At 33.6% G+C, this 288,358-nt stretch overlaps 3 protein-coding genes across 3 annotated transcripts; 1 reads left to right on the top strand and 2 right to left on the bottom strand.

The window, feature by feature from the left end:
• Nucleotides 1-58,613: 58,613 nt before the first annotated feature.
• On the bottom strand, nt 58,614-60,545 carry LOC149547738 (uncharacterized). The gene has a single exon (XM_089791806.1). The coding sequence runs from the start codon at nt 59,988-59,990 to the stop codon at nt 59,037-59,039; it is 954 nt and encodes a 317-aa protein (XP_089647932.1). The 5' UTR covers nt 59,991-60,545; the 3' UTR covers nt 58,614-59,036.
• An 18,132-nt stretch (nt 60,546-78,677) lies between these two features.
• LOC149547737 (uncharacterized) lies at nt 78,678-228,843 on the bottom strand. Its single transcript, XM_089791805.1, has 13 exons — nt 228,537-228,843; nt 228,261-228,362; nt 227,806-228,122; nt 227,558-227,706; nt 227,388-227,429; nt 227,240-227,272; nt 126,211-126,267; nt 94,938-94,982; nt 93,749-94,776; nt 93,382-93,660; nt 80,917-82,041; nt 80,172-80,774; nt 78,678-80,082 (listed from the first exon to the last, which is right to left on the bottom strand). Exons 1-13 carry the CDS (start codon nt 228,759-228,761, stop codon nt 79,030-79,032), a joined length of 5,058 nt encoding a protein of 1,685 aa, XP_089647931.1. The 5' UTR covers nt 228,762-228,843; the 3' UTR covers nt 78,678-79,029.
• A 27,559-nt stretch (nt 228,844-256,402) lies between these two features.
• Nucleotides 256,403-270,749, top strand: LOC149547736 (uncharacterized). Its single transcript, XM_089791803.1, has 11 exons — nt 256,403-256,581; nt 256,665-256,712; nt 256,810-257,123; nt 265,164-265,306; nt 265,397-266,436; nt 266,518-266,781; nt 266,930-268,072; nt 268,277-268,876; nt 268,967-269,032; nt 269,123-269,617; nt 269,697-270,749. The coding sequence occupies exons 1-11, from the start codon at nt 256,465-256,467 to the stop codon at nt 270,642-270,644; spliced, it is 5,178 nt and encodes a 1,725-aa protein (XP_089647929.1). The 5' UTR covers nt 256,403-256,464; the 3' UTR covers nt 270,645-270,749.
• Nucleotides 270,750-288,358: the final 17,609 nt, after the last annotated feature.

The following is a 288,358-nucleotide window of genomic DNA, read 5'->3' as shown; positions in this document are numbered from 1 at the left end:
CCTGGGCTTGGTCTGGGTATGGCTTTATTAGTCCATCCTTCTTTTCATTTAAGGTTTGCATGATCCTAGAAAAATGCGCCATCAATTTATCTACCTTGTCTCCCCAATACTTGCTATTAACTAAAGGGTCATACTTTCTATCTAAAGCATTAAAAAACTCCAAAACCCTACAATAAACTATCAATTTTTCTTTCTTTACTTCATGTTCTTTTAAAGAGAAGTCATTCCTAATTATATCATTAGGAAAGTAAAATATATGTTCATAGGATTTTGCTTTAGTTCTTTCTTGAAAAATTTCAAAAAATCCTTTTGGATCTATAAAATGAGAATGAGATTGGGCCATTTGATATCTATCAAGAATATTACCCAAGTATCTCCATCCTCCTTTGGTCAACAAAAAATTGTGGACAACTATAAAATTTGGAAATATTTCCCCTCTACCACCAAATCCTTCTCTTCCTATCCTCCAATCTTCCATAAGAATTCCATAATTCCTACCTTTAAGGGAATTTGGTGTGGTAGGAGATGAGGCTTCCCTTGGAAACCATACAATCTAAACATAGTGGACACTAAATATGGGATAATGTCTCCCTAGTTATGGCTCACCTTTAAACCCTTAGCATGATCCTTAGGTCTGATTAGCTCTAGTAGGCATTTAGGAATTTGAGGGTTGTCTCCACTTAATAACATCCTTTTATTTGATGAAAAATACCTATCAAAATAGACAAAATTGGCATCTATGACTTCCCAAGTCATATCTACACTCCAAAGCTAAATTGGTAGCTTCTCTCCATCCCTTTCTCGATCTAATTGCATGTCTTTAGCAAAGATAGAAGCACCCTTATATAGATACATATACATAAAAAAAGGGATACTAGGAAAAGTGTTTGTCAACTTTACCCTTACTTATGCCAACTAGCCCATTGTGTATTTCTTTAGCTAAATGAGATGCAAATAAAAAATGGAACTCATTCCATATTGCAGAATTTGATCCATCATAAAAATTAAGGACCCTGGGATGTGTTCCTACTCATCTATGCCAAAAATATTGTAGAGGGTAATATAGAGGGCTTGTGCCCTAGGTTTGAAATATTTCTTTAATAAGGGCTCTAGGGTAGAAGGAGTTACATGTGTCAGATGCCCTAACTTTGTAAAATTCTCTTGTAGTGGTCCCCTTAGAAGTTATATTCTCAAAGCATCATACCTTGATTGTAGATCATCCAAAATGATATTTTCATGTAGAGCCAGGTTAGGGTTTAACATAAAAACCTCTCTAATCACCTCAACAGCTACCCCAAATAGATTTTCACTAGCATGGTTCTTTACGACTTGCAACACATGGCCATACCTCTTTGCCAGTATAGTTAGAAAATCATCATCCATGAAGACACCTAACACAACCAACTTTCCAATATTGAATTCCCAAACATTATTCGATGGTGTATCATGGTTTCTTTGTGAAAATCATTTTTTGAACAACTCCAAATCACCCATTGATGTTTTTTCATCTCTTAGCCAATTTCCTTTATCATAGAAACCCCCATGAATTCTTAGTATAGGGTTTTTTTGGAACCAATTCCTTTCTTTTTGCAGTTTTGTTTGTAGAAATAGACAATTATTCCAAGAAATCATCATGCACATTCCTATGTTGATAGTCTTTCTTTCAAGAAAAATCCCTTTATGGAGGAATTTATACTAATTCAACAAATTTAAAAAAAAAAAATTCACAACTACACCTAGGTACTTACTTGCAATTCTTAGATCACAAGAAGGAAAATTATTCACAACACTTTTTTGTATGAAAGCTGAGAAAATATAGGCTTTGTTGACACAGTTCCAATTTTTTTTCTTCTTTGTACTAGATCATGAAATTAATTACAAACTTCACACAAAATTTATTTGCACGAGGTTGCTGTGAAACACCAGTAATCCTCTAATGGTCAAATTGTGAATGTAGTGTAAATAATTTGAAAATAGGTTGTTGGTTTAGGAGAGATCTGATGGCTATGATTCAAACTTGATACTGTCACCTTTTATTTAGTGGGACATATGTCAAGTTTTCATATTGTCTCTTTAGTTAAAACTTGAACACTTTCATTTTGCGAGAACACGAAAACCCTTGATTAATCTTGCATCAGATGATTAAGACATAACCATGCTTATTTAACATTCCTTTTAGATAATGGGCCTACAAATACATGTGTCACTTCCTCACATTCTCTCTTTGGTTAAAAACCTTGCACTTTGATTTTGCGATCTAATGCAAGCACCGTAGATCTTTTGATACTGGATGATTACGATTTTTGCATGTTGGTGTGTTAAGAAGCTAGCTCATAGGGACACATGGAAAGTCCTCACATTATTGCTTTGGTTAAAAACTTTTCAAGTTCATTTTGTGAGAATATGACCATCATAGATCTTCATCTGAATCTACGACTAAGAAAGGTGCCCGTTCTTCAAATTATTCAATGTAATATGGACCCACAAGGATACATGGCAACTTCTAATATTCTCACTTTGGTTAAATCTGGCATAACTTTATTTATTGAAAAAGAAAGAAGATTTGATTTGAACAAGATCTGATGGATGAGATTAAAACTACTGATTGTTGTGTCTCTTTGGTCCTACATGACAGGTGTCGACTTCTTGTATTCTCACTTTGTTAAACTCGCTGCATCTTCAAATTGTGAGAATGTGATAATTGTAGATCTTTAGGAAGATCAATGGTTATAAAAATAAAACTCATCACTTGGGTTAAAAAAGGTAGGACACGATCTAACTAGGATGAAATCATCGGTTGAGAAAAGACACGACTTAAAGAACTAACTTTATTCCACACAAATTCTAAAAATAGCAAGGAAAATAACCCTACCAAAGGCTATTTATTTTAATACTAGGGTTTTTTCAAGGTATTTCATGTTCATACTTAGGGTTTATTTTAAATTCTCACCCTACTCAAGGGATATGACCATTGAAAATTCAAAATATGACAGAACCATTTTGAAACAAATAGGGCACAAAAATAAGGGCTAACAAAGTGTACCTAGTACTTGTTTAGTAACAATGCATATATTAGGTGCATACATTCAATATATAGATAGTTAAAGCACAAAAAAACAAAAGCCACATGAAGGAGAATATCACACCCTGTAGATCTCACAAGAAAGTGACTATGAATATTTTCCCTCTTTGTACTAACACCCATGGACAATCTATGCATAGGAGTGTAGCAAAGCATAACATCCTATGATCATATGATAAAGAATTTAAATTGAATCATTTAATTAATCATTTTATAATTGTCCTAAGAATATATCACTAGAAATAAATAACTAAAATACCCCACAACATATATGTTGGAAGTCTTATTGGGAAGTAAGATACTGAGAGGGAGGGGGGAGTGAATTATGATCTACAAAAACTTTAACTCCTTGAAACAAAAAAAGTATATTCACCATTTTCCTATCTCATATCTTAGATCATATACCATACAACCATAAACTATAAAATTAAAATCGATCTAGGTATACATCACATTCATCAATATGAAAATAAATATAAACACATAACACAAAGGTTTGGTTACCCAGAAACCCTCCAAGGTGAAGGTAAAACTAGGGTGGGGATGACACCCACAAATCTTCACTACTACAGCAATAAACTGAGCCTATTAAGGATACAATGTTTGATCACTTCTAGTGATCTATCCTATGAGTGGTTTGCCTTGTTAGGAGCTTACACGACTTATTCAATCTACCTTGATTAAAGGATTTAAACTTACAACTAAGTAAGCATTCTATTAGGAGATTTAAATGTGTTTGTTAACCCACTCTATTAAGAGATTTACCTTGATCCACTTGTTAGAATGTCTTAGTACCCGATCCTTCATTAACACTTTATTTCTAGATTACATATCTCCTCTTTCCTTGATTGATTTGATCTTCTAATCTAATATAATCTATTCTACCCTTCATTGCTAGGTTGCTTTATTCAATCTCTACTTATAAACATCAAACTTAGCCTTCCTCACTTTATCCTTAACCTTCTCATGCATACTCAATCATCCTTATGATTTAGGGCTTGATACCTTCTTAAATAGGAAACTAGAGAAGGTTCTAGATCATGATTAATGATTTGGAGTTCTCCCTTTTGCAGCTTAGTCCTTCTAATTTTTTGATTGGTTACTCTGCCTTTCTAAGGATTGATGTCCTTTGAAAAAATGTGTAATTACCTCCTTAGCTATCTCCAAAATCCAAAATTATCATATAGAAGTAAAACAAAGAAATTTGTAAGTGTTTGTGCCATCACAAACACATATATCAAAATTGGTTTACTCAACTCTTGAATATCCTAACACTTAGTCATATTTGATATTCATGTCATCCCTTAGCTTCTATATGCTCGAGACTAACTCATTCACATGACATATACTATATTTTCTTTGCTTAGCTTTGCTATCTTTACTCAACATATACTGTGACTCAATCTACACTAGGGTGTTCAACAACTTTAGACTTGCTCAGCTTGAATTGAACTATAAACAAGTCCATGAATACTCAACCCCATTGGGTGGGTCAGTCGTAGTGATGACCGACCAACTCTACCTAGAAAATGACTAAGTGTTGGACACTAATAGGTAACATGGCATAGAGATCAAAAATCTCCCCCTTTGACATTAGTGTCAAAAACACTTTCTAATGACTTGGTATTCCATTCAAAATTACAAAATAGCACTCTCCCTTAGACTGTTATTCAGTCTTGAAAAATACCTTCACTATTTACATCATATGTACATGCCACTCCAAAAATGAATATTCTTACCTTTGATTTTTGATATGTTATATTTCCTTTGCATAGCTCATATTTCCCCTTTTATAGTACAAATTTCCCCTATGTAGTATGTGGCATGAGTATTATTTCTCCCTTGTTTTTGACACTTATGGCTTGGGGTTTGTAGGGATCAGATTGTAATTATCCAAAAATTATTTGTGATTCTCTATAATCACCTCTAATCCATGATTCCAACTTGATTTGATAGGTTCTATAACTTGAATATGGATATCTAGCTAAACTGCTAGATCAACTAAAGTATCTGCACTAGAGAGATGCAGATCTCCCTTGACTAAATCCTTTGCAGCTGGAAATTCCTTCTTCATAACCTCAAAATAAGGTAGAAACATGGTTTGAATAGAAATAAATTTGGTTGTAATGTTTCCATCTTTAACCATCAACTCTGCTAACCTTCATTGAGAAAAAGTCAATTTATTAAATTGAATAGATCTTGAAATTGCATCCTTGCTCAAAGAATATCTAAATGCCTTAAAATTTTCTTATAAATTATCAATTGACTATTGATTATCCATGGTGAAGATCTCAACATCACAAAGCTTTATATACAAAGAATAAATATTCTTCAAGATTCATTCTAAAATATTTATAAGGTCTGAAAGTTTAACCTATTTGATTACAATTTCTGTTGAGACTTTCTCCAAAACTTTGTGCTCAAACTTTTTCTTAGACCATTTCATCAATTTTTCATTGGTCTCAATATCCTCATTATTAACCTTATCAACATGAGCTAATTTTTCCAAAATAGGTGCCTACTTATATACATTGTGAATCTCAAATACATCTACAAAAATGTCCTTTATATCATGCAATACCTATTTTTTCTTGTATTATCTTCTTAACTGTTCCAACTTGGTCTTTCTGCTCAAAAACACTTGAAAATTTTGTATTTGTTCAAGTGTCATTGTGTTAGGGTCATACTGTTAGCATGAATGTTGATGATACTACTTTGGGGGAGTATCCCAAGTATTGGAGAGTATTGACATGTTGAATTCATGACTTTGTTTTTCATTGATGTCAACATAGCATGATTTATGTAAAGATTGGCTAAGTAGTATATGAAGATCTTGATGGTAAAGAAAATGGTTTGATTGTATGGTGATGCCAAGCTATGGACATGTTCAACATAGTGTCCTTATGGTATGGTCATGTGTACAACATCTGAGTTGAAGATGTATGAAAAATGTACTTGATTTACAGAGAGAAGTTCAGAGATAGAGTATCGGGAAAGTAGTTCCTAATGTTTGTTGGCTATCTTATATCTAAGATGTAATGAAGAGATATACAATTAGATAGTGATAGAGTAAATTTAGTTGGTGACATTAGCAAGTGTGCAAGCCCTAGTATCGCACATGTGAAGTTTTGTATAGACTGTAAGCTGACAATGCTATTGTAATTGTAAATAATTAATTATCTTATTATAATTAATTTGGAAAGCCCCAAGGCTGACTCAAGGAATCAATATGAAGATATGGTATAAAGGAATTTTTTTCCCTTGATTGTAAGAATGGAATTCAAGTATTATTATCATTGTTGAAGTGTGAAGTGAAAAAAGGATTAGAGTGTTTACTAAATGTGAGTAAGCGATCCAAGGGGTTATTGCATGTGAGGTTTGTGATATGGTTACAAGATCAGAAGGAGCAGAGGTATAGTTGATAGGATAGAGAAATAAGAAGGAACAATACAATACCATTCTATTATTATGCAAGGAATAATATAGAGATCATTTGGATAGTGGGTTCATTGATCTTGCCCTTGAAGATGTTTTGACAGTGGGTCTAGCTATCTTCCAAAACTTCTAACAGGGTTGGAATCTCCTAACAGGGATTCAAAGTCTCCTAATAGGGACTCATATGTACTGAATGTATTCATGGAATCCTAACAATGTCCATTCTCTGATGAGGAATATTTATATTAGTACATCATCTTGTGGGTACCATCCCCACCAGGGTTTTCCCTCTCATCAAGGGTTTCCCTAATTAACATATTGGGTGCTATTGTGTATGAGTATCTTCTTGTAGTTTCAGTTTATATTACTCATATGGTTAGGGTTATTTAAGGTTGACAATTGTGATAAAAGTTGGATAAATTGGTATCGAAGCATTAGGTACTTGAAGGATAAGCTTAACAACTTTAGGAGATCGATGGAAAATCTTTTCAAAAAAGATAGTCCTAGATTTGATTGGGCCAACTATGATAGTTGGAAGAAGAAGATGAAGACTCATCTATTGTGCATGGCTTTGGGATATTGGCTCTTAACAAAGGGAAATAAGACAATCATTGAAGAAGAAAAGCTTGATGGATGTAGTGAAGAAGAGAGAGATCTATTCATCTGTAACATGAGAGTAAGAGAAGCTCTACTAATAGTTCTTCTAGAGAATGAGCACAATCAGGTAAAGTCACTTGAAATATCTTATAGAATTTGGAAAGAATTAAAATCAACTTTTTGAAGGTGATGATCATGTAAAGAGAATGATATTATAGAATTGGATATGTGCATTTCAAGATGCTAAAATGATGGAAGATGAATCTATAAGAACTTATGCTGGAAGAATATTAGAGATTGTTGTAGGAATCTAGTCTCATGGTGGAACCAAGGAAGATGATGAATTCATATGGAAGATCTTGAAAAGTTTGACACCACCATTCAAGCCAATAGCTCAGATGATTCGGCTAGTAATGCCTGCACTAAGGATTTCACAAAGGAAACATTGCTTGGAAGATTAGAATTAGTAGAAGCAAATTTGAGATAGTATGAAGATCTTGCAAGAGTCAAAACAAATTTTAGTGCCTTGAACATTCGACCTAATTTGACAAGGAGTGAAAACACTCGAGGAGATTTTGTTGGTAGCAACAGATTTGATGAAGACAAGAAGATTAAGGAAGGAATATCCCTTCTTGTTAGAAGAGGAAAAGATGGTAAGAAAATCTTTAAATGTTGGAATTATAATGAATTTAGTCATTATGCATCTAAATGTCATAAAAGAGAGAAAAAGTATAAGGGAAAGTTCAAGCCTAGAAGAGATAGAGATAGAGACTATTTGCATGCAAATGAAGATGAAGAATCTGATGAAAAAAGTCAAAGTGAAAGTGATGATGAATTAGGATTTGTGGCTATCAAGGAAGATGATCTTGATAGAGAAATTAGAGAAGAAAGAGCTCTAGTTTACCAATTGGAAAATAAATTTGATTGGATAATTGATAGTGATTGTTCACATCACATGACTCGTGATATGAATAATATTTTTAAGTTCAAGGGTCATGATGGAGGTATTGTTAGAGTTGGTAACAATGCAACCTTCCATATAACATGATTTGGATCCATTACTCTTGATGGTAACGCTAACACTAATGATGTCTATTTTGTTGATGGATTGAAGCATAAATTGTTGAGTGTTGGATAGTTGGTGGACAAGGGTTATTTGTTGCATTTCACTGAGAAGACTTGCATTATCAAAGGCAAAGATGGTAAGATGATTGGAATTGGCACTAGATCCAAAGGTAATGTATGTCAATTGAATCCTACTAAAATGACATTTTTGGTAGCTAATGTGGATAATAGTTTGTTGTCGCATATAATATTCTATCAGATAAACTTTGATAATACTGTGAAAGTTAGTAGCACTTTTGCAGTTAGAGACTTGCCTAAGATTACAAAGCCTACTAATGTTGTGTGTAAGGAATGTATTTTAGCTAAGTAGAAGAAAGTCTCATTTCCTCGCAAGAAGTTCACTACCATAGAGAATTTTGAGATTGTTCACACAGATTTGAGTGGTTCCTCTAGAACAAGAGGATTCTATGGTGAAAGGTATTTTATGATTTCAATAGAATGATGTGGGTAGCATTTCTTAAAGAGAAATATGAAGCTTTTGAGAAGTTTAATATATTTAAGAATAGAGTTGAGAATGAATCTGTTGTTACTATAAAGTGTTTGAGATTTGATAGAGGAGGAGAATTCACCTATAGAGAGTTTATCATATTTTGTGAAGAGAATGGAATGAAAAGGAAACTATCTACACCTAGAAAACCTAAGAAAAATGGGATTTTTGAAAGAAGAAATAAATCTGTAGCAAAAGTAGCAAGAGCGATGTTGTTTGAGAATGATGTTTCTAAGACATTTTGGATAGAAGTAGTCAATACAACAATATATACTATGAATAGAGTATAGATAGAAAAGGTAAGAGCAAGACATCTTATGACTCAAAATCACATAGTTAAATCTTGATAGTAATATCACAATTTGACTTCCTGTGGAAATTATCTCCTACTTATCATTCACCATCAATTAAGTATTTCAAATTTTTTTTTGAGAAAATGTTACATTACAAGAGATGATGACATTGTTAAGTTTGATCCAAGAAGTGATGAAGGTATGTTTCTTGGTTATTCATTGAAAAGAAAGGCTTATAGATGTTTCAACTATAGAACTAAGACAACAGTTGAATGCACAAATGTAAGGATTGATGAAAATTTTGGAACTAAAGAAAAGATGGTAGATTATAATTTAGATGGAGAAAAAGATAATTTTGGAATTGTTAGATAGAATGCCAAAGTTTTCTTTCAGACTAAATATGATTTGTAGAATGATGTACTAACTATTGAGAAAAGAAGAGAACAAAGATCTAAACCAAGAGAAGAGATAATATTTGAGATGTCAACTCCTACCACTAATAGGAATTTGACAAAGAATCACCCTCCTGAGCAAATAATTGAGAGAAAAGACAAAGGTGTGATGATAAGGAACAAAGTGAATGAGGAGATATTTCTGATATCTCAAGTTGAACCTAAGAGTGTAGATGAATAAGTTAAAGATGATCATTGGATTAAAGAAATGAAGGAAGAACTAGATGAGATAGTGAAGAATGATACATGGGAGTTAGTTCCTAGACCTAAAGACAAGAATGTGATAGGAACCAATGGGTATTCAAAAACAAGATGAATGAGCAAGGCAAAGTTGTAAGAAATAGAGCTAGACTTGTATTCAAGGGTTATTCACAACAAGAAGGCATAGACTACGAGGAGACATATGCACTTGTATCTAGAATGGAAGCAATAAGGATGTTCTTGGCTTATGTAGAAAATAAGAAGTTCAAGGTTTATCATATGGATGTTAAATCAGCCTATCTGTATGGAGAAGTTGAAGAAGAGGTATATATTGAGCAACCTGAAGGTTTTAGTTTATCAAAAGACAAAGACATGATATGAAGATTAAGGAAAGTTGTATATGGTCTAAAACAAGCACCTAGAACCTGGTATGCAAGGTTGGACACCTAAAGGTACGACATACAATTTCTTGTATTTGAAAGAAATTAAAAATGGTTTTATGATTATTATAATATTTGTTGATGACATCATTTTTGGAGGTAATGATGAAGCAAGTGATGAGATTGCTGAAGAGATGAAGAATGAATTTGAAATGATCATGATGGGAGAAATGAAGCTTTTCCTAGGATTATAGATTGTACAGAATAGTGATGGTATTTTCATTTCACAAGCTAAGTACTTGAAAGATTTATTGAAAAGGTTTGGTTTGGAAAGTTGTAAACCTATTGGTACACCAATGATAACTGGTCACAAGTCATCCAACAAAGATAAGACACTTGTAGTAGAGAAAAATAAGTATAGATCCATGATTGGAGGTTTGAAGTATTTGACTCACACGAGACTAGATATAGAAAATGCAGTTGGGATTGTAGCTCAATTTCAAGCTGATCCTAAGGAATATCATTTTACAGCAATGAAGAGAATATTTAGATATCTGAAAGGAACATTTAATTATGAGATTTGGTATGAAAAATTGAGTGATTTCATTTTATGTGCATATACTAATGTAGATTGGGTAGGTAGTATGGATGACAGAAAGAGCACTAGTGGTTGAGCATTCTTTCTTGGATGAAGATTAGTTTCTTGGCTAAGAAAGAAGCAAGATTTTATTTCATAGAGTATTGTTGAGGCAGAGTATGTTGCAGCAATAAATAATTATAATCAAGTTATGTGGATGAAGAAGATGCTAAAGGATATCAAAATTGAGTTTGAAGAACCTATTATCACTTACTATGATAACACAACTACAACAAGTATGTCTAAGAATCTTGTATTTCATTCTAAGACTAAGCATATATCTATTAAGTATCATGTGCTAAGAGATAAAGAAGTATAAAAGAAGATCAAATTGGAGTATGTGATTACTATAGATTAGATTACATATATCTTTACAAAGCTTTTGTATAAAGGTACATTTGAGTACTTGAGGTGTATTCCCCTACCTACTTCTGAATAGATGATGCATAGAGTGCATCAGTCTAGTGGTATAGAGAAATATTGTTAGCCTTGATTGAATGATGATGCTTCCATATGGGGGAGTATCTGTGATGATTTGAGTCACTAAGGACTCTTGGTATTTGGTATTGAATAGTGTCTTTGGACACTCAAGCTGGTTGATAAACTAGTACAACATATTGGTAATTAGTATTTAACAATTGGTATGTTGTAACATTGAGATTACGGCCTTTGACATTGATGTCAATGGAGGAGAATATGCATGAAAAACATCTCCTTAGTATCAAGGAGAGATATCTTTTTAGAGAGATTTAGAAAGATTCATGTAAGAAAGAAAGAATGTGCATATGATGTATTGTAAATTATTTAGTGTGAAGTAAAAAATTGATGTCTAAGAAGAAGGAGTATGCACCTATGTGCATCTATTATGTTTGAGATTCTTTTTAGCATGTGGACAACTGATGCTGGTCAACAACAACATTAAAACACTCTTTGGTATTCTTGGAACTTAGATGTTTATTCATCTATGTTGCCATCAATGCCAAAGGGGGGGATTATTAGCATGAATTCTAATGATATTACTTTGGCGAAGTATCATGAGCATTGGAGAGTAATGACATGTTTCATTCATGACTTTGTTTTTCATTAATGTCAATATAGCACGATTTCTGTAAAGACTGGCTGAGTAGCAGAAAAAGACCTTGATGGTATGGATAATGGTTTGATTTTTTGCTGATGTATAGTTATGGACATGTTTGATATAGTGTCTTGATGACATGGTGAAGTGCATAATGTTTGAGACGAAGACATATGGAAGATGTACATGATTTACAGAGACTTGTTCAAAGACATGGTATTGGGAAAGAAATTCTTGATGTTTGTTGGTTATCTTACATCTGAGATGTAATGAAGAGATGCATAGTTAGGTAGTGACAGAGGATAGTCAACTAGTGACATCAACAAGTGTGCAATCCCTAGTATCACACATGTGAAGTTTTGTATAGATTGTGAGCCGACAATTCTATTGTAATTGTAATTAATAAATTATCTTATTATAATTAATAGGGAAAGCCTCAAGACTGACTCAAGGAATTATTATGAAGGTATAGTATCAAGGAAAGATGTTTTCCTTGATTGTAAGAATGGAATTCAAGTATTGTGACCATTGTTGAAGTGCAAAGTGCGAAAAGGAGCATAGTTCTTACTGAATGTGAGTAAGCAATCCAAGGGGTTATTGGGTGTGAGGTTTGTGATATGGTTACAAGATCAAAAGGATCACAGGTTTGGTTGATAGGACAAAGAAAGAGGAAGGAACTTGATACAATACCATTTTATTATTCTACAAGGAATAATACAGAGATCATTTGGACAGTGGGTTCATTGGTCTTGCCCTTGAATCTGTTTGGGTAGTTGGTCTAGCTGTCTTCCAAAACTCTTAACAAGGTTGGAAAAAATTCTTACATTGTTGGCACAACTTCTAATAGGGTTGGAATCTACTAACAGGGATTTAAAGTCTCTTAATAGGGACTCATATGTACCAAATGTATTCATAGACTCCTAATAGGGTCCATCCTCTAACAAGGAATATTTATATTAGTACATCATCTTGTGGGTACCATCCCCACCAGAGTTTTCCCTCTAATCAAGGGTTTCCCTAGTTAACATATTTGGTTTCATTGTGTATGAGTATCTTGTTGTGTTTTTAGTTTATATTACTCATATGGTTAAGATTTTTTAAGGTTGAAAATTGTGATAATAGTTGGATAACTAATTCACCCCCCCACCCCCCTGCCCCCACTCAGTTATATCAGTGGACTATATATTCTACCACATACTTGGGTAGTGTAATGACCTCATCTAGAGTCACTGGAGTCCTAAGTGACTCAATCTTCTTCTCTATTAACCATAACCTTGGTGTGCTAATACTCAACAATGTGATATTTAATTGTGTCCCTTCAATGCACTTGGTCTTGGTGTTTTTGGTCTTGTAGAACTTCTCTGCTGCTAGGTAGGTATAACCTGTTAGATAGGTGTAATAATTGACACTTTAGTAGAGACAAGAATAAAAATCAACAACTCTTTTAGGACTTGTATAGCCTCTTGCTCATTTGTCTTCTCAGTCTCCTCAAACTTTGGTTGTTCAACCTCCTTTGTTCTCTCAATATGAGGTCTTGAGGCATTCTATGCAAATTGATCTGCTTGACCTTGTTTTTCTCCTTGATCATTGTAAATAACAAGTTTGGAAACAAAAGGTAGATATTTAATCACTATTAAAGCTTTTCCCCACCCCTCGACACTTATATCTTGCTAACTCTTATCATAATCTATGATTGATGTAATTTAAAGTTTATCAATTGGGGTGTTCATAGTTGGTGTGCTTTCATTCCAAAGGTAGTTATAAATTTTTATTAATAATGGATTGGTGTATGGAAGAAAAGTGTCTAAGGTTTGAAATGCTACACTTTTTAGTTCTTCCTTAGTCAAAATATTTAGATTCTAGTATGTCTTATCTTGAATATCTTCTATGGTGACAACATCCTATTGTCCATTCTCCTCCACCTTTTTGCTAATTGTCTCTTCCAGATTGTCTGGTGCATCATAATCTTCCTGGTTGTCTAACTCTATTTCATCTTTCTCTTCTTCTTCCTCTTCAATGGCTATTGGAAGTAAAAACCCAAATTCCTTTTTCCATATCACAACACTTTCTTGTATGACATCTTCAACTTTATTCTTCAAAATTTTATAGGCCCTTATTTTTGGTACACATTTCTTTGCAAAATCTCTTAGGGAAATAGATAGATGGGACTTCCCTAAGTCTGATATTGTTGTGGCTAATGTAGCCTCTCTTACTTTCATCTCTGTGGATAATTCCCACTTCCATTTTGCATCCAATTTATTGTACTTGGTCTTCAAGAATGTCTTTTCCTAACTTGATAGGCGTATACTTAAATTTTGACATCATATAGATATCATTTCTTTTTCAAAATTTTCTTGATTTTCCTTATCTAAAGAATCATAATGAATATGCTTATATCTTATGAGTCTTGCTAAGTTTCTAATATACTCACATACCTAATCAATGTTTATGGGAGGTTGTCTAGGAAAAAATTAATTTGAAGTTTACTCAAATCATTAGGCTCACTTTTCTCACCTTCATCTTCTTCATCATTAGGCATGAAAACTAATTTTCTTCTTGGCTTCTTCTTTGGAATCTGGTCAGTCCCTTTTACAAATTGCTTCCTCTTTGGTGCATATTTTCCCTTACTTTCCTTGGATGTCTTTTGTGTACTTTTCTTAGGTTCAAGAGCTGTAGGCAGTGCTGCTTTGGATCCCTATCTTGTTACAATCCTTCTTTTAGGTTTAGGGGTAGAAGGGGTAATAGTCTTCTTCACATTCTTCTTCAAGTCCCTCTTCACTTTGGGAGCCACTATCACAATTTTCTTTTGTTTTGTTGCCTTAGGCTCGGCAACCACTAGTTCTTTTCTTTCGAATTCTTCCTCTTCTTCTTCTAATTCTTCATCTTCTCCCTTTCCTTCTATCATCTATAGGGGTCCTTCACCAAGTTTCCCCTCAAGATCAGAAATCATCTTTTTCCTCTTTCTATCCATCTTGGGCACTTTAGTTTGCATCATCATTTTAATCTTGGTGGACTCATAATTGTCAAAAGTATTGACATTCTTGTTAATCTCTTCAAATAACAAGGAAGTATTAGTAGCACCGATTTCATCTTCATTCACTTCATATTGCATTGACCTTAGCCATGCAACCCTTGTTAGTATAGCTTGTGCATATGTGAAATCAATGTCCACCATGAAATAAATTTCTTCATAATAATGATCAACAACTAATTGTGGAATCCTCAATCCATTCTTCATCTTTCCTTTAAATTCTTCAAAAATAGCCATCCATAATGGCTTCAAAAATTTCACCCAATTTCAAAAATAACCATCCACGAACTGAGAAATACATATGATAAATTGTGTGAAAATTATTTTTTCACATAGAAAAATATACAAACTAATAGTGACCCAAACTTACATGATGTGCTCTTGGCCTACCTTATTGCTACAAGGTTCTTTACCAGTCATTTCAATTGTATATTGGAAAGATCATAACTATGGTCTTTCTTCACAATCTTATAACTTAAGTCCACTACTATACATGGAACACTATTTAGTTGGCTCAACTAATAGAGCTTGTGTGCTATCACACATACAAAAAATTCAAAAATAGGGTCTTCAATTCTATATATTGACATTCTTCAATCGTTCCACTTGGCTTTTGTTTGATCTTCGATAACATTTCTTTCTATGCACATCATTGTCTTCACTCAATCTAGGGTTGGATACATTATCACTTAGTGTATTATTTCCTTATTGATCTTTATTGGTTCACTTTCTAGCCATAATTTTAGATCATGCCCTCTACTTAAGATTATCTTGATCCATTCCACTTTGAAAACTGTTGGAAAGGCTAGGGCACGAGTAAGCCCTTTCTTGAAAATGACCCTGAATTCAATTTTTAGAATTCCATTTGCACACAATTTATCATAGTTATTTCTTAGTTCATGGTTTCCAATCTCTCCAACTTTGCACATGTAACATGGATGAACATCATGTACCATAATCACTCTGGGAAGAATTTTAAAAAAAGTTCTTGATGCATCTCTAGTCATTGCACTATCAGGGTATGCCTTAAAATTTGATGGAGGACATTGATCATTCCTCATGATCTATGCATTTCTTTCCTTTAGCATTTCCTTGCCAGTGCCAGATGTAGATGATGTCATTTTAAAATAGGGTTTTAAAGTAACTCCAATAACTTCTCAAAATAAATGAACTTGGTTCTTAAGTCTTACTTCACTCTGTGATTTCCCAAGTACATGTTGTAGATCCACATTTTTTCCCCCAAAATATCACTTTGATCACCTTTGAATTGCTCTAAAGGTTCAAAATCACTTGGTGAATGAAAATAATCTTGAAAATTTGATCTAAACCTTCAATGTGTCAAATTAGGTATTCATTTAATGCTTTGTAGTTTGTTAGGGCATTACAACTATCTTGACCTTGAAGACATACAATTTTGTTCAGAAAACTTTCTTTCTATTGCTCAGTCTTCATTACCATTCACCTTATTATCCCAATCAACATATCAACTTAGCTCTATAAGGGAGCTTGACTCATATAGAAATACTTGGTCACTACTGATACAATACTAACACAAATACTTATACCTGGCATCTATTATGCATATGATTTATTTTCCTTAATTCTTTTCTGAAATCTATCCTAGTGCATCTTGATTCATGTAGGTATGGACTTTTAACATATCTCCTACTAGGAGCTCGTATGTAATTTTGCATTAAAGTATAAAATTCCTTACATACCTTCTTTTCTTAGTTAGAAGTGTTGTGATTACCTAATCCATTGGATTTTTTGACCTCATTTTCACTTGTTCCACTACTTCTTGCTTCTACTGTCTTTTTCCACATTTGATTAAACTCGTTCCTTGTTTTCTCTACATCAAATTTTCCTTTTCCTTTGATGTGTCCATTTCTTGGTGCTTGTTCTTGGGTCCTAGAATTCTTCCTAACATGTCCAACCTTATGACAACTAAAGAAAACTAAGCTTCCATTTAACCATTTCTTGTAATTTCCTTTGAAATGTGTCCTAATGCAATTTTCTACAATATGACCATATTCTCCACAATAATGAAAACTATACCATGTCTTATAATCCCAGTTATGAGATTTTTCTTGCTTAGGTGCATGCCCTTGCTTCTTAGATGTCCAATTAGATTTTTCCTTGGATATGCATTCCTGAGCTTTATGTCCATACTTCTAATAGCTGTAGTAGTGTCCTTTAAATATAAGTGCAATAGGTGTATTGCTTTCCTTTATCACACATTCATTTTCTTGGTGTCCTTGTTTCTTGTAATTAAAACAATATCCATTGAATTGCTAAAATATTTTTTGCAAAAGATGGAATTGAAATAGTCTAATGGGGTGGGGACCCTCTAGTCAACACATCAGAAGGTCCACCTATAGATCAACATTCTTTGTATCACCATGGTAAGGTCTAGTAAGGATGTGTTACCCATGTATGAGACTTTAGAAAATTGTTATGTGTAGCCCATAGACAAGACTTAACATATGTGTATCTAAAGGAGAGAGAGAGAGAGGATTCTATCTTCCCACAAATAATCCATGCTTTAGGATTATGCCTAATTCATAAAGGGAAAATATGTGCAAAAAGAAGGGATGAAGTAGTGGTTCAATGCATATATTTGAGGATGACCTAGGAAGCATACCAATCCCACAAGGCTAAAGTACCCTAAGAAAAACTTAAAATTTGTATTTACTACTACATGATAATGATTTGAGAATGTGCATGGATAGGCAAAATGCTCTAGAAAGTGTGTGTATAATGCTAGTCAACCAAATATAAGACATGAAAATAAGGGGAATATGTATGCCTCCCCTATGATAGGAATACAATTTCTTATTTTGGCATCTCAAGGAAGTTATGAAGAAGAATAGAGCGATTTCAACTTTGAGATAGTATCCATAGGAAACACAAGGTCCAAACCAAAGAGGTGACAACACCTATGAGGACATGTAAGGATAGAATGCAATGAGACACCATGCAAGAAGTGAAAAGTAAATCCTCAACTTGTCATGCCTAGAATTCTTCCCGCTTCCATGCCCTCTCAGTCTTGGGAGGGATGGATCCCCCCTCCATCTTTAACACCCCCACCCCCACTAGAATTGGCCCACATTTTCCCGCATTTGGAGCTAGTCACCAAATCCAAGAATGGTTGCATTCTTCTTCAGGAGGAGACTCTTGTCCTAATAAAACCTTGTGTTGTTCGTGATGATTGTGCCTATTTGGGCCCCAAACCTCTAGGTGGTCCCACGATGGAATCCCCAATAACACTGACTCCAAAGTCAAACTAGCTGGAGGTTGTTTTTGGATCCAAGACTCTCATGGACTCTAGTACAAAACCCACATTCTCCTTAGGACCCACTAGACCTCTGATTTCACTACTCAATTCTATGGTGGATCTAATTTCCTTGAGGTTTACCCTATTTCTTGTTGGAAAGTTTGTCTCTTTCTAACCAATGGTGGATATAAAATGGTGCTTGACAAAGTGGAAACTAATAGGTTTAGTTTCTATTTCTGCAATGGCTATTGACCTCTTCCTATTCAGTTTCACAGATGAAAAAGACCAAGATTTGGTCATGGTAGGATCATGGAAATTTGGCAAACACCACTTGTTGCTGGAATAATGGAAACCAAGATTTAACCTGGGGAGCAATCTTTACAGATATGCTCTAGTCTAGATACGTTTTCTTGGGTTCCCTTCGGAATTCTAGGACAAGTGTGTTTTTAGATGGATTAGTAGCTCCTTTGGACAATTTATTAAAATGGATTTAATGATTGGTTCAAAGAATAAAGTGGGCTTTGCTAGGTTTTGTGTGAATGTAGGCATGAAAAAACCCTTATCAATCATCGTGGATCTGAAGTCTAAGTGGGGTACCTAGTCATAACTATTATTCTATAAGAATGTTGCTCCCTTTTTCCAAAAATATAGAAAACTTGGTTATTTGTTTGTGGATTTATTAAAGAGTGAGAAACTCAAGAGAAAAATCTCCTCTCTAGGTATGGAGGTGGTTTAAATTTCAAAAGTAGCTGAAATGGCTACCGCATCCAAAACCCAAGAAAATACAAAACTGGTAAGTGTGACTAAAACTCACTTGGAGAATGTAATGCCCCGCTCGGAGATCCTTGGAAACAAGGATTCAAATCAAGCCAAGATATTTTTTCTTTTTAACAAGTATGAATGCACATGACAACATCATACAGGGATCACAAAAATCGCAACAGAAGACTTCAACACAATCCCGGCAACCAACGAATCTTCGAATGCCATTACCAAACTGACACACACAAACAAAGCCAACAACAACAACAACATGATGAGGGCACAAGAAATGACCACTCATCAACAAAACACCAAGTTGGGGTAAAATGCAAAATCTAGAAATTTGGCTAAGCCTAAAATCCTGAAAATTGGCTAAGTCTGGATTTCTGAAGCCCTGAAATTTCCTAGAATCCATAACTTATCTCTGAGAGGTCTGAAACCTATCTCAAACGATTTGTCGCATATATTAAAATATATCTTAAGTATAACGCCAACTTATACTTAAACGATATATTTTAAACCCCGAAGGACTACAACAAAAACCCAAAAATTGAATTTCAAAAGAAACCTCTTGAATACAAAATGGAACAACATAGGCTCGAAGAACGCCCAAAAAGGGTATCCAAAACCACTCTCAAAAAGGTCGGATCACGAACAAAAGTGCCCGCCGATGGCACGCGCAGGTTTTTCACAAAAATCGTGCGACACTTTTTACTAAGGGAGGGCGACACTTCTCCCTTACTGAGTGCGACACTTCTCAAGAAGGCGTGCGATACTGGAAAAGTATCGTGCGACATTTCTCATAAAGCCGTGCGACACTCTTCCAGTGTCGTACGACACTTCTCCAATAATGCGTGCGATACTTTACAGTATTGTACGACATTCTTTCTATGGGCGTGCGATACTTTATCAGTGTCGCACAATGTTGAACAAATGTCACCCATAGAAACATGAAAACACTCCTAGAAGCAAAAAGGACCAAAATAGAGCAAAGAACCTCCACACCAGGGAGTACCGGATCCACCAAGGCTTGAGGAATGAACACTCGAGTGCAAGAACAACACAGAATGGAGAACATCAACCATCTAAACTACAGCAGCATAGAACACACTGAATATAAACATCGTAGAGAACAAAAACAACATCACAATGTACATAAATACATCTCAGGAAAAAAACAACCAAACTAAGTACGCGGTTCCTCCCAACCGTCAATAGCATCATAAGACCATCGTGGGTCCTAGCCATCCCCCACGCATAACATCCCAAGCCACCGACCCAATCGTCGGTACTGTCGTAATAGGGACGTCACTACTAAAAACATGCAACAATATAAGCATAAGGAAATCTAACATGCTAGTAGTAAAGCATAAGATAATCCTATAGTAGATAACATCACCTATCACATGCTAAACAACAATAAGCAACAGATATGCTAATACAATAATTCACAGCATCTAATCATATGCTAAACATCATAATAAGGGAATGCGCCAAATAAAATAACATCATCTAAACATGATATACAAGCATCCCAATGAAAGCATGAATCACAAGAAAGCATACTCCGAAACCCGAAGTACCAAGTGAAGACATCTAGCAACAGTCATACTAGGACAAAAGATCATCTCTGTACACCGATCCCTAGCAGTGGTGAAGGTAGCTACACCTCCCAACCACGTGGCACCCATAGGTCCACACCCGCCGTGCTGATGGAGATAATGATCCAACCACAAACACACATAAAACACAACATCCATGGCTAACACTCACGCTAGACAGTATGATGGCTAAACCAAGAACCTAAGACAATGCAAGGAGTACAGGTCCTGGTCAGACACTCAAAAGGCTACTAAGTAGGGACTAACATCATGGAGAATCGCTTGGCATCAAAAGGCCCAAGCTTGGATCGTGCGGATTCAGCATCCCTCAACGGAATGGCTCGGCACAACATTTTATTATCTTAAATTTTATTACCAGTCACACATTTTCTTTAATTATCACTTATTTAAAACTTCATATCCTTCGCTAACCCTCTGGGCACAATGATCACCAGGCTACGAGATAGAAGCCCCCTCCATATGCTACCCTACCCTACCCATGCTCATCCTACGAAAAGTGCCCGTGGGCATGCATACTCCCATCCCAACCCCAATGATCATAACTTTTGGCAAATCCAGGGAAGATCGGGCCTCGCAAGTCACCCAACAAATGTATGCATACGTACTCGTGTGTGGCACACCACCATCACGAAGATCATAATACAAGGACAGGAATGAGAACACAATGCAAAGAAAACACCCAACTGAAAGCAACACGGGAAGGATGGATTCTACACGAATCCCAAACCCAATAAAACTGTACATCATAAAATCACTCAACCGACCTCAATCCGAGAGTATGGATTATACACGAATCTCAATGATGTAACAAGACCAAACATCATGAACTCACTCAATCGGCCTCAATCTGAGAGTATGGATTCTACACGAATTCTAGCGTTCAGGAAACAAAAGCAAAGGTCCAACAAAAACCATAACAGGTATAAAATCACTCAACCGAACACAATGTCGGGAGTACGGATGCAACACGCATCCCAATGCAACATAAAAGTGCAAAAGTGGTCTGACTGATATCCAAACGGATCATCCAAGTCCACGACCCACATTGTGCCAAGAAAACCCGAGAAAACAGGGCGGCACGCAAAACGAGGTAAAAATCGCAAAAATTTGAAAAACTTCAAAATTAAAACCCATTTGGCCTTTGGGTTCAAAAACCCCCAAAAATCCAAAAATAACTAAAATCGGACACCATATGCAAAAACGGCAAGCATAACGGTGCAAAATCCCAAACTCTCATCCCAAAACAATAGGGAAATGTTCATACCCGCCCAACCGGGTAGAACTAACATACAGAAACGGAGGGGAACACTAGTTCTCAGCCTCCAAACAAATGGCTACCAAAAACAAAAGCTGAAACGGAGCAAAAACAATAAAACGGGAAAGCCTTACCTCACAGCCAAAAGGGCAAAACGGGAATATGAACCATAAAATAAATATCCCGTAGAAGTAGCTGAAAATTGTGGCAATCCAAGGTTTCCCCGAGCTGGATCCAACGAACTCAACCTCGCAACGATCCCACGCCCGTAGCTCCCACAACGAAAAAAACAGTAAATCCTCATGAAGAGGATTTTGGGTTTTACTCTCCGACTTTCCAATTCAAAAGTGAGAAGTGAGGAATTAAATTCCTCTTTGGATATTTATTCACTTTTTGGGTGAATAATCGATTAGGGCATTTAACCAGCCAATCCAGTTATACCCCAAATCGACCCAAACGAAAACAGGCCATTCCTATAAATAGGAATTCATCTATGGAAAAGCTGCCAGAAATTAAAATAAATCAATTTAAAAAGCCCGAAAATCCAAAAACACATAAACCTCCTTAATAACTTTTTGCGACAATGCGAACCTCTAAATGCACAGACACGCTTACTGGTCTAATCACATAATGCAAATGAGTTTGGATTTAATAATCACCGAAAGGTTTAAATTAAACATTTTAATAAAGGATACGTCGACCATACAAGGACAACATTGGTAAAATATGAAAGGATGAATCACTAACTCCATGTGCCACTGCCAGGGATATAAATCCTGCACACTAAACAACATGATCAAGTGCAATTGCATATAATAACATAGCCGAAGCAATAAATGTATTAAATCACCTAATTTAACCATTTATTTAATTATATTAAAATAATCTATTTACATCACTCACGTTCGCAAAAGGCATAGCAACGCAGGAATAAAGTAAATAACCATAGCATTAAATCCATCACATAAAAAATCAGAGGTATATCCAAATACCAGATAACTAGATAACCATATATCATCATAAAATACATTGTCATCTCAAAATGGCATCATAATGCAATATGATTAACTGAGCAACATAGTAGTATAACATCTATGATACTAGAATCAAAGTGTAACATCTGACCCTCGGGTCCTTTCAAATGTAAACATAACATGAGTAACAAATATCTCTCTAATCAGAAATGTAACAAGGTAAATGTCCGCAGCACATAACCAAAGAATCCAACAAGAATAATCCATTCTAATTACTTAAGCATTTAATAATGATTGATTACTCTGCATAAAAAGGGCATTTAAAACACATAAGCAAACTCAGTCAAAAACATGACTAACCACTGCTACAGGAACCTAGTCCTGTGTAGCATGGTAAAAAGTACACAGTGCAATCTCTGCACACATCTCAAGGTAATCACGGAACAACCTCATGATACCACATCGATCCTGGTAACCACTGGCACAAACCTCAGTGAACCAAAAATCACATCATAATCTCAAAGATCAATCAAAAGCATAATCAACACAACTGATAAAGAAACATAAATCCAAACACCTCAACGGTGTAGACCAATCAGGGTCACAATCATGATCCCATCACAACAAAAGATCAGCAAGGTTGCATCCATCAGGACGACTTACAAAAGTCAAATGGGAGAGACACTACAGAGAATCTTTAGAATCTGAAAGGAACCCCTAGCAAAATTGATGAGATAGTTAGAACCCCTATGAAAGTGAATGATGATGACCAAGGTGAGGGGTCCATAAGTGGTCAAACTAATAAAATAGCTGCTGATGTACATGAAGAGGGGGAGATTGTTGACACACAAATCTTGGAACTTCCACATTTGTGTGGGGGGGCGCTAAAGAAAGAAATGGTGGGTGATGGAGTTGTTAACTCTTGGAGCCCACCCTTTAACTTGGAGTTTGGCTCACCACTCACAAATGGAACCCTAGTGGTCTCTATACTAGGAATTGTTGAAGTTTTTTCTCCCACCTTTGAGGGCCCAAGCCTAGACTTTTATAGCAATGATGTTGAATGGATGATCCCAAAGAGAAAGCCCATGGGAGGAAATAAGGCTGATGTTGGTTCAACCACAAGGACCTCTAATCAAGAACATCCATCAAAAGGAAACAAAAAAGGATATAACACATGGGAAACAAAAAACCTCGAAGGAAACCTAGAACCATAAGAGATGAAGATCATATCCTGGAATGTGAGAGGGTTGAATAGCCCCAAGAAGTAGTATGAAATTAAACAAAAGATCATTGAACTTAATACTAATATGATTGTTTTGCAGGAAGTGAAAATGACTAAACACATTTTCTCTAGAGTGGATAATTACATTTGGCTAGGTGCTAAATTTTCTTATAGTGATGCTAATGGAGCTTCTAGTGGCATTTCTATGATGTGGAATCTAGAAAAGGTGGTGGGTGTGGTTATCTTTGTCAACACCCATTTTGTTCTCACAAGTTTCACTGCCTAATCTGGTTGCTAGAATTTGTTTAATTTCTATTCCCCCAACACTTGAAATGGTAGACTTTCTATTTGAGATGAGGCTACTAGTGTGGCTAATTCCATGAGATAAGAAAATATCTTATGCATGGGAGACTTTAAAACCTTGCTCTACCCTTTAGAGAAAATGGGGGGATTGGAGGACTTTTTGGTAGGACTTCGAGCATTTATTTAGAAGAAATGATTTGATTAATATTAATCTTTAGGGCTCTGCCTTCACTTGGTCTAAAAATAGATTGGGGAAAATTTTGAATTAGGTTAGACTTGACAAGGCCCTCATCTCTTCTAGATGGGACATTCTCCAACACACCTCCTTAAAGGTGAATCTGAGGACTATTTCAGATCACTCAATGTTGTTTCTCTCTTGGACACAAAGTCCAACCAAATGAAGGTCCTTCAGGTATGAGATCATATGGCACCTACATAAAGAGTTTAGAGATTGTATTGCATGGTGGTGGAAGGATCCTATGGAAGGTATGACCATGTTCCATATTGCTAGAAAACTAGATAGAATCTAAAAAGAGGTGAGAGAATGGATAAAATCCTTGTTTGGGAAAATTTCCAAAGAAAAGAAGGCTACTAAAAAGAAGCTGGAATTTCTCCAAAATCATCTTGCACAAAGAAATGTGTAGGTTGAGTAGTAGTAAGAAGAGAGGGAATGTCATGAAAAATGGAAGACCCTCTTGAATCGGGAGGAAGTCTTCTAGAAATAGAGATCTAGGGTTCAATGGTTGGAGAAGGGTGACAAAAACATGACCTTCTTCCATAGATTGACCTCAAGAAGAAAAAAGAGAAACACCATTAACCTATTGTTGGATGATAATGATCAAGAAGTTACTGAAGTGGAATAGATAGAAGACAAAGCCAATTCCTATTTCTAGGAAATGTATAACCCCCTGGTAGCCTAGGTTAACAATGACCTACAAAGTGATATCCTGATGTCATTTCAGTTGGTATCAATGACTAGATGAATGAGGACATGGTGAGTAAGGTAAAAGTGGAGGAAGTCAAAAATGATATTTTTAGTATGAATCAGTACAAAGCCCCTAGTTTGATTGGTTTCCTCCAGCTTTCTTCCAAGAATTTTGGGACATTTTCAAGTATGATGTGATCCATGTTGCTCGTTATTTTGTCAGAATAGGTAAACTACTAAAGGAACTCAATCAGACCTTCATTGTTCTTATCCCTAAGATGAAGGACCCTAGAAGGATAGAAGATTTTAGATCCATTAGCCTTTGTGACACAATTTATAAGGTTTTTTCTAAGGTTGTGGTAAATTGTATCAAGCCCCTTCTTGATAAGTTCATTGGCCCCTACTAGAATGGTTTTGTGCTAGGGAGGCAGATTCTTGATGCAGTTATAACCACTCATGAGGTAATTCATTCAATGGAAAGGAGCAAGAACCTAGGTATGGCCCTTAAACTTGATATTTTCAAATCTTATGATAAGGTTAGGAGGGAATTCCTTTTTGCTATTCTCACCAAGATTGGATTTAATGAGAATGTTACTAGAATTATAAAAATGTTGTAATTTCTATTACTTTTTTGGTGCTTATTAATGGAGCTCTTGGAAAATTCTTCTCTTCCTCCCAAGGTCTGCATCAAGGTGACCTCCTATCTCCTTACCTAATTATCATTATGGAAAAGGTTTTAAGAATAAATTTAGTTTCTTTAACTAACTCTAGTAGAATTAAGGCTATTAAACCTGCCTCCCGGTGCCCCCCACAAATCATCCAGTAGTTTGTGGATGATACATTATTATTTGGTATCTCCTCTATCCATGAAGCCAAAGAATGAAAAGACACCCTAAATTAGTATGCGTTGGTCTCTAGTCAATGCATACATTACTAGAAAAGAAAAGTGTATTTCTTTAACACTGTTGCCAGTTTGAGAGAAAAGGTGATTGGTATTCTTGGTTTCCAGGAGGCATCTCTCTTAGACACTTATCTTGTTCTCCTACTCACAATAAAGGAAGTCCCCAATCAGTATTGGAATGACCTGGTTGAATGCTTCTAGAGAAAGATGGAGGGCTAGAAAGGTAAACTTTTGAGCAATATTAGGAAACTATAGCTTCTCTCCACCTCCTTGCAGGGCATCTCGGTGCATTTCCTCTCCATCTTCAAAATCCTAGGTAGATTTAGAGATATTCTTGATAAAATCCAATGTAATTTTTTATGGTCTAGCACTTAACAGAAGTCTAGAATGAATTTTGTAAGCTAGGAGAAAGTCTTTCATCCTAAAGCACTTGGAGGATTGAATATAGGAAGAATAGGACACTTGAATAAGGCCCTCCTAACAAAAATTGGTTGGAAATTGGTGAATACTTAGGGTAGATAGTGTAATATTGTGATGGCTAAGTACCTTGGAGGGTCTTCTTTCCATCAATTCCATTGGGCACAAACTCTATTGATTTCTAGGAAGATCAATGGTTCCAAGACAACCCCCTCATGCACACTAAATTACTTCCTTTGCACAAGATGTGTACTCAATTATATGGCTCTCTAACTTGAACCTTTATCACCCCTGATAGACAATGGATTAAATTCTAGAACTAGGAGCCTATGGAGTTGGGCTTTGCCTGGGAGCTGAGACCTTCTCCAGATTTATAGGATTCCCCTCACCCTAATGGAGGACTCATTATTTTGGAAACTTACCCCCTCGATTGAGTTCATAGTGAAGTCAACTTCCCTCAGTAGCTTGGGGGGGAGGTGGCCCTAGAAGATTAAAGAAAGGTCTAGAACCCTTGGATCCTACCAAAGATAAATTTCTTTTGGTGGATGAATTTGCATGGGTCTATCCTCACTGTGGATAACCTCCAGAGAAGAGGGTGTCAACTTGCTAACTGCTACATTTTATGTCTCCAGGATGCTGAATCAATTCCACACCTTCTTATCCACTACCCTTTTTCAATGAATGTTTGGAGGGAAGTCCTTACCTTATGGGAGGTCTAGTGGCATGTAGATGGTGAGTTGCAATAATTTTTTCACTGGGACAGTTCATCTACTCACCCTTACCTCATAAAATTATGGTCTATTCTTCCCCCATATGTTTCATGGAAAATCTGGAAGGAGCAGAACAATAGAAATTCTAGGGAACAAGCCACTACCAGCTTGGGGGTGGCCCAATAGGTTATTAGACTCCTAAAAGAATGTAGTGGGATCTGATGGTGGAAGCCCCCTCGAACCCCCTAGGAAAACTTGATATGAAATGGGCTTCTGCTTTGGATGTTGGCTCAATAGTGGCACAATTTGACAATTCCAAAGTCATGTGTAGAGAGAAGATGGTGTTGCACCCTCCCCTAAGTCCTAGATCAAACTCAATTTTGATAGTTTGACCATGATGGGTAGCATCGCAATGGGAGGTGTCTTTCACAATAGTTTGGGAAATCTGGTGGTTGCTTATACTCAAAACTATGGAGGAGACTTAAACAATGAAGCATAAGCCTTGGTGCTCCTGTGGGATTTGAGAATTATGAGAGCATGTGGGTTTAACAAGCTTTCTATTGAGGGGGACTCAATTTTAATCATTAATTCTACTAAGGGAGAGGGCTAGGGTAGCTAGCTGATCAAACTAATAATTGATGAAATCCAAAGGTTGATGGAAGAATGCCATGAAATCCACATGGATTACATATATTGTGAAGGGAATGACATGGTAGATGAACAAGAAAAATTTGGCCATAGTGTCATGCAATTAAGAGAATGGGAGGATGTAAGACAGTTTCCATCATCAAATCAAGTTATGATGGAAAGGGAGCGTACTTACAATAATTCCATATGAAATATCACAATAGGTAGTAGGCCTTAAATTATCTACATGGGCAGGAGGACAAGGCTCTTCATAAAGGGATCATTTGGCAAGATCATATCATGATTCACTTTAATGATTTAATTTCCATGAGATTTAAGTATTTTTTTAAAAGGACACAGAGGGTGGATTTGCTGAGATGTAAAAAAATGTCAAGTAATGGTATAAAGGACAAGTTAAATTCCCACTCCAACTACAAATGGAAATGACCATTTACCGATGGAAAGGGACTACTAACATGTGTCATTGAGGGTGGTTTTTTAGTTTTCAAGAAACATTTTGGACTTATGATTGTTATGTACTACCTTTTCCTTTTAATCTTCGATGCTTTTTATTTAATATTCAGTAACGTCCAACCCTGCAACAAGGCTATGTTGTAAAATTATAACGAGTTGGTGGTTGATATGGGTGATGAAATGGAAATTAGTGATCACATTGAACCTATGGGAGTGGAGGCTTGCATCTATAATAGTGAAGTGATGATGGTTTTTTTGCAGGAGGGCAACCTTTTACCATTTATGGAAGGAATGATGAAAAATGATGAGAATGTCTCTATGTAGTTCTTCAATTTGTGGAAGGAGAGGAAAGTGACTATCAATGGGATATGTTTTGAAATCTCAGAGGAAATCATTGCAAAGGTTGGAGAGCTTTTCATGGATGGCAAGAACTAGCGCAGGTAGGTCAAGGTTAATGAGGAAACCAGTTAGTGGAAATTCTTCAAATTCAAGGATAGAACCGATGCAAATGCATAGTGGGTTTTCAAGTGAATCCCTTCCTAAACCTTGGGATGTCATCTGCTATGCTATTATGAGATACATTACCCTCAAGGATCAATTCTAGGTACTCTATTATTACCATTTCCGCATTCTTAATCACTTTAGAAACCTAGACCATATTTCCTTCCCATTTCTTTTGTTGCATTCTATGGAAGATCGTATCTATAAGGCTAAGGGGGAACAAGAGGAGGGTAAAATATTCTACCTCATCTATCAGGGGCTCATGAACAAACTATATATCTAGCATCTTGCCCAAAACTCACCGCTCCTAGTCAACCCATTGGCTTTTGTCACCCCCTAAGTCTCTTTGGACCCTGGCCTAGTCCTAGCCATAGAAAAATCAAGAAAATCCCTAGCCTTGAGCTTGGGATATAGACATTAGCCTCATTGAGTTGGATATAGACACTAGGAAGTGTAAGCATAGTGTTAGGAGAACTATCAAATGCCTCTAGTTGGGAAAATTTAAGTCCCCCCAAGCATGATTTCAGCTCTGAATCTACCAAAAGTGATGTTAAACCTGCCAAAACAAAGAGACTCCCACAAGATACAAAGCCTATCCCCAGCCCCCTTAGCCCTTCTCATATTTTTGACACCCTCAAAACTACCCTAACTAGAAGCAAGGAGGGGGGGGGGGTGTGGTGCAAGGCATCAACTCCCCCAGCAAAGATCACCTAAAGGTGGGGGAAGAAAGAGAAAGCATAGCCACAGACAAAGCCACAACAAGGCTAGATTAGATAGGCTTGAGCAATTGATGAAGGATCTAGAAAACAATCACATTGGTATCTACTAGAAATTTGACACTTTGGTGGAATTCTCCACCAAAGTCATGCATTCTGTGGCCACCACCCTTTACTTTTTGTAGGTGAATAAAGATGAGAAGGACCTGGGCAAGGAGAGCAAGACAACCCGATCCATTTATGAGTTCCTAGCGAAGGACTAGTTGAAGATGATCTTGGACAAATCAGTCAAGGTGGAGGGGAAGGACATGAATAAGGATGCACCAGAGGAGAGGAATGATGAGGATCCTAGGATGAAGGAGGGTAGCTAGCCTTGAGTCTAGGTTTTTTCTATTTTTTTTTTATGTCATTGGCTACTATGAACTAGTTACCCTGTGGGGTTTTACATTATATGGTTATGATGATATGTGGGACTAATAACAATGATTTGTTTATAACTGCTAGTATATTTTTCAATTTTTTCTTGCTGCTAGTTTCAGGACTGATGGTACTGTTATTTTGGCTATGGACATTTTTTTTTTGAAGTTTAAAGTTGGTATTAGTTAGATGACTAAGAGGTAACCTCCAGCTGACTTTTCAACATTTTTGTACCTCAGGGTCAACCCCCTGTATCTTTGGTTGCTATCTAGTACTGCAAAACTAAATTATTATGAGTCTCCAGGTTTAGTGATCTATCTACCATGAAAACCCACTTGCTAATAATATAAGGTTGGATGTGATATGACAAACAAATAACACTCAACCAAAAAAATAGTGGATCCTTCAAAGAGTGAAAAATATGGATAAAGTTCCCTTGCCCCCCAAGTGTAGGAACAAAGAAAAATGACCTAATATGCTACTCAAAAAGTGGACCATGCATGAGAATGAGCCTCCAAGAGAGAGGCTAACAATGTTACATGGTGTAGAGGAACACAATAGAAACCTAATGTTATTTAAAAAAATACAAATTAACATAGATCCCATTATAATGAGATATGCAAATAACTTTATTATCAACAAGTTTCTAAGTCTTAAAATGCAAATCTTGACAACCATTAGTATAGTGATCGTGAAAATGATGATATGTACAATATGGAAAGTTTATAAAAAATTGTCTATGTTACTTCTAGCATTTAGGTCTAGTAATCATCTTTGCATGAATAAGCACTAGGAAACACAATTCTTGATTAGTAGAAGATGATAGATGAGAATATGTGAAAAAATGATCGCTTTTGTTGCACAAATCCTAATGTATGAGCGGTAATGGTGTTGAATTTTTTTGTGTACCCTCCATCACCTAAGGGCATGCGAGGTTTGATAGGTTTCTCATGACTAGAAGTAGAAACAAAGTTAGTAAAGAGAGGAGTAGCATGATTTCTCATTAATGAAACATCATTAGCTCTTAAGATATACTCTCCAATAAAAGTTGGATTACAATATAATATACCCCAATCATCTTCAAATAAAGTAGAAGAAGAAGGAACTTCTTTTGGTTCAAATTTCTTCACTTGTTATGTAGGAAGGGAAACCCAAGCATAGTCTGCATCTAAACAAGGATTAGGTTTCTTATCAATGTTATCAAATCATCGAATAGAAATGTCATATGGTTGAATAGTAGAAAGATCAACATTCATAGCCGTTAACCTATCTATACTACAAATATAATAGACACATAATATTAATTTATAGGGGAGATGAAATATTATCTAAGAAATGACTAATTTTAATATTAATTTAAATTAATTAATAAATGAGGATCCAATAATTAAGAAAAACAAAAGTCTAACCCGTTGAGATGCAATTAATAATTTAAATTAATATTAAATTAATTAGGATCCAATATTATGATAATTCTGAATTAAAAAAAGGTCCATTGAGATGAAATTAATTATTTAAATGGAGGAAAAATAGAGGAAAAATACAAATAAATGATAGAATTGTAAAAATTAGGTGCTAAACCTTCATTAAATTGGGGTGCTTCCAATTTAAGATAGTACATGATTCTACAAGGCCCTTCAATACATTTTTAAAATGAATTTTGGTCCCTTCAAAGGCTATTTTACCATAATAAAATATAATAATTTTTTTTTTGAAGGTGTAGTATTTAACCATGTTATTGATAGAATGTCAATGTTTGGCATTGATCTATACGAACACATGTGCAGTAAAATTTGACCAAATCAAAATATGATGAAAATGTAAAAATGTCACAAGCACGCTTAAACAAGTTTCATAAATTTAAATCCCTTTGAAGAACCCAAATATAATAGTCAATTAGATATTTATCCTCTCATAGGAAAAAACATATGTTTAGGATATAATTTTAGACTTAAATTCTACCACCCCTCTTTCACCATTGAGATATGTATAACTTGAAACTCAACCCTATCAATTTAGTTGAAATGGTGTCCACTACCTAAAATCATACATTATAAGTTTAAACATGCATACATTTATACATATAATATGCAATAGTGGTGATTGGTACACCTTATTGATATCAAAATAAAGTGACTATGACATCATCCCTCATTACAGAATTATATCACATAAAAATATAAAACACACACATAATCTATATAATGTGAAAATGGGGTTTGTAGGTTAGAAAAAATAATAAAAAATAAAAAATTATTATGTACACAGAATAATCACCACATTATTGTGAATGTGATGTAACTCAAACAATCAATGTATATCATAATATAGTATTATAGCAATACATAAAAGTGTTAAAAACTATAACACACATGAAAGATGGACTAAAATATGTGGACATCAAATATAAAATTATGGGAGGATATTAAATCACTAGAGTGGTAGCCAAGGTAAATTATTATTATATGTATCATAATAAGTGATAATTTAATAAATTGATAGATTCTATTTATCATTAATAAAACAATAAGTTTTCTTTCCCCACTCTTTTTGGGGTAATACATGATAGGATTTGAGTAAGAGATGATGTTTTCCTGTGCAAGAGCCATTATAGTCTCACATTATTGATTTCCTTATTTATGCAATATGATAAAAACCAATCTATGAGCTTTTCGACGATCAAGATTGGGTTCTTCACATGGAAAATAAATAAGGGATCATGATTACACTACTGGATGGTAACCCACCCCTAGAGAAAGAGGGAGTTGGAAATAATTTAACATAAAGGAATGTCCTCTTGGCATACAACTTGATTACAACTCGATCATCACCTAAGAGGTAATTCAATAATCAACAAAGGTCAAGAGGAAACTATGATTTTCTATGCAACTAATATGATAATATACATCACCATCCTAGGATATGAAGAACAAAAATGTGTCTGCAACCCTTCTTCTCCAGAATGGCTTAAACATCACACACTGAGCTTAATTCCTAGACCAAAAGTGTTAAATAGTGAAAGTTGACTTTTTTTCCCCAAGCTTAATCCTTCCCTTAGTGTGTGATGTTTAAGGGTTCCCTTCTTCACCTAGTTAATTATATTGGAACAAAGTTGTTCTCACCTCAGGCATTTATTTGGAGAAATCTTCATAGGAGAATATTAACAAGCAACAGGTTGAAACTGAAATGACATTACACAACATTACCACAAATAACAAAAAAAAAAAAATGAACACTTGAAGAAGGAGTATCACTTTGTATGGACTGTAATATATCAAATGTAACTGTCAAAGGAGACTCACTACTATTTATCCAAGGCATTTCACATTTTAAGTTTCAAAAATTGAAGATCCATAGATGTAAATTATCTTTTAAATCACATCAAACAATTCAAGCTTTAACACACATTTAGAGAAGGCAATTGTATAGGTCTTGCGCTTATAAATTTTGGAATCACATCCATCACTAACAAAACTATAATTACTAAATCCCTAGATGGTTCCCTAGCTATTTTAGGCATCATTGATTCTCACCTTTCTAAGGAAGGAATTGGTTGATCTCTCATTTAATACCATCTTGTAAAACCAAATTTTCAAGACAAGGTACTTCTTTCTTGAAACGACACATTATTTATCACCTTTTAATTAATAGATTAAATAGAAAAGAAAGATTATTTTCTAAGATTAGATGGTGAACTAATCTTCCTTTCTCTAGGGATCTATAGCTTTGGAAATTAGATGAAACTTCTCAAAACCCCTTATATATAGATAAATCTAGGGAGTGATTCTTACACTCGTGGTCAACATCCTAGATTCTAGAGAAAGATGCATCTAACTTCTACATGGGTTCATCAAGATAGTTAATGGGAAGGCTATTGTTGAAGCAATTCTTGAGCTACTCCTAGGTACATTAATATCTTCCTAATGATTTACTTCAACCTAGACACTTATTAAACCCTATCAAAAGGGCATACCTCTAATAAAAATAATAATCTAAAGGAACAAAGATCCCCTCAAAATAGGAAGGATGGATAAGAACCTGTTGAGGACTCTAACCACAATGAGATTTCCACAATATACTCCAAGAGAGAATTCATAAGGAGGTCCCAAATGGAGGGAGTTCAAAGAAAACATAATGTAGGGAAATCTAATAATCTACAACAACTTTTAGAACTTGGATGACTAATGGCCCTCCTCAAGATCTACATAGGCACTCACAAATCATGTTGAATATTATTCTCAAATCCTCATTCATATTCCTAGAAATTAAGGGATCAATCACACAGAGAGCTCCTAATGCTACTCTATGATAATATATGTTATTATAGGTTAGAGGTTTTATAATGTGTCATTATATTATACAATAAATTAGGATAGGGGTATGCTGTCCTATATGTTCTTCATTTTAGATTATAAGAAGATACCCTAGCTAAAAATGTAGAAGCTAAGTTCCTTTTCAACCATTTATGCAGTTGCTTCCACTTTTTCAAATTGATAAAGAATGATATTCCCACAACCACAAAAATTACCCAAGAAAACAGTAATGATAGAAAAAAAAAAAAAACTAATGCTACCTATTTATAAGTCCATCCTATTTCTAGGTGGAGACTATAGTTTTCATTTGACTATTTTGCATTAATCTCATTTTGGTAGTCATGTAGTTTGCAAAAAAAAATCATTTATACTATTGTACAACATTAATTTCTTATTAAATAAAACTTTGAATTTAATTTTCTACTATTTGACTGGATGTGGCCATTTCTCCAGACAATATTTTCATTTTCTAGTAAAGTAAATTTAAGTGAAAATAGGGTTTCACAAATGGAGTAGTGACATTTGGTAAATGCAACGTGTCATTTTGGAGGTTTTGTGTGTCATTATTCTACATGCCTCTCATTTTGAGGTTTTGTGTGACATTATGTTACATGCCTAACAACATATGTCATCTTACTAACCTAAGTTTAATCTAGCTCATCCTCATAACTACACACATAACTACCATTTTTGGTCAAACAAAAAAATTGAATGTGGATCTGGAGATTGAACTCGGCCTTAAGTCAAGTTGTCTTCCTAGTGTCCATAGTGAACTAGCATTTTGGGTTAATGGACCATGAGGTACATACTTGAGAAAAAGACCTATAGATTTTGACATGAATAAAAGGTAAAAGGTATCGTGCACTTATGGAGGTGTATACAATGGAAGAACTTGATAAGCTCAAGGATTGGATTAAGAAGATAGCTTCTGGTAATAAGGTCATGGAAGGAGTTCATGAAGATAATCAAAGGTTAAGAGACTAGACTCAAGAGAAGATTTTGGAAGTAGAGAAGTACTACGATGCTGCTGCCCTTGAGGTTTTTGAGGATGAGTAAAAAATAAAGCTCAAGTTAGTGCAATAAGTTGTCCAAATTTTTTGAAGAACTTTTAAGGATGCTTCATCTGATGAAGATATCAGGCAAGAATTTAAGACTGAAGAGGTATTTTCCGAAGTAGACACTAAACTTGAGAATTTTGTGGAAACTCCTATGAAGGGTAGTAATTACTAACATATAGTTAAAGATAAGTATGCAACTTTAGATTTGCCAGAAGCTTCCCAAGTAGCAATGCCTAAAGAGAAATTCAAGAGAAAACATCTAGACATCACTTTGGGATAACAAAGGAAAAAACCTAGATGCTAGAAATTCATTTTTGACACTTGGGAAAATTTTGGATTTTTGGAACTGCAAGGTGCGCAGGTGTGGTATTCATAGAGGTGCACCAACAATTTTGAAGAAGTAATAGTCTGCCAATGGTTAGCTACCAATTTCTAATTTAGAGCTTTCCATGCACCAAAAACACATTCTGATGGTAGTTCAACTCCTAGAAACACCCAAAGAAGGTCAAGCTTCTACTTTTAGAGATTCTAGTGACTCTCAGATCCTCTTATAGCTTCCTTCTTCTTGTCTATTTCTTCTTTTATTGTTTTAAGTCATGTAAAGGCTCATGCACCCATTAATTGATATAAACAAGGGTGGAGACCTATGTAGCACCATTTAGAGAGTCAATTTTTCTATAATTAGATTTTTTAAATTAGTTTTAAGCATATATTTGCATTCTAAGAGCTCTCACTCTCAACACAAAAAGAGGAGATGCCTTCTTATAAATACATGGATGTAATATGTACTCTGGGCCTTTATTTTGATGCAATAATATATGTTATTAGTGCTTTCATTCTAAGTGTATTTATTCTTGCTAGAGTGTGTTATTTTTATGAATACATGTTCATATATAATAATGGAGCCAATGGTTTTGTTGTATTGATTTGATTGTGTGATCTTTTAGTTTTGATGTTTGTGCTATGTTAACAAATTTCACTGATGTACCAAGTTGGAGAAAATATCACCTATTGTTCCTGTATATCTTATTGTCTTGCATGAGCGCACTTTTTGTGGCCTTGCAATTTGATGAGAAGTGAAACATCTTTCAATTATTATTGAGTTTCCATTAATGATTGCATCAGTGAAATTGAGGAAGTGTTGCTCCTATTTTCATTGGTTTCCTACTGGATCTTTTCAACGATTTAACTCATAGACATGTTGTTACCATGGTTTATGTCTATTAGGAGTTTCCCTTTCAAGTTATTTGATTTAATCTCTCGTTATCTTATCTTTGTTATTTTCTTTCCTAACACTTGGTTAAATTAGGAATTCATATAGTTGCATTGATAAATTACATTCATCATAAAACATAAAATACCAAAAATATATCTCTTGTGTGGTTACTTTTCAAAACAGTAGATCAAACATCTTATCCGAATTGGTTCAAACTAGAAAAGGCCTCCCTATGAACAAACACATTTATCTTCAATTGATCAGATTCCAGTAGGTTGCAAGATCACTCAAAACTTGGAGTTGATCTTAGATTAGCTTTTCAAGAGAGGAGTTTGAAAGGATTCCCATCATTAAGCATCGTGCAAAATGACAGCTCAACAGGTATCAAAACCCAAACTTTCCAAGGCTTCTTCTAAGCCTATAGGATTACTATTTGACCCCATTACCAAGAGGATCTCCCTTAATTATCCCCTTCTACAAGATCTATTACATCAATTACTACCCCAATTCTTTCCACTCGTAACTCACCTAGATTCCTAGCTAGGTATTTCTTTCTATCTTGCAAGGTAAGACACAAAATCCAATGCACCATCCAATATCCTTAAAAAAAAATTTCACATGTTTGATATAAGCTTCTCTAGCGATCTTGGGCTTTATCTCACAAACCCACTTCATGGAACTCTAAATTGCTCTTGAGAGTCCGAGTAGCCCTAAAATCCCCAATTAGGCCTCTTGTCAAGGTTTTCACACAACAACCCAAAAATATTATAAACAAGCTATTCAACTAATTAGTGATCTAGATACCATTTTAAAAGTTCCTTCAAATTTCTTAGGTTTTAAGTTGTCAACCTATTCGTAGATGGCTTAAGCATAAACATCCTATTTTCAAGGGGTTTGAGGGTTTAATTGCAACATAGAAAATATTGTCTTCAAAGTCCTACCAAATGGTCTTTCCTGATCACCAAAAATAGTACAAGGAACCTCGAAACCTTTTTCTCCACCTCTACTTCTTGGACTGGCACAAACCAATTCCAATCACCCAACTTCAAACTCTATATCAACATGTAACTCCTAGCCAAGTATGCCAACCCCACCTAGGGCATGCTTGGAAAAATAGAAAACCAATTCTTAAGCACCCAAAAATGCATATATACACTATATACATAGTTCTCTTCTTGATTCTATAAGGCCATGGTGATTTGACCAATGGAACTCAAGAAAGAGGCATTAAACTAGCTACAACTCAAAATAGGGCATTGAACTACACAATGACAAAATGAATTTTAAACTCCTACTTACTCAACACTTTAAGAAACCAAATTGATACAAAAAGATCTAAATTCAGCCCTATAACTATCCATGAAATAAACTAATCCCAATCAATCCATTCACATTGGGTGTTAGGGTATGCAAGATGACTATAACTGAAAATGCTTCAAAATATATTATTACTTCAACTCCAATTCGTACAATCTAAACACCAACCCTTCTCCTGGGAATGTGATGGTATTTTTATAGTGTTCATGCACATGTGAGAAATCTCTATATGGAACCAATAACTGAAAAATGCAAATTCGTTCATTTTGGAAAAAAGTTGTCAAAGTTGTCAAATGCAACTTTTAAAAAAATGCAAAATTGCTTGAGCAACTTTTTATAACCTTGCCTTCTGAGAGTCCACAAACTTTACACATGAGTTTCATATGGTCCAAAACCAACTTATAACATCATTCTCAAATATTAGAGTTTTTGGTGAACTCTTAGTCAACCCTTGACCTATTCAAGCAATTTCAAGCAATGTAAGCTATCTAAAGACACTTCACTCACCCACCTATCTACCTACCTCTAATCACACCCTTGGGGATTTATATTTATCCCTTATTCACTACAAGCCAAAATGCTTTAGGACCTTAACCTAGATCCTAGGTGCTCCTACACCAATGGGTATGTGTAGGAGCATGGTGGGCCAAACTATGGCCTTAAGTGGCAATGAAAATCAGGAAATTAGTGTTAGTCAACTTGATGTGAAACCTTGAATTAGTTATGAACATTATATCAAAAAAAATTAATGATAGAATATATAGTAAATTGAATGTAGTTTCTAAAATACTAACACTTTTTTGATAAAACAATAATTTAATTGGTCAAAATTCAAAATTTCAGGAAAAAATAAGTAGGTGTATTGTTTGACCACCTTAATAACAATAAAATGATAATATATATATTTTTTCTAAATTCTAGATATAAGAAGTAAAATCATACCCAAATGTGATGCATATTTTTTAAAATAATTTTATTCCGAGTAAATAACTAATTTTGAATTTTCTGTTACAACTTTTTTTGGGATAAAAAGCTCTCATGTCTGACCACCTTAAGTCATTAAGAAATATACAATTTTAAATTTTTATTTATTTTTCCTCATAGTAGGAAAAGTGTAGAATGTGACATATCTTTCAGATTTTGAAAAGGTTATATCATTTTGAAGTTATAACATTTTTCAATTAGTATGTAAATCAACACTTTATAAGAAACTCCATTATAAAATAAGTAATACTTACTTACTAAACTCATAATTTGAGAGAAATTATATTGATGAAAAGCTGATAATGTCCTTATAGAAACCATATTCATTTCAACAAATTTAGATGAAAAGTGATTTTTTTCATACTGCCACTTTTTGGCCCATCATGATCCTACACATACCCATATTATCCATTACACCACGTCATAAGAAAATCCCAATTTTGAAATAAATGACAAAGATTCATATTGCCTAATATGAGATAATGAAAAAGCTTACATTTGTTCTTCAATGATTGCGCTAGAAGTGTATTGTTCACAAAGTGCATCGACCATTTTTCCATCTAGTGGTGAGATGTTTCCTAGTATTGGATTGAGCAAGTTTAATCATTTTGATAATCCAAAGCAAATAATAGATGGGAGTTGCATCCCATATTCTCTTCCTCCTTCAACAACAACTATTTATGAAATGGCAGCTCTTATATGTACTCTTCATTTCCAGAGTCACTTTTAAATGAAGATTTTTCTAAGCATTGGATACAATTCTATTTCACATTAGTCTTAATTAACAAGCCTTGGCAATGAATTGTTAGATTTTTTTGGTTATTTTCAAGTTTAGTCATAGACTATTAATATTTGGATTAGTTTTTATTTAATTTCTCTAGCCATTGCTAAACTTGTCGTACTATTTTAACTAATAAAATTTAGCCATCACAATTGTTCTTAGATGTCTAAAAATTCCTATTTCTAGCTTAATTTGCAGCTAAATTTTCCAAATGTAAAAGTTGAAAACCTAAAAAATTCAACTTTTGAAAAAGATTAAATAGAATATGTTGGGCTATGTGTCTTGAAGAAGATGTTTTCATTGATTTCAACACATATAAATAAACCAAGATCGATAAAGAGGAATGACCAGCAAGCACATTGATGTGCGACTTCAATTCACAAGGGTGATCAAAGTAGAGAAAATGCATGAGTCTAGGAAAGGCGATGATAGAGGTGATCCACTAAGATGAAGTACATGCTAAGTGAAGTTCACTTAATTAGGATGAAGAGTTGAAGGGTAAGAAGATAGACAAGTGAGTTGGATTGGCCAGATGAGAAAGGTGAGCATGGAGAAAGATACATGTGACTGTCTATTCATGAAGAGGGAAAGAATGAACTTGACAAGGTAAAAGCACAAACCCATGTCAACCTTTTATAAAGGAAAAGGTTATCAAAAGTATAACTAAAACTTTGTTTTTGGATTTGTTTGTGTATTTTTTTTAGCATCAAATTTTCAGATCACACTCTATGATCCATCATTAGGATGAGAGAATGCAAGAAATTTATTAGTAAAATGTGCATATCCATCTCCAACAATGGGGAATAAAAGGAAGTGAGAAAGGGAAGTTGAGAACGCAAAATGAGGAGAATCAATAAGAAAGGGAGAAGAGTAAAAAGAAACTAAATAAAACTTTAAAAAAGCCAGTCAACTAGAGAAGACCAATATAAATATGAAATAACAATAAACACTAAAAAAGCACAAGTAAACCAACCCAAATTAGTAAAATAAACAACCCAAATCCACACTAAAAACCAAAAGTTAAACACGAAATAAAAAATAAAAATGAGAAAGAATAGGACTATATGTATGTATGTATGTATGTATGTATAATGCTACCTCCATAATAAATGTACAAGTGATGGTAAAAAACAAAGGATGCAAAAACCGATACATTTATATTTATACCCCAATAAGTATGCATGTATAAATATGTATGTGTGCAAATAAAGGGGGGGTGGGGGGGAGGTATAAATATAGATGTATCGATTTTTGCATCCTTGTTCTTTTACCATCACTTGTACATTTATTATGGAGTTGACATTTTTTTGCATCCTTGTTCTTTTACCATCACTTGTACATTTATTATGGAGGTGACATTTTACACATGTATACATACATACCTATATGTATACATACATGTGTGTGTGTGTGTGTGTGTGTGTGTGTGTGTGTGTGTTACACACACACACAGAGTCCTTTTCATTTTCATTTTTATTTCATGTTTAGTTTTTTGTTTTTTGTTTTTAGTGTGGTTTTGGGTTGTCTATTTTACTAATTTGGGTTGGTTTACTTGTATTTTTGTAATGTTTATTATTATTTCATTTTTCATATTGGTTTGCTCTAGTTGACTAGCTTTTTAAAGTTTTCTTTAGTTTCTTTTTTACTTTTCCCCCTTTCTTATTGCTTCTCCTCATTTTGTGTTCTCACTTTCCCTTTCTCTTTTCCTTTTATTTCCCATTGTTGAAGTTGGATTTGCATATTTTACTATTACATTCTTGCATTCTCTCATCCTAGTCATGGATCATAGAGTGTGATTTGAAATGTTGATGCTAAAGAAAATACAAAGTTCATTTCAAATGGATTATGGAAATCTAATAAGAATAAAAGTATAACTATTCAATTTTAAAGATATAAAACTAATATTATTATTTAGAATTTGAAAATGAAGTAAACTAATGAAATGTGTAGAAATGGACAAAGTTTAGGATTATTATTTTTAATGATTACTTGGAATAAGAATTAATATATTTCCCTAATTCTAAAGGATTTTTTTTAGTTGCTAAAAAATGGTGAAAATGAGGGTTCTAATTCCCACCACAAAAATATATGAAAATAAACCCTTTTCCCTTTGATCTCATATTATTTTTCAACTCTATTACACCAAATAGAGTTGAAAAATAATGTGATGGTTAATAAAATATTGAGAAATCAAATTTTAATGATTATAATATCTTTAAAAAAAAAAGATATTATAGATTGAAGAATTTGGATCCTAAAGATGAAATCTGTCTAAAGAAGATTAAGCTTAATATGCTTATAGTAGTTGATTCCAAAGTACTTTAAATTTTAATTTTTTATTAAGGATAATAAACATGAAGATTTCTATCCTTAAAAAATTGCATTCTATATAAAGAAAGGATCAACATTTGGTAATATAAGCTTTTCAATAATTTTAAAAATTGGCAATGTTTATTTTAGAGGACTAAAATTTAAAAATAGTGATGATAGTATTAGGTGTCATGCATTACAAAAATAAATTCTCGTGAAAACATTCAAATGGAAATGGTTTTTCAAAAAAGGATTTTTGGTTTAATAACAAGGTTTGGTGCCTTCTTCAATGCATACTACCTACTTTTTTTGTGAGAAGCATTTTATGGTCTTGAATACACTTTTGAGATTTTAATAATATTTACTTGATTCCATTATAATTGATTAAGGGTGTTGAATTAATATCTAGAACATAGTGATATAAAGTTAGTGACTTCTTATTTAAATGATAGGAAGTGTTTTGTGGTTGATAGAATGGGATAGATCTAATGTCTTCCTTCTCTCCCCCTAATTTGACATGATATATTTTCTTTGTTGAACATGTAGAATAATTAATGGACCCTTAAAACCTTTAAATAAACATATGTATATCATAATTTATTGTAGTAAAAAAATTAAAACATAAATTGACACACACAATTCACAACACTAGTTTTTTTACATAGAAAATCTAAAGGGGGGACATCATGAAGAGGATTAACTCTTAATATGCTATAATTGATTACATAATATTATAGTAGTTCTCATTGCATCACTCACTATTTGAAGTCTTGATTCTCATAATTCAAATCAGCAATTAAAACTACATCTCAAATTTAAAGAGAGAAATATTATTTTTCAAGTTAAATATACAAATGCTTCACCCTTATCTAATTCAAATGAAATTCAATCAAAACATCTAATATGAATTATATCGTTTATGTTCTCATCATCAACATCTTATTATAATTAAGGTTATACTAAGTATATACCCATTTTATATATTATGTTTTCTTGAAATGCTATGTACTTCTACAATGAGTTGGCCTAAAAAAACATCACACATAATATTTTAAAAATTCTTTATACAAATAATTTGATTGACTCAGTCAAACCAAAATAGTTTATCCTTCTAGCTTTAATTAACCTATAAAATCTAAGCATTTGTAATTTCCCAAAATTGTATCTTAAAATGGAATCACATAATAAACTACAGATCATTTGATGAAAGTATCCTATATTGAAGTAATGGAGTTTCTATTGAACACTTTTTTTGACCTAGTATCTTTTACTCCATGTAATACTTTCATCTTAAATATTAATATATGTACCATATCAAGTGATAATATTGTTATCAAGATCAATGATCAATACCTTTAGTTGAAATGTGTTCAAACCAAAATATAGACATATAGTTTGTCAGAACTATCAAATCTTATGTTACCACATTGGCAACTATGGAATGAATCTTAATATTCCAATATTCTCCACCTTTTTCATTGATGGAAACATGTACAAAATTATAACCATATTATATCTATCCATGTAAATTTTCTTAAATCCTTATGTCTTCCAATATATATATCCTTTTGATGTTGAACATTTGATCTTTGTTTTGATATATCCAATATTTTTAGTGAGATTTCTTATTCTTTAATTATGGATCAAATTAATAAATTTGACATGCCTAAGGAATGGTGCAAGGTACTAGAGGTTAATTTTTATTAATCACACATCTTAGGTAATTGAGAGGAGAAACTATGATTTCACTTTTCTTCTATAATTTAAAGAATATTTTATGCAACTCTTAGATATAAAAATTTTGAGGACCTTGAGAGATTTTAATTTGATTAAATTAATAGTATGTTACATTAATCTGGGACTAAAAAAGTCTATCTAATGCTTTATGTTGATCATTGTAGAGAAGGGAACACTCTAGTTGATCAATTAGCAAATGAAGGATTTGATGACTCAAATAAGACAAGTGTTTCTCAAAGTATTTGGGGGTGAACCCACAATAGTGGGTTACACTTTTTCAGAGGAAGAAATTCCTCCAAAAAAGTTCAGACTCGAAAAATTATCCGTACAATTTCGATCGAAACTTATCATGAAAGTTTCGATCAAATTTTTTTACTTTCTATCGAAAATGACTTGCAATCAAAAGTATGTACTAGTCAAAGTTTCAATCGAAACTTAAGTCAAGTTTCGATCAAAACAATGAAAGCGGGTTTGCCCGCGGGTTTCAAAGTTTCGATCGAAACTTGAATCAAGTTTCGATTGAAACACTAAGTTGCTAATATATATATGAGCGAAGCCGGTTCTCTCCTCATTATTTCAATCGAAAGTTGGAGAGAGATCGGCATCCACCTTATAGACCATCGAAAAGGGTATGAAATATTTATTTTTCCTTTTTCTATTGTTTTAGTTAAAATTTATATGTTTTTAGTATTTAAATATATGTTTTTTTTTTAATATTTTATTTTACTGTTCATGCTTAAAAGCCTCTAATGTCATTATGAATCTCTAAATACACAAATAAGATAAATTTTCATCCATATTAGATCTAAATATATAATATTATCTTTTAATTTAAAGTTTATTTATGTTTATTTAGATGTTTTGAAATGTGTTTAATTTATGTATTTATTACAATGTTGAATGATTAGATTAGATGTAAATTCATTGTTTAAACATGTAATTTTACAAATAAATATAACTTTGACCTAGAACCATATAACCTCAGCCTAAATTCATTATTTAAACTATAATCTCGACCTAACCATATAGTTATGTACAATAAAACTCTAAACATATATAACTAAGTACTTAATCACATAACAACTCGCCAAGGGATCCAAACAAAAAACTTCTAGTATTTAAAATGATTTACTTAAATTGTATTGTACTTTGTTTCATGGATTGAAAATGGATGATGTAAACTATTTTATAAATGTATATTCTTTCAACCTTTCATACCTTGTGACATGTACAGTGGATGATTGTGCATTCCGAATTAATTTGCCAAGTGGCATTCAGAACAAATGTATATAAATTATTTAAATGGATTGAACTGAAGTAGTTAATATTCTTTCATGTGGATGTGTGATTTATTTTACTTTTAGTACTTATAATTATTTAAAAATGAAATGTAAATGTGCTCATTAAGGAATGCAATCAGTTATGTTTTTTATAAATGTAAATTAAATTGTATGTATGTTATTGCTTGCTTAGTAAAACTTTTGATTAGTCCTTTGGATCCCTTGGCTGAGCATCATTTAGGATTAACTATAATGTCAATTTGTATTGAATTTAACTCTAGTTATAACCCTTACTATCATCTTAACCTTAATCTTAATTTGCTAAAACCTACACTAGGTAATATATAAATAATTAAATAACTTTCATATCTTACCTTGAGTACTAATTTTATAAATGTCAAACCCTAAAATTGTAACCTTATTTATGATTTAAACTAAATTATCCTAGAGGAGCATCATATCTACATCTACATGTCATGTACATGTGAATCTAAAAACATTTGTACATATCTAATTACATCATTTATTACATAGGAATGATTTAAAATTTTCATTATATATATATATATCATATCAAAAGAATCATATAGAAATGTCATTTATGACATGTTCATCATATCAAAAAATAAGTGATATCAAAGCATTATATCTTAATATTTAACACTAAAATAAACTAACCCCTGGGTTAACCCTAAACCAAATTGAATATATCAAACTAGATTGAAAGGTAACCCTGGCCCTTAACTAATTAATATTATACTTATAAACCAAATTGAATTAAACCATGATCATAAACCTAATTATATATCCCAACTTAATAGTAGAAACCTTGAATTTAACCTTAAATTCTTTCCCCAACCATTAACCAAATTGAACTGTTACCCTAAGATTTAACCAAGTTAAACGTTGACCTTAAGACTAAACCAAATCACCTAGGTAAACTAGAACTCAATAATATATTCAACACTTTATTAAAACAAAATTCAAACCTAACTTTTTTGAATTAATCTAAAAGCTCTAACTATAATTCTATATCTAAAATCAAATTTAGCACTTTAAAACTTAATTCAATTTATTAACTCTTGTCCTAATTGAAACTTAATCAAATAGTACAAACCAAATTGAACCCTAATCCTAAAACTAATTAAACATTGATATCAAGGTCTCAAAATGATACAGTGTGCATTATATATATATATATATATATATATATATATGTGTGTATGTGTGTGTGTGTGTGTGTGTGTCATGATATGTATATTTGCACATATCATGTGCACGTGTGTGTATATATATATGCACATGTATGCACATATATACACACGTGCATGATAGATATATGTGCAAATATACATATCATGCACATATACGCATACATATATATATATATATATATATATATATATATATATATATATATGTATGTATATATATATATATATGTATGTATATATATATATATATGTATGTACATATATATATATATATGTATGTACATATATATATATATATATGTATGTATGTATATATATATATGTATATATGTATGTATATATATGTATATATATATATGTATATATGTATGTATATATATATATATATATATATATATATGTACATACATATATATATATATATATATATATATATATATATATATATATATATATATATATATACATACATATATACATATATATATATACATACATATATACATATATATATATACATACATATATATATATATATATATATATATATATGTATGTACATATATATATATATATATATATATATATATATATATATATATATATATGCACACATATTTACTTCGTGGACCTAAATTGTACACTTGACAAGTTTATGTGCACACATGTATGTCTAAAACCTTGTAACATTCAATCTAACTTAGATAGAAATATAACTTGCACACACGTAGTTCTTAAAAGGTCCTTGAGTTACAAACATTATATATAACAACATGTGTGTTTTAAAATTTAGTTTTCTTTTATGGTATATGTTCATTTATGTTTTAGGACTTTTATATATATGTAGACATGTACGTGCATGTTTAATTTTATTAAAACAATTTAGATATGTAAGTTTTTTAATTTTGTCAAATTGTACATACATATGTTAATATAAATTTCAAGTTTATTAAATGTCATACATTTTAATTTAAATTTTTAGGTTTACACATTATACACGCACCTACATACATTGACATGGCTGATCAACAGCCTTCTATCCCCCCTGAGCAGCCTGTCCCCCTTGAGCAACCTATACCCGGGCCCCAGCAGCATATCCCAGGCCCTGAGCAGCAGCATGTCCCCCGTGATCAGCTACCTATCTCACCTGAGGAGCTCTATGATCGCACTAACTAGGAGATTCATAGACTTCAGGAATCCTTGACTAGTGGCACATGCTTCAGTGTTTATAGTGGTACATGCCAGAGTATCTTACGCAGCCTAACATTTATTCAAGATGAGATTCATGGCACTGCCCCATATTCTGCACATACTATACAGACTATCCTTAACAGTAAGAGATGAGAGGTCTCCTCTGGTCTTTCACTCCAGGAGGTGTAGCGCTTGGTGCCCAAAGATGTCCTGAAGAGGGAATGTTTCCCTCATTATCTTTCACAAAAGTATGTGAAGGGGTATTCTCCCCTTAAGTGTACAGATCCACAGATGGCTGCATTGATATACCCACGCTTCCTTGCTGCCCATGGTCGTTATCCAAATAACGACCAAATTCCACTCTATTTTTCGCGATAGCTTTATGCAGAGGTTCACTTGCGCAGGGCGGTGAACTACACAGATTTACCAAGACATTTGAGATAGGGGCGTGGTAGATTGGTTGATAGGTAGCCAGGTCGTCCCCCACTGGCACATAGATTGATTTTCAGAGAGAGGGCACCTGCTATTTCCCCTGTGTTAGGTCCATCAACTGATGAGGCCATGCATAGCACTCAGTTACATGGGGTCCTTCAGGGAGTTGGAGAGATTGCAGCAGCTGTTAGATCTATTTCGAGTGATGAGGTTGGTCAGTATTTGATGTCTCGTCGACGTTCCAGATCATCATCCTATGCTTCATCTTCAGGAGACTTGTATAGTGCAGTAGGCATCCCTTCAGTGGCTAGCTTAGAGGGTCTCACTAGAGTGTTGGCATGAGATACTATGATTGGTCTGGCTGAGGATCTATTAGATACATATAGATTTGTATCAGAGCATCTTAGCTTACCCATATCAGATGTTCGAGGTCATGTCCATGGTAGTACTAGGACACATCCTCAGCCATATTCCTCTCATCGATCATGTAGTAGTCATGGTGGTAGTGCACGTGATGATCCACTATTGACCACCCTTTTTCTCCAGAGCGACATATACATACCATAGACCCTTCAACCAGTGTTACAGTGCAGGCTCAGAGTTCAGGTGTGGGCCTTGATGATGTTGATTTGAGCTTGTCGACCACAGGATGGATGGACTTGTTGACACGTGATGAGTCTACTTCTATGCCATCTCATCTACATAGTCCACTTGGCTCGTCATTATTAGGACATGTGCTAGTCACTAGTCATGGGGCCTGCGTAGATCCAAAGATTGACCTTGATGCGACGTAGCGAAATCTGGATGCATTAGTGGACACGATCAATGCTAGGCAGTCCAAGTATTATCAGATGCCACCATCTACATAGGTAAAATTTTTTTTGTTCATGTTAAAATTTCAATCATTCCAAACTAATTTAATTTAGACATGTGCATGTGTGTACATGTATGTATATCATGCACGTAGATTCAAATGTAATCACATGTAGACAAATTTTAATTTGATGTGTTGCACGTGCACATGTACAATGTAGGGGGACATGCCTCTTTTTACTCCAGCTTTGATGCCTGATCGTGTACATCGTTGAGACTCATTGGATGATGTTAGTAGTGGACGGGTAATGTTTATTTATGTTTTGATTATGTGTACATGTAAATTTCAATATCACTTTCTCTTGATTAAATGTATGTATGTATTGATATCACTTTCTCTTGAATTTATATATAGGGGTCAGCACATCCTAGTGAGCACCTTGATACTAGTCAGTCTTCAGAGCGTGTTGTGAGGAAGCGTGGTGATGATAGTCGTGCACCTTATGATCTATAGGTTTTTTTATCTAGATGATTTGTTGTAGACTTTCATCTAGAGAGACATTCATATATATTAGATAGACACTTTATATACACACATGATGCATGTTATATTTATATTTGATTTGATATCTAGATGTACCTGGATTTACATGTCTACATGTGTGCACGCTATTTATATTTGATATTATCTTCTGATAGATCTCTAGATAGATACATGTTTTTGTTATTTGTTCTCGAGCTGATTGATACATGTTACATTATGTTGTGGAATCTAATGTACATACATACTAGATCTAGATCTAGTATATTATAAATTGTTTCTATCTAAGATATTAAGTAATAAATATAAATGTCTGGTAATATATTGTGCATGTATTAAATGTTCAAGTATCAGGTAATTAGTTGTACATAATTCCTAACTCGAGTAAATCTATAGAACTCATCCCTTTTATTTGTACACATATCCTAGAATTTTATTCCCTTAAGCCCAATGTTCTAAAATTCAAGTCCAACTTAAAACATGAGTACATGTTCAAAATTTAGTTTAAACAAATTGCAATTTGAACTTGAAAGCTCACATGTCAAGTAATTAGTTAAATCGAAAGCTCACATGTCCTAATTTAATTGAAAGCACATGTCCTAATTAGTTAAATTGAAAGTGTACATGTGTTCTAAAATTGACTTGAGTTAAATGAAATAGAAAGTTCAAAATGAACGAGTAAAAGTTCAATTTAGAAAATTAGTTATTCCACCAAATTTCAAATTGATCAAATGATTGTTCAACCAAATTTCAAATAGTTTGAACCAAATTTCAAATTGTTCTTGAGTTACATTTCAAATTTTAATCATAGTGAAATTTTAATTCAAGTACACATGTATCCTAGAATTTAATCCCCTTAAGCCCAATGTTCTAATTCAAGTCCAACTTAAAACATGTACATGTTCAAAATTTAGTTAAACAAATCACAATTTGAACTTGAAAGCTCACATGTCCTAAAATTGAAAGCTCACATGTCCTGAAATTGAAAGCACGTGTCCTAATTAGTTAAATTGAAAGCGTACATGTGTCCTAAAATTGAAAAGTTAAGTGAAATAGAAATTTCAATATAATATAATTAATTTTACAAACTCCTAATTTCATCCCCTTAAGATAAGTGGTGTTTGAATTTCTTTCCCTCAAGGTGCACATGTCAGGTAATTAGTGTACACACATACATATAAGTTCATAATTTCTATAAGTAGTTACTTTAGAAAATTCAAAATGAAAGAGTAAAAGTTCAATTTAGAAAATTAGTTATTCCACCAAATTTCAAATTGATCAAATGATTGTTCAACCAAATTTCAAATAGTTTAAACCAAATTTCAAATTGTTCTTGAGTTACACTTCAAATTAGGAGTTGTTTCTATCTCATATCAAGTGGATCAGCTCGTTCTTGGATAACATTTAATATTTTCTTGTGATCATCAATATGGAGCCTCCACTTACGTATTCCAGGTCCTTTGACTGGATGAAGTGTTAGACCAGTGGCAATAACATGGTTACTATATTGATATACCTTATTGTTAGGTTGATAATCGTTGAAATGAATCCCATTTTTAAGTACTTTTATTTGCTTCAAATATGTTCCTTGTACAACAACAGAACCTGCACATGTACACATTTAAAAAATACATCAATCTTGAATTTAAGTCAAAGAATTTGAATTCATTAAAAACATGTAGATACTTGGCATACATATATACATAATTCAACTATATACTAACCTATGGGAAAAATAATTTCATCACTTATTTCAGTCTTTGTTAGCTTCTCTCTTTCCATGGTGCAACGTAATAAATAATAGCTAACACCTTCTACATTTTCTGATTCTACCATGATTGCAAAAACATTTCCTACACAAACTTATATATGTCAAAATTTTGGATACACGTCATTTACATAAGTACATATATATAATAAAAATTAACCAAAATTATGAAAAATGTATACATGTACATGATCCAGTTATATATATAGTTCATACATACCAACTCTGATCAATCCTGAAATATGGTTATAATCACTAGAAATCAATGGAATATCATCATAGTTTTCGTCCTCAAACTCATTTGTATTAATAACATCTAGTGGCACCAAAATCCATTCACCCACATATCCACGTTCTTGATTAATGCAACCACCATAGTCTTGATCAATACAATTAGGACAAAAACATGAGTATTATCTTGTGTACAATGACCATACATTACTATTTGTACTCATAACTGAATGCAAAGATCGTGTCTTCTCTACCCTCTTGCATGCATGCATTGATCTTCTATCAACACCTGAATGTACACAAGGTCCATAATTTAGTTAGAGATCATCTAAGGTAACATATTAAATATAAATTTAAGATTCAATTTAAAAATATGAACAAATTGATTTATATATACCTGATACCTCCCAAAACACTCTAAATGGTATGACTCGATCCACTTGTGATGATGTGTTATCTATATTTGTTGGCACTGAAAAATGTGTTTTGCACCACTCAACCACGTCATGAGCATTATTAATGTGATATCCTTTATAGTCCATTTGATACTTTCTTAAAGCACGTTTGATACAAGCCCCTGCACCATCATGCTCACCCTTTCCATGTCCACTCTCAAAAAAACTCCAAATGTGTGGTATATTAAGGTATCGATGATATCTACATAATGCATAAAATGGTCTAGCTGATTTAAATTGTGTTGCACATCCATCTGACCATACAAAATGTTTTTCTATTTTAATGTTTTTGTTTTTCAAATATTCAAAAAATGTCTTAAAACAATGTTCCACAAAATGTGTGTCATGTTCTTTGTCATCACTAATATAAAAGTGATACTTTTTTTTAATGACTCGTGCTTGATCTATACTTTCCACACCATCCAAATCAATTTGTGCATGTTGATAAGACACTTGAACCATAATAGTAACCTACTCTGTATAGTAGTATTCTGCTTGAAGTTGTTTTTTAGATACGAAAGAGTAATTCTCTGCAAAGTCAACAACAGATATAATTGTTTCGAGTGGGAAAGTTTCTCTTAGTGTTTGAAATTGTTCTGCTTGCCACTTAGCAAAAAATGAATGGTGTATATATGGTTGAATCAATTTATGAAAATTTGACATAAATTCTCCAGCCGATATCTCATCCTCTACATATTCTAACCTTGTTGATTCTTTTCCAAGTTTTGTTTCTGACTTTATGTTTATATCTCTTACATTTTACCATCCTTGTCGTATTAGTATCTTCTTCTCTCAAAGGAAATTTAGTCAAGTTACCACATGTTTCACAAGTTCCTCTTATGCAATCTATTTCACCTATTCCACAATCATTTGGTTTGTCACATAAGATTGATGTTATGAATTGACTCGGTCGTTTAGGAAAAGTATTTTGAGAAGTTCCACCACTTTCTTCTATCATCTTTTGAAACCCTTCATAGTACAGATCAAATTCAACATGATATCGACAACAACATGTTTCAAAAGATTTATTTATCTTCACAAAATAGGGCTTCAATCTTTCAAACATTGTTTGTCCAATCTTTATGTTAGGATTTAAATTACAAAATGAGAGATACAATTCATGTTGAGTGACATCCAACCAATGTTTTGCATGTTGAATATATTCCTTAGGCCCAATCCTCTGCTTGATGATATCTCTTCTATTTGGTGAAGGACGAGTATTATCAATCCAAAATTGAATAACTAAGTTCTTAATTGTTTCCCCAATCATGTCAGATTGAGGAGCTCTACACATTAGTGCCCAATTGCCTTCTAATGTACTATCATTCAAATTGTTTCTCCTTTTCAGATAATGTAGTACTATCTTCCGACTATACTTGAAATGAGATGATAATGAAGAGATCTGTCTATTTTGGGATGTTTTCTTATTTAAAATAGATATCAGTATCACTCTTCGTGCAATGGATTTATCTGCAGATCTAGTTTTTTTCCCAATGGAATGTAACCCTTCCTTAACACTTTCAACAATATCTTTTTCTAGTTTAGAAGTCCTCCTCTTTTTTATACTTGTATCTATACCCAATAGTCTCAGTGGCTCTTTTAATTCATCTTTAAGAAGTGAAATTGATAATAGTTGAGTTTTCTCCACTATTGATAGATTCTCAAATTGTGCAATTATGTCTTTAGACTTTTTATTCAATTTCCTCTTCGTAGTATGTGTAGGTTGATTAGCATATTCTCTCAATTTTTCCACATCCATTTCAGTTAAATGATCTATGTTTCTATGATTAATTTTTCTCTTCAATCTTTGAGCTAAATTAACATTCTCATTTGTTGTTTGATCTCGAGCTGCATAAGTAAAAATGAAACAAAGTCTTAAGATACAATCTCTTTAGGGGACATATATGTACATACATATATATACATGTTTAACTTGAGTGAAATACTATGTACTTGATTAAATTATCTAACCTTTAGATGGTCCTTCTTCAATATCCATTGCTTCAACTTCAATTTCCTCATGTCCAACATTTTCATCATCTACTAGAGTTGCACGTGCACGATATAACAAATAAAATCAAGTAAGTTTATAAGGGGAAATATGGCTCACTAAATTTAAAAATTAAAGATATAAAGTTTGATAGAGACCTAAAATTCTAGAGAGATCTATATTATATACTTGCAAGAGATGCACATGTACCTGTTTGAACTTGGGATGAACCTTCTCCAATGTCGGTAGGTTGTCCAGGTTGACTATGTCCTAAATGAATTCATTTATTTAAATTTAATCATAATCTAATAAACCTTAATGGACTATAAATTATTAACATAATTGAATAAACAAGGTAATTCCCATGTACTAAATAAATTCATAATTTAAATTTATTCATAATGTAATATTTACCCTAAGGACTAATATGGACATAATTGAATAAACCCTAATGGCCTAAATATGAACATAATTTCAAATAAACTCTTAATATTACGTTAATCTAGTAATGCTAATTTAAGATAAATATCATATTCCTAATTGGATTTAAACCCTAATCCTAACTAAATAAACTAATTAAATACATTGGAAAAAAGATTGTGCATGTGTACCTGATCTAAGATAATATCTTGCTAGTGTTTTTTGACAATTTTCATCTTCTTGTTCCTTAGTTCTTCTTTGTGCATATTTACTTGCTCTTTTATCTTTATTGCCCATGTCGTAAATTCTTCCTCCAAAATTCGAAAATAGGTTGAAGTTTGTCAAATATTTCTTTCTTCCCAATTCAAAAGCCAATAATTTGATTTCACATAAATGCAAATTGTAAAAAATGAAACTCATATTTATATACAATTTTTTTTTTTTAAAAAAAACCTCCTTACTAGTCGACTAGGGAAAAACCCTAAGGAGTCGACTAGAGAAACACCCCTATGATCCAAATAGGGGTTATCCCGCTTTCTTACTTTCGATCGAAACTATCTTCATAGTTTCGATCGAAACTAGGAAGGTGGTTTGCTAGCCGTGGCTGTAAACCGCTAACAGTTTTGATAGAAACTAAGAATTTTAGTTTCAATCGATAGTTTCCTAAATAGTTTCGATAGAAACTAAGTTTCTATCAAAACTAGTGAGACAGAATAGTTTCAAGTTTTTTCGATAATTTCCTCTCTTCGGAGCTGAATTACCAGGTTCAAATGGAGCATTGAAGACCTGAAATTGTACATGATTGAAGTACTCTGAACTAGCTTTCTAATGACTATGAATTTGGTGCTTTTCAAATTTTTTAGGTATATATTTTTTAACATGAATTAAATATAGGTTTATTATAAAAAATAAATTGAGATATTCGACGCTCATGGAAAAATAGTAAATATAAAAATAAATTTTTTGAAAAATAAGTACGGTCTCTATATTTGAGTCACCTTTCAATCAAATTTTTCTTTTTAAAAATTGGGTAAATATATAATAAGTTACATGTGTCAAAAGCCACGTATGTCTAAATTAGTGTTATGCCAACTTTAAAGTACAATAATAAATGAAATACTAACGATAAAGATATAAGACCAACTGTACGGTTTAGGTATGGATGTTAACAAACTAAATTTGAAAGAATCACATTGATATCTATTGTAGAAAAAAAGTTGTGTGTCAAAAATAGTGTCACTCTTTAAAAATCAGGTTTTCGATATCATACCAATTTTCGTAGGAGAAAAAATAATTCAATAAAATCAATTTTTAAAAAAATTAAAAAAATAGATTTAGAATCTAGACACAAAATCCTAAAAGACTCTAGTTTACTTCATCTTCAAATTCCTAACCGTTAAATGGGAATTCACATTTGAAAGTGAACGTTTTTTTAAAAATTTAGAGTTTAGTGTCAGTTTAGGCAAAAAAGTGTAACCCACTATTGTGGGTTTAGATAGGGATGTCTATTTGAGAAACATTAGATTTCTCCTCTACTTTTTTGCCATCCTGGACTCCACTAATTTGGATTGGTTGGAGCACTACTTTGAAGATGAAGAGACTCTACATGACCAAGCCTTGAGAGTCGCCATAGAAGACCTTCAAGAAGCTTTTAGGGAATGAGTGCTTCTTTTGTTGTTCTTTTTATTCTCTCTTGGTTCCGATATGCACCTTAGAAGGAACATTACAAAAAAGCTTAAAATTATTACCGATGTAGGGATTTGTTTAAAATACTACTCTTTGACTCTCATTTCTATTTTTTGATGGGCTGGTCAGTAATATTAATTTTTAATGGAGCCTACAATCATAAATAGTATATATAGGTTTCTAGAGGTATTAAATACTAGCTTAGTATATACTTTTAAAGCTTCAACCCATAGTCTGATTGAGATAGACAACTCTGCATAGTTTTACAAACTTTCATTTTATATATTGGTGGCAGTTCAGGTTGATGTTTAGATTTTGAATAATTTAGGTGCTATATATATTGTAGGTTGAACATTACTTATTGATTTTGTCTTCATGTCTCTTAATATTTCCTGATTTAAAAGTAAGAATTATTTCAATCGTTACTAGGAATTATTAAAATTTGATATTGCCACAAGTGGACATCTGGAATTTGCATAATTTAAATATGGACTATAACAATAGTCTGGTTGATTCATGGTAGTTCATGGCCTTTACGGATTGCATGGATGTGCTAATGATTGTTTTTTTAATTGTATTTTGGATGAATACTCTCGTTTTTAACCCCAGCAAAAAGTTGGCTAGCCTGGGTAGCCATTAGTTAAATTTCCTTTAATGGTTAATGCATTCTCAGTCTCCCTTGAAGCTCTAGTTTGCTTTGGGTATTAAGTTTCAGAAGTGATTTCAGATAATCATGTTTAGCTCATTCATGATTATTTTCATCTCTAGCATTCTATCTCATTAATATTAATAGAATGAATTTAAGTTAAATGATCTACTTCTAGTAATAAGTGGGCTACTATTTAATGAAGTATCTTTAAGCGTATTTTCTAGACCCCTTCCAATTTGGGGTCATTTCTAGCCAAATTATTTAGAGAATTTTTTTGGGTATATATTTCTTAATGTTTTAATGTTTCCTAGATGGGCTATAAATGGATCAAGAATCTCTCTATCTAAGCTAGGGTTGAAAGGGCCCTGAAAGTCTCCCATGGCAATTAGAGCTTTTCCATTTGAATTTAGCACCTCCATCTCTATCCTCTTAAGTAATGATTATCTAAGAGTTTTATAATTTTGTGTTAATAGTTTGATGAAATGATTAATTTTCCTATTGGAGTGTTTGCATTTTGTAGATAGACATTTCATAATATTATGGTCTAGGGCCATCCTTCTTCAAGCTTCATAGAGGAATTCCACTTTTCTCTTGCTCTCAATCTATTTTGTATGATTATCAATTCCTGTTGATGAACTTAAACTTTATGTAATAGGGGTATGCCCCTTAATTTATCTTTGTAAAAGAGGGAATGCCCTCTTTAAGTCCTAATTTGGGCAACTATATGGAATCCAAACTTTGGTCCCAAGCTATATTGGGGGTTTTCTTCACCCCATTCTTTCTCTTAGTGCCTGTACTTGAACAAGGTCCTGTAAAATTGTACATATTTTTGAAATTAATAAAATGGGCATTTGCCTCTTATTTATGAAAAAAACAAAAATCTGATCTACAAAAGACTATCCCAAGACAAGTAGAAGAGGAAATTGGTTTGTATTGCTCTCGATAGTGGGGTGTATTTTAATTACAATAGGAACTTGAAGATTTACATAGAAAAGATAGGGAAGAAATAGGTGATTAGCATTGTTTGTAGCTGACTACAAGAGATGGAAAATGTTAATGGGCACCTTATGAATGGTCATCCTTCCATTTCCATCTCAATATAGGGCAAATTACATTTAGCCTTGAGTTGATGCCACCAGCTAGTTTTAGATAAAAATATTTGAAATTGTATGTTGGTATGTGATGGTTGTACCACAACTCTGCAAATCAATGTTGTTTGTTCCAAACTATTTATAGAATTTATAGATATGTATAGGGTGTTTAACTATACAGGCTTTTCATGGCTTGGGTGTTTGAACTGCATATAGCTTTTCCAATAGAAATGCTTGTGGATTATTGTTGCCACTTGAGCTTACAACTCATATGAGATGGTCTAAATGGAGGCCTTGTATTCCCCTCAATTTATATATTAATTGGGGCTTAGACACTTATTGCATTTGTAGATTTCATTTACAAATCTTGTTAGGCTATAACACTTTATCTTATTCAATAAAAGTATGGGTCTCTGACCCACTTGTAACAAACCATTCTATTACCCTTCTCATGACTCAAAATAATTACAAACTTAACCTACTCTCAATATGTTTTTTATAAATATGCAACCAAAATGGGGGTTTTCCCAAATTAAAGTGAACTGTAGCTAAGCTAGAACTGAAAAACAACACCACGTTGACAATAAAAAGATAACTTAAAATGTACTAGCAATCTCAACTAAGACATACAAAAACTAATATGTTTGAATGAATTTAAAGATCAAATCTACATAATGAATGGAGCAAGTTGTGAGACATCAATAAGATTTGAATTTGATGTATGTTTTCTTTAAACTCGTTCTTTTATTTCCCTTCATCATACACATCCCTTGTATTGAATGATTTTCTATCAATGATGTATCTACTAACTACTCTACCTAAGATATGTTTTCTCTTAATAATATATCATACATCGTGTAAAAATAATTAACAAAATAAATGTTTTATCATTTTGTACAATAAAATAAATACGAAAATACTAAAATTAAAAAATATTTTATATTACATATCCATACCATCTTTAATTTTTTTAAAGCAAGCTAATAGACACTATTCTTAAAAATTACCTCGTCAATAAATAAAAAAAACTTATTTTCCATAATATAAAATAGAAAATTACAATTTCATTTTTTCATAATAATTGACCTTTATATAACACACTTAGAGAAGATATTTAATAAAATTATTATAAAAAAAACACCTACTTTAATTCCTTCTTACTTTAACAAAACTTTCTGCAACAACTCTCACCCACTCCAATTGATTCGACCAATACCATACTCTGGATAGGGGAGCAAACAAAGAAAAAAACAAACTTTTCATAATAAAAAAATTAAATAATGAATAACTTCAACAAATAATAATATCATCCGTCCTACCCATTCGAACTGACTAGACACCTAAGCCACTAAAGTATGCTACCCAATGAAGTGATTAGAAAAAATCAACTTTACATAATGAATGGAGGGCCAGATGAGCTCAGCTTGGTTCCCGGTACAATTCAGCAAAGACCGCACATTCCAATGGAATCCAGCTCATGACAGGCAATGCAACACCAATCTTCCCTCTTTCAATCCACCAAAATGAAACATTCCAACACTAATTCCTCATTGCCTCGGGATTTACAAGAAACAAATTTACAAATCCATCTAAATCCAGAGAGATCGACGCCACAGAAAAAGGCAATCAACAAATTCACTAACACACACACACACACATAAAACCTAACCCTTGCCTTCCATTCTGGCGCGCGTGATACCAACACAAGCATCGACAAAATCACCATCAATAAAATCACAAGAAAAGATCTGCAGACGATCACCATAACCCTTCTTAAACGCCTGAGAGATAAACAGTCTCGCATGTCCTCTGATCCGATTCGTGACAGGCTTCACACAAACCACCGGATTATTCGCCTGCGGGGTCGCCGTGTTCTCAACCCGGTAGAAATACTTGCGCGAAGAAACGGGCGGATGGCTCGCAAGTTTGCTCAAATTACTCTCGAACTTGGTGGAAGGAAGATCAGTATCGATCCAGTCGTCCTTTAAATAAGCGGAGCTCCAGAGGGCAGAGCCCGGGTGCGGAGCGCCTCCTTTGGCCGCCGGTTTCCAAATGCAGATGACCCTTTTCGGCAAGAGCTCGGCCAGAGTTTTATCAAAGACGTGGTTGTCCTGGTGTATGAGATACTCACCGAGTTGTTCCGTCAGCCATTTCTCCATCTCCGGCGGGTCCTGGTGCCCGTACTCCGTCCGGATCTCCACAATTAGGAACTCCGACTGAGTCTCCGACAGAAAACGCTTGATGTCCCGGATGACCAAATCTACGCTGTAGCTTTTCAGTATCCCGTGACAGACGCGCCGGGATGCCTCGACGCGGATGTCGAGAACCCTTGTGCCGCCCACCAGTTGATTGTAGATGGAGCATTTCTGGCACCGGGCGAGCGGGCGGGACACCATCGGAATCCCCATCTTGTCTGTGGCGGAATCGTGGGTTCCCGGCCACACGATGTCTTTGATATGAATTGAGTTGAGGTCCAGCTTTGACATCCATTCTTTCCGATTGCCGTCCGCTGTTGTGTACTCTGAGCCCGGGAAATCCACCCCTTCCTTGCTGTGCAGATCTTTCAGGACGCGCTTTTCCTTGACGACTGTCTTCTGCTTTGAGACCTGGCCTCCCATGGCGGACGATCTGGTTTGGTCGTGGTGTTAAAGAGGGGTTTGAGATTATTAGATCAGAGAGCCCAAGGAGGCCTTTTGCATTGTATTCGTTGGGCGGATCTATCTGACCCAGTTCATCGGTTTTCTCCGTCAAACAAGGCGATTGGATGGGAATGGATGAGTTTGTTTATCCGGCTAAGGTCGTCATCCAAGGGTTTTTTATGTTTGGGGTTGTCAAGTCAGACTGCTTTTAGGTTGGGCTGTCTAATCGAATTTGCTAGTTGTCGATATAATTATTGGTCCATCGTTACTCATTTGTCATTGAAGTTGTAGACGATTGATGAAATGGAATAGCAATAATGGGAAGAAGACAAAAGGATAGGGCGGGCAGTCTTTGTCATGGTGGGTGTAGCTGAAACGACCATTTCTTAGGTGAACGTGTAGAAGATTTGTATTTTCGCAATATTCATTGCGGAATGACTTTTTGAAAAGGGTGTTTGAAGAAAAGTGACAAAAATGGCTTTTCAGTTTTTTTCTGGATAGATCCATGGATAAGTAATGGAAAATGAGGTTAGTTTATCAACTGTGCATATATCTTAAGAAATTAAATAGAAAATCTAAAAGATGACATTGATAATGTTGTATGTCACTTTGGTATAGTAGTTTATTGATAAAAGTTTTAGGTCTCATGAGTTGAAGTTTTAGCTTGGTTGGCTTTATATAAAAATGAAATCTACTGTTTGGTATATTTATGAAATTATGTTACTTTGTACGAATAAATTGATGTATTGTCTTATTCAATTTTTTTCTTTTTTCTTTTCATATATTGCTATGAATGCTATCAAATACAAGAGTTCTTTTGGAGCATGAGTCCTTGTCTATTAGAAAAAAATAGAAGGAAACAAATTATTAGAAAATAATGTTAAAAAGTAGTTATTGAATAGCAATATTATAAAATAAAGTTAAAGTTAAACGTGTAGATTTTATAAAACATAGATAAAGTATTGTTAAAACCCATACATATGCATTATGGAAAATAAGTATGTAACAAACAAGTGCTTAAAAAGAGAAATAACGTTGAATGAGTTAGAGGACTCTAAATGGAGATTGTGATATTGTGGAAAAGATTTTATAAAATGTGTGTGTGTGTGTGTGTATAAAATTTAATTATGTTATTTATATATTTATATTTTAAAAAATTAAATAATGACAGTGTTAAATACTTAATACAATATTATTTTTAAAATTACTAATTTATATGTTCAATATAATAACAATTAATATAATTTTTAAAAAATGAATTACATAAATCTGATTATAATTTAAATTTAAATGATATTTTCATTTTTTATTTGGCTAAATTCAAAAACTATTTTTAAAACTTAGTAAAAAAAAATCAAATAAAAAACGTTTAATTAAATTTTTTTAACATTTTTACTTACTAAATATTCTAAACCGTACTCTACATGAAAATAATTTAAAAAATATCGTGTTATTTTGATTTAGTCTTAAAAAAAAAATCTTTAAAAAATTAAGCTTCAAATATTTCTATTTTACATTTACTCTTACATTATATAATCTTATAATTTTACAAAACTAAGTCAAAGGTTAATAAAAGCCAAAAGAAATCTAATGTTGCTGCCTTCACCACCATTTCCATTACTAGCCATAAACGACACTATGATGAGTAGGATGAAGGGCAAGAAGCAATGGAGCTTTAGTCTTCCCAGCAAGCAGAACTACCTATAATTAAAAATGGGAATGAATAATTTTGATCGTGACTTTATGAGATTAAGATAAAACCTCCCTTGCATAGTAACTTCTCCCTCATTAATGATCTGTAGATTTGATTGGACAACTTAGAGTACTGAGTCTGGTGGAGGTGATAGGTATTGAATGTAGTTCATCTTCCTTGTTCATATTTTCTTGATTTTTTGAATTGGAAAAATAACATAAACCCTAGCAAAATTGGGAAGGACCAATAAGAAAATAAGAATAAATCAATCTAAATTAATTTAATAATAAAAACTTCGTGATGTGAATATCAGGATTTAACTGTGTGAATATCACACAGTTAAATCCTGATATTCACATCACAATTTGACTAGCTGTGGAAATCATGTCCTACTTATCAATAAAAACTTCGTCAAACCTTAGAATTTGATTTTCTAAAACTTGACAAATTAATAGAGGAGGGTGAAAGGAAAATATTAGTTCCTTGCCTATAAATAGGCAGGGACTAATAAGGATAAATATGTCCAATTTTATAAAAAAGTAATATAGAGTGATAAAGAGGTGGAAATACATAAAATACTTATAACATAATTCTTGTAGTTTTCTATAGATTAAAATTTTCTTTTATTTATGTTTAGTCTATGATATTGCATTTAACAAAAAAATAAATTTGAATTAAATAGTTAAACTAAGTAACAATAGTAGAAAGATGACAAATATGAAGGATGTCTAATAATTGTCATGGCAGGTCAAGCTCATATATTATTTTTCTAATAATTATTAATTTGGTGTAAACAGACACTTATACTATTAACAATATTTATCTCAAAGTAACATCTTCAAAAAGAGGTTTAGTGAAAAGTTGACAAGGTAATGATATCCATCAAAATGCATTTTCTTTATCAATTCATTCATTAATGTTCTAGGTGTTTCTCATTAAAAAAAGATTTGCTTTTGACAACATCAAAACCATATTACAAAGTAAGTAGGTTAGAAAACGGCTAACCTATTGAATGCATTTCATGATGTTGACAGAGGGGATGAAATAGCAAGTAGTAAATTAAAACTTTTACTTCAAAAAAATTCTTCTGATTTATTTGATCCAATTAACATAAAGATATTGCAATGACAAATTAAATGCATACGAAAGATATATTTTAAAATGAAAAACCCAATTAGGAAAAAATACTGATAAGAAACAAGCTCACATTATATGAATTGACTGATTATATAAGTTCACACCATAGGAAAAAGAGCACCCTTTCTTTGAAATACTCTTACAAAGTAGATCACCAATCTTGGCAAAGACACCAATCTTAAAGAAAGATGAAAAGAGATTTCAAAATAAAAGCACCAACCTCAAATCAAGATGTGATGGTTTTAAAGAGAAATAAACCAACTTGAAGTGTATTCTATGAAATTCTAGTTAAAGTTTTTCACTTCCCTTATTGTGACTAATATTATATCTTCTTGTTTTGTTCATTTTCTCTTTCAAACTTTGCACTACCTCATACATAGTCTTCCATTGCTCACACATTATAGGCCATAAGGATAACCCCCTTTGTATATCTACCAATATACAAAAGGTGACTAGTATGTCAACCTAATAAGCTATAGCATACAAGAAATACATTTTTGGTGTTATCCATAATATGCAAAGTATGTAGAGGGAATATTAAGTATTTTTATCACTACACCATAACAAAAAATTCCCCCATATCCAAAATATTTTTCATGATAACTGCATGCTACCACAAAGATGATAAATATTTGAGTTAACTACAAGAATTGGGTAGTAAATATGCATCGGTTAAACAAAAAAAAAAAGGTGCTATGGATAACTAAGATATCTATGGAAGGATGATAGAACATCTTCTGACATAAAATTATATCTATATATGAATGAATTGCAATGTTAAATCACCTGATTGAAAAGGAAATCATAGTAATCTAAAAAATCTTTGCACTATCTCTATCAAGTAGGAATAACAAAGATGATATCTCATATTCTAATGTTAATAAAATCGTGAATTTGAAAAATGAAAAGCTATAATAACAACTATCACAATACATAATACTTAGGAATGAATAACCATATGTACCAAGATACACACTAGAAATTTTTTAGCATGAATAGTTAGTTAGAGTGATTCTCAAGGATCCATCATTTAAAATTGCAAAGACTTGAAATATAGAGAATGTAATGATATTGAAATACCACATATAACAAGGCCATCTAGATATACATCATACTAACTTCTCATCATCACTAAACATAAAAAAGAAATATGATAATGTAATATTAGACATTAATCTTTCCACATACCTAAATATAAACACTTTTCCTCATACCAAACTTTTGATACCCTTTCCTCCATTTTTTCCTTCCATAATCTAGTGAAATTACATGCACATAGTAGGTTGTCTATGATGAAAATGCTGTATCCTTATTTTTATGCATATATGACTGTATACTAGGTACAATGTTGAAAATACCCTCATATTATATATAGAACCTATAAGGAAATTCTTTTTTTCAGATTAACATTAATGAAATTAGTATGATAATTTCAATGACAATATTGAAATATAAAGGCATCATTGAAAAAATGTCATAATTCATCACATCATGTACACTATAGAAATCACATTATCCTTCATCAAATTGAACCTAATGCAAACATCATGTTGACATCACACATAGTGCTAATAATATACCCATTTTCTTTGACAAAGTCAACAACACAAAAAAATCTAATGACCACCTCACTTGTTTCACTTTTGAGATCAAGGAAAAATAGAAAAAACACTAAAAGATATTCTAATTATAAATGTGAATAGCCTCTCCTCCTTATAAAGATATTTATGTATTGTACTTTTTGGTAAGGTATCAATTATTTACTAAAAATTTAATTTCCTTATAGGTATAGTTCTATAAAAAATTCACCATATCTCTTATTAGGAACAATTTAACTTTGAAACACCTTTGAATAGCTAGCAAACTACAATGTTCACTACACCCTTAGAGAGAATAAATTATATAAATTTAAATGATCAAAGAAAGATATTGGGTCTTTCTCATTATGTTAACTACAACATGTTTGATAAGTAGGAGATGATTTCCACAGCTTGTCAAATTGTGATGTGAATATCAGGATTTAACTGTGTGATTTTGAGTCAAACTCGATGACCCATGTTTCATGAGTAGTGATTCAACATGAATCCATCTCTCATGAGAATAAATGGAACACTTAGCACTCATTGGATCTAGGTGATGCTCACAGGGGTGAAGCACCGGGACTTCCCGGTGCTTCACCCCTGTGAGCATCACCTAGATCCAATGAGTGCTAAGTGTTCCATTTATTCTCATGAGAGATGGATTCATGTTGAATCACTACTCATGAAACATGGGTCATCGAGTTTGACTCAAAATCACACAGTTAAATCCTGATATTCACATCACAATACAACATGTTTGTTTGACCAGTCTTAAATATCACACACTAAAGAAGAAATTAAGCTTGGAAAAATAAGTCAACTTTGACTATTTAACACTTTTAACTTAGAAATCAAGCCTTTAGTATGATATTTAAACCGTCCTTCCTATCATAACAGATCAGAATAACTAACTTCAAAACAGCATTTTTCAGAAATGTTATTAATGACTTTTACTATGCTGCCTACTAATTATTATGCTGGCTTACCGAGTTGGTTAAATTTAAAAACCATGACGAGGAGTCGCCTCTCTCCAACGAAACAACGCACCTTTTGACTGCAATAAATTACATCAATTGAGATCTTAGTGGAAGCTCAAAATCACTCAATTTCATTGTGGACCTCTTCGTTTTGAACTAACAGTTCTGGTAATTCCCAAAATAGAATTAGAAAAAGATAAATCTGTGGAATTCCCATGCCGATACTGCAAAAGAGATGTGAGTGCACCACGCAGATGCCAGTGTGACCAAAGCGTGAGAAGTGGCACAAGACAATCAGAGACCTTAAAACAAAATATACTCGGCGAAGAAGGATCCTTCAATGAACAATTTAGCGGATTCTTATTCATTCAAGTCTTCAAATGTATAGTAGAAATCAGAGTTCCCAACATAAGGAACATACGTTGGAGATATGGGACGTTCTTTGATGAAGTTTACGAGGCGTATGAAAGGAATAACAGAAACTCTCCAGTTCAGAAAATCTACTGTGAAAGAGAGCGTATTACGATAGAGCTCAACTTACTCCTTCCCTTTGACAGGCATGTAATTGAGTGGACTAGTGACAATGCAAACTCAATTGTTAACGAAGAAGATGGGAGTGAGAGCAGACGGGAGTTTATTCCTATGGAGCTAACATTGCCTCATACGATGCACTTTCCTGTATCGATAAGGATTTCAGGCCAATGTTTTTACTGGGAAGAAATGCTGCAGTCTCTGGAAAGTGGGAGAACAAGATTACAATGGCGTTGTACATATATTCAGCGTAATATGCGTTCCATTAAATATGCGCTGCCACCAGCTCATAATTACATGGGTTTTAGATATACACATTGGAGATTTTCATTACATTCACTTCTACATGCACTAACCTTACTGGTTTTTAAGTTGTGAAAAAGATGCTTTTCACATCTTTAATTATGACCATTTCGTTTTTCTAGCGATGTTTTTTAATCACTTGTTTTCCAAATGCTTTAAATTCACTTCATTTGTTTATAAATTTCAGAAAAAGGGTCGGTTTCTTAACTCTTATGATGATCACCACTTTTCTTGTAATAGTTGTAAGAATGTCCTAATCGGCATAAGCCACATTATCAAAAAAACGTTAAATGCAGAAATATAATTGAAACCCTAGTTGAAAGGTCAAATTTCATTTATATTAATTATAATTAGGATTAGCAATTTGTCAATCAACAAGCACATAATTACATTATCTCAATTGTCATTCCACACATCATACATCCTTCAAATGCACATTAATCATTTAAATACATTATCCATTGTATAATTACATCATAATGATCATCTAAGGATGATTGTGCAATCCATCAAAGTAGCTTACGCAAATCCTTGTCAAATGTCCTTTTGTGTGACTCAGTCTCCAAAGCCATCGAAAATTGTCCATCTGGTAGATTTGAGATGGGAGTGTGGCTTAGGCGCTTTTACCATGCCAACCAAGGAGTGATTACTCCACCAGAGTTATTCTTGACACAAAGAATGCCCTGACCCTGGCACGAGAAGCCTAGCTTCACAGAACAAGATGGATTGGATGGCTCTGGTGTAGCTATGAAACATAATACATCCACACATGTGCCTAATAGGCTAATCATGGAATGGGACAGAGAAACAGAAATATAACTAAAAATCTAGTCATATGCAATAAACAAAAGTGGAATATATCTACTCATATGTAACATCTAAGCATATCTACTCATATGCAAACATTAAATAAGCACATCCATGCATATGCATTACAAATATAAACAACATGAGTAAATGCACTAAAGATAAATGGCTTGACCAAGCACTGGTTTTGCCAAAATTATCTAAATAAGGAAAAATTAAACATACAATATCCATCCAATATTACTGGCATGTAGAGAGAAATAAAATGTTAGGAATCTATTTCTAACCCTCCCTTTTTGCCATATTACACCCATCACATAAAGGAGATAAACCACAACACTTAGGACACAATAACGAGTAGAAGTAGTTATATCTCAGAGTTTTCATGCTATTGTTAGAACCAAAGTAAATCAAAGTTCCAACTTGGTGTGACACATAAACATAACAAGCATTTTTATTACAAGTTCCAAACTATTGGCATCAATCTTTCAAAATCAAATTGATCACCAAGGTTTTTGCACAAAAGAGGTTTACTATTGTTTTTGATAAGGATCAAGGACCATGTCTTGAAAGAGTTCTTGGAAGTTTGATTGTTTTATGAATATTACATTTCTACTATGATATACAACATACTATGTTTTGAGGTTAGACCTTTATTAGACAAGCAAGAACATCTACACATTAACTCATTTATGCCAACATCAAACCAAATGCTACAAAATTTCAAAGATAGTAATAGAGATTGTCAAACATTATATATGAAATCTTAATATGTTTAAATATTCAGTAGAAAAATATATTCAGTATGACAAGGAATATAAGGATTCCTCAACAACAATTAATGTTTGATATAGCACGTCATACAAAGATTTCACCTTAAGAAAACTAATCCATTTATTTGTTGACTATAGAGACTCAACATCACTCTATATCCAACATATTACACACTCTTACCAAACACAAAAATAAATGGAGTGCCTCAGATTATACGCATAGACTACCAAACAATACCAAGCACATTGTTAAAAGAATACCAAACAAAAGATTTATAATGATTCAAAGAAGTATTAAAGTGAAGATCTTACTAATCCACTTAGACACAGACCCAAGTTTAGAAGAGTTAACATGAATCAGTAAATTTTGACCTTATGTTGGTTTCTGAGTCTAGTACTAATACGTTTATTTAACTAGATCCAATTTAAGTTGTACTATGTTACCTATCAACAAATCTAAAATCAACCATGATATTTCCTAGTTGCTTCATCCACTATCTCTATAAACTAAAAATTAATCTTATTCCTATGAGTCCATGGATTTAATTTACCATTCTTTTAAACTTTACATTATCTAACCATCTCTCTTGTTGGTTTGAGGGAAAAAAATTACCCTTGTTACTGTATCTTTGGTATGATGTTTTTTCATTGTCTACATGTGTCACACCTAATCTAGTATGCATTCTATGGATAGCATAATCTATTAGACGTATCTAATATGTAATATATTTTCTAGGATTGTACCATAGATGTTATTCACAAACATGATTCCATAATTTAACTCTAGTTACTAACACTCACAAATACTTAAGGAAGAATACGGTAGCAACGGTGTTATCTATTCCATTTATTAACACCTTGCCATAAGGCCTGAGATATCAATCCTACAACCATTTCACTATTATAAACTAGTAATAAGAACTGACAGGCTCAATTGACAAGTTGTTTGTAAAGAAGTGTTTGAATGAAAGTCATATTGTCAATAGTTCCAAGAAAATTGAAATACATTGTCAAGACCCTAATGTGGAATAACATGCTCTATTCTAAATTTAACCTATACTATGACTCTATTAAGGAGCATCCTTCCTACATTTCTTGTTTATTACAATGTAAGCGGCTCCTATTTTTACACAATAAAGAAATGTGATGGCAAGCACGGCTATAGCTCCTTCGTAAAAATGTTTATGTGCAATGTTTCTTGTTTTATTACCCTACTTAAAATAAATGTAACAAAATCAAAGAAACTTAACCAAGAAGTGACAGATAATCAAAGAATTTCACAACACATTCCTTTCTGTGCTTAGAATTTAGAAATGAATAGTAAGAGAGGAACCTGATTTGAATTGTGACAGTCTCCTTAAAATAGCACTTGTCATCCCTTTAGTGACATTTCCCCCCAAAATTTCTCCTTCTATCCCCATTCTTCAATTGTTGAAGCCCCCCTCATTGAATCATAACTCAATTCTTTTAACCTTCTCTCACGTAACTGACCCAAAACAAGAATCTTGGTATTTTCTTGTTTTCCATGTGTAATTTGAAAAGGAATTTCTTTAAATAACATGCATAGAAAAATAATTTCATTTGAAAAACATTAATTTTCTCTTTATATGTATCACATTCACATCTCCTTAATTTTCCTATTTGTAATAGAAATATTAATGGAGTATTTTTTTAACAATTACAAAGTAAAATAAGAGATTTTCAAGTTCATAGTTTCTACTATGGTTTGTGTTGTAACAAAATAGTTGTTAGAATTTAACTCTAAATACATTTAGAATTTAGGAGTTGTTATAAGAAAAATCCACTAATGGAAGGTATTCCTCCCATTTTTATTGTTGATCCATGTAGTACATGCACAACAAATCCTCCAACACCTAGTTGACCCTCTCAGTCTATCCATTAGTCTCAAGGTGATATGTAGTGCTAAAGTTCAGGTGTGTACCCAAAGTGGAGTTCAAAGTTTTCTAGAACCTTGAAGTCATTTAGTATCCCTATCGAAGATGATGGTTTCTAGTATATCATGTAGTTGAAATATCTCCTAGACAAATTTCCTTGCCAAATAGGAGATTAGTCTTTTAGACTACCAAGAATAAAATGAACAATTTTTGTTAATTTATTGACTATGACCAAGCTAAGATCATTCTTGTTTCAAGTCATGGGTAAACCCTACACAAAGTCCATGTTGATAACCTTCCATTTGTGCTACAAAATCTCATGTGGGTATAGTAGTCCCGCCGAATGGACATGCTCAGCCTTGACCCACTGACATTCAAAACACTAGGCAACATACTCTGTCACATTTCATTTGAGCCTTGGCCAAAAGTATAGTGGCCTCAAATCAACCAATATCTTGTTTACCCTAGGGTGCCCTAAAAATTGGGTATAATATATCTCCTTAAGAACCACCTTCTGTAACCCTTCACGATTGGGAACATATATATTGTTCTAGTACTTAAGCATAAAATCATCATCAAGTGAATATCCAACAAAATGTGGATCAAATGAGACAGTATACAATACAGACTTTACCCATTCATTGTGAGTGCCTCCAGGAAGGTACTGAAGGATATACTCTCTTGCACAAGTTTGAAAAGTTATGAGAGTGGTGACATGTCTTCTAAAATTAAGTGCATTCACTACCCTATTTTATGTCCCTTTGATATATTCAATGCCAAAGTCATAATCACTAAGGAATTCAAGCCACTGCCTTTGCCTACCATTAATATTAGGTTTAGTGAAAATATATTTCAACCCCATATGATCAATTTTTAATTCAAATGGCTTCCCTAACAAGTAATGTACTATCACATCTACAAAGCATGTACTATCACATCTAGTTCTAAGTCATACTGAGCTTAATTCACTTCATGTCATTTGAGCTTTCTGGACTCATAGGCAATAACCTTATCATCCTACATTAATATGCCTCCAAGCTCATCCCCTAAAGCATTTTCTATGACAAAAAAGTATCCATTAGGATCTGGTATAACCAAGATAGGAGCGGTAGTAATCTTTTTCTTAAGAAATTGAAAAGCTTTCTCACATGCTTCTTTCCACTCAAATATTTAGTCCTTTCGTTGGAGAGATGTGATCCATGTCGCAATGCTAGAAAATCACTCCACAATTTTTTTGTAATACCTAGAAAGGCCCATAAAACTCCTAACTTCACTCACATTCTATGGAGTTGGCCATTCAATGATGGTTTTTATCTTTGTGGGGTCTACTGCTATGCCATCTACCTATATAATATGTCCCAAGTAGTGGATCTCTTTATGATAAAATGAACACTATGAGTTCTCTCTCCACCTCTCCCTCTCCCCCTCTCCCCCCCTCCTCTCTCACACTACAAAACTATGTGCAAGTATTCTTCATGCTATTCTAAATTCTTAGATTATATCAAGATATCATCAATAAATATCTCCACAAATTTGTCAAGACAGTCTTTGAAAATACTATTCATTAGGTTCATGAAAGAGGCAGGAGCATTTGTTATTAAAAAAGGTAAGACTACAAATTCATGATGCCAATACCTTGTTCTAATTTTTTTTTTTGGTACGTCTTCATCCTGAATCCAAATTTGGTGATATCTAGATCTCAAATCAATTTTGGAGAATAGGATCACTTCCTTGATTTGATCAAACAATTCATCAATTCATAAGAGGGGATATTGATTCTTTATGGTCACCTTAGTTAGCATACAATAACAAATGCACAACCTTAAGGTACCATCCTTCTTCTTGAAAAAAATTATAGGGGCTCCCCATGGTGATATGCTAGGTTAGATGAAACCTTTGTCTAGGAGTTCTTGTAGCTGAGTGTTCAACTTATACATTTAAGTAGAAGTCATGTGGTAAGGGACCTTTGATTCAAATTCCTACAAAATGGAATAATCCTCTAGATGAGGTGGTATCTCTTCCATATTATTAACATGTGCCATAAATGACTAACATCCCTTTCCCATTGCGTTCTTCAATTGCATAGTAGATATTTATCTTAGCTCAAGTGTCCATTTGACACCATTTAGTATCATTGAGTGACCTATGCCATCGAGGCATTCAATTACGTTATCCTGCTAGTTAACTAAGACTCTATGATCACTTAGCCAATTGATTCCTAGGATGACATCATATGAGCCCAAAGGTGCTATATACAAGTTGACCTCTTTTTAGAAGCTAGGGAGTTCCAACTCACTGCAAAATAAGCATTGCTCTACCTTGCGCTCAACCCTATTACCATATTCTATAGTATAATGTTCTACCATATAACTAGCCCTAACAGGTATCTTAGGTACTATCTTAGGCTCTCCAAAGCATTCAGTAGCACCAATATCTATGAGAATTGAAACATAGTAACCAAAAAGTGTACCAGTAAACTGTATAGGAGTGGCCTAATAATCTGCTTGTCAATGATCAATTGCAACATGACTATCTAAGGTGGACATTCTCTTTTGTTAGATTGCTGAGGGTATTTAGCAGAAATGTGGTTGCTGCTATGTACACAAGATCCTATCCTAAGACTTCTCCTGTCCCCATTCCTATTCTGATCACCCCTATTTTTTCTATTTCTTCCATTCCCATTCCTATTATTCCTATTGTTTTGTTTCCTATTGTTGTTCTAGTTTTCTTTATTCTTGTTCCTGTCAAAATTATCTTGCCCTTTTTACTTCATGTTTCTATTTTTTTTTTCTTTCCATTTCCTTTTTCTATGTCATCCTTATATCCCCCATTATCCTGGTATGATCTATTTTCTTGATACTTCCTCTTGTAGTTTTTGGTTAAATTATTTAGATGAGGTTTCATCCTTCAATCTATGATCTTGTTGAGAGCCTTGTGGAGTGCAAAATCCATGGTCTTTGGCTCCTACATTTCGAGCTCACTATATATCTTAGGTCATAAAACCATGAAAAAATCCTAGGTTCTAAATAGTTCATCATGCTAGTACTAAGGAACATACTACACCAAGTGACACAAATGTTCATGGTATTGTATGACATTCATTTTCTCCTGAACTAGTTTGTAGAAATTTGACGATTGCTTGTTGTGTAAAATAGCTGAGGTAACCATCTTTGGCAAAAAATATTTTAAAATTCTTCCCAAGTTACCTCATCATGCTGAAATTTCTTCTCAACCATTGTGTTTTCCCACCATGCAACTTCTTCACTCATCAACTAAAATGTGCCCCAAATTGCTATGGATTTCCATGTGTAGTTCTGAACTAGAATGTATTTATCCATACCAGTAATCAATGCCTTTTCATCTTCCCTAGAAGTTCTTCCATGAAACATGGGTGGTGTGACTTTCTTGAGGTCTTTTCTCAAATCAATTGTAATTTTTACCCTATCAGTATTAATCATCCTCGCACTTCTTCCTTCATTCCTCTTCCTTGTTGTGTAGGGCCTCTAAGTAGTGATCTTCACTACACTTTCCTTTCTCCTCCTCAGCTTTTTTAGCATGAGCCTCATGCTCTAAGGTATCCATCCTCTAGGCCCTGTTTCTATAACAAAGCCCCCTACTAAGTCAACAATGCCAACGTCTTATCCAACCTCTCATTAGGTTCCTCTTCTCATGCACCACTATTGGATCCACCTCTACTATTAGCTCTTATAGCCATGGTGATAACTCAAAAACTTGATAGACATTAGTCAATATTAGCACAGTAGCCCTTTCCATTCTCTTCCACAGGCTAGAACCAAAAATAGATATGATGATGTATAAAAACTAGAGTTTGCAAATAGTTGAGACAACTCTTCCTACAATCTTGTTGCTATAATATCATCCCAACCAATAAACTTATCCTTTCCTAGAATAGTTTGGATGAAAAATTACATCCAATTTTCCCAATGGAAGGCATGAGAGTTCCCTTTCAATTTATTCAGCAAGGTTATGAAATCTTTAATTTCAGGAATCATGTGTTCTCTAGTCAAAGGACATTGGAGATAGGAACCACCTCTTTTAGACTTGAGTAAAAAACCCTTGGCAATTACATTATTGTATTCATTAGCATTGGTAGTGAATTGGGCATAGGCTGAGTTAATAGTCAAATCTTCATAAACCTCACATGGGGGAATACTCAACATGCCCATAACAATAACTCTATTCACATATATCAAGACTTCATTATTGTATGTGCAGATACACCTTTTAGCAGCATCATACATATCATGACATGCTAGAACCAATTCTAGACAAGGGATAGCATCAAGAAAGCCAGAGACTTCCAACAACCCACTACTTGAGACCTTTTTAGATATTGACCCAAGTTTTGCATTGGATAATCTAGCCACAAACTTCCCAATATCCTCATTATCTAGGAATGCATCTTTAATTTTGGGTAGAAAACTACTTATTTCTTATGTTTTTTCTTTCTTAGGTAATTTGGGGTGAAAGGCAGCCATGAAGGATTTGGGATTTCACAAACAAGAAGTAAAGAAAAGACCAAAAGAAAATACATAGACAACTAATCAATCTGTAGGGAAAAAATAGCCAATAGAAAGAAAATGGAAGACTGACCATGTTGGTTTTATAAGAATTGCTAATAACATGGCCTATTTCTTTCTCCTTGTATCTCTAGATCTTTTTTTGTTTTCTACCTTAAACAACTAGGCAAAATGAAAAGAAAAGAGTCTTTTAAGGCATGCAACCTGGACGGAATAGCATGCTGATGTAAATAGCATGATTGAAAAGACATGTTACTTTCCATCATTAATAATCATTCCTTCAATTTTGCACATACAAAAGCATACTTTTCCATTATTACCATCAACTTCAAATAAATGTGTATCTTTCTCATGAGCCTCAAAAAGAAAAGGAAAAACTTTTGTATCACCACTTGCTTGAACACATGTCTCTGGCACCAAGAACCTCTCAACCCGTGAACTATAAATAATTGGATTTCTTAGTAACAGTTCAATGTTCAAGTCTATGGACCTTTAAATGTTGGAATTGACACTCATAACAAGAGAAAACTCTATCAAGTGAACCATTGAACTTGAAAATAAAGTGTTCAAAGTTCAATTTCAATAATGAGTGACAATTTCCAATGGTTGAAAAATCACCTTAAGTCTAGATTGAGCCAACACTTTGTACCCATGAACCAATGAACTATGCAACTATGAACACATTTTTTTAAAAGTTCTTGAGTTTAGCCTGAGGTTCATGTCAATGATGAAATATTTTAAAAGGAAGAGGTGTGAAGACTTTGAACTAATGAGCAACTTGACATCTACATTCATGCTGGAGACTTGTTTATATAAAGAAGGTTTTATTTCGATATGTGACAAAAAGATGTGATGTGGCTAATACATGGGTAACATGTTCTTATCCATGGCTTCTTGTGCATGCTACATGTTTCTATTATATGCTTTCAAATTATATATATGCTTGATTTAAGGTTTTTACAACTAGTTTGACCTCTTACTTGGGTTTTCATGCTCCTAATTATTGTTTAAGACACTAGAAACATGTCAAATTATTATGTGATATATACCATTTATGTTTACAATTTAAAATTGTTCTGAAGAAATATGCTTATAGTCTTTGTGCCCTTTTGATTTCTTAGGTATTGTGATTCTTAAATAATGTGTTAAGGTTTTGTTTAAACTAGGGGCATGGGACCTTAATAATTTTGTGCCCTTAAATTGTCTGTGGTTATAGTTTTTTACTTTTAGAGTAAGGTAGAGGCCCTAGGTGAGTGTCTCACCATATGTATTGGCCCCTAAAAGTGGTCACTAGAGGATCCTATGTAGTAAAGACTAGAGCCTTGAGTAAGGTGGCTCTACATGATAGTTTGTAATCAAGTGGAAATATTAATTAAATAAATGGGTTACTAGGGGTTTGGGTTAATCCATTATTCAAGATGCCACACTTGCGCTATTGGAGTACTGGGACTATTTTTCATCCTATATAAGGCCTTGATGCAATAGGGTGACAATGATCCAAGAGGTTAATCCCAACATTAAGGAAAGTTTGATAAGGTTGCATATACCTTATTGGAATACTAGGAGCAAATAATATGTTAAGGTTTTGTTTAAACTAGGGTCATGGGAACCTAAGAATGTTGTGCCCTTAAATTTTATATGATTTTAGTCTTTGAATTTTGAGTAAGGTAGAAGCCCTAGGTGAGTGTGTCACCATATGTATTGGCTCCTAAAAGTGGTCACTAGAGGATCCTATGTAGTAGAAATCAAAGCCTCGAGTAAGGCAACTTTACATGTGAGTTTGTAATCAAGTGGAAACATTAACTAAATAAATGGGTTATTGGGGGTTTGGGTTAATACAGTAATCAAGATTCCACACTTGTCTTGTTGGAGTACTGGGACTATATGTCTTCCTATATAAGGCCTTGATGCAACAAGGTGACTATGATCCAAGAGGTTGATCCCAACATTAAGGAAAGTTTGATAAGGCTGCATATACCTTGTTGGAGTACTAGGACTAGATGTCACTTTGTATAAGGCTTGGATGACATTGGCTCATGAGGTTGATCTCAATATTTTGAGGGGTATATGATGACACTCACCTAGATGAAATTGAACCCCTAATTCTACTTTTTCCTCTGGTTGGCCATTTTCCTTGTGATTTCATTTTGGGCATTATGCTTTATGTGGCGTTATGATATCTTTGTACTTTTATAATTGGGATATAAGCCTTTGATTATCTTAGAACCTATGTGGATCATGGTCTTATCTCCTAGCTTTAGGGAGTCAACCATTTATGGCTCCACGTGGTTGAGTGGTAAAATATTTTTGAGGTACTGATAGAGTTTTTAGAGATAGCTTTATATAGATCCTTGTTGATTAGTTGTTGAAGAATGATTCTAGAAGTCTATTTGTTGCATTTCCTTTGAAGAAACTTATGTAATATTGTAATGTAAAATCTTTAATAAAGAACAAGTCATATGTGTGTGTGTGTGTGTGTGTGTGTGTGTGTGTGTGTGTGTGTGTGTGTGTGTGTGTGTGTGTGCGCGCGTGCGTGCGTGTGCGTGTGCATGCGTGCATGCATGTGTGTGTGTGTGTGTGTGTGTGTGTGTGTGTGTGTGTGTGTGTGTGTGTGTGTGTGTGTGTGTGTGTGTGTGTGTGTGTGTGTGCGTGTGCGTGTGCGTGTGTATCATGAGATGAAAATATATGTAATAAGGGTAAAGGGTATCTCTAGGAGAAATAATGAGAAAGGTGAACATATTGCATTATTTTAAAAGAAGAATGAAGTTATGATGATGCCATAACATTGTACATATTTTGTATTTAGATGAATGCATGATGAAATAAAGAACCGTGTACTCTTGATAATGTTATTAGAGAATAGAAGGTGATTTGTTTACACGTATGGTTAATGGTTTAAATCTATTTCATGAATCTTTATTGTATTCTAAGTAGATACATTTGATAGTAAGGACTAGTATATTGGTTCCTAATTTGGAAAGGAATATTACGTGATAGATAATGTATAAAACAATAAGTAGATGTAACACAAATAGATAGATTAACTTAAGTAGTAAGGATGGAATGTTAGAAATGAAATTAAGTAATGTTGTTTAAGAGCGACATTAGGGAACCTATTAGGAGTTTGTACATCTGTGATTAAGTGAAATTAGCAAGAAAGATATGTTAAGAAAATTTATTCACCAAACTTTGTATCAATTTGTCTTATCATTTTGGATTTCCTGACAAGACATTGCTATACATACATACATATAGATATAAAATTTAGGAGAAATATACACTACCATATGACAACAAAGAATGTATAAATTGTAATTAGATAAAATCTATTTATTTTTCATGATTCATTTTCTCTCTTTAAAAAAAATACATATTAAACAATGAACTTAATTATTGAAAAACATATTTTTAGCTAATTCCTAAAGAAGTAAAGTATATGGGAAACATAGGCATATTTTTCTTAATTATTCAATAACATATTTATGGCTTATATTTGGAGACATAAATTATACAATAGAGACTTATTTTGTCTTGGAACTCTCATTCATAAAAAAAACCTTTTTATTACTTATGGTTAAATTATATAAATGAGTTGTATCAATAGATTCATTTATATTACTTCAGCATAAATGTTACTTCTATCAACAAATAAGAAAAGAGAAATTCATGTATAATGTATCTAATATGTTAATCTATGCTTGTATATTCTTTAAGTAGCATTGTTGAAATCATCATTGTATGTCTTTGCATTTCTTGGAAAATGCTACACTCTTTCATGACTTGATCTTTATCAATTGGAATGCAACAATTGTTTACCTCTCACTTATTTATTTTTCATGATTCATTTTCTCTCCTTAAAAAAATTCTTATTAAACAATGAACTTATGTATTGAAAAGAATATTTGTAGCTAATTCCTAAAGAAGTAAAGTATATGGGAAACATAGGTATATTTTTCTTAATTATTCAATAACATATTTATTGCTTATATTTGGACACATAAATTATACAATAGAGGCTTGTTTTGTCTTGGAACTCTCATTCATAAAAACACCTTTTTATTACTTATGGTTAAATTATATAAATGAGTTGTATCAATAGATCCATCTATATTACTCCAACATAAATGGTACTTGTGTCAACAAATAAGAAAAGAGAAATTCATGTATAATGTATCTAATATGTTAATCTATGCTTGTATATTCTTTATGTAGCATTGTTGAAATCATCATTGTAAGTCTTTGCATTTCTTGGAAAATGCTACACTCCTTCATGACTTGATCTTTATCAAATAAAATGCAACAATTGTTTACCTTTCACTTATTTATTTTTCATGATTCATTCTCTCCTTAAAAAATAAATCTTATTAAATAGTGAACTTAATTATTGAAAAAACATATTTTTAGCTAATTCCTAAAGAAGTAAAGTATATGGTAAACAAAGGCATATTTTTCTTGATTATTCAATAACATATTTATGGCTTATATTCAGAGACATAATTTATACAATAGAGGCTTATTTTGTTTTGGAACCCTCATTCATAAAAAAACCTTATTATTACATATGGTTAAATTATATAAATGAGTTGTATCAATAGATCCATCTATATTACTCCAACATAAATAATACTTCTGTCAACAAATAAGAAAAGGGAAATTCATGTATAATCTATCTAATATGTTAATCTATGCTTGTATACTCTTTAAGTAGCATTGTTGAAATCATCATTGTAAGTTTTTGCATTTCTTGGAAAATGCTATACTCTTTCATGACTTGTTCTTTATCAATTGAAATGCAACAACTGTTTACCTTTCACTTCGATTTCCCACCACTTTTTTATCCTCATTATAATGAGCTCCTCTTGTAGCTTATTTTCAACCTCCTTTTTGAATCTCTTTTCCAACTCCACTATTACTATAGTTTCCAACTCATCCTTCAATATGCTTTCATCTATTATCTCATCTTTTACCTTGCTTTTTTCATTCATCATGTTTTCATTTTTTATCCGACTTTCAATTTCCTTCAGCATATCATTCTCTATGTCCTCTTTTATCTTGCTTTCCATATCTTCTCTAATCTCCACTTCCGTCCTTTCCTTTTCTTCCATCTCCTCCTCTACTAACTTCATTAGAACTTCCTTCCCTTCCATCTCCTCCTCTATTGACTTCATTACAACCTCCCTTTTTACTTTGGATATCAGCTGCTCCCTTGTCTTCGTTTCCATCTCTTCTTTCAAGCTGCTTTTCTCTGTTAACATCATGAGAATCTCCTCTCTCATCTTCCTTTCCACCCGCTCTCTTATTTTTCTTCCCAGCTGCTCTCTTTCCACATTTTCAGTCTCTTCTCTAAACTTGCTTTCCTCTGTTAACTTCTTTAGAACCTCTTTTACCTTGCTTTGTAACTGCTCGCTAATCATTCTTTTTTTCTTATCCATTAATTCAATCATATTTACTTCAGCTTCATCCTTTACTGTATTGAGGACAAAATTATTAGAATAGAATATTCCATCAGGAGACACTGCAAGGAGCAAAGGTAATTTGTCGAAGGAGGTGTGTCTGCGGAAATAACGCATAACCATGGGATTGATTGACCAGGGATCCGCAATGGACAGCCATTCAATTTTTTCAACCCACTCTGCATGAACACATCGTGTTCCTCTGCCTTCAATTACTATTGGAATCCACACCACTTCAAACATTATGTCGAGTTTTCTTTCACTCAACAGTTTTTGAAGTCCCTGATAGACATTATTGAAAGCTTTGTATTCTTTTTCCATGTTATGAAGCCAGGAGAGTAAGAGGAAAACGAATTTCCCTTCAAGCTCTTTGATTTCTACCTGCGGTCAGCAAAAGGTCATTGAAGAGGATCAGATATGTTTAGTGCCTGAAACTATCAGTAAATTTATCAAGGACAAAACATCAATACCTGTCTTGTCTTTGAAAGTAAGAATTTTATGTTTTTTGTGACCAATAGTTCTCGAAGTAATTTTGTATTGCTCCGTTCCTGAGGATTTTCTGTTTCAATCAGATCCTTGAGGTGGAGATAGTCAATTTTCTTAAAATCCATTTCTGTGCTCATGTTCCTTACACTCTGATACGTGATGCCTGTCCAGCTCGCAAAGGTTTTATGTTTATCTTTGCACACCACATCACTAACGATCATAGCATAACTCATGCTCTGATCAAAACCCTCAACCGTGAACAATGCTCTTTCAAAGAAGACGAATGCTCCATAGTTATCACAACCGTAAATAACATGATTGCCAGCAAGCTTCTTTTCGAGCTCAGTCACACATGTTCCAACGTGAATTATTTGCAACGTCTCACAAGTCGCTTGGAGATTGTCAAGGATCCTCCCCAGTGCTTGTAACTCTGCCTCTCGGTAATCGTTGTGAAAGAGAACAGCTAAGGTACTGCCTTCCTGAAGACTCGATGGATGAAACTGCCGCCCATTAAGATCTAGAAATATCCATTTGCCATTGAAGAACTCGTAAATTCCTCGCTTTAACTCCTTTCTAATGTGCGGATCCTGCAATATGGTTGCAAATATAAGTGGTTAAAAATTAATCATTTAGAGAGAGAAAACTGTTCAAGCTAACATAAAACATATGGGTGCATTCCATATCTATGTTAAGTTTTTGGCATTTGTCACTTTGAGCAAGACAGGTTACCTCCATCAAGGATTTGGAAAATGGAAGAGATCCCAAACCAGGACGAGCTGTGGTAACAACCAGGTGGCATATTCTTCTTTCTCTGTTCAGTAGATTCCATCGGTCAATGAGCCTTGGACTGCCATGAATGTCTAAGCAAGCCAAACCTGCTATCCCGATCAAACTCCCCAAACAGTCTCCGGCCAGTCCATGACAATTTGAGAGGTTCACTTCTTGCAACAACGGGAGATGGCTCAGTTTAATTGACGACTCCTCTAACTTCTCACAGGACTCTAAGTTTAAACTCACCATATTTTTCATCTTGGATAATCGACTTGGCAGCCTCAAAAGGCTTCTGTAGCCACTTAAATTTAGCACTTTTAGACAACTCAGCTCAGTGGAAAAGTCCTCAGGAAGAATCTGCAAAGACACGCAATCGACCAAGATGAGCTCCACCACCTGTGCCTTGATGACGCTCATGAATCCCTTCGATAGTTCTATTATATTTTTACACCAACTCAAGGAAACTTTGCTCTGCGACAGAGATTCTGCTGCTCCGACCTTGTCATGGAGAGCTCTGAGTCGCTTGCATGACTCTAAATACAGTTCCTTGAGAGGTAAGCTGTCGAATCCTTCTGGCAGCTCCAACAGATGACTGCACCCTTTCAATTTCAGTACTTGCAAGGTTGCCAGCTTAACGATGTTTTTGGGGAGCTTCTCCAGACTCTTGCAATATGAGAAATCCATTTCCTTCACAGACCTCAGCATACCAATGCTCTCCGGAAGATCCTTCAGTTTCCTGCACTGTGAAAAGCTCATTTTTTCGAGACCGATCAACCACCCAAAATCTTGTGGCAGTTCACTTAGCACTTCACAGTGACTCAGATCTAAAGTATTCAAACTTTGGAGTTTCCCAAAGTTTTTTGGCAATTGCTGCAACTCTTTGCATTGGTTCAGAGAAATATTTTGCAAAGAGTACAGATCGCACAGAGCGTCTGGCAGATATTTTAGATCAGCCCCTCCTAAACACAAGTCTGTAAGTTCACATCCATCCGGGAGGTTAGTCCAACCGAGGCAATGCTCTAATTTCAAGTCCTTCAATCTCCCCATGCCTTTTACTTTCACCATTCTGAGTGTAGGGGGAACCTGTACATAGAGAATGAAACAAGGTAAAAAAACACTAAAATATGAACTACGTCCTTGCTTTTCTAAAATGTACTAGGAAATAACAAATGACCACGTAATATGTATAGAAACATTTCCAACGTCAGATTTAATGGCGAAAATGCGTAGCTCAAAAGAAGGGAGAACTGTGGTGGAGAGCTACCCCAGTATGGATAAGATAAATTCCTGGATAATCTTTCTCCGGAGGTTAGCTTTTGTGGAATAGGATTCTTGCAGATTGTCTTCCGGTAGGATAATGAGAGAAAGTGTACTAAAGCGAGGGTAACTGTTCAGATGCCTGGTTTCTATTGGTATGTATTATTTTCTCTACCAAATATTACTGTACTGTCAACTTGTTGACGATTTAAACTGGAAGTTTCCGAACGTTATCAAGTTGTTTCTTCCGTCGAATTTAAGTCAACATCTTGCACATTTTATTATTTTTGACTATGCTGTGTTCTACATTGTTCTAAGACCACGAATCCATTGGCAATAGACTCAGCAATGGAATAATAATGTTGTGTTGAGGCAAGATTATATTTTGTTTTAAACCATATTTGTTCGGTTGAGCCTGTGTCGGTTACCTGATCGGTATTTTTCTTTGAAAGTCAAACTAATATTGTAAAACACCAGAGCTTTTATTATCAGAGCACTAAATACAAGTTTAAAAAAGATTGAAGTGAGCAGTAAGAGAAAATTGGATGAAAAAACAATATTTCTAATTTAGCAACGAAAAGGAAGAAGAATTATTCTTTCAAAATTGCTTTCAGATCATAGGTATTATTTAGCCAAAAAGAGGAAGATTGAAATACTAAGGAAGAGACATAAGTATTATTTAGCAAAGAAGAGGAAGATTGAAACATTGAAGAGACATAAGTAGACACAAAATCAAGAAGAAATGGAAAAATATATTTCATTAATTTTTTTAACAATAGAGAAGTGGAAGAAAAGAATTTCGACAACCATCATCAAGGTCTAATAAATCTAACATTCAATGTCAGTATTATAGGAAATTCATTCACCTCAAAAATAAATTTAGTAAGAAATATCAAGAGATAGACAAACATGGTTCGAACTACTTATGTGTTTAAAAATAAATTCATTCATCTCAAAAATAAATTTAGTAAGAAATATCAAGAGATAGACAAACATGGTTCTAACTAGTTATATGTGTTTAAAAGTAATTTAGCCCGTGTATTCATAATACTTAGTATTTCTCAATAAGGTTCTAGGGATATACAGGTTTGAGTGTTTGGTCGTAGTAATCACATGACTAGAATAGAGAGCTATTTGCTAGTTTAAATGATCTTATGCAATCTTGAGTGTGAATTAGAAATGATAGTCAAGAATCTATAATGAGAAAAGTTCTTATAAATGTCTTGACTAAAAAGTGGAGAAAATAAACATATTACTAATATTTATTCTTCATCAAATATTTTCTAGAACTTGATTGTGTCAAAAAAAATTTCACATCAACATTTCGGATCACACACAGTGATCCATCATCAGGATGATGAGTGCAAGAGAATAGAGAAATAAAGTTATACTTGTTGCCAATTTGATGAAAAAATAGAACGTTGTTTCCTTCAATAATGATATTTGTACAATTTTGAATGGTTGCATTTTAATTATAAGAGTCAAGATAAAAAGGAAAGTTAGGTTCCTATTCAAAATTAATTGCATTCAAGGAACATAAGAAGTCAATTTTGGTGCAATATTCTTCTACCCTATATGACTACCATTTGAGGAACAATCATCTTAATTTTGGTGCTTTTAGTTTGTTGCAAAAGAGAGACATGGTGAAAGGATGACTTATCATAGCACAAAGTTTCTCTTGATAATGGTCTTTCTACAATTTTGAATAGTTGTAGTTTTATTGCAATCATTTCATTAAAAAATGGTACAAACTTTCCTCTCCTAGTGGTATTTGTACAAATTTGAACAATTGTAGTGTTATTGCAATAGTCAAGATGAAAAGGAACATGATGTTCCTACTAAAAATTAATTGCATCCAAGGAAGATAAGAGGTTAATCTATGTAAGACCCCTCCTCGTATGTACTTATTTAAATATGAATTTATTGTTAAACCCTTTATAGGTGATTTGAATGGATATATGAGCATCGTAATGTGACGTTATTGTCATGATTATGTCTTGAAACCATGTAGAGGACGTTATGATAATTCTGACAATCTTACGTATAATGATTATTGCAATAATATAATTCAATACTTACCCTCTTATGAATCATTGGAAATCTGAAGATGAAGTTTATCAACTCATTAGAAGTTCCTTAAGTAGCTTAATTTTAAATATTATAAGTATATTATGATGTGTTAAGGTTGTGAGGGTATCATGTACACGAAGTTATACTTCTATGTTGGGATGAGTTATTCGATTACTCAAAATTATGGTTTAAATCATAAACATTATCTGTATTTTCTAAGATACATCTGCATAACTAGTTGATAGAAAGTTATGCAATTAGATGATTATGATGATGGATATGAATTAAGTTTTATGGCTTAGGTTTTCTAATGCAAATTGATATCAATTGAAATGTTCATGTTTTGATGCCTTGTGATTCGATGCTTGCTATATTGTTTGACTGTTTAAACTTTGATTTGTACTAATAATTCTATGTGGTATTTTACCTTATGATGATGATGTTATTTATGGTACCTGGACAAGCATTTTATATATATTTAGATAGTTTAGCTATTAAATTGATTGAAATTAGATTTAGAATACTTGATGAATTATGTTTGAAAAAAATCGTAGACTGAAACCAATAGACTACGTCATGGTGTTGAATTACATAATTATTTTTATACATATACTATTAGAAATAATGAGTTCATCAAAATGAAATTATAGATGTTAGATGGTTAATTCAATTATGCAAATCAATTATGTTCATTAGGTGCAAAAATGGAAAATTTATTGAAATGAGAATGTACAATGTTCAATCAATTGATTATACAATTTGATTTATAAATAGATGTATATGTGATTTTATCAAGCTACCGATAGTCAAATTGACTATATAAGAAGGTTACCATGGAAATTATTAGAGAATCAGTAACAAACCAAATGTGCAAACTGTAAAGCCAAGGTTGAATCTAATGAAGAGATTTGAACCTCATTGTTAAGTGATTTGATTTGTGATCATAAATTGTATGTATGTATTAGGTGATTTCATTGTGCAATTAGTGACATGTCAATGTTGTGTAATGTTATTTTACAGTGTCACTTGAAACTTACCATGTGTTTATGTAATAACATGTCTACTAAGGTTAGCAATGTAACCATAAACCTATCTAACTTATTAGGAACCTAATTAAACCCCTTTTATTAAAGATACTTGTAAAACCCCACCAATTATGGTTTTTGAATTCAAATCTTCTAGTCACTTACAAAGGCCAAAAAGTGATCCTAGGGGGGAATTTATAAAAAATCCAAGTACCTAAGTGTTAGAGGTATGGGTTAAGAACATTTCTAACACGACTAGAACCCCCTAGTGGTCTTGGTGACCCTTTTAATACCCCATTTACCACATGTTGCAAAAATTGAGTAGACTCTTGACCTTTACCCAAACCCACACTCCTTTCCAATCTTACATTTATGATAGGGGACAAGGGAAAGCCAAAGGATTCAAGGGTCAATTTTGAATTTAATGCTGGTGGGCAAGTAGATTTTCGAGGCCTTTTTAGAGGCTCTTTTTGAAGTTATAGGGTGCTCACCCACTCTCTACTTTTAGAGACATTAGGGCTTTGGATTGAAGGAAGAAAAAGGAAGCATTGGGCCCTTCTCAAACATCATTATACCATAACATTTGTGAAGGTTGATCTCAACCATAGGCATAGAATTTTTTGTTCTTGTTGCAAATAGATTAATCTGTTATTTCATTCTCTTACATATGTGATCAATGTATTTTTGTTTGTTGTGATGTAAGGGAATGAGATTTTTTGTTTTTATTTCATACTTATCATGTTCATCTATTGATTTGAATGAAGGAGTTTTGTAAAGGGTGTAATGGTATTATTCACCCTTGGATAGGGAAGAAGTGGCCAAGTATGGGGGAAGAGATTAGTTGGACTCTATGGAAGTGTAGAGTATCTTCTAATGGAAATAAGAGAGAACAAGTGAAAGCTATATGGGCCCTTGGATGCCAATGTAATTGATCTTTCTTTGGGGGGGGATAAGGAAGAGAAAGCATGGAAAGTTTATGTGAATTCTAGCCTTGGAAAGACATGGTTATTATATGTTTTACATTTGGTAATCTCCTACATGGTAGTCCACCTTCACCCCTATGTTATGTGTTCAATGTGAATCCAATTGTGCAAGCCTTGGATGGGTGAAACATATTGGTTACTAGTTCTCCTAGCTTGATGTGTGGTCTCTTTGAGACCTAGGATGGGAGGTGATCACTTCATGGTTACTTCTATTTTTTTTTTTGTAGATTTTGGATAGGCCTCATGATGGAGCCGTTTTGGAATTAGAGCATTGAAGGTGTTCTTAATGTCATTATGTTGGAGAATTCTCCATTATAATATTAGATCTATTTTATTGTATGAAATGAAACACCTTGCTAAAAAGGAGGAGCAAAAAAAAAAAACAAGTCTCATGCATTTGAGAGAGCCAAAAATACTCTCTCAAAAATGTATGGGAAAATAATTAATTCCCAATATTATGATCAGAGAATATTTTCCATAGGTACTCTCCTAAATTATTATATAATTTAATTCAAAATAAAAATAAAAAATATCCTACTTTAAAACTCTACCCCCCTACACAAAAAGTCCCAATTAATAAAATTTACCATTAACTCCATCTCCTCCTTGTCCACTCTAGCATGCCACCCCACACCATCCCCTTCCATGCATACTTGGTCTTGTCCCATAGGCGTTGACTTGGGCAATACATTGAGGAAATATAAAAAGAAAAGAAATACATACCCCCCCATCTTGTCACACATCCCCCTAAATATCCAATCACCCTCCACTTTCAAGTATCTCCAAGTGGGTGCATGGGCCTTGGGTTCTATACCTAACTCCTATTCCCACTCTGCCCTACCAACTTGCTATCTCTTAAAACAAAAAATACAATTCATACTTACCTTTTTAAATTCTTGGGACACCCATTGGTTGGTTGGACTTGAGCGCTCCATGTTTTGGGTGACAAGCTCACCTTGGAAACCACCTTTACCTTGTGAGTTGACTTTCACCCCTGGGCACATGGTTTAGGGAGGATAAAGGGGAATAAGAGTGCAAGGAAACATAAGTTAGTATGGGTAGGTTAGGCAGGGTTGGATGTTAGTTAGGGTAATTTAAATAATGTTAGTGTTTGTAAGTAAAGTTTGAGAGTAAATAGAGTTTAGGATTTAGTTAACTAGTAGGTTTAAGTTAGTATTAGTTAGTAGTTTAAGAATTTAATTCAGTTTAGTAGATGGAAAGAATGATTAGTAATTGTAATCATAAGTTAGATTAGGATATGAAATAGGTAAGTATTTAAGAATTATTTTGGAAGGTTAGTGGATCTCATTAGTAAGTATTGACTAGTCATTATTATTGGGATTGGTGATTATATTAGTAGTTAGTTTTTAGTTTAGTATTTTAATGTCATTGTTTAAAGTAACTTAGGAATTATTGAGTAGGATTAAGAGATAGTTAGAGTTAGTAGTAGTTATTAATAATATTGTAGTAGTTTACTTTTTTTCTTTGAATTAGAATTTAGTAAATTAATGAAATATGGTGTAAAGTTTAAGTTATTGAGGACATTGTAATTACTAAAGGAGTTATTTGGAAGTTAAGTTTTAGTTTACAAGCTATTGACTAGTAGGGCTTAAGGTAAGAATAGATTGTCTAATTTTGTAATTTATGTATGAAATTGTTGTAGAAATTCATATTTAAATCCAATATTGTTCTTGTTAAATGATTTATTCAATAGTGAACTTAACATATTTTAGTTCTCATTAAAGGAAGCCCTTGAGTTAGTGAGTACTCATGGAATGATTGAGAGCATTATAGGGTAGAACTACTTAGATAACTTGCTAAGATGAGTCAGACTAAGTTGGAAGATCAATTGTATGTCAAAATCAGAATTGTGTCAAGAATCTAATGCATTTACTAGTCCTAATAGGCGATGTTAATAATTGAGGCCATGTATTAAGGTATTGATAGCTTAACCTTCTAGGGCAGATTTGTACACCTGAGGGATTTAGCTAGAATAATGATTAAGAATCAAGGTATCAAATCAAGCCTTACCTGAACTAAACCTATCTAACTAAAATTGAAATTAGGTACTAGGAAACCCTAAATGTTTCTCAAACTTGATGACATTAGTGAACATGAAACTATGGTCTAATTAATTGACCTAATCAACTCCAACTAAACGTTCCTATAGCACCTGATTTATGGGGTTTGAATTAGTGTAGTTTGTTGAATATTGATTTTGCATCTTCATGTGATGTAATCCAAGCTCAATTGTTTCCTAGACCTTGTGACTTGAAACTAACCTTGTCACATTAACAACCTTATACAATATATTTTATGTTAGTATGTGCATTGACATAGTTGTTATAACCCTTTAAAAAATAAAATTGTTGGTGTGTTTTCACCCAAGTTTTTGGCATGACAGTTTAAGTGTGCCATTCTTCTACAACACATTATTCTAGAATTTGAGAAATTCTCATATTAGTTTTGATGATTTCAATTTTTTGCAAAAGAGAAAAATGGTGAAAGGTTGACTTCTCATAGCACATTATTTCCTTTGATAATAATATTTGTAAAATTATAAATAGTTGTAGTGTTATTGCAATAATTTGTTTAAAACATGCTACAAAGTTTCCTTTGTAATATTTTTACAATTTTGAATAGTTGAAGTATTATTGTAAGACTCAAGATAAAAAGGAACATCATGTTACCCCTCAAAATTAATTACATTCATGGAAGATACAAAGTCAACTAAAGTATGTAAACATTCTTACATTGTACCTTACTCTTAGCAATTGAAGAATCATCATCTTAATTTTGTCTCTTTTATTTTGTTTTAAAAGAGAAACATTGTGAAAGGATAACATCCCATAGCATGAAAATCTAGGTCACATGAAATATATGTTTCTTGGAGAAAAGCTATAGATAATTTTTCTAGTAGGAAGTTTATTTGGATCAAGAGGACAATTAGTGTTAGTTCACAATATATGGCAAAAATTAGAGACCCCATCTTCAAGTGAAAGCATATATTTGCTAATGATATTGATAATCTTAATAGAAAGACCTGTATTACTTTCTCAAATAAAATAATAAAGATTTTGAATATTCAAAGAGTTCAAAGATTTGGAAGAAGAGTAAATTTTCTTAAGAATAAATATACTTACATGTAGTAGAGCTATTATATTTATTTCTAATGAAATTTTATATTTTTAAAGATATCATTGGATTAAAAAAAGGTTTACAATAAGATACACAACGTAAAATAACTATGCAGAGAAAATTAATAATATCATCACACTAAAGATTGGTACATGTATGTTGAAAGGAAATAATTTATATATACATCTTTAGTACAAGTCCAACAGATCATCTTAAGGAAAAAAAATCCTCAAGCAACATGAAATGGAAAGAAACACAATGTATCTCACTTTTAAATATTTGGATGCATGATGTATTCATTTCTTGGATTTGAATTAAGATGAAAATAAAATAAAAAAGGGAGAAATGTATTTTCTCTCATTATAGTCGAGAATCAAAACTTTATAGACTTGATAATCCCAATTCAAAGAAATTAAGTATTAGTAGAGATGTTGATTTATTGGAACAAGATTCATGGATTGGAAATGATATAAAAATAATCATATGTAGAGCCCCAGTATCTCAAAGTGGTGAATAAAGAAAAAACTATATGAGGTGTTAATTGAAGGGTCACTAAGGACTCTAGCAATAAATTTTTTCAATGGAGCACTATTTAATCACACAAAGTATCCTACTCCAAATTGAATGAAAGTGGTGACTTTAATTCTACATTTAAATCATTAAGATCAATGTATAAATATATGAGTACAAAAAAACCTAAAAGACATAAATTATCTAAGAGAAAATAATGTAGATATAAATTCAAAATTTTATTTTTCTCTTATTATCCTTTTAATTTCAAATAGTAGAAAAATAAGAGAAATATGTTGGTGTAAATAAATACATTAATTACACTTCACTTAAGTTTATGTAGGATAATACATTTCTATATTTTTCAAGTAGAAATATATGAGTTTCTTCTTCATTTTAGCACATGTTGTAAAAAAAATTATACAAATATTATAATCTAGGTAGAAATTAAATTATATTTTAGCACAAGTAGAAATATATTATACAAATTATTACAAATATTATTGTTCATTTTAGCTAGGGAAATATATGAGTTTATTCTTCATTTTAGCGCTTTATGTGTGGGATCAACCATTAGTTTTCTTATTATATTATAATCCTCCCACTATTGCATATATTGCACATAATTTGTTACATTACAATGGTGGATGGTCTATCATTGGTAGATATGTGATTCCACAAAGTGTAGTTGATAGGTTATTCATTACATCACTCCTACTTATCAAGAATTTTTGATATATTGAGCTACATATACCTTTTACCGATCCATTATTATTCAATTGTTTATGATTTTTGAATCCATTTCAATTAAGAATCATATCATTTTCTCTTTCTTGCCTTGGTGTATATTTATAATTAAGATTTTTTGACATTTTGATTATTTTCCTTAAGAAAATTCTTACATGACATTAGATCCATCAAAGTGTTCATTGCATAGCCATTAGATAGTGATTTATATCTATATGTGTTGCAACTTGTATAAGTACTTAGAGTAATATCTAACCTTACCATTGCATGGAGGTGATCAATCCACTAAACTTTGACTATAAATTTGTATGCTCAAGAAAAAATCATATCTAAGGTAATATTTTTTTTGAAATCAAAATTCAAATAACAATTTTTACTTTAGGATATTTTTAAAAAATATTATGATTAATTTTTGAATTTGTATTAGTTCCTATTCTCAAATATGTAATAATTATTATTTTCCCATAAATTTGACCATTGTATGTTTGAATTTAAAAAATCCATGTTTTTGGTTGTAGGCACCTAGATATTTTTCATTTCCTTTTGCAAACTATGAAGTCTAAACCTATATTATAAGTTTAGTAGGTAGTCACACCATCACACCCTTAGCCACCTATCCATAATCTGATAGTGGTTATAAATTTTCCTACATAGGGAATAACCCCAACCCAACATTAGTATAGGTGAAAATCACAATGTTTGAAAGCCACCAAAACAACACACAACATGAACATTCAATAATTTCCACCCTCTACATATGTGGTATAACTTAGTTAAGTGCATCTTGATCCAAAAACTCAGCTCACTAAAAAAATAGTACATATGAGAGAGTGGTGAATTTGGCCTAGCCTACAAATATTTCTCTCTCTAGAGTAATAATATTGAACTTTAAGCTTGATAAGTTTATTCATCTTTCAAATGACCCCAACAATAAAGTCTAGCTAATGAAACACATAGATTTGAAATTGACTTTATTTACTAGCAATGAATACATTTCGTAAAACTTGAATAGGCTTATACACAATCACCCTGATATACATAGATCCAAGCCAATCCTTTCTCTTGATGATGTTAGGATCAACCGCGAGCATAAATAACAACTACATGCAAATATAACCAATATCAAAAAATAATAAATTGCATGGAAGAGAACTTTAATGTGTTTCACCCAATCCTTGGCCTATGTCCACTATTAAAAAGTCCAATATTATAATCCAGTGATTATAATTTGCAATCCCTTACAGCTCAAAACCACCGCAAGAAGCCACAATCTCATCATACATAATGAAATCATTAACCTTCAGCCATTATACAAGCTTTTTCCACATACAAAATTATAGGTTAGAATAAGTTGTCCAATAGAAAAATAGTATCCAATGCCTTTTAAAGTAGTAGAGGCATTTCTTGGCTTTGGGAGTGCCCCATGGGGGAATTTCCCCTCGACCCAACCTTGTACTACATTGCCCCCAAAAACCCCCACAAGGTGTTTTCCCTTGACCCCAAACATAAAGTTAAATAACTTATCAACTTAGCAATTAATACCTCTCCATATTTCAATGGCGTATGATCGTCTATATTATTTTCTTCAGATGAATTTGAAAAAGGATTCTTTGTGGTTTATTTGGGTAACTTGCAATCCTTATTGACATGCCATCTTTTTCCTCCCCTTGGATTTGGACTGATTTGTCCATGATCTATACTAGTTCTCTCCTATGCTCTACCTATAAAAAGTAAGCATTCATTATAAGAAGAAGATCCTTGAGATTTATTTCTCCTTGAAACCTCTAAAATTAAGTAAGATACCACATCATTAAGGACAAGTATCGCACAAGGTACAAAATTTATGAGAGCCATAAACAATAGATCCCAACCATCACATAAGAAAAAGGTAAAATTATTACCTTATCTTCATTAGAAATCTTAAGGCTTCCCAATAGATCCCAAATATATGGATGGATGAAGGCTTCCAAATTTTTATCAGTATAATGAATTTGAACCTCTAGGCATTTGAGGTTTGAGTAGCTACTTGATGTTTGTAGATGTATAGCTCATAGATATGACAATGTTAAATTCTCTCATGACATGAGAGATTTTAGTAAATTGGTAAATTCTGATACTAAATGGCATATCAGCCTTAAGAAGGTGAAATTCCTTAGCTTAGATGGAAGGAAAGTTATCCTTTGGAGGTAGTAAGATTCATGCAAGAGGTATCAAGATGTGTCACCTTAATTGAGTTATGAATACAAATGTGATTCGACCTTGTCAGATGAACTCACTTAGTTGTGAGGTGTTTGGTCATTTCTTGAAGTTGTCATTGTTAAGGGCTTTCTTCCATAACATATCGATGGTCCTATTTAGTCTTTGTGTTGTCTTGATTTTGACATTCTTTATTTTTTCATTGCAATTTCTGTATATAGTGTTCAATTACTCTGGAATTTGATTGTATTAGGTACAACAATTTATTCAAACTTATCCTTTACTGTTTTTTAGCGACTATATAGTTGTTAGGTTGATTTATATATTTAAAATGTCTATTAAAAAACAATTAGCATGCACAGTGTCATCTTTAAACACCCTTTGCTATTATAATATAGAAATCCTAGAGCACTAACATATTTTTAACTTTTCTTAACAAAATAATTATTTTCTAGGGTAATATCATTCAGAATTGAAAGGAAAAATGAACGGCTTGCCTCTTGTGTACCGGCTCGGAAGTACTGATGAGGACTGGTCTCCAAAAATCTTAGGTCATTCACCTTGTCCATTTTGAATGGCAACTTTTCAATCTTTCCAGCTTGAAAATATCTGAGGTTCCTTAGCTTTTTAGTACACTCACCTGTCAGTATTGTCCAGTCTCCTAGGGCAAGAACCCTTAAATTCTCCATTTTATCCACCTCCAATGATGTTATGTGAAAGGGGATCTCATTTTCTGACATCCATATTCCTTTTACAAGATTGAGCTTTCCCGGTTCCTTTATTAGCAAAGAATGAATGAGTGTCAGGAACAGTTACATGAAAATGAATTTATATCAGTTGTCAGTAACTAGTATGAATGCGAACCTCTTTCTCAGCCAGCATAACATCATGCAGTTCAGTGGCATTGGTGATTCGTCTTCCTTTCGCCCAAGAAACACAATATCTCACTACTGGAGAGGGGACATACACTTTGCAAGAATCTCTTTTCACTAATTCTAACTTTCTAAGGTTTTCCAGCACGTCGTCTTCAAATATGCAGACTGTCTCATGCCAATTCCAACCATTGAAGAATGAGCTAACATCAAGGAGGGCATCTTTGGCAACTTCTGAGAGATGAAGAAATTTCTCTTCACACTTCAAATAGCCTACGAGTTCTACAAAATTAGGCTTCTCAGTCTTAATCCAATCTGATAATCTATTGAAGAATTCATTATTTGCAACATAGTATTTTAGCAAATAGTCCAGAACTGTTTCCATTCTTTTCTTATAGCCCTTGCATATTTTTATTATCTTCCTTACCACCGGTTCTCGGTTCATGCCGAGTTTTACAATGTCCTGAAAGACATGCAATGCTTCATCGTTCCTCAGAGGTTTCATAACATACAGATATGTTTTGAACCCGGAGTCCTCTAGGGCAGACAGGTCATTTTTATCATGACTGATAAGAAGAGCTCTTATTCGAATAATTTTACCGATCTTCATTGGTAAAATCCGTTTAACTATTTGAGCACTAGGGACTCTTGGCATGTATATATATACTTTTTCAGCCTTCTCTAACATTTTCGAGAGCTTTTGTTGCCAATCTCTGTCCTTTTCGAAAGCTTTTTGAAACTTGTTGTCCTGCTCGGCCTGTTTACTGTTCTCTGGTTCCAACTGTTTTATTATATCTGCTCGCAAATCAAATAGCATGTCGTCATCTGCTACCGATCCATCTTTAGCTCTCTCATTTTCAAAGTTTTTTATTGTGACTACCTTTCCCCATTTTTCCAGTTCACCTTGCAGATGCTTGTCTTCTGCAAGACTTTCCCTTCCTGTTTGCTTCTGACCGAATAAAAACACCGCAACAGCTTTCTCTTCACTTCCCAGATGAAGCATTTTCTTGATTTCAATAACTGAAAGTCAACATAAGAGAGCATGATAAACCAGTACAGAAGAATAGCAACAACAAATAAGCAAGTTGTAAGAGGCAAAGAGTTCCTGACTGATTGTTATCCATTAAAGGCAAAGCAGCATATGAGAAGTAAGTAAGTTGAGATGGATCTGGATTCTCAACCTGGGTTTTTATCGTCGTCCATTTCGGAAATATCGCCACGAGTTTCTGTAACACGAGATGAAAATTCTCTCCATCAGAAAAAGGAAACTGTGAAACATGAAGGCACTCTAGAATTTCTATAGTTTCCAGTGTATTTTTTGGTTTTCGTTTATTATGTAAATAGCTGCATCATTTGGCGCTTCAAATTATTAATATTTGCCGTTATGACATCGCTTAGAAATTAAGTGGAAGCCATTATACACTGAAAGACTCTTAAGAAGATTGTGCGACCTCTTATTAAATTTGATTTGGTGATCATAACGATTGAAGAAAGCCAAAGTATAACAATATTTGGAGTAATAGAGTTCGTAGGTGCATATATGTCATTCTCCGAATGTCTACCGAAATTTTTGGTAACATAGGAAATCAAATGAATATCATTTAACAGCCTTCTAGTACGTAGGATGTTGCAAATGGTGAATCTATTGAATAAGAGAGGAAGATGAAGGATTTATGTTATAGAAATATCTAGTGTAGGAATTTTGAGCATTATGAATTTACATGTTTAAGTTCACTATTTTATATTATTTTGAAGTGTCTCTCGTATATACAAAACATCAGATGTGTATAATTTTGAAATGGAACATCACAACGATTAGAATAATTGTGTACAGTGGTTGCTTAAATAGTATGTAAAATAAAATTAATCAGTTTATCAAATTAACATAGAGAAGTCTATGTAAAATTTTGTGATAATGAAGATGTTGATGTAGTAGGAAATGGTACTTTCATATAGTAAATTTATAATACAATCTTATAAGTATTAGGTAGTTTACAATAAGAAAATTGTTTCTATTCAAAGATAAATATTTAAAAACACATGATGAAATATCTATTTATTGTTTAACACAAAATATTATAATCATAGAGAATAAATATTTTCATCCATATTACATCCTAAGTAAATTCTATTAAAGCAACAATGCATGGTTTACTTAAGAGTTTCAGAAGTAGATTATCAACAAGGAAGAGGTGAATCTGATTAGAGCCAATGTCTCTTCAAATAAAGAAATAAAAATTCCGGAGATGATTATTGTTGTTCTCCATGATAAGAATAACACAATGATTTATAATATGGAGGACATTCTCATATTTAGAAAGGATATGGTTACTAAGATGACAACCTCTTGGAAAGTGCTACCTCAAGATTCAAAGATGAAGAATGTGATGTTGAAGACAGATAAGAAGGCCATGTCCTCTAAATAGGTAACTTATAAGGATACTCTAGATGTCACTCTGTCCCATGAGGTTTCTATTTGTAGAGAGGTGTCCTTTGTGGATAAAAATTACATGCTAAAATGGTTCTACTAGTTTGTGAAGGGTCCAAGTCTATAAGAGGATCAATTAGTGGTTTCGTATTGTTCCTTGGTCTTCATATGGTTTCTATTGTTTAATTATTTTAATTTCTTGTCTCTAATATTTTGGTTTTATTTTTTATTTGTCTTACCCTAGATCTATATCTTGTAAGTTCTTTTTTTGCAAACTAATATAATTAATAGTGTCATAAATGGTAATTTTAGTGATGTCATGATACACATTTTATTGCACTATGATCAATAATTGTGTTATCATTGATGTTGATGATTAACCTAGAGTATTTCTAGTATATTTCCAAATATCATTGTGATGAACAAAGTGTTGCAGTAAGGATCAATGAGCATGATTGGCAAGAGAATATTGGAGATTTCTCTTGAAGAATATATGGTGATCGTTTCAACTAAAGTAAGTGATTAGTGAATTCATAGTGCAACTACTAGAATAGTTAGTGACAAGTGATAGGAGATTTTATTAGTTTGTTAAAACTTTGTTGAGTAGAGTAGAGTGATCACACAATGACATAAAGAAGAAAATAAAGATGATGTGGTTATGATAGAAACTCATTATTGTCATAACTACAAAAATTTCTAGATTAAAAGAAGTCAACAAATTGGTGATAGGTATGATAAAGAGGTTAAAGAAGAAAGATTTCTTGAGTAACAATCTATTATTGGATGAATGGAGATTGGTGACAAGATTGTTGTGACTTTTCATGAGGCAATAGTGATCTAGTGACATGGACAAACATTTGGAGGCGATGATTTGACTTTACATTAATAAAAGTCAATGGTCTGAGAAGATTATAGAGGAAGCAAGTTGTTGGTCAAAATGTATTTGACCTATGACATAGGATTTTATAAATTAGTTGGTGCAATAGTGTAAATGTATTTTAGATAATAATATGTTGTCTTAAGGGAATTGGATCTAAGAAAGATATTTCAATTTTATATCAATAAAACATTTGGTTTTGATTAAGGTGGAGGAATCAGAAAAATGATATATACTTGTGAAGAATGAATAACTTGTGTTATTGATCATAGTAGAGAAAGTGTCACGAAAAAATCCAAGGTGCTATCCATACAAGAGGAAGCCAAGTGAGATAAGAAGTGAGTTCAAGCTAAAGTAGATCTACTTAGATAGAAGTACTATTGTTACACATCATTCTGTGTGTTGTTCCCTAACAATTATAGCTATAAAATCCCTTTACCAGGTCAATACTAATAGGTCTTATATTATAAATCTTTTAAGAGGGTGACACTTTACCTAGTGTTCAAATTTCTTTAACAAGGATTCCTAAAGATGGAAAAGAGCTTTATAGGAATAGAAGTAAATGTCCTAATAGATCACACCTAATATCGCAAATTTTAGAAGAGTACACCTCGATTGGATGCTAGTATACATTGCAATTTTGATCAATGTTGGGTTTCTATAATGCATTAATCTTTGTGTCAAATTTGGGTATGTTTTCATGTGCTAAATTCTTATATGTGTTTCTATTAATTTGTTTATCAGTTAAAGGTTGAAAAGTTGATTATTTCTCTGATTATTAATTCACCATGCCCTCTCTCTACCCTCAATAATATGATCAATTAGGATTAAAAATCAGTATTAGACCTCTTGTCCTCTATTGTGCTAAAGCTTAACATCTTAAAGGAAAGATCTAAGATGACAAGGAAGGAAGTTACTAAGTTCACAAGGGAAAACTATGTAGTATAGTGTGATAGGAAGAAAATATATGTCATATAAATGGGTTTGCAATATTAGAATGATGTAGTCACAAGATATGTTGTTCCTAGAGGAACTCTTGAGAATTCTAGTTAAAAGTACACTAGGAGAATCTTTCTACTATAGATTCCATCACTCTAACCTTGCCTAATATAGAATACATCAATATCGAAGACCTAGAGACCATTCATGATATATGATAGAAACTAGAGAGATTCTTCATAGGAGACTGACATGTGAAAGAGAATATGGTAGAATATTTATAATGGAAGTTCGATGGAATAAGGATGACATAAAATGAGAACATTGAGAAATAGAGACAAAGGATAAAATATGCTTTTACTTCTATGAGAGGTATCGAAGGAACTCTTGAGGAAGAGGATGTGGTAAGTAAAAACAATTATAGCTTTTTTTCCTCTATTTTCTATTATAGTGTTATCTATTCAAGAAGTCAAATATTTAGGCACTAGTGCAATTACATTGGATACATTGATAGGAAAGTTGATAGCTTATGAATTGAGTAACTTCAATAATAGTATGGCTAAGATAAAAGTTACATTCAAGGAACCTATATCTCCTTTACTTCAAAGAAAGTAAAAGGATATCACAATTTTATTTATTCTACTTATTATGCTAGCATCAACAAATTGGTTTTGAATAAAAAGAAAAATAATAGGAGGATTTGGATGTGTTTCTTTCTAGGAGGTTACCAAGAGGATGTCGTAAATACAAAGGTAAACTACCTTTTAAGTGGTATTTATGCATGAGAATAGGAAATCATTATTTTAGATTTTCTTACAAGAAAAAAAAAGAAAAAGGAAAGAAAATCCAAGGAGAACAACAAGGTGTGATATCTTTTAGAAGGATTCATCAATAAGGAATATGATGGAAGAGAAAAAGAAGAGTTTGTATTTGTAGTAGTCAAAGAAGATCCCTTTGATGGTGATGAGAAATTATTGGTTTCTGGCATGAGTCACAATGGAGACTAGACAATTGATAGTGAATGCTTGCATCACATGACCAGTGTTAAAAGAAATCTCATTGGAATGGAAGAATGCGATGAATTATTGGTAGAGTCTAGAAACAATAGTTTGTGTATTTTGAAAGGTAAAGTTTCTATCATCATGAATAATAGCACTAGTTGTAATGATTCCAACTAGATTGAAGGTTTCAAATACAATATGTTAAGTGTTTCTCAGCTAAACAACAAAAGAAATAGATTGGAGATCAATGAAGGAATGTGAAGGATCATTATAAAGTCAAGAGATGTGATTTCTACTTGTAAAAGAGCTATATGTAACTTCTTCTATTTGAATTTTATTATTAAGAGTTATTTCATTAATAGAGATGAGTATTGGTGGTTATGAAATGAAAATTTCTATCATTTTATCTTTGATAATCTCATCAAAATAAGTAATATGAAAGTAGTAAGAAAATTTCCTATCATAGTAAAAGTATATAATATAATGTGTATGTGTAGGATCATGATAGGCCAAAAAGTGGTGATATGAAAAAATCACTATTTATCCAAATTTGATGAAATTAAAAGGGATTCTTAAGTACATTATCATTTTTCCATTGATATAATTATTGTAAAATTATGTTATGAAATAACTTTCATGATTGAAGAGATAATATGAAATATTCTACAAATACTTGATAATAACTGAGAGGAATAGACCACTTCGAGGGGGAAAACACAAAATATTTCCAATGAGAATAAGCTTCATAACATGATCTTGAAATAAGACTCAAAGCCTCCTATATATACCTAATATGCTTAGATTGAATAGATACAACCCCATACAATACCTAGGTCTACCTATCTACCAAAATAATAATATAATAGTGATAACATGACTTAACTAAGGATCAAGATAGCCACAAGTTAACTATTCATAACCCTATATAGACCAAAATTAAGGGCATGGCATGCCCGTTCTCTTCAAAGAAGCATTGTCCTCAATGCTAACCAAATGTGAATTATTCTGAATGAACTCCTCATCCTCCCATGTGGTCTCTTCAACTAGTAAATTCTTCCATTGGATGAGATACTGGGTGAGGGTTCTATTTCTCAGCTTCTTCATGTGTGTTTGAAGAATGCACTTTGGTTCCAAAATTATTCTTCTTTCTTCATCAAACTCTAGTAGTATTGTTTGAGATGGAATATTCTACCCAATCACCTTCTTCAAACAAGAAACATGAAAAACTAGATGTATCTTTGTTGTTTGTGACAACTTTGGCTTGTAGCCAACACTACCAATCTTTTGCATGATTAGGCATGGTCCATAATATATTGGAGACAACTTATTATTCTTTTTTTCATTGTTTCATTGAGATTTTTTTACAAAGTTGCAATTGCAAGAAGACTCAATCCCCAACTTCAAAATTTCTTTCACTATGGTGTCAAATTGTTTCATTTGATTTTGTGCCATATCTAAATTATCCTAGAGTCTTGAAAGTATGTGTTGTTGGTGAAGCAAGTGGTATTCTACTTTCTAAACTCTTGGTGACACCTCTAATGATGATTTGATAGAAGGAGGATGATATCCATAAAGTACCAAAAATGGAGACATTTTTGATGAGCTATGAAAAGAAGTATTGTACTACCATTCTATAAGAGGTAGGCAATCTAGACCCATTGATATTTTTTCTCTTAAGTGAAACGATATAGATATCATTCTAAACATTTATTAACAACCTCAATTTTCCCATTTGATTGAGGATCGTATGAAGAACTATGATCCAACTGAGTACCCAAACATGAGAATAAATCTTTCCAAATGTGACTAGTAAAGATACGATCACGATCAATGACAATAACCTAAGGTGTACCATGTCGCTTTTGGATATTATCCAATAAATTTTTTGCCATTGTACTTATTGTAAAAGGATGTGATAATGCAATGAAATGTGCATATTTAGTGAGGTGATCAACTACTACTATGATGACATTATGACATTTAGATTTGGGAAGCCCTATGATGAAGTCCATGGATACCTCTTCCCAACAATGGCTAGGAATAGATAAGGGATGCCTAAGAACTGGTGTCTTAATTGTCCCTCCTGCCTATTTCATTGACAAACCAAACATTCAACCACAAAGTTTTGAACATCACCTTTTAGGCCTTCCCAATTTTTTTTTCTTGACTCGGTAATATGTCTTCAAAAATCTTGAATAACCACCAAATAGGGACTCATGTAGCTCTTTGAGTATCTTTTTTTTAAGAGTAGAATTCTTGTAGAGATACAAGAATTTTTTATACCAAAGAATAGTCCCCTTTAAACAAAACCTATCTGAACTAATAGGATCACTTTTTACTTGTTGGATGAGATTACTTCTCACAACATCATTTTGCCACTCTGCTTTGGTTTCTACCACCCAATTTTCTTGTAATATTGAAAGGAAACACAATGAGGCTTCAAATTTTTCATCCTTCCTAGAAGGTGCGTGGGCCACAATATTTTCTTTCCCTTTCTTATATACAATCTCAAAGTAATATCCCAACATCTTAGTGACCCATTTTTGTATCTCTTCTGAAGATAGTCTTTGTTCAAAAAAATCTTTTAGGCTATTATGATCTATCTTAACCTTGAGGAGTTGACCCATTAAATAAGACCTCCATTGTTTAACTATGTGAAGGATTGTTAGCATTTCCTTCTCATAAATAGATTTGAGCTAATTTATACCTTTTAATTGATGACTCTCAAGAGAAATTGGTCAACATTCTTTCATGACAACTACTCCTATCCCATTTCTAGAAGCATCAATTTCCACATTGAATTCCTTAGCGAAGTCCAGAGTGGCAAGTAGTGGAGTTGTACAAATAACCTCCTTCAATTGCTCAAATGCTACATTAGCAAATTCATTCCAATGAAAATAATCCTTCTTCAATAGAGTGGTGAGGGGTGCTACTATACAACTATAATTCTTCACAAATATTCTATAGTGCTCTATCAACCCCAAGAAACCCCTAAGATTCTTAATGGTTTTTGGAATAGGCCATTCCATGATAGCCTTAATTTTTCTAGGGTCAACCTTTACTCCTTCATGTGAAACTATGTGTCCCAAATACTCCACCTCCTTAAGACCAAAAGAACACTTGGATGGCTTAGCATAGAGTTGATGATATTTGAGTAATTGTAATGCTTGATCTACATTGTGTAGATGTTCATCCCAAGTCTTTCTATAAATCAATAAATCGTCAAATAATACTTACAAAAAATTTCTCAAGAACTTCTTAAAAATGTAATTCATCAAACTTTAGAATTTAGATGGTGGATTGGTAAGATTGAATGTAATCACCAAAAATTCATAATGACCTTCATGAGTTCGAAATGTTGTCTTATAAATATCTTCCTCCTTAATTCAAATTTGGTGATAACCCGATCTAAGATCTAACTTGGTAAAATGCATAAGCTCCATTTAATTTATCTATCAAATCATCAATGAGTGAAATAAGAAACTTATCTTTAATGGTGTACTTGTTGAGCACTCTATAATATGGATACATGTGTCAAGTTTCATCCTTCTTAGACACCATCACCATAGGCGAGGAGTAAGCCCTTTGGCTATGCTTGATAATTTGTGCTTGTAGCATTTCCTCAATAATTTCTTCTATCTCACCTTTTTGTATGCGTGGGTACCTATAAGGCCTAATGTTTTGTGGCTGGCTCCTTGGAACTAGTTGTATGGCATGGTCATGGTCCCTCTTAGAAAGAATTCCTTTTTTCATATCTCTAAGAATCAGTGTATGATGATAAATTATTGCTTGTAAATCTAGATGAGTAAGAGCATTAGATTGAGATACTTCTAATGAACATATCTAAGCTACAAATCCATCCACTATTTTCTTAAGAAATTTTTGTATTTGATGAGAGCTTACCACCTGTGGGAATTTTTTCTTCAACCCCCTTAGCTCCACTACCTTTCCTTTTGATTGAAATCTCATGAATTGTTCTTGGAAGTTCATCTCAATTGTTCCCAATGTAATAATCCAATGTACCCCAAAAACAATATCTATCACACCCTAGATATCACATACGTTGGGGTATCAAGTTTATAATCTCCCATGGATATTTTGATGGTATGACACTTCCCTATACAACTAATTGTACCTCCATCTACAATCAAAACCTAAAACTCTTAGGCTGGATATATAAATCAATTTAGAAGAGTTGCCAACATTTTGTTGATGAAATTATGAGTACTACTTGAGTCAATCAACACTATTACTTTCTACTTCTTTAATATACCAACTACCTTGAGAGTTTGTGGTGCACTAAAACCTAAAAGTGTATGACAAAAAATGATTGCTTGAGAATCATGTGATTCCTCACCTAACTTCCTATCCTCCTCTAATATTGGTTCATCCTCTTCTTGCTCACTTGGACCTTCAATATAGAACAATTTCTTTTCACTACATTTATGTCCTCACTTTTATTTGCTATCATAATTAAATACAACATTTTTTCTCTTTTCTCCTCAATTTGTTGTTGAGTCAACCTAGTAGGTTGAGGAAGAGAAGATTTTGGATTTTTTTTTTCTCTTGTCACATTAGGCCCTTACTTTCTATGAATCTAAAACTTCTCCTCTATCCTATGTACCAATATAAAAGACTCATTTACCGAGCTAGGACTAAACATTCATCCATCATATTGAATGGGATCCTTGAGACCACCCAAGAATAAATCATTCAAGTTATCCTCTATCATTTTATCTACTCTTAAGAATAAATTTTGGAATTTCTAAACATAATCCCTAACTAATCTTGTTTTTTGAAGCTTGGCATGCTGGTTAACAAAGTTATCTATCACACTATTGCTATATTGTGCTTGGAATTCTTCTATAAAAATTGACCATGATACGGTGATACCCTTTTTCCTTCGATGATTACAAAGCTACTGATGCCAAATAAATTGATCTAGTTCTAGATATAAGGAAGCCATTGTGACCTTTTGTCCATATGGGGTTTGATGTACTTCAAACAAATTCTCCATTTGGTTTATCCATGTTAGAGGATCCTTACCATCAAAATTGTGCATATCCACCTTTGGAAAAAATTTACTAGATCCCATAGGAGTACTAAGATTTGTGTCATTATTAGTCATCTTGAAGGTTTTACCTTGATTTCTTGAGAAATCATTCCTTGGTTCATTCATATAGGCACTTAACATGCTTTGTATATTTGATATATCTCCTCATAGGTCACACATATCCCTCTTAACCTCTTCCTTGAACTTACTTATTTCCTAATTGGGAATACTATCCTTTGTTGTTTCCCAATCCTTATAAGAGGATTTCCCTAGTGCAGTAACATTCTTTTTGCCTCTTGTTGGAGGCCTTGTCATGATGGAAACCAATATTTTTGAAATAAAGCACACAAATGAAATGTAAATTCTCTAATTTTTTAACTATAATTTATTAGGGCCAAGATACCCTCACTCAAAAAAAATCCAAAAAATTAGCAAATTTGCCGCCTTGAGAGGAAATTTTCCTAATATTATAGTAAGTTTCTTATTTTTGTGTCAATTTCTTCAAGATTTTAAATGTAGGATCCTCTACCATGTATTCAAAAACCCAATACAACTTATACTCCAATTCAACAGGATGTGAGAAATATGTAGATCTCAGTAAATTGTGTAGAAATAGTAATTCTACAATGATTTGCTCAAATTTTCTCCAATTTCTTTGAAAAGTGAAATATAGATTCTTTAATATGGTCTTTAAAAACCATTTAAAAATATTTAAATTTTTTATTAAAATCTAAAAGTTATGCTCTTCCCAAAATCACCTTCGATGTTGAGAAAAAATTTTGCCTCCATGGTGCCAAGATCATGCTCTGATACCACTTGTAATGAAACAAATTGTACAATGGAAGAGATAATATGATATATTCTACAACTACTTGTTAATAACTAGGAGTAATAGGAAACTTTGAGGGGTAAACATACAAATATCTCCATTGAGAACACACTTCACAATATGATTTTGAAATGAGACTCACAACCTCTTATATATACTTAATTATGCTTAGGCTAAATAGACACAACCCCAAGGATTAAAATATCCACAAGTTGACTATTCATAACCCTATATACACCAATATTATGTGTGTATCATGTAAAAATAGATAATATAATGTGTAAATAATAATAGCTTGGAAAGTTAACCAGTTCTATTTTTATTGATAAACATAGTTCATCTAAAGGAATCCTCGATATAGTGCATACCAATTTATGCGATCCAATTGAAATTTAAAGTTATTATGGAGATAAGTATTTCATGCTCTTTGTGGATTATTATTATACAATTACATGATTTGTATTTGTGAACTTGTATATCTAGAGCTTTCTACATGTTTAAGATCTTTAATTATAGAGTAGAAAGGAAGACTAGTAAGATGTTGAAATTCATCATGTGAGATAGAGGAGTTGAGTTCACTTTACATGAATTTACTATATGCACTAAAGAATAATGAATCATAAGGTATATGCCATCACCCATAACACCTCAACATAATTGTATAGTTGAAAGGAGAAATGGGTCAATCATTTAGAATGCAAGAACATTAATATTGTAATAATGTGTTTCTTATAATTTCTAGAGAGAAGGATTGAGTACTATAGTTTATGCATTATGCAAGGTTTAGCTAAATAAAAGTACAAAAAAAATTCTATGAATTGTGGTATGGTTGAACACCTTGTAAAAGTTATTTCAAAGTGTTTGCAAGTGGATTCTATACAAAGGAGTTGATCACTTAAGAAAGTTTGATTCGATAAATGATGATATATTTATAGGCTATTCAACTAAGATATTATAATATAAATAATACAACAAGTGAATAAACTAAATGGTAGAGACTACAAATGTTAAAATTAATTAATACTCTGAATAAAATGACAAATCTAGGAAAAGGGAACCCATAGACTATCATTAGATATGCAATGAGTTGAATAAAATACTATAGTAGAATCAATGGAAGAACAAGACAGTGCACGGAAATAAGATAAAGTGGTTGAAGAATCTCCTAGATAGGAAATGGTATTGCCAAGGTACGTCAAATATCCTAGTCACTCCTTAGATCAAATCATTTGTAGTAAAAATATTTGTGTACTGACAAGAAAAAATGAAAGAGAAAGTTATTATTTTCTATATTAATGTGAACCTAAGAGATTAATGAATGCATTAAAGGATGAATATTGGATAAAATCCATGAAAAAATAATTGGAAAAAATATAGAGGAACTAGACATGGACATTAGTCTCCAAATCTATGGACAATAATGTAAGTATCTAACAAACTTGGTTTTTAGAAACATGGTAGATAAGAAAGGTGAGGTGGTTAGAAATAGGGAACGATTAGTTTTAAAATAATATATACAATAAGAAGGTCTAGAATGTGGTGAAATACGTTTATCTATGGATAGACTTGAACATGTAGGAATACTTATTTCATTTTCTAATTATAAAGGATTTGAAGTTAACCAAATGGATGTCAAGTCAACATTTCTAAAATATATCTTCTAGAACAAGAAGTCTACATTGATAAGCCTAAATGGTTTGATAATTTAGAAGGAAAGAGAATGATGTGAAAGTTGTAAAAGCTATTTATGGATTGAAAAAGGCACCAACAACATGGTATGAAAGACTAAATTTATATTAATCAAGAATGTATTCACAAGAACAATGATAACATCAATGTGCAACTAAAGCTTGTAAGTGATGAAATGATATTAACTAAAAAAATAAAATGTATAGATGAACTATGAGTTTGAGAGGAAATGATGGAATGATTTTTGAATTATAAAAATAAATGAAGAAAGAGTTTAAAATGTCTATGCTTTGTGAGATCAAGTTCTTTATAGGTTTGTAGATACCAAATCATAGATGTCATCTACATAAGTTAGACCAAGTATGTGATGTTTAGATAACTGATTTTATAAATTTTTAATGATTATGATTGATAAGGTAATTTAATGATGAAAATATTGATTATGATAAGTCAAAGATTGGAACATGACTCAATAACAATATTATTAGTTCTACTATTGTCATAGATGTCAAGCTATTTAGCATGTTGTCTTAAATTATTTCCATATATTTATGAGAATAAAGTAGTGAGTTACAAAATGAATTAAGTGTTTCTATCATAGAGAGATGTGAAGTGATGGGTATAGATGCTAAATTCAACATAGAACATGTTGAAGTACATGTTAGAGTAGATTATAAATATAGGAATCAAACCAGAGAATAGTTGGGATAGACAATACTGGAGAATTGAATTATTTGAATAGTCTATCAAATCACAAAGGGGATCAGTTGTTGTATATTTGAATATGATTTATGAAGACATTGAGGAAAAATGATGAAGACAACACATTATGTTGAGCATAGGTAAAGGTGATCAAATAAGTTATAAGTGATACAAATAGGAAAGGTTAAATAGGTAGATTAAATAGGTTAATAGGCAATGGAATAATCTTATTAGAAAACTAACCTCTTATTGGTAAAGAAGAAAGTGCACATGAAATAATGAACATATTAGAACAAAGGATACATAATCTTATCTAAACAAATAAAAGAAGAGGTAAATAGATGAATATTAAAGTCTTATCAGTAAATGAATAATAGTTGATGAAGATTCAAGGTGAGGTTCTAAAGTTTAAATCATTATTCAAAACTACTAATGGTATTGGATAGCTAGAGGAACAAGGCATGATTTAAAAAAGAAGTAAGAACACAAAGGTAAAAATAATATGTTTGAGGATTGATTCCTAGAGAAGTTTTTAAGAGGTCAAAATGTATTATAAAATGATGAAATGGAAGAATGACATTAGATTAAGGTCTAGCATTAGTGATTGATGATTTTATACTTAAAGAGGAGAAAGAGAAGATGATTAGAGTCATAGATAAATATTGTGATAAAAAATGTGGAAACAAGTTGGAGTAAAGGAAATTATAGGTTACAATCATAGAAGGAGACATTAGACTCTAGATCAAAGTAAATGATCATGTATGTATGTTAATATGTTGAGGAACTTTATTGGACCTGATTAATCAAGAATATTGTGAACCATAGATCATTTTGTATCTTTTTCTCTTTAACCATTGAAATATAAAAATCATTTAACTTGATGACCCTAACAAGTCTTTTGTAAATCCTCTAACTAAGCTATATTCTCAAAAGAGTGTTTAAACACCTCTAACTAGGTTACTCCATAGGGTATACGACTTCAATAGCTCTCGAGAGAAATCTCTTACAATGTGAAATTTAATAGTACTTTTGTATCCCTTAACCTAACAAAAAAGCATATTCTAGAAGAGTACAATATTTGTAGGCATTATTCTTGCACTGTGCTTTTCACTTTATTCAAGTTTCAATAAGGTATATCTAGTGTTATATTTTGTGGATGCTTTTATGTGATGCAATTTGGTTTAAAGTTTATTTTATCAATAATTCTAATAATAGGTTAAAGAAAATTTAAATTTTAATATGCTTGGTAAAGTTTTTTGGTCCTATGAGTTTTAGTGTGTTTGTTTGGGTTGGTTATTATTGATTTACACCCCCCTCCCCCCACTAAATATTCCTATACCTACTATTCATATCAATGAATTGGTTTCTTTATTTAAGAAGTATTAAATAGCTAAGAGAAAATATCTCAAGATGTACGGGAAGGACAAACCCAAGTTCAATAAAAAGGTGGATGACTTTGTCATAAGGGTGAGAAGGACACATTTTAACTTATTAGGAATCTCAAATATTTATATTGAATATATGACTATAATATGCACAACATACTATATTTCCTATAGATAGTGAAAGAAGAGAAAATTGTTTCATAACTTGGTAATGATAGAATTTATATGTGCTTTGAAAAATTTAGAGCATGTTAACTTGAAAATATTGAATAGTGCCTAAGTGGGATAAACTATTGAAATTTAATCAAGGAGATGAACATGTAATGAAGGTCAAGGTTGATAGTTTGAAAGGAAAACATGATGACATGAAAATGTAGGAGAATAAAATTATTTCATAGTATAGAACAATGAAAAAGGAGATTGTTCCTTCTATAAAATGTGATGGAGTAAAAATTGAAGAAGCTAAAGTTTTAAGTAAAATCCTCAAAACACTCCTATCAAGATATGCAATTAGAGTTTCTCCTAATCAAGACGTAAGGGAAATTGATTCCAACAAAGTTACAACAAATACAATATTGGTAGGCTTAATGTATTTGATTTGAGTAGTATTGATAATATTTAGCCTATTATTGAAACTACATCTCAACCTTCACTAAGCATTTATTCATCTAGGAAAGGAAGATTTGTTTCTTATAATTAATATGATTAGTATTATTTTATTTTTTAAGAGAAAGAGTTGGAATACTCAAAGAATTAATAGAAAATGTATTTCCTAAAGGGAAATTAATATATAAAGAAACTTCAAGGAGAAAAACAAGATATGGAGCTACATAGTTGAAGAAGAAGATGGTGGTTGCAATGCTCATGGAGATGATAGTGATGAGCAAATAGTGTTTGTTCCCAAAGAGGAAGATCCCTTTATTAATAGCACTAAAATTGACGAACATAATGCTCTAAGCTCAAGCATGAAAATTAGTAATGATTAGAAAATTGACAATGTTTTCACACATCATACGAGTAGAAATAGGGACAAATTCATAATAATAGAAGAATGTGAAGATGATGTAATAAGATTTTGGAATAGTTCCCCCTATGTAATTAGAGGTAAATGTTCTTTTGATCTAATTGAAAATATTACCTATGAAGATGTTTATTGGGATGATAGATTGAAATATAAGTTGTTGAGTCTATCTAGACAAAATAATAAAGGATTTAAATTTAAGTTAAACAATAGAAAATAAAAAATATTAGGAAATCTAGTAAACTAATCACTATTAGTAACTAGACAAAATGAAATCTTATCGAACTAACTACTATATTTGGACATTGTTTTGTTGCAAAAGTAAAAATTATTGGTTGTGGCATAAGCGACATTGTCATATGAACTAAATAATGTAGTATGAAAAGAGTGTCAAATAGGAATGATGAATAGCTCAATCTTTACGAGTAATCTCTATTCTACCAAGAGTATTCTAGATTTGGTGCACACGTATCTATGTGGCCCTAAAGGTACTAAAAGTTATTACAATGATAAATATTTTATAATATTTATTGATGAATACCCAAGGATGATTTCTGTTATTTTTTAAATGCTCAAATCAAATACTTTTCATATGTTTAATATGTACAAGGAAAGAATTGAAAAGGAAATTAGAAAAACATTGAAATGTCTTAGATATGATAATGGAGGAAAATTTAATTCAAATAAATTCAATGAGTATTATGATGAGCATAACATGAAAAAGGCAATTAACTGCACCAAGAATAACACAATAGAATACAATCATTGAGAGGAGGAATGGATCCATTATGAAATTTACTAGAATGTTTTTAAATCATAAAGAAGTGGCTCAAAAATTATAGAGACAAGTTGTAAGTACTAGTATATATAAACATTGAACTTGGTACAAATAAAGAAGGGAATATATAAGACACCTTATGAATTTTGATATGGACACATCCCTTATTAGATTTAGCCAAACCAAAGTTGGGCAAGGTATTTTTATCTCTAAGTATTTTTCTCGATCTATAGGTTCCCTTCATAATGGTGGTACTAGCACTTTTGACATCGAGGACCTCAACTTTTCCTATTTTTATTTTCTGAGCAGAGGCAATGGGATCCCTTTCACTCTAATCTTAGGTGGAGAGGGATGGATTTTGACCTTTATTAGTGATTCTTAGAGGTGAAGGGCTCTAGCCTAGGATTTGGGGGTGAAGGCTTTTATAGAATTTAAGGAGGCAAAAAATCAAGGCATGGTGATACATGGAATAGTTTGATCCTTCCTTTATTTGTTTTCTAATGTTCCACACACAATCTTCCATGGAATGTAAAAGTAGAAAGGGAAAGGAAATGCATTCCTTATTTCTAAAATGGTTTAGGATGGGAAAGTGATAATAGTAACACACCTTGACTTTATCTTCCATTGTTATGTATCACATGATGCCATAAAGAACCATGTCCTAGGGTTTCAGGAGCTTTTCATAGGAATGTCCACAATGGAAGCAAACTGGGGCTTCATTAGAATAGAAAAAATTCCCCATTCTTGTCATATCCGCTACCCTAGGATTCTTCCTCTAATTTTTTCCTTCCAACACTAGACTAGTAGCATTAGTAATTATCTCTTTAGTGAGCTTGAAGGAGACACTATTAATGCTAACCCATCATTTCTTCCATGAGTCCACAAACTCCCAAGTCAACATCTCATCATGCCCTTTGATACTCTCCATGAATGAAATAAGACCACCTTACTTCAAGTGTGTGCATGTCACCTTATCCTTCCAAACAACCTCTTCAATTCTAGGCAGTTTGATCCTCATATTAGCACCCTCCATAACTTCCTCCTCCCAAAGCTCAACAATTAGGCTCTCCTTTAGCTCATACCCTTCACTAGCTTCAATAGACTAACCTAAAACTTGAAAAAGAGAAAGTCAAATATGTTTTCCAAACACTTGATTTTATCAAAGTTTAATTCAAAATAAAATTTATTCCTTGGTCACAAGGTCATAATGCTTCTATAAATCCCCCTTAAAAGCTAGCCTCAAAATATTGATAGTGTATTTCTTGGATGTAGTAGAATATCATCCCAAATATGGCATTGATTACTGAGCTTCCATTTCCCATCACAAATCATAATTGAGAAATTAAAGATAGAGGTGAATCTAGAATAATTTATCAATGCTAGTACATATGCTAAAGTTAGCACCATCATTTTTGAACCCACCACATTAAATAATAGTTCTTTGCGATGCCAAAAGTTCCCCATGCTAAATGCATAATTATGGAGGTTGTCATTTTAATTTTAATTAAAGTGGACATCATTACTTGGAAAGGCTTCTTTCTAAGCTAGTAATTTAATTGTTGACAAAAGATAATACTCATTTTCCCAAACTTGAGAATTAATAGCCTCATGTCTATACCCCACTAGGTTGTCCACCACTTGATTTCCTTCCATATAGACATGTTGAATTTTAACTATATTAATCATGTTTAGGAGAATCTAGGAATCTCTAATAATCAACATGGCATGCTAGTTCATCATATTATCTCCCTTGGAAGCCTCAATTACTAATAAAGAATATTCCTCCACTATCAAATTTTGAATTCCCATATTATGCACTAATTCCAATCCATGTAGAAGTCCCAAGGCTTTTGCCTCATTTCTCAAAACTTTCCCATATTTCTTGAAATATCCCTTGATATAGAATCCATATTCATGATGAATGACTTGATCTAGTTGCAACACCTTCACTCCTCCTTGACCCATTGAAATTAAATTTACACTAGTTCAGGGGGGTGTCTTCCATCTTCTATTCAGTCTTTTTTGGATCCTTAAATTATCAACTTTCTCAATTAATTGGGAGATGTGCCAAACTTCTCCACAACACCTCTCAATATGTGTTGGTGGGTGGGGGGAAGTTTCCATTACCAAGTTAAAGAACACAGTTTGATCACTCCAATCATATTTAAGGTGATGACCTTCTAGATCAGTTTAATGAGGGGGTGGTGTGAGGGGCATTTCCATCCAATGCTGAATTGGTGCACATCTCTGTTAAGGACCCACGAGATCCCAAGTTGGCCAAGGATTCTCTACTAGACTTGCATAGTATAGGGGCAATGGATTAAGAGATGAGGGATTGTTTCTTCCTCCCTATAGCATAACACACATTGATTTCCCATTTGGAAGCTATGCCTCTTAAGATTATTAATAGGGAGGATACTACTATTTATAACAAACCACCAAAAGAAGTTAATTTTGGGGAGAAAGTGGGAATGCCAAACGTTCTTCCACTCCACATTCCTCGTCTCTCCAATTATGCTACTATAGGTTGATTTCACACTAAAGTCCTTTCTTAGGTTCCTTTCCCATATTAGCTTGTCAATATTTGAGAAGAATAGAATGTGGATATATTAGGAGGAATCTCAACTCCTTATACATAGTCTTATCTATAAGGTTGGAATTGTCCATTATAATAGCCTTACACTCCTTGTTATAGATATAATTCATTAGCTTTTCACCATGCTCTATTACCCCTTGCTATTTTAAAGTAGAAAACCATGATATTAGGAGAATGATGACATTAGGAGCTATTTAGATAATAAATAGATTAATATTTTATAAATTGAATATTAAATATGTGTTAAGAATGGGATGGGGTTAAATTGATTAATTTTCAAATAATTTTAGTCTTAGAGTTTACTAAGGGTTAACTTTAAGATTATTGTTCAAATAAGATGATAGATAATTAATGTTTATAATTAGAGTAATAATTATAGGTAAAATTTAATTATTATAAAGGCTAGGATTGAATTTGATTTGTAGGAGATATTTTGGTTAGAATTTAATCATTTTTAACTTTTAAATTAATTAAGCTTCAAATAAAATTAGATTAGGATGTAATCAGGGTTAGGGTATAATTATATATTTAATTAGAAATAGACATTAACATAATTAATTTAGATTTAATTTATAAATCTTATTACGTATAAGCGCATCATTTTACATACAAAATCGTGCAACTACTAGTTAATTTTCATGCTGGATCTAATATTTTTATTGATGTGGATATTAAGATTTTTCTAAATCAAATTTAATATTTCTCTCAAAAATAGAAGATTATTAGTGAGGATCTTAACACAGTACCAAATTTATTAAGGCTACAACAAATTGTAACATTCTATATTGTAACAATTTTTTTTTATTTTCCTTTAAATGTCTCATGGTATGATTTTTATTTGTTTCCCTTTAAACATGTCATCATTTAATTTTACAATGCAATACTTTTTCAATTTTTATTTACACAAAAATTACCTTTTTTTTGTAAAACTTATTTTATAACGATGTTTACAAACTTGCACATTCCTAGAGTTGTCATGCACTAATTGTTTAGAGAGATATGAAATCAACAACTATAAAAATTTCTTCATTAAAAAACTAGAAAAAATCACTTCTTCCTTGTATTGCTTTGCATTTTTTAAGGACAAATCTTCTCTCATAAGTCACACTATCATTTAGCTAAATCAAAATGTATTGGTTGTATAGTTTGTGTACTTCATTTTGTTTCTTTTACACATTCTAATCAGATGTTGAAATTGAATATTTTTTGATTTACATATAATTGTCAATTCTTAATTGAAATATTATTAAACAACTCTTAAATATAATATTAGGAGAAGATTAGTGAATATATTGTAATTGAAAAATTTCAATCAAATTTTACAATTATCATCTATTAAAGAGAATTCTATGAGAAGATTTATGTACCACAACTAAATTATATACTCTCGAGAAGATTTAATCTTCATTTTTCTCATTCTAAAATAACTTTTTTGATATCTTTTAAAAAAGTTATGTTTGTCGTGCTAGATCTAATGGTTAATTTGTTTTCTTCTTATGACATATTTATATTTTAAAAAGATTATGAGAGGTACATACAAAAATATTTTAAGAAATTTATAAATAATTTGATACTTGTTTAATCTTTTATATTGATTTTTTTTCTTAAATTCTTCAAATAATGTAAAATTACTTTTTCTTGTGATTCTTTTTATTTTTTAATATTTTAAGTAAATATTATTTATGCTATAGTCTTTCTATAAAATACATATTAAATAATATAATTTCATAAGTGTTCTCATTTAAGAAAATTATTTAAAAATTCTATATATACGAGAAGAGATAAATGATTTTTTAATATTTAAAAATATAGTTATTATTCTAAAATGTATAGCAAATAATACTATTGTAGATATCTATCAAAATAGAATTACATAAGAATCAAATAAGAATAATACATTTAAGTTTATCTTATTATAATTTTTTATAATTAAACAATAATACTTATTTTTAATTAATATAATGAAAGACACGTTGATCTCCAAGTCATGTTGCCTATGAGTATCAAACAATTAGTCATTTCCTAGACAAAAAAGTCAGGCATCATTGCAGTCGAGCCACTCAATGAAGGCCGAGTAATGTTAATGACTTGTTCATATTTGAACAATTTGAGTGGACCAAGTCTTAGGTTGCCGAGAACCCTAGTATGTACTATGTACAAGTTAATGCCGATTAAGTTAGAAGTTAGTAGATGTTGAGCTAAAAAGAGTTAGTTCATGCTGAGCCATATACTTCTAGTACTAAGAATACAAAAGCCAAGGGATAACATGAATACTAGTTATGACCGAGTGCCAAGTCATTCAAGTATCGAGTTAAACAATTTTGGTTTATGTGTTTGTGATGGCACAAACACTTAAGTACACTAGTATGGCTAACTTCTATATGTGATTTAAAGATTATAGATACAACCAAGGAGTTGTTTACGTATTTATTTAGAGGTCATTAGCCCCTATGAAGGTAGTGTAACCAATCAATAAATTAGAAGGAATAAGGTGAAAATGGGAGAAGTATGGATCATTGATTATGGTCTAGAACCTTCTCCAGATGGTTAATTAAGGAAGGTCCAAACCCTAAATCTTAAGGGAGAATGAAAGACAAAGGAAAGACAACTGTATGTGTGGAAGAAGGCTATGTTTGATTAGAAGCATATATCCAATAGAGAAACCTAGCATTGAGGAACAAAACACAATTTATTAGATACAAGATTAGATTGGAATTAGAAAGAGGAGATCCATAATCTAACATTAGAGTTCCAATTGAAGGACCAGTTACTAATACATTCTAGCAAGTGAATCAAGATAAATCTCTTAACAAAGTGGTCCTAGTAGGCCTATTCAAATATCCTAATAGAGTGCTTACATATTTTTAAGTTTGAATCCTTTAATAAATGTAGACTAAAAAAGTCTTGTAAGCTCATAGTAGGACAAACCCCTCACAGGATAGATCATTAGAGGTGATCAGATATTGTAGCCTTAATAGACACACTTTATTGTAGTAGTAGTGATGCAAGGAGGAGGTGGTAACTATCTCCTTCACTTACTAATTCTAATTACTAGGCTTCTTCCAAGCCTACCAAGCATATCATATACTATCCTTTAGGATTCTCCAAGGTTAGAGACTGGGTGATTGTCCTATTCCTTATGCCACCTCACCTATTCCAAATGTCTCTACCTATACCTTCACCAAAACCCAAAAAACTCTCCTTCACACCACACCCAATACCTCCACTACCTTACACCCTTTAGGATCTTTATCAACACCATACCCTAATAAGCTTCCAAAATACTTAACTCATTGCCAACTAAGAAATTTCAAAACATTCACAAGGTTCTATATACCTTTGTGGGCTTCAAACACCAATTTCCATAAACATACTTGATGAGGACTCTTCTTAGTAGCTCTTCCTTGGGAATTAGGTAAGAAATAAAAATATTTCAAACATCTTTTTATTTCTAACATCTAACAAATCTAAAGGTAGAATCAGACACCCCTTACTAAATTCTATAAGATTACAAAATCTTAAGCTTTCAACTGATCATTATGGCACTCAACTTGCAGGCCCTAATCTAGGCTAGTATACCTAAAACACATTCTCGAACTACAACCTTATCAAACTCTCAAGAACCTAACTAAATCAACTTGAATGTGTAATTAACTTACCAAAACCTCTCTAAATCCTTACTTTCAGGCTCCTAGTCTTTGATGAGATACCCAAACCTCCAAACCCTTACCTTTAATGAGTGTTTCCTTGCTAAATACTAGAACTAGCCTTCAAACTCCAATAACTCACCTACTTCACTATTCCAAAGGGATCTTAAACATCCTATTAATGCATCTTAACCATCAAGCACATATACCAATCTTAACCAAGCCCTATCACATTTTCCAAGAATATTGAGTCATTGTCTTTTCATGTAATCAACAGCTAACTTGTTGATCCTCAGCTAAGTTTGTGGTATGGAATAGGGTTATATTGTGGATTATTAAATTGGTATTCTAACAAACTAAAGGAAGCATTTCTAGGTTCTATAATTTCACATAATGAAAGATGCAATCCATTTGTTCACTGCAATATGAAACTATGCAATATTTACTATCAAACATAGAGTAATCAGCTCTTAGTAACAACTTAATGATATAAGGTTTCTCAACGTTCATTATATAATTTCATTCCATCATAAAAAAAACTTAAGAATCACCATAGAATCGATACAAAGAGAAGATAATCAAACTATAATCCAAATACTAGTATATCAACAATATTGCACAAATTGAATGATTTGTTATACAAATCCATACACAAAACCCTTCATTACTCTTCTCCACACATTCACCTCTCCAAGTTTACATGATAATGTAATTTTTATATAATTAAATGACCTTTTACCTTCCCTAATGGCTCATCCAAGGTGGATGATTTTTCACCTTCCACAAAACTTGTCATTTTGCAAAAAAAATTGATAACAACTTTTTACAACTTTTTCTCTTTTTTCACATTTTTTCATTTTAGGTTTTAATATTCTTTCTAGGTACCTTAAATAGGTCCAAAATTACATCATGACATCTTAACACTACATTATATTCCATTTATGCCCTTGCATGACATTTTCCCACTTTTGACTCACTTTAAACTGTATTTCTTAAAACAAGAAATTGGTCAACATGACCTTAATTTGAACACCTAATAACATGATTTGAAACAAATAATTCCCTAATATATCAAGAATCAAAATTCCATGGGAGATAAATAGTGAAGATTTATGGGTTTCATCACCACCACAGTTTCACCTTCACCTTGGAGGGTTTCTTTGTAACCAAATTTTTTGTGCTATGTGTTTACATTTACTTTCATGTTTATGGATGTGATGAATAGTTAGATCCATTTCAGTTTATGGTTATATAATTCATGATGATGATATGAGATGGGTTAATGGTGAATGCATTTGATTTTTTTTAAAGATATACAAGTTTCATAGATCTCGATTCAACTCCTCTTAGTATCATAATTTCCCAATAGACTTGTGTCAGTTGGTATGAGAGCCTAGTTCTCTTAGAAGAAGTATAACAACTTGAGAGTCAAGATCTTGGAGATAGAGGCTTATAAGTTTGGAAACATCATTGAGAATTAGAATTTTAACATACAAATCATATTACAACAACTTGAAATGGAAAAAGAGGAGTTGAGGACATCCTTGAAGGGAAGAAAGGAATTGATTATCTAATAGAATGACACTCTATATCAAGAAGTATACACTAAAGAGCTACTTGATAATGGAAACTCTAGTTAAAGTGATGCATAAATAGCATACCCATTGGAGAGAAATATTATACTAAATGAAGGAGTTAAATGATTGAAAAGAGAGCATGAAATCCAATTATTAAAACTATGTGAAATGACTGAATTGGAAATGAAAGTTGAAGAAGATAAAATAATGGCAAAAGATGATAAGAGAAAAATTTCTATCAAACTTGATGAAAGGACATCTAATGTGTAGAAGCTCAAAAACAATTATCTAGATATGGTGAATCAATTTCTACTTGGAAATCAAGAATTGTATAGAAGGGACATAGAAATTGTAAATCAAAGGAATGAATTAGGATTTGAAATAGAAATCATTGATAGGATGAACAAATCTAATGAAGCTATCAAATAATTTGTGGAACTAATGAGAACACCAAGAATACTAGGAAACACCTCTAGACTGGGATATAACAAGAACTTGTCATCTACTAAAGAAGGAGAATCATCAAAGAGTGGTTAATAGTGGAATGTAGAGCAATATCATAAAAAACCTATATATCATCATTGTGGGAAACCAAGATATACAACAAACATGTGTAGAAGAAAGAATGTTAAGAAAAATCCTAAATCAAAATTCAATGGTTACTATTTTAATTTAAAGAAGCAAAGGCACCAAGCACATGAATTCAAGTCAAAGAATAGTAATAAACCAATTCCACCTATATTTCAAGGGCATTGCTATAACTATCAAAAGTATGCACATAGAGCTGAAGAATGCAGATCTAAGGGAAAACCTAGTTGGAAAACCAAGAAGGGAAACACATCTAAAAAATGTAACTTCCACAATTGGGATTATAAAACAAGGTATAGTTTTTATTATTGTGGTCACATTGTAGAAAAATGTATTAGGACACACTTTACAGGAAAATCTAAGAGTTGGATGAATGGAAGTTTGGTTTGTTATAGTTCTCACAAGACTAGACATATAAGCATAAAATGAAAACTAGAGCACCAACACCAAGAAATGAAGAAAGAAAAGATGAAAAGATTGTTGAGATGACAAAGAACCAAATGAATTGAACCTAGAGAAAGAAGGAAAAAGGAAGTAGTAATAGAATTGGTGGAGTTGAGATCACCCAATCCAATGGATTGGGTGATCAAATTACTTCTAACTAAGAAAAGAAGGTATGTAAGGAACTATATATTTGAATACTACATTATACACCAGTTCTTAACATAAGATGTGTTAATAGTCCATATTTGCATCAATCAAGATGCATTAGGACATGTTATGATAAATAAGAGAAACACAATTAGCCTAGGTTATGCTAGATTTAGGGAACACACATATGTCCATAGCCCTAAGAGATTTTTCTGAGAAGTTTTCACCCAATACATTGAATTATAAAATCTTGAAAAATAAAATTGAAGATGTAGTCCAAGAAAGCATATTGGTTTGGAAGTAGGCATTTGGGATGTTAGCCTCAACAATAGAAGAAGAGAAAAAAGAAGTAGAAGTAGAAGTGGATAAGAAGGAATATTATAATGATCTAGAAAATCTTGAGGAAGAAATAAGGAAAAAGGAAGAGGAGAATGAACAGCAAGATGCTATCACTATTCAAGAAATACCTAAGGAAATGCAAATAAATATTAATATTTTGAGAGAGGAAGAACTCAAGCATGAATCATTCATCAATGAAACCTCATATACACCTCTATCATGCATCAATCTAGTATTGATACAAATTAATGATTATCAAAGGATTGATGGGGCACCAACTATGGATTCAACACATGTTCATTCAATAGTCACAGTTGAAGACAAGATCCTGCAAGATGTTAGTGGCAAGGAATATGGAAAGACAATAGTTACACTTCTACATCCAATCCCAAGGAAAATATTATAATTAAAAAAAGAAGAAGGAGAAGAGAAATAGAAATAAGATACATCTACAACTAATGCCTTAGGGCCTCATGTTGATGGAATAAAGGAGGTTGTACAACAAAGTGCTAAGGAGACATAGGAACCAAAAGAGCAAGTGACAGTTCAAGCAATAGTTAAACTACTGAGTGTAGTAACTTCTACACTAACTTGAATAGAAATTACTACACATGATTAGTGGGTGGTATCTACTTAGAAGTAGACAAGGTGGAGTGCTAAAGTCACACCATTTCAGATGACATTACCAAGTTCCAACACACCTAAGGGAAAGAAGATAACAAAGAAGTTCAAGTCACCTAGAAAACTAGTGACATTAGATGATGTAATAGCTATTTCCAAATTTGATCCTAACAATATGAATCCTGATCAGATGAAAATCTTGCAAGATGTATTGGCCAAGACGACAAAGAAAGACGAAATGAAAATGGAATATCAATAGAGGAAAGTAATGCATGAGATTAAAGATATCTTTGTTGATGCATTTGATGTACATGGTATTAATGTCAAGACACCTTTGATAGAAAAATTAGTTCACATTTTTTAGAAGGTTAAAAATGATGATATTGAAGCTAATGAGATACTATTATATTGGTTTGAGAAGAAATTTGAGAAACAAGTTTATGAGAAAGTGTCAACTGAGATTGCTATAAGAAAAGTTGAACTTTCTAACCTTATTAACAATATAGAGGGAGTTGTAAAGAATATTAAATTTTTGTACAAAATTTTGTGTGATATACAAAGGTTCACACAAGAAATTCAAGATTAGATTGAGAAAGTGTAGCTAGAACTAAAGTTGATAGGCCATTCTTTGAGCATGGATGTAAGTTCAAGCTCTATTCATTTTTAAAGATTATTTTTTGCCCAAGGGAGATTGGTTGAATTACAAGAAATGAATGGAAGCATGAGAACTAAATTGATTTCTATTAAATAAATTTTGATAACACTTTTGGAGGTAATGAAGAGAGAGCTACCATTAGCTAAGGAGATAACATGCTAAGATTTTCATCTCTTTATTGCAAAGAGTCTAGATGAAATAACTGCTCAGCTAGAGATTAAAATTTCAATTTTGGAATGTGTCAAAACTAGTTGGGATAATTCACTTGCCACAATTATACATATTTACAAACTATTTTGGGACAAATATGGTTTGAACCCTTCACCCCAACGATCATAAGTAATAAAAACAAGAGGGAAAATAGACAAAAGAGATAGATACACAAGGGGAAATCAAAAGGTCATGATATTTCATACAAGAAAATTAGATAAAGATAAAATGTTTGACATAATATAATGTACTAATAATTTTTGGAGATATGTAATTAATGTATATAGAAAAGTATTTATGAAAATAGAGTCATAGTCTAAGGGGGAATATTATTTTGTAATTCTGCATAGAATGATCAGTCATGGCAAAGTGTTTTTGCCACTAATGTCAAAGGGGGAAATTTTTGATCTCCAAGTCAGGTTTCCTATTAGTTTCAAACACTTAGTCATTTCCTCAATAGATTTCATTGATCATTAGTGTGACTGAGCCACCCAATGAAGGTCACATAATGTATATGACTTGCTCACATTTTAGTTTTAGTCGAGAAAGTCTTAGGTTGCTGAGGAACCCAGTATGTACCGAGTACCAGTTAGTGTTGAGTAAGTTATAAGTCAAAAGACATCAATCTAAAAGGAGTTAGTTCATATCGATTCATATAGTTAGTGCCAAGCATACAAAAGCCAAGGGACATCATGAGTATTAGTTATGATCGAGCATCAAAGTTTTCAAGTTCAGAGTTAACCAGTTTTGATATATGTTTTTGTGATGGCACAAACACTTATGTAAACCATTTTTTCTGAATTCTATACATGATTTAAAGATTATAGAGATAGCTAAGGATTTTTTTTTATACATATTTTGTCAAAAGTCATCAATCCATATGAAGATAGTGTAACCAATCAAAAAATTGGAAGGACTATGTGATAAAAGGGAGAAATATGGATCATTGATTATGATTTAGAACATTATCTAGATGGTTATTTACAGAAGGTCCAAACCATAAATCTTAAGGGAGAACAAGACAGATGAAGGAAAGAAAAGTGTATGTGTGAAATAAGGCTATGTTTGATTAGAAGCATAGATTAGGTAGAGCTACCTAGTAGTGAAGGACATGAAAAAGTTTATAAGGTAGGAGATTAGATAAAAAATTGAAAGAGGAGATCCATAATCTAGTTTCATAGTGCTAACTAAAGGATTAGGTATTGATACATTCTAGAAAGTGAATGAGGATAAATCTCTAAACATAGTGAAATTATTGACCTATTGAAATCTCCTAATAGGGTTCTTACTTAGTTGTAAATTTAAATCTTCTTTTCAAGGTAGACTAAATAAGTCTTGTTAGCTCTTAGTAGGGAAGACCCCTCACAAATTAGATCACCAGAAGTGATCAAATATTGTAGCCTTAACATCAACATTTTATTGCTACAATAGTGAAGATTTGTGGGTGTCATCCCCACCCCACTTTCACCTTTATCTTGGAGGGTTTCTAGTTAACCAAATATTTTGTGTTATGTGTTTAAATTTACTTTCATGTTTATTGATTAGGTCTATGTGATGAATAGTTAGATCTATTTCAGTTTATGGTTATATGATTCATGATATTGATATGAGATGGGCTAATGATGAATGCATTTGATTTGTTTTAAAGAAATAATTTTTTATAGATCCTGATTCACTCCCCATCTTAGTATCTTGCTTTCCCAATAGACTTCCAACAAGACATAAGTTGTGTAGTATCATACTTTCTTAATTATTATTTTTTAGTTTAATATACTAGTCATAAATTTGACACAAATCTGAATAGAACATAATTTACTTATATAATTTGTAAGAAAATATCACAAACTAAGGATTTTTATTTAATATTTTTAGAATTAATTCTACATATTTCCACTCTTCCCAATGGACAACACATATCAATTTCTTGAAAATTTTAAATTCCTATCAGCTCATTGTTGCATGTAAAAAATGTACAATTGCTAGTTTAGGTTTTATTGAAATCTTTATCAATGTCTCATGATTATCCTTAGTTTTTTTTATGTGCATTGTTAGTTACAAAAATAATGGAAAACCCAAGAGGACCTTGATGTCAAATTTATGTTAAATCTCATATTTTATTTAATCATATGCATCACATTCAAGTTCTTATATCATGCAATAAAAATTAATTGATAGCTATAATCTAAGCTTCAATTTTATTTTCCATTTTCCAAGATTTTCAATTATCCTCATTGGTTCCCTAATAGGGGCCTTGGCTATTATTTCATATATTTAGGAAAAAATGAAAAGTATACTATGTAAAGTATCTAGTGATCTAAAGCTGATATATGAATCCAAAACTATTAAACATCTTTAATATAACACCTTGGAAAATGTTAAACCTATTCTTTTTTGTTTATTCTACACATTCTACATTTTCTCTCCTTTTGAATATTGTATAGGTATATATTATATTTCTTATATATTCTAAGAATCATGAATATTAAAAAATAATATAATGAATAGAATGATCAGTCATGGCAAAGTGTTTTTGCCACTAATGTCAAAGGGGGATATTTTTGATCTCCAAGTCAGGTTTCCTATTAGTTTCAAACACTTAGTCATTTCCTCAATAGATTTCATTGATCATTAGTGTGACTGAGCCACCCAATGAAGGTCACATAATGTATATGACTTGCTCACATTTTAGTTTTAGTCGAGAAAGTCTTAGGTTGCTGAGGAACCCAGTATGTACCGAGTACCAGTTAGTGTTGAGTAAGTTATAAGTCAAAAGACATCAATCTAAAAGGAGTTAGTTCATATCGATTCATATAGTTAGTGCCGAGAATACAGAAGTTGAGGGACATCATGAGTATTAGTTATGATCGAACATCAAAATATTCAAGTTCAGAGTTAACCAGTTTTGGTATATGTGTTTGTGATGACACAAAAACTTATGTAAACCATTTTTTCTGACTTCTATACATGATTTAAATATTATAGAGATAGATAAGGATTTTTTTTACATATTTTGTCAAAAGTCATCAATCCATATGAAGATAGTATAACCAATCAAAAAATTGGAAGGACTATGTGGTAAAAGGGAGAAATATGGATCATTGATTGTGATTTAGAACCTTATCTAGATGGTTATTTACAGAAGGTCCAAACCATAAATCTTAAGGGAGAACAAAAGAGATGAAGGAAAGAAAAGTGTATGTGCGAAATAAGGCTATGTTTGATTAGAAGCATAAGATTAGGAAAAGCTACCTAGTAGTGAAGGACATGAAAAAGCTTATAAGGTAGGAGATTAGATAAAAGATTGAAAGAGGAGATCCATAATCTAGTTTCATAGTGCTAACTAAAGGATCAGGTATTGATACATTCTAGGAAGTGAATGAGGATAAATCTCTAAACATAGTGAAATTATTGGCCTATTGAAATCTCCTAATAGGGTTCTTAATTAGTTGTAAATTCAAATCCTCTTTTCAAGGTAGACTAAATAAATCTTGTCAGCTCTTAGTAGGGAAGACCCCTCACAAGTTAGATCACCAGAAGTGATCAAATATTATATCCTTAACATCAACATTTTATTGCTACAGTAGTGAAGATTTGTGGGTGTCATCCACACCCCACTTTTACCTTCACCTTGGAGGGTTTTTGGGTAACCAAATATTTTGTGTTGTGTTTAAATTTACTTTCATGTTTATTGATTAGGTCTATGTGATGAATAGTTAGATTTATTTTAGTTTATGGTTATATGATTCATGATACTGATATGAGATGGGCTAATGATAAATGCATTTGATTTGTTTTAAAGAAATAATTTTTTTTTTATAGATCCTAATTCACTCCCCCTCTTAGTATCTTACTTTCCCAATAGACTTCCAACAAGACATAAGTTGTGTAGTATTGTACTTTCTTAATTATTATTTTTTAGTTTAATATATTGGTCATAAATTTCACACAAATCTAAATAAAACATAATTTACAAATATAATTTGTAAGAAAATATCACAACCTAAGGATTTTTATTTAATATTTTTAGAATTAATTCTACATATTTCTACTCTTCCCAATGGACAAAATATATCAATTTCTTGAAAATTTTAAAGTCCTATCAACTCATCATTGCATGCAAAAATGTGCAATTGCTAGTTTAGGTTTTATTGAAATATTTATCAACATCTCATGATTATCCTAAGTTAACTTAGTTTTTTTTTTTTCATTGTTAGTTACAACAACAATGGAAAACCCAAGAGGACCTTGTTGTCAACTTTATGTTAAATCTCATATTTTATTTAATCATATGCATCACAGTCAAATTCTTATATCATGCAATAAAAATTAATTGATAGCTATAATCTAAGCTTCAATTTTATTTTCCATTTTCCAAGATTTTCAATTATCCTCATTGGTTCCCTAATAGGGGCCTTGGCTATTATTTCATATATCTAGGAAAAAATGAAAAGTATACTATGTAAAGTATCTAGTGATCTAAAGCTGATATATGAATCTGAAACTATTAAACATCTTTAATTTAACACCTTGGAAAATGTTAAACCTATTGTTTTTTTGTTTATTCTATATATTCTACATTTTCTCTCCTTTTGAATATTGTCCAGATATATATTATGTTTCTTATATATTGTAAGAATCATAAATATAAAAAAATAATATAATTATTTTCCCAAAAAAAATTAGAGCCTTTAAAAAGTCACATTTTACTGTGATAAAGAGATACATTGTATAAACTCTTATATGCTAAATCTTGGAGCATATTATAGACTTAAAATAATAATCTCCTTCGGTTTGTCTTCAATTATTTTATTTAATGTATCAATTTCTTTCAATAATGATTATATTTATCAATAAATTTATATATTTTCAGAATAATAGTAAAATATTCTACTCTATTCTATCATTGAATTGTGTTGAAATATTCTTACCTTCTTTATAAATGTGCCCGAACTTTTGCAAACATTCACCAATATTACATAGTTTTCCTATCACATAACATGCAATTATAAGTTTGCTATTAGTAAAACAAGTTCATAAATTATTATTAGTTTTCAATAAATTACAAAATGATATAAAATAATTCAACACAAATTGTACAATACATGGTTTTCTCTTATTTTGAATATACACTTTTGACATAACACTATAACATTGGTAATTTATACTAGATCTAAAGAATAATATCCCACATGATACTTTGATTCTTAGCCCATATATCATTACTTTTAAAAATGCCCCTCTTTCTCTTTGATAATGTTCAAATATCATAACTTAAATATTTCAAAAAAAGAAGAATACCAACCAAAAAACTAATAATACTTAAAAAAGATAGAGAAAATGATAAAATTAATATTTTATTATAGAAATTAAATATGAAAAAATAGTATTCAAATTATATCTTAAAGTATTCATTTCATCAATGATAACTAATATTTTCAGTTGTTTCAACTTCCAAATGGAGCAACCTACATGTTCTACTATTGTACCATATATGCCAATGTTATGGGCATAACTACCACATTTTATTATAATTAAAATATTCATATTGATTATCATAAATTTAATTATAAATGAACTTGTAAATTATTATTTAATATTTTATTCATAATAATATGCTAGCATATAAGATCATATATGTGGTTGATTTTAAAAAGTGTATATGAATTAGTATGTAGACCTATTAGATGTATGTGTATGCCTATATATATGTAGGTACATGTATCATTTATAAATTTGTATGTGCATATTTTGAATGTGCATCTCTAAATATGTAAGAACATAATCATTTTTGTACTTATGTAAGTAAAATACTATCAAGTAATAGATCTTTTATTACTCAAGAAATTAGTACAATTTGTTTTTTTTTTTGGTTTCTAAATTATATTGTAATTGTTGGATTAATACATATTAATTACTATAATAGTTTAACTATTCATTAGTTTAACTTATATAGGATGTGGATAGTAATTTAATAAGAGCACATATGTGGTTACTATATTTAGAGGGGATCTCTTACATCTACATAGTTTTATTTAGGAATGGCATATGAATGGATAGTACCACTTGTAGAGAGAATATATTATTAATATATATTGTGTGTGTACTTACTAACTACATATATTTTTCACTTTTTAAAGAATGAGTTAGTAGTATATATATTTTACTTTTATTGGAAAATTGTCTCATATACATTATTTCTTTTGCTATAAGTTAGATATTTATGTATTAGATCACATTAAAGTTAAGGAAATGAATAACATAAGAGAAGTTAAAAATCATAATATGTATTAGTATGATACAAAATATAGATTAACTTTGGAATTTCAAAAATGAATTTTTTTTTTAAGAGACTTGAAATTATTAAATAACATTAAAGTTTGAAGTAGTACACAAGAACCAAATTAGAACTAATAATGTAGCAAAACAACAACAAAAATAGGCAATACATCATAGAGAAAGAAATAATCACTAAAAATACCGGATGCATTCCACAAAAAGTCAGAAAAAAGGGAGAATCTCCTATCAACCTTGAATAAATTTTAAAAATAATTATTGTTTAAAATCAACTCTCTTTTTACACTTTTCATGTTTTTCATCATAGAATCCATACTTGAGTTTCCCATTTTTCTTTTCTTCTAAACCAAGTGATAACACCAACACCATGATATTTAGTAAAAATATTTGAGTTTCTTATTCTAGTAGTTTCCGTAGTATAACCTTTGGTCAATCCTTGAAAAATCTAGGCTTGGTCATTAATCCATTTGATCCCATTGATATTATACCACATGGTTGTGTGGCTCTCTACAAAAATAATCATTTATTTATAATCATGTATCTCACTACAACCACATAATATAGTCTCTCATATATTTTTATAGAATCACATTCCAAGAAATTATATTTCTACACGTGATCATGTTAAAAATCATTCACACTCTTTTGAGAGGTCTTGATTCATAGTAAGTAATTTTTTCACCCTATAATCATCAGGAGATATTCTTGCTTTCACTTTATTTACATTCATCTCCAAGATAGTTTACATTAGTAGGGAAAGATGTTGGCATTCATTGTATCCTTTAGAGAATACTCAATGTTAGCATCAAAGACCCTTTCTCTAGGAGTGTATTATTTGAAAATTATATATGAATATGAAGATCTTAAGTCCTTATTTTTGGGAGAAGAGTATACTGGGGAACCCACTCCAATAATATTATATTTCTTTAGTTTTTTGGAACATGAAGAATAAACTTTTCTTTTACTTTTCCATTTTGCCATGGCAAAAGAAGAGACCATAATTTTCCTTAATTATTTAATATCCCTATTGGGGATAGATTACTTAAGAAAAAATTCTACAAAAGAAGAATAGTTAGATTCTTCATTGATATATAACATAATAAATTATAAATGGGCTTTATATTCCCTTATTTTTGTCTATAGTTTATGCATTTTAACAATACTAGCATCTTTGTCATTGTCACTTCAATCCCCATGACCTAAACCCTCATAAATAGTTCAAATTCACTTTTGTCTTTGGTAACATAATGTTTTATCAAAATTGAATAAAATCTATAAAATTTCACAATAAGAAGATTTATCCCTATGCAAAAGAAGATTAGAAGGGTTTTTTTAAGGTCTTTTATACTATGATGTAAAAAGTGAATCAAGAAGGACATAACATAAATACATTTATGATTTTAGAAGTGGTTTATATTTAAAAAATAGAATCTAAAAGGGCTAATCAACCTTCCATATAATATGATGTATCTTATGAGAACTTCAAAAAAATTAGAGCAGAGGTAGGGAATTGTTTTCATGTCACTACCACCATTTTAGTTTCTTTTAAATTTATGCTTCTCCTTTTGTATAAATAATATTAGAAGTAATTCATGAATGCTCTTGTCTCTAAATGATTTTCTTCCTTTAATTAGGGTTTATAAAACTTTATTAACCAAATCCTCTAAAATCACATATTTAATTTTAAAAAGTCACACTTCTTCATCCAAACTATCCATGAAGTCTTTTTTGTCATATTTATTACTCCAATGAATCCTCTAAATAAAAGGAGAAAGGATCCTACTAGAATACTTAGCCCTTATTGTTGACACCATTTTTCCTATCATATATGTTATTTTTGTGGACTCTGATCAATTTCCAAGTGGGAGATTGTTGTGATGTGGAGCCTAATCAGACTTAGAGGTTCATTTGGCATGGTTTCCTCCAAGATTATTTCTATGGGAGTTTGGGGGTGGTGCCTCAAGTGTGCTCCCTATTGCTATATTGGGTGGGGTCGAGGGACAATTCCCCCATGGGGGGTTTTTAGGGGCAACACCCTCGAAGCCAAAAATGACCTACTATTGTAAGGGGCATCTATTCTTATTTTTCTATTAGAAGACTTATTCTAGCCCTAATTTTGTAAGCGAAAAAAGATTGTATAAAATAGCTTAGGGTTATGGATTCATATTGTATGGTGCTATAGTAGCTTCTTGTGGTAGCATTGATTTGTAATGGATTCCACATTATAATCAGTAAATAATAATAATTTATTGGACTTGCTATTAGTGGATGTATCCCTTGGATTGGGTGAACCATGTTAAATCATTGTGACTTGTGTTCTCTTCTGTGTGATCTATTATTTTCTAATATTGGTTATATTTGCATGTAACTATTATTTTTGTCTGTGGTTAATCCTAACAAGTGGTATTAGAGCTCGACCATCATAATTTTTTCTTTAAGACAGACTATCATTAATTTTTTTAGCTATCCTCTATAGGAAGGTCTCACAATTGAGTGAGAGTCTCACAATTAACTGATAATGATGGAAGATGAGGGTAAGATGAAGGTTGACAAGTTTAATGGGAAAAAAATTTAGTTATAAAAAATGTAAATGAAGGAATATCTTTATTAGAAGGATTTATGTAAGCCATTAGAAGGAAAATCCAAGACAATGGTACTATGATAGATGAGGAATGACATATTCTAGATAGAAAGACACTTGGAAGCATTCAATTATGCCTAGCACCATTAGTGACATTTTACATTATAAAAGTGAAGACAATGGAAGAGTTGAGGCAAACCCTAGCAATGCTATATGAAAGCCCTCCACTTTAAATGAGTTATTTATCATGAAGCATTTATTTAATATGAAAATGGAAGAAGGTGGATGTGTTGCATAATTCTTTAAATGAGTTTAATATGGTTACTAGTCAATTATATTTTATAAATATTAATTTTGATGAAGAAATTAGGGCTCTCTTGATTTTTGTGCTCTTCGCTTGAAAGCTAAAATGACTTGGTAATAGTTGTAAGAAATTTTGTTTATGGATCTAATACCCTAAAATTTGATGATGTGATTAGTGTTATTTTGAGTGAGGAAACTCATAGGAAAACCTTAGGTGGATCTACATTAGGAAGTGCATTGAATGCACAATGCAAAGGTAGAATGACTGGGAGAGGAAATAATTCTAGAAATCATGGGAAATCTATAGGAACATCAAAGAGAAAGAGATCTCAATCTAGAGGACAAAGAGATTATTGTTATTGTGGTAAACAAGGGAATAAGAAAAAATATTTTTAGACTCAAAAGAACAATGAAGGATACAAACAAAATGGAAATAAGGAGAAAAATATTGTAAGTATCAAATAAGAAGAGGATAATTTTCTTCTTTCTTTAGAAAGTGTTGATGATTCTTGGGTTTTAGATTCTTAGGCTTCATTTCATGCTACACTGCATAGAGGTTATTTTATTGATTATGTCCAAGGGGATTTTGAGCTTATTTATTTGGGGGATAATGAACCTTGTCAAATTGTTGGAAAGGAAAAAGTTTAGATTAAGTTGTAGAATTAGAATAATTGGTTACTACTTGAGGTAAGACATGTTCCAAGGCTAAGTAGGAATTTAATTTTAGTAGGGTGACTCAGTAATGAAGGCTATGTAGTTACTTTTAATGATAAAAATTGGAAGGTTTCAAAAGGTTCCCTTGTACTAGAAAAAGGTGTGATAGTAGGCACCTTATATATTTTTATAGGTCATACTATTCTTTCTACTTTAATTGTTTAAGAGAAAAATGAATGTTTAGGAATAGTTGTTGCAGTTGAGTAGGGATAAAAAATAGTTATTGTCAATTTTGATACAACTTTATGGCACAACAGACTTGGGCACATGAGTGAGAAGGGTATGAAATTACTACATTAAAAGAAAGTTCTACTAGGTTTGAAATTTGTTAGCATAGATTTTTGTGAAATTTGTGTGTATGGAAAACAAAGAGAGTGAGTTTTGTGAAGAGTGGGAAGGAAAAGAAAAATGAGAAATTAAAGCTTGTGCATACCAATGTATAGGGCCAGCTCAAGTATCTTTCCTTGGTAACTCTTATTATCATGTTACATTTATTAATGATGCAACTAGAAAAGTATGGGTTTATTTTCTTAGAAAGAAATATGATGCATTTTAGACTTTTAATAAATGGAAATGCTTGGTTGAAAATGAGACTCGTAAGAAATTAAAATGTCTCAAATCTAATAATAGCAGTAAGTATTACAGTAATGAATGGGAATATTATTTGTTCACTAATGGTATTTGTAGATTGAAAATTGTTCCAAGGACTCCATAGGAATCATAGTGGTTGAACTTATGAATAGGACAATAATGGAGTGTGCAAGGAGCATGAGGTTGCATGTTGGGATGCCCTTAAACATGTGGGAAGAGGATGAAAATACTACGATATACTTGATTAATAGAGGTCCCTCTACTCCTTTGGGCTATGGTAATCTAGAGGAAGCATAGATTGGTAAGAAGGTGAGTTATTCTTTTGTTAAAACCTTTGGTTGTGAAGCATTTGCACATATAGATTCTGAGAATAGAACCAAGATGGAATCTAAGTCAAAGAAATATGTATTTTTTGGATATGTCATTGATGAATTTGGTTATAGGATTTGGCATTTTCAAACCATAAAATTGTAAGAAGCAGGGATGTTATATTCAATGAGAAAGTGTTCTACAAATATCTGTTGTAGCAATATGAGAAGAAAGAAAATGATTATGTAGTGCTAGATCATACTCCAGTAGATGATTTTCCAATAGTTCCTCATGGTCTGCAATAGCTGCAACAACAAATACCACACACCCCAATGAATGTTAGATGGTCAACAAGGCTAAGTAGGCCTCTAGAAAGATGTTCACCTTATTTGTACTATATTTTATTTACTGATGTCGGCGAACCTGAATATTATGATGAAGTTGTGCAGGTGGATACAAAGATTCAGTTGGAGTCTATAATGAAAGAAGAAATGGACTCTTTACTAAAAAATTAGACATGGGATTTATGCAAATTTCTTGTAGGTAAAAATACTTTATAGAATAAATGGGTTTATAGGTTGAAAGAACAAGATGGAGGTAAGAAAATATTTCAAACTAGGTCAGTTATCAAAGGATTTTCATAGACAAAGGGTGTTGATTTTGATGAGATAGTTTTTCCTATTGTTAAAATGACTTTTATTCATACTATTTAAAGTATTGTGGCTACCAAAGATTTTCATGTGGATCAACCTAATGTTAAAATAGTCTTTCCTCATGGTGATTTGGATGAAGAGATAAATATTGCACATCCATAGGGATTTGAGGTCAAAGGTAAGGATAATTTAATATGTAAATTGTGTTACTCCTTAGATAGTTTTGAAATTTGAGTGTTAACACACTTAATCAATTTTTATATTGAAGCTGAGTACACCATGCATGCGGAGCCACAATATGTGTCGAGCTAGCATTTCAATAGGTGCCAAGTAACTTTAGGTGCCGAGTAGTATATAGGTGTTGAGTGATATATAGGTGTTGAGTCATAGTTGATGCCAAGAAAATTAGAATGCTTTATATGCCAAGTGAGCTAGAATCATATATGTGCTGAGCGAGACAAAGTGTAATAGGTACCAAACTATCCAAGATAGTAAATGTGTTGAGCACTAGTAGTTCAGTATGAGCTGAGTAACACATAATCAACATATGATTTTGTGCCCTCACAAACTTAGATGTAAACCATTTTTGGAGTTTACATAGAAGGATTTCGAAGGAGAAAAAGGATAAGGATGAATCTTTTACATTCCCTATGTGATCTACATGAAACCAATTAGAAAATGGAGAAGGCATGCAACCAATAAGAAAAATGCAAGGTATGAGCAAAAATTTGAGATTCAATATGGATCATAGATCCATACCTAACCCTAAGTCTTCATAATCTTTAAAAATGAGGTCGAAGACCCATTGCATGTGTGAGAGAGAATAGTGTATGGGGAGACTATAGTGAAATTCAATGTGAAAGAGTAAAAGACTTAGAGGAACAGAGCAGTAATTTCATATCTAGTTGATCAAAATAGTACAAGGGTTAAGAGACATGATTAGATATCAGATCTTAAAGGATCAAGGTTCGAAGGAGCAGAACAAGTGCCTGAAATCAGCAATTGAAGATTGTATGAAATTAGGTCAAAGATTTCAAATACTTTCTTTTCATGGTATTGGAAGGTGGAAATCCTATATTGATAGGTTAGCTTAATAGCTAGGTAGGAGAACCTTTGGAGAAGGTGATTGAAAATCCTATGTATCAGGTGGGTTTGGCAGCTTATTGTAAATCCTTTAATAGGGTGATAGTCAATGTAAAGTGTTTTGTAAATCCTCTAACTAGGTCACTATTGACACAATGTAAAGCCTTTAATAGGGCAGACCATCAGAAGTGGTTGAACATTTATTATTGCAGTGATTTTTGTGGGTATCATCTCCACCCCAGTTTTACCTTCTTATTCCTGGAGGGTTTATGGGTTACTAAATCTGGTGTTATGTGTTATTGCATGTAATTTACTTCATGTTCATTAATATGTTTACTTGTATGCAATTTTCTTTTCAGTTATATGTTTAATTTGTTGAAAAGAGTTAAAAGTGTTGTACTTCTGATTCACAACACCCCCCCCCCCCTCTCAGAAGTACTCTTCCCAATTTGGACATTCCAACAATTGGTATCAGAGAACTTGGTTCTCACAAGGAAAAACCCAACAACTTAGAGAAAAGTTTTGAAGATGGAAGTCTTCAAACTTGGGAGGATCATAGACAATTAGGTGATTGATATGTACCTAGCTCTACACAAAGTGGAAGAAGCAAGAGAAGAATTGAGAAAACCCTTAAAAAGAAGGAAGGAGATAGCCATAGCTGAAAATGACATACATGACAAGGAGATTAATACCACACAAGTGTTCTCAAATGGAGATTCCAAGGAATTTGATGCAGCAATAGCATAACTAATGGAGTAAAATAGAGCACAAGCTAAATAAATTAGATTACTCAAGCTTGAACAAGAATCACAAGCCATAATTCTTTGTGAAGTGACTAAACAAAACAAAAGAGATATTGAAGAAAAATCCATGATAGAAGATGACAAGAGAAATCTCACCAATAGACTAGAGGAGAAGACAATTGAATTTGAAAAGATCTCAAACATGCAGTTAGACACCTTAAGCCAGATGATGAATGCTCATCATGAGCTAAACATGAAGGACATCGAGATCTCCACTTTGAATATGTAGAATGAACAATTGTAGAATGAATTAAAGAGAGAAAAAGAGATACCAGAAAGCTACAAGAAACCCAATAAGGCTATCAAGTATTTTGAGCAACTTTTGAAATCACCAAGGACTAATAATGACACTTCAAGACTTGGCTAAACCAGCACTAAACAAGGAGAATCATCCAAGACTGTAGAAGAAAGGACCAACAAATGTAAGAACACTAAACCTACTTGTCATTTCTGTGGTAAAAAGGGACATACCTCTAATGTGTGTAGGAGCAAGAATAGTTATTAGCATGATAAGCCCACAAATGCAAGCTTTTGTCACAAGTGCAAAGAGCAAGGACATCAAGCACATGAATGTAGAACCAAGACTATGAGAACACCAAGATTTGAAGGTCACTACTACAATTGCAAAAAGTATGGACATAGAGCATTTGAATGCAGATCAAAGCCTATGTGGACACCTAATCAACATGCAAGAGGAAATAACCATGGTCATCACTACAATTGGGATTTCAATACCAGGTATAACTATCACTATTGTTAGGAGTGTAATCACCTAAAAATGGTCATCTAGACTATTAGCCCCCTTTTCAACATTTTGGCTAAATTAATTTAATCATTTACCTAGACCAAATTGCTAATAGTCAATTTATTTGATTATAACCTATAGTTTGACTATGCTATCCTAAGTTTATTATTTGATTAAAAGAACATGTCCCCTTTTAATTAAATAAAAGACCCCATTCTTCTAACCCACTTAAAGTGCACACATAAAAGTCCTTTTTCTATTTTGCAATCAAAAGAAAAGGCTTTGTGACTTTTGTCTTATATGACAAGTCAACTTATACTCTATTGGTTGACTTGTGTGTGTACATGGATCACTCCTTTTTTCAAATTCCACCATTGATCATCCACCATCTTCATCTTGATCTCCATCATCCGCACGACTTTAAAAGGGAGAGAGCTTTCCCCCTCAACCATCCATCATTTGAGTATTGTTATGTTGTAAGTTTTCTAATAGGTTTCTTTGGAGCTTTGTGGAGAACTTCTATTTCTTGTCTACATTCTCTCATACCATAGCATTTTAGCTTAGATTCATGTTGCATGTTAGTTTAGCTTCTATTTTGCAATAATCTATCTCACATAGCTTAATATTTGGATTGTAACACTCTCATACATGTTTTAGCATAGCTGCATTTTGCATTCTCATCTGGGCTTAGTTTCTATATTTGCATTGCATCCTTGAGGAACTCATTGTAGACACTTTCATTCTTGCTCTTGTCTCAAAGAACCTCCTGTTGCATGGTTTACTAGCAAGAAGCGTATCTCTAAGGCTCAGCTGAGAGCCTTCAAACTTGAATACACTCTCTTGCACTTTGTGGATAGGGAGCTCTAAGCTGACATTCGAACATTCAAAACTTGTGGAATCGTTTGGATAGAAGGGTTTAGAGTGTGACACAATTTGAGTGTACAAGGAGTATGGACACATTCCTAAAAATTACTTAAGGACACATTTTAGAGGAAGTTATAGCAGTTGGTTAAGCCAAACTACATGTTTTAGTTGCTTAAAAATTGTTTATATCAGCAAGAATTGCTCAACAAAGTCAAAAGTACCCAAGAAAAAAGTCAACAAAGGAAAAGAGAAGGTTGATGTTGAAAAAATAAGACGGCAATTAAACAAGACTTGGAAGAAGAAAGGTGAGTGCAACACATCAAATGGAGAGATCACTTCACCCAAGAGGTCAAGTGATCACATTTCATCTAACTAAGAAAAAGAAAGGTGTATGGGACTAATATACAAGGTCAAATCATACATTAGTTCCAAAGAACAAAGGAATATTGCAAGGAAGAAATTTGCATAAGAAAAGATGTCAAGAAATTTTTTGAAGAAGCTACCGAGTTACACTTGGATGCCGATTAAAGTTTCAATGGATGTCAAGATTCTAATAGCTACCGAGCTGATAGTTGAAGCCAAGTGAATTGATGAACTAGTAGAGGCCAAGTAAATGAAATACTATGGGAGCCAAGTCATGTTGTATCCTTCAAGTGTCGAGTTTATAGCTATAAGCATGAAGCATTTAATGCTAGGTCTTTCATAGGTATAAGGTTAATTTTCATTCATTTTCACGTCATTCAAATGAAGATCAAAGACAAGAAGAGCAAAAAAGTGATCAAGTAGCAACCTAGTAGTCATTTGCATCAGTTCCTACAATAATTTAGAACATGTTCATCGATTCAAAGGTATTTATCAAGTGTCAAGCTATGTAGAGTTACAATTTTTAATACATTTAAAACCCTAGTTTGGTCAAATGGCTTCTAGCTCAAGAAATCCTAAGGAAAAAGAGTGTCATGAGATTTAATTGGTTAGCAATGAAGTTAGATAGCCTGAATTTAGACCAATACCCGAAGTTGCCTATAAAAATGAACTAGCTGGTGCATTATCTCTCATTCCACTCAAGGTTGTCATGGTTTAAGATGTAAGAAAATGCTACAACTACAAAATTGAAGCCATAGGTGACCTAGAAATTTTTCATGCCTATGATAAGCTATGTGATAATGGGATATTGAAGGATGAGTTTCAAATTGTTGAGAAGAAGGGTCTAACTAAAACCCTAGTTTTCCCTATGGTATTTAAGACAAAATGGATTAACATTATTTTGAGAAAATTCATGATGGATATTTATGGCTGGAGATAGGACCTATCAAGATTACTAAGAGGAAAGTCCATAGGGTTACTAGTCTTCCAAACCTAGATTGGCCAAAGACTTTGAGAAGTGACAGAAAGGAGGTTATTGAGAAGAATACTAGAGCAAAATGGAATAATAGGGGAATGACTATTGACACTGTGACTGAACCCCTACTTGACTTTGCTATGTGGATAATTTCACATAAATTCTATCATTCTAGCAAACTGAACAATGTACCTTGCATAGGTATTGATGTGGCTTATAAGTTGGTGAAGAAAGATCATACCTATGATCTAGCTGAACTCATGTTGCAACAAATCAATGAGAATCTAGGAGCTATAATGAGATCAAAAGGTGCTCAATGTAAATTTAGCTTAGTTCTTATGAGTATATTCTTTTATGTAATGGAAGAATTCTCTTCAATTGGGAATGTGAACTAAAATTCTAACAAGTCAGTAGTCACCCAAATTAATGAATTCATTGATCAGATGAGAGATAACTTTGAGGCATAGATGACAAGCTATTTTGAAGACTTTAAGAAGTATATGAAGTAAAGGATGAGAATACTTATTTCAATGGTTGAGAAACATGCCAATGACATATGCTTTTTGGTTGAATTGACTACACCTATATCCAAGCAACAATACCAAGAGTAAGATGGCTAAGGACATTAGGTTATAGCTTGATATAGATGAAGGCTTAGCAAAAATCATAGCATTTCTAGTAGAAGAAATTGATAAAGAGGCTCCTCACTTTGGGACATATGATGTTGTTGAGTCCAAAGTTGAGATTGAATTGAAAATGGCCTCTATCATTAAGAAGAAGGATAAAATGGTAAGAAAAATAAAGAAGACATTTGGAGCCAGTATTGAAGGTGAAGCACATGAAGAAGAAGAAGTAGAAGAAGTAGGAGATAGTGAGGAAGAAGGTGAGCAAGGGCAAGGCCTCGTTGAGCTGACACAAGGCCAAGGAGAAGACAAGGAAGAAGAAGTTGAGGAAGCACCCACTAAAGACAAAGCCACCAAAAGGAAAGCCAAAACTTAGCCTGCATCCTAGCCCAAGGCAAATAAGGGAACAAAACCCATTGTAGTCAAAACAAAGAAGCCTTCTACAAGGGCTACCACTAGGGCTACAACTAAAGAGGGAAAAGATGAAGCCAAAGAGAAGAAGAAATCCACAACGCAGACTGGTGAAGAACCAAGGAAGAGAAGGAAATATGTTGCCCAACCAGACTCAGATGAAGAAAGAATAGAGTCATATGACAACAACCAGTTTAGAGTGATAAGTCATCCCTCCAAGTCTACCATTAACAAGTTATGTGTAAATATTACAAAAGAAAACTTGAATGGTTTAAATACTATGGACTTTAATAAGCTCAATAAAGAAGAGCAAAATAAAATAGAGGAATCAATGTATGTAATGATGGCCAAATACAAACACACACCTCTAGAGTTGGATAGTACAATACCCAATGAGCTATACAAGATAGTTGAAGATAAGTGGCATTTTTTCTTACAAATGGAAAAGGAGATAAGAGAATCAACCCTAGCTAGAGTGCTGCCAGACCTGACTAAAGATCAAATAGCTAAAGAAAATAAAAGGCATAATAGAAAATTTTCTCCTAAATATAGAGCATTTTGCATCATTCAAAATAAGATAGAGGATTTTGTAAATAAATCCACAAAATTGTGGAAGTCAATATACAAGAAAATTGATGATGTATTTGATGAGGAATATAAGGTAGAGGCCAGCTCAAAGAGAAAAGAAACAAAAGAGACAAAAGAGAAAGTGGAAGAGAATAAGAAGAAAGAAGAGGAGGAATCAACAAAGGGAGAAGAAACTATGGCAACAATTGATCAACAACAAGAAGAAGAACAAAGTGTGCAAGACACATAATTGCCAGCTCCCAGTCCACCTCATGTAACCACTACACTTGCAAAAATAGTAATCATAAAGGATCTTACTAGCAAGATGGCTCAGAACATCAATCCACTTACTACAAAGGATCTCTCAAAGATCCTTCACCAATCTACTCTACAGGCACAGTTGTGTACAAACCCTGTATTGGTAAGTGTAGATGAACTACAAAGAGTAGTAGCAGCACCACAAAGAGAAAAGGTGAAGCCAAAGGAACAACCTTTTACATACACTACTACTAGATCTAAAGTTTTGATGCTTCCACCACCACCTCCACCAAGTGCAACAAGTGATAATGGTCAGATGCTGAGTGCAGAGGAGAGGAAGTCAGATGAGAAGGAAGATACAATAAAAGAAAAGGAGCAGGCTACAATTCAAACATTGGTAGAACTACCAAAGACTAGCACTCCTACAAAGACCATTTAAAAGCTGAGCACTCAATCTATCCCCTTGCAATTTTCAATAGCAGACTCAAGTTCAACAAAAGTGGCCAGGGTACTTCACTATGGAGACCCTGAATTAGATGAAGAGATTGTGATACCCTCCTATGATTCCAAAACTATCACAATAGCACAAATAACTGAAATGCAAAATACATTGGATAGAAGGATGAGGTAGGAAATATTGATGAAAGAGTTTAAACATAAGCAAGCACTTCATGACATCAAGGACATCTTTATGGATGCCTTTAGCTTGCAGTCACCAAATGAAGGAAAGCCAACAATTGAGCAACTATCAGACATAGTTTATCAGGTGAAAAATGAAGACCAAGACACCAATGTTAAACTTATGGAATGGTCAGAAAGAAAGTTTCAAGGAAAGGTGAATGAGAGGATATCAAGTGGCATAGCACTTGAACAGGTAGAGTTGGCCAATACAATAGATAAGGCCAAAATTGTTCTTGAAAATATTTTTTCATTACATAGGAAGTTGTATGATTTTTCCAATTTCACACAAGAACCTAATCAAAGAATAATGAGCTTGGAAAGAAACTTGAAAATCTCTAGCTTGCAATTACCTAGAGATCCAGCTCAGAGTGAGAAGCATTTTGTACAATCGCTTCACACTCAAAGGGAGCTAGCTGTACTAATAGCAGAAGAGGCCAATATTAAGCAAAATTGATGCAAATCTAGTCCTCCATAACCCCTCATTTAGAAATCCTCCACAAGGAACAAGTTTATGCTGAAACAGTTCTAAAGAAAGATCCAAATATTTCTACCCTTGGTGGACTTGTACACCTTGCTGCAGAGACTACCATCTAGCACAAGTCACTTGACATAGCTTTGGAGAATTGGGATGTAGCTTTGAAAACAATAATGGAGGTAAATAGTAATTTTTTGGCTAAGTATGGTATTACTCCCTAGAGTCCTTTTACATAAGTGTCAAAAAGGGGGAGATAATAAGATAGGGGGAGAATACTATAAATTTTTAATTTTGATCAAGAGGGGGAGATACAAAATTTTGGCAATCATATGGAAACTAGCTCTGAGACAAAATGTGAGAATTCTACAAGTTCTAATAAATTAGATACAGAGACACAGGTACAAAATGTAGGAATAGGATAGAAAGAAAAAGAGCATTAGGCACATTCAACATAGAATTTTGGTTGCAAAAATGACAAGGCACAAATCAACTCAGGGGGAGTTAATGTATTTTAAACAAACCTTTAACAAATTTTGAAAATTTGTGGATAAGGTACTCATAAGGACAAGATTAGTAATGTTTAGTTAAGTGTTTTTGACACTCATGTCAAAGGGGGAGATTTTTAGTCCTTAGATAGTTTTGACATTTGAGTGTCAACACACTTAATCACTTTTTATATCGAAGCTAAGTACACCGTGCATGTTGAGCCATAGTATGTGCCAAGCTAGCATTTCAACAGGTGTCGAGTGACTTCAGCTGCTGAGTGACTTCAATTGCCAAGCAATATATAAGTGCCGAGTGATATATAGGTGCCGAGTCATAGTTGATGCCAAGCAAATAGAATTCTTTATATGCTGAGTGAGCTAGAATCATATATGTGCCAAGAAAGATAGAGTGTAATAGGTGTCAAGCAATCTAGGATAGTATATGTGTCCAACACTAGTAGTTCAATATGAGCTGAGTAACACATAATTAGCATATGAGTTTGTGCCCTCACAAACTTAGATGTAAACCATTTTTGGAGCTAGCATAGAAGGATTTCAAAGGGGAAAAAGGACAAGGATGAATCTTTTACATTCCCTATGTGATCTGCATGCAACCAATCAAAAAAATAAAGAAGGCATGCAACCAATAAGAAAAATGCAAGGTATGAGCAAGAATTGGAGATTCAATATGGATCATAGATCCATACCTAAACCTAAGTCTTCACAATCTTTAAAAAGGAGGTCGAAGACCCATTGAATGTGTAAGATAGAAGAGTGTATGGGGAGACTATAGCAAAATTCAATGTGAAAGAGTACAAGACTTAGAGGAACAGAGTAGCAATTTCATATGTAGTTGATCAGAATAGTACAAGGGTCAAGAGACACAATCAGATATCAAATCTCAGAGGATCGAGCTCAGAAGGAGTAGAACAAGTTCTTGAAATTAGCAATTGAAGATTGTATACAGTCAAGTTAGAGATTTCTAATACGTTCTTGTCATTGTATTGGAAGATGGAAATCCTATATTGATAGGTTAGCTTAATAGCTAGGTAGGAGAACCTTTGGAGAAGGTGATTCAAAATCCTATGTATTAAGTGGGTTTGATAGCCTATTGTAAATCCTTTAATAGGGTGAAACTTCATGTAAAGTGTTTTTAAAATCCTCTAACCAGGTCACTATTGACATAGTGTAAAACCTTTAACAAGGCATGCCTTTCATAGGACAAACCATCAGAAGTGGTTGAACATTTATTGTTGTAATAATTTTTGTGGGTATCATCCCCACCCTAGTTTTACCTTCTTATTCTTGGAGGGTTTTTGGGTTACCAAATTTGGTGTTATGTGTTATTTCATGTGATTTACTTCATGTTCATTAATATGTTTTCTTGTATGGAATTTTATTTTTAGTTATATGTTTAATTTGTTGAAAAGAGTTAAAAGGGTTGTACTTATGATTCACCCCCCCCCCCCCCCCCCCACACACACACACACCTTAGAAGTACTCTTCCCAATTTGGACATTCCAACAGATTCTAGAAAAGTTTATATGGCTTGAAGCAAGCACCTCGACAATGGTATATGAAATTTGACAGTTTTATGCATGAGAATGGATATTGTAGGTGTCATTTATATCATTTTGTTTATTTTAAGAGGTTGGATGATGAGAGCTACATTATTTTATATTTATATGTTAATGATATGCTTGTAGCTAGGTGTAACATGGATTACATTAAGGGGTTAGAGATACAGTTAGCACATTCATTTTCTATGAAGGATTTTGGGGCAAAAAAATAAATCCTTGGTATGAAAATTTGCAGAGATAGGAAAAATAGAAAATTGACATTATCTTAGGCTAATTATATTGTGAAGATGTTACAACATTTATTAATGGAGAAGTATAAGGCTATCAACACACCTTGACCTGGTCATCTAGGACTTGAGCATTTGAATGCAATTAAATGTATTCTCAGATATTTAAGAGGAACATCTAGTAAGTGCTTACATTTTGGGGGATCTACTAATGATTTATAGGGCTAATTTGACTTAGATTTGGTATGGAATATTGATATTAGATGGAGTACTGCAGGTTATGTATTTACTATTGGTGGGATAATAGTGCATTGGATTTCTCAGTTGTAGAAGGTTAATGCTTTATCCAATACATAGACAGAGTATGATAATGCTATAGAGGAGACCAAGGAGATGATATGGCTTTAGTTCTTCATGGAAGAATTGGGACATCCACATAGGGATAATTATTTGTTTATAGATAGCCATCGTTTCATTCATCTTATGAAGAATTCTTCTCTCCATTCAAAGAAAAAAAACATATAGTTGTGGTACCATTTCATTCGGTTTGTTTTGGATGATGGATAGTTAAAGTTGGAGGAGATACATATAGATGATAATCCAGTAGATATGTTTGCCAAGACAGTAATAAGGGAGATGTTAAACTACTCTTCAACTTTGGTTGGTCTTTTATACTAAATAGAATAAAAGAACAACAAGGTCTAGGGTGGTTTGATATTCTAGTGGGAGCTATAAGTTTAGTGGTGTTATGACCAGTCTCTAAGTGGGAGGTTATTGTTGTGGATTCTCATTAGCCTTCAAGTGGGAGATCTTTGTGATGTGGGGCCTAATCACACCCAGAGGTTTATTTGATGTAGTTTACCCCAGATTATTTTTTTGAGTGTTTGGGGGTAGTGCCCCAAGACAAGGTCAAGGGGCAACATCACTAAGGGGTCCTAGGAAAATGCCCCAAGTGTGATCCCTATCACAATACCATGTAGGGTTGAGGGGAAACTTCCTTGTGGGGGTAGTGCCCCCATAGCCAAATATGACCTACTATTGTAAAGGGCATCAACTACTATTTTTCTGTTGGATGACTTATTCTATGCCTAAGTTTGTAAGTGACCAAACTTGTATAAAATGGCTTAGGGTTAGAGATTTAATAATCCATGGTAATATTGTAGCTTCTTATGGTGATATTGAGTTGTAAGTGATTATAGATTATAATGACTAGATAATAATAATATAAGGACTTGCTATTGTTGGATGTATCCTTGGGATTTGGTGAGCTATATAAATAAATTTGTATTTTGTGTTCTCTTCTATACGATCTATTACTTTCTAATATTGGTTATGTTGGCTTGAATTTTCACTATGTAGAGGTGAAAGGAAAAACTTGTGAAAAATCATTTAAATCTTGAAATTTTTTAAGTTAGGGTTTTATTTCTTGTGTTTTTTCAAAGTCATCAAATTTCCCTAGCTTTAGAATACCCTCAAACTTGTTTTTAGAAAAATGTTTTCAAAGATATTTTTCTCCAAGGGAGGGCTTGCATAAGCATGAGGTCATTATATTTTTGTTTAATCTTACATGACTGCACTTAGCATACAAATTGATTAATCATTTTGTTAGCAATTACCTCTGATGATGTAAAATCTTTTTAATCATGAGTATCACATACCCCAAATTTCAAGATGCAAGGCCTTTAAGTAAAGCGGGCATGCGACTTGGTGACACGTTGCCTTTAGATTCCTAAATTCTAGTGAATCATAAATTGTCAGGAACTTTTGCAGGTTTGTCAATACTTTTAGCACGTCCTAATTTTCCCATGATGCCATTAGAGGATTCACCTGTAGAGATATGTCGTTTATCACCAAGAAGCATCAGCCATTGATTTCATCTCAATCAAGGGCTAGCACTTTCCTACAAGAAGAATATGCTCGACAAATAAATAATGTGGGGAAGTGAAAGTTGGACAAGTGGCACGGTTTGATGAGATGGGCCCGCTGTTAAAAGAATAATGGTGAGATGTCCTCCGTGATTTATGTCAGATGAGTTGGAACAGGTGGAGGAACATCATTCATCACTATTAGCCAATATGCTACTCAAAAGGAAAAGTTTATGTAACCATTGATCTATCAAAGATCAAAGGCTAGCGCATGCCCACACTTTGAAACTGCATAGGAAATAAGTAATGTGGGCAAGCAGATTTGTGACATGTGGCAAGGTGGGGTCAGGTATTTGTAAAGAAATATGCCACACTGTAAACGATTGATGATATGTACTGCCAGATGTGCCACATGGAGGAGTTTTGACTGTTGGATGGAAATGAAGTCTTATCAATCGTAGATCTTTTGAAGATCTATGGTTAGTGCAATCCCACATTATGAAGCTGCAAGTTAGATAAGAAAAGCGAGAATGTACCTTTGTGATGCATGTCACAGTGGGACCAGACCATGAAGAATGCAGGAGTCATGCCATAGGTTTCGCCAAAGGTGCTTAGCTGGAGATATTTATGACCCGGGCCAGAAAGGTGTCAGAAATAAACACAATAGTTAGAACATGCAGGTTAAAAGTAGTCATGTCATTGGCCGAAGTGGATAATGCTAGCATAAATTGAAGATTTGTTTCTGATCGATGATCTTTATCCTAATCAACAAAAGGAACTTCCTCACATTTTGAATTTGAGCGATGTTTAAACAAAGCGGGAATGCGCCCTGCAGACACGTGTCCGTGGTGACATCAAAAATTTTGTTTAGATGCTCTGTAGGGTAAGATTAGTATCACCGTTGATCTTTCAATGATCGATGACTGGCACAGGCCCACAATTTGAAAATGCTTGTTAAATAAGGAAAGCGTGAATTTGCCAGCACGATATGTATACTAAATGATACCAAGTACTTGCTCACCTAGAAGATGATGTGGGATCTACTGGTGTGGAATGTGGTCAAATGGCATGAGATCATATGGCATTTTCTTATTGGTTAGTACAACTGACTGGTTTTTATTAGAAAGTGGATTAGTCAGATCGTTGATCTTGTCTTGATCGACGAACGACACTTCCTCGCAATTCTAAGATGAAGGGATTTTAAATAATGTGGGGAAGAAAAATTGTGACACATAGCATTGTTTTAAAAGCCGTAATGCTTGTTAGTTTTTAAATTAGGACCATCCGATCCAGTGAAAATCTATGGATGGGATTCAAACTTGGATGCAAATTGTGGGTAACGGTTACTAAGAGTAAATATGATCCAGAACTTATATGTGCAATTTTATTGCATGATAAGAGCCCATGATTTCACCATTAATGAACCACTAAAGCACAAAGAGAATATCAGGGCATACAAAATTTTTAGAGCCAGGGCATGAAAATTCTTGGTTAACAATCCAATAGAATTGCAGAAGTTCTCTCATAGTGCAGAAGTACAAATTTTGGCCGGTAAGTACTCTGTGGTTTTCTAAGTAAATTTGAAGTATCTACTGTTGTAGAATTTTCTAGGGTTCATTCAAAATGCCTCCCCAAAAATAGTTTACAAGGAAAATAGATTATTTGAAATGTTCTATGCATGATGACTTTCTTGAACAATTCCCCTTATCAGCGCATGAAATAACTAAGGGGAGGGAACTCATCCTAAAACATCCTAGAATAGTTGTAGTAGAGGGTTTTTACAAAAAAGCTAATTGGGTAAGAGATGCTCAGGTTTCCATGGAAGGTCTAGAGTTATTCAAGAAATGGTTTTTAGAGTGAAAATTGGATACTCCTATGAGTAATGTTTGGGAGTTTGATATTGGTAAACTAGTAGTCCCCATTGTTTTCTTTGATAGTGATTTATTGATGGACATGGCAAAGAAATATGATCCTATTATGGGATGGGTAAAAAATCATTCTGGAATCAATCTTTTTAGGGTTTTCCCTGAGTTGTTTAGTGAGGTTTTCAACCTTAACCCTAACCACGTTGTGCATGAAATCATTGATATGGATGATCTACAAGCCAGATATGATGCACAATGAATTTATCTAAGAATAGGGCCACTACAGGAGCATGCTACCAAGGTTGGTAACTTGCCTGTGATTACAGCCAGTACCCCAAGGCCATTATTGAGAAGACATTTCAACTTGAGAGCTCAAGCATTGTATTTTTTCTCTTTGAAAAATTTTGGGGATAGATGAAGGTGATCAAATTCTAGGTTCTATTGTCCTTATAATGGCCCAAACCCTTCAATTTGGAATGAGTACCATTCTGTATTTTGCCACTTTTCTATCAAAAGAGATTCACAATGGTTTGGTTGGAATAGCAAGAGGAAAAGTAAACAAACCATTCTGTTGGTATTCATTGCTGATGCATGTATGCTTATACAAGGGACACACTTTCTTCTCCAAGGGTATGGAGTTGGAAACAACCAAGGATGGAGAAAGGAATCCAGTACAGTTATGGAGTGTGGATATGACTTCAGAAGCCACAGATGCTAGTTATGTAAGGTTTGACAGATTTTTCGCATCTAAGCTGAGATTTCTTATGAGAGGGGACAACCCCAAAATTCCACAAGCATTGTTGGAATTGGTTAGTGTAATCACCTAAAAATGGTCATCTAGACTATTAGCCCCCTTCTTAGCATTTTGGCTAGTTTAATTTAATCACTTACCTAGACCAAATTGCTAATAATCAATTTATTTGATTATAACCTATAGTTTGACTATGCTATCCTAAGTTCATTATTTGATTAAAAGAACATGTCCCCTTTTAATTAAATAAAACACCCCATTCTTCTAACCCACTTAAAGTGCACACATAAAGTTCTTTTTTTATTTTGCAATTAAAAGAAAAGGCTTTGTGACTTTTTTCCTATATGACAAGTCAACTTATATTCTATTGGTTGACTTGTGTGTGCACATGGATCACTCCTCTTTTTGAATTCCACCATTGATCATCCACCATCTTCATTTTGATCTCTACCATCCATACATCTTTAAAAGGGAGAGAGCTTTCCCCCTCAATCGATCCTCATTTTTGAATATTGTGATGCTGTAGGTTTTCTAACAGGTTTCTTTGGAGCTTTGTGGAGAACTTCTATTTCTTGTCTACATTCTCTCATCCATTGCATCATGGCATTCTAGCTTAGCTTAGCTTTCATTTTTATATGTAGCTTAATCTCACATAGCTTAATAATGGTATTGTAACACTCTCATACATGTTTTAGCATAGCTCCACTTTGCATCTCATTCTAGCTTAATTTTTATTTGCATTGCATTCTTGAGAAACTCCTTGGGACATTTGCATTCTTGCATCTTGTCTTTGGAACCTCCCATTGCATGGTTTACTAGCAAGAAGAGTATCTCTAAGGCTCATCTGAGAGCCCTTGAACTTGAAATACACTCTCTTGCACTCCATGGATAGGGAGCTCTAAGCCGGCATCCAAGCATTTCGAACTTATGGAATCGTTTGGATAGAAGGGTTTAGAGTGGGACACTTTCGAGTGTACATTTTTGGCGCCCACCGTGGGGCTTGAATCAAGTTTCTAGCTCCATTTACTTTTATTTTTCATCTTTGGTTTTTTACAGCAGCATATTGGATCTAATTAAGTTCTTTTGTAAAATTATCACTTTGATTTTAAGGCCAACCCATAAGTAGATTGGTTTGAAGGCCAAAAATTTAGTTGGTTTAAATATTTGATCATATCTTTTAAACCGCTTGGAGTTTGGTTTTGAAATTTTTTTTACAGATTTTTTATGTATTCAAAATGTCTTAGTATGATTTTTAGAGAATTTTGACATGATTTGTGGAAGTTATGATATTTTCTTTTTTTTTGTCATAAAAAGTTGTTTCTAGTCGCACATCAGCATATTTTTTAGAAAAACTTATATATCTAGAAAGGGTTTTGAATTCTAATTGGGGTTCTTTCTTTGTGTTTTGAATTTTGAGGTTGTATTAAGGATCAAAAATTTGATTTGATAAATTTGGCCTGTTTTGACAAAATCGATCTCTAGAGCGCAAATGAAGAGATTTTTTTAAATTTCTTATATTTTTGGAAAGCTCTCTGATTTTTAATAGGGGTCTCTTCTTTTCATTTTTATTTTTGGATACAAAATCATAGCAAAAAAGTCCAATCTTGTTGACTACATCAAAATCAAAGAGTAAAAATGAGAGCATTTGTGATTAACTTGCACTTTCTTTGCATGCACTTGGTTGGAAGATAAATTGGATTTTTGAGGCAACTCACCACTTTTTATTACAAATTTTTATGTTATTTCACACTAACTTTTGGTGCTAACAAGTTGTGATTACAGGCTGCCATCCTTATGAAAAGAAAAATGAAACATTGCATAAAAAGAACGCATGTCAAAGCTTCAAATGCGCAAGGGCTACTAACATTGTTTGCACGGCTGCCCAAAGCATAAAAATCCAAAATTTCTTGCTTTTTTGTTTTTATATGTGGCATTGACTAATTTTTCATTTTTCATAAGCACATAAAACTTGTGATTGGAGTCTTTTGGTAATAGGAGAATATGCTCTTCACCCTTGTGGTGAATCAGAAATCTTGACTTGCCATTTGGTTTCAAAAGCAAGGGGTAACTGAATCTTCTTGGCGTGTTTGGAAAAAAATGATTGGAATAGGAGAGTATGCTCTTCACCCTTGTGGTGAACCAAAAATCTTGACTTCCAAAAGTTGATCCACTTTGTGTAGTTAGAATCCTTTAGAGGGCCTGCTCTCGGACAACCTGAGAGGAATGACCCAAGTGGGGACAAGCCAATTACCTAGCTCTTCCAACCCACTATAAACTCAAGGCTATCAAGGACACAAAACCTTGGTAGATGTAGTGTTTATCTTCGCTTAGTGTGATCACTTATGGAATTTCAACCATAGGGAGATCACTAGGCAAGAATGCTTAAGGTACTCTTGTGATCACGAGATCGATTACTCATCGCAAGGTGAGGTGTCCCATAATTGGAAGTAAGAGGAACACTATGAACGGAAGCCCAATCTAAAAAACCTAAGTTAGTAACTACCCTTTTTAGCCGCTCAACTTCTTGGTGCAAGGATCGATCCTAGTGGACTACCCTGATCACCCCAAGATTTTACACTCACCATCTGTGTTCCCTTGGTTATGCTTATGGCATTTCCATGACAAAGACAATATCTCTTGTGGGAAACCACTTGGTGTGAGGCAAAGGAGCATCAAGCGTGGGCTAAGTTGTTGAGTAATGAACCATGTCCTTTAGGTAGATATTGTTTGATGTGTTCTCGAATGTGATATACCTGTGAAAATATTTTGAACATACACATGACAATAGTTCTAGGGATTTCTTTTAAGACATCACATATGCTTGTATCATGCAAGGTTTCTTTGTCCCTTGCTTGATTGTTTGAAGACTACTCTATGTGTCACTATCTTGCTTGGAAAGAAATTGGTTTTGAACATCAAACTTGCTATGCTATCAATTATTGTCAAACTTTGTCAACCAAGTCAAAATGTCAAGTGCAAACATTTTCTTGTGTTACTTACTAAGGGGGGTTTCATCATTTGGTTGTGATTTCTTATGTCTCTAGTGCTTAAACATGCTTAAAGTGGCTCTTTGGTCTTAGTGCTCTTGGTCTTTCTATCTTCATGGTCTATGTCCACTTGCTAGTTATATTTTTGCTGAAATGGTTGCCTTGATTTCTTGACTACACTCTTGGGTTGGAGAGTTGTTCACTTGTCACCTTGCTTGCTCTATCTATTTGGCTATTTGGGCATCTTTCCTAGCTATTGACTTGAGTCATTCATGTCATAAGTTTCTTGGACATATTGTTTGACAAGTCACTTTAATCTCTCTCTACTATCTTGGCAAGTGAACACTCTACCTCCTATAGTTTCAACATCAAGTTATCTTCTAGGCTCTTTTATGCTTGGATTTGCATCTAAAACTATGGTATCTAAACCTTGTGATACCAAACTTCAACCAAATCTAGATTATCATGATATCCTCCATGTCACTAAAGAGTTTCAAGATCTATATGCACAATACAAAGAACTAGAAGAGACAAATGATCTTTCTTACCTTCATCTCTCTAAGCGCATGACAAAAATGAAGTCTAAACTCGAGAAAAGGTTAGAGGAGAAGATTGCATCATTACATGAATCTTCCTTAAGGTCTTTAAATGCATTTGAGTCACCTTCTTTGAGGTCATCCTCTTCTTCTAGGTCTACATGCTCTACTTCAAGACATCAAATGTCTTCATCTTCTAGATCTAAAGACCTTTTTAGAGAACAAGCAAATGATACATCCTTGGAGCATATGCCAAAATTTCATGATAAACCTATCTTTGACCAAGACAATGATGAAGACATGTATGCATGCTATTCACTTGGGAAGCAACCAAAGGACTCTAGACATACTTTTGAGAGAAATTTTACTCCCTTGGGGAATTCTTATGATGATATTTTGAGAACACTTCTTGGCACCAAGCTCATCATGTTGCCTAAGTCTAGCTCCTATGGAAATCCGTTCTTCGATACCTATTGTGCCTATCATCGATCTAATGACCATGCTACTGCTAATTGTATAGAGATTAAACATAAAATCCAAGATCTCATTGATGAAGAGATTGTTGATCTTGGAACCTCTAGTGAGTCATGTGTTGAGGATACTTTTCTTGAGAAAGATTATGTTGATGAACCTATGTCTAGTAGTGGCTCCATTACATCTTCCACTTCTTCCAACACTCATGCATCTTCCAACACTTCAAATCTTTCCAACATGCCTTCATCAAATAAAGAATCTAATGCTTTCCACATTGACTACGTGTATCCTCAAGGGCTACCTCTAAAAGAAACTCAAGCTAACCTTCACTTGGCCACAAACCTTTTCCATGCTACTAATCCTAAACATCCTCAACCTTCATGCACTACTATGCCTAATCCAAGCACTACTCCATTCACTCTTCATTCTCCCTTTTCCTTATAAGTGGCTCCATGTCAAGAGGACTCTCAAAAAGAAAAAGCTGTAAATGTCAAGAAAGATCAAGATCAAGAACCCTTTCATCTCTTTCAATATTTTTCCCCTTCATATCCTATAACTTTTCCACCTCCTAAGTATGATGAAGATACCACTTCCATTATCTCCCTTGAGCTTACTGAAAAATATGAGAAAAGTTCTCTTCATATGCTATGAAAAGCTACTTGTCAAGATCAAAGCATCCCCTCATGTTCTACTTCTCCACATCCACTTCAAAATTGTGCTCAAGCTTCAAGTGCTTCTATTAAAATTGTTGTTCCTATCAAAGGTACTTATGAGTCTATTGATGGCTTTGACCATGTTGCTCATTCTAAAGATGTTGATATCCCTTCCCACTATCCCTTTGCATATCCTAATTCTATCCTTGGTCCTCATCCATTAGAGCTAAAGCCTTCAAACCTTCCATCTATATTGGGACCTTATGTTCCTTCATCTCCTACACTTTCCACTCCTAGCTCTCCCATCATACCTCAAGATCAACAAAGACACTCATCCTTGATGACTTTTCACCCATCTATACATCTAAACCAGTCATATCATCCTTATTCATCCACAAATCCCAATTCCTTTGGAAGTGAGAATAAACATAAGAATCCATTGAAAAATGAAGATCACTATGTCCCATCTAATCGACATGTGAATGCTAAGAAGAAAAATACACAAAAGAGACTACAAAGGTCCACTATTAAGAGAGCTAAATCAAAGAAAATGTGGGTTCCTAAATCCATCATTGAAGAAATGCACTCTCAAGCACCCAAAGAACAAGGAAAATCTAAAGCTATGTGGATTCCCAAGTCTCTTTTAAAACACTTGAATATTGAAAATACTTCAAAGTTGACATTCAAGCTTCCAAAGGCTTCCATTCCATCTTCTTCCAAAAATATTTCTAAAAATATTCCAAAGCCTTCCACTCCACTTTTTTCCAGATCTATTCTACCACCTCATACATCCAAACCTCAAGCTACTTCATCCATGATTCCTCCATCATTCCAATACCCTTCAACGTGTGTGTCAATGCTGATCTTGTCCAATATTCTATCCACATAAAATCCTCTAAAGCTTACACTTACTTTCTATACATGAACTCTTATCCTCAATATAATCTTCCTACTACCATTTCTCTTTCATCACCCTATGAACATCTTTGAGCATACCTTTCTATGGTCTTGGCTTATCATGACTTATCTTTCTTATAGGAGCACTATCTACATTCAAAAAGCTTGAGCTCTTTCTAAAAATTCAAAAAAAAAAAAAATAGAAAAAATGAAAAAAATGAAAATGTGCCTTAGTGAAGACCACATCTTGTGGCACCTTGGTAGCAAAAGTAAAGAGAAATAAATTTATCCTATGGTGAAAACTACTTCTTATGGCACCTTAGATAAGTACCATGATGAAAACTTGGCAAACAGGCATCATGCATAATTCTTCCATCATCCATCTATCCCTTCTTCTCTCTTTGATCTTGACAATGTTGAGCTATCTTTGCATATTGGCTATCTTATCTATGAGATTCTCTATTTGTGCTTTCTCATTCCCTCATAGCCTCCATCTTGAGCTTTATTTTTATTGCTCTATCCCATTGATATCCTATCTAGTTGACCCCTTGGTCTTGATCATAATAAATGAAACATGGTTCTCATAGGTCTCTTGACATGGCTACTCTTCTGGACTACACACTTCATGCTATCTCACTTGTTGGCTTCACTACTTATCCTACATGCTATCTTTCTCATTACTTCCATTGCTTATCCAAAACATGCTTCATATGACTATTTCACCTCTTTCCCTAGCTTGGGTACTCTTCAGGAGTCAGTTCTTGAGGATCATTTTCACTTGCTTCATACTCCTTTCTTATCCATCTTTATCTATCCACCAACTTTTTGCTCCATCATTTCCTACACCTTGCTAGACATTGGGAGAAAATGATGTGATCTTGCGTGAGAACTAGTAATCTCTAAATTATTCTAAAAAATCCAAAAAATCATATATGATGCTGAAAAAATCCTAAAAATTAGAAAATGTCTTGAAAAAATGATCATCTTAGTGAAAACCTAGCAATAGGTCCTTTGATGTATCACTAAAAAAATCAAAAATAAAAAAATAAAAAAAATTTGAAAAAAGTCCTGAAAAAATCTGTCAAGTGGTGAAAATTTGGAAATAAGCACTACTTGAAACCCTTGCACCCATGTCTATCAGTCTCAATCACCTACTTTGCTACACATTTCCTAGCTTGGAATTGTTTCTTGTCCTCATTTTGGGGGCACAACTGCTTAGCCTATTGAGGTATTCTTGTGTATTAGGGTTTCTTTGACAACTCACAAAATAATGTTTCTCAACACTACCCCCACCCACTTTGACATCAAGCGTTTCTCAACACTTTTTAGATAGTTTACCTATAGTGTCCGATGTCATGATATTTCTCACTATTAGAATCAAGTTTTGAAGAAATGGCCAAGTGACTTACACACACACACTTTAACACTTAAATGACTAAGCTATGTTGATCTTTATCTACTTTGTGTGCTATCTATGATGATTTCTTTACTATATGTTCCATCCCTAATAGTCTTTCACATTGACTAGAAGACTGGGGGCATGGGGCATGTTTTCTTGATTTCTGCTTGTGGATATACTTTTTTTATCTATAGTGTTGTAAGTATTCGTGCTTGTCCTATTCAACACTTTGACTTATAAATGTATCATCCTTGACTGTTCCGCAAGATCACACTTGGGATTTATCCTGATGCTTATGCCTTGATACAGGTGTAATCTTGCTAAATTAAACTTAGGGAATCTAATCGTGTAGTTATCTTGACTTACATGTCTCTGATGCTTAGATTGGATTTCCACATACCTATCTGATATCGATCATATTCATATCCTCGTAGTTATGATAGTGATGGTTGTATGATCTCATGATGTCCCTAATAAATGCTCAATGATGAAATTAAGAGTCTAAATGTTATTCACTTCTTTCTAGTAAACCACTTTGCATATTAGCTTGCATTTTAGGTTCATTTTCTAGATTAGTCTTGCATTCTTGCATATGGGGAGAGCTCTCTCTTCATCTTTTTTGTGGACATATCAGCTAACTCCTTTCATATATTTCTTTACTTTCTTCTTGTTCATGTCTTTTCACCTTCTTAATCTTTCACTTCATCTCTTTTCTATCTTATCATCACATTATATAAAGTTTTGACCTCTTAAATAATTTCAATGTCCTAGATTCATTTTCGAGATCAAAATCCAAATTTGAATTCATCTTGATGGTCAAAATTGTCTTTTAAAATTCTACTTTCTTCTGAGCAGTTAGCTGACCTTTTGAGGTCTAATCTCTGAATCATCACTGGGGCATCTTCATTTCTTTATGTCTTCATCATTTCCATACTTCATATCTACTTCAATTCACTGTTTCATGTCTAAAATCACCTTTCTACTCGTTTTGATCTAATTTTTATGATATATCCTTCAAGGTCAACTCTAGTCAAACTGGGGCATTTTATCAATTTTTTTTATAGCCATTCTTGGGTTCTAATCATCTATCTATCATCTTGAACATTTCTATATTCTGATTTTCTCATATCTAGCTTGTTTCTATGTCCCCTTGCCTCATTTCGATTTCGATCCCGAGGGGGTAGAAATTCTCTATCACTGATTGCTACAACTATCTATTTCTTAGGAGCATTTTTTTGATCTTCTCACTTGCTCTCGGTCTATTCACTTTGATAGGTGTTAGAATTATTTTTGGATCCTAACATCATCTTCCTAGTGTTCAGTACTACCGCTATCAGGCTGTGCATTCAGTACTTGCCATCAATTTCTACATTTCATTCTTTGAAATCAGATATCTATATCAATCACCGCCTACTTGGCTTTCTATTTTCTTTGACATAATGTGTTCCCAGATCGATCATACATTAGTCAAAGAGGGGCAAATGTAATCACCTAAAAATGGTCATCTGGACTATTAGCCCCCTTCTTAGCATTTTGGCTAGTTTAATTTAATCACTTACCTAGACCAAATTGCTAATAATCAATTTATTTGATTATAACCTATAGTTTGACTATGCTATCCTAAGTTCATTATTTGATTAAAAGAACATGTCCCCTTTTAATTAAATAAAAAACCCCATTCTTCTAACCCACTTAAAGTGCACACATAAAGTCCTTTTTCTATTTTGCAATTAAAAGAAAAGGCTTTGTGACTTTTGTCCTATATGACAAGTCAACTTATATTCTATTGGTTGACTTGTGTGTGCACATGGATCACTCCTCTTTTTGAATTCCACCATTGATCATCCACCATCTTCATCTTGATCTCTACCGTCCATACATATTTAAAAGGGAGAGAGCTTTCCCCCTCAATTGATCCTCATTTTTGAATATTGTGATGCTGCAAGTTTTCTAACAGGTTTCTTTGGAACTTTGTGGAGAACTTCTATTTCTTGTCTACATTCTCTCATCCATGGCATCATGGTATTCTAGCTTAGCTTAGCTTTCATTTTTACATGTAGCTTAATCTCACATAGCTTAATAATGGTATTGTAACACTCTCATACATGTTTTAGCATAGCTCCACTTTGCATCTCATTCTAGCTTAATTTTCATTTGCATTGCATTTTTGAGAAACTCCTTGGGACATTTGCATTCTTGCATTTTGTCTTTGGAGCCTCCCATTACATGGTTTACTAGCAAGAAGAGTATCTCTAAGGCTCATCTAAGAGCCCTTGAACTTGAAATACACTCTCTTGTACTCCATGGATAGGGAGCTCTAAGCCGGCATCCAAGCATTCCGAACTCATGGAATCATTTGGATAGAAGGGTTTAGAGTGTGACACAAATCAAGTGTACAGTTAGACCTAGAGATCATGCACAAGGGCTGTTGGTTAGTCATAATTGGGGGGATATAATCCCTTATAATGTTTCAACTATGATAAGGGTATATGGTTTTATGGGAAAGCCACATGTGTTTCCTTTTCATGTGCCTTTGAAGATTGGGATTGTTGAGCTCTTATGGCAGATAGGCACTATAGATGAGAGGGAATCGATTAAGAAGGGCACTTTCTTTCCAATTGTTACTATAGTGCATGATTTTTTCTTTGTCAGAAAAGGGTGGAAGCACCTGAATTTGTTTTTGGATAGATATAACATGGTAGAGTCTCACACTAGATTCAGTGACCTTGAAGGATTCTATGACCTTTTAAAACAAAGGGTAAGAGCTTCCCATATGGTACATTAGGTTTACTATCTAGAAGATATAATCAGAAATATCTTCACATTGCAGGAATGAGAATTCAGAAAAGAGAAATGGATAGTTTTCAGTAAGACCCTGGAATTTATTAATGCTTTTGACCCCTAGTATGACCCATTGAAAGATAAGAAGTACTAGGGAGCTAAAATACAAGCATTAATGAATAATTTTGCCATAATAATTCAAACCATGAATAAAAAGAAAGCTATATATGTTGAAACACATCCAGAAAAGGCTGTAGAAGTACAAAGAAGAATAAGTAGTAGAAATGTGGTAGCTCCTGGCCAATATACATTATAGAAGAGGGCAGGTTATGTTATGATTCGAAATGTGCAACAAGAACCCTCTCATCAGAAGCAAAGGTCAAGAAGCCCATCTGCAACCCGCTCTCCAAAAAGGCAAAGAATAGAGCAGGGGTGTTCTTCTTCTCAAAAGGAACAATACTCCCCAAGCCAATCCCCAATCCATATAGATGATGGAGCATCTCTAAGGGAACAACTTAGACAAATGGGTGGAGAAGGGGATGTGATTGTCACTTCTATAGACTTGGATGTTGGAGAGCCACAAGAACCTCCTGTACCTTCCTTGGACCTAACCATTGTTGATTACCAAGGTAAGGAGATTGACCCAATAGTTGCACAGGCTTCTGAAAGATTTATTAATGATGAAAATTTTGTAAGATCTAGGGCTTTTGCTCAATTTTTGTGGAGATTAAATATGAGAAATTTTGAGAAAGCCTATGAGAAAATCAAAGCTGAGCAACCAGATAAACCTGACTTAGTTATTAAGGGAGAGGTGAAGTCAAAATTTTTGAATGACTTTGCCCAGTTTACTCTTGAAGTTGGGAGGCAAATAGTTAGACAGTCAGGAGTCCTCCTTTTGCCAGAATGGGATATAGCAAATGCAATTGTTTTTTATTCAGTAAGGAAGTAGAAATATGTTCAACTAACAATTGATGAAGAAATATTACAGGCTCATAGAGGAGTCAAATTTAGTGATGACCACCAAGCCCTTGTTATATGGTCTATGGAAAAGAGGGAAAATACCAGGCTACATGAGTTTCCCACTGTAGAGCATACTGGTACATTGATAGTATATAGGGCTAGTGAAGTAAGTAGTAAGAAAATAATGGGAATGGCCTCAAAAGTGCTAAAATTGGGTGGTGTTGTATCTGGCTAGGAAGAAGATAAGTTTACCCAACTCAATGCTAGGTTTGAAAAAGTTTTAAAAGCATATGAGGAAAGGGGTATACAGATACAGTCACTGGAAAACAAAATGTCTCAAATGGAGAAGATACTTGGGAAAAGAAAGGTGGGAGAATCCAGTGCACCTAAAATTGCATACTCTCCATAGTCATTTGATAGAACAACCCCTATTGTTGAAATACCAGACACCCCTAAAAGGCCCCAATTCTATACTGCAGAGGACTTTGAAGAAGAAAAAACCAAATTACATGAGTTGCAGGTAGAATTAAGAAATCAATATGAAGGAAAATTAAAGTAGGGTGTGATGTATTTAAGGGATAAAATACAATTTTCAACCTTCTTTGTTCAGTTGACAAGAATTTCAACCCTCATGGATGAGTTGAATAGAGATAAGGATAAATTGACTCCCCTTGCACAGAAGTGGAGGGAGAGGAATAATGATATCACAATTATGTGTATATCTACTGTCGAAATGCCTTATCATCAAGTAGAGAAAATTTTTGATTTGTTAAATAAACTAGAAGATTTTGATGATAAAAGGGATTCTTTGCAGAAGAGATTAACACTTTGTTTTTCCCAGTATATTGCTAAAAAATTCTCTTTATTTCCTTGTGCTTTAGAATCTGTTGATATAATAAAGGAAAAGGAAAAGTGGAAAAAAGAGTTGGATGAATTATTTTATGAAAGGATCAAGAACATCATGAGTGAAATTGGCCACTAGTTTTGGGCAAGGACAAATGAAGAGTTAGTAAAGATACAGTTATTTTATAATGCCATGAGAAAAGAGTTTGATGATTTAGAGGAAATTGCAAATTCTTTAGTGATTATACAAAGAGAAACTCTAAATTTTAATTGGCCAGATGATGCTACTTATAATAAATGGAAAAATTAGTTTGTAGAACAAATGTCAGAATGTGATGAGGAGGAAGATGCAAAAGTAAAAGTTACCCTCATAGTTAGTAATGAAGACATGGAAAATCCCCAGATTAAAGTAAGTTTGCAAGTAGTTGAAGATGACACATCACTTTTTAACCTCATTTCCACTTGCTCTGAGGATGAACAATAAATGAAGAATCAGATCATATTTTCTTGTCTCAACAGTTGAGAAGCATAACAGAAAGGGACCCACCAAGGAATGTTCGATGTAAAAGCCTTTCTGTTATTTGCTTTTGTCTTTTATGACAGATATTTGTTAGTATCTTTTAGAAGACACATGTCACTCTCTTTTAGCCTAAAGCTTGTTGCATCTCACACTATTTAAGTGAGATTCCAAGGCTAAAGAATTGTCTGAATTCTAATTTTCTAAGTGATATGCTTAGTCTGTCTTTGGTCCAAATTTTTGAAAGCAAGTTTATGATGCATTTTCTCTGTCAATTCTCTAAGAATACATGAATATAGAATGAGCTGTGTTTCTTTCTAAAGGTCATTCTAAGTCTATTGTAAATGATATACCATTTTCAAAGAAAATGAATACAAATTTAGAACTATCCCCATATCAGTTCTTTCTGAATCTTGTCTCCTTCCAATTACTTGGTTGTCTTGATATTGTATAAGTAAAGGCTTGTGCAATTGAATGCAATCTAGTTAGGTTGTATATCTATTTATCACTATTGTTAATTCAATGGATTAAATAAGAGCTTTGATGAATGTGATAAGGTTTCTTTAGTAATAGAAAGGGTTTTGAGTGATAAATTCTGATAAGAATTGCTGATAGAATTTGTTGTAAGGTAACAAGTTAGATCTAAGAATTTGCTATAGAATCTGAACCCCAATGGATTAGGCACTGATCAAATTGATTCAGCTGAAGGAGAAGTATGTCACAAATGGTTGTCAAAAATGTAGAATTAAATCAATTTTACTTTTGTTTCTTGTAGATCTTCAAAGCTGGCCAGCACTTGTTTGCATAAAATGTTTTAGCTTCAGTTAGCCACTATTATTAAGAACATCTACAGATCTATGGAAGAAATTTTGGCCATATCTATTATATTGGATGTGTTTATCAAGTTATTAAGAATTATGTATGTGTTTGAGGATTTTGAAATGAGAATCAGAATGAAACTAAAAATAATCATCATACAGTTTTCCTAGTCTTGAATCATCCCTGGGTATACCCACCCTGGTTTTGTAGAGCCAAAAGAGTGGAAAACCACCTTTGGTTTTGTCAAAGTTGGGTCCAAATGCTTGACACATGCAATTGTTAACAAGAATTGGCCGACCTTTAGATTGTATGAGTATTATCATCTTGGTATTAAGCATTTTGTTGCTTAGTAGTTTTAGTCCTTTCAAAAAACTCCAATAGGTTATATTTACATGTAACTACTATTTCTATCTATGGTTAATCCTAATAATATGTAATATAATTAACTCATGATTTTTATCTTCCCACATTTAGACATAAAAATAAAAATATAGACCCATGATGAAAAATCAATAAATAATAAAATGACTACTTAGAATGATACATGTTGTAGGACACCTCATTAATTATTGATGTTCTTGCCAGATCATTCCATATGTATTCAAATATGTCAAATATCTCTTCTAATGCATAAATAATATTAGATACATCATTCTGAATGAGATCCTTAACATCATGAACACTATCGATATCCATTGTCCAATATTTCTCCCTAGGAAAGTTGGCACATAGGTTAATGAAACTATTTTCCATTAATTTTCCTTCTCAATAAATTCAGCTTAATTCAACTATTTTAGATGAACTAATAAGTACAAAAATTACACAATTATATTCTTAATAAATTATAAGAAGAATTTAGAGAACCATTAGGATAACACATAACATTCAAGGAGTTTGGAAAAAAAATTGTAAATCCCCTTGATGCCACCAATATTAGATTAGAGTAGGATACAAAAGCCTCTATATAGGGATTTTTCTAAGTCCCCGAAGAGAGGGCCACCACCAATAAAATCATACCTACATGGTTGTGAATAAATCCACCCTAACCAATCAGTCCATGATTCCTCTTTTTTGCCCCATAAAGATTCACCGAAGTTATTATGTATGAAAAATTATTAAAATATGATTAATTTTTTAATTTTTATTATTAATTTCATGTTAGGATTAGTAAATGATGGAGCAATATCTCTATATGTCAAATAATCCATAGTCTACAATCATTTACTGTAAAATGTCTATAACTAATTCATGCCCATGTATTAGGAATGAATAATATTAGTAGGTATTTTCCAAACATTTTACAAAAATAAATGAAGTGTTATAATTATGAAAATAAAAATAATTAGATAATATGTTGGGTGATATTACCTAGTATATTGATTTTTTTTTTTTATTCCTCATTTTATTAAATGAAAGGAGGTCTTGAAGAGGTCTTGAAACCCTATGTAGAAAGAAAACTTAAGATAAACCATTAAGAACAAAAAAAAAAGAATCTACATGAAACTAGCTAGACAAATAGTAAAAGCTAGCCAAGAGATCCAAACAATTAAAGAGATATAAACCATAAGATAAAATACACAAAAATGCAGTGGTACTAGACAAGAAATACACCAGAGGTAAATATAAAGCTAGACTAAACTTTTGAGAAGTTTGTTGTCTTCAATACCCATTGTCTCCATGTCTTGTGTAACCTTGCTAATATCCTGAATTTCTTTATTAGAAGAATGAACCTTATTTTTAGTACCAACTCGAGTCCATTTTTAAAGGCTAGAAGTAGTGCCCTTGGGACTATCTTTCTCCTCAAAAGCTTGAGTAATGTCATTTTCACTGCCTGAGTTCTCTAGCTTGTTGACAAAGATCCTAAGATGATCAACAAATGCCTTTAAGATTTCATAACTTTGATCCTTGGTGCTCCCAAGGGAAGCCTTAATGATAGAATTCCTATCCTCCTAATATGAAAGCATGTAATTCATATAATTGAGTCTAAAATCATCATGATCTTTTTTAAACTTCTCACCCTAGTCATCAATACCTAGGCACATACCTTTTACAAGGTATTTCCCCATAGTTGTAGTCTCTACAAGGTCACATTTGAGCTTTACATCACCATAAGATTCAAGGGGATATTTGTGATATCATGGAAGAGCCATTGAATCAGCCTATATAAATATATCACCCTATTCCTAGTAGCTCAAAGGACATCAATTACATGTTCGTAGTTAGAATAAAAAAGGATTATCATGGAAGGGTTAATAAGGGACTCAAGATTAACATTTACCATAGCAATGGTGGCACTACTAATAAACATCATTCTTTACCTATGCACCTTGATTCTCAAAGTAGGGCCTTTAAATAAATCCCTCCACTCTCTCTTCAAAAGGGGTGAGACCATTAAAAGGTTCCTCAATTTCTTCATATCTTTGCAAGTAGTATCCTTAGTCCTAGGAAGCAAGGGGGAAGGGTTTTTTATATTTATTTCCTTATGGCTATTAGTCCTCTCTAAAATAATCCCTAATAACAATTATCTACACTCCTTTGATAGCTTGAGGTAGGTAATAGGATTTTTCAACTTTAACCAGGGCTCCCTTTTCTTTATCACTCATGAGAAATTTGCAAACTTTTTATCCCTATAAAAATGCTTCCCAATAGTAGGGACACAAGTTCTAATATGAATAACCTCATCATCCATGGTAAATTTCCTACTATGTATACAATTTGTACTCTCAACCCATTCTGTACAATTATTTTTAGTAATGGTAGGGTTATATCTGTCTAGGCACTCCATAAATAAGGCAAGGCCAGTAATCTACAAAATTACCCACATGTTAGTTTTAGCCTTTTTGTCATCATAAGAAATTGTCCCCCTTCTTCTTCTCAACCCAACTATATTCATAGTTGAAAGAATGTCATCTTCACATATAGAGAAAAATATCACTAGAAAATAGTTATCAATTGAGTCAACCAAATATGTGACATTTACACCAAAGAATCATGGAGAGGAAATATACACCTAGAAAGTGTGTAGTAAAAAGTTATAATTATTTCCATGCATGTCAAAACAACATGGAAATTTACTATTTTTTATGACTTGGTGAAATTGAAGGGATCATAGTATCATCATGAATTTGTCCCCCTTTTTCAAGTATTCTATCATAAATAATGTGGTACATGATATCATCAAGGGACCCCTCTTTGGATGACATGTAATAGATATGTTGGAATTAATCTCCATATTGGCCAAGAATTCAGTCATGACATTAGACTCTTTATAAACATGAAAAATATAGCTTTTTTCAAATGATTTAACTATATCTTGAGTATTATTAATAATTTTGGAAATGGTCTAGGAAAGTGGGATAAGGCTCTCTAAACATGTAATAATGTTGTTAGAGTCACCTTCTTACCAAACTTTAGTAATTCATACGCTCTTATAAATAATCAAAGCCTAAAGGGTTTCCATAGCTTCTATGAGGTAGTTGCTCTTAGTTCCCATGGGGAGCACCATCATAGTACGATAATGACCAAAATGGTTTCCCAACACTCTTTCATGCCCAGCTATCCAAGGATTACCTATGGCTACTCCATTAATATTTCATAAATTCCAACTAATATTAACCTTATTAAAATTAAGAGAGAATATCTCTAGTTGAAAGGGACAATTTTATGGATGGTTAATTATCTCCTCATCATTATTATAAAGGTAGAATATATTAGACAAAAAGATCTATTTTCTTGCATAAGTTGTCTACTATAAGAATTTTATTACGAAGAGGATCTATGATAAAATCTTATCCTTGAGAATCAAGCCAAATATCTAATTTCAGCCCAATGAGGAGAGGGACCATTATATGAGGTGAGAAAATTATAGACCTAGAGGAATTAGACTAATAAGTAGAAAGAGATGCCCCCAAATCAGCTTGTGATGACACCTTTCTTGAATGCTATTGATAATCAAGTCTAGCAATCATTGAAAATAAGTAGATATATATATATATATATATATATATATATATACATATATATATATGTATATATATATATACATATATATAGATATATGTATATATCTATATATATATATATACATATATATATATATATACATACATATATATATATATATATATATATACATATCTATATACATATATCTATATATATATATATATATGTATATATATATATATATAGATATATATATGTATGTATATATATATATATGTATATATATATATATATATATATGTATATATATATATATATACATATGTATATATATATATATATACATATGTATATATATATATATATATATATATATATATATATATATATATATAATAACACTTCTAAGGATTGATATGCTCTAGTCCAAATTTCTTATATCTTTATTATACCATCCCAAGGAAAGTGTGGATTTACTTGTCATAGGGTGCTTGACACTAGAATTCCTTTGGTTTTATTCTCCCTGTCCCCACACAACACCATCTACCAAATCTTGGAAGTATAGTGAAGTAACAAAGAAAACTAGCTAAACCATTTAAACTCCTTAACATTACAAGTTATAATTCTATTCAATTATATTGACATATATTTACTCTTATTCTTATTTATGTCATATATATGACCCCAATAAATAAATATGTATCTACAAAATGTTCTATAACATATATCATATATTTCCATTCTTTAATAAAAACTTCTATAACTCTATGTATCACCTTAGGGTATATGAATTAATAAGTTAACAAATTTATTAAAATAACTTATACCCCATGATCAAAATTTATGACATACAAAAAGACATGTCTTATTTTTGTTTGACATAAAGGAGTGGGGCTCACCTCCCATGTGCCACCCATGTTTCCTCTCTTTTCATTGCTAACTTCTTTGGAAAATGTATAATGTATACTGTAATATGTATTTGGAACCCCAACTTTTTCTATCCTTCCTTGGATATCTTCCTGACTTGGTCAAATCATAGTCTTCTAATTTCGATGGCCATATAAAATTTTATCGTAATCTTCCTCCCTCTTGATGTGATTAGGAGTACCACCTATAGATAGGTTAGTATGACCTATGTGAAGAGTCATACTCCATGCAACATCATGACCCCTCCTTTTAGTTAATAGGACAACATGGCATTTATATGGGTTTTTAGAATATAATGGTTGATTTAATATTATTTTGGATAGTATTTCCATAGTTATATGCTAAACATTTGGATTGATGATTTTAGTATCAAACCAATTTCAACTAATCAATTAACATTAAACTATATATATATATATATATATATATATATATATATATATATATATATATATATCCATACATACATACATACATACATACATACATACATACATACATACATATGTATATATATGTATATATGTATACATATATATGTATGCATATATATGCATACATATATATGTATACATATACATGTATGCATATGTATACTTATATATGCATATGTATACATATGTATACATGTACATGTATACATATGTATGTATACATGTACATGTATACATATGTATGTATACATGTAATGTATACATATGTATACATGTATATGTATATATATGTATATATATGTGTGTGTGTGTATATATATATGATATAAATCTCATCAAAAATGATTATTATTGAATATATATATATATATATATATATATATATATATATATATATATTAATATACTATTGAGGGTTTTTCCATAGTCTTTATGAATTATCTATCATTTAGGGCTCATGACAAGTCCACCCTTCTTCAAATTGCTTGCCCTCAAGTAATTTTAAAAAAATAAAAATAAATTCACGTGATATTGTGTAACTTAAAATCAATGGATTTGATTATTATTATTATTATATTTTTTCAATTTAAATTATCTTAGTATGTCTCTTCATCATATTTTCTCTTTTCATCATCATATCTTGCTCTTCTGTTTGAATTCCCGTCCATCTCTAGACTATGCATTATTTTTATCTTCGGAGTTCATTCTCTCTTGTTGTATCTATGTTCAGGACTCTATTTCTCCTTGCATTTGTATCACTATTTCCTCTACTCTAATTTTCTTTGTTGACAAGTGTGCCCTCACCCCCAAGGTTCTTGGCATTTGAAAGCTAAGGTCTTTTTTTAAGCTCTTCCTTTTCTGAGCACAAGTTTTGGTACAATTCTACCCTTGTGTGGAACTAATCTCTTTCATAGGATCCATATCTTCTATGAAATGTTTTAGTACATTGATTATTTGATGAAGATTCTAAACCCTATCCTGCCTCAAATGCATGCTCAAGACTTCAAATTATTAGAGCACTAACCAACCCTTTAAGGGGTTCCCTTAATCCCTCCACAAATAGATAAGCGAGTCTATCCTCATCCATTTTTGTCACTCATACTAATATTATATCAAACCCATTAATGTAACTTTCAACTATCCCATGTTTCTTAACATGTGTTAGTCTTTTGAAATCTTCATGGGCATGTGTTTGATTGAATCTTTTCATAATTTTTTGTGTGAATTCCTTATATGAGTTAATTTTTCCACGATGGTGAGTGTACTTCCCATAATACCACCATTCTTGTGCTTTGCCACTTAGATGGAGAATGAAAAATTGGAGTGCATCTTCTTCAGTCATGGGGTTGAAAGTTAGATAAGTGTTTAATGTTTGTAGCTAATCATATGCCGTAGCTTTTTCTAATCCATCAAATTTTGGAACATCCACCTTATTTTCTTATTTCTTAAGATCCTTATTAATATGTGTCCTTTGTGTTTCTTTTCTCTTAACTTCACAAAATTCTTTAAAGGATATCACTACCCTAATATGTGGTTCTAGTTTGACATATGGTCTTGCTATGTCTTTAATTTGATTCAGGTGTTGTTCTATCCCTTTTTCTTCTCTTAATAACTCTCCCCTAGGTAAGAATATGGGTTGTGGTACCTTGTCTTTGGATGGAATATCGTTATTTTCTGAGTGATTCAAGCTAGTATCTCTTATATGAGTAGGTTGTCCTTTTAAATTATCACTAATAAAATTTCCCATACTTTGCAGTGCTTCGAGAAGTGCTTGGTTAGATCTTTCCATTTGATTAATAAATGTTTGGTTGTTTCGTTCCATGTAATATCTCATCTCATTTGCTACATCACCCATAGTGGTTCTTTTGGTCTTTCCTTCATTGGTTTCCATAGACTTCTATCCACAAGATGCTAGGATTATGTTCTGATACCACTTGTGATGACCCCTTTCTTGAAGGCTATCAATAATCAAGTTTGACAATCATTAAAAATAAGTATATATATATATATATATATATATATATATATATATATAATAACACTTCTAAGGATTGATATGCTCATGTCCAAATTTGTTATATGTTTCTTATACCATTCCAAGGAGAGTGTGGATTTACTTGTCATAAGGTGCTTGACACTAGAATTCCTTTGGTTTTACTCCACTTGTACCTAGGCAACACCATCTACCAAATCTTGGAAGTATAGTGAAGTAACAAAGAAAACTGGCTAAACCATTCAAACTCCTTAACATCACAAGTTATATTTCTATTCAATTATATTGACATATATTTATTCTTATTCCTATTTATGTCATATATATGATCACAATAAATAAATATGCATCCATAAAATCTTCTATAACATATATCATATATTTCCATTCTTTAATATAAACTTCTATAACTCTATTTATCACCTTAGGGTATATGAATTCATAAGTTAATTTTTTTATTAAAATAACATATGCCCCGTAATCAGAATTTATGATATACACAAAGACATGTCTTATTTTTGTTTGACCTAAAGGAGTAGGGCTCACCTCTCACATGTCACCCCTATTTCCTCTCTTTTCCTTGCTGACTTCTTTTCCAAATATATAATATATACTATAATATGTATTTGGGACCCCAACTTTTTCTTTCCTTCCTTGGATATATGCCTTACTCAGTCAAATCATAGTCATCTAGTTTCAATTGCCATATAAACTTTTATTGTAATCTTCCTCCCTCTTGATGTGATTAGGGATACCACCTATAACTAGGTTGGTATGACCCAGGTGAAGAGTCATACTCCATTCAACATCATGACCACTCCTTTTAGTTAATAGGACAACGTGGCATTTTATATGAGTTTTTAGAATATAATGGTTGGTTTAGCATTATTTTGGACAATATTGCCACAATTATATGCTAAACATTTGGATTGACGATTTTAATACCAAATCAATTTCTACTAATCAATTAACATTAAATAATATCTAATTACTATATATATATTGCCATAGTTATATGCTAAACATTTGGATTGATGATTATAAAACCAAATCAATTTCTACTAATCAATTAACATTAAATAATATCTAATTACTATATATATATATATATATATATATATATTATTGAGGGTTTTTTCATAGTCCTCATGAATTATCTATCATTTACGGCTCATGACACAGCTTGTCCTTCTCTCCTAAGTTTAAGAATACCAAATTAAGATATCTCATGGTAGGGGGAAATGAGGGGGAAAGAGTGTAAAAATTAATCCATTTAGATTCATCCCAATAACAAAAAACATTAGTTCCACATCTTTCCTTGAAAATATGCATCCACTAGGTAAGAACTTAATGTTGTTTCCATTTCTAATTTTAAACAAAATTACAAAAGAAGTTTCACTTCTAGATTTGATAATACTACCTAGAATAACTAATCTTGAAGGCAAATGATCTTAAAATATAAACTCTTTAAAATAAAATCATAGTTTTAGGTTCTTGGGTTAACTATTTAATTTCACTCTCCTAACCCATTATACAATTTTTAGATATTGTTTCCATGTAGTGCTTTATTGGTAAACCTTACACTTCTAAGGAAAATACCCCCCCTAAACATAGGGCACCACAATTGGTCCTAGGTGATGAGATGAAAATGCTTCCTTTCTTTTACCCTTGACCACAAAATATTCTTTTGAATACAATCCATGTAATTAATGTGTTTTGACAAGATCTTGCAAAATCTCAAAGTGTAAATAAAAAAACTATGCAATGCAAATTTCAATAATTGTAATTTACTACTTTATCTCAAAAGAGTATCTTTCCAACCCATTAATTTTGTATAGAAATTATCCACCAAACTGTTCTAGAAAGTATCTTTTAGTTTATTACATAGAGGAAGACCAAGATAGTTTTTAATCCAAGAGCACCTAAGGTAAGGTCAAACCCTAAAGTCTTTTTTTTAATTTGTGGATGATCTAAACAAACATGGGGTAATAAAGACTAGTGATAATGTCCCAAGGTGTTCTTAGGAGGCTTGATTTAGTAGGTTCTGGCTTGGAGTCTATTTTTGTCAATTAGGTCCTTATAGTTGAAAATTGCAAAAAAATTCTCTAGAGGGAAAAATGAGGTAAAATGTCAGAAAATGGAGAAATGAGTGTGTCAAGTTTTCCCTTAGATTTTCTAAGGTCATACTAGGAGGTTTTGGAACATTCTTTGCAAGTTTGGAGAGTCTAGGAGCAAAATTGCAAAAGTTGTCAAAAAGTTGCATTGACAACTTTAAAATTTTGCAAAACTGCTTGACAACTTTTCAAGTAGTTTTGAAAAACAAAAATTTGGGGTAGTTATGGTTCAAAATATAGACTAGGAGGAGAGATGAAGTCTATTTAAGACTTTTCCAACTCAGTTCCAAGGGATGGACAGTTCGATGTACAGACAACATTCAACAACAAGATAGTTTGAGCATTCTGAGCATAGTTTTAGAGTTTTGGTCAAAATTTTGGATTGAATAGAATATTATTTTTAATGGAGTAGAATATTGTGTTCATTTCCTAAATTTGTGAGCATTTTTAGAGGTTTTGAGTAGGCATTCAATAAGGTTTTGAAAATAATTTTTTTGTTGTTGATCTTGCTGTCTAGTTTTGAGTAGCAATCATGAAATGGCTATAGCTTGAGTGTTCTTCATCTAATCACCATGGCTCTTGGATAGAAATAAATAATTTTTTTATGTATTTTAAATATAATTTTTGGATGTTTTAGAAATCCATTTCCTAGGTTTACAAGTGAGCCGTAGGTAAGCTAGCAAGCTTGGCAAGGTGCAAGGAGATGCTTGTAAGGAGTTCTTGTGAGGAACAAAGGATTGGTATATGACAATTTTGAATTGGTAAGGTAGGAGAAACGTGTGAGGGAAGATAAAATCAAAGGAGGAGGCTAGGTATGGAGTTTGACACTTGCAAGAGAGAAAATACCAACATTGCTACCAAAACCCTAAAAAGTAGGGTTTTCTAAATTTGTTTCGTACAGATAGTGCTGGGTAAAAGTAACAAAGTTGTGTCACCTTTCAGGAAAACTTATTAGAATGATAGAATTTTAGTATTTCTATATTAAAATCAAATTTTTTCAAACATATGATCTAGATAAATTCATTCTAGCTAAGCAATGTATGGTTTGACACTTTTCCAATTTGAAATGTCTATTAAATGCATGTTTTATACTAGTTTGTATCCAATTACTAAAGAAATAAAATTATTTCAGGAAAGTGGCATTTCAATAACTCTTACTATTTTTTATGATATTTTTTAATAACATATAAACACCATTTGTTAGAGCTCAGAGTCAACACTATTCTCATATATATTTTATAGTGTTTTAATTAGTTATAGTATATTATAATTGAAAAATTCTATAACCACATATTTTAGCACTTGAAAAAATATCGATATTGCGAAAGAAAAAAAATTAAGTCACATAAAAAAATAAAAAATCATATGACGTTCTAGTGGAGAGAGTCCTCTTCTAGAATGCATAATTTTTCTCTTGGTCAGGATAGATTTGTTTTGAAAAATGTGGTGGGAGATGAAAACTATCAATTGTAGGTGAGTTGAAATTTGAATCATTATAAATGAGAAAATATAAGTATAAAGCTGATTTTTATTTTTAATTGTTCTAGCTATATATCATATCTATAACATAGTCTGAGATCAAAGGGAAATAGGTTTATTTCTATATAGTTTTGTGGTGGGAACTAGACCCCTAATATTCAACATTTTTCAGCAGCTAAAAAATTTTCTATAAAAATTAGGAAAATATATCAATTCTTACTCAAAATAATTATTAAAAATTATAATCATAAAATTCATCCATTTCTTAACATTTCATTAGTTTACTTCATTCTCAAATTCAAAATAATAATACCAATGTGAATAGTTATACTTTTGTTAGCCTTTTCCTTTACAAAAGGGTGACACAAGTTTGTGTTTTTACCTTGCTAGAACCCTAGACTTGCAAAATCTTCAAGAGGTTGTCATAGAGAACACAATTCTAGTATAAATCAAGAGGCTTTACTAAGGGGTTTTTATGAGTTATAACCCTTTCCTTGATTTTAGGAGGGCTAATAGGGGCTCTTAGGGCTACAAGGCCTAACTAGCTAATTTTGTGATTTAGGTGCAAGAACCTTGAAAGAATGGTGTAAAATGATGAGAAATTTATTAAGAACCTCAATATGAGAATTAAACCTTATTTTTGAGGCACTTTGTGTTCTTGGGAAGTTTTGGCACTCTAAGCCAAAGAAGGCATTTGGGGTGAATTAGGAGAATAACATTGGGGTTTTGAAATGATGGGTGAGTTTCTTGTGGAAAGGGAATTATAGAGAGATCCTATAAGTTAGAGTTAGGAGATAAGATCCTATAATGGGATAGGAGTAGCCTAGGAAGAGCTAGAAGCTCTTATTAGAAGAAGCTCCCCATTTAAGTGGTATCAGAGCCATAAGATTTGGCTTGTGGTGGCATTTTGTATTCCACTGAGTCAAGTGGATCTTCCAAGATGGTGGCCAATATAGAGTTGGAAAAGGAAGTGGATAGGAAAAATAAGCTCTTAGAAGAAAAGACCAAGGTTCTAGATGAGGCCCTAGAGGATGTAAGAGATAAGTTGAAAGAGATAGACGATGCAGCCTAAGCTAAGGATGATTAAGACTTTTACAAGGGTAAAGAGAAGGTGAGTTTTGAGGATGAAATATCTAAACTAGATCCTCCACTTGGTGAGTAGGAACCATTCCTAAAAGCCCTCAAAGCCATTGGGGGGAAGAGTCTAGAGAATGTGTCCTTATTTAATGGAAAGATGGATGCAAAGGTAGTCTTAGAGTGGCTTGAAAGCATTGTGAACTAATTTGAGTGTGAAGGGACAATAGAGGCCCAAAAGGTGAGGTTTGTAAAGTCTAGGTTGAAAGGTCAAGATTTGACATGGTGGAAGTTTGTGTAGGAAGAAAGAGAAAGTGAGGGGAAGAAGCCTATCACTAATTGGAAAGAAATGTTGGCAAAGATCAAAGAGACATACCTACCAAAGAATTATGAGATTTAGATCCATAAGGAGAAGCCGAACCTCAAGTAGAAAGAACTTGATGTGGCAACCTATACTGAGGAATTTCATAAATTAGCACTAAGGCCAAGGGTGCAAGAAGTAGAGAGTATCAAGGTGGAAAGGTACTTAAATGGCTTTAACTGGTCCATAGAAGATGAGTTGAGTTTGTTTAGCCTTACCACTCTTTATAGTTTTTTTGAATGGCTAGGGAGGTGGAGGAAAAACTAGGGAAGAAAGGAGACTCTAGTTCTAAGAACAAGGGTAGAGGTAAATACTTTAGAGGTGGTTCAAGAGGAGGATCTAGTAGCAGGAGTAGTGAGTAGAGAAGCTATGAGGACTCTAAGTGGAGTGATAAGACTAATGAAACTAGTCAGAGAGGAGGCTCTAGTAGAGGTAGAGGATTTGATAATGGTGGCAGAGGCAGATATGGAAATAGTGGTAGAGGTTCACACTTTAGTAACATGAAGTGTTACAACTATGGTAAGCTAGGACACCCTACTTATAGATGTCCAAAAAAGGCATCCTCTTCTTATGGGGAAAAGAAGATTAACTTTGTCTAAGAAGAAGACAATCAGAAGGTAGGAGAATTGGACCTTGATGTGGAGAAAGTTGAAAATCTTATGTTGAGGAGGGTATTGGTTAAGGAACCAATCAAGGATGAGCTAGAGGAGAGCAATATTTAGAACCACATGAAAGACATTGGGCAAATTATGCAAGGTAATCATAGATTTAGGGTCTACAAACAATGTCTTGTAAGAGGAGGTAGTACAAAATCATGGTTTGACCAAGATACCTTGTGTGTTTCCTTACAAGGTGACTTGGTTGAATAAGGGGCAAAATATCATAGGGAATGAAAAAGTGTGGGTAGACATCACCATTGGAAAGTCTCAAGATAGGATCTTTTGTAATGTGCTTCCCATGGATGCTTGTCACATATTGTTGGGAAGACCATGACAATATGACAGGGAAGTAGTGCATCATGGGAAGGAGAACAAGTATTCCTTTAAGAAGTATGCTATAACTTATAGAATCCAATCTATAGTGGAAGAAGACAAGGTGGAGAAGTCTAGTGCTAAAGCATTGCTCATGAATGGAAAAGAATTCCTCAAGGATTTGAAGGAGAGTGAAGGAGTAGGTTATGATATTATGCTAAAACCTAAGGAGGAGAAGACAACTATACCCCCACTTATACCTTCAAAAGTGCAAGAACTGTTGGACTAGTTTAAAGGCATCATTTGTGATGGAGCACCACATACTCTACCACCTAAGAGGGCCATAAGTCATATAATTAACTTCATACCAAGAGCATCACGACCAAATAAAGTTGCATACAAGATGACTTTGAAGAAGAAAAAGGACATTGCAAGGCAAGTTGAAGAGTTTCTTGATCAAGGGTTGATTAGGAAGAGCATCAGTTCATGTGTCATACTAGTGGTCTTAGCACATAAAAAGGGAGGTAAGTGGAGAATGTGTACTAACTCTAGGGAAATTAATAGAATCATAGTTAGGTATAGATTTCCCATTGCTAGAATAGAATACTTGATGGATTTTTTAGGTGGAGCTAGGTATTTTTCAAAAATTGATCTTAAAAGTGGATACTATCAGATTATGATGAAAGAAGGGAATGAATGGAAGTCTACATTTAAGACTATTGAGGGTCTCTATGAGTGGTTGGTAATGTCATTTGGCCTTACCAATACACCAAGTACCTTCATGAGAGTCATGAATGAGGTTTCAAAGGATTTCTTGTGGTATACCTAGATGACATTCTCATCTTTAGTAAGACCAACGAGAAACATGTGAAAGACCTAGAGTTGGTATTGAGGAAGCTCCAAGAGGAAAATTTGATAGTAAACTTCGAGGAAAGTGAGTTCATGAAAGAAAAACTGGTGTATTTGGGGCTTTTAGTATCCCAAGGAAGTCTCAAGATGGAAAAGGATAAGGTAGAGGATATTTTGAGTTGGCCTACACCTAGATCTACTACTAAGGTCACGAGTTTTCATGGATGGGCAAAATTTTATAGGAATTTTGTAAGAAGGTTCAATGAAATATGTGCACCTATGATGGATATAATCAAAGGGGGCATAAAGGATAAATTTGTGTGGACAAAACTTGTAGATCAAAGTTTTGAAAGGTTGAAGAAGGATGTAGCAACCCAACCTATCTTGGTTCTACCTAGTTATGAGAAGTGATTTCTTGTGGAATGTGATGCTAGTAACATAGCAGTTGGGGCAGTTTTTAGCTAGGAGGGCAGACCAGTGGCATTTTTTAGTGAGAGGTTTAATGAAGTCAAGATTAGATATTCAACATATGACCTAGAGCTTTATGCACTTGTCCAAGCCCTCAAGAAGTGGAACCACTACTTATTTCCTAAGGGTTTTGTTGTCTTCATAGATAACAAGGCCTTGAATTTTATTAACTCACAACAGAAGCTAAGTTTGAGACACATCAAATGGATGGAGTTCTTATAGTCCTATGCCTTCACTATCTAGCATAAGAAGGGAACAACCAATAAGGTGGAAAATGCTTTGAGTAGGAGATTATTGACATTGCAAGAAGTCAAATTATAGAGCATTGTATTGGATGGCTTCAAAGATTTTTATGAGGAGAACTCTAACTTTTTAGAGGCCTATAAGGTATGTACTGATTTCCCTAATCCTTTCCATAATGATTTTGCTGAATATACCCTATAGAATGGACTATTGTTCAAGGGTCAACAATTGTGCATTCCAAGGGGATCCATGAGGGAGAATCTCATACAAGAAAAGTACAATGGGAGCATGGGTGGGAACTTTGGTTTGAATAAGACCTTGGACCTTGTGGAAAGGTTCTACTACTGCCCTAAAATGCAAAGAGATGTTAGGAGGTATGTGGAGCAATGCAACATATGTCAAAAGGAAAAGGGAACTTCATCAAATGTAGGGCTCTACCAACCTCTCCCTATTCCTAATAGACCTTGGGAGTGCATCAATATGGATTTCATAATGGGATTACCAAGAACTAGGATAGGGATGGATAGTGTCTTTGTGGTAGTAGATAGGTTTAGTAAGATGAGCTACTTCATACCATGCAAGACTACACATGATGCAAATAATGTGGCCAACCTATTATTCAAGGAGGTGGTTAGGATCCATGGTTTGCCAAGGAGCATAGTATTTTATGGGGATGCTAAGTTTATGGGGCACTTTTGGAAGACCCTATGGAAGAGGCTTTCAAAAAACTTAGGACATAGCTCTACCTACCATTCTGAGAAAAGGTAATCAATAGGGTATTGGGCAACCTATTATGGTGCCTCACCAAGGAATATGGCAAAAGTTGGGAACAAGTTATTGCTCAAGTAGAATTTGCATACAATGACAAAAAGAATAGGTCAATAGGACTAAGTCCTTCCAAGTAGTCTATGGTACTCACCCAAGAGGTATAATGGAGTTGAGGGACCTACCTTCACATGAAAAGGTTAGTGGAAAGTTGATGACTTTGTGTAATCAATGAAGGAGGTACATGACCAAGTAAAGCAAAATTTGATGGAATCAAATCAAGAGTTGGAGGAGAAGAAGGATGAAGGGAGGAGAAAGTTAGAATCCCTATAAAGTTACAGATGAGGAGGATTGGGCCATTCAAGATCCTTGAAAAGTGTGGACCAATGCCTACAAGATAGACCTACCAAAGGACATGTCTCTTTCTCCAATCATCAATGTGAAAGACCTAGTACCATACAGAGGACCTAAGATGGATGACATAGAATATTAGGAAAAGTTGAGTAAAGATGTAGCAAAGATGAAGGTACCTTAAAAGGAACCACCATAGGTTGAAAAGATATTGGACTCTAGGGTGAAGAAGAGCACAAGAAATAAGGTCTACAAGGAACATTTGATGAAATGGGTGGATTTACTTGAGGTTGAGGAAACTTGGATTCCTAAGGGTGACTTCAAGAAGCTAAGAATTAGTACCAAGTTCCTATCTCTAGTAGTACCTTAACTTCTTCATCCAAGGGGAGAATGGTGTAGGAGCACCTAGTGTAAGGCCAAACCCTAAAGTATAGTTTTGGTTTGTAGATGATCTAACCAATATTGGGGTAATAAGGAATAGTTATAAAGTACTAAGGTGTTCTTAGGAGGTTTGAGTTAGTAGGTTTTGGTATAGGAGTCTATTTTGGTCAATTAGGTCCTCATAGTTGAAAATTGTAAAAACTTCTCTAAAGGGAAAAATGAGGTAAAATGTTAGAAAAGGGGGAAATGAGTGTGTCAATTTGGCCCTTATATGTTCTAAGGTCCTCCAAGGAGGTTTGGGAACATTCTTTGCAAGTTTGGAGAGTCTAGAAGAAAAATTACAAAAGTTGTCAAAAAGTTGCATTGACAACTTTACAATTTTGCAAAATTGCTTGAAAACTTTTTAGACAGTTTTGAAAACCAGAAATTTGGGGTAGTTATGGTTCAAACTATAGATTAGGAGGAGAGATGAAGTATATTTAAGAATTTTCCAACTTAGTTCCAAGGGTTGGACAGTTGGATGTATGGACAACACTCAACAACATGATAGTTTAAGTATTCTAAGCATAGTTTTGGAGTTTTGGTTGAACTTTTGGATTGAATAGAAATTTTTTTTAATGGAGTATAATCTTGTGTTCATATCCTAAATTTTTGAATTTTTTTTTTATTTTTTTTCAAGTAGGCATTCAATAAGGTTTTGAAAATCATTTTATTTTGTTGATCTTGTTGTCTAGTTTTCAGTAGCAAACATGAAATGGGCTATTGCTTGAGTGTCCTTGGTCTAATCACCATGGTTCTTGGAGACCAAGAAATAGTCTCTATAAATATTGTAATTATGATCTATAAATGTTGTAGAAGTCCATTTTCTATGTTTAGTAGTGATCCCTAGGCAAGCTAGAAAGCTTGGCAAGGTGTGAGGAGATGCTTGTAAGGAGTTCTTTTGAAGAACATAGTATTGGTATAGGAAAATATTGAATTGGTAAGGTAGGGGAAATGTGTGTGGGAAGATAAACTCAAAGGAGGAGTCTAGGTATGTATTTTGACACTTGCAAGAGAGAAAACACCAATATTGCTACCAAAATCCTTAAAAGTAGGGTTTTCTAAATCCATACAATAAAAATAGAGCTAGAACCATAGACCTACAAATTCTTCAAGAGGTGGTCATTGGGGAAAAAAGTCTAGTATACACCAAGAAGCCTTAGTAAGGGGATTTTGTGATTAATAACCCTTTCCTTGATTCTAGGAGGGCTAATAGGGGCTCTTAGAACTACAAGGCCTAAGTAGCCAATTTTGTGATTTGGGTGCAAGAACCTTGAAAGAATGGTGCAAAATGATGGGAAATGAATTAAGAAATTCAATAGGAATGTTCAACCTTATTTTTGAAGCACTTGGTGCTCTTGGGAATTTTTAGAACTCTAAGCCAAAGAAGGCATTTAGGGTGAATTGGGAGAATGGTATTGGGGTTTTGAAATGGTGGGCGAGTTTCTTTTGGAAAGGAGATTGTAGAGGTATCCTCTAAGTTGGGGTTAGGAGAGAAGACTCTATAGTAGGATAGGAGTAGACTAGGAAGATCTAGAAGCTCTTAGTAGAAGAAGATCCCCATCAATTTTCCTTAGTAGTATGATTTTTTATTTCTATGGTGTGTTAAATGGAGAGGATGGAACCCTTCTCCAAATTGATCAACTGACATGTTTTCTTGCTATATAAGTTAAGAGCTTGTTTCATATTTCTAGCATCTTTGATTGTGGAATCATTTGAATGGAAGTTGTTCTTTATGAATTAATGTTGAGAGCACATAATATTAGTTGAGTAAGGTTTGAATCACATAAGTTGTCTTTCCAAAATTAAGTAAGAGTTGTTTCTACCAATATATTCATCCAAAATCATGAATATAAAAGAGGATATTGTTGGCATTAAGTTATGTTTGTCATTAGTGGCAACACTTATTCATAATTCTATATGGTTACCGAGTTCATCATTTAGTCTCCAATGGTTATTGAGTATTCAATGGTTGCCAAGTAAGTTCAATAGTTTAGTAGTTCACACAGATCATTCCAGAGGTTACCAAGTGAGAATAGACAGTGTATAGTGCAGTAGTTTAGACCATGTAGTTAGTGGATACTGAGCTTCACATTATTTATTGAGTCATCAGTTACTGTCATGTGAAGCCAATATCTACTGAGTGATGGGATGAGCAATGCTTAGTGAGTGCAACCAAGGTAAACAAAGTGTTTAGTTCTTATCGAGTTACACTATATCTACCAAATCTCCAATGTTCACTAAATTTGAAGCTACATTCTATGACTCATATGGACTAAGCTTCTACTTCTACCAAATGCATGACGATGTTGAGTAATGCAGTGGATGCTGAGTATCAAAAGGTCATGAAGTTAGCTATTTTGAACCTGAGTTTCCACATTTGGGCTAACTCTGTAATATTTGTGTTAACTTGTGTTTTGGTTGACCTTGTAAATATGAGAATTGGAATGGTATATATGTAATGTATTATATCATACCCAATATATGTATGATAATGTGAAGTAATTTTTTGAGAAGAGTGAATGTGAATCAATAGCAGAGTAGAGTATTCAGCAAGGTCTATAAGAAGTAGTCAAGTTACATTTATCACAAGGGGTGATCAACATTTCAAGGATCTAATCAGCAATCAAGTTGTAAGTAAGATCTATTGTTTCATCCTAACATGTGAATTAGATTTAAATCTTTTAATACGGTAGAATTAATGGTCTTTTCTCTAAATCTCCTAATAGAGTACATACTTCATTGCATGTTTGTAAAACCTCTAACAAGGTGGACCTAGTAGTCTTAATTGCTACTAACAAGGTAGATCATTAGAAGTGATCATTGTAAGCCTTAATAGGCCAACTTTATACTATAGTATTAAAGTTTTGTGGGTATCATACCCACCCTAGTTTTACTTTCTATTTGGAAGGTTTTTGGGTCACCAAATATTGTGTTCATGTGCTATGAATGTTTATCTTTTAGTTTCTCATGCATGCAATAGATTAGATGATTTAATGGTGTATGAATTATTTTGATTAAGTGTTGGATCTATTAAAATTTTTTGAGGTTACTGATTCACCCCTCCCCTCTTAGTAACCTAGCTAGTTTTGATTATTTTTAACAATTGGTATTAGAGCTTTGTGGTTCTTAGGATAAAGTTTGACAACATGAGCAAAGATCAAGGACAATGGAGATATTCAGACTTGAAATATCTATTGACAATGAGAAGCTAGCTCTTGAGATGGCCATAACTCAACTGAAGGAAGCAAAATAGCATCTTTCTCAATCCCTAAAAAGAAGGAAGGAACTTGCAAAATAGATGGATGATCACCGGTATGTTGAAGAAAAGATTGAAGATTTTTTCCCTTCAAGCAGTTCAAATGAAGCAATCAAAGAACTCCTAGAAAAGAATGGCTCTTTGCAAGAAGAGGTAAGAAAATTGAAAAGAGAACAAGAAATTTAGTTAATAAGATTGTGTGAAATCTTGGAACAAAGGAATAAGGCAAGTGAAGACTTGGATGTAAGGAACAATGAAACTCAAAATAAATCCCTTCAATAGGAAAGTCTTATCAATAAGATCTCCAATGCAAATGAGGAAATCATGAGTTTGAGATTTGAAAATGAAAGGTTAAGGAATGATTTAAACATTTAAAGGCAAATCAATGAAAGATTGAAAGATGATCTAAATTCTAAGAAGCAAATCAATGAAAGATTGAAAAATGATCTAAATTCTAAGAAGCAACTCAATGAAGGAATAATGAAATCCCAAGCAGACATGGATCAACTAAAGCAACAAAGTGAGTAGAATCTTTATAAGAAAAGGGGCAAAGTAGGACTTGGATACAAAGAAGAAGGTGAATCTTCCAAACAATGTGCTCAAAGGAATCAAAGATCTACTTGCAATCACTATGGTAAGATAGGTCATACATCAAAAAAGTGTTGGAGCAATGGAAAGGCAAAATTCAATGGAAAATGCTAAAATTACAGCCATCATAGTCATAAAGTTAATGAATGCAAGGAGGAACCATAATTTGAAGGTAAATGTCACAAATGCAAGAAATAAGGTTATAAGGCATCTAAATGTAGATCTAAACCATTTAATCTAGTTGAACAATTTGTAAAGGAAATATTTGGTTGTGACTACAATACTTGGTGTAGATGTCATTATTGTGGAGAATATGGACACATTGGCATAAACTATACAAGGCATCACTTGAGAAAGAATGATACTATAGTAAGATGTTACACATGCACTAAACTTGGTCATGTAGCTAAGAACTGCATGAATATAGGTAGAGTTAAAGATGAAAAGAAAGCTAAATCTGACAACATTAAGAAGAAGATGAGAAATTTGTGGATTCCCAAATCTATTGAGAAAGTCAATGATGGTCATGTCACTCAAGAAGTGGGTGACTCCATCATTTCCAATTAGGTTCTTAAGAAAGAACTGGAACTATATCTTCAAGCCACATCTTAAGCAGTTCCAATGAATGGATGAAAGAAAAAGATCCAAATCCATATTGAAAATACAAAGGGATCATAGAAGTTTAACATCAATTTTCACTGAATGAGGCTAGATCATACTAAGTGAGGTTAGGAGTAACACTTTTTGTGTGGTCGCCGAGTTACAAGGTTCTACCGAGTTATCTAGACAGATAGTGGATGTCAGATTGTCAAACACTATGTCATTATGTCTCTCATTGTACCAAGCATTAATGGAAGGTTTTCATCAAAAAGGAAAAATTTTGACTTCATTCTCACTGTGAATTCAGTCTATCTAGAGCTAATCAATTTATAGAGCATCCAGGTGATCTTGAGAAAAGTTTGTAGTGAAATTTTTGAAGGATATTTTATTAGTCTACTAAGAAATCATGCTATCCACTACTAGTAGTAGCAAGGCAAACAAAGCTTTAGAGATGTTAGTGCATGGTGTTGAATGGAAGGCTCCAAACTTCAAGCTAGTGCCAACAATTGCAAAATCACTCGACCCTAATGGAGCTTAGTCTCAAATCCTACCAAAGGTAATTCTCATTAATTACATTTGTATTCATTTTAAATGTGTTGTGCAAGAAATTGGAACCCTAGAAATGGACAATGCTCTAGCTGAATTGTGTGTGGATGGAACCCTCAAACCCGAGCATAAACACTTAGAGGAGAAAGGTCTAACCCACATTCTGCACCTACCAAGGAACTTCCAAATTAAGTGGATTAGGTATATTTTGAGCCAAGTGCACAATGGTCAGTTATGGTTAGGTCAACCCATCTTGATAATGAAGAAGATGATTCATATAATTACTAGTCTACCTATTCTCAATAAGGTGAAAGTTACGAAAACCCTAGGTTAGGATGAGCTACAAAATCCCCTAGCTAAATGGGATAGTAGAGGATTGAAGATCAGTAATGTATCTAACGTGGAACTTAGATTTGGTATTCATATCATTGCCCACAAGATATATAGCTCTAGAAGATTGAATAGTGTGATGTGTGAGGTTGTGGACTTAGCATACAAAGTTATGAAGAAGAATTTGGAGTATTATTTGGCAAATTTAGTGTTGAAAAAACTTAACAAGAACATGGAAAGCATAAGGACTTTGAAGAATAACCCATGTAAATTTGTCTCTTTGTTAACTTGTTTGTTCTTTTATGTACAAAAGCTTTTCCCATCCAAAGGATATGTGTATGGAGAAAGGATACTCCAATTTTGTACCAAATCAATGAGTTTATTGTAGAAATAGGTGAAAATTTTGGCAGTATTATGGATAACTATTTTGAAGTTTTCAAGGAGAAAATGAATAACAGGTTCTAAATTCCACCCAAACTAGTTGAAGACTATAAGGATGATGTTTGTTTCATGGTTGATTGTGACAGGGTATATATTCAAGCAGTTAGGCCTAGAATTGTATGGGTGAAACCTCTTCGATATGAGGTTAATATTGATGAAACAAAAGAGATAATTGAAGCCCTAGTGAATGAGCTAGTAGATCCAAAGTTACCCATCTTTGGAACATATGATGATGCAAAGGCTAGAATAGAGCTTGAGATCAAGCTACCTCAAGTAGTAAGCAAAGGTAAGAGTAAGATAGCAAAGCTGAAAACTGCAAGTGCTCCTCTCATGCTTACCAAGGGAAAAGGAGAAGATGAAGAAGAATCTAAGGATGAAGAACAAGAATCTGAAAAGGAGGAAGAGCCTATAAGAAAGAAAATCAAGGTGATTATCACCAAGGCACCCAAGGCCTCCACAATTGTGTTCACAAGAAGATCCAAGAAGAAAGGAGATAGTGAAGTTGTGGTTATTAAGCATCCTCCCACTTTTTAAGAAAGACTCAATCAATTAAGAGTAGGTGCTAGAATCAATAACTTCAAAGCACTTAAATATGAAACTAGGACTCTAGCAGAACAAAAGGAAGTTGAAGATCTGATCATGGACAAGTTAGGAAGACGAAAATTCTCTCCTGATTAGTTTGCTTCAAAAATCCTTATAGTCTTATTAGACAAAGTCAAGGTTAGATGGGAGGCAACTATGTAGATAGCCAAAGATACATTTGAGAAAAATTTGAGAAAGTTGCTATCGAATCTTACTAATGTTGAGGTTAAGGAAGAAATGAAGAAAAATGAAGAGAAGATGATGATGAGATTTCGTACTTGTTTAATTTTGGTGAAGGAAATTGAGCATGCAGTCAAGGATGCTACATCTATGTGGGAAAACATTTATCATTTGGATAAACCTAGTAAGGATCTAGTTGAAATAAATGATGATGATGATGATAGTGACAATGAAGATGATAATACACCATGTGTCACTTTTTATGTTGAGGATTATTAGGCATTGAAGGATGATGATGAAGAGAAAGAGGAAGAAGATGATGAGGAAGATAAGGAAGAAGAAGAAGAGAATGATCCAGTAAGGGTAGCTGTGCAAGTCATAGCCTCCCTTCCTCACTCCCCACCAAAGATTGTTACATCATTTGGCATGGAGACAACTTCAACAAGTGTGATTGCAACTAAAATAGACACATAATCTATTCAATCACTATTTTCTTCTTCTCAACTGTAGGTATCAGTAATGGAAGTGTCTACCACTTCATCCATGGAGCTACAACCCTCCTCTTCTTCATCTCCCAAGTCAGGGAGATTAGCAGTGTATATAGCATCAAGTTCTATAATTTCTTCTACTTCAATTTTGCATTCTCCTATAAGTACTTCATCTATAAATACTTCTATTAGTGCTCCTATTATATGTACTTTAGTCAGTGTTCCACCTGTTATTACTTCAATTTTAGGTAGTAGTTCAATCTTGGATTCTATTAGCACTCCTGTCAATATTCCTTCAGTAGGGCCTATTCAAGTTTTCACAGCAAGCCCTATAGTTTCTACAATTTTTTCTATTTCTAAGTCTAAGGTAGTAATATCAGAAGTAGAAACAAGGATACCCCTAAAACTTCTGATTACTGGAAAAGAAATTGATGAAGATATAGAGTAGGACAAAGAGATTATAATTTCTAAGTTGGATCTTGACAATGCCATTGTGGAACAAATGAGATTGGTTAGCCAACTTCTGGAACAAAAAGCCAGACAAAAGCAACTCAGAGAGGAAAGGGATAGAGAATTTAGAATAATTGAAAGTGCAAAGAATATCCTAATAAAAGCCATAGGAGTGGATGTTGACTCATCTCAACATATTTTGCTACAGTTAGAGGAAGTAGTGAATAAATTCAATGGGGACACAACTAGTCAAGAAAAGTTGATTAAAAAAGCTGAGAAAATTTTTGATAATAAGGTGCTTGAGCACATTGCTATTAATCAGGCAGAGCTTTCCTCAAATTTGGCTAATCTTGAAAATTCTTTTACAAATCTAACATCTCTTTTTTCCAAGCTTTTTGATGTTACCGAGTACACAAAGGAAATATAAGAAAAAATAAATAAAATTGATGAGGATTTGAAGACCAGTGCCCAAAAGTTGCAGCTTGACCCTAGTTCAAGCTCTTCACATCACATTAAGGTTAGATTTTTGTCAGACATGCAGGCTGAATTGTTAAGAGAGGAAGAAAGGATCAAGTCTACATTAATAGACATCCAAAACATGATCTTGCCAATCATGGATCAATGCAGAAACATATTACATATTTAAAAACATTGACCCATGATAACAATTTTTCTATTGCATATCATATGATTGAACTTTCAGTAGAAGTTCAAGTGGCACTTCACACTTGCAAAATTTTGCAAGAGATTTGGGAAAAGACATTAGCTCTTATTCTCAAGGTACACTCTATGTTTCTCTCATATTTTAGCGTCTCTGTATAAGTATGGTATGAATAAATGTTTGGCATTATTGTCAAAAAGGGGGAGAGAAAGATATATTTGTGGAGACATATGTATATTACATAATAATAAAGAGAGACTTGCATATACAATGTGTTACTATGCCTTATATAATATGCACACTGTATGCGGGAGATATGTGCAAATGTATATACAATAGAATTGCAAAGATAAATTTAAAAAAATAAAAAATAACATGCCACTATACATATATTTTTGGCTAATAAGTATTTTTTTGTCACTAATGACAAAGAGGGAGATTGTTGACACTAAGCTATGTTTGCCATTAGTGACAACACTTATTCATAATTTTGTATGTTTACTAAGTTCATCATTCAGTCTCCAATGGTTACCAAGTATTCAGTGGTTGCCAATTAAGTTTAGTAGTTTAGTAGTTCACACTGAGCATTCCAAAGATTACTGAGTGAAAATAGATAGTGTGCAGTCTAGCAGTTCAGACTGAGCAATTAGTAGATACTGAGCTTCACAGTATTTATCAAGTCATCAATTATTGTGATGTGAATCCAGTGTCTAGTGAGTGATGGGATGAACAATGTTTACCAAGTGCAACTAAGGTAAACATAGTGTTTAGTTCTTACCGAGTTACACTATATCTATTAAGTCTCCAATGTTCACCGAGTTTGAAGCTATGTTATGTGACTAGTATGGACTAAGCTTCTACTTCTACCAAATGCATGATGATGTCGAGTAATGTAGTGGGCACTGAGTATTAGAAGGTCACCAAGTTAGCTATTCTGAACCCAAGTTTCCACATTTGGGCTGACTCAGTAATATTTGTGTTAACTTTTGTTTTGTCCGACCTTGTAAATGTGAGAATTGGAATGGTATATATGTAATGTATCATATCATACCCAATGTATGTATGATAATGTGAAGTAATTTTTTGAGAAGAGTGAATGCGAATTAGTAGCAGAGCAGAGTATTCAGCAAGGTCTATAAGGAGTAGTAAAGTTATATTTATCACAAGAGGTGATCAACATTTCAAGGATCTAATCAGCAATCAAGTTGTAAGTCAGATCTACTATTTCATCCTAACAAGTGAATTAGATTTAAATCCTTTAATAGGGTAGACTTAATAGTCTTTTCTCTAAATCTCGTAATAAAGTACATACTTCATTATATGTTTGTAAAATCTCTAACAAGGTGGACCTAGCAGTCCTAATTGCTCCTAATAGCGTAGATCATCACAAGTGATCATTGTAAGCCTTAACAAACCAACTTTATATTGTAGTATTGAAGTTTTGTGGGTGTCATTTCCACCCCAATTTTACTTTCTATTTGGAAGGTTTCTGGGTCACCAAATATTGTGTTCATGTGCTATGAATGTTTATCTTTCAGTTTCTCATGCATGCAGTAGATTAGATGATTTAATGGTGTATGGATTATGTTAATTAAGTGCTAGATCTATTAAAAGTTTTTGAGGTTACTAATTCACCCCTCCCCTCTTAGTAACTAAGCTAGTCTTGATTATTTCCAATAGATATAGTGTAACCTTCTTGGAGGCCTCTAGATACATTAAAGAAGGTAAAAGGAGAATCATTTACTATAACTAAGATATAAGGGGAAGAGACAAGTTGAAGGATAATTTGAGAAAAATTCTGATCCAAACCAAAAGATTAAAGATCTTTATTGAGAAAAGATTAGTCAAATCAATCACACACTTATAAAATATCCAATTTAATAAGAAAACATTCATTTTGAGAAGCCTCGATGGACTAAATAATTTTATGAACAAAGATAATAGATTCCAAGATTTGATGATTAAGAAAAAAACCATCTACTTCCATAAAATAATGGAGGGATAACAAGAAATTTTCCTCAATATAAGAACCTTAAATTTTCTAGTAAAAGGAGTTACAAATTCTTATAGATCTAAACCTTTCCATAGAATCTACCCCGACAAATTTTAGATATTTCATACACCTTGCTAATACAACTAGAACAATTACTATGTGCAATATGTTCTAAAATAAATATATGGAAAATTAATTTGGTACTAAAGCTTTATTTCCTTAGAAATAAAAGACATATATATATTATTTTCCTTCACATCATGAATGGAAATAAAACTTTTGTTCTAGTCCTTAGTAATAATAGGGGGGATATTCTTGATAAGATCCTTTTGAGGTTCAAGGGAGATGCCATACACTATGAGGATATTAGCAAACAATATTTTTCTTCTCCTTTTATTTCCTCCTACTAGAAGACATTATAATTGATAACAAATTTCAAAACTATATCATCCACCCTATGCTTCAAAGTATTCATGTGGAAGAATAGGTTTCTTTTTTCTCCTTCCTTCACCCAAAGTATTCTAGAATCTTATTTCTTAAAATATTGTTCTTTGAAATGATATCACATTATCAAACTAAAGTCTCATTCTCCTAACTGAATCCTTCCTCATTTTATCCCTCTTTCTAGATCTTATCTTAGATATCATTGAGCTCTAACTATAACAAGAATTTTGTTGGAAAGATATTCCAAAAGCTAGATGTTTCCAATTCTTAACTTTATTCTTTACATGCCTATACTTCTTAGATACTCTAACATAGAAAAACTATTAGATTTTATTTTGCAACTATCTAAAAAGAAAACCTCATGGATTCTTTTGTTAACAAGTCACATCTTTTCAAAGCTAAAAGGGGTTTATTTCTCTTTGAGATTGAATCAATAACAATAAAAATTAGGTGTCACTTGAATCTAGATAAGGAAGTAAGAAAGAAGTGATAAGACAAAAAAAAAATTAGTACAAATTACATCTCTTGAGTTATCCATAAATCAAGTTAGCATCAAATGTTTGATTAGATCTAGTAGAGGAAACCCCTTAGAGATCAATATCCAATAGATCATGATCATCAATAAAATTTATTAGGTCCATTATGTTGTATACAATAGTTACAAAACCTACCAAAATATTTTCTTCCCTTAGATGGGTGTTAAGGTCAGATATAATAATCCATCTATCTTGGACAATAGGAGCTCAAACTTTTATTCACTTATTCTAGTACATTTTCCTTCTATTATTAGAGTTATGTGAATACACATTAATAAGAAACCAAGAGGAACCATTGTAAGGATTTTTAAACTTAGTAAACTTCATATTTCCTTTCCCAAAAATAATATCTCCATAGATTACATTACAATTCCTTTAAAAAATATACCTCTAGAAGTACCTTTCAAAATGGTGCTAATAACCCTACAAAGAATCTAATTCATTTATGCCTTTAGAAGTACATTTTAAAATGGTGCTAATAAATCCACCATTCATAAAGAATATAAGATGCTAAACCATATCCTTGGTCATCTGAGTCTCCCAAATCAAAACTATATTAGATTTCTTTTATCCTTATCTATATTATTAAGAACATCATTCTTACGAGGATAACTTAGGCCTCATATAATCCAAGATAAAGATATAATTTATTCTTTGGGGAACATAACTCTGAGATGGTAGGTTGGATACCAACTATTATATTCTTACTCACCTATTTTTCTCAAATCTTGGTGGATTATTTCCTTCCTAGTTCTTTTTTTTTTCCCACATCAACTTTATATTTACTTCTAGTTGTGACTAGACAAGGATGGGCCAACAAAGACTGACTACTTCTTATCTATCTTCTAACTAACTCTAAAAAATGTAACTTATCTTTTTCCTCTAGAGATATGTCAATTAATTTTCTAAGTTTTATCCCTCTCTCATAGGACCCCATTCCCTAGTCTATAATGAGAATGGTTGCTATACTATTTCAACTAATATTGAAGATCCTGAGAATTTCATAGTAGGTCTTCCTAAATGTTACAAGGTTAAGTATCCTTAAAATAACTTCCTAAAAAAACCTAGTTAACTAAAATAGAATTGATTACATTTATTTATTGGAACTCATATTTTTTGGGCGTTTGTTTTGCACAAGGTCAATGAGAGGAATCGATAGTGTAATTCCTCCTTGAAAAGCAAATCTTTTTAAGGATCCACTCCAAGGTTCAGTGTTTGTCTTGAGACGTACCAAAATCCGCTCAGTAGAAGATAAATGTGAGTGTTCACAAGGAGGCCTTTTCTGGTTCTAAAAACTCTTTTACCTTGGAAACGAAGTAAAATCTATTTTTTGTCTCAAAATATCATACCAAAAGAACAATATTTTTGTATTTTCTATTTTTTTAATGAATGCAACTCTAATAATGCAGCTACTATGAGGTCCTATTTTAACAGGGGGTTAGCAAAGAAAATAATGAAACTAAAAGAAAATAACATGAAATCAAATAACTTGAAATTGAAATTCCTAAATGGACATAAGCTACAGAACACAACATGCTGCGAGTTAAACTTTCGAAGAAATCAGTAGAAAACCAATGAAAATAGAAGTAGCACTTCCTAGAATCCATTGATGCAATTGTCAATGAGAATCTTTAACAAATCAAATGATATTTCACTCTTCATCAAATCGCAAGGCCATGAAAAGTGTGCTCATGTGAGACAAAAAGCTATGTAGACACAATTAGGTGATCTCTTCTCAAGCTCGTTACATCAATGGAATTCATATATCTATAGAAAACACTATAACTAAAGGATCACACAACTAGAAACAACATAATAAACCTTTGGCTTAATCACAATCTCATGAATAAAATCCACAAAAAAATGACACCTTCAGGCAAGAATAACTACACTATGAATGCTAGCACCAAAAGAATAATTTTATTGCATAATAAGGATGACCCTTCTTACATTTTACAATGGGGCATTTATAAGAAATCTTCTCCTTAATTTGTGTTGAGAGTGAGAGATATCTTGATGCAATAATTTTTTTTTAAAACATTTAAACAAACTAAATATATATAAATTGACAATCTAACTAGTGCTTAGAGGGACTCCATCCATATTTTATTCATTAATTGGATGCATGAGCCATTTTCATGTCAAAGAAAGAGAAAACATGAGAGAGAAAGTAGGAGGAAGCCATCAGTCAAAGTGGAAGTGCATGGAGGTGTCAAAAATGGAAGCTGGCCCTTCACTTGATGTGTGTTGGAGTAAACTTGTCCTTAAAATGTGCTCCTGATGCATGGAAAGTGCTATTTTTGGAACTGGAAGTTAACTGTCGATGCACCTCTAAATTGCAGAGCTACATGAAAATGTGGACTTGTGGACTTGCGTAGCTACAGACCTATAGACTTGCAGAGCTGTGGACCTTGGAAGCTTAATTCGCTAAAAAATCAAAGTTCTCAATTTTGAAAATGGTTTTTGGGTTTTGCTCAAATGAGGTTTTAGATCACTTTTTGTATATGCTCCATGCTCCTTTTTGATTATTTACACCCTCTTTATAGCCACTTAATTTCATAAACTTGCACTCCCTCTACTTCTTCAATCGAAAATCTCAAGGCACTTGTGTTGAATCTTTTCCCCTATAGTTGCATAAGATGAGGAACCTGATTTGCTTTATGTGTCCAACCTCTGTATCTTTGACCTTTGTCTTCTCTCCAATTGCCCTATCCTCTTGGCAAGAAACCAAGTGATCTAGGTGATCAAATGTTCAAAACTTTTTCATATTTTTTCACAAATTTTTCTAGGCATTTTTTAAAATGGCTTTTTTGGAGGTCTTCTGCTCAAAATTTCAATTCAGAACCTTCATTAGTCCCTAAAATTAGGCAGCCAAAGGCTCACTATTTTAGGGACTGAAATTAGATTTTCAGTTCTTCTTTCCAATGATGTAAACGATTCTAATTTTTGAACTACAGGTCAAAAGTTATGACCTTGACAAGTTGAGGATGTCATTTTTACCTACAAAAGAAGCAAACATTAGTCCATAGAGTTAACAATGCATAGTAAAGACACACTAGCTACTCAAACAAAATTGGAGGTGAATCCTGAAATCTAGCCGAGTTTAAAATCCTGAAGCCCTAAAATTTAGCTAAGTTTGGATTTCTGAAGCCTTGAAATTTCCTAGAATCTTTACCTTATCTCGAGGAGGTCTGAAACCTATCTCAAAAGATTCATCGCATATATTAAAATATATCTTAAGTATAAAACTTATACTTAAATGATATATTTTAAACCCCTTTTATGGCTACTCAGACAAAACTGGAGGTGAAAGGGTCGCTTGGCAAGCGCACATGGTGTGCTCGCAGTGCTTGATGGCATGCTCGTTGCTTGTGGTGCGTGCGTGCACTTTGGGTGCATGCAGCCTTTGTGGGTGTGCGCGCTCCCCTTGGAAATGTGCGTGAGCGCTCAGGTGTGCGTGTGTGGCCTTAGGTGGCACGCGCGTTGCAACACGTTTGATTTTTTTTTTATAAAATTTTATTATTATTATTATTATTTTTTGACTCTAAAATTCCTAACTAAGATTTCTTCTCTTGACTCCCGAACTATGAGTCCGGGAGTCAAAAAAAGGTAGGGGGTCCCCATTCCTAGTGAGGAATGGGGCATGTGTTGTGGGCACCACAATAATATTTAAAATATTTCTTCGTCATATTAATGATCAAGGATAGTAATTGAAACCCCATCCTCTACATTCCTTCTATTGTTATCTAAATATTTCACATGATAATCCCCCTTCTAGATAATAAATAAAACAATATAGATTAGGGTTAAATGAGGTCACACTAGCTATTCTAGAAAGATAATTTAGAGGCTATGACTAAGGAAAGGCATTTCCATGTCATCATCTTTGGTATCTTCTTAAAAATATCCATGAGGACTCCCATCCTTTTTCTAAACCATGTATTCTTGCTTCATATCTATCTCTTTATTTTTCTCTTGTCTCTAGTTATTCTCTGAATCCTTCCTCTTCTAGACTTATTTTGGGGACTTTATTGTTTTCTCCTTTTTTTAAATAATAGGTGATTTCATAGCCATGTGATTGACCTTATTTCGAAACAACTAAGAAAAAGGAATTCTCTCATACTCAAGGCTTTGTATCTACTTTGCTAGTTTTGAGTGGATTTGCACCTAAGTGGAATTATAGTATCTAGGTTTTTAAAATCTATACACATCCTAGCCTAGCTTAGTCTTATCCTAGAAATTATGACAAGATGAATAGATAAGATTTCCTTAAAAAGGATAGTTGGGACACTAAATATATCATCATACTAGAACTCCATTAGGAGGAAAGGAATAATTACCCAAATATAGTTCTGATAAAAAAAAAGGAATTATTTAGGTCTACATTGGGAGACTATTTCTATAATAAAAAAAAATATTTTCCAATAATCAAAGAACCTCCATAGCATATCCTTGTAAAGTCATTCTGGTAGGAAAAGGAGAAGGAAAGAAATCCTTGAGCAATAATTGAGAGATTCAATGTTGCTATCTGGATTCAACTATGTAGCTTTTGAGTCAAACGCATTGACCTATGTTTCATGAGTTATGTCTTACATAAACCCATCTCGAATGAAAATCAATAAAACCTTTCAAACTCATTAGAATAAGGTGATGCTCATAGAGGCAAAGCATCATAACTTCTCAAGAGGTCACCCATCCCTGTGCTACTCTAGCTTGAGCTCACTTAACTAGAAAGTATCATACATGTCTACTCTTATTGCAATCCTATTTGAAAAACCTTTAGCAAGTGTTGTACCTTAGGAACCATTCAATAGAAATCCCCTTAATTTTATCAATTGATAAGTAGGAGATATTTTTCCATGTCAAGTCAATTTGTAATATTGCTATCAGGATTCTACTATATAGTTTTTGAGTCAAACTCATTTACCCATGTTTCATGAGTAGTGGCTCTCATGAACCCATATCTTATGAGAAAAAATGTAACACTTAATACTCATTGGATCTAGGTGATTCTCATAGAGATGAAGTGCCTAAACATCTCGAGAGGTCACCCATCTAGATACTACTTCATATTTAGTTCACTTAAATATATATAGTTTCCTCCATTGTTAAACTCACTCTTGTTTTAACCCTATTTTTAAACCTTCACAAAATATTGTTCCTTATCAACCATTCATTGGAAATCTCCTTAAGTTTATCAATTAATAAGTAAGGCATTTTTCTACATCATGTCAAATTATGTCAATGCTATCAGGATTCAATTGTGTAGGTTTTTAGTCAAGTTCATTAACCCATGTTTCTTGAGTATGTTGACTTGCATGTACCCATCCCTCATGTGAATGAATCAAAATTTTAGCACTCCTTAGATCTAGGTGATGATTATAGAGGTGAAGCACCAAGAATTTATGAGTCACTCATCCTAATACTACTCTATCTTGAGCATGCTTAGCTACAAATTTTACTCAAAGGTTAAAACCACTCTTCTTATGACCCCATTTGTAAAAACTTCATCAAATGTTGTGTTTTAGGAACCATTCATTAAAAAATGCATTGTAAAATCCTAATAGCAATATAATAATTTGACTTGCTATGGAAAAATATCTCCTACTTATTAATAGAATTTTCTACTTGCCCCTTTAGATCCCTATTTTTTTACCATAGAGACACACAATGTCTATATTTGGCCTTGGCTCCATGAAGTTGCTAACCAATATGAGAGACATTAAACCAATATTGTGGTTAATGACTATGTTAGGCTCATTGATCATATATATTCGATTGGTCTTGCTAGAAATATTACACACCTCTAGAAAACCCAATTTCCACATTTTTATTTTTTTTTAACTCCAAGAGGTGAGGCCATGAAAATCACACCTCAACCAATTAACAAGCATGATAGGACCACAGGAATTAACATGTCCTTGGCTAGAAGTATCTTAAGTCTTCATTGCCTATCACAAATATTTTCTCGGCTCCTTTGAGTAACCAATTGGGTCCCTATCTTTCAAATCTCCATCCAAATTAGGACCATGAATAACTAAATTTCAGGAAGTAGGAAGGCCATCACCTATACCAACTAGCTCTTTGGCTTTCCTTCCTGCACCAAAATTGAAATTTCCTCCCAAAATGCTCAGTGTTGGTTTCCCTTGCCTATATGTTACTTATTATACAATAAATATTTCTTTACCTATTTTCATATGATCCAATTACTCTTATATGTTAATATAGTTACTTTTAATTTAATTTTCTATAAAAATAGTTAAATTACTAGTTTATTCATCTAGAATGAACAATCATTTTTCATAAATTTATCATTATTTTTTACATATAAAAACATCAAGCTTTCATAAAAATGCATAATTTCATTCATATAAAAAGATTTATGTAATACATATCATATGGCATTAGAAAATTTTAAATAAGAGATCAAATTGATGTATTAAAAGTTATTTTTATATTTAATAACTTAAACAATACTTTTTATTTTAATTCCTTATATTTGAATTCTATTAAAAAGAAAGAAAAATATTGATGAAGAACACATCCATATTTCCAAGTAACAAGATATTTTGTTTTGCAATGAAACATATAAGAGATGCATTATGTGTGGAATTTAGTGGATAGTTGCATTAGACATGTAAATATTGGAGTAGAAAAGAATATTTTTGTTCATTGGTTGGAAATAAATTAGAAACAAGATTATACAAGGTACTTCAATTCTCTTTCAAACTTTTAATTACCACTATAATGGAGATAAGGTTCCTAATTTAATCTATGGTATAAACTATTCACGTATATATAGTATCAAACATGCACTTATGAATTAATACCTATCTATAGGGTTTGAGATCTAGGTTTCTTTCATTGTTTAAATGTTGTTTGTGTTCCTATTATTAATAGGAGTATTATTGGTGATAAAAATAAATAAAACTAGAAAGAGCTTGAGTTAGATTCCACACTCCCATAGCATTTTGAATTTCCATAGGTTTCTTCTTCTTTCATAATATTGTATAAAATAGGTTTAAAAAATTCCATGAAGAATAGAACATTCTTATTTAATGTAATTATTTTTTATTCCCACTTTTAAACACTTTTACATCATAATTACTTTTATGAATGATTTTTTTATTATGTTTACCCCTTTTTATGAGTGTAGACAAGTAAGGCCACCAATATGTACCGACGTGACAATATTTATGTTGAACTAAAAATTTGTTAGATTATATTTGTATATTTCTTAATAAATTATATTCACTTTTGATTTTTAGTTCCTAATTTTACTTGTTTACTATAGCTTGGCTAGAGGGGAATTTCTAAGCCCATAGGAAAAATAGTATGTAGGAAAAAGCATTGTGTGACCTCAACTTATACAATACTCTTATTCTTTTGAATGAGTCCACACTTCACATTGGAAAAGTATTATATATTATACATTTTGTTATTTTTATAGGTATTAAAAAAAATAGATATGAAGTGCTTAAGTTAGTGGGAAGAAATGTCAAGCCATGTTTAATGAAAACCCATTAATAATTTCCTCTCACAAACTACACAAATTTGCATTTGAACAGTATGGTTATATTAAAATAAATTTTGTAAATGTATCAGTGCTACATATTCAAACATTAATGAGGTATTTAAATTTACTACAGTATTGTAAGTGATTTAGGATACAAATAAAATGGTGATTTCAATATAAAAGTAGGTAGAAACAAAATATTTAATCATGAACTAAAAAATTAAGAAGTTAAAAAAAATTATTGTATCCTTGCATTTTGTTTGGATTCCTCATGCTTTACAACTCTTTTTTTTTTGGATATGAGGAAGCAAAAAAAAAAAGGGGGTTAACCCATAAAAAAAACAAAACACAGAGTGAGAATTAGTTATAAGTCATCACCAAATAGCTACCCAACCACCTTCATAATTCTAGTCAAATATACTGAGATAATGGAAAAGATCGAAAGAGATTTCCTCTAGTCTAGTATGGAAGAGCATAAGAGATACCCTCTTGTGGCTTGGGATGATGTTTGCCTCTCCAAGTGTTATGGGGGTCTAGGAATTAGAAAACTAAAACATCTTAACAGTGCCCTCCAAGCTAAGAAAGTTTGATGAATATCTAGTAGCATTGGAGAACAGAGAGATATTCTGGTAGATAAGTATTTAAGAAGACCCTCTCTAAGGCATCCTCTTTATGAATCTAATATCCCAACTAGCTTAGTTTTATAGAAAGGGATATTAAAGGCAAGAACCCTTGCAAAGGGCAAGCCCAAAGGGAAAGTGGGAAATGGAGAGAACATCCTCTTTTGGCAAGATAACTGGGTCATTCAAGGTCTTCCCATAAATAACCCCATCTATGACAATTGGGCCAACACTTGTATAAGTATGTTTGAGAAAAAAAGTAAGTGACTATAGAATGGACCAGGCATGGAGAGACCTATCCTTGATATCAAATGACCTAAAGCCAATAATGGCGATATTGAATTCTCTCATTTTGAATAATAACAAGGATGAATTGATTTGGGAAGGTAATACTTGTGGATCCTACTTGGTGGCCTTGGGGTATGGCTCCCTTTGGGATCTAAAGGAGAAGCCTCCTTTGGCTAAGGCTTGGTTACCTTACCTTACCCATAAAATCAACATTTTCTTCTATTTGATGCTTCAAGATAAAATTCTCACACTAGATAACTTGGCTAAAAGAGGTCAGTACATCCCTAATAGATGTATTCTTACCAAGCATCAACAGGAGATGGTCAACCGCATCTTCATTCATTATCCTTATTCCATGGAGGTCTAGGATAATCTCACCAAGGAATATGGTGTTAGTTGGTGCAAGCCAAGGAATATCCTAGACCTCTTCTACCAATGGGACAACATGTTCAAAGGTACAAATTTGCAAACCATAAGTATGTGGACTCTGCCCCATTTCTGCTGGGGAGTATTGAAACAGAGAAATAACCATATCTTTAAAGACATAGAGGTTCCTACTAATGTGTTTACAGACAAAATTAACGGCTACCTGAGAGAAAATTTTCTTATCAAGAAGGGTGGTCTTCTTGATGAAGGGGATATGTGTAAGGATAGAGAAAAGGACAAGAGAATGAAAAGACAAGGGGTGAAGTGGAAACTCCTTCCTGAAGGATGGCATAAAGACAACTTTGATAGAGTGGCTAAAGGAAACCCTAAACCTTTTGGATGTGGGTGCATCATCAAAAATTACCATGGGGTTGGAATTGCTGCTTTTTCCCATCCCTTGGGCAACCAAAAAAATCACTATGCTAAAGCTAGTGCTTCTCTCTACATTGTCAAACTGGCTTAGGAAGTGGGACTCAAAAATATATGGCTAGAGGGGGACTCAAACAATATAAACAAATGCATAAAGGGTGTACTCCCTCCTCCTTGCACCATTGCTAACATAGTGGAAGACATTTGCACTACCCTTGTCAAATTTAACAATGTATATATTAGCCATGAGTATAGGAAATCCAACTCGGTGGGTGTTTGGTTTGTCAGTGAGGTAGTCAAGTATGACACAACAAGGATATGGGTCATCAGTTAGAATATTCTGTTAGTTGTGAAATAATTAATGGATCAGGAGAGTATCCAGGGAAGTATGGGTGAAATCACATCAAAATCTCTTTGATACCACCATTTAATTATGTGATTTAATGTAAATATGTGTAAATGCAATTGAAATAATGGAAAGTATAGGGTGAATTGGTTGATGATACATTTGGTGTCTAATTGCCACATTTTTGGGCTCCTTATTTTTTCTCCAATTTTTTAATGCTCAAAGAAAACACAGCCTTATACAGAGAAAACAGAGGAGAACTAGTTTTATGCATCAAGCAATTATCTAGCAGAATGAGATGTAGAATGAGATGGTGGGAGATTGGAGTAGAAGGGAATCAGTTGGTGAGGTGGAGAAATGGAAACATAGAACCAAGGTCTGGGAGAAACTCAACAAGCGTGTCATTGCTAGCTACATTGCCAAGCTTCATGGGTATGATTCAATGGTTACTAATCTCATGGTCAATTCTTGGAAGGATGGTAGGGTTAAGATTGATAGGTTTTCACATCATGTTGATGTGAGGGTTATTTCCCATGTAACTAAAATCCCAACCAAGGGTTTGGAATTTTTATAGAGACAAGAAATTTTATGTGAATGGAGTGAAGGACTTTGCCAAGAACATAGAAGAGAAGAAGGAACTAATGAAAGTTGAGACTTATTATGAGATGGATTTGATCAAGAAGCCCTAGAGGTATGTTCTGCAGGCCATCATTGAGTTTATTTCCCTAGATAAAAGGTTTGATAGGGTTAGAACTCACCACTTTGTGCTGCTTAATCATTTCTATTATGGTGTTCAAGTTTCTTTTCCTTTTTACCTTTTTCCTTCTATGAACAAGAATATTTTAGGGTATTAGAAAAAACCTAGTTCTAATCCTACCCTGCATGAGGGTCTTCTTCTTCCACTCTTTGAATATTTTAAGGCCCAATCTAGGAGCAAGACCTTGTGTCTTGTTGTGGCTACTTTCGAGGACACTAGGGGCTCCAATTTATCTTTAGAAATGAAGGTAAATGTGAGTGTTAGTTTCAAGGACAAGGAAGCTCATCATTCTTTAGGGAAGAAGTCCAAGTGGAGAGCAAAGGGTGCTCCCTCTCCTAGAAAAGCCCCTTGTAGGAAAAGCCCTAGGGGTCATATATCCAAATTGGCTAGCCAAGTGGATGATGAGTACAATGAGGATGGTGAGGACATGGACATGGATGAGAAGACCAAGGGTGTGGATGTTGGGACTAAAGTAGAGCTAGATGTAACCACCAAAAAGAAGCAAAGGAAGATCAAGGAGGAGGACATGCCACTAGAGGGGAAAAATGTTAGAGGGTTGGAGCTGGTGCTTCCTACTTCCCCTCTCCCTTTCAAAACCTCTTAGGAGGAAAATGAGAATATGGAGGGGGTCAACACTAGTGGTGTAGTGGAAATTAGAGAGAGGCAAATGGACTAGAAGAACTTAAATGATAGAACATCCAAAATGGGGATAGTTTATGAAGTCATGAACCCTCAAATCCTTGATTAAAAAGAGCAGAAAATCCAACTAGATGAACTCATTAATCTGGTGTTGGTGGCCATTTATGATAATGTGAGGGAGGTGGGTATGAACTTGCTCAACAATGTCAAAAATAACATGTTTGATAACTTATGATCCATAAAATAGCTTTTTCATTAACTGAAGGAAGTTAAAGACAAGCTAGGCGAGATAGAAAGCCATTTGAAGAAGATTGATCAAAGGAATTAGACCAATCTAGGGGATTGAATAAAGATGGTTGAAGATGGGATGAAAAATATAGAGAAATTCAACTTTAGTATGGCTAACCAAATGCTCAATATCCTTAAATCTCTCAATAACAACATTATCAGCCTCAGTGGGAAGCTGAAAAATAGGGGGCTTGTTGTGGAGGAGGATGATAAGGACACTGATGAAGACATGATGGAAGAAGGCTCCATAATGGACATTACTCAAAGCCATAAGGATCGAAGTTGTAAGAAGGACAAGGAACACATGGAGGAAGAAATTTAGCGAATCAAGGATGCAATAGAGACCATCTAGGACCTTGAGAGAAGGATGGAGGAGCAAGTACAAAATACAAAAATTTAGTATCTAGCTATTGCAGTTTTTGCTAGTTTTCTTCTGTTCGCTTTTAGCTTGCCCTTTAGCATGCCTTTTTTTTTTGGCCTTTCTTTTGGCTCTATTTCTATTGTTAGGCATTTTAATTACGTTGCCCTATATTATGTAAGAACTATTGGGTTTTAGGATCCCTATAAAACCTATTTTACTTAATAAAAAAAAATCAAAAACCCCAATGATAAAGTATTTTTAAACCTAGTGCTAGTAAAAACCATGGAAATGTCAACATTACACATACAGTTAGCCAAAATATTCATAGTGACCATTAAACCAGTCAAGTGAAAATAAATAGAGAGATCCCCTAGGCCAATAAAAAACATAATAAAGATACAAAAAAAATTTTAAAAATAAATTGAAAGCACATGAGAAGGTGCTAACCCTCCTTTCTCTAGTTCCTTGGATTCTCTAGAAGCAATTGTAGCTAGTCATCAACCAAGGAGCGGTATAGTGATTGAGTCATATCCATGTCCTTAGTATCATCAGTGCCTTACTTGTTAGTATGCATGAAGTAGAGGGTGGTGGTCATTTAATTCATCATCCACATTGAGAAATTAGTAACCCTATCAAACTTCTCTTCCAACTCCATGTTCTTATTGACCAAGTTAGCAATGGACTTTTCCTACTAAACGTGATCTCCCACCATTTTTTTGAACTTTTGTCCATGCTCTCCCCCACCAACCTCCACTTTATTTTGAATGTCCAAGTTCCTAATTCTCATAGGTGAAGTAACCATACCTTGTTCACCAACATTCTTCGCTTCTCAAAATTTGGGGTAATGGCTTCCATTTTGAAGGTGTCGTAAACCCTTGAGGGAAAAGGGCTATTTAGTTCCTCCTCCATTTCCTCATCTTTACCTTTTATTTCTATTTCATCCTCCTCCTTCTCCCCATAGTTCCTTTTAGTGCTTTTCATCTAGTTCCAAGGCTAGACTTCCTCCCAAAATTATCAGTTGAAGTAGATTTATCTAGTTTAACCAAACCAAGGTTGGGTAAGGGATTTTTCTCTCTAAGTCTTTTGTTTGATCTATTGGTTCCATTATTGATGGTGGTACTAGTAATCTCGACATCAAGGACCTCAAGTTTTTCCATTTTTATCTTCTAAGAAAAATAAATTGAATCCCTAGCATTCGAGGTCTAGGTGGAGTGGGAGGAAATTTGACCCATATAACTGATTTTCAGAGGCAAATGGCTTTGGTTTGGGATTTAGGGAAAATTTCCTTTTTAGAAAATTAATGAGGCAAAAAATCAAGGCTTACTGATAAACATAATAGTTTTTTCTATCCTCTCCTTTTTTCCTAATGTTCCACACAAAATCTTCCATAGAATGTAAAAGAAGATAGGGTTTTGCATGTTTATAAATGAAAATAAAAATTATAAGGAATTTATTTATTTATTTATTTTATGTTTTTTTTTTTTCCAAATGTGTTACATTCTATTTTATTACATACAAAAACAAATATATATATATATATATATATATAATACTAATAAGAGGACCATGTTAAAGTATAATGTATGGATAAAGTAATGATGAGCATTAAGAGTTTTTCATAGTGTTCAATTTACAAGATACTGTACAATCCCCTTACACAATTTTTGTGTAGGTGTCAAAAAGGATTTATGCTTTCTTAAATATAACATTAGTTTAAAAAAAATACATCAAGGCCACTAAACTATAGATATTGTTTGTGTGTGTGTGTGTGTAAACAATTTCATTATTAGATTTGATTAAATATATTGTAGTATTATGAATCATATACGATAAATTTATTTGAACAAACCTTTGGAAAAAATATTCCACCAGCTAAGATTTTTTTTTTGAATTAATAAAATATTTATGACTAACTTGATGACATCAAGCTTTCTCCTTTGATCTAAGAATAGTCTATTTACATATCATAGAACTTCAAAATATAAGTGTGGAATGAAAATTCAATATTTTTTGTTGTATAAAGGAATTAAATAAAGATCACTATAAATAATTTAAAGTTAGTGGGAAAAAAACATTAAAAAATTATGCTTACTAACTACCTATTGTAAAATATGTCATTAATACTTAGACATATCTTAAGTTAATTACATGCCATGGCGTTTTTAACATAAATACTTTAAAGCCCAAATTTTTACTTAATGAAGTGGTGGATAAAATGTTCAATGAGGAATTATCAAACAATATATTATGACATGGTAATAACCATTTTTTTGAAAAGTCACACCATATTCCTCATTTTCAATTAGATAAGATAGAAGATCTTAGAAGCACAATTTTAAAATCATATAATAGAGAAGTTAAAAAAAATAGTTGATGAAACTTTTGAATTGTGATTTTTAATTAAAAACTGAAATTATATAATAGCTAAGTGGAATTCATCTTTTAAAGGTTAATCATGTTTGCATTTTGATAATATAGGTGTTGTATGCCTTGCATTTTGATTTTTTATAATTTTGATATTTTCTTGTTATGTATTTTAACTAGGATTTTTATATGGATGTTCAATACCTAGAGATCCCTTTGAATTGCTCTCAAGGAAACTTGATGTTGTTTTGTATAGTCCTAATTATATATGTGATTATAATATAATATTTGGAATACCCAGGTCTAGATGTTCAAATCAACCACTTGAAACTTCAACAAACTTAACCCAATAACTCATTGATTAAAACTATTTAGAATCATATAACTTATTCGTTCCATTTTAGCTCTATATTCTATGTATTGATTTGTAGCATAGTTAACAATAAACTTGAACTTAAAAATAGTAAGCAGCATAAACACATAAAAAAATATTCACATAATACTTGACACAAATATTTATTGTGGAAATCCAATTTGAGTAAAACCACCAATAACATGCTACCACTTTTTCACTATACAGACATGACCTCTATTAAGAGCCATCCCTATTGAGGGTTACAAGCACAATGTTAGGTGTCACCTTGTTAAAGTATTTAATCACCCTGTTAAGAGTGGCCTTGTCAGAGGACTTAATATCATTCCATTAGAATTCCACCTTGATAAAAATATTTACAAATGACTACTAGGTCAACCTTATCAAAGGATTTTACTACTACTATAATGGTTAGAAAGTAACAGTGAAACTTTGATTTGATAATGTACAACTCACTTTGCACATTTAGATCACTTGTTCAACTTAACTCTAGTTCATTGACTAGACTTCATCATCTCATCATCTCATATCTTCTTGCCGACTCTTCAAATAATCCCTCACCTCACAAACTTCATACTCCTCTTTGCATGTATGTCCATCACTTCTCTTCATAAGTTTCCAATCTAACAACCCCATAAAACATACCATATACCTCCTTAGATAGGTAGGTTCGATCTTTTATCACTTAAATCAAAATTATAGATCTTAAGGTTTACAATCTGGTCTACAACATTCATTGAACCTACCTATTGTCTTATTCTTCTTCTCTTCTCAACACTTCTAAAAGCATCTTCTCAAATCCCAACCTTTGATCTCACAAACAATCCTTTCCTTGTATAAAATAATATAGCTTATCAATCCTTATCGTCAACATATTTTTCTTAGTCCAAGATTTCAACTATGTTGACCAAAAACCTTAATTCATTCAAAAATTGTTCTTTTGTTGTCACTCAGTCATTATTGTGCCTTTCTTCCTGTTCTTAACTATATATCTCACTTGTTGCTATGTTCTCACTAGATTACCATTATGCAACTAGATAGATACTATCACTCAAAAATCTTTGTTACTTGGCAATGCTTTAGTTCTTCACTCTTTTACTTCAACTCTTTCATCAACCATGCAACACTGATACATAAGCTTATTCTTATGACTTATTTCCACACTTAGCTTCATCTAAATGTCTTCTACATTTCATGTGATCAATGAGAAAAATATTATCTTATCAAGTGCCCATTATAATTCTATATCATTTACACATCTCCACTCAACCTTGCACAAGGTCATCTCATGACCTCTTCTTTTCAAATCCTCTTCATCAATCAAATTATATGGAACTCTACACTATTAGTGAATGTATCTCTAGTAGGTTTGACACTTGGTCTTACCAATAGGTTTGATATCAATAGTAATACAGAAATTGATCCAATTAAGCTCTCAACAATTGTAGATCCAACATTGTGACTAAGTTATGTTGTTTTACAACTTCTTATTTTGGGTCAAGCCCCATATTTGGTTACCTTCTAATATCAAAAACATAATATTGGGGAAATATGTAATCAAAGAGAAACTATAATAATTGATAATTAATGAGGGTCCAAGGGTTTGATAAAAATGTTTTGAGACCTAAATTTATGCTATATGACATGATAGTTTTGAGAGACAACTTTCTAACTTATAAAATAAACCATGAAGGTATTTTTTGGGTATTAACTAATTTAGTATTTGTAGAGGTTTTAAGCATGGCATGGCATGTGTAGGTACATGGTTCCTAACTTAGGGTATTTTTTGGTGTAATGGGGCTCAAATGATTCAATGAATGTGTTGTAACATTGCATTGATAAAAAAGAAAATGAATTATGGATACTTTTAGTGTCTATTTTATTCCCTTGTAAGAATTATCCAATTACATATTTTTCTACTACTTCTTTTATAAGTATATTATCTTTTTTCAAGCATGTGGATTCTAAGTGTTTGTTTTCTTTAGTTTCTTAGTTTAACTATGTAAAAATAAAATATATTATAAATTTCCTTACAAGTGATATCAAATAGTAGTGTAATGCTAGAATTTTTAATCTATTTCTTGCATGAAATAATGAAAGAGAGTGAAACATGGGATGGTTTCCCAAGGTTTTTATTAGATATTTCACATTTTTGGATTGCAAATTTGTAAAAAGATGGGTTCATGAAAATTTATTTTGAAATAAATTTTCATTGTTCTACTTTTGAACATTAAGGTTTTGTGAAGGAAATCAATAGATATTATGGTTGTATGCAGGTTAATTTCTAATCAAGTCCTCATATGTAATATTCCCTAAATAGATAAGGTTCGAAAGAATGATATTTTGGGGTCATACAATAATAGTGTTTGAAAATGGTTGGCACCCCCTTGGGATTTGCGACAAGGAAATAAACACATCTTATGGATTTTAAAAGTCTGAGGGTTTTAGGGCATTGATAATTCAATATTTTTGTGTTAAAAAAACCAAACTTATAATAAGTATTATTAGAGATTATTTGTAGGTCAAAATTCCATTGAGTAAAACTTAGAGGAATATTTTTGGAAAATAAAATGTTCAATGCTCCCATTGGGATGTTTTATAAGTGAAAAAATGTCTCATGTGGATTTTATAATTCTCTTGGTTGTATTATGCATTGACAAGTAATCTTTTGGTCCAAAAACAACCATGCTTGTAATACATAGGACACATTAGATGTATTTTATCATTGTAAAAGAATAAAAGGTTTAGAAATTAATTAGAACTATAAACAAAATTTTATAATCTTGAGTAAAAATATTAGGAAAATTTAAAAATTTAGGTGGAAGGGGCTATGTAACCACCCTCTAGTATCCATAGTTTCTCCATTTGGGGACTAACATATCAAAATCTTGGTCCTCAAAGAGGTTGATCTCCTTGCAAGGCTATTAATCCCCAATAGTTTGTACTAAAGGAATATATGTAGTGACATGGTTTTGAAAGTTTAGATGCCATAGATGGTGAGATCCACCCCTCGGACATTAAAATAGTTTTCTAAATGAAAATAATTTAATTAAGATTACTATAATTATTTTTTTAATACCATTATGAGCATATGCTTGGATCTTTCTGCTACATCCAAATTATCGTCAATCTTACAATTGGTCTTACCATATATTCAATCTTTGCTAGCTAAATCAAAAAATTCCTATGACTACCATCCATCTTTAGATTTTCCATTAGTGTGCTTCAAAGATAAGGATCCTATCAAAAATCACTATGCTGACTGGAAAAATCTTCAGATTACAGATCAAAATACCTCTACAATTGCTAATAATATAGTATTTGGTATTGTATAGGAAGAAGGATTTAATGTTGCTAATTAGGAAAATAGTGACCTTATTGCTTTACTCAAAGAATTTCAATATTGGAATAGTAAGATAAAGTAGAAAAAAGTATCTTGCTACATGTCCATTGATGATTTTGAAACTCCAAAACAAGCGGCTAAACTAGATTCAATGTTGGAGGCATCCTATGATTTGGACCCACTTGGTCTCGAGAAGAGTATTTTTCAACATGTGGTAGATAAATCAAAATTTCATCTTCATGTGATTAATTCAAAGGAACCTGATACTAATAAGGGCCAAATTGAGCTTAATTCTCAAGACATCCCAAGTATTATGGTGACTCCAACTTTCCATAGGTGGCTAATCAGCTGGAGGTTCAACCTCAAGAGAACAATTTGAAAGAGTTTGAGGTTTTCAAAGAACAACCTGAATTTAGGCTCCAAGCTAACTTGTTAGATTTTGATACTCAACACACTTTCTCCATTATTTAGTCTCCCTCTCTATGCTCTCAAGTTTCTAAGACACCCAAATCTAGAGGATTTCCAAAGGGTTATAAAACTAGGACTGAGATCACTTTAGGTATCTAGACCACACTAGATGAAAACTTTTTTGTCAACAAGAGAATGACGATGAGAATAGCTTGTTCTCCTTTTTAGCAATGAGAATTGTATCATGGAATGTTAGAGGCATAAATGCCTCTGACAAGAGGGGTAGGGTTCAAAAGTTTTTAGAATCCTCAAAAGTTGATATTGTGTTGCTACAAGAGACAAAATTATCACAAGAAACATTTCAAAAATCCCTGGCCAAATGGTCAAGGTGGTCCTCAATGCATTCTCTTAGTATGGGTGCTTCTAGGGGTCTTGCCATTCTTTGGAACCCATTAACAATTTAGGGTCATCTTATTCAACAATAAGCTAATTGGAAAATGTTGCATGTTCTTGACTTTGATGTCTCTTTTACTCTATTCAATGTGTATGGACCTACTTCTACTAAGGAAATGTTGAAAACATGGGATCATATAGCAATGTTGATTCAATCTCAAAACTCCCATCAAGTCATCCTTGGTGGCAATTTTAATGCAATCTTGAATCAAAATGAGAAAGTTGGTGGTATTTTCCAACCCATTAAAACCATTTAGGACTACACTCAATTTGTTGAGAATAATGATTTGATGGATACTTGACCATCTAATGGCAAGTTTACATGGACAAACATGAGATTAGGCTTTGCTCAAATTGTAGTCAAATTGAATATATTTTTGCTATCTCATGATTGGAAATTAGGTAATTTTTTCTTCGATTCAGAGATTTTGTCTACTCCAGATTCTGATCACTTAATATCCATTGACATTGATCAAGCTACACCTATTGACCAAAACCAACATAAGTCATCATTTAAATTTGAAAGTATATGGGTGTGCCACCCACATTTTCTCCCACTTTTAAAATAATGGTGGATTAGTGCCCCCTTTGCTCTAGGATCTAGAATGCACCAATTTGACAGTAAATTGAAATATGTCAAGGAGTAGATCAAAATCTAGAAAAAAAAAGTTTTTAAAAATGTCTTCAAATAGAAAGAGATTGTTAAGCTACAATTAGAGGAGATTCATTGCTCCATTATCAAGTTTGGGATGGACAGTGACACATATGCTAAGCAAAAAGAGTTACAGATTGAATGGGAGGAATTGTGTAATAGGGAGGAAGATTACTGGAGACAAAAGTCTAGGGAAGTTTGGCTACAAAAAGGAGATAGAAACACAAAAAAATTCCATGCTTCTGGCCAACAAAAAAGGGTAGCTAAATCAATTTTCCAAATCTCAAATGTTGAAACAGGTAATATTCTAACCAACCCTCACCAGATCAGAGATGAAGGTGTCAAGCTCTTTAAGAATCTTCTTGCACCAAAAAAAATTCCCTCACCTTTGCCTTCACAAGTAGAGGATTTCATCCAACACATACCTATAATGATCTCCCCTATGGAGAACTCCATGCTCTTGGCTCCTTTTTCCATTCAAGAAATTTGAGAGGTTGTTTTCTCCTTCCCTCTTGACAAAGCCCTAGGTCCAAATGGCTTCATTGTTGGAAATGATAGAAATAATTATAAGAAAAGTTGAGGGAGATTGTTGGAATAAAATATGGAACTAGTAAAGAATGTCCTCAATCATTGTTTTGTCATTGATGTCAAACTTGCTACTTGTAGGGATGACAATTGCTTTAGTGATCCAAATACTATCAATTAGTTGATTGTCAAGGTGGAAGCAATTAATAAGATGTAACTAAAATACCTAGAGAAAGGTTGAAGTTATGATGTTGGAATGAAGTACAAGGATCAACTAAGCCATTGATGAAAGAATGTATTTGATGACATACTACAAATAATGGGCACACTGAAACATATCAAAGATTTAAGGTTTTAACTAATTCTTTTGTGAAGCTCAAACTAAGTTCATTAGAGAGAAGGAGTTAGGCAAGCTAGTAAGAGCTGAGCAAGTTCTAGTTAATGCCGAGTAAACTTCAGATGCCGAGTGGTGCCGAGTAGAATCAAGTGCCGAGTAAGTTCAAGTGTTGAGTAAGTTCAAGTGCCATGTAAGTTCAAGTGCCGAGCAAGTTCAAGTGCCGAGAAAGTTCAAGTGCCGAGCAAGTTCAAGTGCCGAGCAAGTTCAAGTGCCGAGCTGGTATAGGTGCCGAGTAACATAGAGGTGCCGAGCACCAGTAACTCAATAATGTCGAGTTGCTGCATTATTTAAAAAATCAAAGATTCGCTAGATCTAAGCCAACAAGGTTGTTATCTAGAAATCTATGAATTAAAAGAAAGATAAGAATGATGAGTTGGTGGCATAGAACACCATGTAGAACATTTTTAAGATACAAATGGTGAAGTTTCAAGAAAACAAGATATGGGGTAGATACATTGTATCCTACCCAATCAATTTTGAAACCCTAAAATTGAAGAGGGAAAATTGAGTGGTAAAGGAAAATCAGACTTCTATATAAGAAGACATAAGTTAATAAAAAAAGTGAGAGAGAGTGAGAAGGGGACAGAAGGAAAGGAGACAGTGGTCAAGCATAAAAGCATGAAATGCTGAAGAATGTTCCTAGGAGAAGATAGCACAAAAATTTTATTTGTGTAGATGACCACGCAGGTGATTGCATTGACAGAATGAGTTAGAAGACTCAAGGAGACGAAACTTGAGAGGAAGACAAGCCGTCAGAGCTAAAGAGATTAAAAGCAAGCCTAAGGATTGAACTGAAAGTGTGATCTGAAATCTGCAAAGCATGTTGCAAGATCAAAAGACCATTATTGTTACTTTCTAGCAATTGTAACTATAAGTCTAAATCCTATGGACTTAGGTTGGTTTAACAACCATTAGAAAAATCCTTTAACAGGGTGACATTCCAAGTGAATGTTCTAAAGACCTTTAACCGGGCCCATTCCTAACAGTTTGGTGAAATCCTCTAACAAGGTCACATTTAACAATGTGTTGTAAGCCTTTAATAGGGCAGGCTTTTAACAGGGCATCACTTCAGAAGAGTGAGAATCAAGTAGCATGTTACTGGTGGTTTTTTCCAAATTGGGTTTCCACGTAAATCATTTTGTCATGTGTTGATCTTGATTGTTTTATCTTTGCATGTTGATTTACTGTAACTTGCTTATATGATTGATTTAAGTTTGAACAGATGAAAAGGATATGGATTCATTAAAATTAGTAAAAAGGTATTAATAGGGCATTTGGACCTTGAATAAATGATTCACCCCCCTCTCAGTTATTCTAAAGAATTCTAACAATTGGTATAAGAGCCGAACTACTGATTCAGTTTAAAGGGACTACTAGTAGAAAAGATCAAAATGCCAAAAAGAGAAGTTCCCAAGCTCAACAAAGACAACTTTGTTGCATGGAAAAGTTTGATGAAGCTACATCTTGGGTCCATAGGAGATTATACCCAAAATTCAATTGTCACTGAACATGTAGATCCAACAGGTGCTCTTACTGTAGAAGACATGAAAAACAAATAAGAACACAATCAGACAATGCTGGAAATTGCATCTGCACTCAGCTATGCTGAATTTGATGATATCAAAGGATGTGACACTGCATTCAAAATGTGGAAAGCACTATCAGAAATCTATGGAGGAGATCAGAATGTATAAAGAGCAATAAGAGAAAGTCTGAGAGGAAAGTTTGACGACATGAAAATGGAGGAAAATGAGAATGCTGCTCAGTATGGTGCAAGAATAAAGGAAATGGTAAGTGCAATAAGATGCCTGAATGGTCAACTGGATGAGGATACTATTAATAGTAAGTTCTTAAGAACCTTGCTCCCTATCTATGCTATTAGAGTATCAACAATACAAGAACTAAGATGCATACCAGGACATAATCTAAGCTTTGAAGGTATAATAGTTAGACTCACAGCATTTGAGTTATCTAACTTTGACAACTACAAACCTGAAAATGTTGAATATGCTTTTAAGGAAAAGTTATCACTGAAAGATGTCGAACAAGTAAAATAAAGAAAGGAAGAAAAATGAAGTATGTATCTAGTGATAGTAGCACTGATGAGGAAGATGTGGAACAATTGGAAGCATTGCTTGCTAGAAGATTTCACAGGGGCAAAGGAAAATTCAAAGGTAAGATGCCTATCATCTATTTCAATTGCAATGAAGTAGGTCATATTGCTGCAAGATGTCCACAGAAAAAGGATTCCAAGGAAATCAATAAATACAAGAACAGAAGAGATGATGACAAAATAGATTACAAAGAAAAAGGTATGAAGTGTTATATTGTTGAAAAATATTTTGATGACAATGATGATGAAGTTGTTTATGTAGCCATGAAGGACCAATCTGACGAAGAAGAAGCCACAACACTGGTGACTTGTATAAACAAGAATGACAGATGGATCATAGATAGTGGATGCTCACATCACATGATAGGAGACAAAAGTAAGTTTGTCAACTTTACTCAGTATGATGGAAATAGTGTTAGATTTAGTAATGATGCTCCATGTCAAATCAAAGGAAAAGGTTCCATTAAGCTCACAGAATAGATTTCATGTGATAATGCATACTATGTTGAAGGATTAAACTACAATTTATTGAGTGTCTCACAGTTAGGCAATATAGGTTGCAAAGTGGAATTTGAAAACAAAATAGCAAAAATTTATGATACTGATGGTAAACTAATAGGAAAAGGAGATCAAACAAAGAGTAATTTTTTTTACCTTGATATGGATGATGCTTCTTGTCTATTTGCAAAATTTGATGATGAATGGTTATGGCATAGAAGATTATGTCATGTCAATTTTGATAATCTAGTCAACATCAATAAAATGAAGAAAGTCAGAGGTCTACCAAAATTGAAAAAGCTTGATAATATCATGTGCAAACAATGTCAGCTAGAAAAGATGACAAAATCAAGTTTCAAAAGCAAGAACTATACATCTAAAGAGATACTTGAGTTAGTTCACATTGACTTATGTGGCCCAATGGAAATACAAAGCTATAGAGGAGATAAATACATAATGCTATTTGTTGATGACTATTCCAGGATGATGACTGTTATGTTCTTAAAACAAAAATTTGATGCTTTTCAAATGTTTAAGTGGTATGTGGCCAGAGTTGAAAAGGAAACTGGAAAAAGCCTAAAATGTCTAAGATCAGATAGAGGTGGTGAATTTACATCAAAAGAATTTGAGATATTCTGTAATGACAATGGAATCAAAAGACAAACGTTAGCTCCTAGAACTCCCCCACATAATGGAATTGCTAAGAGAAGAAACAGATCTGTGATTGACTGTGCTAGAACATTAATGATGGAAAAGAATGTTGCTCTAAAATACTAGAGAGAAGCTATAAATGTAGCTATTCATACACTGAACCGAGTACAAGTCAAGAAAGGTACAAATACAACACCTTTTGAATTATGGTATGGTTACTCACCCAATGTAAAACATTTCAAAGTGTTTGGTTGCAAATGTTTTATCCTGAAGGATACTAGAAATGGAAAATTTGATACAAAAAGTGATGAAGGTATATTTCTTGGTTACTCCACTAGAAGTAAGGCCTATAAGTGTTTGAATGTTAACACTAACAAAATTGTGGAAAGTGCAAATGTAAATTTTGATGAGCACACAGAAGTCCAAGCTGAAGAACTAAAGAAAATGGAAGAATACAAAACCTTTGTATATTCTTATGAAGGAATGACTGCTGATGAGGATGATGACAATCATTGAATTGAAAATCAACAACAAGTGTCGGTTTCAGTTGATTCACAACCAGTGAATGCCAAGTTGCATTCAGAAGCTGAGTTACAAAATGAAGAAAATGCACAATCTGATTCAGAAGACAGTTAACATAATGAAGAACAACCTGACAATGAAGTGCATAGTGATCCTGAATCCGAAAGATCAAACATGGAAACAAGGACAGAGCCAAGATTCTCCAAATATGTAAAAAGACATCACCCTACTGAATAGATAATTGGTGACAAAGATGCAAGACCAATGACAAGGAATAAACTAAGACATGAATCATGTCTGATTAGCAAATCTGAACCCAAGACAGTATATGGTGCATTATAGGATGATGACTGGTATAAAGCTATGGAAGAAGAAATTGATCAAATAAGGAAAAACAAAACCTGGAGTTTGGTTCCCAGACCAACTGACAAGAATGTGATTGGTACCAAATGGGTATTTAGAAACAAACTAGATGAGAATGGTGAGGTTACCAGAAATAAAGCCAGATTAGTATGCAAGGGTTATGCTCAAGAAGAAGGAATAGATTATGGAGAAACATTCGCTCCTATTGCTAGAATGGAAGGAGTAAGAACTTTACTTGCATATGCTACCTACAAAAATTTCAAAGTCTATCAGATGGATGTAAAATCTGCCTTCTTAAATGGTATACTAGAAGAAGAAGTCTACATTGAACAACCAAAAGGATTTGTTGATGAGAACAATAAGGATATGGTGTGTAAGCTACATAAAGCACTCTATGGTTTGAAACAAGCACCTAGAGCATGGTATGAGAGACTTCACAAGTATCTAGTGCAAATTGGATTTGAAAAAACTGATGATAATAGCAACATGTACATCAAAGCTAAAGAAGGTAAAGACATTATTGTATCTGAAATTTTTGTGGATGACATAGTATTTGGTGGTAAGGAAGTACTGGACAAAAGTTTTGCTGACAAAATGAAACATGAATTTGAAATGTCTATGTTCGGAGAAATCAAATTTTTTGTCGGATTGCAAGTACACCAACTTAAACATGGAATATTTATTACACAATCAAAGTACATCAAAGAAATTCTTAAAATGTTTGGATTGGAGGAATCCAAACCAGTAAGCACACCAATGGCCACAGGAAATAAGCTGTCCAAAAATGATGAGTCAACTGAAGTCAATCAAACAATGTACAAATCCATGATTGGAAAACTACAATATGTTGTGCATAGTAGACCAGACATAGCATTAGCAGTTGGAATAGTGGCTAGGTTTTTTGCTAATCCTAAAGAAAATCATCTCATAGCAGTAAAAAGAATAATGAGATATCTCAAAGGGACTAATGATTTTGGTCTATACTACAAAAAGAATGGAAAATTTGAACTCAATGCATATATAGATGTAGACTGGGGAGGAAACATTGATGACAGAAAAAGCACAAGTGGAGGCGCATTATTTCTAGGCAAAAGGCTGGTTACCTAGACTAGCAAGAAACAAACATGTATATCCCAATCCACTACAGAATCAGAATATGTGGCAGCTGCAGTCAATTGTACAAACATTGTATGGCTCACACATCTATTGAATGGAATGAAAGAAGAAGTAACAAAATCGGTGATATTGTATTGTGATAATACAAGTGCTATAAACATATCCAAAAATCCAGTGATGCATGCAAAAACCAAGCATATCGCAATCAAGTATGATTATGTCAGAGAATTGGTGGAAGATAAACAAGTGAAGTTGGAATACATTCACACAAAGGAACAAACTGCAGATATCTTCACCAAACCATTGCCCAAGGATGCCTATGAATATCATAGAGGCAAATTGGGGGTCATACCCCTAACCCAAGCAATTTAAGGCAACAAGGAAGCTGCCTTGCATCAACAGGAATAAATCATTGAAATATTAATAGGTTGATGCAAAGGATGACAACAGGTACAGAAACTCCAAATCAGTCACAAGCATGGTGACAAAGGGAGAAAAACAACAAGAAGCCAAAGCTTATATTTTGCATGATAAAAATGCTACATCTTTGGCATTTATGTCAAAGAGGGAGAAATATGCAGGGAAACTGATCAAATGCAAAGAAAGAGGGAGATATATATATGAAAGAGGGAGATATATGAGATCAGTAGTGAAATACAACAAGACAACGTATAAAATCTTGGTGGTAACTAAATTGATTACTTGATCAGTTTGGTTTGCCATCAATGCCAAAGAGGAAGATTGTTGGAATAAAATATGGAACTAGTAAAGAATGTCCTCAATCATTATTTTGTCATTGATGTCAAACTTGCTACTTGCAGGGATGAAAATTGCTTTAGTGATCCAAATACTATCAATTAGTTGATTGTCAAGGTGGAGGCAATTAATAAGATGTAACTAAAATACCTAGAGAAAGGTTGAAGTTATGATGTTGGAATGAAGTACAAGGATCAACTAAGCCATTGATGAAAGAATGTATTTGATGATATACTACAAATAATGGGCACACTGAAACATATCAAAGATTCAAGGTTTTAATTAAGTCTTTTGTGAAGCTCAAACTAAGTTCATTAGAGAGAAGGAGCTGAGCAAGCTAGTAAGAGTCGAGCAAGTTCTAGTTAATGCTGAGTAAACTTCAGATGCCGAGTGGTGCCGAGTAGAATCAAGTGTTGAGTAAGTTCAAGTGTTGAGTAAGTTCAAGTGTCGAGTAAGTTCAAGTGCCGAGCAAGTTCAAGTGCCGAGCAAGTTCAAGTGCCGAGCTAGTATAGGTGCCGAGTAACACAGAGGTGTCGAGCACCAGTAACTCAATAATGTCGAGTTGCTGCATTATTTAGGAAATCAAAGATTCGCCAGATCTAAGCCGACAAGGTTGTTATCTAGAAATCTGCGAATTAAAAGAAAGATAAGAATGATGAGTTGGTGGCATAGAACACCATGTAGAACATTTTTAAGATACAACTAGCAAAGTTTCAAGAAAACAAGGTATGGGGTAGATACATTGTATCCTACCCAATCATTTTTGAAACCCTAAAATTGAAGAGGGAAAATTGAGCGGTAAAGGCAAATCAGACTTCTATATAAGAAGACATAAGTTAATAAAAAAAGTGAGAGAGAGCGAGAAGGGGACAGAAGGAAAGGAGACAATGGTCAAGCATAAAAGCATGAAATGCTAAAAAATGTGCCAAGGAGAAGATAGCGCAAAAATTCTATTTGTATAGATGACCACAAAGGTGATTACATTGACAGAATGAGTTAGAAGACTCAAGGAGACCGAAATTGAGAGGAAGACAAGCCGTTAGAGCTAAAGAGATTAAAACCAAGCATAAGCATTGAACTGAAAGTGTGATATGAAATCTGCAAAGTATGTTGTAAGTTATATCACATCAAAAGACCATTATTGTTACTTTCTAGCAATTATAACTATAAGTCTAAATCCTATGGACTTAGGTTGGTTTAACAGCCATTAGAAAAATCCTTTAATAGGGTGACATTCCAAGTGAATGTTCTAAAGACCTTTAACCAGGCCCATTCCTAATAGTTTGGTGAAATCCTCTAACAAGGTCACATTTAACAATGTGTTGTAAGCCTTTAACAGGGCAGGCTTTTAACAGGGCATCACTTCAGAAGAGTGAGAATCAAGTAGCATGTTATTGGTGGTTTTTCCCAAATTGGGTTTCCACGTAAATCATTGTGTCATGTGTTGATCTTGAGTGTTTTATCTTTGCATGTTGATTTACTGTAGCTTGCTTATATGATTGATTTAAGTTTGAATAGATGAAAATGATATGGATTCATTAAAAGTAGTAAAAAGGTATTAATAGGGCATTTGGACCTTGAATAACTAATTCACCCCCCCTTAGTTATTCTAAAGAATTCTAACATTCATGACACTTTTCTTTTAGAGTTGCTCGAATTTTATTGGATGGGACCTTCTAGTAGTTATGGAGGAATCTAGAAAGTTCAAATCTATGTCAAAATATTTCAATTCTACAAATGTTGCAATTATTCCAAAAACCACAAAGCCCAAAAAATTTGCAAACTTTTGTCCAATTTCACTCTACAACCTGACTTATAAAATTATTACTAAAGCCATCTATCTACAACTTCGAAAACTTCTTCCATCCATAATTTCTCCTGAACAAGGTGGCTTTGTTCCTGGTAGAGAAAAAATGGAGGGTGGAATGGTAGCTCATGAAGTTCTTCATTCCATCAAGAATAGTCAATCTTCTAATTTTGTTATCAAATTAGACATGCAAAAGGCCTACGACAGAGTTTGCTGGAACTTCCTTTTTCAAGTCCTTCAAAAAATGGGCTTTGATAAGAAATGGTGTAAGTGGATTAAAGCTTACATTTTTGGGGCTTGGTTCTTAGTCATTATCAATAGATCAGCATCTGATTTATTTCCCTCCACACAAGGTCTCCAACAAGGTGACCCTCTTTCATCGTCTTTATTCATCATAATGAATGAAAACCTTAGTAGGAACATCAAGCATCATCATCTATCTGATAAGTGGAAAGGAGCAAAAATTGAAGGTATAATAATCTCAGTCACACACTCCTTATTTGTTGACGACACACTACTATTTGGTGCCTCATCAATATCTGAGGCTAAACAGATTAAGAAAATTCTCTTGCTATATTTAAAAGTTTTAGGGCAAAAAATTAATCCTCAAAAGTCAAAAATATTCTTATTTTGTACAAACAGGATTATCTTAGACAAGATTGTGCATATTTTGGGGTTCACTAAGGATTTTCTACCCTCCACTTATCTTGGGATTCCTTTCTTTATGGGTTCAAAAAAGAAAGTTTTTTGGGAGGGGGTATATCAAAGAATTAAGAGAAAAATTTCTTCTTAGAAAGTTAGATGGATGTCATTATCTGGCAGAATATTGCTTATTAAGTCAGTCCTTTGTGTAATACCTAATTATTACATGGCTACTATGCAAGCACCGCCTTATGTTGTCTCATAAATTCAAAGACTTGTTAAGGACTTTCTATGGTCAGGAAATTTGACTAATGAAAAGAAACTTCCACTTATCTCTCTCCAAAATATGGCATTTCATCCAACTCTAGGTGGTGCAGGAATTCATGATTTGACAACTAGGAGCAAAGAATTTGGTGGTAAGGTGGTTTGGTAGATGTCTACTAAATCACAATCCATTTGGTGTCAAATTATGCAACAGAAATATTTAGATAACAATGAGCCACATAGAATATTTTCTATGATGGATCCCCCTTGGAGATCAGTCATTTGGGACTTCATGATTGCATCTAGAGATATTGTGCTTAACTACATTTCATGGGAATTAAACTGTGGGGACAAGATTAACTTCTGGGGTGACTCGTGGAATGGCCAACCCCCATTAAATACAATGCGAAACATACAAAATAACATCTCATTTACAAAAGTAGAATGGGGTAACCTTGTTCATTATATGGATGCAATTTGCATCTTCTCAAGAAAATTAATATGAAAAGATCTAGATCAACTCCCTTTAGATCCTCAACATAAACAACAACTTAAATCTATCTTTTCAGAAAGATAGGCTTTTGTATCAATGTTGAGGATTGGTTAATGTGGATCCTGGCCAAAAATGGTAATTACTCAATCAAGGTTACAAACTTCTTCAACAACTTGATTCAAAAAAACCATCATCTCGAGCATTTATGTTCTACTAGAATAAAATAGTACTTCCCAAGGCTGGGTGCTTTGCATGGCTAGCAATCAAGCATAGAATTCTTACAAGTGATAGACTAGCTAGGATGAATATTGCCTCTCCTTTCAAATGCATTTTATGTGGTGAGGAAGATGAATCAATTGACCACCTATTTGCAAGATGTCAGTTTGCATACCAATGATAGATGTTTGTCTTAAACAAATTAAATTACTACTCTCACTACAAAACAATATCTAGGACATTTTCAGGCTTGGCCAATTCTTTACCCCAATGCCCTATTTGCAGGAATCTAGAAATGTACACCTACTCTAGTTATTTGGGCTATTTGGTGGGAAAGAAATAAGAGGATTTTTAGAAAAGAAATATCATCTTTAGAGAAAGTGCTCCAAATCATTGAAAATTTGATATCAAAAGTTACTAATGCAAATGTCAGTAGATGTAGATTTAATCCAGCTATCACTTCCTAGGATGGAAGTATCATTCGGGAATGGAAATCAATTTTCATCCCATTTGGCACTGACACTTCTTCAAAGTTGTAAACTCATACAGAGAGGTCTACAGTTAAATGACAACCCCCTTCATCTAGCTTTGTCAAACTCAACTTTGATGGAGCATCCAGAGGTAATCCAGGACAATCAGGATTGGGAGCATGCATTAGAGACTATATTGGTAAAGTCCTGGCAATCACAATAGTTCCCCTTCCCATAGGAACTAACAATATGGCTGAGGCTCAGTCATTGTTTTCAGGGCTAATGCTAGCTAAGAAAGGGAACTTCCAACAAGTGTAGATTGAAGGTGATTCTCAAGTTACAATCTCCGCTTGTATTAAGAGATAATTATCTTCTTGGAAACTCAAATATGTGCTCCAACAAATTTGGAATATTATTGATTAATTTTAGGAGATCAGAGTTTCACCCACATATAGAGAGGGAAAAAAAATGGTGGATTATCTTTCCAATTTAAGATGCCATGGGATTACAATTTTTACACTAAACCCCTCTACAACTATGGAGCACTACAAAGATTTGTAGAAACTAATGGTCGCTTACCTTTAGAAAAGGAGTTTATTATTTGTGCCAAGCTATTTTTCCTTTTGGTGCCAAGAGACTCTTGGAGCCAAGCATACTTCATGTGTTGAGCATTTATTATGTGTCAAGTCATAGCTGATGTTGGGCATGATAGGGTCTTCAAGGGTTGAGCAGATTCTATGTGCCGAGTTGCCTCTAGTGCCGAGTGTGTTTCAGGTGCCGAGTGATCAATATGTGCCAAGCCATAGCTAATGTTGGGTATGGCAATGACTTCAGGGGCTGAACAGACTATATGTGTGCCAAGAAATTCTTATGTATGTTGAGTTGCTTCAAGAACTGAACATGCTTCATGTGTCGAGTGATCAACATACATCAAGTCATAAGTTGACACCTACTAAGCCAATGACCTTAGGTGCGAACCGCCATATGAGATGTGTCGAGTAGGCTAACACACTTCATGTGTCATGTATAATGTATGTATCAAGCTAGCTGAGCAAGCTAACACACTTCATGTGTTGTGTAATGTATGTGTCGATCCTGCATCAATATAGGTGTCGAGTTACTATTGATGCCAAGCTAGAATTCTCATTGTTGCTGAGCTGTTTCAAGTGTCATGTGTGCTTTATGTGTTGTGTGATCAATGTGCCAAGCCTGCATCAATATAGGTGCCGAGTTACTACTATTGCTAAGCTAGAATTCTCATTCCTGCCAAGCTATTTTAGGTGTTGAGTGTGTTTCATGGGCCAAGTGATCAATATGTGATGAGGCACAGTTGATGTCGTCCAAGCCAGTAACATTAGGTGCCCAATGTCATATTTGTTGAGTGTGTAAGTATGCTTCATGTTTCATGCAAACTAGTAGCCTATATGTGCTAAGTAAATTAGAATAGTACATGAGTTATCATATAGCTACCGAGAGGAGTCAAAATTCTTATAGGGGTTGAGTTACCTTTGGAGCCAAGTTAGAAGCCAAAATACTTCAAGTGACACGATGAGTGTACTTTATGTGTTGAGTCATAGTTGATGTTGTGTAAGCTAGTGATTTCAAATGCTGAATGGGTTATATGTTTTATGTGATCTACACGTGTTGAATTGTGGATGATGCTGAGAAAACTAGAATGTCATATGTGTTGAGTACACTATAGTGGACATTTTGATGTCACTCGATGGTCACTATGCATTATCCAAATTGGGCATTGAACATTTATTGAAACTTTCATAAATTAGGCTCCCATGTGTGAGATTAAGGAAAAATCATGATAAATCTTCATCATTAAATAGAAGGCTAATGTTAATTGAGTATGATCTTTTTTTAGTTTGGTCAAGTGGCATTTTGTACTTGGAAAAATTAATTTCAACATATACCACTACAGATCAAATTGCTCAATCTTCAATTTTTGGGCACGTCAAATTTGTACTTTGCCCTTCTCAATTTGTAACTGATTTTTGATTTAATGTACCCTATTTATTGCACATGAGTGCAGGTACTCCAAGGGATTTAGTTTAAGGTGCAAAATGGATTTCAATCTAATATATTTATCCAGCTTGTTGTGTTTACCATTCAAATTTCTTTCAACATGTCATCTCCACAAGAAGTATGTGTGGAATGTGAATCTTGTCATTAGTTCCATCGCAATATCTTGCCAAAAAAATTTAGAATTAGGCTTCATCTAGCATTGGATGAAGATGCAATTTCTCACTCTCTTGAAGATGTGGTTCTGGATAATATGTTTATTGTACACTCATATAACATCCGACGTGTGATTTGAACCATAATTGGGGAGGATCTTTTCTCTACATCTACAAGGAATGTTTTATTCCCTTCAACTTTGGTCTCCATATTTCTTTCCAATACCATGGACCTTCTTCAATCTTCGTCGAGACTGGAAATTATCACCATTAAGGTGGTTCAACCATAATTCTAGGCTAATAATAAATTGAAATGTCCGATGCAGAACTATGATTTGTGGGTTAGTAATTCCCTAGTTGGTGGCATATTTTCAAGAACCGTGCTCATGAAGAGCCATGAAGCCATGATAACCTTTGAAATGATGTAGAAAACCTTTGAGAAGTACAACACTCGGTTCCTTTTCAAGCCCTGCAATTCAGAGCTCATGCTCTAGGTTTCTAGTTGACTAAAGAGGTGAAGAAAATAACTTTTGCTTTGATTGATATTTTGGAGATTCCAATTTCTAATGCTTGAGCAAAAGTTGCACAAGTGAAGAAACCTTCAGCCATCCCAACTCATTCGGTCAATGAACCTGGCATCTAGTCCTTCTCGACTTTCAAAGATCCTAGTCTTGGTCACCATGTCTCAGCAGAAACTACTCAGCCTTTTCTTCTAGATGTCACTATACCTAGTGGTTGGGACATGCCTTCATCCACTGGTTTCTCTGCCAACACTTTCGATGTTGCTGCTGAGGGCCTGAGCTTAGGTTGGGACGTTGTTGTTGCTAAGGGCCTGAGCTTGGGTTGGGATGTTGCCCCTATATCACGTCTAGATTTGGGATGGGACTTCTCTTCAATGGTTGCTCCCAGTGAGGAGATGGATGAAAGATAGCACAGTGGTATCTTTCTATCTTGTTGGGCTTTTTTCTCCTCACTTTTGACATGGTTTATAGAATGTTGAAAATCTTTTTTTGATTGAATTTGAGTCCACCATGCCTGTTATGTGATGAAATTTTGTAAAACTTGATAGATTTTGAAGTTTGATTGGTTGTTCATCGATATAGTTAGATTGTAAGTATCGATGTTAAGTCAATTGTAAATATTGTGACGATACTAGGTTTTCTTTCTGGTTCTTTCCCAATTGAGCTCTTGAACTAGTTCTTACTTTATATACATATATATCTAGTGGCTTGTCCACTTTTGCCTAAAAAATAAATAAATTTTTTTTAATACTTTTTCTTTAATATCATTTTTTTATTTTTAAAAAGAATATTTATGTTTCTCTTTATCTATTTTCATCTCTACCTGTGATAGTATTCATAAAGGGACTTCCACTATCATTCATTAAGGTTTAACCTTCATCCTATATCATTATGAATTGCATCTTTTTCCCCAAAATAATTACTTAATGTCCTATCATGGAAATCTTAGTAAAAATATTGGCCCACCTCACAACTTAGTGTTCATATACCGAATTGAAAAAAATCCATTTCCCTCTAAAAAGAGAAACCCTATTTATAGAAACATAGGGAAAGTTGTAAAAGAAATTTAAATAATGAGCCTCTAGAGATTACACTCCTAAAATTGACCTAGGAGAAATAACAATCCTCTATTCCTAAGCTTTCTCACTAAGCATCAATGAACATTAAAATTAAATGTCCAAGAAACAACAATATCATTATAGACCTAGATAAGATTGAATTTACAAAGGAGGATGAAGAAAATGATGAAGCTAATAAATAAAAAATAACCTTGGAGAAGGACACTTTGTGCACCTCATTGAAAAGGATAATAGGGGAGAAAATGTATTATGAAGAAAGGAATACTAAATATAATTGATTTATTTTTCTCTTAGGGAATAATGCATGTATGTCAAAGAGATGATTTTCTTCATATGTGTTGCATTAATGACTATGTTTTCCATTGATGTAAACATATCAATTTTCTTGATAGTTCGGCTAGAGTTGCAGAGGAAGATTCATTTGGAGAGGTTTATGCTTAGATATGTATGTTCTGTACACTTACTCTTGGAAGAGAAATCAATATTTTGTTCTAATTCTATGGCTATGAGTGTGGAAATAAATATGTAGGTTTTCATGTGCTACATACATTTTTATGGAGAGGCTAAACATCATTCAATGGGATTGGATTATGGCAGAAAACCATGTTCAAGATGTTTTGGTTAGTGTGGCAGAATCAAATAATCATCCAATGAAGATTTGGGAAATTTATTCAGCATGATGTTCTAAGAAAGCTAACTATTGTTAACAGTATTTGGGAAGTGTTATTTGTAATGTAATATATCAATAAGGTCTTATACTATCCATTACAAATTGAGATTGCTAAAGGATGACTTAATACTTGTTTTAGCACATGGTATAGAGATGGGATATTTTTGTGTGGTTAAGTTTTTAGTGTAGCTGGTTCTTGTTTATGCAAGCTTGAATATTATTTTTTTATGATTAGAGTGGAGATTAATGTTATGAATATACTCTGAAATTCAAAGGAGCTATATTGGAAAGGGAGTTGATGTTTAGTCAATTAATGCACTTAGACATATTACCCTAAATATTGTTTAGTGAAGACAATCTAGAGGTAATTTGGATAGTGAGTTCATTTTATCTCCCTTTCAACTCTTAACAAGGTTGGCACAACTCCTAACTAGGTTTGAATCACCTGAAAAGGATTCAAAGTCTCCTAGAAATGACTGATTTATCTAATTATATTTCATTGGATCCTATAGAGTCAATCATTTTACAAGGAACCTCTAAATTAGTACATTATCTTGTGGGCATATTTGCCACCATGGTCTTCCCTCTAATCATGGGTTTCCCTAGTTAACAAATCTACTATTATTGTACATGGTTATCTTTCTATCATTGACACATCCTTAAATATTATGTTTTAGATTTGATAAAGTTTTTAAAAAAAAATTTAAGCACATAACGAACTCACCCTCCCTACACATCCCCCCTGCCTAGTTATCTTTGTGGACTTTACTTTTTAATAGTTGGTATCAGAGCATCATGTCCTTGAAAGAAACTTTTAACAACTTAAAGGAGCTCCATGATAGCCTCTTACTTCAAAAAAGATAGTATGAAGTTTTATGGAGAGAAATATGACAATTGGAAGGAAAAGATGAAAACTCACTCAATGTGGATTGGTCCATAATTTTGGTTGGTTACACTCAAGGAGAAGGATATAATAGTTGAAGATAAACCTAACTTGTGTGAACAAAACAATAAAGATATATTTATGCAAATAATTCTTCCTAAATAAGCACCCTTGTCAACTCCTCCAAAATCTAAATATGTTGCATGTGAAATTTAGTTTAAATTTCATAATATAGTTGAAGGTGATGAATATGAAAAGAATTCTACATTGTAGAATTGGATATGCATGTGTCAAAGTGCTAAAATATAGGAAGACGAAACTATAAGAGAATAATCTAGTAGGATTGTATTTGATATTATTGGAGGCAATAGAAGTTTTGGTGGAACTAAGATAGAAGATGAGACTATGTGGAAGATTTTGAAATCCTTGACACCTTATTACCACTAGAAGGAACAAATGATTGAATAATTAATTCCTTGCATACATAAGTTTTCTAGAAAATCTCTTCTTGAAAATTTATAGGTATCTAGATTATGGATGAAGCAAAATGAAATATTACCTTGAGTTGAGGCTACATTTATACAAACACTTACAAGAAGTGTGAGCACAAGTAGAGATTAAGTTAGATAATTATCAATAAAACAAGAAGAATATAAGAATTTTAATGCAGGGCTTTCATAGCTTATGAAGATGGAACCTAAAGATATAAAAAATCATTATTTTTTAGACATGTAAGGAACTCGGTCATTATTCATCTAAATGTCCTAAGAGAGAAAAGAAGGTAAAGCCTTAAAAATCTAGAATTCTAAAAGATTGCTTCTTTTTTAATGTAAATGATGAACTTGAGTTTAAGAACATAAATTTTCTAGATAATAGTGATAGTGAATATGATGAGATAGGATCTATTCCTATTAAGAAATGAAATCTTGAGAAAGAATAATAAATAAAATAAAAATCCTTAGTATTACATGTTGAAAAGAAGAAGTCTAATTGGATTATAGATAGTGTATTTATTTAATTATGTCACCTGAGATATGAATAAGTTTGTTAAGTTCAATAGTTATGATGTAGGAATAATTAGATTTATATATAAAACTTAGCGTGTCACGTTAGAAGAAAGGATTTATTAAATTTCATGTAAATAACAACACTTAGGATGTTTAATTTGTGGATATATCAAACCATATTTTTTGAAGTCTTGGATAGCTTGTTGATAAGGGATATTAGTTACAATTTATTGAGAAGACTTGCATAATCAAAGACAAAGATGATACAATAATTTTTTGTTTAAGACACTAGAGGCATGTAAAATTGTTATGTGATGTATATCATTTATGTTTAGCATTGAAAATACATTTATGCTTATAGTCTTTGTGCCTTTTCTATTTTTTATGTATTGTGATACTTATGTAATGTACTAAGGTTTTATTTAAACTAGGAATATGTGACCCTAAGAATGTTGCTTCTATACATTTCATATAATTTTGGTTTTATATATTTTAGTAGGGTAGAGGCCCAAGGTGAGTGGATCACTATAGGTGTTGGGACCCAAATGTGGTCACTAGAGGATCCTATGTAGTAGAAATAAGAGCCCTAAGTAGGTTGGCTCGACATATGAGTTTATAATCAAGTAGAAAAATTAATTAAATAAATTTTATTAGGGGTTTGGGTTAACACATTAATCAAGATAAGTGATATTGGGCCACACATATCTTGTTGGAGAATTGGGGCCATATGTCATCTAGTATAAGGCCTTTATGTGGTAGGGTGACAATGGTTTAGTAGGTTGATCCCAACATTAAGGAAAGTGTAATAAGTCTACATATGCCCTATTGGAGTACTGGGACAATATGTCATTCTATATAAGGCATGGATGTGGCAGGATGACATTGTTATGAAGGTTGATCCAAACATTTGAGTGGTATGCATTGACACTAACTTGGATATGGTAGAACCCTTAACTTTGCGTTTTCCTCTAGTTGTCCATTTTATTGTGACTTTATTTTGGGAATTAAGTTTTGTGTGGCCTTATGATATAATTGTACTTAGATTTTTGGGGTATAAGCCTTAGATTATGTTAACACCTATGTGGATCATGGTCTTATATCCTAGCTCAGGGGAGTGGGCCATTTATGGCTCTAGGAGGTTGGATGGTATTTTTTCTTTGAGGTATTGATCAAGTTTTCATGGACACACACACACACATGTGTGTGTGTGTGTGTGTGTGTGTGTGTGTGTTGATACTTGTTGAGTAGTTATTGAATATTGATTCTTGAAGTATATTTGTTGCATTTCTCTAGAAGAAATCTATGAAATATTGTAATATAAAATCTTTAAAAAAGAACAAGCCGTATGTATATGTATCATGAAATAAAAATATATGTAATAAGGGTAAAGGGTATCTCTAGGAGAAATAAAAGGAAATATGAACATATTATATTATTTCAAAACATAAATGAAGTTAAGATGATGCCATAACATTTTATATTTTGTATTTAGATGAATTTATGATGAAATAAAGAAAAATCTACTCTTAATATGTTATTAGTGAATAGAAGGTGATTTGGTTTACATGTATAGTTAATGGTTTAAATCTATTTCATGTATCTTTATGTCATATTATGTACATCCATTTGATTGTAATGACTAGGAAGTCAGTTCCTAAATTGGAAAGGGATATTAGGATGGATAATGTATTAAACTATGAGTAGATCTAATACTAATAGATGGATAAGCTTAAGTAGTAAGGATGAAATGTTAGAAACAAAATTAAGTAATGTTGTTTAACAGTGACATAGGGAACTTCTTAGGAGTTAACATCTATGATTAAGTAAACATAGCAAGAAAAAGATGTTAAAAAAATTATTCACCAAGCTTCATATCAATTTGTGTTATCCTTTCAAGTTTCCCTGGCAAGGCATTTCAACACATTTCAATTAAATTTCACTTTTTAAGAGAAACATCAAAAGAGAAAGAAGTTAGATCAAAGTATGTTAGCACAAAGGAGAAGATAGTATAGATGTTTACAAACCCTCTGGCTAAGGATATGTTTGAGTATTTGAGAAGAATTATTTGGGTGATGCACCAACCTTCTTTAGAGTAGTTGATGTAGAGATTGCATTGTCTTGGTATGAATTAGAGATCTATTCTTTTGTCTAGATTGAATGCTTGATGTTTCTCCAATGGGAAGTATTTGTGCTTGAGTTGAGTTATTAAGGACTATTGGTAAAGGTATTAAATATATTGAATACATCATGATGTCTAAATGATATACTTTATGGGTTGTAGGGATGTGGAATAACATTGGATGTAGTATGGGATACATCGAAACCTATTACCATTTGCTTATTGTTGCAAGAAGATATCAGAAAAGAATGTGACCCATAGTGTAATATGCAATGAATTAACATTCCTTCTATGTAGCATGCACTATGTGGAAGTTGTCTGATGATGTTGGTTGAGGTCACTCTCTATGGAATTAGAAAAATTAAGAAAGGATATCACCCCAATGTAAGTGCATATGTTTGTACACTACCCAATGTAATTGTTATCTTAATTGTAATTGGACCGAGTTAATATATTATAGTTAACCAACAGTAATGCTTTGAGGATATATTAAAGAACTCATACAAGAGGAGAAAATGAGCTTTGTCTGACCTTCAAGGACCAATACTGAATCTTTTAATTTCATATGAGGGGATATGTATGTAGAGTTTCTAGAATGAACCCTTGAGATGTTATTGTAAATGTAATGCATGATTTTTACCTAAGGAATTTAGCACCTCTTAGTATAAATATTTTATGATAGAGTACGTTGTCATCATTATGATGATTGAAAAAGTTATGGAATTGACACTTCTAATCTAAAACAAAAATGACTTGATCACTTATGTTACAGTTAAAGAAAATACTAACAAGAGAAATAGATGTTACAGCAATGTACAAAAAGAAAATCGCTATTAACACATAAAAGAAAAATCCTAATAACAGCTAATCATTTTACAACATTTTATATACAAATTATAGTTAAAATCAAAGGGGTTATTTTAATTCGTTCTACCATCGTACACATTGTAGGCCATCGCGGAAAAAGATAAAAGGATAAATTCAGTAGACAAGACTCTTTTTCAGCTATGTAAGGCACAGGGACTACTTACTTCGAGGCGAGCCGATTTCCTCGGCCAAGACACCTGAGCCCAATTAGAAAAAATAACTGTTATTATCGATAATAGTAAAATTCCAAAAAGAACCTTCAACATAGGAGTAGCCTAATGAAGCAAACTATGTCCGAAAGTTATAAGTTACCTTCTTGCCCTTCTGATCTGGATACGTAATCACCCTGTTGCTCTGCAAGTCTCGAAGAATAAATGGTATTTAGTACCTTAATGATTATTAAAGGTGAAGATGAAGTGTAAGACTATTATTAACGTTTTGGTTATTGAAATACGGTACAATATTGGAGAGTAGTTCCATACTAATTTTTCTTCGGAATGTGCTGCCAATGGTTTCATGATGTTCTGCATATTGAGCAACTACGAGCTGATATATCAACGATTGCTGCATGCTCTCTAAATCCTTCTTACACGCAGAGATTTCGGTTTGGTTCCTTGAAGAAAAGATGCACCTGTATTGTCATTTATGTAGCACTCCATTTAGTGTAGCATTACCAATAAAGCGAATTCTACTGGGAAAATTAACAAGTTAGAGAATTTGTAGCTCTTACCTGCATAATCCTTGCGATTGTATGATAGAGAAACAGCATGCTGCACTTTTGGCTATGATAGTTTTGGCTCGGTTTACAGTGCTTTCCATTTCTTCAGGTATTTCGGGCAATTTAGTTAACCTCCTAAGAGACCTTGCCACTGTATTAACCAACGCCAGTAATTCAATACACTCCTTATCAACGCGTTTTGTTCTCTCAATGTTGTTAATCACTGCTGCTACCACCAACAATCCCGATGCAGCCCAATGAATCTTCCCCATTACTGCAAATATATCTCCAGCCGTACTCATCAAATCCTCAAACTTGGTGGATTTCAACTACAAACATCGATTCATTTTGTAACATATTTAAAATTACAAAGTTAGAACACATTAAGTTTAGAAATCAAGACTTAGTATGTGATATTTAAGCGATTACAAAAGAAATTAACTATATATGCAAGATCGTAGAAGTACCTTATCGAAAGCGGTTGAGGAAACACGAGACATGGAGTTGATCCCTTTTGAGGAAATGTAGATCCCAGTTGCAATAGTTCCCAGGCTCTCAGACCAATGACTCTGCAAGAAAGGATGAGTCTATAGATAATGCCAATAAAGATCTCTTGAACAAGCGAAATCAGTCAATTTGACTATTTAACATCTACTTTAGAATTCAAGTCTTAGCGTGTGGTTTAAGCTGTCTTGAATAAAACACGCATAAACCTACAATATGATTTGTAAAGTATATTAAACCTGGCTTCCGGCCTGGTGCAAGAAACTATCTATTTGGTTGGAAAGTTTTTCCAGGAGCTGTTCGTCATCAAATGCAGTGCCAAGAGGCGCATGGTCGTCATCATCAGATTCATGAGAAGGTCTTGAATTGCTCGTCTTGGGTGGCGCAACGTCTTTTGAAGACGGAAGGCATCCCAATATTGAGCTTGACCATGCCATTGATTTGTTCTCTCTTTTGCTGGCCATTCAGGCCGGATGGGGCTAAAATAACTGTTGGGCTGAATACATAGATTGAGGTGTATTCAGTCCCATTAATGAGTGCAAACTATCAACGACTGCTTCTGCAACGACAGACTGGTCTCACATCGACTGCTTTTGGTCTGATATGACACCTCGTGTATCACGCGGCATCTCGCACTTTGCACTTTAGCTACGGTGTTTGCATGTGCAGAAACTTTCGGTGGATAAAGTGGACCGATAGAATAAAGAAAGGGATTTCTCGATAAAGCTGTATGTTTCTCATCAATATGGAAAATAATCTAGATAAATCTATGACGCTTCTAATCTATATGAATTTTTTTTTAAAGCATTGGGATATCGAAATGTATGTTTGTAATTAATATGAATAAGAATTTAAAGCGCTGGTATGTCGTTTCTAATCAACATGAAAAAGAATTTGAAGCGTTTTAAAATGACAAGTTAAAGTACATGGAATGTTATTTGAAGTTCTAAATTGACTGATCTTAAATATTCTTTCTTTTTTTGTCAGACTTAAAATAACATCTATTTTAGATATTTTCCATTAAAATAACAAGGAAGGACAAATGAAAGAGACAATGGGCATGGTGATAAATGTGTGAATGAGAGGCTTCACACAGGGCACTCCCACACACAACAAATAGTGTCAGCATTTGTGCAATGGCTAGAACAAGGTCGAGAACATGAGCTTACCTTCCTCGAGATGCAAAAACAACCCTAACAAGACTAGTTTGATGTTGGATTTGGAGTGAAATTATCTTTCAAGGATTATGTGGATTTACAAATGAGGTATTCTAAGAGGCGAGGCCTTTACAATGATGGCATTAAATGAAATATTGGAAAGATAAACCTATCATAATTTGATGAATCTAGGAATACATCAGCATGAGCATGGGTTAAGAAGGCATATACATACTTCCAACTCATCCCCATGCCAAAAGAAGAGGCAATAAAATTTATGACACTTCACTTGGAGGAAATTACTTAGTAATGGTGGCACCATAGGATTGACACCCTCAATCATGATCGAGTCACTTTATATTCAGATTTCATGGAAAGGATCCAAAGTTCAACTTCAAGGAATTGGCACAACTAAAAAAAAAAGGATCAATGGAGAGCTACATCACATAATTTCAGAGACTATCAGTACTAGCGACATACATTTCAAAGAGAAGACTAGTTGTCTTATTCAAGGATGGATTGGCTAAGCCCTTAAAGGGTTGGGTGAAGGGTTTTAACCCCAACACACTTGTGGTAGTAGTCAAGATGACATAGGACATGGAAACATTGACTTCTTCTTCCAAAAGTTACACACACACAAGGATGATCTGTCACTCTAAAGGAGAAAGACAACAAGCCCCTTGTAAAGAAGCAATCAATGGATGAATCAACAAGACACGATTTTAGGAGGAATCTTTTTTTAATTGTAAAGAGTCATGGAAACCATGAAACCAATTCTTAGGCAAGGGGAAGGTCCATTACATTAAGGTGGTGTTAGACAAGGATAAGAATGAGGAACTAGAAACCAAAGAAGATGATCAACAAGCTTCCAAAGAGGATAACATAAATCGTGCAAAGAGGATTTTTGTGTTAGTACTCAAGGAGGTACCATCACTCCTGTTGGCACTCTGAGGTATTATATTTTCAAATATGAGGAACTATCCAACTAAAATGGGTCATAGTCTTGTTGGATAGTGGGGCCACAATCATTTTTATTAATTCATCACTCACAAAACAAACAAATTTGGCTATTGGGTCACATGTAGGATTCTAAGTCAAGGTAGCAAGAGGAAACCTCCTATCATGTGCCCATGTGGTACCAAAACTTAGACTTACCATGGGGAGGCATACAGTGATAGAAGGTTTCTTTATGATAGATTTAGATGACATGGAAGTCATTCTTGGCATTTAGTGGATGAAAACTTTGGATGAGTACACACGAAGCTTTAGAAGAATGGATCTTTTATTCGAATTGAATGGAAAGAAGGTAGTCTTGAGGGTAATATCAAATGGAGGTTCGAAGGAAATCTTGGCACAATAGATGGAAGTTATTTTTTGACATGATGACATTGTCTAGGCAATACATTGTTTAATCTCATCAAAAAAAATGAAGGGGCAACAGATTGACTACCAGGGTGGTGGGCTTCACACAATATTAGATAAGTATAGTATGATCTTGGATTACAAGCCCCCTCCAAATAAGCAATCAATGGACGAAGCAACAAGACAAGATTTTAGGAAGAATTTTTTTAAAAAAATTTGTAAGGAGTCATGGGAACCATGAAACCAATTTTTAGGCAAGGGGAAGGTCCATTACATTATGGTGGTATCAGATAATGATAAGGATGAGAAACTAGAAACCAAAGAAGATGATCAACAAGCTTCCAAAGAGGTTAACATAAACTATGCAAAGAGGATTTTTGTGCTAGTACTCAAGGAGGTACCATCACTATTGCTGGAACTCTAAGGTATTCTATTTTTCAGGTATGAGGAACTATCCAGGAAAAATGGGTCATAGTCCTATTGGATTGTGGGGCCACATTCATTTTTATTAATTCATCACTTGTAAAATAAATAGAATTGGCTACAAAGGCACATGTAGGATTCCAAGTCAAGGTAGTAGGAGGAAACCTCCTATCTTGTACCCATGTGGTTCTAGAACTTAGACTTACCATGGGGAACCATACAGTGATAAAAGGTTTCTTTGTAATAGATTTGGATAATAGGGAAGTCATTCTTGGCATTTAGTCGATGAAAACTTTGGATGAGTACACGCAAAGATTCACAAGAATGGAGTTTCCATTTGAAGTGAATGGAAAGAATGTAGTCCTAAGGGGAATATCAAATGGAGGTTCGAATGAAATCATGACACAATAGATGGAAGTTATTTTTTGGCATGATGATATTATCTAGGCAACACATTGTTTAATCTCATCAAGATTGATGAAGGGGCAACAAACTGACTACCAGGGTGATGGGCTTCATGCAGTATTGGATAAGTACAATATGATCTTGGATTACATCCCTCATGGCATCCCTCAACATTGAGGCTTTGAGCACACCATTGAGTTGGAGGGAATAGCCATACTAGTCAACACTACATCATACTACCATCCTAAAAGGTTTAAGGATGAGATAGAAAAAAATGATCAAATAACTCTATAGAAAAGGGATGGATCAGGCCCAGTTCCAGTACTTTTGTATCATCGGTAGCTCTAGTTAAAAATAAGGATGAAACCCTCCATATGTATGTGGATTACCATGCACTAAAGAAGAAAACCATAAAAAGTAGGCATCCCATTCTTAGGATCGATGAATTATTGGATGAGTTACATGATGCAACCTATTTTTCCAAAATAGATCTCTATTCTAATTACCATTAGATTTGCACGAGGGAGGAAGATGTGGAGAAGATTTCCTTTTTTTGTTATTATGACCATTATGAGTTCTTAGTCATGCCATTTGGTCTGTCCAATGCTCAAGCTGCATTCCAATCATGCATGAACTAGATATTAAATGAACAACTGTGAAAGTTCTTATTAGTGGTTTTTGATAATATACTTATTTATAGTAAGATATGGGAGGAACATTTGAGACATTTGAATGAAGTACTCGGGATCATGGAGTCACAATCACTATTTTCCAAGAGATCCAAATATGAATTTGGAATGACAGAGATATTGTATCTAGGGCATATAATTAGTGCTCAAGGGGTTTAGGTACACTAGGAAAATATTCACACCATTTTGGATTGGCAGCCACCCAAGGCTCTCTTTGATCTTCATAGATTCCTTGGATTATGAAATTATTGTAAAAGGTTTGTTAAGAGGTTCTCACAACTCAGATGACAAATCCAACAAAAAAGGGATCTTCTAATTGAGATGAGAAGGCACAACAGATATTCGACTAGTTGAAGGAAGTTATGAGTTCATGTCTTGTGTTGGCTCTCCCTAATTTCAGTCAACCCTTCATCTTTGCATGTGGTGCATCAAGAGAAGATATTGGGGTAGTGTTGATGTAGGATCATCACCCTATTACATTTGAGAGTTAAAAGCTATATAGAGAAGAGTGACTATACTCCATCTATGACAAAGAGATGTTTGCTAACATGTACACACTTATGAAGTTTTGACAATATCTCGTCGGAGTAATAATTTTCATATACATAAATCACAATAGCTTGTTATTTCTAGGAGAAGAACTATTTGAATGAATGACAATAGAAGTGGGAGAGTAAAATCCAAGAATTTGACCATGACATTGAGTATGTGAGGGGAACAAATAATGTAGTAGTTTATACTCTCTTGAGGAGGCTTGTGATATGTTCTTTGTCCTAAATTTTAGGAGATTGGAAGGAACATCTCTTGGTTGAATACTCCAAGAACACATTTTCCTATTAGTTGATGGATGGTCAAGTACAAGATGATAGGTATACAAAGTGGTAGACAATATCATCTACTACAAGGGAAGGATCTATCTAGTTCCTAAGTCAAAAATGAAGGAGAGAATTCTGAAGAAGGCACATGATTCACCATTGGCTAGAGACATGGGATATCTAAACACCTATAGGAAGATCCAAGAATGGTTTTCATGGAAGAGCCTCAAGAATGATGCCTTGCAGTATGTACAAGAATGTTCTACCTACTAACAAAATAAATATGATCACACCCTACTAGCAAGACTTCTTCAACCATTGTCAATCCTTGATTAGAATTGGAAATGTATCTCAATGGATTTCATCATTGGGATACCCAAGGTTTAGGGAAGGATTGAATTTTTGGTGCAGTTAACTATTTCACCAAGTACACCAATTTCTTTACCATTTTCACCAAATACCAAGCATCTCAAGTGGTAGATTTATTCTTCCATGAGTGTTTTTGCCTACATGGACTCCCACAAAATATAGTAAGTGATAGTGATACCTATTTCCTCAACACTTTTTGGATGGATTTATTTAGACTTGTAGGGACATATTTGTCACCAAGTATGAGCTACTATCCACATTTTGATGGACAAATGAAGGTTGTAAAAAAATGGTTGAAGGGCTATCTAAGGAACTATGTTTCAATTCAAAAGATTGCATGGGTTTGTTGGCTACATTTGGGTGAGTATTGTTGCAATACAACCTATCACATGTTGATAGGCATGATGCCCTTCAAGGAATTATATTGCTACAAACCTTCATTATTCATGTATTTTTTGTTGGGTAATATTCAGGCACCAAGGGCTAAAGACTGGTTACAACAAAGTTTGCATTTCATGAATTCACTCAAGGAAAATTTATAGAGGGTTCAAAACCAATAGAAGATGTATGTTGATTGACACTGGGTAGGAAGAATTTTTGAGGTTGGTGACCTAGTATACCTTTAGCTTCAACCATATAAACATTCCTCCTTGAAGTCATCTAGTAAGGAAATGCTCAAACCCTATTTCTATGGACCATACAAAGTGGTTCAAAGGGTAAGAGAAGTTTCCTATGAATTGGAGCTTCTTGAAGGGAGATAAATCTACAATGTTTCTCACGTATCATGTTTGAAGAAGGCTATTGGATAACATGTAAAAAAATTGAAGAAATTTCCCCTGATTGATGAATAGAAGGAATTAACTCTAGAGCTAGCTGAGATCATAGATGCCTAGGAGAAGATGCTCAGGTCCCACACCATTAAGGAGTTTCTTGTGCAATTTAAGGATCTTCTAGTTAGCCATGCCACCTAATAAGGCAAGAAGATTTAGGAGCATCAAAGTTTTCAATTTCTTGAGGGTAAGAAATTTTAGAGCGAAGAGGACAATGATGTCCCCAACATTTTTAAATTAATAATTTATGATTATGTAGTTGAGTATCAATGTTTTTATCTCTTGGATCCACTCGCCATGTCATCATTTTTGTAACCCTTCTTGAAGTTTCCCTAAAGCCCTTTATAAGGCCATCTTGTAGGTTGTTTTAAGCATGTGACTTAGTTTTTTTCTATATAATTATGATTCTATCAAATTTCTAGATTTTTTAACCATTTCAGAAATGAAGGATCTTGGCTACTTGGCTTTGTGGTTTCAGTGGGATTCAACCCTCATGCCATTCCATTGCTTGCAACACTTTTCTCATATTTGGAAAAATGAAGCATGGTCTTTGTATGCAAGTATTAATTAAAGGTTATTTATATTCAATATTTATTCATGCTTGGCATTTATTTTATGGATTTGGTGTTCTAATATTATTTGGATATAATTCAATACTCTCTTCGCAATCTCCATGAAACACCTTCCATTTTGTGCATTGTACTACCTCCCTCGTACTCCTCTCACCACCCATCATACTACCTCCTTCCATACTCCTCCCTCTATTTGATGTATTACCTCCCTCAATCCACTGTTGATGAAGGGTGCTCCCCTTAATACCATAAACTTGTAATAGAAACAAAAAAACAAGAGTAAATGCGAGAAAAAACTATGAAATTTTTATTTGCACTACAAATGCAGTATTACAGAATTCACAAGTACAATTTTCTAACCCACATGGGTGCCTTCATTACAATAATCTACAAGACAAGCTATGAACTATCACCAAGAGTTTTCCTAGACAATGTTTGGGTCTTTCCTAAATAGGCAATTTTATGCTACCTAGGAAGGTTCTAGACTATGAAAATTAATACCTAGGGCTGAAAAACCCTAAGAATACATATAGAGTCGGCCAAATAAATCTTTGACAATTACTTCAGATATTTTGGGTAGCCCAAGTTTGAAAGGCCATAACTCGCAAAACATTGCTTTGATTGGCTATTATAACCACTTTTTGAAAATGCCAGCTCCTAATCTATAGGCTCAAAATGACATTAGCACCCTTCTATCAAGCTTTTAGACCTCATCCAAGCACTCTAAGGCCTCCAATGTTGAGCCTGAAGATTTTTCTGCAAAATTTTCCACCAAAAATCCACAATAACTTCTCCAATACTTATACTCGAGCAATGAGATTTTTATGGTAGGCTTACACTCTAAAATGAACTTTCTTGTAGAATATGAGAACATTCCAAGCTCATATGACAAACTTACTAAAAATAGAAAGTTCCCATAAATAGCAACCACCCTATCTACTAGTCCTTATTAAAATAGTAAAGAGTGAAAAAAAACTTTTTGGGTGATGCAAGATATCTCTTATACCCATGATGCTCCTACATTAGACACCCAGGGTAATTTGAGAAGTGACTCTATCATGTCTTAGGTGCTTAGAGGAAAACCAAGATAGTTAACCCCCTCCCTTGCTAGCCATGATTAATCCTCTACTAGCCTCTCTTTCCATTTGACCATGTATTCCACATAAGTTTTGTTTCTTGTACTTTTTCCAATACGACTCTCTAGTATCTCCTCAATCTCCTTTGTAGCCAAACTAGTTGTTGGAATACTCCATTGTACTTCTACAACTTCAGCCATAGCCTCCTTCATAATACTCTATCAAATCTGAAATATTAAATGTTGGTGAAATATTCCATTCAACAAGCAACTCCACTTTATAAGCATTCCTAGAATCATGCCTTTTCATGATCTTGCATGGTCCAATCTTCTTCATCTTTAGCTTATTATATGTACCCACAAGACAAGTCTCCTTCCTCAAATGATCCATAACTTCATCTCCAATCTAAAATTCCTTATACCTCATTTTCACATTTTCCTTAGCCTTATATTATGTATTCATCTTTATGATGTGCTTCCTCAACTCCTCATGGATGTTCTTCAAATGTTCAAAATTTTCTTCTGCTTCAACATTACCTATCTCTCCTTTATCCAACTACCTCAATTCAAAAGCACTTTTGGAACTACTCCAATATACAATCTAGAATGGTGATTTCCCAATACTCATATTGATAGGGTTATTATATGCAAATTCCACCTGTAGTAAAATCATATCCCATCCTTTTGGCTTGTCTCCAACTAAACATCTCAGCAAGTTTCTAAAACTATCATTCACAGATTCTACCTGTCCATTAGTCTATGGGTGATGTGATGAACTAAACTTCAAATTTGTCTTCAACTTCTTCCATAGTGTATGCCAGAAATACTCAACAAATTTGGTATCTCGATCTGAAACTATACTCTTTGGAAGACCATGTACTCTCACCACTTCTCTAAAAAATAACTCTGCCACATGAACAACATCACTAGTCTTCTTGCAAGGAATAAAATGTGTCATGTTTGAAAACCTGTCAACCACCACAAAAATATAATCATACCTGCATTGTGTCCTTGATAATCTAAGAACAAAATCAATGCTAACATCCTCCCATAGCTTCTCTGGTACAGGTAATGGCTGATACAACTCTATTCTGCTTCACTTCTTTTGCCATCTGACATACTCTACAACTCTATGCAAGCTTCTTCACATCTACCTACAACTATAGCCAGTAATAATTCTCAACAATGAAAGCTATGATTTTATCTTTGCCAAAATGTCGAGTCAATCCTCCACTATGTTTCTCCTTAATGAGATTCTGTGTTATTGAACTTTTGGGAATGCACAACCGGCTTCCATTGAACAACATACTATCTTGAATCAAATAAAATCTGACCACTTTGTCCTATCAAGTGTAACTAGTTCTGTACAACCCTTCCATGCTTCACCAAAATCAAGATCATCTAGATACAAAGTACTGAGTTATTTAAACTCAACCACCTCTATCTACATTTCTATCATCAAAAGTTGTCTTCTACTAAGAGCATTTGCAACTCTGTTAGACTTCCCACTCCTTGTTTCAAAACAAATATATAACTCTACAAAAACTCAACCCACCTCAAATTCCTTTGGTTCAATTTTCTTTGACTATTCAAATATTGCAAAGCTTAATGATTAGTATACCAAAAAAACTCCTTAAGAAGAAGATAGCATCTCCACTTCTTTAATGCTTGAACTAATGCATAAAATTCCAGATCATAAACAAAATATTTTTTTTTTGCATCATTCAATTTCTCACTAAAATAAGCAACATGTCTACCTACTTGGCTCAAAACAACTTCTATTGTAGTCCCATTAGCATCACAATCTACTTGAAACACCTTGTTAAAATCAAGAAGTGCTAAAATAGGTTGCTCAATAACTTTTTGTTTTGATAGATTAAAAATCTTATCTGCTCCTACAACCCACTTAAATTCTTTCTTATCCGCTCTCATTATTTTAGTTAGGGGTCCACAAATACTACTAAAAACTCTTATGAACTTTCTATAAAAACTAGCCAGTCCATGAAAGGATCTTACCTCAGCCACACTCCTTGAAGTAGGCCATTCAAGGATAGCCTTCACTTTCTCTAGGTCAATTTTCAGAACTTCTGCTGAGACTAAAAATCCCAAGTACAACAACTCCTTCATTGCGAAACTACACTTCTTTATGTTTATCAACAACTTTCCTTCCCTCAACTTATCAAACACCTTGCAAATATGAATCAAATGCTCCTCCAATGTCTTACTAAAGATCAATATATCATCTAGGTAAACAATGACAAACTTACCTAGAAACTCCTTCGGTACCTCATTCATGAGCCATATGAAACTACTTAGTCCATTTGGTAACCCAAAAGGCATGACTAACCACTCATACAGTCATTCCCTTTTCTTGAAAGAAATCTTCCACTCACCACCTTCTCTAATACAAATCTGACGATATCCACTCTTCAAATCTATCTATGTAAAATACTTAGCCCCACTCAAACAATCCATAATATCATCCATCGTTGGTAATGGAAATCTCTACTTGATTTTGATCATGTTGATAGCACAATAATCTATGCACATCCTCCATTCTCTAGTCTTCTTTAGTGCTAATATAGTTGGTACAACACATGGACTTAGACCCTCTTGAATCAACCCCTTCTACAATAGCTGATGAACTTGCCTATTCAACTCTTCACTTTCTACTAGTGTCATTCTATGTGCTACCTTGTTTGGAAAACTAGCTCCTAGAATCAAATCCATCTAGTGATTGATCTTTCTCATTGGGGAAAATCCATTAGGTACATTATCTAATACAATATTAGAAAACTCTCCCAACATATCTGCAACTTCTGCAGGTATCTCCTCTATTTCTTTTTTACTATATTTTGGAATTATAGAAAAACACACATGCTCACACTTCATACCTTTGAGAAACTCTTTTCCATCAAAAAAACATATTCTAGCAGCACTACATACCTTTTCTTCTTTATCCTTCAATGATTTCAACTAATGTTTCACTCCATCCTTGGTCAAAGTGTAGGTATTTTCTTGCCCATCATGTACAACATGCCTATCAAACTGCCACGGCCTACCTAGCAACATATGAGATATGTCCATTGGCATGAAATCATATAGTATCTCATCCTAATAGCTTCCAATCTTGAGCTTCACGGAGCACTGCTCATTGACCATGACCTTGTGGTCATCTTGCACCTAAACAATATGATATGGATGCAGGTGTTTTTGTCTCTTTAGCTTCAACTTGGTGACCATCATTTCCAAGACCAAATTTTCATTACTTCCACCATCAATGATCACATCACAACACTTATCTTCACATCTATATCTTGTGCAAAAAAAGCTCCTTCTTTAATTAGGTTCATTTTTACCACTCAGTAGGACTATTCAGTTAACTAGGACTTCTTCAGAATGTGAGGATCTAGCATCTTCATTACTATATACTATGGCTTAGCCTTTTGTTCTTTGATCTATCCTTCCTTGGCACTGGGTACATTCAAACACTCTATACCCTTCTTCTTTGCAGTGAGAACATTTACCATGGAAGCCCCCTCTTCTAGATCCTTTTCCTCTACCTCTTCCTCTCTGATCTCTATTTTTCTAATCATGGAAATGATTGTAATTATTTCCCCTTTGGTTCTAACTACTACTTCTAACCTCATCCTTGTTCTTCTAATTATCATTACGACCTCCATAAGATCATCAACCAGATCTTCCACCACAACCTCTTCTACTATTATTGTCGTCAAACTTCTTGCTCAGTTTCTCCTCAACTTTTAGGGAAAATTGGTATTGCCTTCTAAATACTATTCATTCAAACTAGATTCATCATGTCATGAATGCTTGACCTTAACCTATTAATATAATGGGCAACTTTCTCCTTATTAGCTTCTGCATGGCCAGTTTTGATGAGAACTTGGTAGAACTCTTTGGTACACTCTTGAGAAAAATTTCCCACTTGATTCAACCCTTGCATAATTTTCAATAGGTCAAGCTCATAATCCATTGGAATGAATTGTCACTTCAGTTTAGCTATCATCTGATCCCATATGGTGATTTTTTCTTTTCCCTTTCTATTTCACTCCAACTAAATCTCCTACCACCATATCTTTGCATGCCCCTTCATTTTTTCCTTCATAAACTTGACCCTATTAAGATCATCAATATCTTCATACTCAAAATACTCCTCTAGTTCATGATCCAATCAATCAGCTCCTCTGGGTTAATATTTTTGAAAAATATGGGAACCTCAAACTTAGATCTTTTTTCAATCTTGGATATGTCCCTAAAAAGCCTCTCTTCCTCTGCATTTAGAACTATCTCTACTTTGGTATTTTCTTCTACTTTGTCCTCATGCTTGCTTTCATCTTTGTATTTTCTTCTACTTTGTCCTCATCCTTACCTTCATCTCTTATGAGAAGATTCATTCCTCTACACATTTTTTCTTCCAATGCTTGAATTTTTCTTTAGAGAGCTTGGAAACTCTTAGGTGTAACACCTATAGCTCTTTTGCCATGCTCTCTTTATGGAGGTATTTTCATGTTTCCACTAAAATCCTAGTGCAAACTACCTCACAATCCGTAATCTGTCTACATGCTCAACCCAAACCATGGTCCTAGTGCAAATTACCTCATAGTTAGTGATCTATCTACACACTCAAGAACTCTAGCTCTGATACCACTTAATGAAGGATGCTCCCCTTAATACCATAAACTTATAGAAAAAACATAGAAAAAATAACCAATGTGAGAACAAAATATGGACTTCTTGTTTGTGTCGCAAATGCAATATTACAAAATTCACAAGTACAATTTGCTAACCCACATGGGCACCTTCATTACAATAATCTACAAGACAAGCTACAAACTATCACCCAGAGTTGTCCTAGACAATGTTTGTGCCTTTCTTAAATGGGTAATTTTATGTCGCTCGAGAAGGTTTTAGATAATGAAACTTAATACCTAGGGCCGACAGACCCTAACAATCTATATAGAGTCAACCAAATACATCTTTGATAATTAGTTAGATATTTTAGGTAGCCCAACTTTGAAAGGCCATAACTCATGAACCATTGCTCTAATTGGCTATTATAACCACTTTTTAGAAACACCTGCTCATGATCTATAGGCTCGCAATGACACAAGTGCCCTTTTGTCAAGTTTTTGGACCTCATCCAGGCACTCTAAGGCCTCCAATAGTGAGCCTAAAGATTTTTCTACAAATTTTTCCACTGAAAATTTGCAATAACTTCTCTAATACTTATACTTGAGCAATGAGATTTATATTGTAGGCTTACAACTCTAAAATGAACCTTCTTCTAGAAAATGAGAACATTCTGAGCTCATATGATAAACTTACTAAAAATAACAAGTTCCCATAAATAGTAACCACCCTGTCTACTAGTCCTTATTAAATTGAAAAGACTGAAATATTAATATTTTTGGGTGATTCAAGATTGCTCTTACAACCATGATGCTCTTGCATCAACTATATAATTCCCCCTTTTATTTCTCCCTCCATCCATCATATTACCTCCTTCCATACTTCTCCCTCCATCTTTCATACTACCTCCCTTCACACTCCTCCCTCCATCTGTCATTCTACCTACATCCATACTCCTACCTCCTTCCACCATACTACTTCACTCTATAATCCTCCTTCCAGCTTCCATACTACCTCCCTCCATACTATTCTCTCCATCCAACATACTAACTCCCTCCATACTCCTCCCTCCATTCACCATATACCAACATTTTGGTATGCCAACCTCCCACCTAGATTAGAACATTACACAAAAGTATTAAAATATAATAGCATTAAATCATATTCATCTAACTCATTTTATTTTATATTTCATAACTTTGTCTAGCATGTTACTTTTCTCTACTTCACAATTGGAGTATCCTTATATTGATCTATCTCATAAAGAAGTCAAATATATGAAAAAGGTATCCTAGCCTATGACTACAACCAAAGATATAAATTTTAGATTATATAGAATTGGAAGGATACATACGATTTGCTAAAATTATAGTAAGAGATCTAACAACTTATGGTTTATTATTCTACTTAAATTTTTGCAATGAAAATTAAGTTTATAACTTATCACTAAGATCTAGGCTACATAGTATGAAGTTGACCATTTTTAATATATTAATGGGAAAGAAAGACAAAAAATGAAAGTGTATCTTAGATTTAGATATATGAGAATAAGCCAATAAATATGATTTGGAAATGAACAATTTAGAAATTATTGATGTAGATTTGTGTTTAGCAGGTCTTATAGTTGCATGTTTAAATAGTTGATTGCAAAATAGGTTAGAGACAATTCTAGTCTAGGAATTTTGAATGTTCAAACTTTGGAATCATCAATCACTAAGCTCTACATATAGATTTGGGCTTAATGGAATATTTTTGGAAGTGTGGAGAAATGAGAGCATCCATTACAATGCAAAATATAAAGTAGTTAACAAATACTATGCTGATAAATACTTGTCTATATTGTAACTTCATTATATAATTACCATCTTCCTTCAAAATCCTTCTTTGACAATCAAAATGAGGATTTACACTCACTCAAACCAACATAGTACACAAATTTGAGTAAATCATGTGTAAAATGCATTATAATTTCCTATATGAGAACCAAAACAACTCATAAAAAAATCAAAATGAAAGTAGGGTTACATTGATGAAAATATTATATGAGTACTTAAGTTTTTGGTGTATTAAATAGTAGCCAGAAATGGGGGGCTGACCCAGGGTTACAATAGGCTAGAGAATAGTTGGTAGTCATTGAATAGTAGTTCACTTTATTTTCTTGTGTCCTCCTCATTAATTACCTATAGAAGATACAAATTTGTGTTCATTGAATGTATTACCGTAGTGATGTACTCAATAGGAGTCTCAAATATACTATGCAGGGTCTCCTAGTTATCCACAAGTTCATGCATAGTAGTGGTGTACTCAATAGGAGTCTCAAATATCCTATGTAGGGTCTCCTAGTTATCCACAAGTTCATGCATAGATTTTTCTAGTCCATACATCCTATTTTCACTATATTATCTTTCTCATGGGGGGGGTGGGCGGGGGGGGGGGGGGGGGGGGGGGCGGGGGGGGTGGGGGTGGGGGAGGGGCATCTTCCACCTACCCCTCTTTGCATTTCTCATAGGGGAAGTAATATCACCACCCAAGCTCTTGTTTGGGGAAGGGTTTGGTGGAAATATAAGAGGAGTAACCAAGAGGGGAGGGATGTATCAATTACAACTAAAATAGTTCCAAATCCCTTAGATGTCAATACAAACTTCTTATTAACTCAAATCCTTGCATGACTCAGTTAGAACTAGATATTCATTGTAACTTAGTTAAGAAAGCAATCTTGAGATTTAATGTGTATTAACCTTTTGCCCAATTGCTAGCTCCAACTAGGTTTCCTTTACCATCTAGAAGCTTGGCCTTCCCATTCATGAATTCTACCTTGTATCCAATATTTTTTAGTTGTGCCACACTTAGAGGATTATGTCTCAGTGCTTCAAACTAGTAAGCATTTTCACATTTGAGCTCATTAGTTAATACAATGCATTCTTTTCCCTTCACATAACATGGATCAATGTTTCCAAATTTAACACTTCCACCATCATAGTGCTCCAAGTGTTCAAACTTAGTTTTATCACCAATCATGTGATGAGAACAATCACTATGTATTATCCACGTGTCATTTTTGCTAACATGAGAAATAAGTGTCATCTTTATGTTATCTTCATCATCTGACTCATCTTTAATAACAATTTATACCATTTCATCTTTATCATCACTATCAAAATCCTTAGCAATATAACAATATTTCTTACCTTTGTCTTTGTAGTCTTTGTAGCTTTTTTAATCTTTCTTTTCTTTAAACTTGTTGAATTTCCTATCATCTTTGCTTTCCTTATTTGGACACCTTGCAGAAATGTGATGAACTTCTTCACAAGAGAAATAAATCAATGGGAATTTTGCCTTTATATTTACCTTTGCCTTTTGGTAACCTTCTTGCAAGAAAATCTTCAATAGCTTCGAGGTCATCATCTAATTCTTCTTTTTCTTCTTCACTGTGAGACTATTTTCATTTGGAGTTTCCTCCCTTTCTACCAAGAGTTAGTTTGGCTTTGAATGTTGATTCTATGTTCCAAGATCTAGGAAGATAGTTATCAAATTTATCCAACTCAAAATTTGTTAACCTTCCCACTAGTGTATCCAAAGTTATATCATTTTTGGGATCGCATCTCATCTTGTGAATAGATGAAACTCTAACTACATAAATATGAAGAAGATTTCTTAATACTTTTTTGACTACTATCACATCATTGATTGTTCCTCTTGCAACTTTGATTGCACTCACACTTTCTTTGATTCTTTCATTGTATTTGGAAAAAAATCATCTTCTCTCATTTTCATGTGATCAAAATTAGCCTCTTAGAATTTTTTCTTTGGCTCTCCTCACATTGTCATCTCCTCCATAGATCTTTTCCATCTTGTTCCACATTTCATGAGCAGTAGGACAATCTTTGACTTCATCAAGTTCATAATAATTGAGAGCAAAAGCAATGTCAATCATCACTGTGTTGCGATTCTTTTTATCTACTATTTGATCCACAGTCAAAGGATTAAGACATGTCACATACTAGTTCTTACTAGTTCATGACACTAGCTTCTTTCCAAGAAAGAATGCTCCTCCACCAGTGCTTTTTTTGAACTTCTTCTCAGTTGATACTAGAGGTGCTCAGTTAGAGTATAATATTTGTGTAGCATCAATGAAAATATATGGGTAAAAGTATAAAGCTATGTGACCTTTTTAGGTTGACTTATCAGAATGACTGAATTTGAGTATTTCTATCTAAAAGTCAATTTTGTTCAAACGTATGATCTATACAAATTCACTCAAGCTAAGCTATATATGGTCTCACACTTTTCCAATTGGAAATGTCTTTTAAATGCATGTTTTATACTAGTTTCTATCCAATTACTAAAGAAATAAAATTATTTTAGAAAACTTACATTTCAATAACTCTTACTATTTTTTATGATTTTTTATAATAACAAATAAACACCATTTTATAGAGTTCAAAGTCAAGAATATTCTCATTTAGAGTTTATGGTTTTTTATTTAGATATAGTATATTGTAACTAAAAAAATCTTACAAGTAGGTATTTTAACACTCGAGAAGATGTCAAGTTTGAGAAAGGAAAAAATATTAAATCATATCAAAATAATTTAAAAATCACATGACGTTCCAGAGGAGAGTCCTTTTCAAGAATGTATAATTTTTCTTTTGGTTAGAAAAGATTTGTTTTCAAAAATGTGGTGGGAGATGAAAACTATCAATTTCAAATTAGTTAATTTTGAATCGTTATAAACAATAAGATATAGTTCTAAAGCCAATTTTTATTTTTTATTGTTCTAGCTATTTATTTATCTATAACATAGTCTAAGATTTAAGTTTATTTCCACATTATTTTGTGGTGGAAACTACACCCCTAATTTTTAGCATTTTTTAGCAAGTAACAATTTTTCTTTTAAAATTAGGAAAATATATCAATTCTTATTCTAAATAATTGTTAAAAATTATAATCCTAAAATTTATCCATTTCTACACATTTCATTAGTTTACTTCATTATCAAATTCTAAATAATACTACCATTTTTATGTCATTGAAGATGAATAGTTATATTTTTGTTAGCCTTTTCCTTTTCATTTTCAATAGGGTTACCTTCAAAGGTAACAATAATATGAGATTGGCTAGGGTTATCTTTACTCTTAGCACCATGGTGCATAATTTTTATTTTTCTCTTCATGGTAGGTTTGGTCTCAATGTCCATGGATTCAAAGCTCACATCCTTTTTGGTTGGGGTTTTAAATTTTTCCATTGTAATCCTCCTACTTGATCTCCTAGTGACTTTATTGCTTCTACTAGTATATATATCCAAGTCAATAACACAAACATCCTTCCTAATACTAGGGGAATTTTTTAAAAAAAATATTGGCCGATTAGGGCTCATGTTGGCTAGGGGGTTCGTAGTTAGGGGAAGAATGTAAAAAGGTCTCCCTTCTTCCCTCTTCTTCTAAATGTTAAAAAAATTATCTTCCATCCAATGAAAAATGAGATGCAAGAAGTAGATTAAATCATAGTTTTTGAAATGGTTTAAAATGGAAAGTGGTAATAGTAAAGCACCTAGAAGTGATCCTCAAGCATGATGTATCGCTTGACAGTGTAGGGACCAATATCCTAGGGCTCAAGAAAATCCTCTCTAGAAAAGCCACCATGAATGTGCACTATTTTCTTGTTAGAGTGGAAAATTTCCATAAGTTCACCTCATTCAAAACTCTAGGTATCTTATGCCAATTCTTTCCTTCGAGAGATAGGCCACCCACAGTCATAATGAGTTCCTCGATGATTTATAAAAAAATCACATTGACAATCACCTTTCCATTATCCTAAGATTCCACATATTGCATGGACACAAGCTCATTAAATCGTTCAATACACTCCTTGAAGGGGAAAAGGCCTCCTTCCCTCAAATAAACCCATGTTGCTTCATTGTCTCTAATGCATTCCTCAATCAAAAAACCCTCAATATCTACTGGCATATCCCTATTTTAGGTAGGATCTTGACTAAAGGAAATTTGTGAGACTTTGTCTCTATAAATGGCCTTATTGTCATGATTGATTAGTGTATTATGATCACAAGACATCATGTTTTCCAAACGCCACCCTATTTCTACATGTATGAAGGGAATCTCCCCCATTGTGCTTGAGGAAAGCTATTTTTGCTACCATCTTGTTTTATGATGCACTAGAAAGTTGCAATTATGATCTTTTAGTGTGCCTGTCCTTCACGGCTACTTTCCTGTGACAAGATCCCCATGGATCATGTTTTCACCTTGATCATAAATGTTTCTAGTGGGTATGCCATAAAGGATTATAATATTAAAACCTTCCCTTTCATTAATATCATTACAACATTTAACCAATATTGAATCCCACCCTCTTGGCACAATGAAAGCTTACCACCTATTATAACCTTTCATACCACACTAACTTTTTTTTCTTTTGCTATCCATGTGAAGTTGGTGGCTAGTGGGATCTTCCTAACAACATCCTAGTTTTGAATCCCATTAAAACTATGTCCTCTCTTTGCTAGTTCATCTGCCATCTTGTTTCCTTCCTAGTAGACATAGTCCACTATAACCTATTCAAGTCTACTCATCAAGGTATGGGGGTAAAAGTATAAAGTTGTGTCATCTTTTAGGCTAACTTATCAAAATGAATGAGTTTGAGTATTTCTATCTAAAAAACAATTTTGTTCAAATACACTATCTAGATATATTCATTCCAGCTAAGTTATATATGGTTGATACATTTTTCCAATTGGAAATGACTATCAAATGCATGTTTTATAATAGTTTGTATCCAATTACTAAAGAAATAAAATAATTTAAGAAAAGTAGTGTTTCAATAACTCTTACTATTCTTTATAGTATTTTTAAAATAAATATAAAGACCATTTTATATAGCTTAAAGTCCAGAATATTCTCATATAGAGTTTATATTGTTTTAATTAGATATAGTATATTGTAATTATAGAATTCTACAAGGACATTTTAACACTCAAAAGGGTGTCGATTTTGAGAAAGAACAAAATATTAAATTATATCAAAAAAGTTTCAAAATTATATATGACGTTCTAGAGTAGAGAGTCCTCTTCTAGAATGTATAATCTTTCTTTTGGTTAGAATAGATTTGTTTTGAAAAATGTGGTGAGAGATAAAAACTATTGATTTCAAGTGTGTTGATATTTAAATCATTATAAAAGAGAAATTATAGCTCTAAAGCCAATTTTCTTTTGATTGTTCTAGCTATATATGTTCTCCATAACATAGTCTAATATAAAAGGGAAATAAGTTTATTTCCATATCATTTTGTGGTGGGAACTAGACCCCTACTTCTTAGCATTTTTCAGTAGCTAAAAGATTATCTATAAAAATTAGGAGAATACATCAATTATTATTCCAATAATTATTAAAAATTATAATATTAAACGTCATCCATTTCTATAGATTTAATTAGTTTACTTCATTTTCAAATTTAAAATAATAATACTAGTTTTATGACATTGAAGGTGCACAGTTATACATTTGTTAGCCTTTTCCTTTACAAAAGGGTGACATAGGTTTGTGCTTATACCTACCATGAATTTCTTGGATAATCGATTTAGTCTTCCAATTTATATTTGCATCACCTTTCACAACTTTAGTAATTAACATAGAATCTCCTGCAATAGCTAATCTTTCCAATCTTCTTGCTTCCACTATCTACATGCCTCACAGAATGGCCGTGGCTTCCACTTCATTAGTTGATCCCCTTCCACAACTTCTCACATATGTGAAAATAAACCTTCCTGTTTCATCACAAATATCCCCACCAGCCACAATCCTTCCCTCAATGGTAGAGCCATCAAATTTTATCTTCATCCATGAAGCAGAGGGAGGTTGCCATACCATGTTGCATGTGGCATTGATTTTGGAATTTAAAAGATTTTCTACCCACTAGCTAAGGTCCCATGAGTTAACCCATTTAGTATCATAGTCACTCAAGGGGTTCAATGGAGGTTTCTAATGCCAAATATCACTACATTCCTCCAAAAGTGTCATCAACTAAATCACAACCACCGATGGGGGTGCTGACTTGTTACAAAAGATGTGGTTGTTTTGTTCCTTCCAAATTTTCCAACACACAAAAAGTTGAGTGATCTTCTATAAGGATCATTAAAAAGGGTGATGGGATGGGCCTTTCCAATCCAAAAACTAATGTAGTTCCTTGTTAAAGCACTATTGGACGTCCCATTTAGAGAGAATCTCACTCTAGATTACCTTGGCATAGGGGCAATGGATGAGTAGGTGTGGGATGGATTCTTCAGCATTATTACAAAGTGTTAGTGTAAATAATTAATTATTATTACACTTTACTTAAGTTTACTTATGTTAAATGCATTATTTTATTATTTATCATATAGACACCTAGAAGTATGCATAGTTAGATGAGTTGTCTTATTGACAACACAGAAGTTTTCATAATCATTTGAGTTGTCATGTAGACAACATAGTTGTTTGCACTCTAATTGAGCACATGGTGTCTACAACATCTCTTTATGTGATATAGCTATGTAAGATTATCCTCTAATCATTGCACAAACTCCTGTGCTCAATGGAGGATAATCCACTCTTGGTAGACATGTGCTTAGTTGTGAGGCTTAACTCTTTGCTAAGTCCTAGTCATTCTAGAGGCCTTTATACACAAGCACTTCTAGTGTGTATATACACATATGATATTCTCATTATTGTTATGCTGATCATCTAGTATTGGTCCATATTGTGCTAGTGTTTGATCTTCTTGATCTTCATGTTATTTTGCCCTAAGGTGAAATTCTTACACAAAGAATAGAACAATTTTCTAGAAGAAAGCCTTTTTTTTAGTTTATCAATGCAAATTTGTTCACCAAAAAAAAAAGATTTTAGGAAGGATCCATAGATGCCAAACATGCTTCTAATCCTTCAATGCATCACCTCCCTCAATACAACAAGTGTAAGAAAATTTAATGTTGAAATAGCATGAGGGGGCCAAGCTTCAAACTGAGAAATCTTCCATATGGGATGTGGAGATATGACATTTGCCAATGGTATCCTATAATTCTTTGAGAATTTTGGTCTCCATAGGATTGTCATGAGTGAGTAATCTCTTCCATTGGTTATTGGGGGTCATATAGTTCTGCACTAGACCTCTAAAGTGGTTGAAGTAATACTCCCTAGCACACTAGAATTTGGACTAGGTAAGGGGCCCTTCATTAACCCAGTGGTCCTCCCAAAAGTCAACGGTGGCTCTAGCCCCTAACACCCATTTTATGCCCTTCCTTAGAATTTTTTTGGTGTGTAATATGTTATTCCCAATTTTGGACCTCGAGGGAAGACTACTAATATAGAGATAACTGTGGAACAAGTCTCTCCTCAAGTATTTAGCATAGATAATAGTGCACCAATTAGTTGAGGTGTTCACTAGTCTTCATCCCACCTTAGGTAAAGGGCTCTATTCAAATTACTAAGTCTTTTAATGTTCAAATTGCCTAGGGGCTTGGGCTTGCAGACTTTATCCTAGCTAATAAGACTTAACCTTGTCTTCTCCTTTGTCCCAAATTGGAGAAAATTCCTTTCAAATTTTTTCAATAATGTACTTATATCTACTTGGGAGTTTAAAGAGGGGTAGAAAATACACTAGGATACCCTATAAGAATGCTGAGAAGAGTTGGAGTTTTCTTGCATTGCTTAAGATCTTTCCTTTCTAGCCCACAATATTTCTTTATATACTTTCCACTAGGTCATTCAAGTACTAGGATGTTATCTCCCTAACTGTGAGCAGGAGACTAAGATAGGTGTTTGATATATTATCTTCTTGACACTGCAGTATTTTGATCACTTTCCACCTAAGGTCCCTTTCCATGTTGAATAAGTACACCTTTCTTTTCTAATAGTTTATTCATTGCCCCAAAACCTCCTCATACTACTCAATTAAAATTTTCCATGCCTTTACTTTATGAATTGAGAGATACCATAAAGGAAAGTATCATCAACAAATTATTGTAGAAGTTGTTGTAGGAAAGAGGAGGTGAATCTTATGTAATTGATTTTACTCTAATGGGTTAAAGTAATTGAGTTTCTTCCCAAAACTTCTATAATAATGATGAATAAGTGGGGTAATAGCACATCCCCTTGTCAAAGACCTTGGCCGGAGGTGAATACCAATCAGTAAAACAAAAAACTAGACCATGTTGACCGCTTCCTGAACTATTCTTACAAATTTCAATTTAATTCCTAGATTGATGAGAATTTCAATTAAAAAATCCCTCCTCACCTTATCATAAGCCTTAGAAATATCAAGTTTTAGAATCATACCTGGGTCCCCATATTTGTACATGGAGTGAATCACCTCATGGGCAGTAATTACCACATTCAGAATCTGTCTGCCTAGGACAAACCCATTTTGATAAGGGCCAATGAATTTTTCTAACATGGTTTTATATAGTTAACCATTACCTTAGATAGAATCTTATAAATTGTGTTGCATAGACTTATAGGTCTGCATTCCCCCACTTATTTTGGTTTATCAACTTTTCGTATAAGAACAATAAAGGACTAGTTGAGTTCTTTCAACAACTTTCCCATTCTAAAAAAAAATCCCAAGTAATGTAGGTAACATCATACTTGACAATTTTCCAAAACTCCTAGAAGAATGTTGGGGGAAAACTATCCAGTCCTGGGGCTTTATACGAGCCTATAGAAAAAGAAACTTTCCTAACTTCATCTTCTATAACCTTCCTAGTTAGTTCCTTATTCAATTGTTCATTAATGACTGGGTTCACAAGCTATAGTAGTACAGCCTAAGTATTGATATCTATGTTGGATAGGGGAAGATTGTAAATTTCCTTAAAGTAGTTTGATTCTCATTCCTCCATCTCTTCCCCCTTCAAAAACTTGTGGCCATTGTTATCCACCAGTTTGCTTATGGTATTCATATTTTTTCTTTTTGAAGTCATCTTATGGAAAAAAGTAGTGTTTATGTCACCCTTAGCTAGCCACTTAACCCTTGAATGTTATTTCCAGAAAAATTCCTCCCTCCCTAACATCATCCTCCATTGGGAATAATAAACCAATTCTTCCTATTGAGCTTCATAAGATAAATCTCCATTGGACATATTATTTTTTACGTTCTCTAGTTTTCTTTAGTCTCCTTTTCCTTAAAATTTTTACCAAAAGACAATTTACTCTAGCCTCTAAGATGCTTTGGCATCCTTTCTAACTTTGTATTAATGTACAACATTGTTAAAACCTAAACTAGGAGAATTCACCATCAGGAGAAACAATCTTTGAACTGTAGGTGTGAGTGACATATTATTTCATATCTAAAAAGTCTACTTTTGACCTTTTGAGTCACATGCCAACAAAAAAGAAGCATGAAATGATCATATATGGTCCTAAGATAAGTTCTTAAGGTGGTACTCAAAAGAATGTCCTAATTAGTAGAGATTAGAGTGCAATCTAATCTAACTTGGATAAGATTATTCCTAATCCTATTGTTCAACTAGTTAAAAGGGACTCCATGGTGATTAATATCAAGGTCATTTCACCCCAGGAAATCCACCAAATCATACATACTTCCAGAGAAGTCTTCCAGGCCTCTCATCTTCTATCAAGGGTAGAGGGGGTATTAAAATGCCCCATACACAATATATTTCCATTCCTCATTGAGTTAGCTATATCATCCTCCTCCCATATCTTAAGTATCCCATTTCGAGTATTAGGGGCATAAAAATTAAACATAATCTATTGGTTTCAGAAACAAAACCAATAACAATGAAATATGGATTTAGATGGATCTCCTTGCTTGTAACATTGTTAGGGTTCCAAAGAGTATATTTTTTCCTTGAAACCTTAGTTGCTATGTTGTAAGAGAATCTTGTTGCTGGCCACACATACCCAACAACTTTAGAAAAAAATTGACTCATCATTTAAACCTCTTGCAAAAGAATTATATCAGCTTTCAATTCAAAGATCTTTTATTTGACTTCATATTTCTTCTTTGGGCTATTGAGCCCCCTCACATTCTAATAAATAATTTCATTTTTCTATTTTTGTATCTCCTCCAGGATCTTTTGCTTTCCCTACACTATATCCCTCACTGCCTCTTTCTGGAAATGGGTCTTGGTTGAAGGTTTCCTAGCTTTCATAGAGAGACGAACATCTTCCTTTCCAACATTATATTTAGCATAACTATCTAGGGTGTCTACTACCTATTGTGAGCTCAAGGATCCCAAGTCCAGTGAGTAAACCACAACAATACCCAAGATGGGCACTACTAGGGTACTGCTTAGTTGGGGTGACTTATTTTCCCTTCTAGAGGGATTTTAGAAAGGATCTAAATTCAAATGAGTCTTCAAACTCTTCCAATATTCCCATGAAACTATTTTCTACACCTGCCACCTGAGATGCAACCATAGTAGTCTATATTGAGGGTATCTCCCCTTCCTTAAGACTTGTTCCACCTTTCTCAGTGGTCTTTAAGACCTTAGCAACTGATAAATCCAAGCGATTATCCTAATCCTCAAGATGGTTCTTTACCTAAGCATCTAGGGAAATCTATAGTTTAGTTGCCTTGGGCAACCCTTCATCCTCATTTTGGGGATCCTCTTTCTCTACCATAGGTTTTGGGGACTTCAAACCCATATCTAAAACCTTCCCAAGGGTTGTAGGTGACTCAATGTTATCCCAAATCCTTCTCTTAGTCTCTATTGAGAAGCTAACTTCAACCACTCCAATGGAGGATAACTTCTCCTTTAGCTTCTCATTATTCAGGGAGAGTTTGTATTCAACAACTAGGTGCATAAACATATTACATTTCTTCCAAAAGGGGGTGACATTCTCATACAAGATTGGTTGAGACCAATCATCATATTTCAATTTCAAAGCCCCTGAGGTCAACATAGGTTTATTCATGGATACATTCATATAAAATCTAAAAATACCTAGTATGGTTTTGGTATAGCTAGTGGTGTTAGATTTAATAAAGTACCCAAAAGAATCCCCAATCCATCTGAAAAAACTGCTCATCCCATAATTTCAAGGGGAGTTCCAGTGATCAGCCCTAGACCAAAGCAAGTTTGTGTAGGTCTAGGCTTAGATTAAATCTTGGTTTCCATTTTGCTAGTGACAAAAGGTTCTTACCATAGTACGAGGACCCACTAGAATGACATTTTTGTTAGCTTCAGTTGTAAAGATAAAAAGAAAGAAAGAGATCTTGGCATTGCTGAAATAGTCACAAATCCCACCAACCTCCATTTAGCTGACCACCATTTCCTGACCATATCCACATTCAGTCTGAAAGGCATAAAAATTCCAACTAGACTCAAAGAAAGCCTAGATGATATTGAGTCAACTACAAAGTCTAATAGTGAAATCTCGGGTCTTTCTGATCCTGATACCACTTTTGGGAGTTTCCAATGTTTTGTAGGTAACTTGGAACCCATGACAACCCCTTTCCAATCTAGCTTTGGGATCATGATTTTCTTAGAGCCCACATCAACAAAAGGTCCCCTATTGAGGGAAGGGGTGGGAGGAGGGGGAGGTCAGGGGTAGGAAGGCTAGATCATCAAAAATGCCAGGCAACCCAAAAGAGTCTAGCATGAGACCCAATTGTATCTCCACAAGGGTGGCATTTGATTTAACAAACAAGACTAGAAAAAAGTTTAGACAAGCTTATGCAAGATTTGGTGTGGGGGGAGGGTAGGGAGAGGGTCCTTTGGGGCATGGAAAATCATAAACAAGAGTTGCATGCAGGGGTTGTAGGCCTAAAGGCTTGTTTGAGAATGTAAGTTAAATTTAAAAATATGATATGATTTGTCAATAGTCTTAGTTATTATGATTGGAAAGCCATAAATTTTATTCACAATGTTATAGGAAAATATTTAAGAAGGGATAAAACTTAGACACATAATGTCATTCTTAAAGGAAAACTACAAATTAAAATAGTAAAAAAAGTATAAGGAAGAAGATTTTCAGCCATGTATTTGAAAATCTGATAAAGGGTTTAACTTGTAACAAACATATGAGAAAGTTTTTTTAAAAACATCTATATCTAATCTAGTTAAATATATTTTAAAAGTAAATTAGGTCATTTTTCTTAGTTTAATAATTACAACATTCCTATATGCTCTACATTACAAATTTACAACATGTAGTTTTCTTGGTCGCTATTGTTTATAATTAATATCTTTGAATCCTAGAGCTTAGAGTTCATTCGTATGATTCAATTACTTCTTCAATGTGGTTAAATCTTAAATATTTTACCAAGATATGGTTCATCTTTTTTATTGAGATGACATTCTTTAAATAAGAATATTTCCTTTAGTATTCAAAGAAATAGAAATTTAACTGTTTTATCAATTATCATGTTGATAATGTTTATATTTTCTAAAAAAATGCTTTATTCCAATGTGCTACACAAATTCAAGTTCAAGTTAATAAAGTTATCATTGATGCAATACACTTCCATGTGCACTTTAACCAATAAGGCATGTTGCATGTCTAATGGCAAGATTATGTTTGTTTCCATTTATTCCAATGTTTGTTTCCCTTTTTGAGAATGACATTGTGGAAGGGGTATTTCAACTCATGGTTCCTAAGAGGATCACTCCTAATTGTAAGAAAAATGTCACGATTAATAAAGTCGGTAATGGTTTATTGGTCAAAGTTATACCATTGCACCACCTATAAGAGGAATTCTTTGGTGATCTACTTATTTTGTTAATCTTTTCATAGATACCCTGAAAATTTGTAAATGTATGGGGTAATTTCATCGATTACATCCTCCTACCTTATGTACTATCACCTTAGTCATCTAATATTTATTTCATTTTGATTTCAACGATTTCATATTATGTCTATCAACATTCTCTTCATTAATTAATATATAATATGTTTATATAGACAATAATACAGTAAAATAGACATCGCCTTATATATAATGTTAGTTAAACTAAATATTCCTTTCTATAGATAGTCTCAACTTGTACAGAGTGGTTGAGGCTTTTGTTTCAAATATAAATATGTAGAAAGGAAATATAGTAGTTTTTTTAAAACATAAGGTTAAAAATAAAATTATATACTATATAAAATAAAGATAGTTATACTAAAAGAGATGGCAAAGAAATCATTCATGTCTATGAAGAAAAACAGAAGAAAGAAGACTAAAATGGCTAGAAGCAAAGAAATATAGTCATCAACATTCTTGGCAAACATTATCTCGTGAGCGTTTACATGCCAACACATTTGAAATGTCATGAAACTCATCAAATTTAGTCAATCCGAAAAATACTATGTCCATCTCCTGGCAAGTTGGTGCTAGCCAAAACATTAACCTCTAAATACAATTATTATGATTATAAATTTTTATTTTCTTTTGGGTGGGGACGATTATCGCTAAAGCATAGTATTTTAATTATCTCGAGAAAACACAATTCGCAAAGAAAAGCATATTAAGAAACGAGAATCACAGCTAAAGAAAAAGTGCTGCAGTGTTATGACGTTAGATTCCCGTGTGTTAAGAAAGAGAAAGCCCTAGATGGGGACGCAGTGTGAGAAGTTCCCTTTGCCATATTCCCTCAATTTGTCACCATCTTTTGCAGCAAGGTAGGGTCTCCAGAATCATTCCAATATTTATCCCCCCATAAAATGTCGTAAAGCGGCCTTCACAAACTAAAGCGAAAGTAGAGGTGAAATGTGAACCGTATAGTTTCAATCACCTATTTACACTTGAAAACGTTTATTGTGATGACATTATAACAATCTTTCAGAATTCCATAGCACTAGTACCAATTAGTTCTGAGGGACACCAAATAATGGCTGTGTCATGTCCCACCCATGATCTTGTGCAGCTAATTCTAAACAAGAACCCAGATACAGATTATTATCTTAGTCTTCTGATCCGGCGCATGGATGGGGCTTTTAATTATTCTGTATGTAATTGTTTTGCTTTGTATGTTTCAGTTTGGCTTTAGCCGTTTAACTAAAGACTAACTTTTTGCACATTATCTTGCAGTCTACGTCTTCGTTTCAACGAAGTGTCTCATGCGGGCTTCCAAGAAAGGTTTATTTTATATGTGAAATTTAAAACGGCCTCATGTTCTCTCCCCGTTTAAACATTTCCTAGTAATTTTTAACTACTAATCTGAACTCTGTTGCAGATATCGAAATCCTCAATAATGATGGCGTGGGATGATTGCAAAGAGAGTATGATAATAAAGTGCGTCTTACTCGTGGCCATTATTCTGGACAGCTTTGAGGACGTTATCTCCCATTTCGGAGAAAAGGGCTGGAATCTTCTTCAGGCAATGTACAAGTTAGCTAAGTCATTTCATCAGCTCAAGGACTATCCAATCCTTTTCAAGCTACATGAGGTTACAGAAAAGAACGCGGAAGCTAATCCTGGGCTATCTACAATTGTGGATGCATCATTTTCGTGCTTTGTCCAGAATATAGACAGCAAATATGATTATAGGTAAGCTCTTTCAACTCAAACTACACATCATTCCTTCTTTTTTTTCTATTTCCATTACCCAGACAGTGTAAGAAAGTTAGGACCCCGCCTGTTTTATGGAAGTTAATATCATCAGATAAATGCTTTTAATTGGAAAACAAATGCTGTTAACTGGAAGACACAAAAGGAGGAGAAAAATAAATTAAGAATTTGTTATTTAATCTGTATCTTAAATCAATTAATATTATCTAAATCTTCTTTTAAAATTTAAGATTCAAACATAAAATCGCATTGTGTTAAATGACTGGTAAAAAGAGTCTAACTCAAATTTCTACGATTTTTAGGAAAAAGCTATACTTATATTTATAGCTAAAATGGTGGGATCTGTTGGCGCTAAAAATTGCATGGCAAATTTTGAGCACCCTTGAGAAATTGAGCTTTACAAATGCTTTTAATGCCTATGTACCCGGCTATCCATCTGAGATCCCTAAGGTGTTTAATGCTTCTAACACTTTCCTTTCAGCCTATTTATGCGTTCCATGAAGATCAATTGTCATTCTAAGTTATTTGGCAAAGTCTTGTTTTGAGCTAGTTCCAAATTTGCATTTTCACCTGAGTGTCAAACAGCGACAGGAGGCTTTGTTTGCCAATGAATATCTCGCATCCAGAAAAGTTTTGTGATTCACCACTTTGGGAGTGCCTAGTGCCCATACCCAAAAATCTATGTTTCAAATTTCGAGTCGTTTCGAGTTCGTTTGACTAGGTTTTGAATCCTTCAAATTTGGTCAGTTACTGTTTTCATAATTTTGCACTTTGCACATAATTCTGGGAAGCCCTGTTTGACGTGTTATAACTTTTGACCAGTTGACTAAAATGTTAAAATTCCTTTTGTGTTGCATTGTAGACATTAGAGACCTCTTATGTTTCAATTTTTAAGTCTTGACGAATCCGTTTGATCAGTTTTTGAATGTGATTCCAAACACAATTTATAATTTTTTACTGGTGTCAGCATTTGCAGATTGATCAGTACCCCTGTTCGGGATGCTATATCTTTTGATCCGGGATTGTTAGGACCGAATGGTTTGTTCTCCTACATTCCTCTCCAAAAATACTCCAAGTGTGCCAGTTTATAAACCCTGACGAATCCGTCTGCATACTTTACCAGGGTCATTCCATTTGCCAAAAACATCTTTCTGCTATTGTCCCCTGTCCTGCAATTCCAAGTATCCAACTTTGCGCCTTTGCCAAGCGTGCCCCGTGATTCTTCATGAGCCTAAATCATATAATCATATTCTCCTCATGACAGAGTACCAATGCCCCTATTTCCAAGTCCTTAAACATCCTTTTGCCTAGTTTTCAGAGATCAAACCAAATGCACTTTGTGGTTTTCTGACATGTTATTCAGCAGGCAGTTTGAAGTGGCCAACTTCGGAGGTCGATATCTTTTGACTCCGATGTTTTCATGCGACAAGATTTGGCAGGCCTGTTAAGCATGTTGGAAAGAACAAAGATCTTGAGTTTCGAAGCCCGGTCAGGTGATTATGACAATTTTTAAAGCCAGGCAACAGGCCTCCTGACATAGATTTTGCAGTGGTGCGGAATTGATTTAAAAAGAGTTTTAATGATCAATCAGTAGTCAAAGTGGATTCCAGTCAATTTAAGGAGGTTGATGGATCAGTTTGAATTGTCAGTTGTTTAGAAATGAATTTTTTTTTAGCCGGACCCGCTTTGGGGTCCGACTGATTCTAGCAGGCTGATGAGGATTGTGTGCAATTTGAAAGAAAAGTAAATAGAGGAAAATAGAATATTGAGAGTGGAAGCAATGTTTTCATTTCATATAGATTCTATGTTTCCTGTCCACCTAGATAGAGGCAATAGCTCACTTCACACTTGATGAGGATGCCAACTCGTGTTTAAGATATTGACATGCAAATTGGAACCCAATGTAATCACATTGATCTACAAGTAACTCTAATAACAGATTGTCTACATTCCATATGATGAAGTATCCCATTGTTTGTTTTAATATTGAGTGCTCCATGTTTTGGGAAGAAGTCGTTGACCACAAGGAGCTCACATTGATAAAAACACATGTGGGAGACTATGGAAAGCAGTGATAAGAGAAATGCGCAGACTAGTAAAAAATAAAAGAAGAAACTTCACGCTTATAACAAGGCAGCCCCACTCATAGAGGATTAAAACTAAGCCCCGTCAAGGTTTTGAAGCCGCAAGCGTTCAAAAGGAGCTGCCTATGATAGACAGTCGTAGACCATGTGATGAAAAGAGCAACCACAGCTTGGAAAGAATGGAGCACACCAAACAATGAAGCAAATTGCAGCTCGCAGCCTGTAGATGGAGGTGGGGAACCATTTGGAAGTGGAGCAGGCATGTAAAGAAGAAGATCATGCATTTAAAATGGTTTCCACGCCATCAACAAGAAACGTCCACACTGGAGGAGTAATCAACAAAGAGTGCCCACGTTTTAAAGAGCAGGCTCCACGCTGTTTCCACATCTTAATAATAGAGTGCCCATGTTTTTAAGAGGAAATAACCCGCGTAATATGCAGAGGCATCAAGCACAAATGCAGAAGGCAACTCACAACAAATTCGCAGTCAATGAAACATGATTCCTCCACACATAGAAGTCTTCACACTTGCAATGAAGAAGCCACCCAGCTAAAGCAGAGAAACTAAGAAAAACGTAGGGCAGAAATGAACCACCCAGCAAGCATAGAAACTCTAGTAGAAAATAAAGACGCCTTGCAGGAGCCTCACTCAAGGAATAGAGGAGGCAGTTCATGCAAGTTGGAAGAAGACCATGCGAAAAAGCAAAGTCACCCATGGATGTAAAGAACAACTCACGTAAGTTCAAAGAGATCCAAGCCATCGTCAAAGACTAGTCAGAGAAGACCTCGTGTAGTCAGCATGTGAGGATATCACGACATTTCAAAGAAAGCAAGTATAAAACAAAGTTGCTACATGAAGGAAATCCACCACTTCTGAAGCAGCAGGGGTGTTCGCAGTTAGGAACCTCATGCAAGAAAACAGAGGTAGTGGTTTTGAGGAAAATATAAAGCGTTTATCCCACATTCTATGTGGGGATGTATTCAATAGCCTTTAAGTACTAACGCACACAAAGTGCTTAGTGTCTAGTGAAAAGGGCTTTTGGAAGCCGAAAGCATGTGGAAGGTGGGGTCGGGATGTGACGTCAGCTGGATGCAAATAAAATAAAATTTTAAATGAAAACACTATAAAGATGACATGGCGTCGAAAACCAAGATGCGACCAGATGAGGACACGTGTCCGGATCCGACGCATTCTGCATCCCTGCAATATGAAGTTGCGCCCAGTTTAAATAATGCGGGAATGTGGGCAGTTGACACGTGGTGACGAAGCAAGTAGGTAGGTGACGTGGCAAGGCTAGGGGTAATGAGGTGGCAAATAAGCCAGCCAATTAGGGGCCTCCACGTGGCAACCTGGGTGACGTCCAGTAGGCCTAGAGAAGCATAGAGGAAAATTCCCAAATAAAAAATAATAATAATTTTAAATTATTATTTCAAAAAAGGATATGCACATTTAGATTTTAAAATGCAAAACAAGGCTTTTGTTATAAAGTTTAAACTTTAGATTTTTGAAGATTTTTGAAAATTTTAAAATTTAAAGTGCAGACCTGAATACTTTTAACCAGAGGGATGATTTTCAAACGAAGATTTAGTGGGTTTCTGATAAGATAAACATGGACTCCAATATACTGCCGGAATCGGGAGAAAATGAACTATTTGATTTCGGAGTCAGTTTTTGGACAGGTAGTACCTAGATCAAGCTACAAGAGGTTTACTTTTAGGTACCTGAATTGCAACCGTTTTCAGACCAGGAAGTTCAGTTGTGATTTTTGGCAAGTTAATAGCTTGAATATGCATAAAAGACAAGGAGATTTCAGTTGGGGGCATCTCTGAGTCAGTTGAAGCAAGTTTTATCAGCATTTTGATGCAAATCAGATATTTAGCAAATTAGGGATTTCATCATTCAAGAGGGGATATTTTGCAAATCAATTACAAGGTAATGATGAAATCAAATCAGATCAAGATGGAGAAGGAAGGACGAAGTTTTCAGTTGCCAGAAGATTGAATTTCAAGTGGACACTTGTCAAGTAAAGATCAGATCCGAGAATTCATCTCCTTGCTATATTATTCTTTCTTTCTTTTGGGGGGTTCCAGTTTTTGTTACTAAAAAACTAGTAGGTTCCAGTTTCTGGGAAGAAAGAGTTCATTGCTGTGATACCATTAGGGATTCCAGTTTTTGCACTGTGAGACCATTGGTTCCAATATTTTGACATGTTTCCATGACTATGACACCATTTTCTTCAGCAGAACTCTCATGTGAATAGCAGTTGTAGAGATAATATAGATAGTTCTGAGATATTAGGTTGCTTCATGTTTTAATTTTATGCATCTGAATGTATAGTTTCAAGGAAATGAATACATATGAGCAACGATTTCACTAGTTTTGTTCTGGTTCTTGTCTCCTGTCTCAGCAATCTATAAGTCTTATGTGGTTTCAGAACAAAGATTTGAGACCCATTTGCATCCCTTTCAGGTTGTATGTTTGATGTATTTTGCTGTTGGACCAAAGGGCCAAGTAAATGCTCGATATGTTTAAACAAGGTTACTGGTTGTTTGAAAAGGATATTTTGTGAGAATGAGACCTAAATGAACACTGATGTCTGAATCACAAGGTGGTTGGATAGATCTGATGTCTAGGTATATGAGATACGTCCTGATGTCATAGATGTATGTTTTGAATTCATGGAATTGCCCAATGGATTAGGCACTGATTAGTTATAGGATCACTAGTTATACTGTTGCATTTTTGAGGTTTTGTTGAATCAACATCTTTAATCAAATGAATTTCCCTTTCATGTTGAAGAGCTATAAACAGAATGCCCTCACTCAACTTATGAATTTCATTGCTTTGCATCTAGCTACTGCAGATATATGTTATTTCATAAGTTATTAGGAGAAATAAGGGTTTCTATCTACTTTGTATTAGATTCAGTGTATGCTTTGATAACTGGTACCATATAAGGAATCTACAGATCTACCCACCTAGGTTTTGCAGAGCCTGAAGTGTAGAAGGAGTATAGCCTTATAGTTGGCCTAGTGTCTGAATGGATGTGTTGATAATGGGAGTTAGCTGCCCCTAGATGCATCTTGTTCTCATCAGGGTGATTGGAAATGGGTAACATTTTCAAACACCAACAGGATCTATTGCAGTATTCTCACTAGACTATTATTTTGAATAACAAAAAGACATAGGTAAAAGCAAAAGCACAAACAATTTCATAAGAAAAAAACAAGATATAAACTTTGTGTACTCAGAAACTCATCGTCATAAGCTGAGGACATAAAACAAGCTGAGTGAAATTAGAATGAGCTTTAACCATTCTTTTTTTTTCGTGCTCCGTAATTCGGCACAAGTCCTCACAAATACAATCGATGTGTTCCATACGAAATATTTCCATATCCCATTTTCTACCTGTACGCTTTCTAATTGAGAATGGGCTGATGACATCTTTCTACAGTGCACAAGAGGAATCAATGCTTTTCGAAAATGAACAGAGGATTCTAAATGTAAAGCTTGCTAGCATGTGTGGCTTTCACCTTCCTCTTCGCCTCATGTCTGATCATGGTCTGCCTTCATAAAGGTTGCCTTCATAAGACTTCATTCAGATTAATACTGTAGTTTTATACTTGGTTTTATGTCATTGATTTAGGATCTTTCTCTCAATTGATGAAGATACTTTATCACTTTATCACTTTTAACTGTTGTATTTGACTCTCTATTTTATATCTAATATATAGGTTTTATGCCTTTTGTATTTGATTCTATATTTTATATCTAATTTATTAAATGTTAAAATTAAATCTTTTTATATTCCATTATAAAGATGGTAGTAAGTTGGTAGTGATGGGTAAAGGAGTAGTTTCAACAAGGTATGGTTATGGTAAGATTTTCAACAACTGTAGGTTAGGGGTATTAGCGTCTTTGTTAGTAGTGAAAGTTCTTATGTATCATCAAATTGATGGTCTATTCTAAATTTGATTGTAATTTACTTCTATCACATAATTCAAAGTATGGATCATAGACCTTTTATCAAAAAATAAAAGATGGTACTAAGTTCATCAATATAAAAAATATAATATAACAAATTAGAATATTAATAGATATCTACAATGAAAAATCATAAGAAATGGTAACATGTAGATATGCTTTAGATTTTATGAACAAAACTGAAATATATTACAAATATCCATGGGCCTCTAGTGGAATATCTCACATATAGGAATTTATTTTTCATGTACATGTACTTTGCTCAAAAAGTGGCTAAACTCAAGTGTCATAATATTCTGATTTGAGTTAGAATAAGGTGGAATGTGCCTGTACAAACTACAAAAATCATGTATGAGTTCAATTATTCTACAATCAAAATATGTAATGAAAAACTAAATACTTGGGTAACACTAGAATAAGTTACAATTAATAAATTATAATTGCATGAAATCCCCTCATTATGTACATATTATAGGAAATAAAAATAAGTCTTACCAAAACAAATTATGTTTGGTAATCATTACTAGTGTGCTATAATCTTAAGATACAAATAATAGAGTGCCCCTTGAAAAAGAAAGAGGAAAAAATTATGGGAAAAACTCTATGCTAAGGAGATAAATCAAAGAATAAGATACCTTTTCCACATATGATAGTATCATAAACCCTCTAAAGAGATTATAAATGAACATGCATTCTTTAGAATGGGTTTGCAAAGAACATGTATTGGATTCCTTAGCATGGGATAGTATTGATGGTCCTAATAATCTTCTATTATGTAAGATATCTTATGTACTTCACTAAGATCTTAGCTTGTTTTATCTATTAATAATAATGCATAATTATCTATGTTGCAATGTTGATTTGGACAATATTGTAGAAGATGGATGGTAGTTCATAAACGATTCTATTATTATTAAGATGTTATCAGGCCAACTAAGCCTCTTTTAGATGGGTTGAGATCATCAAATATCTATTCTTGGAACTATAATATATTACCCTACCTCTTCACATATATCATCTCAAACCAATTTCATACTACATACGTAGGCTATGACTAGTACAATTACACCTTTAACATGTTTTTGATATTAAAAATTAATCAAAATTGGATGAGTGGCCCTAAAAAACAAAGAAGTGAAAGAGAAACTAATAGATGATAAACAACATCAAAGACCAACAAAAAATAATACTTAGCCAACACCTATGTTTAGCATCAAATACAAATATGAGAGAAAGAGTCCCCTGCACATTTGACAAACTATCTAAGGGACATTAAGCAAACTAAAGCTACCAGGACCATTAACAATATCTTTTTAAAAGTTCATAAAAGTTACATGATGAACCATTAATAGACCAAAATAGGAAGAACAAAAATATAACAAAATGAGGTTGAACACTCCTTCATTCTTAGCAACTAGTTGAGGTGGTTTTTCTAGTAGAATGTGCAACCAATCATCTACTAGGAATCTATAGAGATGCAACAAATCACTTAATAAAGAGAATATATTGTAGCTTTTCAATATGAATGAAGCACATGTTTGACTATGTTGAGAGTCACAATCTAATAGCACTAGTAGAAAAGGCATCCTATCTTATGACTACAAATGTAAATATTATAAACTTCTTGAAATAAATGTATTTACCAATTTAAGAAGTAATAAATGAAAATCCTCTTTCTCAATATAGTATTACCTATTAACTATCACTACTAACAAATTTATAAATATAATTATCTATAATAAATAATTTTCTTTTTAAATATAAAATCCATACTAATAATTCCATCTCAAAAAATTTGTAAGACAAAATTGTAGTTGATATTTATTGTTATACGAAACCAGCCGAGATTTCTATGTACATACCAGAAATAGGGACTTTAAATATCAATCTGATATACGAGAAGTCGGAAGTTGACATCTAACATACGATTCGTTTGCAATGAATTGACAGGCTTGTGCTCAATCCATCCGCTCACAGAAATGTTATTGAGAAATACCAAAGTTTAATTGAGGTGGCATACATAGATCTGGTTACCCAAACGCTTGTGTACATTTTACGCTCCCAGCGACGGTGGTTTCATTGCGATGCAGGAGGTATCTTCTCAACTTTCTCTTGCTTGTACTCTACTTACTATTCTTCTCGGAAGCTTACAAACAAATATTGGTGTTTTTAATGCCTTGAAGGAGGAAATGCAGAAAGTACTGAAGAAGTGCAACCTGAAGATGGTAAAAGACCAGACGAAATCGTGGAGAGTAGCAAGCAGGAAGCAAAATCTGGAGATAAACAAGGTGGTCAAGAAAAGGATCAGACGGAGAGCGCCATTAAAAGTGTAATTAAAAAGCTTCATTTGTTTAAAATGAAGGAAAAGCGAGTTGCTGTAGTGATACAGGGTGACAGCTGCGAAAGCAAGACCATGATTGCTGATGATGCCTATGATCGCGTGGAGGCGGAGCTCTTATTTCGAGGGTGGAAGCTCTGCGCTCAGAAGATCCCAGAGAGCCTGGAGTTCAACCCAAATGTGAAAGAAATGCGTTCGTACATTGTAGATCAGTTGGCCACAGGAAAGGAGAGGAAGAAGTCACGTATCATACATCAAGTACCCATCTTCATATTCATAGACAACATTCTCCGAGCTCAGGATCTGGCAAAGATCTTAGATATGCGGCTGATGCGCCGAATGAATGTCAGGTTGCTGGTTACTTCTGCAAACAGGAACCTAAAGTCAATGCTAAAAGATGAACTAGGATTTCACTATGAGGAAGTAGAAGCCCATAAATCTGGGGAAGGATATCATCAGGACGTAAATGTTGATTTCAAAGGCTATCCTCTTGTCTTTCTGGAGATGGTTGAATATTATCACAGAACTCACGGAAGGCAAGCTGCGGAAAACATTCGTGGATGGGCTGAATTAGTATTGAATGGTGATCTAATGGGGGCAGCTTTCAATTTCGCCTCGGAGATAGCTTTCCTGAATCTTCCAGCCACAGCCCGTGATGCATTTCTTGATATTTGCTCCTTTTTCTTAGGATGGGATTGGAATGAGATTTTGCTTATCCTTGGCGAGGCGGAGCTTGAAACCCTAGAAGAAAATGCTTTCGTGAAAAGGAATGGGGAAAATCAGATAACAGTTCCGCAAGCTCTTCTTCATCTACTCGGGAACCGAGCAAAAGGAGGGAGATTCACCAACAGAGATGTGCTCCAGAGAGCTCTGTCTTCCAGTGAGGTACAAATCTCCCATGTACATAACTCTCACATTACCTTTTGCCTTCAATAAATATGACACTCTTTGATTTTACTTTTGCAGCAAATCAAAGGAATATGGGTAGAAGATGCAAAAGATGAGCAGGTACTAGAAATACAGTTGGCTCGTGTCAGCAATACACTCCGAGTTTTATCTGTGGGACGTGGCACAGCTATAAAGGTCGAAAACACTCATTCCTTCAAGAAATTGAGATTTTTGCAAGTTGGCAAATCAGCGGAACAATTCCTGTTAGATGTTAACTGTCTCAACCACAACTTGAATTACTTCAACTGTGGTAAAGAAGATTTTGCACTTGACCCTTCCAAGGCAAGTCCTCTTTCATATATTGTACGCTTGTCTTTCCTGTTTCTTACAATGTGTATGCCCATCCTTTCCGCTTGAGTTATAATATATAAGAAACAATAAAAGCATTAGTTTCACCTTGATCGTCTGTGGTATTTCATTGTTCTCACAGTTACCAGGAGGATTGAAGATTCTTAAACTTGGAGGAGATGCGGAAGTCGTTTATCATCGTCCGTCTTCTTTGCACGATAGCGATGAGTGGATTGAATGGGAGCTGCAGAAGTTGAAATTGTTGAGTGTGAAGAATTTTGAAAAACTGGGTATCCCAGACCCTCGACTTCTAAGGCCCTTTGACAAACTAAGAGAGTTGTCCATAAGAAGCTGCACTGTGTTAGAAATACCTGAAAGTTTGACTCAGATGAATTTTCTGCAGAAGCTCGATTTGCATGACTGCAAGTACCTCCGAAAATTGCCAGAATCATTCGGCGCCCTTGTCTGTTTAGAAGAGCTAAATTTAAGTTACTGTTCATCGTTGAGACGACTTCCAAAATCATTTGGACAGCTTCAGTCATTAAAAGGCCTGGTTTTAAGCTATTGTTCGGCATTAAAGCATCTGCCATCCAGCTTTGTGTGGTTAAGTAGCTTGAAGAAGGCCGTTTTTTCAAATTGCCATCACATCCAAACACTTCCCGAAAAGTTTGAACTTCTGACTTCTCTTGAAGAAGTTGACATGTCATATTGCAAAAGATTGAAATCGCTCCCAGCGAATTTCCATCTGCTTTCCTCGTTGAACCTTCTCAACCTTCATGGCTGTAGCAAACTCGAGAAGCTTCCATACAGTTTTCCTGAAAGTCTTGTCAAGTCAAAGTCCGTGGCAATAAAGTTGTCTGGATGCTCAAGTTTGTCAGACTTGCCAGATGAGTTTTGCGAGGGCAACATGATAGAACATCTTTCATTAGCCTATTGCACTTTTCTGAATAAGCTTCCCAGCCATATTAGTGAGCTCAGGCAGCTGAAAATGTTGAACTTGAGCCATTGTATATGTCTGCCTAGGCTTCCGAGGCGATTCAACGAGCTGGCATGTCTTGAAGTATTGAATTTAAGCTTCTGTAAAAGTTTGAGGAATTTATGTGAGGGATTCAATAGGCTGAAGGCATTAAAACGCATCAATCTCTCCAACTGTCCTCTAAAGGGCAAATGGATGTACAAACTGCAAAGGATGAAAAGCTTAAGAGTTGTAGACATTCGTGAATCTCCCCAGCTTAAGCCAGCGGGACGGTGTCATTTTACAGTCCTGTCAGACGAATTGGAGAAGGTAATGTAGCTGAAGCTGATAAAGTTATTTTTGACTTAATTAAGGCCACTTTTGGATACAGTAATATCTATCTAACTGAACTAGTTGAAAAACTAAAAGGATACTACTTAACATATAACCTATTATATAAGAATGGGGAGGACATTTCACTTTATGTAGAGACTTTTGTTTGAAGAGATTTCATAAAACAAGCGGAATGTGCAGGATAAGGAGATTTTGCAGAACGTATTGAATGACACGTCGTCAAGTTTTTTCAAAGATAAAGTCAGTCTACGAAGTCTGGATGGAAGACCTTTCTTTCCTTCAAAAGATATAGCACCGGGCACTCTCGTTGCATTTATTTTTGATCATAACATATCCCGCTGGGATTGGGCGATGCTGGAGGAAAATGTTGATAAGGGTTTGAGAGATTTGCTGGAGAGACAAGTCATTTATGTTGGTAGATCGTTAAGCGCATTGCCACCAAAGATGATGGACAAAACTGCTGCATATACACCAGATTATTCTAAAGCTCTCTCATTATTTGATAAGTGCTTGTCGGTATCTGCCGCCCAGAGTCCCGATTTTTGGGAATTCGGCATGCACATCATTGAAACAAAGGTTGTAAAAAACCCAAAAGAGCTTAAGCAGTTCGAAGACTGGAAATGCACATCCCATATTTTGATGGGAAAGGATTTTAACATTGCGAAGTACCGGCTCCTCGAAGACAGCATCTCTGAAAAGAATGACAGGAGTGGAACTCAACCATTGCTGCAACAACTGTTAATGACAAAAGAGCATGATCCGTTGCCCATGGAAATAAAGGTAATTGATGCAAATTTAACATTTCGTAAAACCCATACTGTAAAAGCTCAAAATATATTAAATCTCATTGCTTTAAATGGGGTATTGCAGGCACAGGCAGAGACAGGAGAAAATATCGAGCCCAATTCGATCGAAGCAGCGATTGGAAGGAACGAGGTATTGGTATTGAAATCCCCTAGTACAAATTCAAAATGGTATTAGGTTGTGAAAGTTTATTTTGGTTTCATTTGAAATTGCATGTCGCAGGTGTCAATCAGTGATCTTCAACAGAGTACTCTTTTCCTGCTCATTTCAACTCTGGAGATTTCTAGAGCACAAATCTCGTTTCTGGAAGAAATGTATAAAGGAATGCAAAAATCACACGTGGTGTCCGGTGACAGACCTATAAGTTGGGTTTGGGTTCCAGTGGCACTTCCGGAAAAACAGGTGTGGGAACCGAAGTACAAGACAGTTGCAGAGAGTATGCCATGGGTAGTAATATCAGATCCATGGATGTTGGAACAATCAACTGTGACTGTGTTTTTTAGGGAAAGAATGGGGTTCTATGGAATTCCTGTACTTGTGAGCTTGGCTCCTTGGGGTCCTTTCTCTACCACGAATGTCATTCCAATAGTGACAACAATTGGGTCAAACGCTTGGCTTTTTCTCAAAAAGAACCATTCCTCAGATTCCAATAACAATGTCCTCTCTCAAATCGATTATCAATCCGACCCCTTAGCAGTTCTGTTTAAGCATGTCAAGGTACGGTAGATCAACTTACTTTTAGATGTTCAAAACTGAAATACAAGTATGAACAAAACGCTCGTTTTTTGTTTTACAGGGATTGAAAGAAAAGTTAAGCAACCGTAAAATGGTGTGGTTATACGGCGGAGATCCTAAGAAGATTGGGGACTTCAACAAAAAGATGAAATCTGTAAGGGAAAAAATTGACAGAAAAACTGGTATTCATATCCTCTATGTTGGCAGGGGACGGTGTGTTCTTGATGCTAACAGTAGAGAGAAAGAAGCTGAATTGCACAAACAGATTGAGGAGCAGGTAGCATCACATGAAGCGAGTGATAACTTGTCATGGTCGAGCTTATCCTTAGATAACATGAAAGAGTTCTGGCACCAAATACATTATTCTTTATTTTTGGTAGCATCTGTGAAAGATAAGGAGGAAAAAATAGAGAGCATACAGAGGCTACTGCTAGCTCTACTGTCTCTTGATTGTCTATCCAGAAGAAATGGTAATTTTTGGATGATGGCAATTGATAACAATAACAGAAACCTATTTACAGGAAGAGGAAAAGAGCTGGTGGAAACGTTAGCAAGTAATATTGAGAAGTCGAGAAAGTCATCAGTGGAAATAGAAAATGGGGTAGTGGAAGTGCTAACTAAAAAGGAAGGGAAAGAGAGACCATGGATAGAATTTCAAGTGAAAGACACTAGTGGAGAAGAAGGGCCATCTAGAGAATTTCAAGTGAAAGACACGGACAAACCGTTGTTTGAAACTAAAGAGGGAGATATCCAGAGGTTTGAAGATGCTCTATGGTTGACAGCACATCCCTCGTCACAAATTGTAGAACAAGTCTCAGCTAACAACTGTTGCTCAATGTGCTTCAACAGAGACCCTACTTATCAATGTGATAGGTGTGGTTGTTTTAGCATATGCCAAAAATGCTACATCTCCCACTTTATCGGAAGGATCTCCCGCTATGTAGGAATGCAGAAAGGTGAAAGAGCAGGGGAAATGACTGTTGAAGTTGGCCAGCAATATACAAGTTAATTAGCTCATCACACTGTTTTTCTTTCAATAACTGGTTATGATGTAGCCAAAGATAGCTTCTACAGAATTCGTCACAGGTTTTAATAATAAATTTGTCATTTGGAATGGTTCGCGGTTGGACTCCTTGATTAAGAAGAATATTTGTACCGCTTGCTGGGATGGTAATTTTAGAGATATTAACTAGCTTATATATATTATATATATATAATAAGTTGAGAGATATCCTTCTCAACGTGCTTATTTTGATAATCTCATAATTTTCATCATCGCATATTTATGTGAGTCTAAGAGACATGAGGAAATGATTTCAGACTCTTGCTCTGCCTCATTTTTACTTCCATTTCCTCTCTATAATTTTCATAATTTTAATTATATTTAGTCTATTTCTATTTTGTTTTTCTGACATGTAAATGAATGTTAATTTTTTTTTCAAAATGGAAAATGTTTACATTGAAGATTTTTGCCACTGTAGAAAGCCTCTCGGCTTAATAACTAACACTTGCACCTTTGAGGGTGCAAGGGATTATGCCAATAGACTTAATGTACTTATAAGTATTTTTTTGAGTATGTATTTTCTCTAACATATTTGGTTCAATTGTGTCATTTTGATTTTTTTGTCACACTCAAAATACAAATGGGTTGTTTGAAGAGCCATCTAATATAGGTGGTCCTCCTCTTTGTGTATAATGGTATATGGATTGCTTTTCATTTTTGAGTATTTTCCAAAAGTGAAAGCAAGTCGAATACAAAGACCATCTATTGTTTCTACTCTAGATATAGCTGCAAAAGTGAGTCCTTGTCTTTTAATTCCATTGGTATCAACTGCTGCTTTCTGTAATGTGAGTCCTTGGGATTTGTGTATTGTGATAGCCCATGACATGGTGAGTGGTAGTTGTCTTCGGCCGCCTAATGTGATTGGTACTATTGGAACACATTTTGGTTCATCTTGATTCCATGGTGGTCCATTGTAGTTTTCAAAGTGTATAACAACATACATGGGCATGTCTGGTGGCTTGGTGCTCGTTCTATAGACAATATCCATGATTTCACCAATTGTTCCATTGATGAGTCTTGCTTCTATCCAAATGTTTGTTGTAATCATGACACATTTTCCTATACAAAGGAGTTCATATTTTTCCAATTGTTCATCATACACCTCGCTCTTATCTTTGCATTTGGAATTTATTGTCATGCTTGTGGCGATTGGACAATTTAATGATTTTAGCATTTTATTATTATGTAGCTTCGCTACATCATTTTTCGTGTGTAGATGTATCAACCTATTAAATTCTTTATTTTCATCTGTGCATAAGTGGATGTCTATACGACTCATTAGGAGTTCCCAATCATGTTTTGTAGGGTTTTCTTCTTGTATATTATGGAAAAGCTGACAGAATTTTACTTCCCTATTTATTTTCCTATCCCATCTTTTTATCTCTATCTTAAAGTACACCTCTTTATGATTTACTCCTATGTATTGATACTTTATTTCTTCTATACATTGTCTATCCCTAGGTTTCCATATCCTTTTTCACCTACCTATCTCTCTTTTTCCATTATATTTTTCATCTTATTAACTTCCCTTGCCTCCTCACTCTCTTTCTCCTTCATTATAATTATCTCTCCATCTATTATTATTTCCTATATGAAATAGACAACATAGCTATTTGGAATCAATAATTCAAGATTATTTCTCTCAGATCATCTCTATCTCTACTCTACATCATAGTTTATATTTCTATATCTTTTTTTTAATTCACATGTCTCTCTTTAATACACACACTTTCTTTATGTACCTCCATATACTTTCCTTTATATCTTTCTTCTAGAAACATACACTGATTTATCCCTCTCTATCCCTATTTATCTTACCCCTCTTTATTAATCAACTTTCATTATCTATAATACATTTTCTTTGTTTCTCCTTGATCCTCTCTATGCATATATCTATCAACTATCTATCACCTTATTATCTTTCTATCTTTTATTCTCCCCACTCCCCTCTCTCCTTTTCTCATTTCTTTACTAAAAATGATATTAATCCTAATTCAAACCTTAATTTTAATCTTTTAGCCCTAACCCTAATCTTAATTCTAACTCTATAAATGATATTAATTCTAATTCTAAACCCTACTAGTAATATTAATATAATATTATTAATTTATTATGTATTTAATAGTTATAAATTATTATGGTAAACTAAAAATAATTAAAATATAACATTATTTTATCAATATGTTATAATTAAAATAATAAATTACACCAAGATATTATTAAAAATAAAAATAACTCCATACAATATTTTAAAAAATTAAAAAATTAATCAAGGATGACTAGCACTTGCACTTTTGAAGGAGCAAGGATTAAGTGGATAGTTTCATATATTTAAAATAATATTGTCAAGGGTTAGGTCAATTAAAAGTCTTTACATTTATATGAACATGTGTATTTCAAGACACCCCATCACAATTCTCAATAGACTTTATTATGAAGTATTGATTTTATATGCAATTATTCTGTAGTGTGTTTAAAGCAACCATTCAAAATTAACCCTACTATTCTAAAGGGTGTAGGGTGTAATATATGGATTATCTCTCTTGTGAACTATGATTCTCTCCTACCCAACCCTCTATTTATTTTTTATATGATCTACTCTATCATATAGTAGCTATCATCTTGCATTGCCTAAATTTCGATGATAAGAAAATCTATTACACCTTTGTTAGAAAATAGTATTCTAAAACTTTATTATTATTATCTTAAATGCATTCTTTGTTAAGATCCAATTGTAGAAAATCTCTCCAATTTTTTTTACCTTGCTTTATTTCACCTCAATCAATGTACTATCTTATTTTATTTTCTTTTGTCTCATATATATGTGTACACATTTATATCATATTGCACCTTTATTATTATTGTTATTATTATTTTCATGGATATATTACACTTTTATTATTATTATAAATACTCTTATCTTAAAAGAATTAAATGATTTCATGTATCTTTATTCATATTTAAAAATAATAATTTTAAAATATAATAACTCTTCAAATACTTGTAAATTAGGTTTAAATTTTAAAATTAAAACAACAAATATTTATTTATTGATTATTCAAATTGATCTAGAAAATGTAAATATACAATCATATATAATTTTAATATTAATTTACTAATAGATTTACTTTATTATAAAATAATAATTCTACATCTAATATGTTTTAAAAATTAAAATAATAATTAAACATTATAAATGAAAAATAGTTATTGAGCAATTAATTTTTTGATTATTAAATATAATATATAAGATTTATCCAATAATTTTTAGCTTAGGGAAGTAGCTTATCTTGGTACATGTTTCTATAGTTATAATTTCATAGCTTTGGCAGCAAATATTGGAAAAGCTATAGTTTTAGACAATGTAGACATCACAGACCAGTGATCTCAGAAGATGCAACTTTGGAGAATCATGAAGTGAAAAATGGTGTCTTATATTTAAGGTTTCTCCTTGGTTGGCACTTTCTCCTTACTTCAAATGGGTTCTATTTTGAAATCAGATTCAATTGTTCCTACTCTTCACAAGACAAAAATTGAGCAATATTTTGGGAAGAAAACATCACATTCATACATTTTGTCACAAAATTGAATAGATTGATTGAAACCTTTCTTTGGTTTCATGCTTGAAAGAAATATTCTTATGTTTTTCATCTTTATTTTTTTTCATTATCCAATTTCCATATATTAGATCTAAAGCTTATAAGATTGATAGAGTGCATTGGTGTTTCCTCGTCACTCTTAAAATTGTTTTCACTTCGCAACCCTAATACTCAACTTGATTTATAATAAGCCTAATTCTTATTTTAGGATGTCCAGAAGGAAATTAAATATTATGTTGTATCTTGTATCATTATCTATATTGATATGATTCAATGCTAGTAGGAGAGAAGCAGAGAGATTCGATGACAACGTTCACTCACATATGCCATAATAGACTCCTTCCAACTGTACTATCTATGAGAATACCTCCTATGATATTTTGATATTTCAAAGCTCGTATTCCATTAAATACTCCAATTTCATTTCCTTGGTAGGATAATCGCTATTAAATATGGGAGGAATAGATAAAATGTATGGTCAAAGAGATTGAAAGGAGAGATACAATGTTCCGAGGGGAAGATTGAAAGGGAGAGATACAATGTTAGGAGGAGTGTAATAGTCGTGATCTTATGAAAATTATAACAAAAATAATTTGAAATGAAATTGAGTAATTTGTATAGTGTGAAATTTTAAAAATTTTCAACCATTAAAAAAATCTTGCTCATGGCCAAGGGCCTGATTTTTCAAGTGCACACAAGGAGCACCATTTTTATCCAAAATATGGAGTACAATCCATTTTTCTCTCTTTACACATAAAATCTTCATTTACCTGATAGCATATAAAAAAATACTTTAATAAAGTGTTTAGATATCTTATACTTATTTTAAAGTAAGAAAGACTAATAATTTCATGTTTGTTTTCCTTTTATGAAGAAACAACATGTTCATTCATAATAACAAGTAAAAATAATAAATCAATCTTTATATTTAGATTTCTTTTAAATGTATTACAATTATTTATGATATAGAATGCATAAAATATTAAGATATCTAATACATTCTTGGGAAATGTATTGTTAATTATGAATGGGTTGATTTAGGGATGATCAATCTTGCCTTTAATCCTCTTTAGCATCTTTTAATCTTTTCCCATTTCCACAAGTGTGATGTGGTTGAAGGTTTAATGTGGGACCCTTAAACAAACACTTCTATGTTTTAAAAAAAGCCGTTCCCAAGGTTTTCTACTCTTTAGTTTGGTATTCGAAGCTCGTCTCATAATTAACATATATAATATTTCTAACTTATATAAAATCTCTCAATGTGGGATGTACTTTCCAAATAGATATTTTGATGCCTCAATGATTTTGAAGATGCTTTTCATATTTGTGTGACTTGCATCTTTTCCTAATTTCTAATTTCTTTGCAGAGTATGAGCATCAATGGTGTTTCTCCCTTCTTTAACAATGCATTGAGGCAACTTTAAAATCATATGGAGGAAATTGGGCAAGCTTTTTAATGTTTCGTGCAGGGTTTGTAAATGCATTTTTGGTGTTATAATTGGTATTTGTGATCATAACTCCTACATTTTCTCTATCCAAAAGCATTAGACAATCCCAAACTTGTCATTCCAAGCTCTGTATTTATAGATTGTCACACTTAAACATGAAAAATCTAAGCTTACAAAATCTAAACCATCTTTAACTATTTAACATTCTTAAGCTAAAATCGATCATTACTATGTTAGTAATGTATTTTTACAATAGAAACAAATCAAACTATATTTAATAGTACTTCCATAGTCAATTGAAAAATAATAAAATGTTATAATTCTTCCTTTCTCTTTGTATAGTAATCTACTTCTAGAGATGTTCATAAAGAAATTTAACAGATCTGTAAACATCAATCTATTTTGAGGCATTGCAATACATCAACCATCTCAAGCCACTTGATTAGATCTACATCTCCATCTACAGTCTTTGTTTCTTTTAATGAGATTTTAACTTCTTTCACCAGTATTTCCACACGTTCACAATATTCGGAGCCCTAAAAAAATTATAATCATCAAAGACTAAAAATATGAGAAGACCCTTGAAAGAAATTATAGAGAGAGTTATTTGTTGAAATATTAAATGCTATAGTTGTTTGTCCCTAGAGCCAAATGCTCACCTACCATCCCTAACGACCTATACAATAGCCAAAAAATTTATTATGGGTAGGTGAGTTTTCAAATTTGCAAAAGAGAGGGAAATATTGTTGGCCAGTAAGAAAAAAGGAATCTTTTGTTCCATTCGACCAGTCAGAGAGAGACTTAGAGCCAGCTGAGGTTGAAGAAGATTAGAAGTTGTAGAAAAGGAAGAAAGCGATCAGCAGATCCAGTCATGTAGAGGACAAAAGGAAGCTTGTTTCATGCCTACAGTTGCACGTGTCTCCTTGCTAGTCATTCTATAAGTTCATCATTTATTGTTTGATTCAACCTGTGAAGTAGTGATTGCTCTAGGTGCTACTGTATGTAGCCATTAGAGCTGCAAGCTTAAAGTTAAAAGTTTGAAGCTTCACCAGTTTAATGTTTTAGGGTTATTTTAGAGTTTTCTAGTTGAAGTCGAATGCTCCCAAATTTTGTAATAGTTTGAATCAAAGTTGAATAGAAAGCAAGCATGCATACTTGAATCCATTGCACTTCCCTTGTTTATTGCATTTGAGAAGTTTATTATTGAATACTTCAAGCTTTGGCTCTCTAGTTTTAATGGTGAAAAAGTTCACATTATAAACTTGGTCACTCGACAAGTGGTCTTTTTTTGAGTTGAAACTTTGTAGTTTAAGCCCATCTTTGGTGCCGAGTTGCCCTTCACATGCTGAGTTCACTCAGCTCCTTCATGTATCAAGTTCACTCGGCACCCTCCTACCACTTGGCTCCTTAAGGTGCTGAGTGAAATTGGCACTCGGCAATAGTTAGTGCTGAGTGAAAATTTTAATGTTGTAATTTTTAAATTTTTAAATTTTTACATGGTATCAAAGCTTTGAGGCCCCACATCCATAGTGAGTTAGGGCATTTTCTTTCTAGGATATTTGGCATGGTAGGAGATGCAGGAAAGGTATGCCAGTAGCCACCATCCTTTAATGGACAAAATTATGATACATGGGCAAAGAAAATGAAAACCATAATGGTTGCAAATAATTTATGGGAATTTGTGATAAATGAGTTTAATGATGTGATAGACCTAGCTTAGTATGTTGCCCTCACAAATCCACAAAAGACTCAGCTGAAAGAGTCAAGGAGAAAGGATGCAAAGGCATTAAGTCTTATTGAGGCAGCGATGACAAATATAGCTTTTCCCAAAATTTTAATAGCAAATTATGCAAAGGAAGCATGGGATATCTTTGAGATGAACTTCAAAGGAACTAATAAGGTCAAAGTAGTAAAGCTACAAATGATTAGAAGGGAGTTTGAGAACCTTTAGATGATGAAAATTGAACCTATTACAGAGTTTAGCTCACGAATCTCCACTTTGATAAACGAGCTCAAATCAAATGGAGAAGAATATAATGAGCAGAGAATTGTAGAGAAAATATTGAGGAGTTTACCTCAAAAATATGAAAATATTGTCATGACCATAGGGGAAGCAAAAGACCTCACTACATTGACCATGGATGAGTTGATGGGAACTCTTCAAACCCATGAGCGCCGGATAAACAGGCCAGCTACTACTTCCCAAGAGCAGTTTTTCAAGGCTCAAGAGAATTCAAGAGGTAGGGGGAGAGGTAGAAATGGCTCTGGTAGAGGCTCAAGAAATAAAGGTCGTGGAAGGAATGGTCAAAGGAATGCTGGTGCAGAAAGCTCAAGTAGAGCAAGCAACCAAGAGGGAGAAAGTACCTCTCAAAACAACTCTAGAGGAGGTAAGAAGAATTACAACTCCAATAAGAGCAATGTTAAATGCTACTACTACCATAAATATAGGAATTATGCAAATGAATGCTGGAAGAAACTGGGTGATCAGTCAAAGAAAAATGCTAATGTGGCTGATGTGAACATGGAAAATGCAAATAATCCCATAGCCTTCATCATGTGTAACATTGGTGAAGAAGGAATCCCTGAGGTATGGTACTTGGATAGAAAATGTAGCAACCACATGAGTGGTAATGAAAGTTTATTCTCTTTCATTGAAAAGACCCTTAAGTCTGAAATTAAAATGGAACTAGTCCCATAGTGGGCAAAGGATCTATAATGGTCTGCACCAAGCAAGGTGAGAAGAAGGAAATACAAAATGTATATTTTTCCCTCGGTATGAAGCACAATTTGATGAGTGTTGGACAACTCATTCAAAATGGATACAAGGTGCTGATGAAAAAAGACAACTGTTTCATTCATGAGAAGGATGGGAGTAATAGGTTACTTGTTGCAGTCCAAATGACAAAGAACCAAATGTTCTTGTTGAGGATAAAGACATGTTTCTCTTCTCATGTCAATGCTGCACCTCCCAAGCATGCATATATAGTAGTACATCAGAAATTAGCTCTTAGGAGTGTGATTGAAGACCCCTCTAAGCTTTGGCATCTTAGGTATGGACATCTTGGCTTTGCTGGTTTAAATTTTTTGTCCAAGAAAAGAATGGTAGATGGTTTTCCAAGCATTGTAAATTCATATGACAAGTGCGAGGCTTGCATATTGGGTAAGCAACATAGGCTTACCTTTAATTCTAAAAATTCTAGAAGGGCTAGGGCACCATTAGAATTGGTGCATTCTAATTTGGCAAGCCCTATGCAAACTACTTATAGTAGGGGAAGTACTTATTTTATGACATTCATAGATGATTTCAGTCATAGGACATGGGTGTATTTTTTGAAGAATAAATCTGAAGCATTTGACAAATTTGTAGAATTTAAAGCCCTGGCTGGAAAAGAATGTGGACATTATATTAAGGTCCTTAGATAAAATAGAGGAGGGGAGTATACCTCCAATATGTTTGTAAATTTTTGCAGGCACAATGCCATCAAGAAAAGTTGACAACCAGTTATACTTTGCAGCAAAATGGAGTGGCTGAGAGGAAAAACAAGACCATTGTTGAAATGGCAAGAAGCATGATGAAAGAAAAAAGACTCCCAACTAAATATTGGGGAGAAACTATAGCAATAGCAATATATTTGATTAATAGGTGTCCTACAAAATCTGTTCATGACAAGATACCTATTGAGGCTTGGTCAAAGGGCAGATGGATAGTTGAGCACTTGAGAGTGTTCAGATGTGTAGCATATGCACACATGCCTAAGGAACAAAGGAAAAAGTTGGATGACAAAGGTGTGAAGTGCATCTTCATAGGGTATAGCTCACAATCAAAGGCCTATAGGCTATATGATTTGATTAACAAGAAGATCATCATTTCAAGAGATGTGGAATTTTTTGAAAATTAGTCATGGAATGGCTCGATAGATGAATCCTCAAGCACTTCAAGTAAAGTGCCTACTATTGAAGAGGAAGAAGATGACATTGATGATCAGCAAAAAGATGGAGCAAAAAATATAGATTATAGACAGAGGGAAAAAGGCAAGCAGCCCTTAACATGCCAAGCTATAGCTCCAAGCATATCAAGATAGCCCTAAGCTAGTATGCAAAATAGTAGCAGTAGCAATACTAAGAATTCAAACTCCACTCTCACCTCCATATTGCCAAGAAAGACAAAAAGTCTAAGGGAGATCTACCAAGATTAAAGGTACGAGGAAGATTATGATGAGAGTGTAAATTTTGCATTAATTTCTCATAGTGATCCAATTTATTTTGAGGAAGTTGTGAATGAGGAGAAATGGTGTAATGCCATGGATGAGGAAATAGATGCTATTGAAAGGAATGAGACATGGGAGTTAACTACATTGCTCCCAAGAAATAAGTAATTGGAGTGAAATGGGTATACAAGATCAAGTGCAATGCTGAAGGAAAAATAGATAGGCATAAGGTAGGTTTAGTGGTCAAGAGGTACAAGTAGCAGTATGGCAGAGATTATGATGAGACATATGCCCTAGTTGTGAGAATAGAAACCATGTGTGTTGTCATTGCAATTGCAACCCAACACAAATGGAAGAAGGTATATCAAATGGATGTGAATTCTGCCTTCCTAAATGGTGTATTGAAGGAAGAAATATATGTAGAGCAACCACCTGGTTATGAAGTTGTAGGTGCAAAACACAAGGTGTATAGATTGAAGAGAGCCTTATACGGGCTTACACAAGCTCCATAGGCATGGTGTATATGAGCAATGTTAGTATGCTAATAGAAACCAAATTTAAATAGAGCTTCTACAAACTAAAAAAAATTCATAAACTTCAAGATAGACTAAGATGAGCTCTCAATTGAGAATATGAGCCATTAATGGACTCTCTCAATAAGAAGCTCTCTTGTTGAGTGGCTTTGTCTAAATAGATAGGATGTATGCTCAAGCTTATGCTTCAAAAATGGCTTCAAATATTGTTGGAATTTGGGTGTGAGTGTATGGTTTTGATTTAAAATGGATTCTTAAAATGGAATTATGACTTTACTTCATGGATTGTGTTATTTTGCAAAGGGGAAGGATCCAATTTATAGGCAAGAGGCTTGAGGGATTGAGGGCTAAGATGAAAGGATGGGAAAAAGCTCATGGAGGGCTCAGATTGCATGAGAGGAGAGCACATGGATTGTGCTTCCTTACAGCCAATCAGGGAGTGACACATGTCACAAGGTGAGAGGATGGAGGACAGGGGAAGGATGAGTCAACAAAAGAGGCTCAAGGGATAAAATCTTCATAATGGCTTGTAAGAGCAATAAAAGGGCTTGGAAGAGTCATTTATGGCCTAGTGGGCTTCATAAAGTTTTATGGTTGGGATGTTTTGAAAGAGATGAGAGGAATTTCGACTTGGGCTTGATTAGGATTGTGCAAATGATTAGAGGATGGATTAGGATGGTTTAGGATTAGCTTAGGGATAGGCAAGTGGATGGCATTTAATGAGGGTGGGTGAAGGAGGAGATATTTGTTAACTTTGGCTTGGGTTAGTAAGTCTTAACCCATGTTTAGAGAATGTGACAAGGTTAGGAGGGGATTAGGATTAGGTTTAAAGACATCTTCTAGAAGAGTCTAGACTTTGGATGAGGATAAAGACTTTCTAGAATAGTCTAGAACTTCCTAGGATGAGGATGAAGACTTTCTGGAAGAGTCTAGAACTTCTTAGGATGAGGATAAATTAGATTTTTAAGAAATAAATAAAGTTTTATTTATTTCAAGGGTTTGGGTTGAGGAGATATTTATTAAAACTTTTTTAATAAACATGAGGATTAATATTTAATCTTAATTAAATATTTTGAGTTGGGATTAGGGGTAGGAAATGATGGGATTAGCCTTTAATCAAAACTAAAGAAGAATTAGAAGATTTTGGAAGAGGTTAGTGGTCTTAAAGAAATTGGCCAAGTTTTGGGCAAAAAATAAATTTTTTATTTATTTTGGGTTTTTTGGTCAATTTATTAATTAAATAATTAATAAATAAGGAAATAATGTTTAAATAAGATTTAAAATTTTTTTGGAGGGATTCCTTAATTAAATATTTTTAATTAAGATAAAGGGATTTAATGGCATAAAAATAAATAAATAAATTAAATAATTAATTAATTAATTAGTGATGATGTCATCAAAAATTTTTTAGAAAATAAAAATACTTTATTTTCTAAAGGTTTTTAGGTGTCTACATTTTGCCCCTCTTTGATGTGATGCCGCAAGTGGCATGGCATCAAAGATAAGAAAATAAGACGCCTAAGGCTAGAGCAGAAGAGGAGAGAATGGACTGCAAGATGCCCCCTCAAGAAGGCGGCGAGGAGAGAAAGCAAGGCTCGACGACTTCTTGAAAAGTACAAGAATCTGAGATGAGCAAAAAGACTCAGATGGGAAAAGAGAAGGGGCTAAATTAGCTCAAACTCTCACTATGGGAGAATGATAAACGAGAATCAGATGCACAAGAGGAAGCAAGCTTAAGACTTTAGGGAAGGTGGAGGATGAAGGAGCGGAGCGCTATAAAAAGTAATCCAAGATGGGGAGATGGATGAGGGGATTAAAAAGCTAATGCAATAGGATTTCAAAGAGTTAGATTGGCGGAAGATGGGTTTTGGAGATCCCTAGGACTAGGATTGTGGATCTCGAAAGATGAGGCTTGGTGGATTGATTTGGATTGGTGGATCCCTAAGACTAGGATTGTGGATCCCTAAAGCTAAAGGTGAGGAATGATTCAAAGAGATACTAATGCATAAGCTGGGGTAGGAGAGATGGATGTTGGATATGGATGGGGGATAATGGAGATGAAGGAAAACCATTGAAGCTTTTTGAGCGGGGGGATACTTCAAATAGAAGTACCACCATGTAGTTGAGCACTAGATTTGCTATAGGACTGTTGGTTAATTGCCAAGGTTACCAAGAACATCAAGGCCTTTTCACCAACTGTCCAGAGGACTAACAAATTGACTCAAAATAAACATGCAAGGATTGACCCAGTATCACACATGAATCCCAGAGGAAGCAGTGTGGAAACGACACTGGGTAACCCGCAAGCAGAAAAGAAAACAAGAAAAAGACATGATCAAGACCTTATGCTCTAATTGCCCCATTTGTAGTATACCATGATACGGAAGATCGTGGCAACCTTGAGGAGGGAACAAGGAGATTGCTTGGAAAAGATATTTCAAGACCCAACAGGGAAGAGTCCAAATCAAAAGAAAGCAAAAATCAAAAAGAGAACTGTTTGCCAATGAGATGGGTAGGATGAGGTACTAACAGACCAAGATCAGACATGAGGAAAGCTATATCTTGCAAGGACCTATCAGAGAGCACCTAAGCTGGTGGATTTGGATGAGTGATGCATCTGGCAAGCTGAACTAAGAAAGATAACACTTTGGTGACAGGAAATCTAGCTAAAGGATGCATTGGAATAGCTAACCAAGGGTTGTGCGATGTGTGCAAGATGTTAATCAAGGACAAACTAACACAAATGCTAGATAGATACAATGGTACTAAGCTAAAGAGGATGTACAAGCTGATGGAACAAGATATGTTACAAATGTACAAGTTTGTTCATGTTTTGGTTTTTGTGAGATGGAAATGTTTGTGAAGGATGGGATGTCTATAATAGGTGATAGGTGGATAGGTAGATGGTTTGCGAAAAGCTTAAGTGAAAATGGGGTTTTGTGTGTGCACGTGATAGTATACAAGCTAGGATACAAGATTATTTGCAAGCTGGAATATGGTACAAAGTTTGGACAAGATTTGGATATACAAGGTATGGTACAAGATTTACAAGGTATAATACAAGCTTTGGTACAAGATTTTTACAAGCTGAGGTACAATATTTTACAAGCTGTACAGGAGGTATTTACAAGCTCCATTAGATTTTGGATATTTAGTTGGAACACCAAGGGAACAAGTAGGTGTTTTATGGGATGGTGGGTGAATGGATGAGGGATAGGATAGTGATAGATAATGGATTAGTCTTAGTACACAAGGCGCCTGAATTACCAGGTTTTCACCAAGGTATCTATCCAAGGCGCTTGAATTGCCAAGTTTTCACCATTGGACGCTTATTTCTCTTTACTAATTTTTTTTTGTATTTTTCAAAAGTTGGGTATACCAAGGATCTTCAAGCATAGAACTTCTTTAGATGAATGATTTTAGTAGGATCATTCAAGAGTTCTCCTTTCGGTGTAGATAGATGATAGGCTCCGGAGCCAAAGGAAGCAGTGACAACATAAGGACCAAGCCATGTAGGTTCAAACTTGCCTTTCTTTTCTTGATCTGCTTGGACTTTCATGTTTTCTTTGAGGACCATGTCACCTGGCAGAAATTGTCGTGGAAGCACCTTCTTGTTGAAATTCCTTTTGATATGAGTTTGATAGACTGTGAGATGATCATAGGCTTGTTGTCACTTCTCGTCTAAGAGATCTAGTTGGGTGAGCTGAGCTACTCTGTATTCTTCATTTGATATTTTCCCTTGCAAAGATATGCGCAAGGAGGGAAGTTCAACCTCTATAGGTAGTACCGCTTTGGCACCATAGACTAGGGAGTATGGAGTTGTGCCTGTAGATGTACAAAAGGAAGTTTGATAGGCCCATAGGGCTGGATTTATTTGTAGGTGCCAATCACGGCCAGAATCATTGACAACTTTCTTTAGGATTTTGAGGAGGGTTTTGTTAGTTGCCTCTGCTTGGCCATTACCTTGTGGGAAATATGGGCTAGAAAAGTGATGATGGATGTGGAGGGAAGTGCATAATTCTTCCATGTTGAGATTTTCAAAGTTACCTCCATGGTCGGTGAAGATGGTGGATGGGATGCCGAAGCGGCAAACAATGTGGTACAAGATGAACTTGGAGACCTGAACTCCTGTAGCTGAGACTAGGGGGACTGCTTCCACCCACTTAGTGAAATAGTCTGTAGCTGTTATTATCCATTTATGTACGTCAGATGAGAGCGGTGTGATAGTTCCAACTAGATCAAGGCCCCAACAAGCGAAAGGCCAAGGTGGTGCAATAGGCTGTAGATCCTGTGCTAGAGCGTGCACAAGATTTTCCTACTACTGACATGGGAGACACTTTCTGACAAAGTCATAGGAGTCTTCTTCAATGGTAGGCCAATAGTAGCCTGCTCTAAGGATTTTTTGCGCTAGGACAATACCACTCGTGTGGGCACCACAAAGTCCAGAGTGTACTTCCTTTAACACCATCACGGCCTCATTTTGGTCTAAACATCGAGAGAGAGTATCGTGATAACCCCGACGATATAGGGTATTGGCTATGATAACATAGCGGGATGATTTTTGGATGAGATTTTGGCATTGGGTATGTGTGAGGTGAGGGGATATGATACCATCATTAAGGTAAGCGTGAATCTCATGGTACCAAGGGGATTGGGGACCAACCAAGATACAAACATGGTTTGAATCCTCATTCACATAGGCAGGTGTGAGGAGCTGCTCCACTAAAAACTCATATTGTGTAGCTGCTTGGGGAATTTCCAAGAGCGAGCCTATAGTAGCCATAGCATCTGCTACTTTGTTCTGTATTCGAGGTACTTGTGTAAACTGAAGCCTTGTAAAATGTTGGGTTAGCTGATCAACTAGCTCTTTATAGGGTAATAGCTTTTCATCTTTGGTTTGATATTCATTTAGGGCTTGCTTGATGATGAGCTGAGAATCGCCAAAGATTTGTAGCTCAGCAATGTTCCATTCTGCAGCTATCTTTAATCCTGCTATGAGGGCCTCATATTCAACTATATTATTGGTGCTAGGGAATTGTAGCTTGAAGGCTTTTGGAATGTAATCTCCTTGAGGTGTGACCAACAATATTCTTGCCCTTGATCCATGAAATGTGTATGAGCAATCAGAATAAAGTTTCCATTAGGGTTGTTCTATAATTATATAGATATGCTCATCTAGAAATTTTGTGATCAACGGATAAGCATCTATTAGAGGTGCATCAGCTAGGTGATTTGCTATAGCTTGCCCTTTGATTGCCTTTCTGTCCACATACTGGATGTCAAATTTGCTAAGGAGCATAACCCATTTGGCCAAATGGCCTGTAAGTGTTGTTCTGGAGAGCATATACTTGAGAGGGTCAATCTTGGAGACTAGTTGGATGGTATGACTTAGCATGTAATGGCGAAGCTTTTGAGTTGAGAAAACAACTACCAAACAAGCTTTTTCCATATGAGTGTAATTGAGTTCATAACCAACTAGGGTTCTACTAATGTAGTAGATGGCTCTTTCTCTATTGTAGTCATTGAGCTGTGCTAGAAGTGCCCCTAGAGCAGTAGGTGTTGCTGGTATGTACAAAATCAGGGGATGACCAGGAACTGGTGGAACCAAGATAGGGGGATTGATGAGATACTTCTTGAGATGGTCGAAGCTGTGCTGACATAAAGGATGCCACTTGAAGTTCTCATCCTTCTTCAGTAAATGTGAAAATGGTGTACACTTATCTGCAAGCTGGGAGATGAAGCACCGAACAGATTGAAGCTTTCCCTGAAGAGAATGAAGCTATCGTAGTGTCTGGGGAGGAGGCATGTCTAAGATAGCCTTGAACTTCTTGGGGTCAATCTCTATACCTCGTTTAGAAACAATAAAGCCTAGAAGCTTTCCAGATGTGACCCCAAAGACACATTTCTTGGGATTCAGCATGAGATGAAATTTGGCTAACCTATCAAAGACTTTCTCTAGGTCAGCAAGATGATCCATGAAGGTATGAGACTTGACCAAGATATCATCCACATAATCCTCCAAAATGCTATGGATGAGATCATGAAAAATGGTTGGCATAGCTCTTTGATAGGTAGCCCCAACATTCTTTAGGCAAAAGGCATCATGTTGTAGCAAAAGGTTCCCTAACGGGTAGTGAATGTTGTCTTATGCTGATCCTCTTTTGCAATCTTGATTTGATTATACCCAGAAAATCCATGCATGAGGGACAAAATTTCATGTCCAGCTGTAAGATCTACAATCATATCTATGTTGGGCAAGGGAAAATCATCTTTTGGACAAGCTTTATTAGGATCTCTAAAATTAGTGCAAATTTTGATGTCACTAGAAGGCTTAGTGACGGGGACCATGTTGGAGATCCACTCTAAATAGTCGATAGGTCAGATAACCTTAGCAGCTAACATTCTTTCTAACTCATCTTTGACCAGTAATGCCACCTTAGGGTGCATTTTTCTAAGCTTTTGTCTGACGGGCTTGATCTGTGGATTGACTGCAAGATGATGAACTACAAGCTTTGGATCAAGCCCTGGCATGTCCTGATATGACCATGCAAATCGGCCAATGTTCTCTCTTAAGACCTCAAAGAGGAGATCAGCTTGGTCTTGTGATAGGGATGCAGCAATGTGAATAAGCCTAGGGATCTCTGAAGAACCGATGTTGACTTCCCTAGTATCCTTAATTAGAATAGAAGATATCTCTGGTCGATTATCTTGAGGAGGTAATGCTAAATCCTCATGTTTTTCTTGTGGCTCTAGATGTTCTTGCTGAGGGGTTCTCTTCACTGCCTTAGCTAGTCTCAGATTCACCTTAGTTCCAGTTTTGGGTGTATCGAAACTAGGTTGGGGATTTTCTCAAAAATACCCCTTGGTATCTAGCTTGTAGATATAGGCAGAATCTAGCTTTGTTTTCTTGTGAGGTGTTTCAGCTCCCATGAATCTCAGAAGCACTTCCTCTGATGTGAACTCATCAATGTGTATGACGCTTGGTTGGTCCCAATCTATGAGTTGTGGATGGGTGAGTGGTAGGTCAATGAGGTGGATGAATAGTTCTTGGAGAACAGAGTCTTCGAGGGAGATTTGGTATAGGATATCATCGTAGGCTCTCTTTTCAACTTCCTCAAGAATGTCTTCAATTTCGACAAGGTTGCGGTGAATGTTCAAAAAAATGTGACCATCCGTATTGGTGCCCTCAGTTGTGGGTATGCCAAAGCCAAGACCTGACTTTGATTCCCACTTGTGTGCATCGATGGGGCACTGCATGCCTCTTTCTTCTAGTGCTAGACCACCACCTTGATAGTTCCATTTGTCAATGATGAGCTTATGTTCTTGGGGATAATTTTGGCTGAAGTGATCAAGGCTCATGTGGAGGGATTTTTGAGGATGCAAAGGTTGTTGGGCCAAACTGTTTGTATCAAGGAGGTGGAATCTCCTTAGCTTTGTGATATGTTGATCGTCCATGGGCATGTGGATTAAGTGGGAGTGCCCCGACAACAAATGCATCCGACAGACTATACTCTCCACAACCCTTGTTATTGATCTTCACGGTAGACAAGGTAGAGACGAGGATGGTTTTTGGGTCATTACAAGTGTGGGATGAGTTGGCGATGGATGTGGCGATATCAATTCCAAGGAAATGGTTTGTATATGAAGCTTCAACTGCATTGCAGTAAGAAAAGGGTTCTGGATCGACATGGATGGTTACCTCAGTGCCTTGATGCAAAAATTTGACGCATTGATGGTAAGTGGATGGAACGGCTTTCATGGCATGAATCCATGGGCAATCGAGGAGGATGTTGAATGGTAGGTTTAGATCAATAACATGGCAGAGTGTTTCTTGGATGACTGGCCCAACCTTGATTGGCAACAAAATAGTTC

Source organism: Cupressus sempervirens, chromosome 7 (genome assembly GCF_028749045.1).
Source record: "Cupressus sempervirens isolate cs-2001-9-10 chromosome 7, ASM2874904v1, whole genome shotgun sequence".
Classification (NCBI taxonomy): Eukaryota; Viridiplantae; Streptophyta; class Pinopsida; order Cupressales; family Cupressaceae; genus Cupressus; species Cupressus sempervirens.
The sequence above is the reverse complement of the archived record's forward strand: the minus strand, read 5'-3'. Positions and strand labels throughout refer to the sequence as shown.

Coding starts and splice junctions, on each gene's coding strand:
- LOC149547738 (XM_089791806.1), bottom strand. CDS start 59,990: ATGGGAGGCCAGGTCTCAAAGCAGAAGACAGTCGTCAAGGAAAAGCGC.
- LOC149547737 (XM_089791805.1), bottom strand. CDS start 228,761: ATGGCCAGCAAAAGAGAGAACAAATCAATGGCATGGTCAAGCTCAATA. Junction 228,363..228,536: donor TGCACCAGGCCGGAAGCCAG/GTTTAATATACT, acceptor CCTTTCTTGCAG/AGTCATTGGTCTGAGAGCCT. Junction 93,661..93,748: donor TTATGCTGGCTGAGAAAGAG/GTTCGCATTCAT, acceptor TTGCTAATAAAG/GAACCGGGAAAGCTCAATCT.
- LOC149547736 (XM_089791803.1), top strand. CDS start 256,465: ATGGCTGTGTCATGTCCCACCCATGATCTTGTGCAGCTAATTCTAAAC. Junction 256,713..256,809: donor CATGCGGGCTTCCAAGAAAG/GTTTATTTTATA, acceptor ACTCTGTTGCAG/ATATCGAAATCCTCAATAAT. Junction 266,437..266,517: donor GAGCTCTGTCTTCCAGTGAG/GTACAAATCTCC, acceptor TTACTTTTGCAG/CAAATCAAAGGAATATGGGT.